Source organism: Hyla sarda, chromosome 13 (assembly GCF_029499605.1).
Source record: "Hyla sarda isolate aHylSar1 chromosome 13, aHylSar1.hap1, whole genome shotgun sequence".
Classification (NCBI taxonomy): Eukaryota; Metazoa; Chordata; class Amphibia; order Anura; family Hylidae; genus Hyla; species Hyla sarda.
The window spans coordinates 14,564,023-14,844,205 of NC_079201.1; the positions used below are offsets into that span (position 1 = coordinate 14,564,023).

Below are 280,183 nucleotides of genomic sequence, written 5' to 3' on the forward strand. Positions count from 1 at the left end.
TTATGACGTGACATTGATGATGTTTTCTAAGGTCAGGAGACGGTTAAATAATGATATAGGCTTTCATGTACAGGGTCCTACAAAGGTCAGCTAGAGAAGTAGGTGCAGGTGGCAGGGGAAAAGGTTTTATTGAACTTGATTTGGGAAGGGTACTTTGACAAAAGCTAGGCGGAGTCCTTTCAGAAAATCCTGGTTATGAATATTGGACCTACAGGACCTATAACGAGTGCAGTAGCACTGGAGCTGGGGATGTACGCGCCAACAGGAGCCCGTTGGTGCCAAAGTTAACGTCACCACTGACGCAGCTTAGTAAAATGCTAAAGTGGCTGTGTAGGCCCCAGTTGGCAGTCTACATAGATTAAAGGGGTACTCCAATGGATTTTTTTTTTTTTTTTAATCAACTGGTTCCAGAAAGTTAAACAGATTTGTAAATTTCTTAAATTTTAAACTCTTAACCCTTCTAGTACTTATCAGCTGCTGTATGCTCCACAGGACATTCTTTTCTTTTTAAATTTCCTTTCTCTCTGACCACATCGCTCTCTGCTGACACCTCAGTCCATGTCAGGAACTGTCCAGAGTAGGAAAAAATCCCCATAGCAAACCTCTCCTGCTCCGTACAGTTCCTAAAATGGACAGAGGTATCAGCAGAGAGCACTGTGGTCAGACAGAAAGGCAATTCAAAAGGAAAATAACTTCCTGTGGAGTATACAGCAACCTATAAGTACTGGAAGGATTAAGATTTTTTTACAGCAGTAATTTACAAATCTGTTTAACTTTCTGGCATCAGTTGATTAAAAAATGTTTTCCAGGGGAGTACCCCTTTAATACAAGAGATAGTTAAACCTTTCAGTCTGTTCAAATGACGAGAATTGAGCGGGGAAAAAATACCGCAAAAATACCACTTAACCCCTGCAAAACAATGGACACCAGACGGAAACCCCATTCATAGTCAAGGTAACTCGTCGGGACCCATCGGTGTCCATCGAGCTCTGTTGTGTGTTTCTGAAATGGACCAGCTCCCAAACAGAACGCGAATGCAGATGTGAACGCCACCTTGTGGATCCATATAAAAATAACTTGTAATAAATAAATCCCCTAGATTTTTTTTAAATGACTGATTAGAGTAAAAAAATTATTTTGTTATAATTGTGATAATTGCGATTATTATTGAATTTTTTAGCATGATTATAAAAAAAGTGTTTATGTCATGTAGGGTGTCTAAAACTACTGTGTGTGCAATAAGGGAGAGGTGCATTTCATTTGGGGAAGGGGGACTTTAAAAAAAAAATTGTACCTTTTGATTTTATTTAATTTTTTTCAAATTCTCTTATTTTTTACATTCTACATTATTTATCTACATTTTTTTTCCGTATTATGGGGTGCAGGTTATGGCTCCTTCACACGGCCATTGGCTCATTTCAATATTTGCTATGGCCACCTCCCCCTTTCATCTGTATACGCAACTGGTGACAGGGGGGCTGATCTTTTTCAGTCCTCTGTCACTGGACTGCGGTAGTCTCCAAACTGAGGCCCTTCAGATGCTGCAAAACTACCACTCCCAGCATGCACGGACAGCAAACGGCTGTCCGTGCATGCTTGGTGTGGTAGTTTTGCAACATCTGTAGGGACGCAGTTTGGAGGCCACTGCTGTGCATGTTCAGGCTGTCAGTATACCAGCCTAATCGTGCTGATAACTCTGTGTAGTTAACACAGGGTTAAAACCATTAATACATTTTTTGTTTAACCATGCCAGGTCAGCCCAGTCTGGACACCACAAATCAAAACAGTCTCAACATGTTTTGTTGCTATGTGGCAGCTTCATCAGGGATTAGTCTTGTTCAATCAATACGCATTTTTCATAGTAGCATCACTTACAAAGATAATACACAATCAGATCATATGAATTATTGTTCTCCATCATGGCCGCCTGAAAAGGGATAGGTATATATATATATATATATATATATATATATATATATATATATAGACACTGAATGTTGACTCGAACTTGCAGGCAAAAAAAAAGATTTCGAATATGAATAGGAATGTAAAAAATTTGAGAAATGGAGCAATGTAACAGCTCATCCATGAACCATATACCAAGTCTGGAGCTTCTGTTGTTAATTCTATGTTAGTATTGTTTTTAGGTCACCTTCAAAAAAAGGTTTTACCTCCCTCCCACCCCAGCAATTTTTAGCCACTTTTTTTCATTTTGCTTTTCTTATATGCTTTTTTTTCTTTTTCAATTGACATATATTGATGCATCTGTAAAATTGTATTGACCTGCAGTATAAAGTTAACCTGTCACTTTGGCATTTTTACATTTTGTATACAAAAAAATAATAATAATAATAATAAAAAATAATATATATAGATATATATATATATATATATATATATATATATATAGCAACAGAAGAATGCAGCAGCACACTGCCAGCACAAGGATATAGGTGCACCCCACCCACCTCTATCAGGTGTGTATATAAGGTGTCTTGGATGTTCCAGATCCTGCCATGCTTACTGAACTGTTCACACAGAGGCATATTCACAGTGTAGGGTCCGTCCCAAGGAGGCCACCTTATCGCGGTGGGACGGTCCAAGCTATTTGACCGCCGGCGGAGACAAATTTGCGAGCTAAGTGCCTCACTATTTCATAGTTTCACATTTGCATCTATTACACCATAGCTGTATAGCTCTCCATGTTTTAACTGCATATTCATGTTTCACCTATATCCTTGTGCTGGCAGTGTGCTGCTGTATTCTTCTGTTGCTGTATATCTAGCCTAGTAGCATGCACCTGTAGGCCAGGTCCATATAATAGTTTGGTATCAACTAAAGTGCTGGCTGACTTATTCTTTGTCTATATATATATATATATTTTTTTTTTTTGCAGTATTTTATATAACAAATTAAAGGGTGCTAAGAAGTATGGTTCATTCCTCATTTAGCAACGTAGAGAAAATAAAAATGTTACTGATCTTAGAAGACGAGGTAGGGAAACAAAACAATTACTATGGTGGAAATCGGTGGGTTAATGTATCTTATAAGTCTTCTAAAAAAAAAAATGTAAATGTTTTTGTGGTGAAGGGATAAGAAATAACATAATCCCACCATCATTTTTTAGGTTTTGACCTTGGCAAATTCCTTGTGCGGTAAAGATGATATATTAACCCCTTCCCTCTATTTGGCGATTTTTCATTTTTGCACTTTTGCTTTTTCCTCCTTACCTTTTAAAAATCATAACCCTTTAAATTTTGCCCCTAAAAATCCATATGAGGGCTTATTTTTTGCGCCACCAATTCTACTTTGTAATGACATCAGTCATTTTACCCAAAAATCTAAGGCGAAACAGAAAAAAAAATCATTGTGCGACAAAGTGGAAGAAAAAACGCCATTTTGTAACTTTTGGGGGCTTCCATTTCTACGCACTACATTTTTCAGTAAAAATTACACCTGATCTTTATTCTGTAGGTCCATACAATGGAAATATTATAACTACATGCTGGAAAATGTATACGTTTAAAATTCTCATCTTCTGACCCCTATAACTTTTTCTTTTCCATGAACGGGGCAGTTTGAGGGCTCATTCTTTGTGCCGTGATCTGAAGATTTTATCAGTACCATTTTTGTTTTGGTCTGACTTTTTGATCGCTTTTTATAAAAAAAAATGTATTCAAAACTTTTGGGATTCGAGCGTAAACATTGGTGGCCAGGATATGCCACCAATGGTCCATTAGAGCCTAAACACTGTAACCCCAGCCAATCATAAGAACAGAAGGACAGTGCCACGTCACTTAATCTTCAGCCAGTTCTACTCTTCTTCTTCAGGGTTACCATGGAATCGTCCGGATTCCATAATGGGCTATCATCCATTGACTTCCAAAGAAAGTTAAAGAGGTACTCCACCGCTAGACATCTTATCCCCTATCCAAAGGATAGGGGATAAGATGTCTGATCGTGGAGGTCCCGCCGCAATATAGCATGCGGCACCCACCTGTTACTGCTCCGGAAGCGCTGGAGGGTCTGGGTCCTGACCCCGGGAACGGAAGATCGTGACGTCACGACTCCGCCCCCGTGTGACATCACGCCCCGCCCCATCAATGCAAGTCTATGGGAGGGGGCGCGATCAGACATCTTATCCCTTATCCTTTGGATAGGGGATAAGATGTCTAGGGGTGGAGTACCCCTTTAAACAGACTTGACTGGAGACAAAGTAGCTGTAATGACTGCTCGTAGAGTTACATATTCTGGTGTTCGGCTAAAGTATCATGCGTAGCCTGGTGACTCCCGGGCCAATCAGAAGCTGTGGACCTGCTTTGGATTCTGCTTTGGTGTCCATGCCCTACTTGGCTGGAGAGTTCACTTCTTTCAGTAAGTGGCCTGTGATAGGGTCATTTCTCCTGACCGTTGGCTCTAAATGAACGCTGGGCACAGCAGGGAGATCGCCCAGATATGAAATCCCCCGGCGGCAGGACCCCCACGATCAGACATCTTATCCCCTATCCTTTGGATAGGGGACAAAATGTCTAGTGGGCGGAGTACCCCTTTAACCCAACAGAATTTTGATGATCTCCCAGACCAAGAGTATTGGGTTGGGACTATTCAGATCCTATTGCTTTGGGAAAGTGCAGTAGACTGTGAATGTTAAGATGGGAAGATAGGGAGTAATCCAAACCAATTTGAAGCTAAATTAAACATTAGGTAGTAAAGCATTTATCTAGGTGTAATTAGGGGCTTACGGTAATTATGAAAATGATTAATGCAAATGAACGAGTTACTAAACTTCAACAAGTAGCGATAGGTAGGAGATTATTGTGTCTGCGATGGCTTTTCCTTTCACATAACTCTTCTTTTCCCAACCGAACCGCATTCTCATTTATTCGCCTCGATTGTATTCCAGTTCTCTCTGACGTCCCACGAAAATTACATGGTTTACAAAGGAAATGTTTTAAAGCTGGTTATATTAGTAGCATGTAACCTATAAATGGAAACTCTAGTATATACCTACGATTTGCCATAGCATATCTTCTGTTCTACCAAGCAGCTATGACCCATGGACTCTACAAGACCTCTTAATGAATTCTTTCGTGTCTGTCACCAAATATAATCAATACATCCTTTAAAAGGTATTTGCCATTTCTGGAGACTTTTCGGGATAAGCCGTCCTGTGTGTGTACATGACGAGAACTATTTCTGGACATTATATCAACTGTATATAATGTTTTTTTACTCTGCTGGCTCCATATCTGTGTCAACTTTCCCTGAGATCAGCTCCAGAGTGGATAAGGACTAACTCTTATAATTGCTCCCATACACTACATATGCAGACCCTCAGAAGTTGCAGCAGCATGGAGGACATTATAGAGCAGTACTTGAGAAGTCTAATGCTCAATCAGGGAGTTTCGTAGCCAAGTTAATGCCAATGAACTATTGGTGATGTTACCCAAATTATTCTTAAATATGATAATTTTTTTGCAGTGTGGCCGGGGGAACCATCCTGGTAAAGAAGCCCCTGCCTTTAGGAAATCCCATAAATATGAAGGGGTGTACTTAGCGTGCAACAATATTAAGGTAGGTGACATGTACAGTTAATGGCATCCACTTAGACTAGAGTTACATATATGCGGCGTCCAGCTCCTTCAAAACTGGGCAAAATTGCCACAACTGATGCGAAAAGTGCATCAATTGGCATCAGTTGTGCATCATCCGGCATCCATTGTTTGTGATCGCTGGATGGGGGAACGCAGAAAGGTGTGTTCCCCTGTCTGTGCCGGTCCGGCGAGTCTAATAATCCGGTGTCCAAACTGAAATGCCCGATGTCTGTGAACTGTCCCATTCAAGTGAATGTGATCAGATCTTGCTTCATTTTCCCTCCGGTGCATTTTACGCAGCGCCGGAGCGAAAAAAACTGACGACACACATATGTAAAGGATGCCTTAAATGTCAGGACCCAATGTTTTCCAGTAGAACATTGCCCAGTGTTTCACATGGCCTCAGCTGATTTTCTTTTTATTCCCATAGTGCATCCTGGTGCCATCTCTTCTCCAAGTAAGTGACACACACCCAGCTCTCCACATGATGTAAAAGTAGACATGATTTCTTAGAACAGGCCGCCTTTGTCCAATACTCCATGGTCCAGTTCTATTGATTACTTGCCCATTGTGAGAGCTTTCAGTGGAGGACGGGGGTCAGCATGGACACTCTTTCTGCACCTGTGTTACTTTAGACGCAGCAAGCTGTGATGCTTTGTGTGTTCTGAACCTTTATATCATATTATTCAGCATTAAAGGGATACACCGCCCCTAGACATCTTATGCCCTATCCATAGGATAGGGCATAAGATGTCTGATCGTGGGGGTCCCGCTGCTGGGCACCCCCACCATATCCCTACTGCACCGAGCGTTCGTTTAGAGCATCGGGTGCAGTGCCGGAGGCTCGAGACATCATGGCCGTGCCCCGCTCGTGATGTCACAGCCGCACACCCTCAATTCAAGTCTATGGGCGGGGCAATGACAGCCATCATGCCCCCTCCCATAGACTTGCATTGAGGGTGTGTGCCCGTGACGTTATGAGTGGGCGTGACTGTGACGTCACGAGCTTTACCCCCACAGCCGGGATCTTGGGAGTCCCCAACGGAGGGACTCCCACGAACAGACACCTTATCCCCTCTCACTTGGATAGGGGATAAGATGTCTAGGGGCGGAGTACCCCTTTAAGTTCTTCAGCAGTTTGTGGTACAGTAGCCACCTACTGTACCTAAACATTGCTGAAGACCATGTACTATACACACCTTCTTATAACACATAGTTAATTAGATTGAAAAGACCGAAATCCACTCTACTGTCTTGCCCCCGAGGAAGGCAAAAATAATGAAAAAATCCCTTCCTGGATCCAATATGGCGCCAGAATAAATTCCTGGATCAACTATTTGGTTTTCCCTTATGGCTGTGGCCACTTTTAGCAGAATAATGTACTTACAGAGCAAAAATTGTTTAGAAATGGTTTGAGGAACCTAACAATTTGTTGACTTGACCTCCAAATTCTTCCGATCTCAATGTGACTAGGCATCTGTGGAATATAGAGGTCAACTTTGAAACTTACAGGACCTGCTTGGTGTAAAAAAAACACAGAATGCGTAGAAAGGTCTTATGAAGTCCAGCGGATTTGTGTTGTTTAGGCTGCACATGGAGGACCTACACAATATTTAAAGGGGTATTCCTGCCAAAGACATCTTATCCCCTATCCAGCTGCTGGGCTGGAGATCGTGGGGGTCCCTAGCGGCGGAACCCCTGCCATCTAACATCTTTCCCCCTATCCTTTGGATAGGAGATAAGATGTGTGCGGCTGAGTACCCCTTTAAGCCCCCTCCATTCATGTCTATGGGAGGGGGCGTGATGGCCGCCACGCCCCCTCCCATAGACATGAATGGAGGGGGCGTAGTATGACATCACGAGGGGGTGTGGCATGACATCACATCTCCAGTCCTGGAAGCAAAGAGCTTTTCCGAGACTGGAGACATAGCCCTGCATAGAATGCGGGTGCTGCACAGAGATCGCGGGGGGACCCCGGAGATCAGACATCTTATCCCCTATCCTTTGGATAGGGGATAAGATGTCTTTGGCCTATGGTCGATTGGTGTATAGAATAGATAGTTTAGAATAGTTTCACACCCCAATACCTAAAACCCTTTCCTCATTACATATTTATACTCAATCTTCTGCGTAACCCAATGAAAACCCAATGCATTGTCATCCAGTAATGTCTGTGTGGCGCAAGATGCGGGACTTTCGTATGTTATGTCTATAAACATTACCCCATAATACAATTTACCGTAGATAATAGCCATGAGAGTAAACAACGCCCTTTCCCTATATCCCTATAGCAATCTCATCTCCTGTATACGTCTGGCTCCGATTTACGCGAATGACTGGAGTCTATACTTTAGGCTTATCACTCAGCACTGCCCTAAACGTAAAAACAATTAAAGCAATTACATCTGGGGAAATCACATATTAATTCCGTAATGACTTTACGAATATAGTTCTAATATTATATAATGATATCTAATGCAGTTCTCGACCGAGAGAATCGTAAAAATGTAGGTGAAATACAAGCAGCACACACCCCAAAATCCTTAATTTATATAGCGCACAGATTCTGCAGCATTGTACGCTCAAATTGGTCCCTGTCCCCATTGAGACTCAATCTAAATTCACCTATCTGTATGTTTTTGGAGCATGGGAGGACATTGGAGAACCCGGAGGAAACTCCCACAAATACGGGGAGAACATACAAACTCATTGCAGATGCTGCCCTTGGTGGGATTTGAACCCAGGACCCCAGCGCTGCAAGGTAACCACTGAGGCACTCTGTGGATCCTTATCCCTTGACTAGTTTGAACTGTCTCTGGAAGACCTGTCCTGACCTGATTTGACTGTCCTGTTTGTGTAATTATTCATTTCCCCTGTGGAGGCGCTGCAGGGAAATTGAGCACTTGACAGGTTTGCCAAGAAATTACAGCCAAGGAAACACTATGGGGGAGATTGATCAAAACATGTCCAGAAGAAAGTTGCTGAGTTGTCCATGGCAACCAATCAGATTTCTTCTTTCATTTTTGAAAAGGCCTCTGAAAAATGAAAGAAGTGATCTGATTGGTTGCTATGGGCAACTCAGCAACTTTTTCTCTGGACAGGTTTTGATAAATCTTCCCCTATGTGATTGCTAAGGGGCCGATGTTATGTGCCTGGATTGTCCACAGTGGAAAAGAACTTTAAAGGGGTACTCCGCCCCTGGACATCTTATACCCTATCCAAAGGATAGGGGATAAGATGTCTGATCGTGGGGGTTCTGCTGCTGGGACCCCCATGAACTCGTGGCATTGCATTGAGGGGGTGTGGCGTGATATCACGACCATGCTGTCCACTCCAAGCATTCAGAACAAAATATTTGGAAGGCTGGGGCAGCGGAGTACCCCTTTAATATTTCTGAGTTCTATCACATTTATACCTTACACCTAGCTCGGCTTTCCTTCACCCGGCCAATCATTAAGATATGTGTATCTAAATCTAAAACAGAGTACAGTCCCTGCTATAGTCCCTACCAACTGTGTCCCTTTGTAGGGATAGGACTGCAGAGGACTGGGTTCGTTGAAGTTCGTTTCTCCCTGCAGTCTGTTTGGGACATCTAGAAGAAGATTTGTCCGGAGAAAAGAAGGTGAGAACTACCATGAGTCCTGTGTCATGCCAACCGGAAAGCCTCCTGAGCAGGGTGGACTGACAACTCATGGGGCCCCCGGCAATGGAGGATCATTGGGCTCCCGGGAAATAGATGATCATGGGGCCTCCATATGTGTCGGCTCCAGGCAGCTTGGCAACATCAACTGATGAGGAGGCTGATGCTGGCCGACGTCCTGCATTAACCCTTTAGATTCCACAATCAAAGTTAATGGCAGCATCAAAAAGAGGAAAAACCTCATCCTGTCTAGCTCAGTGGGTTGATCAGGACCACCGCAACGAAATCGCGGGGTCCCGATCAACTGAGAGAAAGAGCCTCCACTCTGTCCAATCGGCGCTCCAATGGTGCAGGCAGCCTGTGGTAATGGAGCGCCAATAACGCTGATTAATGCTGTGCTACTTACCAGGTCCTGTAGTGACACCCCCCCTCACGCATCATCACTGAGCAGAGCGGAGACCCGAGCCGTCATTTACACCGAGGGGGGCGACCTGGTAAGTATAGCTCCCCGCCCAGGGGATTACTTATGAAGCGGCGGGGGATACTTTATATTTCCTATCCTCACCATCCCAGGGGGGAAAAAATTACCCCCAGGGATGGTGGGGATAAAGATTTAATCATATATAATGCAATGCCAAGCGTTATATATAGTAAATCTATTGCTTGCAAGGACTTGCACAGGTTGACTAGAAAGGAGGCTTGAGCCCCTGCCCTTTTTATGTTCCTCTTAAAAGTGCCCTGGGCAGTCTGGCATCATTATGTGGGCATTTATGTAAATTATTATTTAGACATCCTTTTTTTTTGTCAGGTCACATCCCTGACTGCTTGGTTCACATCCCTTGTCATCCCCATTTTGATTACACTATTTTATTACACACAAATAAATGTGTCAAGGATAATTAAAAAAATGTGAAGTTTATTATACTGTATATGTATGTATTTGTTGTAACCTCCCATCACTCATGAAGAGCGTACAGTAACACTCAGGACAGGGAAGGGGAGGAAACCCGTAGGGAATCCATGGCTGCTGTATGGCCCTTCCTCTGGGCATACTAATGGAGGATTACATGTAATAGTCTCCTATGGGGTGTAAAAAAAATAAAATTGATAAATGGGAATTAACCCCTTCCATAATAAAAGTTTAAATCACCCCCCATTTAAAAAAAAAAATTTAAACAAAAAGGTAAACAAAAAATAAACATAAACATATGTGGTATGGCCACATGCGTAAATGTCTGAACTAGAATATTAACCCCTTAAGGACCGGGGGAGGAGGAGAGGGGAGGTGATGATGTGGAGGGGTGAGGGGGGGTGATGATGTGGAGGGGTGAGGGGGGGTGCAGGTGAGAGGGGGGTTATGATGTGGAGGAGGTGAGGGGAGGTGCAGGTGAGAGGGGGGCGATGATGTGGAGCAGGAGAGGGGGTGTAGGTGAGAGGGGGGTGATGATGTGAAGGAGCATTGGCTACTTCCCTACCTGGCTACCTACCCAATTACCTGCTTGGCTACTTCCCTACCTGGCAACCTACCTAGTTACCTGCCTGGCTATTTCCCTACCTTGAAACCTACTTAATTACCTGCCTGGCTACTTCCCTACCTGGCTTCCAACCTTATTACTGGCTACCTACCCACCTACTTAGCCTCCTGGTTACTTACCTACATAGCTACTTACCTACATAGCAACCTAATTACCTAGCTAGCTAGCTACCCAGCTACCTACCTACATACATAGCTACCCACTTACCTACCTGGCTACCTACTTAGCTACCTTGCTACCTACCTATGAACCTCCTTATCTACATAGCTACCTACCTACCTAATTGGCTGCCTACCAACCTAGCTAGCCACCTATATCCAAGGACAATCTCAGAACACCAAAGTATAAAGTGCAGTTCAGTGGAGTTTATTCCATTCTAAACAGAGTTACAGAGCAGGCTACGATTCATCGCTTCTAGTGCTTGGCAAAGGTGAAGACAGGTCGATAAAACGTTGCTTGCTCTGTAACACTGTTTGGAATGGAATAAACTCCACTGACTTCTGCACTTCTGGGGAGGGCACTGGAAAAAATGCAGAAACTAAAATGTTTGTCTTGCAGATGCTGCAGTGATGGATTTTGGCTGGAAGAAGTCGTCATGGCGGTCTGAGCCAGATGGAGAACAGAAGGAAAGAGGATGACGCTGACCATAAAAGATGTGAATTGTGAGTCAGTTAATGTAAATATGGTGTGTGTGTGTATATATGTGTGTGTATATATATATATATATATATATATATATATATATATATATACACACACATTTTAAAATTGCCCACCCACTTTTGTCACTGGCCCCCTATGTGCCCCCCCTAAATATGAATGCGGGAGATGCCACTGCAGTCAAGTTGTAGTGATTGCCAGTATCTGCTCAGCCCTGCCAGGCGTGGATGCCAGTCTTGGTGATACAATAATAACAATAGGGATGATACATGCACATTACATGCCTACTATTGTTCGGCGTATTTACTCAGCTTTTCCTTGAACAGTGGCTTGTCTTTTCTAGGTTGTCTAAACATTCAGCACAGGTGATGAGGAAGGATTCTAAGAAACCATATTGACCTGACCTGAGAGACTGAGAATCTTTGGAAAAATAATCATGAAAGGGGCACTCCACTGGAAAACATATACAGTGACCCCCCGACCTACGATGGCCCCGAAATACGATCATTTCAACATGCGATGGCCATCGCATAAACGGCTATCCGGCAGCGCAGACTGCTTCAGCTGCCACCGGATAGCCGTTTACGGTGCCCCGTGTGCTTCGATGACGATTACTTACCTGTCCTCGGGGCTCCGGCGCGTCCTCTTCGGGATCCCATGCATCGTCGGCGCTCTCCTTCGCCGTCATCACATCACTGCGCACGCCGTCCTGTCATCCAATAGGAGCAGCGCGCGTAATGACGTAGCGAGCGAGGATGCCGGAGAAGCAGAGACGTCCAGGGACAGGTGAGTATAACTACCTATTCTTTCCAATGCAAGGATTCCCTCAACATACGATGGTTTCAACAAACGATGGTTCATTTGGAACGGATTACCATCACATGTTGAGGGACCACTGTATTTTTAAATCAACTGGTGCCAGAAAGTTAAACAGATTTGTAAATTACTTCTAATAAAAAATCTTAATCCTTAATCTTAATCCTTCCAGTATCAGCTGCTGTATGATCCACAGGAAGTTCTTTTCTTTATGAATTTCCCTTCTGTCCACAGTGCTCTCTGCTGACACCTCTGTCCATTTTAGGAACTGTCCAAAGCAGGAGAGGTTTTCTATGGGGATTTGCTCCTACTCTGGACAGTTGCTGACATGGACAGAGATGTCAGCAGAGAGCACTGTGGTCAGGCAGAAAGGAATTTCAAAAAGAGAAGTACTTCCTATGGATCATACAGCAGTTGATAAGTACTGGAAGGATTAAGATTTTTTAATAGAAGTAATTTACAAATCTGTTTAACTTTCTGGCACCAGTTGATTTAAAAAAATGTTTTACAGTGGAGTACCCATTTTAAGGAAAAACAAATTGCACGGTTTTCCTGTAAACGTCCTAAAAGGGGTACTCTTATACATATATATAAGTCCTAAAAGGGGTACTCTATATATATATATATTTTTTTTTTTTTTATCAACTGGTGCCAGAAAGTTAAACAGATTTTTTAATTACTTCTATGTAAAAATCTTAATCCTTCCAGTACTTCTCAGCTGCTGTATGCTCCACAGGAAGTTCTTTTCTTTTTGAATGTATTTTCTGTTTAACCACAGTGTTCTCTGCTGACACTGTAGAAGTGTACAGGTTATGTACTGTATGAGGAACATGTAAATAAAATTTCTTGTTCATTGTTTTTATTTTTCACCATTTAGTTTACTTGATTTACTTGCAGGGACACGCAGTCAGGTTTTCTTACAGACGTCTCACACCCACATTACTGAAGATTTATTGACTGATGACTATCACAGATCTGGGATGAGATATATGGAACGTTCAGGGATTCAGCAGAAGTGGTTGTGTCACACAGTGTACGAAGTATTCATAGAGAGACAGAGTAGAGTGTTGTGTGATCTGACAGTAAATGTGTCCGTATTGGTCATTGACTGCTTTAGTCTGCTTGAGGCGTACCCATCATATCACAGAAAAAAAATAATGCTTTGCATGTCTTTTTTATGTGTCTAGATTCTGTATTTGGCTCACAAATCCCTCAGTTCTGCTGCTTACTCATTCTAACATCCACTGCTCAGGAAGGGGCGTGTCCAAGGCAAGCACTGAGCCCGCTCTCACTCTCCATACATTCACTCCCTCCTTAGGTTGCTAACACTGTTCAATGCTGTGCTATAGAAGTAAAGCACAGCACTGAATCAGAACAAGGCTGGTGAAGCATCAGGACAGCACAGAGGCAGATAAGGACCCTCGGTCCTTTATGCAGGCGGATCGGGACCAGTGGTCCCGATCAGCCCCCCAACTAACCAGCACCAGTAATTTACCTGCTTCAGGTCACATGATCAACTTTTATGGCAGGATCTAAAGGGTAAATAGCCTTACCGCTGATACCAGCATGGGGCCCCCTGCTACAAAAGGAATCACTTCAGAATTCTGCTCCAAAGCCGGTCCCCCCCCCCCCAGGATGCTTCCATATGTCCTAGGGAGGGAATAGATTAAAGAGGACCTGTAGCCAACCCCCCAAAATATATATTTTAAAATATTTTAATAGCGTAGGGTACCCTGATCGCAGACCTTTTTACAGTTTCTTGATATGCCCTCCCGTTCCTGAGATATGAGGGTTTATAGTACATCGGACGATTCAGGAAATCAGTCAGATGGGCGGGACTTCATTTTTGTAAAGGAAGCAGATCAGGTGATGGGGGGGTTATACAGTCAAGGGGTGTGTATGTTCTACATTGAGGAGCATGTACGCCTAATACACATCCTCTGACTGTATAATCCTGTCCATCACCTGATAGCCACTCCCATTATTAAAACAATGTTCACGCCCATCTGACTAATCCTCTGAATTGTCATACAAACTTTAAACCCCCATATCTGAGGATCGGAAGAGCGTATCAAGAAACGGTAAAAAGGTTTGAGAATAGGGTAACCAAAGCTATTCATTTATTGCACAATCTAAATTTTTGGGGGTTGGCCACAGGCCCTCTTTAACCCTTTCTCTCCCCAGGATGTATGGGTATGTCCTGTGGGGGACCAGCTTTGGAGCGGGATTCTGACGGCATCCCACTCTGTAACGGGCGGCCCCATGCTGGCATCAGCAGTGAGGCTCTTAACCCTTTAGCTCTCGTAGTCAAAGTCGGTCATGGGACAGGTAAATTATTGGTACCATTTGGTCAATGGGGCTGACGCAATCTCATTTTTGGGGGGTTGGCCACAAGTCCTTTTTCAGAGAAAATCTATAAAACCGATATAGTCCAATGAACCAAAATCCACAGACTCATTATGATCATGACCTATAACTCCATTTAATGATGGTTTTATTGACAGGGTAGATTCCTGTATATAAACTTCCTTTATTGTTCCCGTAAGGAAATCTTTCATGCTTACTCAATGAGACACTCCTTCAACCTGTCAAGCATCTGGGCCAAGAAGAAGTATAAACAGGAGTGGGAAGCCACCATTTAGGACAGTGTTTCCCAACCAGGTTGCCTCCAGCTGTTGCCAAACTACAACCCCCGGCATGCCCGGACAGCCTTTGGCTGTCCGGGCATGCCGGGAGTTATAGTTTGGCAACAGCTGGAGGCACCCTGCTTGGGAAACACTGCTATATGGTAGTGCTCAGTGCCGTATGATAACAATTTGTATCAATCCAAACAAGAAAGCAATAATCCACGGCATTCACTGATATGTTAGTATCCTCTTTTTTATTATTGCAGGTATATCAGACTGTAAGTTCCACTTAGCGGTCACACGCCGTTTCACGCCCTAAGTTTTCTTGTCTGGATCACTATGGGCTTGTGATGGTGGGTTAAGGAGTCGTTTTCACTGCAGAACTCAGGTATGCATTACTTGCAAGAGACACAGGCACATACAGTATAATGATGTCATGGGTGTCATGAAAAGGCCCAAAGCTTGGTTGCACAGTAAGCTGGACGTCCTAGGGAGGCTTTGACAAAACTTAGATTTTCTGACTCCCCCTGACCTCTGCTCCGGAGGCTTACAGTATAAACACTGGGTAAAATGTATTATGGCTTGTATGCCAGTCATTTGCATACCTGGTACGCCAGTTTTCTGGCATAAAAAAGATTTATACTTTTTTTTTTTCATAGGCCATCAATGTTTGATCAGGCCATCAATGTTTGATCAGCTTTTCTGCAGAGCATATACACAATGAGCGGTACCGGAAGCCGATGGCTTGGGTGAATGTGTAGCGGCCGTACTAGGTTACTGCAGCTCAGCTCCAATTCACTTTGCAGACTCTGAGTAATATGTACTGCTAACTACCACCTAGCTGCAGCATGACACGAAAGACCGGAATTCCCCGCACCATGCAGACTCTGAGTAATATGTTCTGCTTGCTATCGCCTAACTGCAGCATAAAGTGAAAGGCCGGAATTCCCTGGCACCATGCTGACTCTGAGCAATATGTTTTGCTTGCTACTGCCTAACTGCAGTATGACGTGAAAGGCTGGAATTCCCCAGCACCATGCTGACGCTGAGGAATATGTTTTGCTTGTTACCGCCTAACTGCAGTATGACATGAAAGGCCAGAATTCCCCAGCAGCATGCTGACTCTGAGGAATATGTTTTGCTTGCTACTGCCTAACTGCAGTATGACATGAATGGCCGGAATTCCCCGGCACCATGCTGACTCTGAGGAATATGTTTTGCTTGCTACTGCCTAACTGCAGTATGATGTGAAAGGACGGAATTCCCTGGCACCATGCTGACTCTGGGGAATATGTTTTGCTTGCTACTGCCTAACTGCAGTATGATGTGAAAGGACGGAATTCCCTGGCACCACGCTGACTCTGAGTGATATGTTTTGCTTGCTACTGCCTAACTGCAGTATGACGTGAAAGGCCGGAATTCCCGGCACCATGCTAACTCTGAACAATATTTTTGCTTGCTACTGCCTAACTGCAGTATGATGGGAAAGGCCGGAATTCCCCGGCACCATGCTGACTCTGAGCAATATGTTTTGCTTGCTACTGCCTAACTGCAGTATGATGTGAAAGGCCGGAATTCCCTGGCACCATGCTGACTCTGGGGAATATGTTTTGCTTGCTACTGCCTAACTGAAGTATGACATGAAAGGCCGGAATTCCCCGGCACCATGCTGACTGTGAGGAATATGTTTTGCTTGGTACTGCCTAACTGCAGTATAAAGTGAAAGGCCAGAATTCCCTGACACCATGCTGACTCTGGGGAATATGTTTTGCTTGCTACTGCCTAACTGCAGTATAAAGTGAAAGGCCAGAATTCCCCGACACCATGCTGACTCTGGGGAATATGTTTTGCTTGGTACTGCCTAACTGCAGTATAAAGTGAAAGGCCGGAATTCCCCGACACCATGCTGACTCTGAGCAAAATGTTTTACTTGAATATTAATTAACTTTAGAGGCATTTACATGCACTTTTAGACTATTACTGTAAAAACAGCAGAGCTGCTTCAGTGCTATTCATAGTTCACTTATCTTCTGCTCCAGGAGTTCTGTACTCTTGGCTTAAAGCTGTCACCCTTTGCTGCTCGCTCTCTCACTAACAGACTAGGCAGTCTGCTCCACCCGAAAAATATATTGCCTGTCACACACTTGTCTCTGATCCAGAAGCCTCCTGACCAGGTGGTTTCTCGGTAGGAGTTGTGTGGTGTCTCTGCAGACCACAAAACATCTCTCATCCAGCAGGCCTTCTCCCACGCAAGATGTCTTGTAGTCACCATTAGCACAACAAACTAGAGTTACTTACAAAGTTCAGGAAGGAACTTTCCCAAAATTTCCCGGCATCATGCTGACTCCAAGCAATATATTTCACTTGCTATCGCCTGACTGCAGCATGATTCAAAAGGCCGGAATTCCCCGGCACCATGTTGACTCTGAGCAATATGTTTTACTTGAATATTATTTAACAATAGAGATATTTCGCATACACTTTTATAATATTTCCTTCATCGGTTCTTTACACACCTCCAACTTTATTACATATATTATTCTTTATTTAAATATCATGCAGATTTGTACATTTATAGAACACAGTACCCTTTGTTTCGGTTTTAATGTATAATATATATATATATTAATATACATAAATAATTATGTAATCAACATGTGAGGTTAAATATCTTTTTGCATGTTTTGCTTACAAAAGTTAGTTACTGAGGCATTGTTGTTGTGAATATGGGAGAAAAAAACTGCATATATAGATATATATATATATATATATATATATATATATACTGAACATATATTGAAAACTTGCAACAATTATTTCCTATTGAGAGAACTCTGATCAAAAGTGGATCAGCTGGTCCCATTTGCATTCTGTTTGCTTCATTGTTCGTTATACAAATATCATAAATAAAACTAATTTGTATCACTACACACAGAAATGTCAGGATAATTAAAATTTACTATCTATAGTACCCAAATTTGGCAATGCAAAGAAATTGCAAAAATATGTATTTTTAATTAGTAAAAACAAATTAAAAAAATTCAAATAGTAAAAAAAAAGTAAAAACGATATAACTTTTGAATTGCTGTAATTGTAAAGATATGTTGAATAAAGCAAACATGTCGTACCATGTTCGTACCACAGCCATAAAAATAAACCCCCCACCCCCCCCCATACCCCCAAACAATGGTAGAATCAAGTTGTTGTTTTTATTGCCATTTAAATACTTTCTGGAGGTTTCGTAATACATTTTATGGTAAAATAAAAGAGGCTTTAAAAAAGTACAATTTAGCGCTCACATGGTTCTGTCAATGGAAAAATAAAAGTTATGGTTCGAAGAAGGCCAGGAGGAAGAAATGCCAAATACTGTGGCTGGAAGGGGTCAAAGTGCATGTTCACCAATATTATATGATCCGAAATGTCCAAATATTTGCATCAAAAAATCACTCATTAAATGAAAAAAAATTCAAAACATGACTGATACTAATGTGTTCCACAATAGGAAGGTGTCCTCTTAAAGTGATAGTACTTGTATACCATTGCACAACCTGGAGTACAGGTAAAGTTGTGGGCCAAACTGCTATAGTCTATGGAAACCTATTTAGATAAGAACTTTGGCTTTGCTTATAGCAACCAATTCTATAGAATAGAATCACAAATAAAGAAGAGATGGAGCAACTCACCCAGGTAACCGGAGACTGTGCGGCTTGTGAGAACGCAATCAAGCGATATAGAAGCGGGGAGGCGGAAGGTGGAACGGGGGAAATCAGGCGTCGGGCCACAGCCGTATCACACCTTATGGTGCTTCGTCAGGCCCCTGCCAGGGGCCTGACGAAGCACCATAAGGTGCGATACGGCTGTGGCCCGACGCCTGATTCCCCCGTACCACCTTCCGCCTCCCCGCTTCTATATTGCTTAATCGCGAACTGACAAGCCGCACAGTCTCCAGTTACCTGGATGAGTTGCTACGTCTCTTCTTTACTTGTGATTCTATTGCCATTTGTACTGTTCAACGTGCAGCACCACCCACGGAAAACTCTACATCTGTTAACACTGATTCCACCTTTGAACATACCTATTGCTTGGTTTAAAGGGACAGTGCCGGATTTTTTTCTTTTTTTGTGGTTACATAATCCCATAGAATGTTCAACCGGTACTGGACATGTTGTTACGACCCCAAGTTGCCTAGTTTTTGAACCACAAAGCATAGTGTCCTACCGAATAGGGGGTCGATTCTTTAGAAATGTGGACTTCGTTGAGCATCTTATGGGCTTGACATCCAGTGGATCATTCATGTAGCCTTGTGAATGGGCAAGGTAAAAAGTACTAATTCCACATATAACCTCATTGATTCCTCTTGCGTGGCAAATAAAGATTATTTCCAGTTCTTCCGATTCGCTTACATACGAAAAGTGTTTACAGAGATAGATGTAACAAAGAAAAATACATAAATGGTTAGAATGGAATAGTAAACATGTGCTCCAAGGTAGAGAATTGTGTTGGCTTTCCTGAGAAGTAGATATGGTGTATGTCAGGAGTCATTTCCCGGTCACATCCATGGGACATCAATAATAACACTTCCCTTGACGTAGTTTAACTGGTTGCAGGAAAAGTTCGCCTCCAGCTGCAGCTGTCCCGACTTGGTCGGCACACAGAATATCCTCACAAGGCCAACGCGACGGGGGAATACCTGATCCATGCTAAATATGGGGAAAATGATAAACTAAGATAAACACAGCTCACGCAACATACAATTTTATTACATAATTCACATATAATTTTGAAAATTCTTAACTTATATAACTAATTTTTGTCTACGTGTGCATTAAAATTGCTGGGCAAGTGCAAGGATATGAGCAAGGGCCCAATTGTGAAGACTGGGTGAGAGCATCTCCAATATGATCTAATGGGGTGTTCCCAATATGAAATGGTTAGTACTAGAGATGAGCAAACCAAAATTATAGAACCTGTGGTCAGTCAGAACTTTGCTAAAAGTTTGGTTCAGCTAGAACTCGAACTTCGAAATTACATTAGCCATATGGCAGAATAGAGAAAGAGGAAGGATGATGCGTCCCATAATGCCCTTCAAACAGCTCTCCGAACCAATCAAAGGCAGTGTAAGGGTGATGTCTTAGCCACTAGAAAAGCCAATGCATATAGTTTTAGGAACCGTATTAGAGATAGTAGGTATTAGAAGAAGATCTCTGTGAGGGATAGTGAGCAGTGACCAACACAGATAAAAGTAGGAGTCACATATATAATAATTGCAGTAAAACAGCAGGGAATATTTTTATTAGTATAAATGTGCGATCTATCGATCCTTACTCATAGCTGGGTATGGCTATGAGTAAGGATCGATAGATCGGAAACGGGTCAGCTACTGCTTGGGACGCTTTCTATATGTGTTATTTTTGTATTTTTTTACATGTCCATGTTTGTCTGCCACCTAAAGGTTTTTTTTGGAGGATTCCTAAATAAAGCACAGCTTTTTATGCTTCCACTTGCTGGCCTTTTTCCTATTTTTTTTCCAGATTTGTAAATTACTTCTATTCTAAAATCCTAATCCTTTCAGTACTTATCAGCTGCTGTATGCTCCAGAGGATGTTGAGTTGTTCTTTTCTGTCTGACCACAGTGCTCTCTGCTGACACCTCTGTCTGTCTCAGGAACTGTCCAGAGTAGGAGCAAATCCCCATAGCAAACCTCTCCTGCTCTGGACAGTTCCTGAGACAGACAGGGGTGTCAGCAGAGAGCACTGTGGTCAGACAGAAAAGAACAACCCAACTTCAGCAGTTGATAAGTACTGGTAGGATTAATATTTTTTAATGGAAGTAATTTAGAAATCTGTTTAACTTTCTGGAGCCAGAAAAAAAAATTAGTTTTTCACCATAATACCCCTTTAATAAGCTAATGAATGTGTGTCACCGGTTGTCACATTTGTAAGTGGCTCAAAACTTACAAAAGGTTGAGGACCTCTTCTGGGCTTTATCGGGATTTTGACCTTCAGACCAATATTGACGCACCATTTTAGAAACAACAAACATTCCACTATGAAGATAACACTTACTGGACTCTGACGGGGCCATTAGGGAAGAGACCTGTGCCCTCCGCAGACATCATACAGTTATTCAGGACCTCATTGAGAGGGTTGGGGAAGGATAGGATGACTGTAAGAGCTTGGTTGAGTCGTGGCGTTCCATAAACCTGAAGTGACAAAGAAAATGTTATTATTTTTCCGCTTTTGTGACTGGAGTCCTCCGAGACCAAAGTATTGTTGGCCGATCCATTTCTAGAGGAATGACCATAGGTTGCCATTAGGGATGAGCGAGGAGAGCCAAGTGGACCACAGCTCACAGAACTTCCAAACATGTATACTGAAGGCAGAGAGGTCCTCTTACCCTCCTGGCTCCTGATCTAGCATGGTCCAGTGTTGCTCGACCTCTAGTGATGACACCACTAGAGGCTGAACTACAGCCTTGAACCAGGGGGGTTAGTGAGTCTCCATTGATAAATTTGCTTCCTCGTGGACAAAGTTGTAACACACTAGGGCAATGATTCCCAACCAGGATGCTTCCAGTTGTTGCAAAACTCCAATTCCAGCATGCCAGGATAGCAAAAGGCTGTCCAGCCAAGCTGGAAGTTGTAGTTTTGCAACAGCTGGAGGCATCCTGGTTGGGAAACACTGTACTAGGGTAAAAGGGATGGTCATAGGTTTTGTCTTTACTCTATGAGATTTCTTTACTGGTTAAAGGGGTACACCGCTGCTCAGCGTTTGGAACAAACTGTTCGAAACGCTGGAGCCGGCAGCTTGTGACGTCATAGCCCCGCCCCCTCATAGCGTCATGCCCCACCCCATGGGGAGGGGAGGGGTGTCATGAGGGGCGGGGCTATGACGTCACAAGCTCCCGGCTCCGGTGTTTGGAACAGTTTATTCCAAACGCCGAGCAGCGGAGTACCCCTTTAAGCTACAAGATTTCTTGACATTACCAATTTATGTTTTTATGGGGTTTTTTTTAGAGCCCTGTTTTGGGAACCCTTGACTGTGCATATATAATTTCTTTATTTTTTTTTTTCAAAAAAAGTCACTGATCTCACAGCATACTGCAATACAATAGTATTGCAGTGTACTAGACAAACAATCAAAAGGATTGCTAAAAAAAGAGTTAAAAAAACTAAATAACTTATATTTTAATACAAATATTACTTCTTTCCCCCCTTGCCGAATAAGAACCTTAACATAGCATTCTAGATGAAAAAATAAAATTTCACATAAAAAATAAAATATTTATAAAAAGGAGGAAGAAAAAGTATAAAAGCAGTATAACAAAGAAAAACTTTAAATAAATAATTAGAATATAATAAACAGATTTTAGCAGATTTCGTTTTAGAGCAAAATGAACGGTATATCAACTAAATAAGGGTTGCAGAATTGCATTATTTTTTGTTTTTTGTTTTTCTATTTTGTCATACAACTTTTTTTTTTTTTTTGCCAAATTTTTTTATGGTAGAATGATGGGCACCATTGCTAAGTACAATTGGTTCCGCAAAAAAACAAATCCTCAGGCGGTTCCATAGATGGAACGTATGGCTCTTAGAAGGGGGGAGGAAAAGCAAAGGGGCTACACCGACACTGGGTGTATATTAAATAATTGTTGCTGTATATCAATGGCCTAGTAATCTTATGAAGTGTAAATGAGTGAGGAGGCAATAAAATTTAGGGAGATCACTAGATAAACCTCATTATTAGATCCTATCTGGTGAGTCTAGACACCTTTCTTTCGGTGAAAGCGTAAACAGATCCTCCTCGATTTGCATCAGCGCGAGGGAATATTGCAAATTTTACTGGTGGCTTCAATAGACAATAGATGGACTAGTAGTGTGTAAGCGCGATCTCAGCTCCTTTCCAATGGGAGACCTAAATGGGGACTGTCAGGTCCCAAAAATATTTTTTACTGATGAAAATTTTAAACCTTTGGTAATATGGTTGTTTCAAATTTTTTTAATATTTAATAAAGAAAATGGCTCCTGAACATACCACCACTAGGGGTCCCCATACCTACTGGGACACTAAGAAGTCCTGCAGAAGCATCAGGCTTGTCCATGAGTCATGGACAAGAGATAACTCATGAACAAGGCTACATGATCAGACGCATCAATCACCCCCCCCACCACCACAAGAGAGGGACACGCCCCTCCCACCACACACCAATCACCTCCCACCACCACAAGAGAGGGACACGCCCCCTCCCACCACACACCAATCACCTCCCACCACAAGGAGGGACACGCCCTTTCACACCACACACCAATCACCTCCCACCACCACAAGAGAGGGACAAGCCCCCTCCCACCACACACCAATCACCTTCCACCACCACAAGGAGGGACACGCCCCCTTCCTCAGAGAGGATTTCTAACACTGTGAGCTAATGAAAAGAGGGATTTTTATAATAAATATAGGTGATAGAGGCATAAGACGTACATGGTCAGGATTAGGTACCGAGTATCATATTATTTCTTTATTTTTATTTTTTTTGTGGGATCTGACAGGTACGCTTTAAGACCTAAAAGCGTATTCTGTTTTTTTTTTTATTTGACTACAGGGGCTGTAAAGTTAGTGTAGTTCATATTATAGTGTCTGTACCGGTGTTTCATGGTGGTCTTGCAATTCTTCTGTGATTTTTTTCCCCAATGTTTATTTTTAACAGCACACAAAATTAGTGTCATCTCCGGTTTTCACAGGTTGCAGTGCGGCCTGAGACATTACATCATTAGTCAGGTGTTCAGAGGGAGTCTGTATGTGCTTCAATGGGCAGAGCGACCACTGGGTGGGGGGAGATCATTCTGGAAGAATTGTAGTTTTGCAACAGCTGGAGGCGCCATGATCAGAAAACACTGGTCTTTTGGATGGAAAAGGATCACAGGTGTGTTTCATTGGGAAAGGCAGCTGATGTGTGGGAGGGAGAAAAGTGTCCTCACACTTAGAAACAAGGAATCATGGGACTTGGTAGTTGGAGGGAGGGAACTCCAACAGGAAACAGCCAGGTCACAAAAAGACATATTCCGCAGCACCATAAATAAATTTGCCATCACTCAAATAAGTCCCTGTCCCCATTGGGGATCACGATCTAATTTCCAGTCTGCTCTCCTCTTCAATGGCCATGATCTTATCTGGTCTACTAGCCACTGAAGGATGCTTGCCAGGCCCAATACATCCCTCTACCACAGGGGAGCATGTTACCCCTTCAAATATCCAGCTGATTACCAGGATTGGGAGAGGACTCTACCCTGGTCCATGTCCCAAAGGTGCAGGATTCCTTTTGGGCTAAGATCTACAGGAGGGAACGGCCCTATCCTTGGACGATACTAGAGAGTTCTTGGAGGGGTTCCTTAATTGGTGCTGGGTCCTAGGTATCATCTTCAGATTCAAGCATGCCAGGGGTCTTGTCCGGTGCTCCCCAACTGCAACATGCCACCGCCGCTGCTTACAAAACCGGGCACTATAGTAGTGTGCAACTCCCGTACTAGCCTGACAGCAGAGAGGAACAGGAGGGGTTTGGATTGAAACTGCAGGGAGCAGAAGGAATGAGGAAACGACTGGAGTTGCTGAAGCTGCTTGTTTGGAAAGAAATGGTCCCAGCAGCAGAATCTTAAAGGGGTACTCCGGTGGAAAACTTTTTTTTTTTTTTTTTTTAAATCAACTGGTGCCAGAAAGTTAAACAGATTTGTAAATGACTTTTATAAAACAAATCCTAATCCTTCCAGTACTTATTAGCTGCTGAATACTACAGAGGAAATTATTTTCTTTTTGGAACAGAGTAGAAGAAAATCTCCATAGAAAACATATGCTACTCTGGACAGTTCCTAAAATGGACAGAGATGTCAGCAGAGAGCACTGTGCTCGTGATGTCAGCAGAGAGCTCTATGTTCCAAAAAGAAAAGAATTTCCTCTGTAGTATTCAGCAGCTAATAAGTACTGGAAGGGTTAAGATTTCTTTATAGAAGTAATTTACAAATCTGTTTAACTTTCTGGCACCAGTTGATTAAAAAAAAAAAAAAAAGTTTTCCACCGGAGTACCCCTTTAAAAAAAATCTGTCATCAGTGTCACCCGCACTAACCTGTTGACACTTACTAGTCCCATTCCGTGCTGTGGTTCTCCGGTAATCTTCTGCTGTATCTTCCTTCTGGGGCTGACATGGGTGAAGTTTAGTGACATCACTGCTGCTGTTTGCTAGCAGCAGGACCCAGCAGAGAACAGCAGTGGTGATGTCACTAAGCTCCACCCATGCTCCAAGTCAGCCTCAGAACGAAAGTTACAGTGGAAGATTGTGGGAGAACCAAAGCACAGAACAGGACCAGGTAAGTATGGTTGTCATCAGTGTCAACTACGCTATCTGTTTGTACTGTACACATACAACATATGTATACATATGTTTAAAGGGGTGCTCCGCTGCTCAGCATTTGGAACAAACTGTTCCGAACGTTGGAGCCAGTGCCGGGAGCTTGTGAAGTCATAGCCCCGCCCCCTCATGACATCACACCCTGCCCCCTCAATGCAAATCTATGGGAGGGGGCGTGACATCATGAGGGGGCAGGGCTATGACATCACAAGCTCCCAGCTCTGGCTTCAGCGTTCGGAACAGTTTGTGCACACTGAGCAGCGGAGTACTTTTTTTTTTTTTTTTTAAATCAACTGGTGCCAGAAAGTGAAACAGATTTGTAAATTATACAACGTAGAGAGGTAGGTAGGGAGAGAGCAAACTAAAGGGTTACTGCCCCTGTCATGGAGATACTGCGTGGTATCGGTGGAACGTAATAAGTCTCCTGCGGGGTGCACAGATGAAATGCATGAAGTATCAATAAATGTAATAACAAAGGCACATACGTGCACTCACCCCTCTACAGAGACAGCTCGGTATAGGAGTCCAGTCCATGGAAGGCTGGGTCACAGCATTGGTGCAGGTAAGTGGGCGCTCAGAGGCTACGCCGGCTGTTTCACACGTGTATACATGCTTCTTCCGGCCTCCAATTTGTAAATTACTTCTATATAAAAATCTTAACCCTTCCAGTGCTTTTTAGGGGCTGTATACTACAGAGGAAATGTTTTTCTTTTTGGATTTCTCTTTTGTCATGACCACAGTGCTCTCTGCTGACCCCTGCTGTCCGTTGTAGGAACTGTCCAGAGCAGCATATGTTTACTATGGGGATTTTCTCCTGCTCTGGACAGTTCCTAAAATGGACAGCAGAGGTCAGCAGAGAGCACTATGGTTGTGACAGAAGAGAAATCCAAAAAGAAAAGCACTTCCTCTGTAGTATACAGCCCCTAAAAAGTACTGGAAGGATTAAGATGTTTTAATAGAAGTAATTTACAAATCTCTATGTATGCTCCATTAGTAAATGAATAATAAACCTCCTATATTCAATGGATCGGCCAAGAAAAATCTTAAATGGGGTTGTCTGATGCTGGGTCCCCCTGATCATGACAACAGCGGTCTTAGAGTAAAAGTGGCTGAGCATGCATGGTCACTCTGTATTTTGACTCCGCTCTCTCTATGGAGTCCCCCTGTCCTCAGGATCAGTAGTCCCCCAGTGATCAGCCATTCAGACTTTTAGAACTTTTTAGATCCTGAGCTTGGCCGATTAGACCCTTATATGCCGTGTGTATATAAATATTATAAAAATAAATAAAAATATAAACCTACTCCGTAACATCAATACTCACCTTTATATCTATCTCAGGAAGCTCGAATACAATGTTTTTAGATGATAATTTGAGTTTCTTGGTCTTCAGATCTGTGGCCAGCGCAGTAAGTCTGATGTTATTCCCCGGACGTACAAATCTCTGATACTGGACGGGATGGAGCTGAAAATCTGTCTCCATATCTGAAATACAAAATAGTTATATGGAGATCTTTAAGTGATATGTACATCTTAAAGGGGTACTCCCGGTGCCAGAAAGTTAAACAGATTTGTAAATGACTTCTATTAAAAAATCTTAATCTTTCCAGTACTTATCAGCTGCTGTATGATCCACAGGAAGTTATTTTCTTTTTGAATTTCCTTTCTGTCTGAGCACAGTGCTCTCTGCTGACACCTCTGTCCATCTCAGGAACTGTCCAGAGCAGGAGAGGTTTGCTATGGGGATTTGCTTCTACTCTGGACAGTTCCTGACATGGACAGAGGTGTCAGCAGAGAGCACTGTGGTCAGACAGAAAATAAATTCAAAAAGAAAAGAACTTACTGTGAAGTATACAACAGCTGATAGATACTGGAAGGATTAAGATTGTTTAATAGAAGTAATTTACAAATCTGTTTAACTTTCTGGCACCAGTTGATAAAAAAAAAAAAAATGTTTTCCATTGGAGTACCCCTTTAAGTGTAGCCCCCGGTATGATAAATGACACATAATAGTTGAGGATCCTGTTACAGATTTAACGCTAGGAGCTTCATATAATGTCTGCGCTTCTTACTGTGTTACTTCTATCGGGTACTGAGTGGTTTAGCTGGTAGGAGGCTGACGGTGTGAGAGCGCCCTCTGCTGTCTCAGTCTGTTTCTGCTCATGTTACAGCCCAAAGTTCACACTAGTTGCTTTTTCACAAATGTTGCTATAATTTAGTGAAAAGACCATCTGTAAAATTCTAAATATTTTTGGGGGCACTATTTTATAAAAAAAAAAAAAAATTCAAGAATAACAGGCATCATCAACGACATTTTAGTATTTCTGATCTGGAAAACCATTGTGCAATATCTGCACAGTTTTCTGTTGTTAGGGGAATTTTGTCTCCAGTAACTGCACAGTTTTCTGTTGTTAGGGGAATTTTGTCTCTAATAACTGCACAGTTTTCTTTTGTTCGGGGAATTTTGTCTCTAGTAACTGCACAGTTTTCTGTTGTTAGGGGAATTTTTTCTCCAGTAACTGCACAGTTTTCTGTTGTTAGGGGAATTTTGTCTCTAATAACTGCACAGTTTTCTGTTGTTAGGGGAATTTTGTCTCTAGTAACTGCACAGTTTTCTTTTGTTCGGGGAATTTTGTCTCTAGTAACTGCACAGTTTTCTGTTGTTAGGGGAATTTTGTCTCTAGTAACTGCACAGTTTTCTGTTGTTAGGGGAATTTTGTCTCTAGTAACTGCCACAGCAAGATAGAACACAGGAAGTGGAGGTGGGGCTTAGCTACTGGTCTGTGCTGGAGGAGGTAGAGAGAGTGAGTGTTACGCCTAGCGCTCCGGGTCCCCGCTCCTCCCCGGAGCGCGTACGGCGTCTCTCTCTCCGCAGCGCCCCGGTCGGTCCCGCTGACCGGGAGCGCTGCACTGTCATGGCCGTCGGGGATGCGATTCGCACAGCGGGACGCGCCCGCTCGCGAATCGCATCCCAGGTCACTTACCCGTTCCCGTCCCCTGCTGTCATGTGCTGGCGCGCGCGGCTCCGCTCTCTAGGGCGCGCGCGCGCCAGCTCCCTGAGACTTAAAGGGCCAGTGCACCAATGATTGGTGCCTGGCCCAATTAGCTTAATTGGCTTCCACCTGGTCCCTGGCTATATCTGATCTCCTCCCTTGCACTCCCTTGCCGGATCTTGTTGCCATCGTGCCAGTGAAAGCGTTCCTTGTGTGTTCCTAGCCTGTGTTCCAGACCTCCTGCCGTTGCCCCTGACTACGATCCTTGCTGCCTGCCCCGACCTTCTGCTACGTCCGACCTTGCTTCTGTCTACTCCCTTGTACCGCGCCTATCTTCAGCAGCCAGAGAGGTGAGCCGTTGCTAGTGGATACGACCTGGTCACTACCGCCGCAGCAAGACCATCCCGCTTTGCGGCGGGCTCTGGTGAAAACCAGTAGTGTCTTAGAACCGGTCCACTAGCACGGTCCTCGCCATCCCTCTCTGGCACAGAGGATCCACTACCTGCCAGCCGGCATCGTGACAGTAGATCCGGCCATGGATCCCGCTGAGGTTCCCCTGCCTTATATCTCTGATCTCACCACGGTGGTCGCCCAGCAATCCCGACAGATCGCCCATCTAACCCACCAGCTGTCGGAAGTGTCCACCATTGTGCACCAACTTCAGTCGCAACTTCAGCAGCAACCATCTCCTCCGCCAGCTCCTGCACCCCTTCCGCAGCGAGTGGCCACTCCTAGCCTCCGCCTGTCCTTGCCGGACAAATTTAATGGGGACTCTAAGTTTTGCCGTGGCTTTCTTTCGCAATGTTCCCTGCACTTGGAGATGATGTCGGATCAGTTTCCTACTGAAAGGTCTAAGGTGGCTTTCGGAGTCAGCCTTCTGTCTGGAAAAGCCCTGTCATGGGCCACACCGCTCTGGGACCGCAATGACCCCGTCACTGCCTCTGTACACTCCTTCTTCTCGGAAATTCGAAGTGTCTTTGAGGAACCTGCCCGAGCCTCTTCTGCTGAGACTGCCCTGCTAAACCTGGTCCAGGGTAATTCTTCCGTTGGCGAATACGCCATACGATTCCGTACTCTTGCTTCTGAACTTTCCTGGAATAATGAGGCCCTCTGCGCGACCTTTAAAAAAGGCCTATCCAGCAACATTAAAGATGTTCTGGCCGCACGAGATACTCCTGCTAATCTGCATGAACTCATTCATCTAGCCACTCGCATTGACATGCGTTTTTCTGAGAGGCATCAAGAGCTCCGCCAGGAAAAAGACTTAGATCTCTGGACACCTCTCCCACAGTCTCCATTGCAATCTGCGCCTAGGCCTCCCGCCGAGGAGGCCATGCAAGTGGATCGGTCTCGCCTGACCCTGGAAGAGAGGAATCGCCGTAAGGAAGAGAATCTTTGTCTGTACTGTGCCAGTACCGAACATTTTTTGGTGGATTGCCCTATCCGTCCTCCACGTCTGGGAAACGCACGCTCGCACCCAGCTCTCGTGGGTGTGGCGTCTCTTGATGCTAAGTCGGCTTCTCCACGTCTCACGGTGCCTGTACGGATTTCTTCTTCAGCCAGCTCTTCCCTCTCAGCCGTGGCCTGCCTGGACTCTGGTGCCTCTGGGAATTTTATTCGGGAGTCCTTGGTGAATAAATTCCGCATCCCGGTGACCCGTCTTGTCAAGCCACTCCACATTTCCGCGGTCAACGGAGCCAGGTTGGATTGCACCGTGCGTTTCCGCACGGAGCCCCTTCTAATGTGCATCGGACCTCATCATGAGAAAATTGAGTTTTTGGTCCTCTCCAATTGCACTTCTGAAATTCTCCTTGGACTACCCTGGCTTCAACACCATTCCCCAACCCTGGATTGGTCCACAGGGGAGATCAAGAGCTGGGGTACCTCTTGCTTCAAGGACTGCCTTAAACCGGTTCCCAGTACTCCCTGCCGTGACCCTGTGGTTCCTCCTGTATCCGGTCTCCCTAAGGTCGTTATGGACTCTGCCCGCCTTAAGAAGTGCCTCTCCCCCCCTCCCAGTCCAGTCAGGCAAGCCTCGGTGCCTCCTCGTGGCCCTCGTCCTGGTGTCACACTGCCCCATGCCAGGCCTCGCCCTCTGCCCTCCCTCCCCATTCCCACTCCTGCTGTACTGCCTGCCGTTGTGGAATCCCTCCATCCTTTCCCGGTGTCCTCATCCCAGGGGGGGCAGTTACCGGACAAAGAGAAGGGGAGACCTAAGGGGGGGGGTACTGTTACGCCTAGCGCTCCGGGTCCCCGCTCCTCCCCGGAGCGCGTACGGCGTCTCTCTCTCCGCAGCGCCCCGGTCGGTCCCGCTGACCGGGAGCGCTGCACTGTCATGGCCGTCGGGGATGCGATTCGCACAGCGGGACGCGCCCGCTCGCGAATCGCATCCCAGGTCACTTACCCGTTCCCGTCCCCTGCTGTCATGTGCTGGCGCGCGCGGCTCCGCTCTCTAGGGCGCGCGCGCGCCAGCTCCCTGAGACTTAAAGGGCCAGTGCACCAATGATTGGTGCCTGGCCCAATTAGCTTAATTGGCTTCCACCTGGTCCCTGGCTATATCTGATCTCCTCCCTTGCACTCCCTTGCCGGATCTTGTTGCCATCGTGCCAGTGAAAGCGTTCCTTGTGTGTTCCTAGCCTGTGTTCCAGACCTCCTGCCGTTGCCCCTGACTACGATCCTTGCTGCCTGCCCCGACCTTCTGCTACGTCCGACCTTGCTTCTGTCTACTCCCTTGTACCGCGCCTATCTTCAGCAGCCAGAGAGGTGAGCCGTTGCTAGTGGATACGACCTGGTCACTACCGCCGCAGCAAGACCATCCCGCTTTGCGGCGGGCTCTGGTGAAAACCAGTAGTGTCTTAGAACCGGTCCACTAGCACGGTCCTCGCCATCCCTCTCTGGCACAGAGGATCCACCTCCTGCCAGCCGGCATCGTGACAGTGAGACTGCATAGCTTGCAGTCCAACCTTCAAAAGGATCTGTGCTGTAAAAGGTAAATCAAGGCTTCTCTCTCATCTCAGCAGCATCAGTGGTTCAGTGCTTAGTGCTACAGTCCTTGCTGCTGTATGTACACAGCACTGTATCTAATCTCTCCCATACCCCCGCCCTTGTGTCTGCAGGCTTGTCTTCATATGCTTCGAAGGGGTACTCTGTTGGAAAACAATTTTTATTTTCAGATCAACTGATTTCAGGAAGCTAAACAGATTTGCTAATTATTTCTATAATCTTAACCCTTCCAGTACTTATCAGCTGCTGTATGCAGAGGAAGTTGTGTAGTTCTTTCCAATCTGACCACAGTGCTCTCTGCTGGCACCTCTGTCCATGTCAGGAACTGTCCAGAGCAGGAGAGGTTTGCTATGGAGATTTGCTTCTGTTCCGGACAGTTCCTGACGTGGACAGAGGTGTCAGCAGAGAGCACTGTGGTCAGATTGGAAAGAACTACACAACTTCCTGTGGAGTTTACAGCAGCTGTTAAGTACTAGAAGGATTAAGATTTTTAAATAGAAATCATTTACAAATCTGTATATCTTTCTGACACCAGTTAATAAAAAAAAAACTATGTTTTCCACCAGAGTACCCCTTTAAGACTGAAGGCCCTGTTAGTTCTGAGGATATACTGAGGAATGTGTATATAAGTACACACATTGGAATGCCACTTACCTTTGCCTCCACCGACATTGACCTCATAACTTTCAGTCCAGAATTGCTCCAGAGCCTTCCCATTATACATCATCTCTTGAGCGCTGAAGGTTATTTGAAAGGTTTTCGGTTCGTAGCTTCTATTATGGACACGATAGCTAAGAATGACCGGGTGTCCGATCAGAGGGGATTGCCCCAACTTCAAGGACGTATTAAAGTCCAGAGCCACGACCGGATTTCTATCCAGGAATGGCTTCTTAGATTTCAATTTGGACAAAGCTTTCTCAAACACAGCCCGCTCCTGGGCCGTCCCTACAAAAGAAAATGGAAGTGGTCCCAATGGTCAACACCGTCCACCAAAGAACCGATGGAAATGCTATAGACGAGTGATCATTACCTTCTTCATACTTGTACTGGTCTGTTATGTCTTCTCTGGTGCTCAGGCCAACGCTCTTTGTACTTATGGATTTGCCGATGATAAGGGTGTTCACCAGCCCTTTCTCCACTCCACCGTCTCGCAGGACCCAGTGAATGACGTCACCATTCACCTCCGTGTACACGAACGCAACGTCATAATCTACGTCTATATCTCCTTCTTTGACGGCTTTCACAGGGGCTGGACCACAGCAAAATGTCCCTGGAAGTGGACAGAACAGCATAAACCATGTGGTGTGTGTGTGTATATATATATATATATATATATATATATATACAGTCATGGCTGTAAATGTTGGCACCCATGACAGTTTTCCAGAAAATTAATTATTTCTCACAGGAAAGGATTGCAGTAACACATGTTTTGCTATACACATGTTTATTCCCTTTGTGTGTATTGGAACTAAACCAAAAAAGGAAGGAAAAAAGCAAATTGGACATAATGTCACCAAACTCCAAAAATGGGCTGGGCAAAATTATTGGCACCCTTTCAAAATTGTGGATAAATAAGATAATTTCAAGCATGTGATGCTCCTTTAAACTCACCTGGGGCAAGTGACAGGTGTGGGCAATATAAAAATCACACCTGAAAGCAGATAAAAAGGAGAGAAGTTCACTTAGTCTTTGCATTGTGTGTCTGTGTGTGTGCCACACTAAGTATGGACAACAGGAAGAGGAGAAGAGAACTGTCTGAGGACTTGAGAACCAAAATTGTGGAAAAATATCAACAATCTCAAGGTTACAAGTCCATCTCCAGAGATCTAGATTTGCCTTTGTCCACAGTGCGCAACATTATCAAGAAGTTTGCAACCCATGGCACTGGAGCTAATCTCCCTGACCGTGGACGGAAGAGAAAAATTTATAAAAGGTGTCAACGCAGGATAGTCCGGGTAGTGGATAAGCAGCCCCAAACAAGTTCCAAAGATATTGAAGCTGTCCTGCAGGCTCAGGGAGCATCAGTGTCAGTGCGAACTATCCGTCAATATTGAAATTAAATGAAATGCTATGGAGGAGACCCAGGAGGATCCCACTATGGGAGGAGACCCAGCAGGACTCCACTGCTGACACAGAGACATAAAAAAGCAAGACTACATTTTGCCAAAATGAACTTGAGTAACCAAAATCCTTCTGGGAAAACATCTTGTGGACAGATGAGACCAAGATAGAGCTTTTTGGTAAAGCACATCATTCTACTGTTTACCGAAAACGGAATGAGGCCTACAAAGAAATGAACACAGTACCTACAGTGACATATGGTGGAGGTCAATGATGTTTTGGGTTGTTTTGCTGCCTCTGGCACTGGGGGCCTTGAATGTGTACAAGACATCATGAAATCTGAGGATTACCAATGGATTTTGGGTCACACTGTACAGCCCAGTGTCAGAAAGCTGGGTTTGTGTCAGAGATCTTGGGTCTTCCAGCAGGACAATGACCCCAAACATACGTCAAAAAGCCCCAGAAATGGATGGCAACAAAGTGCTGGAGAGTTCTGAAGTGGCAACAATGAGTCCAGATCTAAATCCCATTGATCACCTGCGGAGAGATCTTATAATTGCTGTTGGGAAAAGGCGCCTTCCAATAAGAGAGACCTGGAGCAGTTTGTAAAGGAAGAGTGGTCCAACATTCCGGCTGAGAGGTGTAAGAAGCTTATTGATGGTTATAGGAAGCCACTGATTTCAGTTATTTTTTTCCAAAGGGTGTGCAACCAAATATTAAGTTAAGGGTGCCAATAATTTTGTCCAGCCCATTTTTGGAGTTTGGTGTGACATTATGTCCAATTTGCTTTTTTTCCTCCCTTTTTTTGTTTAGTTCCAATACACACAAAGGGAATAAACATGTGTATAGCAAAACATGTGTTACTGCAAACCTTTCGTGTGAGAAATACTTCATTTTCTTCTTGTTTGGGGTTCAGACAATATATAGCTCAGACAGTAACATAGTAATAACCTAGATTGTAAGTTTAATAAAATACATAGTCCGTTCAGTTCAGCCCATTTATGACCCTTCAGTGTTGATCCAGAGGAAGGCCAAAGCCACCATGATGGAGAAGCCAACTTTCCTTCCCAACAAAAGATGTCTGATCGTGGGGGTCCCACCGCTGGGGACCTCCTCGATCTCCCTGCTGCACCCAGCGTTCCTTTAGAGCGTTGAGTGCAGCTCTGGAGGCTCGTGACGTTGCGGCCACAGCCCCTCAATGCAAGTCTATGGGAGGGGGCGTGACGGCCGTCACGCCCCCTCCCATAGACTTGCATTGAGGGGGCTTAGCCGTTACATCACGAGCGGGGTGTGGCCGTGACATCACGAGCGGGGTGTGGCCGTGACATCACGAGCCTCCGCCCCGCATCGCCAGTCATCCGGCATGGAGCGAAGTTCACTCCATGCACCGGATGTCTGGGGTTCCGCAGCCGAGATCACAGGGGTCCCCACGATCAGACATCTTATCCCATATCCTTTAGAAAGGGGATAAGATGTCTAGGTGCGGAGTACCCCTTTAACTACTCTTTAGTAGGCTCTAGTGGGTCCTTATAATACATATGGCTCTTAATATTATATAAAAAGTATTATAAATATACAGCACATTCAGAAAGTCTTCAGACCCTTTCACTTTTTCCACATTTTGTTATTTTGAGGCTTCAGGTTTTCCCCATCATTCTGCGCTCAGTACCCAGTGATAACAGAATGTTAAAAATCTTTGCCAATTGATAAAAAAATAAAAAAATAAAAAATTCTCATGGACATAAGTATTCAGACCCTTTGCTATTGCCCTTAAAATTTAGCTCTGGCTCCTCCCATTTCTCATCATGTTTCTTCATAGTTACATAGTTACATAGTCACCTTTATCGGAGTCACCTGTGGTAAATTCAGCTGATTGGATGGAATTTGGGAAGACACAGCCCTGCCTATATAAGGTCTCACAGCTGACAGTGTATATCAGAGCAAAAAACCAAGTCATGAGGGGGAAAGAGCTGCCTGTAGAGCTCAGAGACAGGAATGTGTGGAGCACAAGATCTGGTAAAGGGGACATAAAGTTTTACTGCACCAAATTGCATTGAAAAAGAGAAGTGAACAAAAAACCCAATGGTCACTTTTATTTTTCATTTTAGCACAAGCAGCAATATAACAAAATGAGAAAAAAGTGAAAGGGTCTGAAAACTTCCTGAATGCATTGTATATAAGAGTAGTAATGTACAATAGAAAGGCAGACAAACATTATACCACTGAAGATGTGGCTGACAACAAAGTATTGCATAATCTCAAATAATGAAAATGATAGAAACACAGTATTGTGCTGTAGTAATCTAATGTATAAGAATATAGAGTCATAGGACTAAATATTCAATCTGTAAATGCATAAATATATTGCCTAAGTACAATACTATAGCATCATGAAAATATATATGGAGAAGCCTGAGCATACATAACCCCAATGGAGATCACAAAATCCAGCCTAGACCATCATACGTGTTTCACCCCTACGACTTCATCAGGGGACTATTGAATTATAAACATACCTCCGCTGATCTCCTGAGGGGTGGGATCCAGAACCTGCCAGCCATCATAACCTGGACGGAGATCTTTTCTTGCCATCCAACATTCATCCCAGACATGAAAGTTCCTACATGGTTTTAAGACAGTAGTATGTGAGTCTCTAGGCTCCGGTTCCCATCCCCACAAAAAGACTATATGAAAAGGAAAATCCAACTTTTTTAATCAAAAATGGAATCTTTCCATCCAAAGAGTAGACCTAAAGTCACAACAATTTGGTGTGCAAAGGTAAGAGTTGCCCCAGACCCTGATGACTGCCCCATAAAAAGACACCAGAAAATCGGGGGAGAGAAAAAAAACACACAGGGGTGCTCCCTGATGAAGTATATCCACTTTTATTGAATTACAGCTGACAGATTCCCTTTAAAGGGAAACTGTTTCCAAAGCTTACACTTGCACACAATTTGTATACACAGAGCAGGAACAAGATTTGAAAACAGGGCTTGGCTTCCAGTGGTCAGAAAAATGCTTTTAGTCTGTTTGTGCCAAGTGTCAAAGAGGCGTTCCCAAGCCCCCTGAACTGTAAAGGACTGGAACGCCTCCTCGCTCCTCTGTCCGTTTGATTGACTGGTGGAAGCCAAGTTCTGTTTTCGAATCTCATTCCTGCTCTGTGCATACAAATTGAGCGCAGGTGCAAGATTTAGAGACAGGGCTTGGCTTCAGCACTTTAGGGGATTAGATAAAACCTCTTAGACACTTGGATTCAGAGAATAAAAGCATTGAGGCACAGACAAATATATGAAAGGCACAATATGTCTCCTTGCCCTAACAGTTATCTAACAGTGTCAGCAGTTTGGAACGGGAATGGCTGCTGACAGATTGCCTTTAAAGGGAATTCTTCATTACTTTCATGCTGCCTGAGCCACAAGTCACTGAGATGGTCCCCGGCAGCTTCTTCCCACTCCACCAGACTTGATGTATAGAACTTTCCCAGTTCGGGAATAGGGAGAGATCGATCAAGCAAGGCCGGCAGAGCAAAGAGAAGACTCCAGAGACCATCTTGACTCAGGCAGCATGAAAGGGACAGGTTCCCTTTAAAGTGATGCATTAACGTAAATCACGCTTATCATTACAGGTGAGGGATGTTATTGGTCGCCACATTCTAGAGGTTAGCCTCGCCTTCCATTCTTCTCTTACCAGACACTGTCTCCTTCCGGGGGCTCCAGCTTCTTCCCAGTTTCGTCATAATATTCATCCACAGTCAGACTAAGGTTTGTATCATGTGCCGAATCAAAGTTTGTCACCACACGGGACGGAACTCCCAGGAACCTCATCACTGTAAAGATAGGAATAAGGAGTATGGGGCAGGAGGCTTAAAGGGTTACTCCGCCCCTACATATCTTATCTTCTATCCAAAGGATAGGGGATAAGATGTCTGATTGTGGGGGTCCCGCCGCTGAGAACCCCCGCGATCTCTCCTGCTCATGATGTCACGACTATACCCCCTCAATGTAGGTCTATGGGAGGGGGCTTGACGGCTGTCACGCCCCCTCCCATAGACTTTCATTGAGGGGGCGTGGCCTTACATCATGAGCGGGGCGCAGCTGTGACTTCACGAGCCTCCGGCACTGCACCTGACATTCTAAATGAGATCGCGGGGGTCAGACATCTGTCAAATGTCTAGGGGCGGAGTACCCCTTTAACTGGGCACTGTCAGATCCAAAAACTTTTTATATTTTGCACATCTTGGCAAAACATTAATGTTTCTAATATACTTTATCAGAAAATGTGATCAAATTTTTTTTAGGAATCATGGCTTGTTAAAAAAAACATAAAAATAAAAAGACCACTAGGGGTCCCCATATCATCCAGAGCATAATCCAGTCCGGCTGCAGCATCATCTTTGTCCAAGCTAAAGCACAGGCTGGGACAATGTCCAGTAAGTGAGGGTGGGACTACCACTCCTCTGTGCTCACTCCTGTCCTATCAGACTGCAGCATGAAAACAGGGAGGAGGGGGTTACAGAGCAGTGAGAATCTAATTTAGTATTACAAAATTCTGGACAAGGCATTCATTGCTTTACTGACTATAATGGAGTTTCCCAACCAGGGTGCCTCCAGCTGTTGCAAAACTACAACTCCTAGGGAATCTGGGACAAGTTGTACTACAATGCATGTGAGGGGGAAGTGGAATAATTCAACAAAGTCCAGGAAGTGAGGGCAGGACTAGCACTCCTCTGTGCTCACTCCTGTCCTATCAGACTGCAGTATGAAAACAGAGAGGGGAGGGGGTTACAGAGCAGCCTGAAGTGATTGGATGAAGAGACTCAGGAAGGAAGTGAAGGCACGGTGAGTGAGGGCAGGCTTAGTGCTTGCCTCGGACATGCCCCTTCCTGAGCAGTGGATGTCAGAATGAGTGAGCAGCAGAACAGAGAATTGTATTGGCCTTTTACCTGTACACATCACTCCAGCCAGAACCCAGCATTGTCCATATCGAACCGGCATGCAGCCGCTGTTGTGCCAAAGCCTCAGAATAGAAACACTTCCGTTCCAGGTGCTGGGGTTGACTCCGGTGGTGAAGGATTCGTCCCAGCAAGATTCCACCACCCCCCGGTCATCATTGGAATTGATCTGCCCATCAAAGATTAACAATAGAGAATTGAGAGGTTGTGATAAGTCACAAGGACCAACCATCTGCTGTGTGATTTGGGGCCTGACTTACCATGGCGGAGACGATTCTACTGATGTACACAGGGTCTCCTCTCTTGGAGCAATCTATAGACGGGTTCTTCAGATGGTTCGGGCTCATGTCTAAGATTCTCAGGCAAATTTCACCTACTCCGTCTTCAAACTAAAAAAAAAAAAAATGTATTCCAACAAATATAACAAGAAGTTATAGTGTATCTGTAAATAAAGTTTTAAAAAAAGTTATAAAAAAAGTTATATGTTGCTCAGTACCTCATCCTGATCATGTACATCTAATTTTTATGTGTCTACGACCTATATTTCTCTCAGAATTACCTAAATTTACTTGCCATCATTACTCTGGCCATGCAGAGGCAGGGGGCGTGTCCTTCTCTTCTCCTCACTGTGATGACCCCTCCCCCTCCCTTACTCTGCTCTGACTCACAGAGGGCCGGGAGCAAGCACAGCAGCTCTGGACCTGCCTGCAGCCCTGTCAATTACTCATGGTGTCCATGACATGTTGATGACCACTGGACACTGCAGGACTGGTATGTGTCCCAGGAGGCAGGGGGACCCCTAGTGGCCACATTTTTTTTAACTGGCTTTTTCATTATGAAATACTGAACATTTTCTGATAAAAGCAATTCCAAAACATATTGTTTTTGAATGCTTTATAACATATCAAAAGTTATTATCATCTGACAGTGCCCATTTAAGTCAGCAATTTAAAGGGGTTCTCTTATTGCCGATTGGTTGAACCCATAATGGTTCTGAGAATGGATCCCTTTTAGTCCCATTCACAATGGAAGACCAGACCTTAAAGGGGTACTCCAGTGGAAAACATTTTTTTTTTTTTAAATCAATTGGTGCCAGAAAATTATACAGATTTGCAAATGACTTTTATTTAAAAATCTTAATCCTTCCAGTACTTATCAGCTGCTGTATGCTACAGAGGAAGTTGTGTAGTTCTTTCCATTTTGACCACAGTGCTCTCTGCTGATACCTCTGTCCATGTCAGGAGCTGTCCAAAGCAGGAGAGGTTTGCTATGGGGATTTGTTCCTGCTCTGGACAGTTCCTAAAATAGACAGAGGTGTCAGCAGAGAGCACTGTGGTCAGACTGGAAAAATCTTTCACAACTTCCTCTGGAGCATACAGCAGCTAATAAGTACTGGAAGGATTAAGATTTTTAAACAGAAGTAATTTACAAATCTGTATAACTTTCTGTCACCAGTTGATTTAAAAAAAAATTTTGGACTGGAGTACCCCTTTAAATGAATGGGAAATAAAGTTTATCCCAAAGATCAAGTTTTATGATACTATGAATAGGTCAGGAAAGGTTGTGGTGGGAATACCCCTTTAAATATTTGTCAATTAGCATTGCTAATACTATTGTATAGACCAGTATTTTCCAACCAGTGTGCCTCCAGCTGTTGCAAAACTACAACTCACAGCATGCCCGGACAGCCAGAGGCTGTTCGGGCATGCCGGGAGTTGTAGTTTTGCAACAGCTGGAGGCACACTGGTTGGGAAACACTGGTCTAGACATACGGAAGGACAGGACAAGATTCCCCCAACATCAGATCACAAATCTATCACCATAAGCTTAAATGAAAGTCCAGCAAAATATAAAACAGTATTTATTTATTTATTAGTTTATTTATTTATTTATTTATTAGTTTATTTATTTATTTTATATGTACGTATGTTTTTATTTTTACTTAGAATATTTACTTATCTTATATTAATAAGTAAATTTATGTAATATTTATTTACATGTATTCATTTCTTTTTTTTAATATTTATTTATTTCCGGCAGTTTATTATTTAATGTTCTTCTTATTTTATATGAGATTTTATATTTAATTCATTTTTAATTTTATATTTCTTTATCTATTTATGTTATCTACTGATTTTATATTTTATTTCCTTATTTTATATTGATTTGCATTTATTTATTTACTTATTTTATATTTATTTATTCATTTATATATATTTATTTTTACTTTTTATTTATTTTTTATATTTCTTTACTAACTTATTTCATATTTATTGTATTTGTTTATTCATTTCATATTTATTTAGATTTCTCTATTAACTTATTTAACTTAATTTACTTACTTTTAAAAAATATTTTATATTTATTTTATGTTTATTTATTTTATGTTTATTTATTTTATGTTTATTTATTTTATGTTTATTTATTTTATGATCGGCAGCTTGGTTTCTTATGCCCTGCAATGTATTGATGTTCAGTCTGTAACATTTGGACTGTCTTGTGAGTTGTGACGCCATCAGAGGCTGCACCTAGTGACTATCATGAACCAACAAGTCATCCGTATGAGCAAAACTACAACTCCCAGCATGCGCTGTGCGGGCATGCTGAGAGTTGTAGTTTTGCAACAGCTGGAGGCACACTGGTTGGGAAACACTCCTCTAGACTTATAAGATGCCCTCATAATACATATACACTGCTCAAAAAAATAAAGGGAAGACTTAAACAACACAATGTAACTCCAAGTCACTGACACTTGTGTGAAATCCCACTGTCCACTCAGGAAGAACACTGATTGACAATCAATTTCACATGGAACAGACAACAGGTGGAAATTATAGGCAATTAGCAAGACACCCCCAATAAAGAAGTGGTTCTGCAGGTGGTGACCACAGACCACTTCTCAGTTCCTATGCTTCCTAGCTGATGTTTTGGTCGCTTTTGAATGCTGGCGGTGCTTTCACTCTAGTGGTAGCATGAGATGGAGTCTACAACCCACACAAGTGGCTCAGGTAGTGCAGCTCATCCAGGATGGCACATCAATGCGAGCTGTGGCAAGAAGGTTTGCTGTGTCTGTCAGCGTAGTGTCCAGAGCATGGAGGCGCTACCAGGAGACAGGCCAGAGCATCAGGAGACATGGAGGAGGCTGTAGGAGGGCAACAACCCAGCACCAGGACCGCTACCTCTGCCTTTGTGCAAGGAGGAGCACTGCCAGAGCCCTGCAAAATGACCTCCAGCAGGCCACAAATGTGCATGTGTCCACTCAAACGGTCAGAAACAGACTCCATGAGGGTGGTATGAGGGCCCGATGTCCACAGGTGGGGGTTGTGCTTACAGCTTGCAGGACGTTTGGCATTTGCCAGAGAACACCAAGATTGGCAAAATACACCACTGGTGCCCTGTGCTCTTCACAGATGAAAGCAGGTTCACCCTGAGCACATGTGACAGACATGACAGAGTCTGGAGACGCCGTGGAGAACGTTCTGCTGCCTGCAACATCCTCCAGCATGACCGGTTTGGCGGTGGGTCAGTAATGGTGTGGGGTGGCATTTCTTTGGGGGGCTGCACAACCCTCCATGTGCTTGCCAGAGGTAGCCTGACTGCCATTAGGTACCGAGATGAGATCCTCAGACCCCTTGTGAGATCATATGCTGGTGCGGTTGGCAATGGCTTCCTCCAGACAATGCTAGACCTCATGTAGCTGGAGTGTGTCAGCAGTTCCTGCAAGAGGAAGGCATTGATGAAATGGACTGGCCCGCCCGTTCCCCAGACCTGAATCCGATTGAGCACATCTGGGACATCATGTCTCGCTCCATCCACCACAGACTGTCCAGGAGTTGGCGGATGCTTTAGTCCAGGTCTGGGAGGACATCCCTCAGGAGACCATCCGCCACCTCATCAGGATCATGCCCAGGCGTTGTAGGGAGGTCATACGGGCATGTGGAGGCCACATACACTACTGAGCCTCATTGTGACTTGTTTTAAGGACATTACATAAAGTTGGATCACCCTGTAGTGTGGTTTTCCACTGTGATTTTGAGGGTGACTCCATATTCAGACCTCCATGGGTTCATACATTTGATTTCCATTGATCATTTTTGTGAGATTTTGTTGTCACATTCAACTATGTAAAGAGGAAAGTATTTCATACGATTAGTTCATTCAGATCTAGGATGTGTTATCTTAGGGTTCCCTTTATTTTTTTGAGCAGTGTATATCACAAATACCACGTGTGACTCCACCCATAAAAGGTATTTTAAGAAATTAATCAACACCAAATGTTCATTCTGCAATAATACGGTATTGAAAGGTGGAGATTAATTTTAATGTTTAGGCGTCTCCAGTAAATTAAGCAAATTAAAGTAAATTGAAGAAGAGTTAGAAACTAACCATTATATTGCAAAATAAGCACTCTGATAATAATGTAGAGGTTCTTGTGTATGCCTTGTGCTTACCTGTTTTGGCTGATGTGGCAGGCATGGAGATTTTAGCACTATTAAAGGGATACTCCGGTGGAAAACATTTTTTTTCCAATCAACAGGAACCAGAAAGTTACATAGATTTGTTAATTACTTCTATTAAACAATCTTATTCCTTCCAGTACTTATCAGCTGCTGTATGCTCCAGAGGAAGTTGTGTAGTTCTTTTCTGTCTGATCACAGTGCTCTCTGCTGTTACCTCTGTCCATGTCAGGAACTGTCCAGAGCAGGAGAGGTTTTCTATGGGGATTTGCTCCTACTCTGGACAGTTCCTGACATGGACAGAGGTGTCAGCAGAGAGCACTGTGGTCAGACTGGAAAGAACTACACAACTTCCTCTGGAGCAAAGAGCAGCAGATAAGTACTGAAAGGATTAAGATTTTTTAATAGAAGTAATTTACAAATCTGTTTAACTTTCTGGAGCCAGTTGAAAAAAATAGTTTTCCACTGGAGTACCCCTTTAATTCCTATTGTCTTACTTATATGGATTCCTAATGCTGCTTACATTTCCCATGATGCCTCTGGCTTTGCAGGGAAAGGGGGTGGAGATTCATCACTGCACCTGGCAATCTAATCACCTGGCTAATCTCCAGCAGCTGGACCCCTATAAGCGGGTTGGAGTTAGTTCACATCATGTGCAGTTTTGATGCGTTTTTTTTTTATTTTATTTTATTTTTTATTCAAAGTGGCATTAGGTGAAAATGATTTGACCTATCATCACAATTGAGGTGTTTTATTAAAAATCTGAGGTCTTAAGGCTGTGTTCATGTATTATTCATGTATTATTATTATTATTATTATTTATTTTATTTTTTTGCTGTGATTTGTTTGTCCTGGGATTCGTGCAATCACAGTAAAATTCTGCCATTATCCTGCACTTTAGGGAAAATTCCAGCAAGAACACATAAATAAATAAATGAAGCAAAAAGTTGTGTGATCACAGCCTGGAGGAGGTGTTTACTACTATATATCCTGATCTCATAGAGATAGCAGCAGTATACGGATAGAGCTGGAGGAGAGGTGTATAACTACTATATATACTGATCCCATAGAGATAGCAGCAGTATACAGATAGAGCTGGAGGAGGAGGTGTTTACTACTATATATCCTGATCCCATAGAGATAGCAGCAGTATACAGATAGAGCTGGAGGAGGAGGTGTTTACTACTATATATCCTGATCTCATAGAGATAGCAGCAGTATACGGATAGAGCTGGAGGAAAGGTGTATAACTACTATATATCCTGATCTCATAGAGATAGCAGCAGTATACAGATAGAGCTGGAGGGGGAGGAGTAAAACTATTATATATTCTGATCCCATAGAGATAGCAGCAGTATACAGATAGAGCTGGAGGGGAGGTGACCCCATAGATATAACAGCAGCAGCACTACTTGGCTATATCTAAGCTACTTTCCTCACTGTGTTGCGCATATCTGCTGTGCAAATAGTGTTAGGTTTTGCTGCCATCTTCTGGCCACTTCGTGTATTACCCTCTAACTGCATTGTCCTTCTCCTTAGGCAATATATATATATATATATATATATATATATATATATATATATATACACACACACACATATATATATATATATATATATATATATATATACACTCACTAGCCACTTTATAAGATACACTTGCTCACTTTCTTGTTAACACAAATAGCTAATCAGCAAATTTTATGACAGCAAATCGATGCATTTAGGCATGTAGACATGGTCAAGACAACTTGCAGAAATTCAAAATGAACATCAGAATGGGGAAGAAAGTGGATAACAGGGGTACAAATTTTTTTTTTCAAATCAACTGGTGCCAGAAAGTTAAACAGATTTGTAAATTATTTCTATTTAAAAATCTTAATCCTTCCAGTACTTATCAGCTGCTGTATACTACTGAGGAAGTTCTTTTCTTTCTGGAGTTCTTATCAGTCTGGCCTCAGTGCTCTCTGCTGACACCTCTGTCTGTATCAGGAACTGTCCCGAGCAGGAGAGGTTTGCTATGGGGATTTGTTTTACTCTGGACAGTTCCTGATACGAACAGAGGTGTCAGCAGAGAGCACTGTGGTCAGACAGAAAAGAACTCCAGAACAAAAAAATATTACTTCCTCTGTAGTATCCAGCATCTGATAAGTACTGAAAGGATTAAGATTTTTAAATATAAGTAATTTACAAATCTGTTTTACTTTCTGGCACCAGTTGATTTGAAAAAAAATTGTATTCCACTGGAGTACCCCTTTAAGGTAATTGTGTCATGGTTGTTGGTGCCACACAGGCCATTCTAAGTATTTCACAAACTGCTGATCTACTGGGATTTTCACACACAACCATTTTTAGGGTTTACAGAGAACGGTCCGAAAAAGAGAAAAAATATCCAGTGATTGGCAGCTGTGTGCAGTAAAATGCCTTGTTGATGTCAGAGGAGAATGGGCAGACTGGTTAAGGATGATATAAAGGCAACAGCGACTCCAATATTCACATGTTACAACTACGGTATACAGTATAACACTTCCCAGGATAAAGCAGATGGGCTACAGCAGCAGTAGACCACACAGGTTGCCACTCCTGTCAGCTAAGAACAGGAAACTGAGGCTACAATTCACACAGGAACCAAAACTGGACAATGGAAGATGGAAGATCTTGGATCCAACCGGGTACTAGCAAGGTATACCTAATAAAGTGGCCCAGTGTAAAACGCTTTGGTGCTCACAGGGAATCCAGGACACTTGTCCCGAATTCCTAGATAAAAGAGCACATACAGTTAAAAGCTGTGAGTGTAGGCCGCAGGCAGCATCAGACCTGCAACCTACACTGAGAATGCATTATTATGGGGGCTGCCATCTTGCCTGAGCTGTCTTGAACAACGTTTAGAGATATGCTTTACAGCAGGGACATAGGTGGCAATAGACAGGAGCTGTGTCATTGACATGGGAAACATTACTGGGCATACTCTGTGGCCTGTGCAAAAGTCATTCCACAGGGAGAGGGAGGCTGAGCTGTGAGCTTCATCTATTGTCTTCTCTATCTACTGGTGTCACATTTCCCGCAGCTTCCTTTTTACCATCTTAGTTTTACTCCCTACGATTTCAGGATTATTTGATAATACAAATCAGTGTTTTCCAACCAGGTAGAGGAAGAGATGCCCTTCAGGAGAATGGAAAAGCTAAGTGAGAATGCCTTACCCAGCTTTGCCAAGCTCCTGAATGGCATATCTGCTTATAAAAGATGTAGATCCTATAAGGATTACAGGGTCATTACATGGTCTGACTGTCATACACAGCTTTTACAGGCCCCTGAATGGCACTTCTGGGATACAGGAACACCTCTCTGACGCTCGGCTTTGACATGTCATAGAGGAGTGTTTTCCAACCAGGGTGTCTCCAGCTGTTGGAAAACTACAACTCCCAGCATGCTGGGAGTTGTAGTTTTGCAACAGCTGGAGGCACATTGGCTGAAAACACTCACATAGATAGTATAATGGGGGGGGGGGGGATATCACAAAAAAATTCTTAAAAAATAAGTTAAAAAACAAAAACACTTTTTAAACTACAGGTAATTTGGTCCTAAATATTAATAAATATTTCTGAACCGTTCCTGAAGCCGCCACCGCCGGGAGCTTAGCCAGAACAACTTTATTTACAACACTTGTTACCGCGATCCGTCCTGTACTTCCTGCCAAATGCATTTGTTCGTCTTAATAAGTGGCCTGCGGGGGATGAATGAGCGCCATTATGTTTATGTAATCCCAGGGCTTAGGGAGGGGCGCAACATGACACAGTGACAGCTCCATACTTCAAACAATGGCTCAGGAACCAGTTCTATGGAATGCTGTAATTAAAGACATTAACGACATTGGCCGATCCGTGGGGTTCACCATCCCGCCCCCCTTTGCCGATCCTGGATAAATAGAGCGGTAACTCATCAGCAGGTGATCAGCTCAAAGCTATAGCTAAGGTGGAAAGAAAACCCAGTCCTCAAGGACCACCGACAGTCCAGATCTGTATATGAGTGTTATAGAGCAGAGGTCCCCAACCCAGTCCTCAAGGCCACCAACAGTCCAGATATTTATATGAGTGGTATAGAGAAGAGGTCCCCAACCCAGTCCTCAAGGTCACCAACAGTCCAGATCTTTATATGAGTGGTATAGAGCAGAGGTCCCCAACCCAGTCCTCAAGGCTACAGACAGTCCAGACCTTTATATGAGTGGTAGAGAGCAGAGGTCCTCAACCCAGTCCTCAAGACCACCAACAGTCCAGATCTTTATATGAGTGGTATAGAGCAGAGGTCCCCAACCCAGTCCTCAAGACCACCAACAGTCCAAATCTTTATATGAGTGGTATAGAGCAGAGATCCCCAACCCAGTCCTCAAGGCCACCAACAGTCCAGATCTTTATATGAGTGGTATAGAGGAGAGGTCCCCAACCCAGTCCTCAAGGCCACCAACAGTCCAGATCTTTATATGAGTGGTATAGAGCAGAGGTCCTCAACCTAGTCCTCAAGGCCACCAACAGTCCAGATCTTTATATGAGTGGTATAGAGCAGAGGTCCCCAACCTAGTCCTCAAGGCCACCAACAGTCCAGATCTTTATATGAGTGGTATAGAGCAGAGGTCCCCAACCCAGTCCTCAAGACCACCAACAGTCCAGATCTTTATATGAGTGGTATAGAGCAGAGGTCCCCATCCCAGTCCTCAAGGACCACCAACAGTCCAGATCTTTATATGAGTGGTATAGAGCAGAGGTCCCCATCTCAGTCCTCAAGGACCACCAACAGTCCAGATCTTTATATGAGTGGTATAGAGCAGAGGTCCCCAACCCAGTCCTCAAGACCACCAACAGTCCAGATCTTTATATGAGTGGTATAGAGCAGAGGTCCTCAACCCAGTCCTCAAGCCCACCAACAGTCCAGATCTTTATATGAGTGGTATAGAGCAGAGGTCCCCAACCCAGTCCTCAAGGCCACCAACAGTCCAGATTTTTATATGAGTGGTATAGAGCAGAGGTCCCTAACCCAGTCCTCAAGACGACCAACAGTCCAGATCTTTATATGAGTGGTATAGAGCAGAGGTCCCCAACCCAGTCCTCAAGACCACCAACAGTCCAGATCTTTATATGAGTGGTATAGAGCAGAGGTCCTCAACCCAGTCCTCAAGGACACCAACAGTCCAGATCTTTATATGAGCGGTATAGAGCAGAGGTCCTCAACCCAGTCCTCAAGGCCACCAACAGTCCAGATCTTTATGTGAGCGGTATAGAGCAGAGGTCCCCAACCCAGTCCTCAAGGCTACAGACAGTCCAGATCTTTATATGAGTGGTATAGAGCAGAGGTCCCCAACCCAGTCCTCAAGGCCACCAACAGTCCAGATCTTTATATGAGTGGTATAGAGCAGAGGTCCCCAACCCAGTCCTCAAGGCCACCAACAGTTCAGATTTTTATATGAGTGGTATAGAGCAGAGGTCCCTAACCCAGTCCTCAAGACGACCAACAGTCCAGATCTTTATATGAGTGGTATAGAGCAGAGGTCCCCAACCCAGTCCTCAAGACCACCAACAGTCCAGATCTTTATATGAGTGGTATAGAGCAGAGGTCCTCAACTCAGTCCTCAAGGCCACCAACAGTCCAGATCTTTATATGAGTGGTATAGAGCAGAGGTCCCCAACCCAGTCCTCAAGGTCACCAACAGTCCAGATCTTTATATGAGTGGTATAGAGCAGAGGTCCCCAACCCAGTCCTCAAGGACCACCAGCAGTCCAGATCTTTATATGAGTGGTATAGAGCAGAGGTCCCCAACCCAGTCCTCAAGGACACCAACAGTCCAGATCTTTATATGAGTGGTATAGAGCAGAAGTCCCCAACCCAGTCCTCAAGGCCACCAACAGTCCAGATCTTTATATGAGTGGTATAGAGCAGAGGTCCCCAACCCAGTCCTCAAGGCCACCAACAGTCCAGATTTTTATATGAGTGGTATAGAGCAGAGGTCCCTAACCCAGTCCTCAAGACCACCAACAGTCCAGATCTTTATATGAGTGGTATAGAGCAGAGGTCCCCAACCCAGTCCTCAAGACCACCAACAGTCCAGATATTTATATGAGTGGTATATAGCAGAGATCCCCAACCCAGTCCTCAAGGCCACCAACAGTCCAGATTTTTATATGAGTGGTATAGAGCAGAGGTCCCTAACCCAGTCCTCAAGACCACCAACAGTCCAGATCTTTATATGAGTGATATAGAGCAGAGGTCCTCAACTCAGTCCTCAAGGCCACCAACAGTCCAGATCATTATATGAGTGGTATAGAGCAGAGGTCCCCAACCCAGTCCTCAAGACCACCAACAGTCCAGATATTTATATGAGTGGTATAGAGCAGAGGTCCCCAACCAAGTCCTCAAGATCACCAACAGTCCAGATCTTTATATGAGTGGTATAGAGCAGAAGTCCCCAACTTATCCCCCTGCCATAGGATAGGGGATACATTTTTATATCCCGCTGCACAGTGCACACAGTGAATATCAGCCGAGTACAATCTGGAATGCATTGCCGTCTATAGGACTGGCAATGTACACAGCGGAATTTATGAGTGGAATTTAGCAGAAAAATTCTGTTGCAGCAGAATCCCATTGTTTTCAATAGTATTCTGCTGCCCCGTGCACACTGCATAATTTCCACAGAAAATCTGAATCTGGCCTCCGCAGCAAGAATCCACTCGAAAATGCATTGCCGTCTATGAAGTCTATGATGTCCAGCCGCAGTGTAAACATATCCTAAATGTAATGGTTCAGCCCAGCTGAAGTGCATCTTCGCTCTGGTAAGTGGTGACGGCTCCATGACCAGAGATCCGGACCACTCTCAGCGTGTCCCCGCTTCACTGCAAGCTTTATCACCCCCTCATGGTGTCACGCCCCGCCCCCTCAATGCAAGTCTATGGGAAGGGGCGTGACAACTGTCACGCCCCCTCCCATAGACTTGCATTGAGGGGCGGGGCGTGACACCATGAGGGGGTGGGGCTATGACGTCACGAGCTCCCGACGCCGGCTCCAAGTGTTCGGAACAGTTTTTTTTCCAAACGCTGAGCAGCGGAGTACCCCTTTAATAACAAAGCATGTACAACAGCTGTCGGTGTTACACCATATGACGAGCGCACAGTACCTGGCCAAAGTTCCACGGTGTGGTGGTGATAAAGTCTTTGCTTCCCTGATACAATAAACCGTGTTCATTCATCACGTATTCTTGTCTCATCGCTTCATCTCCCAGGAAGACATCATCATCTGAAAAATAATAGGTAAATAAATAAATTACTAAATAAATAAATAAAAATATTTAAATACATGAATTAATAAATAAAAAAAATATCAAACTTGTAACAAATAAAATAAATACTTTGTATTTGTAAACGGTGATATACATGAAGTCAGTATTTTCGATCATTAAAGGGGTACTCTGCTATTAGACATCTTATCTCCTATCCAAGGGACATCACGAGGGGGCGGGGTCATGATCTGTCTGGGCCATCCAGAACCTGTTCACTGTGTGTGCCGTCAGGTAACTACTGATCTAAACACTCCTTCATAGCTTGGTCAGAAAATTCTAGATGGAGGGCATTTCAATGAAACAACAATACTGGGGAAAAAAAAAAGGTACACTACCCAAAAGTATCCTCTGAGAGTCTTTTTTATAGGGCAGTCTGGGGGAATCTCTTTCACACCCTCTTGTGGCGAGACCCAGCAGCTCACCAGAGATTCCTGAAGAAATGCTATCAGACACAATCAGACACTTAAAGGGGTACTCTGGTGGAAAACTTTATTGATTTTTTTTTAAATCAAATGGTGTCAGAAAGTTAAACAGATTTGTAAATGACTTCTATTAAAAAAAATCTTTACCCTTCCAGTACTTTTTAGCAGCTGTATGCTACAAAGGAAATTCTTTTATTTTTGAATTTCTTTTTTGTCTTGACCACAGTGCTCTCTGCTGACACCTCTGTCCATATAAGGAACTGTCCAGAGCAGGAGAAAATCCCCATAGCAAACCTATGCTGCTCTGGACAGTTCCTGACACGAACAGAGGTGTCAGCAGAGAGCACTGTGAACAAGACAAAAAAAAGAAATTCAAAAAGAAAAGAATTTCCTCTGTAGCATACAGCTGCTAAAAAGTAATGGAAGGGTAAATATTTTTATATAGAAGTAATTTAAAGATCTGTATAACTTTCTGGCACCAGTTGATTTGAAATTTTTTTCCCCCACTGGGGTACCCTTTAAAATGCACTGTGTCAACATTGCCTGGTAATCTATAAAAATATTTCCCAACCAGTGTGCCTCCAGCTGTTGCAACACTACAACTCCCAGCATGCTGGGAGTTGTAGTTTTGCAACAGCTGGAGGCACACTGGTTGGGAAACAGTGCTCTTTAACATTGATCATTTTGTTTTATGCTACTTCTGTCCTGAATTCCTATGTATTTTGGAATTTTGGCACAAAGGGACACGTTATTTAGAAATAATAAAGCAAAATACAGTATCGCAGAGAATCCTAACGTTTCCTCCTCCGGCCTCTCCCCACTCCCTTTGTATAACTTGGGTCACATCCAAGATTCCAGATGATTTTGACATCCACAGATGAACAATTGGTGCCAAGTAGAGATGAGCGAACTTACAGTAAATTCGATTCGTCACAAACTTCTCGGCTCAGCGGTTGCTGACTTTTCCGGCATAAATTAGTTCAGCTTTCCGGTGCTCCGGTGGGCTGGAAAAGGTGGATACAGTCCTAGGAAGGAGTCTCTTAGGACTGTATCCACCTTTTCCAGCCCACGGGAGCACCGGAAAGCTGAAGTAATTTATGCCGGAAAAGTCAGCAACCGCTGAGCCGAGACAAGGAAAAAACAAGGAAATGGACTGTGATCGGTGACTTTACTAAACAATTCAGCACTGTGGTATCTTCTCATTGATTGTATGGAAGGCTATGTATGGTGTGGCAATAACAACTAACAGTTTGTGATGCCAGGGTAGGGTTAACCACCAAGCTCCTGCACTGCGGACAATAATGACCACAGATGCAGGGTTACGGAAAACTTTTTTTTTTTTTTTACTGAGACAGGAATGATAATAAAATCCTTTTCAGTACAGATCAGAGCTGGGGAAGTGCAGAGTAACCCTTTTGCTTTGCTGGGACTTGTAATACTTTTACTTGACTGACTTTTTGTTTCTGTAGACTTTAGATGGTAATCTTGAAACAAGAAAAAACAGTTTGTGTCGGCACTGCTACTCACAGACTGACTGCTATGGCCACCACTGTCACCGCTACCGACTCCTTCATTGCTTACGTGTTCCCGATGCTAATCCGAAGCAAGATATCCAAAGTTCCAAAGGTGATTGCGGAAGACCCAAGTGCCTCTTTACTTCTTTTGTGTGAGACTTTAGATTGTGCCTTTTAGGTTTTAGACTTTTGACATTAGGCCACCCACAGTGCCTTAAGACTGACTGTTGAAATTTCCCCTGGAGCTTTCGCTTACCGCCAAGAATGGACTGTAGACTATGGGACCAAGAGTTGCCTGAGGTTTTCTATCTTCTGCTATCCGAGACTGCAGACTGGACCTGTGCAATGGGGTTCTTGTAGATGCTTGGTTGCTGACTTTTGACTTCTCTTCAGGTCTCCTTCAGGTTACCACAGACTTCTCCTAACTCCTCTCCACACTGTACCTCAGCTCACACTAAACTAACTCCTCCCCCCCCCCCCCTACGCTATATAAAGATTAGGCTTTTTTTATTTTTTTTAAATGAAAGAAGCAATCTGGTTGCATTGTCAACTGGTCAAACTCTTCCTTTACACAGGTTTTGATAAATCTCCCCCATTATCTAACATATGCTTATTTATTGTGCATGTTATACAGACCTGTTCATGCCGATCAAGCGGCAGCTGAATCCCACCATTGGCAAGTCTACAGGCGCACGGAGGCGTTGCGCCCCTAGCGCAACAATTATTGGTAAGTGCCACTAATGATACGGTCTGCAATTGGGGTGCGCTTCTTAGATTTATTTTTTTTGCTGAAAACATTGTTTTCACATTTAAAGGGGTACTCCACTGGAAAACATTTTGGGGCCAGAAAGTTAAACAGACTTGTAAATGACTTCCATAAAAAAATCATAATCCTTGGAGTAGTTATCAGTTGCTGTTATGATCCACAGGAAGTTCTTTTCTTTTTGAATTTCTTTTCTGTCTGACCACAGTGCTCCCTGCTGACACCTCTGTCCATGTCAGGAACTGTCCAGAGCAGGATAGGTTTTCTATGGGGATTTGCTCCTGTTCTGGACAGTTCCTAAAATGGATAGAGGTGTCAGCAGAGAGCACTGTGGTCAGGCAGAAAAGAAATTCAAAAAGAAAAGAACTTCCTGTGGATCATAACAGCTGCAGATAAGTACTGGAAGGATTAAGAATTTTTAATAGAAGTAATTTACAAATCTGTTTAACTTTCTGGCAACAGTATATTAAAAAAAATATATAATACTTTTCCCATCAAGTACCCTTTAAAAAAAAAAAATGTTTAAAAACTGCAGAGGAAGTTGTGTAGTTCTTTCCAGTCTGACCACAGTGCTCTCTGCTGCCACCTCTGGCCGTGTCAGGAACTGTCCAAATCCCCATAGCAAACCTCTCCTGCTCTGGACAGTTCCTGACACGGACAGAGGTGTCAGCAGAGAGCACTGTGGTCAGACTGGAAAGGACTACACAACTTCCTGTGGAGCATGCAGCAGCTGATAAGTACTGGAAGGATTAAGATTTTTATATAGAAGTAATAGATGATTAGAGATGATTAGAATTTTTTTCGGAGTACCCCTTTAACAAATGATTGAGCACATGATATGATAATGACTATTAGAAATTTACCTGGGCACCATGGATTAAACAGTAAGATGAAGTCCCCTAAGTAGTAGGATTTGACTTTCCCCCAGTAGGCGCCTTCTAGGTGTAGACTGTATCGTCCAATAGGAGCTGTCACGGAGGAGCAGATAGTCAGCGACAAAGAATTAACGGATTCGCTCTCCACCTCAGCGCTCCATGCCTTTTCCCGCAGCCTTGTTACCGGAAACTCTATTAGGGTCCCTGTGTGTTTCGATGGATAAGGACCTGGAGGTAAAAGGAAGCAGAATTTGAGATAAAAAATTTTTTAGCAATTACCGTAAATAATTTATAATGTTTTTTTATATGTAGTTTCCTTATGTTATGTAAATTAAACCCCCCCTGCAATCAAATGAATAAATAAATAAATAAATTCACATGTCAAAAGTTTTGATTGGCTGGAGTCTCAGTGCTGAGACCCCCACCGATCATTAGAAGAAACAGGGAGAAGCACGCAGTAATGCTCTTCACTCCCCAGTTCACAGCAATCTACATTGTCGTTCAGTGAAGACCCTCGACCGATCAAACTTTTTGACACTTTTGACAGCGTTTCCCAACCTGCCTGCCTCCAGTTATGGCAAAACTACAACTCCCAGCATGCCCGGACAGCCTTTGGCTCGGCTCTGGAAGCTGGGATCCTACTGTCAATAAAGGTGGGAAAGGGAGGGGGAGCGAGGAGGCACGCCAGCCTGCAGCACTTCAGGGACTCAGGATCGCCTCTCTGACATTCGGCTTTGACAGCTCATAGAGCAGTATTTTCCAACCAGTGTGCTTCCAGCTGTTGTAAAACTACAACTCCCAGCATGCCCAGACAGCCTTCGGCTGTCTGGGCATGCTGGGAGTTGTAGTTTTCCAACCGCTGGACGCACACTGGCAGGGAAACACTGTCATAGAGATGTATGAAAACTTTTGATTGGTCTGGGTCTGAGCTGCATTAAAGGGGTACATTAAATTTTTTTTAAATCATCTGGTGCCAGAAAGTTCTACAGATTTGTAAATTACTTCTATTTAAAAATCTTAACCCTTCCAGTATTTATCAGCTGCTGTATGCTCCACAGGAAGTTGTGTAGTTATTTCCTGTCTGACCACAGTGCTCTCTGTCCAGAGCAGGATAGGTTTGCTATAGGGATTTGCTCCTACTCTGGACAGTTCCTAAAATGGACAGAGGTGCCAGCAGAGAGAAATGTGGTCAGACAGAAAAGAAATTCAAAAAGAACAGAACTTCCTCTGGAGCATACAGCAGCTGATAAGTACTGGAAGGATAAAGATTTTTTATATAGAAGTAATTTACAAATCTATGTAACTTTCTGGCACCAGTTGGTTTTCAAACAATTTTTTTCCACCAGAGTACCCCGGGAGCCGTGGCCACCACCGCACATTCAGGAGGAGAGCCGGGGGGCCGGACAGGAGATCACGGGGGTCCTATCGGTCTGATACTTATCCCCTATACGTAGCATAGGAGATACGTTTTTCTATCCCTTTAAGGATCATAATGTAAATACATTGAAGAGTGATCTCTTGCTTGTAGGGGAAGCCTCTCGTAATACAAGAAGCCCTGCCCCCCCGCCCCCCCCCCCCCCCCCCCCGGGATGTAGCTATACAGGTAGCAACCGCATTGGGGCCCTGGTGACTAAGGGGGCCCCAAAGCACATCTGCCCCATAAGTGACCAGTATTATAATTGGCATATGGGACCCATTTGCAGATTTTGCATCGGGGCCCAAAAGCTACAAGTCCCACCTCTGCTACACCCCCACCATAGTGTTGAGCGCGAATATTCAAAATGCAAATTTGTACCGCGAATATTGGCACTTTGCGATTTCGCCATTATTTAGAACATTGTGATATATATTCGTAATGACGAATATTAGTATTTTAAATGCAAATTTTTATGCAAATGTATACGAATATCGGTACTTCCAGACTGGACACTGATCCCTCCCTTCTTTTAGGTGAAATATAAAATTGCGCATGCGCACTATGCAAATTTTATTACGAATTTTCCCATGGAAAAAAAAAAGAACGAACATAGCGAATATGCGAATTTCACGAACATAGGAGGAATATTCATCCATATATTCACGATATATTGCGAATTCCAATATGGCCCCTGCCGCTCATCACTACCCCATACTAAGACTTTGGGTCTAATTTGCTGCTGTCCCTCCACTTACCTGTTTGGGCAATGAGCCTCATGTTATCTAACTTGTCATCGTTTCCTCTGTGGTAAAAAACCAATGTGATGGTGAAGGGTTGTCCTCGGCGGAGATAAAGCTCATTGCACCGTATGGTGTTGGTCCGGTGCTCTTCACCGTTCTTCAGTTTGTTGCCGTCGACCTTCAAAACTTCCGGGGCTGAAATAAATAAGGGGCATTAGTAGGGGCTCCGGCTGGAGATCAATGAAGAAAGGCCAGTGTGAGACGAAGGACGTCAAGAAGGATAAATCTACAGAATCCAATGGCGAAGAACGGTAATTGTGTTTATTGACTAGAAGAAAGTGGTAAATTATTTTATCACAACTTGAAAATTGGTTTAGACTTCAAATATCATCCTGGTTACATGTGAAATGCACAAGATGGAGGGTTAACATTTCGTGTGTCTCCTCATCGTGATATGCGTCCGTCCACTGACAGATATCACAACATAAACTTTACATGGTCCAATGCTCTAACAGAGGTCCACAACCCAGTCCTTAAGGACAACAACAGTCCAGATCTTTATATGAGTGGTATAGAGCAGAGGTCCCCAACCCAGTCCTCAAGACCACCAACAGTCCAGATCTTTATATGAGTGGTATAGAGCAGAGGTCCCCAACCCAGTCCTCAAGACCACCAACAGTCCAGATCTTTATATGAGTGGTATAGAGCAGAGGTCCACAACCCAGTCCTTAAGGACCATCAACAGTCCAGATCTTTATATGAGTGGTATAGAGCAGAGGTCCCCAACCCAGTCCTCAAGACCACCAACAGTCCAGATCTTTATATGAGTGGTATAGAGCAAAGGTCCTCAACCCAGTCCTCAAGACCACCAACAGTCCAGATCTTTATATGAGTGGTATAGAGCAGAGGTCCCCAACCTAGTCCTCAATGTCACCAAAAGTCCAGATCTTTATATGAGTGATAAAGAGCAGAGGTCCCCAACCCAGTCCTCAAGACCACCAACAGTCCAGATCTTTATATGAGTGGTATAGAGCAGAGGTCCCCAACCTAGTCCTCAAGGTCACCAACAGTCCAGATCTTTATATGAGTGGTATAGAGCAGAGGTCCCCAACTCCGTCCTCAAGACCACCAACAGTCCAGATCTTTATATGAGTGATATAGAGCAGAGGTCCCCAACTCCGTCCTCAAGACCACCAACAGTCCAGATCTGTATATGAGTGGTATACAGCAGAGGTTCCCAATCCAGTCCTCAAGGCCACCAACAGTGCAGATCCAGTTGGTGGTCCTGGAGGACTGGGTTGGGGGGGATTGCTCTATATCAACTATAAAGGAACTTTGAAGAATACCAGCTTTGTACACTTTGGATGAAATGGAAAAATGTGTTCTAAAGAAGTTTACAGGGGTTGGACACAATAATCAGAACACTCCGTTATGTTGCCTCTCTTGATACATCCCCTGACTTTATTAGCCTTGGCAGCAGCTGCCTGACACCGATCACTAAAGTTGAGCTTACTGTCCACCAGTCCCCCTAGTAATTTTCCCTTAAATATGTCATCACATGAGATGTCAGTCCTACAGGCCTATAGTTCCCAGAATCCCATTTTGACCCTATTTTGCACATTGTCACCACATTAGCAATGCCCCAGTCCTGTGGAACCATCCCTGTTATTATAGTACGGTTATATGTTTATAATAAGGGTCTGTCTCGTGTGGGTACATAATTCCTACAGAACTCGAGGGTGGATGCCATCTGGACCTGGTGATTTGTGTATCTTAATGTTTTTAAGGTGTTCTAGTTGGTGTAACCTAGTTGGTTATTTTCTCCAACCCCTGTATTATAAAGGCATCACAAGTAAATCTTTCATCACACATTATATTGTGAACGCAATTGGAGGTGCCATAGAAAATAGAAACATATAGTCTACTTATTGCTCTATAAACACATGTCGAACCTGTCATCCAAGAGGCCTGGAATGTTTTTCCATGCAGGGCTCTTAAGCTAAAACAACTTGACGTGTTTCGCCTGCTCAATGACCTCCATTGTTATCTTTTATGTGTAGTCATTTTGTTTTTTTTTATAGATATATTAATTTTGAAAGCTCTTTTGGTGCTAGAGATGGTTTCCAAAACAGGATGTCTACACCTGAGAAATGTGGCCTAATGCCAATAAATTCTATGGAGATTTCAATTAAACATGCTATAGTTGTGACGTCCATAATAGGGAGCAGTGCAGACGTGAAGCATGCATGGGATAGAAATAAGGCTATCCTTCATATACGAGAGGGTTAGGGACTATTTAACCTTAAGGACCAAGCCCATTTTAACCTTAAGGACCAGGCCAATTTTATTTTAGCGTTTTCGTTTTTTTCCTCCTCGCCTTCAAAAATCCATAACTCTTTTATATTTCCATGTACAGACCCATATAAGGGCTTGTTTTTTGCGAGACCAATTGTACTTTGTAATGAAACCTCTCATTTTACCATAAAATGTACGGCGAACCCAAAAAAAGGGAGGACATTTTTTTTAGGGAGGAAATTTAAATGAAAGCTACAATTTTGAACATTTTGGAGGGTTTTGTTTTCACACTATACACTTTACGGTAAAAATGACATGTGTTCTTTATTCTGTGGGTCAGTACGATTATAATGATACCCATGGCTAGATACTTTTATATTTTTGTACCGCTTAAAAAAAAATCTAAAACTTTTTGTACAAAATCAGTAATCTAAAATCGCCCTATTTTGACCACCTATAACTTTTTCATTTTTCCGTATATAGGGCGGTATGAGGGCTCATTTTTTGCGCCATCATCTGTACTTTTTATCGATACCATATTTGCATATATAAAACTTTTAGATAATTAGTTATAAATTTTTTTTAACAAAATGTGACAAAAAAGCAACTTTTGGCCTTTTTTTTATTTTTTACGTTTACACCATTCCCCATACGGGATCATTAACATTATATTTTGATAGTTCGGTCAACGCACGTGGCGATACCAAATATGTTTATTTAAAAAATTACACTTTTTGGGGATAAAATGAGAAAAACAGACAATTAACATTTTCATTGGGGGAGGGGATTTTTCACTTTTTTTGTACTTTTATTTTTTAATTTTTCATCATTTTTTTTTACACTTTTTATGTCCCCATCGGGGACTATCTATAGCAATCATTTGATTGCTAATACTGTTCAGTGCTATGCATAGGACACAGCACTGATCAGTATTATTGGTCATCTTCTGCTCTGGTCTGCTCGATCTCAGATCAGACGCCGGGAGATGGCTGGAGCCAGGTGATGGGACCTCCATCCACCATGCTGGATGATCGGATCACCACGACAGCGCTGTGGGCGATCCAATCATCCATTCAAAGTACCGCACTGCCACAGATGCCGTGATCTGTATTGATCACGGCATCTGAGGGGTTAATGGCGGACATCTGTGCGATCGCAGATGTCGGCCATTACTGGCGGGTCCCCGGCTGCGGCTAGCAGCCGGAACCTGCCATGTTTGACAGTGCTCGCAGTCATACACAGGATGTAAATGTACGTGCTGGTGCGCGAAGTACCGCCAAACCAGGACGTACATTTATGTCCGTGGTTGTTAAGTGGTTAAAGTATTCAAAGTATTAGGCAGACTAGATGGGCCAAATGGTTTTTATCTTTCGACACATTCTATGTTTCTATGAGTGCCCTAACTACTGTCCCTCCTTACTTGGACAATCCACCCTAAAGGCATCCTCCAACTGGACGACAGTGCCTGCAATAGGCTAAATGCACGGGGCATCAGGAAAGTCAGACAGGCCAGGACAGCAACACTGGGGCAGATATTGTACCAGAACAGCAAACAAGAGGTTAACCAGAAACAAGCCAAAGTCAAAACTGAGAAGGAAGCTCAGTGCACAAAACAGGACCAAATCAACGTCATGGCAAGCAAGGGTCAAAACCAGGAGAGTAGGGTAGTACAAAATCAGCTGACAGGAAGAATCATCAGGGAACAGGCAGAGATCGGGTCACTGGAAGTCAAATCAGAATATTCAGGCACATAAAACTAGTGAAGGATAAAGGGGAAATCATGAGCATTTAAGTGAGCAGCTTCTTCTTAGCAGCTGATTGGTCCGGCGCTCTGAACACCTGATAGGCCGACCTTGTCCAAATGGAGAACGGAGGCAACACTGGAGCTGGGCAAGGTACGTATCTAGCAATTGTCCTTATTTTTGTTGTTGTTGCTTTTATGTGCTTATATCTTTCATTATTATTATGATTATTTTTATACTCCTTTTTCCTTTTCATAAACATACAAAATACAGCGCTACGAAATATTAACAATTTCAAATTCCCTCCACAATTTAACTTTTTGGATTCTAAATCATCAACGTGAAATATTTGTTTTCGCATAAACGGTTTATTTTTCATATTTTTTCATTTTTCATCTGTGCATGTAAAGGATCATTAAAGGGGTACTCCGCTGCTCAGGGTTTGGAACAAACTGTTCCGAACGCTGGCAGCTTGTGACATCATAGCCCCGCCCCTCAATGCAAATCTATGGGAGGGGGCGTGACAGCCGTCACGCCCCCTCCCATAGACTTGCATTGAGGGGGCGGGGTGTGACGTCACGAGGGGAGGGGCTATGACATCACCAGCTGCCAGTGTCGGCTCCAGCGTTCGGAAAAGTTTGTTCCAAACGCTGAGCAGCGGAGTACCCCTTTAAATTCATGTCGCAAAATTAAAAATCTTGAAAGGACGACTAAGGGATAGCATTAGAGGGATTGTGGTCCATTAGGAAGCAACTAGCCTTGATCCATCCCTTGTGGACCCCATCAGTACTACATGGGACAGTGTATCCCAACCAGGGCACCTCAAGCTGTTGTAAAACTACAACTCCCACCATGCCCGGACAGCCAAAGGCTGGTGCTTGACTCCAATCCACACATAGTATATCTATTCAATGGATTTCCAGAAATGTGTATTGATTTTTAATTATATCTGTAACCTGCATATTATTTATGTCATGCCGCTGACTTTACTCCACCTGTTCATATTGCTCAGCCACACTATAATTCCAGTACAATAACCCAGTACCTGTACCTGGCAATTACCCGAAATTACTGCTTGACACATAGAGACTGTGTGTGACTGAGAACACTAAGCGTCTATTAGTATATAACCTCAGCCATTTCACGAGGATTCTTCTAAATTACTTTTTTTACGCGGCCAACAAATTGTAAACGTTATTGTGTTCAGAGATTGGGCATTCATTATTTATTTACCGATACCGTTCTTGAATGCCAGGGATGAGTCTTCTAGCATTTTCTCACACCCGATTTATTCCCAAACTGGGTTCAAGATGTGCAAAACGATAACAGGGATCATATACTTGGGGTTAGAGGACTTCAATGGGATTGGGATTCCACTTTGTTATGCAAGTGGTCACGCAATATACTGGGGGTCCCACTAATCCTGCAAACCACACGGGGCATATTAAAGAAGTTCTGTAGTGAAATATAACTTATCCTCTATGCAAAGGATAGGGGATAAATTATAGATCACGGGGGTCCAACTGCTGGGACCCCCGCCATCCCCTGAACGGCCATCGGCAGTCACCATAACATCAGACACCATAATAAGATGCCCCCTTCAACCTTTGTTGTGTGGCCCCTTTTCTCCTGTGCACCCTACTGAGTGTATCAGCTGCCGTGCCCATTGCACATTAGACGTATCTTGCACACGTTTCCTCAATGACAAGTCAGACTTCATCATCAGCCTCTGTTAGCAGGTTATGGACTATTGAAATGACAAGAGAATAGTAAAATCCGGCACTGGCATCCAGGTATTACTACCAGTTGGACTGGTTGTTCATTGGGCAGGTGGTAACGTTCTTTTGGACCTTTTCCCATATATTCCTCACCCTACCCTCAGACTGAGCGAATATTGTGCAAATGTTATACACTGCTCAAAAATAAAGAGAACACTGAACACAATGTAACTCCAAGTCACTGACCCTTCTGTGAAATCCCACTGTCCTCTCAGGAAGAACACTGATTGACAATCAATTTCACATGGAACAGACAACAGGTGGAAATTATAGGCAATTAGCAAGACACCCCCAATAAAGGAGTGGTTCTGCAGGTGGTGACCACAGACCACTTCTCAGTTCCTATGCTTCCTGGCTGATGTTTTGGTCACTTTTGAATGCTGGCAGTGCTTTCACTCTAGTGGTAGCATGAGATGGAGTCTACAACCCACACAAGTGGCTCAGGTAGTGCAGCTCATCCAGGATGGCACATCAATGCGAGCTGTGGAAAGAAGGTTTGCTGTGTTTGTCAGCGTAGTGTCCAGAGCATGGAGGCGCTACCAGGAGACAGGCCAGTACATCAGGAGGTGTGGAGGAGGCTGTAGGAGGGCAACAACCCAGCAGCAGGACCGCTACCTCCAACTTTGTGCAAGGAGGAGCACTGCCAGAGCCCTGCAAAATGACCTCCAGCAGGCCACAAATGTGCATGTGTCCACTCAAACTGATTAAAACCTTTGACATGTCTCAATTCGTTTTTTCTGACCACTATAAAGCATACCTCTTTTTTAAGGATAACCTGTCCTGTGGGTGTACATGAGGAGCAGCACTATTCCTTCCCATTATATAACCTGTATATGTTATGTTTCAGCAGATTTCTTCTCTGCAGGCTTCATCTACAATTTGCAGTTTTCCCTGAGCTGGTGGGCGGAGCTCACTCCTCCCCCCCCCCCCCCCCCTCCTCCTCTATAGACTTCTATTGCTTGTCTTGCAGACACAGAACAAAGCTGAGTTGGTTTTCAGTAAAGAAGATTTGAGCAGCAGGAGGGGAGAAGCTTGATACCAGGAGAAAGAAGCATTTTTGTCTAATAAGTTTCTCATATTCACTTGTACTATTGGTCAATGCAAAGTTTGCTCACATGACAGGGCCTAACAATTGTGAAAAACACAGCAATTTTGCGTAGGTTATAAAAATAAATCTGTAGGGTTTTTCTAAAAAGCTGTGGACACGCCTATTTTATTGGGTTAAAAACGCAATTTGTGGGTTTGTTCGGATGTCTTATTGTAAAGTGTTGCAATTAGCAATAATTTGGGCACAGGAAAACGCGCGCCAAATAGCTGACACCAAACTTTTGGGATGGAGTTAGTAAATCTGGGCCTATGTGTTCTCATTGGCTCAAGGAATCTGACTACTCAAAGCTTAAAGGGGTACTCCCCTGCTAGAAATGTTATCCCCTCCCATAGACATGAATGGAGGGGCCGTGGCGTGACGTCATGATCAAGGAAGCCCCAGGCTGCAGCGCTGGCCCGGAGATCGTGGCTGGTCCCCATGGCCTGACCCCCCCGCAAGATTTTTTAGTTGACTGACAGAAGGAACTATAACGTTTCTATCCTGTGCACATTGGATCCACTGGAGCCAATGCCGACGTGAACCTAACATCAAGGATGATCAGCCATGTAGACCACTAAACACCTTAAACACCTTATTAGACAACTACATCATCAGTTGGGGACTAAGAACTGAGACTCCGACTATTCTGTGACATGTCAAAAGTTTTTGAAGTGACAGTGACACTTTGAGTCGGAAGTTGATGTCCACGATTTTTTTCTTCATTATTGAAGATACAAATAAGATGAGATAATTATGTTTTTCTGTACCAAAAAGCTGTTGTCCAGGCTGTGTATTCTGCTCTCTGGTCAGTGAGGAGTTACAGACACTGGGCCAATCAGCTGTTGAGGGGGGGTATTTAGTTACCTCCTCTGGCAAAACTCTGGATTTGTAGTTCTGATTTGTTTGTCTTGATTATAGCTTTGTCCTGTCTTTCTGTAGTTCTTTCTTTTTTTTTTTATCCCATGTATTCTAGCCTTGGCTTGTATCCTGACCTTTCCTCTGTTTTCCTTGTGTCTTATATTGTACTTCACAACGGTATAGGACTGGCCCATTGTTTTTCTTGCTTTGCCCCATACCTTGTGTGTTTGTACTTTTGCTTTATCTCTTCTTCTTTTTTAGCACAAACTGTATTCTGAACCTGTATTCTGACCTGACTCCAGTTACCTGTATTATGCCCTCTATACCTGTATCCTGTACCTGTTTGTCAGTGCTCTGTATTCCTGCCCTTATGTTGTGTTGGTTCACTGTTTGTCAGTACCTTTGTTAACCCTTCGTGTCCTTACCTGTTTCCCTGATTTTCCCTGATTTATTTGTTGTTCTGACTTGTGATGCTCCTGCACTTTAGTCCAGCATAGGGGCTGTCGCCCAGTTGAGAGTTCGCTTCCTAGGGCAGACTGTCAAGTAGGCAGGGACAATGGCCTGGCTGAGAGCAGGAACTAGCTATTCCCTACCCGATATCTATATATCTCATATCTATCTAATATCTATCTATCTATCTCATATCTACCTAGGTATCTCATATCTATCTATCTGTCTCATATCTATCTATCTATCTATCTCATATATATCTATCTCATATCTATCTATCTCATATCTACCTATCTCATATCTATCTGTCTCATATCTATCTGTCTCATATATATCTATCTCATATTTATCTATCTATCTCATATCTATCTATCTATCTCCTATCTATCTATCTATCTCATATCTATCTCATATCTATCTGTCTCATATCTATCTGTCTCATATATATCTATCTCATATTTATTTATGTATCTCATATCTATCTATCTATCTCCTATCTATCTATCTATCTCATATCTATCTATCTCATATCTATCTATCTAATATCTTTCTATCTATCTATCTGTCTATCTCATATCTATCTCATATCTATCTATCTCATATCTATCTATCTCATATCTATCTATCTATCTATCTCATATCTATCTATCTCATATCTATCTATCTCATATCTATCTATCTAATATCTATCTATCTCTCTCATATCTATCTATCTATCTCATATCTATCTATCTCATATCTATCTATCTCATATCTGTCTATCTCATATCTATCTCTCTCATATCTATCTATCTATCTCATATCTATCTCATATCTATCTATCTATCTATCTCATATCTATCTATCTCATATCTATCTATCTCATATCTATCTCTCTCATATCTATCTATCTATCTCATATCTATCTCATATCTATCTATCTATCTATCTATCTATCTCATATCTATCTATCTATCTCATATCTATCTCATATCTATCTCATATCTATCTATTTATCTTACACAGAATGTAATTAAACACCAACACTGCCTCACAGACAACTTTTGAGTACAAGATAGAATAGTTAAAAACTATTCTTATATTCTTATATTTAACAAACAACCCCCTCTCCCCTTTAAGGCTGTGTTCACACGTGCCATGTTATTATTGCTCCCACCAGACTTTTACCACTCTTTTCCAAGATCACCGTACAAATAGCGCAGTTTTACTACCATTTTCATTGCGATTATGCACATTGTAGTAAAATTGTGCAATTTTTTTTACTTTGATTTAAGAAACCAGCATTAAAACGAAGTGGGTACCGCGATACATTACCACTAGGTGTGAACACAGCCTTAGATTCTAAACACTTATCTTACATATTTATGATGTTTTAAACCGTATCTAAGCACTGGTCTCAGGCTGGGCTCACAATTTCAGGATTTTAACAGCAATTACTAAATACAAAGCCAGAAAACAGAACATACAGGGACAACGTATCAAGGAAAGACAAAGGATAAAATAATAACAGCTATTATAATAATAATAATAATAAATGAATGAATAAATAAAACAACAACAACAACAACAATAATAATAATAATAATAATAATAATAAATGAATGAATTAAAACAACAATAATAATAATAATAATAATAAAAATGAATGAATAAAACAACAACAATAATAATAATAATAATAATAATAATAAAAATGAATGAATAAAACAACAACAACAACAACAATAATAATAATAATAAATGAATGAATGAATAAATAAAATAATAACAATAATAATAATAATAAATGAATGAATGAATAAATAAAACAACAACAACAATAATAATAATAATAAATGAATGAATGAATAAATAAAACAACAACAACAATAATAATAAATGAATGAATGAATAAATAAATAAATCAACAACAATAATAAATGAATGAATAAATTAAATTAAATTAAATACAAATCTGAATGTGTAAACACACACTTGATAATCCCTGCTGCCAGGTCCATTAATGCTATTTTTTCTATTTTTTTATTATTATTTTGTGTTCACAGGACTGGACAATTTGAAGAAGAAACCGGTTCAGCTCTGCTACATCTGTACAGATAAAACACCTCTATAGAAAGCAATGCTGGACTAGAGCTCTTAATAATGACCACGATTACTTTAGAACTGTAGTCTCCGCACAGTGGACCTCCAGATGTTGCAAAACTACAACTCCCAGCATGCCCGGACAGCCAACGGCTGTCCGGGCATGCTGGGAGTTGTAGTTTTGCAACATCCGCAGGTCGGCTGTTTGGAGACCACTGCTCTAGAATTTTTCCAGATTGAAAAAAGAAATAAAATTAGGAATATTTTCCAGCTGACTGACAGGAGGAACTATAACATTTCTATTGGAAAAAACGAAGGTTATATTAGGATACTTACGGTAAGCCATAGTGTGCAGCTAAGGCTGCCAGGTCTCTTCTTCTTCTTCACTGTCCTGACTGAGATGAATCAACTCTTCAATGTTGCTGAACTTTTAACCCAACCTACCTCCTCCTCCTCCTCCTCCTCCTCCTGGATGTGTCTCTGCCCAGATCCTCCTTTCGCTGGAGTATCCAAATTATACGAAGGTATATATATATATATATATATATATATATATATATATATATATATATATATATATATATTCAACTTGAGAAAAAGCAGACATGGTCGCACAGGCTTCTCAGCAACATTTATTAATCTAACAGGTCGTTATTGTACTTTATCATCATGAAGTCCAAGCCCACCAGCCACGTCATGGCCACCTTTAACGTCCCTAGAATAAAAAGGCGCAGTACTGAGTGGCGACCACCACTGCCGCAACACCAGTACCCACAGGGAGGACGACCCAATGGCAGAGCAGCCCCAATGCCACTCAAACCAATGCCAGGGCCGTTCCTCCCCACAGACACAGCGCCGGGGGCAGCAATGGACGCCGCACAGCACCGCACCAGGGCAGCCTCCCAGTCTCTGGCACATGGTGAGTGAGTTTTTTACATCTCTTCCCCTTGGTGTGGTGCTGTGTGGCGTCCATTGCTGCCCCCGGCGCTGTGTCTGTGGGGAGCCGCGGCCCAGGGACTGATTTGAGTGGCATTGGGGCTGCTCTGCCAGTGGGTCGTTCCCCCTGTGGGCACTGGTGTTGGGGCGGTGGTGGTCGCCACTCAGTGCTGCGCCATTTTATGCTAGTGATGTTAGGGACCGTGACGTGGCGAGTGGGCTTGGACTTCATGATCTTAAAGTGCACTAACGACCTGTTAATTTACTAAATGCTGCTGAGAAGCCTTAGATCAAGGTGAATGTTGTAGATGTGCGACCATGTCTATATATATATATATTTTTTTTTATTTTATTTTATTTTTTATTTACGGTATATATAAGTCATATATGATGCGAGACAATAAATTCACTATATTTCTTTTTGCATATTGGAGTGCCGCACTAGAGTCTTGATATAGATATATATATATATATATATATATATATATATATATATATATGATAAGAAACAGATGTCCAGCGCGGATGTCAAGCAATACGAAATTTCTTTATTCAGCCATAACGCAAAGTGAGGACTTATATGACATATATATATATATATATATATATATATATATATATATATATATATGAATAAATAAATATAATATATAAAATATAATAAAAAAAATATATATATATATATATATATATATAAATATAAATAATGTAAAATACAATAATTATATATGAATTAAATACATTTATTTATATATGTTTACTTATTTATATATTTAGAAAACTTGAGAAACTAAATAAAATAAAATAAATCTATTTATTGCCATGTTCTTACCCCTATAACTTTTTATATTTTAATTTTATACATTTTATTATTTTGATTCTTTAATAACTGATTACCCACGTCAATGGTGCAGATTATAAAATTGTATTTATGGTCCCTATGTTGGACCTTGTTGCATACAGGAGGCAATCTATTTTACTTAGTAATAAACAGGATTCCTATGGATTCCTATGGTGATCGCTTCTTCTGCTTCTAAACTGTGCTGACAGCTAATGGCGTCAGTCATAGCCTAGGTAGCGGATGCCGCGATCGCCAAGGATCAGGTGATGGAATCATGGGACCTAGGTCATGTGACGACGTCTTGTAGTAGAGAGCTTCAAATGCGCAGTTGAGATTTCTCCCACGCCAGCGTACAGCAGCTGATAAGTACTGGAAGGATTAGGATTTTTAAATAGAAGTCATTTACAAATCTGTATAACTTTCTGGCACCAGTTGATTGAAAAAAAAAATGTTTTCTCACGGGAGTACCCCTTTAACCTCTTCAGGACACAGGGCGTATGGATACGCCCGGCATTCCGAGTCCTTAAGGACCAGGGCGTATCCATACGCCCGTGGGAAATCCGGTCCCCACCGCTAGCCGGTTGGGGATCGGAGCCGGATGCCTGCTGAAATCATTCAGCAGGCACCCTAGCACATCGCCCAGGGGGGTCCTGTGAGACCCCATCCCCCCCCGCCCCATGTCGGCGATCGGAGAAAATCGCATGTCAATTCAGACATGCGATTTTCTCCAATTCCGGGCTGATCGGGTCTCTGGTGTCAGCAACAGCCCCGATCAGCCTAAAGGATAGGAGTGAGGTCGCAAAGCTGCGATCTACTCCTATCCCCTGGCATTAGTCAGAACGGAGTTCTGACCAATGGCAGCGCAGGACAGGGGGTTGCCATGGCAACCCACCGTTCTGCCCGCCCCTGGATGTCGAGGGGCTCTGGGAAGAAGATGGAGGCCGTACCTGCAGGAGAAGATGCCTGGGGACCTGGGATCTTCGCTGGAGCCTGCTGGATCCTGATCAGGTAGGGAATCGACAGTGAGGGGGGAATTGAAAGTGAAAGTAAATCGATCTTTACTGTGGCAACCACTAGGGGGGCCAAACTGCAACTCCCAGCATGCCCAGACAGCCAAAGGCTGCGTCCTTAAGGGGTTAAGTCCCTTTCCATGTTAGTTTTACCTGCTGTTTCCCCATTTAGCAGTTCAAAAGAGATGTAGATTAATCTCTGCCTACAACAATCTTTTTGTGGAAGGCAGCATTATGCATATGCTAAGGGTATGATGTTTTTTTATTTACCCCATTAGTTGCATTTTTCTCCCATAGACCTTCATAAAAAATGCAGAAGGGAATGTTTTTGGTTCATGCTTTGTGGAATTTTTTCACGTCTTTGAGAGAAATCCTTTAATCACATGATGATGACCGGAATCACATTCATCGTACTGGAGGAAAAAGCTACAGGTAAAACAAACCAAACCCGAAAAACAAATGTACTAGGATACACTATTTTGGGAAAACAAACATAACAAAAATGCATAAAAAATACCATAAAGCACAAGAAGTAACAAGGTGATCTCTCATCGAAGTTTCAACAGCTTTTTTGGCCAAACACAGACGCGTTTCGAGACGCAAGTCTCATCTCAAAACGTACCTGTCAACACTGCTATTTCTCATCCTCTACATTTCAGAGGTTTGGACCAGGGCTGGGATGTTTGCTGCTAGTACACACATAGTTGCTTTCTCCCTTGCTTCTCTGGGCAATCACAAGACAGAACCTACACCTCTCTAATATGTAATGGCATAGTGCTAATGAAAATGTACTGAATAGGCTGGCACTGTGCTGCGGGATGATTTACAATACACTGTCATAGATGGCATGTGGGGGTTACAGATGCACTGACTTTGCAATACAAGCAGAAAGGAAACAAACAGCAAAGAAGGGGTTACACTAAGCGCTGAACTGTCGCTACTAATGATAATGCTGATGAGAAGTTTTTAGACTAAAGGGAGAGGGTAGATTACATTTAGTAGGCAGCACTGTGTACATACAGTAGTACTGAGACTGTTATTTACACAAGGGACAGCTGTCCAGAAAGTTAAAGGGGTACTCCGGTGGAAAACGATTTTTTTAAATCAACTGGTGCCAGAAAGTTATACAGATTTGTAAGTTACTTCTATTTAAAAAATCTAAATCCTTCCAGTACTTATCAGTACTTATCTATGCTCCACAGGAAGTTCTGTTCTTTTTGAATTTCCTTTCTGTCCGACCACAGTGGTCATTGCTGACACCTTTGTCCATGTCAGGAACTGTCCAGAGCAGGAGCAAATCCCCATAGCAAACCTTTCCTGCTCTGGACAGTTCCTGACATGAACAGAGGTGTCAGCAGAGAGCATTGTGGTCAGACTGGAAAGAACTACACAACTTCCTCTGGAAAGATTAAGATTTTTACATTGAAGAAATTAACAAATCTGTTTAACAGCAGTTTTTACCCATGAGAAAATTGTTTTTTTTTGTCCTCCAGGGTACAGCATGGCAGATAAAATTGCGTCACAAGTAATAATCTCACTCACTGTACTGCCCTAGGCACAGACCTATGGGCACCTAATGGTAAATATAGCCTGGGTGGATCCTCTGGGAAAGGCAAACAAGCTCACAGATTGCAGGTACACAGCCCAGGCTATCATTCTCCTACACAAAGTCCGAGCTAAGCCCCGCCCACACTTCCCGTGTTCTGCTAGGTGACAAACTAAGCCTTAGAACAGACAGTGGACAGCAGGGGGAACTATATCCCTAGTATAAGTATATAAAATAGATAGGTAAACCAGCACTCACCCTCTCTCCAGTAGGCGTCTGTACCAATGACCACGAACGAGCACAGCCAAAACGTAGCTCCACAATAAAGTAAAATTAAGTTTAGCCTATTAAGTCTATTAAATTAGTCAGGTTAAATTAGTCTATATACAATCCACACAACATAAAAACAAAGAGCATCAGGCCTAGCGGGTTTCGGTCATTAGACCTTAATCGTAGACAACTATAATTAAGGTCTGTAGACCAAAACCCGTCAGGCCTCTAAGTGAAACATTTAGTTCCAAACGCTGGGTGCGGGGGTCGTGACGTCACGGCCATGCCCCCTCAATGCAAGTCTATGGGAGGGGGCGTGGTGGCCACCACGCCCCCTCCCATAGACTTGCATTTAGGGGGCATGGCCATGACATCATGAGGGGCGTGGACATGACATCATGACCCCCGCAGCCCACACCCAGCGTTCGGTACTAAATGTTCTGAACGCTGGGGCTTTGGAGTACCCCTTTAAGGCTTGCCATGAAGGTCCTGCACTCTATATACTAAACGCCGAAGGGAGTGATGCCGCCTGCCATATGTGCGCAGGTTAAAACTTCAAATTACGGTCTGGGTCATATGATAATTGGAAATGATGTGTGACTCGGGATTACATGAGGAGATTACCATTAGTACTTCAGGAGCTTCATTTTGGCACGGGGTTTGGCAGGTAATTATATTATGTCATCATTTCATACGGCTTCAAACGGCAGCTTCATGTTCTGTGCTAATAAAAAATTGGCTTCTTCCTCTTTTACAACCGTGGAGCATTTACTATGCTAAATATCACCTGCAGAAAGTATTTCATATAAAGAGCTCAATAAAAGGCAAATAACTTCTCAAAGACGTTAAATTACTTCTCTTCTTCTAGTCCTGGGTTACGGCAGCGTTTCCTAACCAGGGTGCCTCCCAGCATGGCCGTACAGCCGTAGGGATTGCCAGGGATCACAGAAGAAACCAGCTTCAGTGCCACTGATGTCTAGTCCTCAAGGCCACCAACAGTCCAAATCTTTATATGAGTGATATAGAGCAGAGGTCCCCAACCCAGTCCTCAAGGACCACCAACAGTCCAGATCTTTATATGAGTGGTATAGAGCAGAGGTCCCCAACCCAGTCCTCAAGGCCACCAACAGTCCAGATCTTTATATGAGTGGTATAGAGCAGAGGTCCCCAACCCAGTCCTCAAGGCCACCAACAGTCCAAATCTTTATATGAGTGTTATAGAGCAGAGGTCCCCAACCCAGTCCTCAAGACCACCAACAGTCCAGACTCTTTATATGAGTGTTATAGAGCAGAGGTCCTCAACCCAGTCCTCAAGACCACCAACAGTCCAGATCTTTATATGAGTGGTATAGAGCAGAGGTCCCCAACCCAGTCCTCAAGACCACCAACAGTCCAGACTCTTTATATGAGTGTTATAGAGCAGAGGTCCTCAACCCAGTCCTCAAGACCACCAACAGTCCAGATCTTTATATGAGTGGTATAGAGAAGAGGTCCTCAACCCAGTCCTCAAGACCACCAACAGTCCAGACTCTTTATATGAGTGTTATAGAGCAGAGGTCCTCAACCCAGTCCTCAAGACCACCAACAGTCCAGATCTTTATATGAATCGTGTAGAGCAGAGGTCCCCAACCCAGTCCTCAAGCCCACCAACAGTCCAAATCTTTATATGAGTGATATAGAGCAGAGGTCCCCAACCCAGTCCTCAAGACCACCAACAGTCCAGATCTTTATGAGTGGTATAGAGAAGAGGTCCTCAACCCAGTCCTCAAGACCACCAACAGTCCAGACTCTTTATATGAGTGTTATAGAGCAGAGGTCCTCAACCCAGTCCTCAAGACCACCAACAGTCCAGATCTTTATATGAATCGTGTAGAGCAGAGGTCCCCAACCCAGTCCTCAAGGCCACCAACAGTCCAAATCTTTATATGAGTGATATAGAGCAGAGGTCCCCAACCCAGTCCTCAAGACCACCAACAGTCCAGATCTTTATATGAGTGTTATAGAGCAGAGGTCCCCAACCCAGTCCTGAAGCCACCAACAGTCCAGATCTTTATATGAGTGGTATAGAGCAGAGGTCCCCAACCCAGTCCTCAAGGCCACCAACAGTCCAGATCTTTATATGAGAGGTATAGAGCAGAGGTCCCCAACCCAGTCCTCAAGACCACCAACAGTCCAGATCTTTATATGAGTGGTATAGAGCAGAGGTCCCCAACCCAGTCCTCAAGACCCACTAACAGTCCAGATCTTTATATGAGTGGTATAGAGCAGAGGTCCCCAACCCAGTCCTGAAGGCCACCAACAGTCCAGATCTCTATATGAGTGGTATAGAGCAGAGGTTCCCAACCCAGTCCTCAAGGCCACCAACAGTACAGATCTTTATATGAGTGGTATAGAGCAGAGGACCCAAACCCAGTCCTCAAGGCCACCAATAGTCCAGATCTTTATATGAGTGGTATAGAGCAGAGGTCCCCAACCCAGTCCTCAAAGCCACCAACAATCCATGATTTGAATTCTTCTCTGTTCTATTCCACTGGGTGGTTCCTTAGCAGGGATGGGCTATCACAGCAGATATCAGCTTGAGCGCCATTGCTGCCTAAAGTGGAGTTCTCCAACCCAGCCCTCGAGGTCCACCAACAACCAAAATAATACATTATCATGACATGCTTTGAAAACAAGCACCAAGCTGCCATAAACACCACATCCACTGGGTGGCTACGAAGCATATACAGCTCCAGAAATCATAGCCTGCCAAAATCAAGCACCACTTTCCTGGCTTAGATTTTACATGTCTTCTGAAGGCATCCTGTAGGCAGTAGATCATTTTAATCCTGTAGGACATTATGGATGGATCAGACTTATTATTCCAGTACATTAAAGGGGTAGTCCAGTGGTGAAAAACTTATCCCCTATCCTAAGGATAGGGGATAAGTTTGAGATCGCAGGGGGTCCGACCGCTGGGGCCCCCTGCGATCTCTCTGTACGGGGCCCCGGCTCTCCGCCGAGATAGCAGGTGTCGACCCCCGCACGAGGCGGCGGCCGACACGCCCCCTCAATACATCTCAATGGCAGAGCCGGAGATTGCCGAAGGCAGCGCTTCGGCTCTGCCATAGAGTTGTATTGAGGGGGCGTGTCGGCCGCCGCCTCGTGCGGAGGTTGACACGCCCCCTTCCTGCGGGCTGTCGGGGCTCCGTACAGGAGATCGCAGGGGGCCCCAGCGGTCGGACCCCCCGCGATCTGCAACTTATCCCCTATCCTTAGGATAGGGGATAAGTTGCTCACCACTGAGTTACCACTGGACTACTCCTTTAAAGGAAGGCTCGATTTAGAGGCCAAGTCACCACCTTGAACTCCTTCCTCAGGCCATTCCTGAACCATATGGTTTTAGCTTCCTCCTGATAAAGGAGTCCACTGCTATTAGGGTATCCCAGTGTCATTAAAGGGGTACTCCGCTGCTTGGTGTTTAAAACAAACTGTTCCGAACGCTGGAGCCGGCGCCGGGAGCTCGTGACATCATAGACCTGCCCCCTTATGATGTCACGCCCCGCCCCCTCAATGCAAGTCTATGGGAGGGGGCGTGACTGCCGTCACGCACCCTCCCATAGACTTGCATTGAGGGGGCAGTGTGTGATGTAATGAGGGGGTGGGGCTATGACATCACGAGCTCCCGACACCGGCTCCAGCGTTCCGAACAGTTTATTCCAAATGCTGAGCAGCGGAGTACCCTTTTAGAGCGGTTGTCTAGAAATAGAAAAAAAACGCTCCTACACCCTGTTCCAAATTATTATGCAAATTGTATTGAACAAACCTCCTAATGATAACAGGAACCTTTTTTTAACATAAAAAACTTATAGTGCACTGTTCCAAATTATTATGCACAGTAAGTTTCAAAAGACTTTATAGGTTGTAAAGAACTGAATATCGTCATTTGTTGTGTTTGCAGCATTTACTGAAATCAAAAGCTATTTCAATCAAACTTTTAACAACATTTTAACTTTTTAAACATTTTAACAGGTCACATTACATTTCAACATAGGACCCCTTATTTGATAGCAGCTTCACAAGTCTTACATCCATTGAACTTGTGAGCTTTTGGACAGTTTCTGCTTGAATTTGTTTGCAAGATGTCAGAATAGCCTCCCAGAGCTGCTGTTTGAATGTAAACTGCCTCCCACCCTCATAGATCTTTTGCTTGAGGATGCTCCAAAGGTTCTCAATAGGATTGAGGTCAGGGGAGGCCACACCATGACTTTCTCTCCTTTTATCCCCATAGCAGCCATTGATACAGAGGTATTCTTTGCAGCATGAGATGGTGATTTCTCATGCATGAAGATGATTTTATCACTGAAAGCATAGTTCTTTCTTCTGTACCAAGGAAGAAAGTGGTCAGTCAGAAACTCCACATACTTTGCAGAGGTCATCTTTACACCTTTGGGGACCATAAAGGGGCCGACCAGCTCTCTTTCCATGATTCCGGTCCAAAACATGACTTCATCACCGCCTTGCTGACGTCGCAACCTTGTTGGAACAGAGTGGTCGTCCACCAACCATCCACTACTCCATTGTAAGGATTTTTCCCTGGGGATAGATCTGGGATCATCCTTGACACCGCCACAGGACATTTCCACTTCAATCAGCAGGCAAACAACAGTACTTTATGCAAATCCAGCTCCTCGCCAGCTTTATTAGATAGGTTGCAGGATAAATAAAAACATAAGACAGAAACAAACGAAACCCTAGACCGTCTAGTCACTAACTAAACAATCCAACGTACCCTGACTATCAACTGGTGGGCTTTTCTCGGCCAGTTAAACTTATGCCTCCTGCAACCTTCTACTCACTGTTCACACACAGCATTTGCAACATCTTGCTGTGTGTCTTATCCACACTTGGGGCCACTCACAGCTCGGGCTGTGTGTTCCTCACCAGGACCCCTGCCTCCCCCCTACAGCCACCTTGCTGTCTTCTGGGGAGAGCCCTAAGTATTCTGTCTGACTTCCTTTTAAACACACTTCCCCTTTTTGCTACCTCATTAATTAGGCCACTGGTGGAGGTTTCTCCAGGGTTAGCACGGGAAATACACAAATACACCCTTCCCCTGCCATAGTGTCACATCCATGCATCTGGACCATCCAGGGTTGCACGGCACTTCATCAGTGAACAGGACTGTTTGAAAATTAGTCTTCATGTATTTTTCTGTCCAATGCAGCCATTTCTGCTTGTGAGCATTGGTTAGTAGGTGACGAAAAGAAGGTTTGTGCACAGTTGCCTGACTCTGGAGGACTCTACACCTTGATGTCTGTGGGACTCCAGAGGCACCAGCAGCTTCAAATATCTGTCTGCTGGTATGTAATGGTATTTTAGCAGCTGCTCTCTTGATTCGAGGCATGGATCTGGCAGAAATCTTCCTCAATGTGCCTTTATCTGCACGAACCCATCTTTGCTCTGAATCAGCCACAAATTTCTTAATGATCAGGCTTAGGTTTTTGGGAAATATCTAATGTTTTCATACCTCGTCCAAGGCATTGAACTATTTCACTCTTTTCGGCAGCAGAGATCCTATTTCTTCCACATATTGCTTGAAAATTTTGCTCTGCTAAATAATGACGAACACCCACCTTTAGTTTTTCCTTAAATTGGGCTCACCTGGCAATCTAATTATCACAGGTGTCTAAGATTGTTTCAATGATCAAAAGAGACACAATGCCATCAATGAGTTACACTGAAAAATGTCATTTTTAATCTTTGCGACACTTAAATAGAATTTGCATAATTATTTGGAACAGGGTGTAGTCTGTCTCCAGGTTGGGTGTGGTTCTGCAACTCAGTTCCATTAAAGTAAATGGAGCCAAGTTGTAATGCCAAACACAACCTGGGGACAGACAGGTAGCTGTTTTTGAAATAAATAAACTCTGTTTTTTCTGCTCCTGGATAACCGGTGGAAAACATTTTTTTTTTAAATCAACTGATACCAGAAAGTTAAACAGATTTGTAAATGACTTCTATTAAAAATCTTTACCCTTCCAGTACTTTTTAGCAGCTGTATGCTACAAAGGAAATTCTATTCTTTTGGAATTTCTTTTTTGTCTTGTCCACAGTGCTCTCTGCTGACACCTGATACCCATATCAGGAACTGTCCAGTAGCAAATCTATGCTACTCTGGACAGTTCCTGACACGGACAGAGGTGTCAGCAGAGAGCACTGTGGACAAGACAAAAAATTCAAAAATAAAATAATTGACTCTGTAGCATACAGCTGCTAAAAAGTACTGGAAGGATTAAGATTTTTTAACAGAAGTAATTTACAAATCTGTTTAACTTTCTGGTACCAGTTGATTAAAAAAAAAAAATTCCACCGGAGTACCCCTTTAATCTTCATTTCACAGAGAGACTTAGCTCTGGAGTTTGCCTCTAAGTAAATACTTTATGTTTACAAGTCATCGCATAGGGTTCGGCAGCATTCCATTTGCCTCTAGCAAAATTTAGCTTGATGGGTTTTGATGGAAATGACTGGGGTGTGTATCGGAGCCAAATTCCAGTGCCAAGTCTCAATAGTGAATGTGCCCGTAGCTTGTGAAGACACCCTACACCTCTCATGACAACAGGTAGAAAAGATGCAGACTCCATGTCCTGCCAGTAAGGAAGCAATTACCGTATATCTTTAGCATTCTCACAATGAAAATGACAGTGCAATAACCTGAAGGTGTTACACTAATAAGATCAGAGGTCAATAATCTTCATATTAATATTATAATGCTTTATACTATAATCCAGTGTTGGGTTGAGGTACCTTTGGCTTATGAAAAGAATAGGTATGGTTCCCCTAACAGCAGAGGGTCAGAAAGGAAATGGTAAGGATACTTAAACTGGTGCCAGAAAGTTAAACAGATTTGTAAATTACTTCTATTAAAAAATCTTTACCCTTCCAGTACTTATTAGCTGCTGAATGCTACAGAGGAAATTATTTTCTTTTTGGAACACAGAGCTCTCTGCTGACATCATGAGCACAGTGCTCTCTGCTGACATCTCTGTCCATCCTAGGAGCAGCATATGTTTGCTATGGGGATTTTCTCCTACTCTGGACAGTTCTTAAAATGGACAGAGATGTCAGCAGAGAGCACTGTGCTCGTGATGTCAGCAGAGAGCTCTGTGTTCCAAAAAGAAAATAATTTCCTCTGTAGTATACAGCAGCTAATAAGTACTGGAAGGATTAAGATTTTTTAATAGAAGTAATCTACAAATCTGTTTAACTTTCTGGCACCAGTTGATTAAAAAAAAAAAAAAAAGTTTTCCACCGGAGTACCCCTTTAAGGATAGGATATGATAGAGGATCCCCCAAAGGATAGGGGATAAGATGTCTGATGTCTGATCGGGGGGGGGGGGGGGGTGTCACACGATGGGATCGCACCTGTGTAGCTGGCTATTTATACCTGCAGTGTGCTTCTAGTCCTCGCCAGTGAAAGAACTTAGTTTTGAGTAACCAGCGTTGTTTGTTCACTGTTATCTGGATATTGATCTTGGCTCGGCTTTTAACCTCTCCTCTGCTCTTGTGTATTGGTACCTCGCTATCTCAAGTTGCTGACCCCGGCTAGTCTGACTTCGCTTCTCTGTGTGTTTGTCTAGATTTATTTCCATTAGTTTTGTGTGACTCCAGTTCCCTGACTCCGACTGTATTGGATTTTATTGTTTTGACTCTGTCAGTTCCTGCACGTACCTAGGAAGGGACCGTCCTCGTGGTTGTGGACCCGTTGTTTAGGAAGGGTACACAAGTAGGCAGGGACTGAGGGTGTGGGCATGAATAGGGCTGCACTCTATCCCTGCAAAATGTGACATCCCTTATTCACACCCCCACGTGATCTCCAGAATGAGCCCCAGCTCTGAGTGAGGAGTGCTCCATTGATTTTAATGGGAGCTCCGAAGAGACCTGAGTCCAGCAAACAACAATCACCGGTACTTCCATAGAAAAAGAATGGGGCAGGTGTTGTCTATTGGTAGACTACACGCGCTCCTCGCTGAGCGAGACGGGCTCTTGTCCCCGCGGATAGGGGATAATTTCGGCTGCAGCACCCCTTTAATGTTGTGAAAAGATGCGAATGGAGATAAAACCCTCCAGTACTTTGAGGCTTCCCATAAGTATCTATTACTGACCATGTCGCCTGTGAAGCATATGAAATAACTATTAATGCAGATCACCTGATAATAGACGGGTAATTACAATCAATTTGTCATTTAAGTAGTAAAAGGAAAGTTATTAGAAATCCCAGACGAAGAGAAAAAAACACCCAAGTGATTCAGCCTGAGTATCTCTGTCTAGGAGCTTAACAAGCTAATAACGCCATTGTTGACGCGGTCTGATCTGGGTGTAACGTATTGATACATTCCTCCGCCGTTCCTTGTTGTGATCAAACAGCTTGTTAAAAAATGCATTGCCAGGATTCCTAGCGTGTAAAAGATGCTGACTGATGGAGCTGGAAACAGGAGTGCTGTCTTTATTACCATACGCTTCACTACAGCGCCGGACGCACCTTTAACAAGCCCGCGCCAATGTCATAGATGTTAGGGGACCCAGCCTTGTAAAGAAGCTCTGGGGAGCGGGGGCGTGGATCAGATTATGGTTTGACGTATGGGCAGTAAAGACAATATTCAGAAGACTAGATGTAATACATTGTCTGACAATTAAAAAGTGACAATATAGAAAAGGATAAGAGCATAAGAGCCTGTTCACATCACGCTTGGCAAACCTGTTGAAATAATATTCATTTCATTTAAGCTGAGATGACATCACACTTGTAATGTACATGTTGTGTATATGAGCACATTAAGAACAAAAAGTCAATAAATTCAAATCAAATCCTGTTACTGCGCATGCCTAAAAAATGTATACGTTAAAGGGGTTAAAAATTCTTTATTAACAAGGAAAGCACTTTACAGGAAAAACCTATATGTCTTTATATTTCTTTGGGATGGAAAAGCGTAGGATCCTGACTGTTTCCTTTGTTTTTCACATAAGAGTACATGGGAAATGTAAAGACCCTTTAAAGGGGTACTCTGGTGAAAAACATATTTTTTTTTAAATTAACTGGTGCCAGATAGGTAAACAGATTTTTAAATTACTTCTATATAAAAATCGTAATCCTTCCAGTACTTATTAGCAGCTGTATACTACAGAGGAAGTTGTGTAGTTCTTTCCAGTCTGATCACAGTGCTCTCTGCTGACACCTCTGTCCATCTCAGGAACTGTCCAGAGTAGAAGCAAATCCCCATAGCAAACCTCTCCTGCTCTGGACAGTTCCTGACATGGACAGAGGTGTCAGCAGAGAGCACTGTGGTCAGACTGAAAAGAACTACACAATTTCTTCTGGAGCATACAGCAGCTGATAAGTACTGGAAGGATTAAGATTTTTAAATAGAAGTAATTTACAAATCTGTTTACCTTTCTGGCACCAGTTGATTAAAAAAAGATATATGTTTTTCACTGGAGTACCCCTTTAACCCCTTAACGACGCAGGACGTATATTTACGTCCTGCGCCGGCTCCCGCGATATGAAGCGGGATCGCGCCGCGATCCCGCATCATATCGCGTCGGTCCCGGCGCTAATCAACGGCCGGGACCCGCGGCTAATACCACACATCGCCGATCGCGGCGATGTGCGGTATTAACCCTTTAGAAGCGGCGGTCAAAGCTGACCGCCGCTTCTAAAGTGAAAGTGAAAGTGACCCGGCTGCTCAGTCGGGCTGTTCGGGACCGCCGCGGTGAAATCGCGGCGTCCCGAACAGCTGATCGGACACCGGGAGGGCTCTTACCTGCCTCCCCGGTGTCCGATCGACGAATGACTGCTCCGTGCCTGAGATCCAGGCAGGAGCAGTCAAGCGTCGATAATGCTGATCACAGGCGTGTTAATGCACACCAGTGATCAGCATAGGAGATCAGTGTGTGCAGTGTTATAGGTCCCTATGGGACCTATAACACTGCAAAAAAAATGTAAAAAAAAAGTGTTAATAAAGGTCATTTAACCCCTTCCCTAATAAAAGTTTGAATCACCCCCCTTTTCCCATAAAAAAAATAAAACAGTGTAAAAAAATAAATAAATAAACATATATGGTATCGCCGCGTGCGTAAATGTCCGAACTATAAAAATATATCATTAATTAAGCCGTACGGTCAATGGCGTACGCGCAAAAAAATTCCAAAGTCCAAAAAAGCGTATTTTGGTCACTTTTTATACCATTAAAAAATGAATAAAAAGTGATCAAAAAGTCCGATCAAAACAAAAATCATACCGATAAAAACTTCAGATCACGGCGCAAAAAAGGAGTCCTCATACCACCCCATAAGTGGAAAAATAAAAAGTTATAGGGGTCAGAAGATGACATTTTTAAACGTATACATTTTCCTGCATGTAGTTATGATTTTTTCCAGAAGTGCGACAAAATCCAACCTATATAAGTAGGGGATCATTTTAACCGTATGGACCTACAGAATAATGATAAGGTGTAATTTTTACCGAAATATGCACTGCGTAGAAACGAAAGCCCCCAAAAGTTAGAAAATGGCGTTTTTTTTTTTCGATTTTGTCGCACAATGATTTTTTTTTCCGTTTCGCCGTGCATTTTTGGGTAAAATGACTAATGTCACTGCAAAGTAGAATTGGCGACGCAAAAAATAAGCCATAATATGGATTTTTAGGTGGAAAATTGAAAGGGTTATGATTTTTAAAAGGTAAGGAGGAAAAAACGAAAGTGCAAAAACGGAAAAACCCTGAGTCCTTAAGGGGTTAAAGGCTTTATGTTAAAGGGTCCTTACATTTCCCACTTACTCTTGTGTAAAAAAAAAATTTAAAAAAATTTAAACATTCAGGCTCCTACGCTTTTCCATCACACTGCTGTTACTAGTGGGGACAGCTGTAAATATTGGGGGAGTGCTGCTGTTACTAGTGGGGACAGCTGTAAATATTGGGGGAGTGCTGCAGTTACTAGAGGAGGCAGCTGTAAATATTTGGCGAGTGCTGCTGTTATTAGTGGGGGCAGCTGTAAATATTTTGAGAGTGCTTCTGTGACTAGTGGGGGCAGCTGTAAATATTGGGGGAGTGCTGCAGTTACTAGAGGAGGCAGCTGTAAATATTTGGGGTGTGCTGCTGTTATTACTGGGGGCAGCTGTAAATATTAGGAGAGTGCTTCTGTGACTAGTGGGGGCAGCTGTAAATATTGGGTGGAGTGCTGCTGTTATTAGTGGGGGCAGCCGTAAATATTAGGGGAGTGCTGCTGTTACTAGTGGGGGCAGCTGTAAATATTGAGGGAGTGCTGCTGTTACTAGTGGAGGCAGCTGTTAATATTAGGGGAGAGTTGCTGTCACTATTGGAGCAGCTGTAAATATTGGGGGAGTGCTGCTGTTACCAGTGGGTACAGCTGTAAATATTGGGGGAGTGCTGCAGTTACTAGAGGAGGCAGCTTTAAATATTGGGGGAGTGCTGCTGTTATTAGTGGGGGCAGCTGTAAATATTAGGAGAGTGCTTCTGTGACTAGTGGGGGCAGCTGTAATATTGGGGGAGTGCTGCTGTTATTAGTGGGGGCAGCTGTAAATATTAGGAGAGTGCTTATGTGACTAGTGGGGGCAGCTGTAAATATTGGGGGAGTGCTGCAGTTACTAGAGGAGGCAGCTGTAAATATTTGGGGAGTGCTGCTGTTATTACTGGGGGCAGCTGTAAATATAAGGAGAGTGCTTCTGTGACTAGTGGGGGCAGCTGTAAATATTGGGTGGAGTGCTGCTGTTATTAGTGGGGGCAGCCGTAAATATTAGGGGAGTGCTGCTGTTACTAGTGGGGGCAGCTGTAAATATTGAGGGAGTGCTGCTCTTACTAGTGGAGGCAGCTGCTAATATTAGGGGAGAGTTGCTGTCACTATTGGAGCAGCTGTAAATATTGGGGGAGTGCTGCTGTTACCAGTGGGTACAGCTGTAAATATTGGGGGAGTGCTGCAGTTACTAGAGGAGGCAGCTTTAAATATTGGGGGAGTGCTGCTGTTATTAGTGGGGGCAGCTGTAAATATTAGGAGAGTGCTTCTGTGACTAGTGGGGGCAGCTGTAATATTGGGGGAGTGCTGCTGTTATTAGTGGGGGCAGCTGTAAATATTAGGAGAGTGCTTATGTGACTAGTGGGGGCAGCTGTAAATATTGGGGGAGTGCTGCAGTTACTAGAGGAGGCAGCTGTAAATATTTGGGGAGTGCTGCTGTTATTACTGGGGGCAGCTGTAAATATAAGGAGAGTGCTTCTGTGACTAGTGGGGGCAGCTGTAAATATTGGGTGGAGTGCTGCTGTTATTAGTGGGGGCAGCCGTAAATATTAGGGGAGTGCTGCTGTTACTAGTGGGGGCAGCTGTAAATATTGAGGGAGTGCTGCTGTTACTAGTGGAGGCAGCTGTTAATATTAGGGGAGAGTTGCTGTCACTATTGGAGCAGATGTAAATATTGGGGGAGTGCTGCTGTTACCAGTGGGTACAGCTGTAAATATTGGGGGACTGCTGCAGTTACTAGAGGAGGCAGCTTTAAATATTGGGGGAGTGCTGCTGTTACTAGTGGAGGCAGCTGTTAATATTAGGGGAGAGTTGCTGTCACTATTGGAGCAGCTGTAAATATTGGGGGAGTGCTGCTGTTATCAGTGGGTACAGCTGTAAATATTGGGGGAGTGCTGCAGTTACTAGAGGAGGCAGCTTTAAATATTGGGGGAGTGCTGCTGTTATTAGTGGGGGCAGCTGTACATATTAGGAGAGTGCTTCTGTGACTAGTGGGGGCAGCTGTAATATTGGGGGAGTACTGCTGTTATTAGTGGGGGCAGCTGTAAATATTAGGAGAGTGCTTATGTGACTAGTGGGGGCAGCTGTAAATATTGGGGGAGTGCTGCAGTTACTAGAGGAGGCAGCTGTAAATATTTGGGGAGTGCTGCTGTTATTACTGGGGGCAGCTGTAAATATAAGGAGAGTGCTTCTGTGACTAGTGGGGGCAGCTGTAAATATTGGGTGGAGTGCTGCTGTTATTAGTGGGGGCAGCCGTAAATATTAGGGGAGTGCTGCTGTTACTAGTGGGGGCAGCTGTAAATATTGAGGGAGTGCTGCTCTTACTAGTGGAGGCAGCTGCTAATATTAGGGGAGAGTTGCTGTCACTATTGGAGCAGCTGTAAATATTGGGGGAGTGCTGCTGTTACCAGTGGGTACAGCTGTAAATATTGGGGGAGTGCTGCAGTTACTAGAGGAGGCAGCTTTAAATATTGGGGGAGTGCTGCTGTTATTAGTGGGGGCAGCTGTAAATATTAGGAGAGTGCTTCTGTGACTAGTGGGGGCAGCTGTAATATTGGGGGAGTGCTGCTGTTATTAGTGGGGGCAGCTGTAAATATTAGGAGAGTGCTTATGTGACTAGTGGGGGCAGCTGTAAATATTGGGGGAGTGCTGCAGTTACTAGAGGAGGCAGCTGTAAATATTTGGGGAGTGCTGCTGTTATTACTGGGGGCAGCTGTAAATATAAGGAGAGTGCTTCTGTGACTAGTGGGGGCAGCTGTAAATATTGGGTGGAGTGCTGCTGTTATTAGTGGGGGCAGCCGTAAATATTAGGGGACTGCTGCAGTTACTAGAGGAGGCAGCTTTAAATATTGGGGGAGTGCTGCTGTTATTAGTGGGGGCAGCTGTAAATATTAGGGGAGTGCTGCTGTTACTAGTGGGGGCAGCTGTAAATATTGGGGGAGTCCTTCTGTTACTACTGGGATAAGTATGAGGCCTGCTGTACTGCTGTAACTACCAAGGGGAACGCTAAATGCTGAATACATGAAACATGAACAACTTCCCTCCCAAGGAAATGGACCTCTGGATGGCACTCAACCAGGAAAATACCACAGTGCAGAGTGCAAAAAAACTACCATTGATTTATAGATAAAACCCATTATAAAACACCCGCGTTTCCAGACTCTTCATCATGCATGTGCAAAAGACACCTCAAACAGACTTTACTAATAGACAATGGGGTCAGCCTTGGCAATAGGAACAAAACAAAACAAAAAATGAAGTCAGTTTTGGGGTGTCTATTGCACATTCCTGATGAAGAGTCTGATACAGACTAGAAACATGTCGACGGTGCTTATATAATGAATAAAAAAAATGTAATCTATTTATAAGTAGTATTTTTGTTTTTTGCTACTCCTTATTTTTACACATGGAAGGATTGCTGCCAAAAGTTTCGGCTGTAGACAATTTGTTGCCGGTGTTAGGTATCTTGTAAATGAACGCACCCGCCAAGACAGGACAAGAAAGGCAGATCAAGTACAGACATCTGACTTTTCTAAGAAACCAATTTACATGCAAAGCAATTTCTTAACCCTTTCGTTTCCCAGATCAGGTCGAGTCTACATTGTTTACATACTTCTCTTACCTAAAATACGGGGAACCGATAAATCAGAAGTTGCCAGCCTCTAATCATCAGCAATGCTGGCATTCCTGGCATACTGTGCCGTCTATCAGCTGTAGGTGCACGTAGCCGTCACTTCATGGTAGTATTGTTCATATTTAAAGCATGTGATTGAGGAATCGCAGAAATTACTGTAATGTGCAAAGATTGTACACGAGTAAAGTTATTGTGTCATTGTGTTAGAAAGTATGGGAAGCATTCCGACTGGAGATGGCAAGGCCAGGCTACCAATCTACTAAACATAGATTCCTTCTGGGAATAATGGGTACCTCCATTAATTTGATATAGATAATGAAAAATTGATTTAAAACTTATGGCGCGTTTCCGGGCCATTCTGATCCCTTCCTCGGGTACTGCCCCATTAAAGGGGTACTCCGCTGGAAAATGTATTTTTTTTTTTTTTAATCAAACATTACTTCCATTAAAAACTCTTATTCCTTCCAGTACTTATTAGCAGCTGTATACTACAGAGGAAATGCTTTTATTTTCTGATTTCTTTTCTGTCACGACCACAGTGCTCTCAGCTTCTAAAGGCTTCACCCTGGGCCCCAATACTATATATGTAAGGAAAAATGTATTTACAATGTAGGACGTTTCAGAGCCCCTTCTTATCCCTTCCTCAGTACCTGTCCCTGTTACATGCTGCCTATGGTTCAAGCAGCATAAAACAGATGACAAGTTCCTATGAGGTTTCAGTCTGTTTCGCCTGGTTACTCCATAAAAGAAAATCGTATTGAGTAAAAGGTGTTATTTATTATTTAAATGACACTCATAGTGGGAAAAAAAGTAGACGTAGAAAGAATCGTCTTGTTGTCTTGGGTAAGTGTGGAATACATCATGAGGCAAGTACAGGTGCACTGCCCATCAGCTCTTTCCATGGTGTGTAGTACATGTCCATTGACAGCACCAGGCAGCCCTGAAATGAAATTAGAGTGACAAGTGCATTTTTATCCAAGTAGCTGCGATATATAAAGAATTATTATTATGCATGGTACAAAGCTGCTTGTCAATACCCCCCCCCCCCCCCCCCCTCCCCTCAAGCTGCTCAATTTTTCCTTAGAAGCAATACATCTAGGTGTTAAAGGGGTTATCCAGGAAAACACTTTTTTTATATATATATCAACTGGCTCCAGAAAGTCAAACAGATTTGAAAATGACTTCTATTAAAAATCTTAATCCTTTCAGTACTTATGAGCTGCTGAAGTTGAATTGTTCTGTCTAAGTGCTCTCTGATGACACGTGTCTCGGGAACTGTCCAGAGTAGAAGCAAATCCCCATAGCAAACCTCTTCTACTCTGTGCAGTTCCCGAGACAAGCAGAGATGTCAGCAGAGAGCACTGTGGCCAGACAGAAAAGAACAACTCAACTTCAGCAGCTGATAATTATCAGAAGGATTAAGATTTTTTAACAGAAGTAATTTACAAATCTTGATTCCTATAGGAGTGCCGGAAAGGCCTGAGTACAGCTCTCGGGCATCATCGGCACTCCTATAGAAATGAATGGAGCGCATGCTGTCTACCGATAGACGACACACGCTCCTCACTGAGAGCACAGGTGTCTCGTCCCATTGCTCGCGGTGGGGGGGGGGGGGTTGTACTCCTTTAGTAGCTCCATGATGGGGCATGTGTGACAATTTTCTTTACTCATGGATTCATACAGAGTATGCAAGAAAAAAAAGTAATCTTCAATACGTCCTAGGCGATAACTTGTCTTGTTAATAATAGAATGCTAAAAGAAAATGTTTTTTTGCCAAGTTAAAGGGGTACTCCAACATCAGGTAAAACATAGAAAAAATGCTGCAGTAGCATAAAGCATTGCCTACCTGTGGGCGCCTGTTCTGAAATCACCAAATATCTCTATGTTTTTGGGCTCTTAGAGATGTACTTCCTTCTTAAAGGGGCACTCTGATGCTCCAGCATTCTGAACATTTTGCTCAAAACGCTCGGAGCCAGGGGCCGTGATCGTAATGTCACGGCCACGCCCCTCGTGACATCACGCCCCGTCCCCTCCATTCATGTCTATGGGAGGGGGCGTGTTGGCCGACATGCCCCCTCCGATAGACATAAATGGAGGGTGTGTGGTGTGACGTCAGGAGGGGGGCGTAGCCGTGATGTCACGACCACTGCCGCAGGAACCCAGCGTTTGTTTAGAATGCTGGGTGCTGCGGGAGATCAGAGGGAATCTTAGGGAATAAGATGTCTAGCAGAGGAGTACCCCTTAAAGCAGTTGCACAGCCCTACATTTGCCAGAATGCATTGCTTTCTCTAAGCTCTTCATTTCAGTCCTCCCACACTGCCTATTCCCCTGTGGCAGAACATCTAATTTCACAGCAGACTATCACACATCAGTCAAGTCGCAGCACCTGCTATTCATTCCCTGTCTGCTCCTCTGCCTGTGGCATTGTCTAGCCCAAAGTAGCATCCTGTAACCACATCTCGGAAATGAAAGCATTGTTCCACGGCAAGTTCTATAGAATTCTTTATTTACAAAGCTAAATTTTACAGCAATTATACCGCATCAGAATGACAAATGGTATAAACCAACGCATTTCAAGCAGCTACGTGCTCTTATGTATGGTCTGTAGACTATAAGTATGTAGTTGCATGTAGCTGCTTAAAATAAGTCAGTTAATCTATGCCATTTGTTATTCTGATGCTGTATATTTGCTGTACAGTTATATTGTTTTTGTGAATAAAGAAACCTACATTCTATAGAACTTGCCGAAGAAAAATGATTTCATTTTTATGGATTAAGCGCTTGAGCCAATGCCCTTGAGCGTTCCCGGACACCTATGCTTCAGATATTACACAACCATTTTTTTGGACTTTATAACCACACCTTATTCTCCATAAATTTCTCAATAAAGATATTGCACATGTATATGACAGGGAGATGGTGATGTAGGGTGTAGGGGATGGTCAGAGGTGATGACAGAGCAAGAGCTAAGAGACAAGATCGAGTCATGTGTCCTGAGAAAGCAGAGGAGAAAGGGTTATCTTAGGAACGAGGGAGGAGCCTGGGAGCTGGAGAGACAACACCACACTGAAAATTAGAGGACTACACAACTTCCTGTCAGGAGAGATAAAGGACACAAGGAGCTGTTGAGACACCACCACACTGACAGTGAGAAGACTAAATAACTTCCTGTCAGGAGAAAGGAAGGAGGACCAAGGGAGCTGCTAAGCCAACACCCCACCGACAATCAGAGGACTACACAACTTCCTATCAGGTGGGAGGGAGATGACAGTGAGCTTCGGGGACAACACCACATTGACAATAAGAGGACTACCCAACTTGCAGTCAGAAGAGAGGGAGGAGCCAGGGAGCTGCTGAGATAACACCACACTGACAGTGAGAAGACTAAACAACTTCCTGTCAGAGAAAGGAAGGAGGACTAAGGGAGCTGCTAAGCCAACACCCCACTGAGAATGAGAGAACTACACAACATCCTGTCAGGAGAGACAACACCCCACTGAAAATGAGAGGACTACACAACTTCCTGTCAGGAGAGATAGAGGACACAAGGAGCTGTTGAGACACCACCACACTGACAGTGAGAAGACTAAACAACTTCCTGTCAGAAGAAAGGAAGGAGGACCAAGGGAGCTGTTAAGACAACACCACACTGACAATCAGAGGACTACACAACTTCCTATCAGGTGGGAGGGAGAGGGCAGTGAGCTACGGGGACAACACCACATTCACAATGAGAGGACTACCCAACTTACAGTCAGAAGAGAGGGAGGAGACGGGGAGCTGCTGAGATAACACCACACTGACATTGAGAGGATTACTCAACTTTCTGTCAGGAGGGATGGGGAGGCAGGGAGCTGGAGACACACTGACAATCAGAGGACCACACAACTTCCAGTCAGGAGAGAGGGAGGAGCCTGTGAGCTGCTAAGACAACACCACACTGACAAATGATAGGACTACACAACTTCCTGTCAGGAGAAATGGAGGAGCCAGGGAACTGCTGAGACAACACACACTGACAATGAGAAGACTACACAACTTCCTGAAGTGGGGGAATCATGCATAAGCATGCTGAAGCCAGCATCATTTGTGATAACACTATATTAGTATGTTATATATGTTGTATATATGTTATATATACAATTTTCTGAAACCAGAATACACCCAACCCCAACATGGTATCTTGTGGATAGGCCAAAAGACATCTAAGCCCTTTAAATAATTGTTTTAATCTTTTTTTGCATATGGAATGTGATCCTACCGGAGTGATGGATACCGCTGATTCCTGATAAGTGACATCATCAATCGAAGGTATTGGGATACCGCTACTCAATCCACCTGCAAGAGAGAACCAGGACGTAGGGTCATCATATATATGTGTCTATAAGTGCATGAGAGAGTATATGGAAGAGTGTTTCCCGACCAGTGTGCCTCCAGCTGTTGCAGAACTACAACTCCCAGCATGCCCGTTGGCTGTCCGGGCATGCTGGGAGTTGTAGTTTTGCAACAGCTGGAGGCACACTGGTTGGGAAACGCTGATATAGAATCTGAGACATGACTTACTATTGATTGCACGCACTATATAATCCCGTAGCATGTGACCTAGTGAATGCTCCAGCTCCACAACCTGCCAGGTAGAGTAAGTAACATATCATTACATATCTGTACAGTGTTCACATGACGACGTCCAATCTGTACTCCTGAGAAAAAAAAACTATTTAACTTCTTAGTGACCCAGCATTAAAGGGGTATTCCAGGATTTTTAAGTTTTTTTTTATTTGACTGTGCTACAGGGGCTGTAAAATTAATGCAGTTCATGATATAGTTTCTGTACCTGTGTTTCATGATGGTCTCACAATTCTTATCTGATCTTTGCCCCAATGTTTAATTTTTAGCAGCGTAAAAAATGAGTGTCTTCTCAGGTTTTCCCAGGTTGCAGTGCGGCCTGAGACATTACATCACTACTCAGGTGTTCAGAGGGAGCCTGTCTGTGCTTCAATTGGTGGGGCAGAGATCATGCGGGAGGCACCCTGGTTAGAAAACACTGGTCTATTGCATGGAAGGGAGCACAGGTGTGTTTCAATGGGTGGGGTGACTGATGTGTGGATGGGAGCAAAGTGACCTCACACTTACAAACAAGGAATCATGGGATTTGTAGTTTAAGGGAACGAACTCAAACAGGAAATGGCCAGTTCACAAAAAGATATTATGGTAATCTCACAACATTTAGCCCCAAGACAAGAACGGACGCTATCCTAAGCATGTCCATTATTGTCTGGCAGGTACTTAAGTACTAAAATCCCCTTATGTTGGACAACCCCTTTAGTTTCCCATCTAAAAACCAATAGGAGGGTACCATATTTAGGTAGTGACCAAAAATCTGCAATTCTAATGTTTAGGGTTTATTTTTTTTTAAGTGCTTGCGCCATTCGCTATTCGTTTTCAATAACATTTTATTCTAAAAGCTCAGACATTTAGTAGATACCAAATATGTTTATTTTCTTTATTGTTTACATTTTCTTATTTATAAAATGGGATTATTTGGATTTTTAGAAAGGATGGGGCTTTTATATATTTATATATTTTGATTTATTTATATATGTTTTTATAAATATTTTTATAATGATAAATAATAGCTATAAGGGACTTTTATATGCAATGCTTTGATTTTGATCATTGCTATGGCTATTGCACAGCAATGATCTGTGAGATCTGCGCTCTACTTGTACAGCCTGCTCAGGCAGACTAAAAGAAAATCTAACTGCAGCGGGTACAGAGGTATTCAGGAGGCCTCTGGCTTCCATTGCATTAGCAACCAATAACCACTATTGCAGGGGTGGCGATCAAAGACTTGACAGGTTCAGGACACGTCAGGTCACCCTTTAGATGCCGTTATCAGTACTGATCACAGCACCTAGAGGGTTAAACTTCCGGGATCAGATAAAAGTCAGAATTCAGCTTGTGAGGTCGCTTTATGGGAGTGACCCCCCCCCCCATGTGACGTTCAAACACATATGGGCAGTCACGTAAGGGGTTAATGTTGCATACAAATGGCGTCATTTATTTGCTGCACTGTTGTTGTAGTACACAGCTATTCTGTCCATAGAGTTGTAAGGACGGCACAGTGGTAATTAAACTGTATATTACACACTGTACCCTTTTAGAACAGTGTTTCCCAAGCAGGGTGCCTCCAGCTGTTGCAAAACTACAACTCCCATTGCAAAATCACGCAACCTCCATAGTCATATAATAGCCAGTTATCACAAGCCGTGAAACAAAATGACAACATTCCAACCAAACAATCTGATAAAAACCTTAATACATTCTAAGTGGGAAGCCTAATTTGGCTGAATTTGTGGGAGTGGCGAGGGCTTTAAATACCTCTCTCTCACTCCTAGGGGCGTATGGTGCATTTGGCGGTGTTTGGTTTGAACGCCGCTGTGAGCTCATACAACCCCAGGAGTAGGAAGTGTGGTTTGCGGGAGTCTGTCGGTATTCAGGTCCAGTGTCGTGGAGGAGCAGGAAAGCCCGGGATCCCGGTCCATACGCAACCGCCCATCCCTCCTTATTTTCCCCTCACCGTGAGCCGCCCGGTTCCCGGTGTAAGCCGAGGAGCATCATACCTTCATCGCTCCCTCTCGTTCCCGGTGTCAGCCGGGGAGCCTCGCCCACTCTTCGCTCCCTGTCACGGCGTTCTCGGGCAGCGGCGGCGGTGGCGTCCGCAGCCGTCCCGTAGGCCGCCGCGGCAAGCGGTTCCCCCCTCGAGGCAGCACTGCGGGTAACGTGACAGGCCGGTCACGTGGTCGCGACACGGCTCCCATCGTCGCCTCGCTTTCACTACCGCGGCGTGTTCCGGCGTCTCAGTGCCGGGGCAACGCTGCGGGGTCACGTGTTTATCGTGAGGGGCTCGGGGTAGCACAGTCTGCTGGTGAAGTCTCGTCTGGGCGGGCTGTCACTCAGTCTGCAAGCGGGACACAGACCTTCACCTCCTCAGCGTGGGTGCTGTCTGTGCCCTGCTGCGGGCGTGATATGGGGTCTTGGGCTCCTTCTCAGCGAGCGAATTGGGCAGCAGTGGACACTAAATTGTTCTGCGACCACTTCGCCGGCCTAAAAAGCCAGTCCTGCAGCCTTTGCAATGCTAATCCGCACACGTCGGCCTGGTGCTCTCAGTTAAACGAGCAGAGTGAGGCTAGCTCTAGCAAAGCCCCTGCCGTTGCCTGGGCTTCAATGCAGAAATCCTCTTCTGTGGTAGACAGATTGGGCCGCCCAGTGAGATACCTGGGTAAGACACAGATTTGCAACAATTTCAACTTAGCATCTTGCACGTACAGTAACTGTCGTCTGCTCCACGTGTCTTTCAATTGTTATAGGGCTCATCCCAGCATGATTTGTACGCTGAGGGGCAATTAGACATGACTAGTCGGGGTGCAGGTTCAGGCCCTCGCTCAGGTTCTGGCTGGTCATCCTGATCCCACATGGGTCGATTGGCTGGTGACGGGCTTCTGTAGCTTGTTTCACACGGGCATGGTAGCAGTACCTCAGTTCACTGTTGAGTGCAGGAACCTCATGTCAGCACTCAGGGAGCCAGAGAACGTCTCTTCCCTGCTACAGGTAGAGGTGGAGAAGGGCTTTGTCATAGGCCCTTTTTCCTGCTCTCCCTATGAGGTCTGGAGAGTCAGCCCACTGGGCTTAGCCAAGGGCAAGTTCAGTAATAAAAGTAGATTGATTTACGACCTCTCTGCACCTTATTCCACGTCAGTCCCCAGTATCAACTCGCTAACCCCATCAGATGAATTCTCCATGAGGTATGCCTCCATAGACCAGGCCATCCAAGTAATCGTACAGTTGGGGAGGGGCATCTGGCTCTCTAAGGCAGACATCACAGATGCCTTCAAGTTGTTGCCGACCCGGGAAGACCTCTGGAAGTGGTACGGGGTAAAATGGCTGGAGCAATACTACTTTGCAGCGAGATTGACGTTTGGGGCCAAAAGTAGCCCGTGGTTATTTAACCAGCTTGCCATAGCACTACACTGGGTCTTACAGAATGTGGCAAATTGCGAGTTCACAATTCACTATTTAGATGACTTTCTCCTGTTGGAACATCCGGCTTCCAGCCCAACCAACCTCGAGTCATTACGGAGTCTATTCCTCGAGTTAGGGGTCCCGGTGTCCCCTCACAAAACACAGGGTCCCACGAAGCGACTCACGTTCCTGGGCATCACTCTGGATTCAGCCAGTATGCAGGCCAGTTTGCCTCAAGAGAAACTGGCGAGGATACAACAGACAATACACAAGTTTTCAAAGTGCCGCTCAGTTACTAGAGTTGAACTGCAGAGTTTGTTAGGCATGTTGGCTTTCGCGATGCGGATTGTCCCTCAGGGTCGGTCATTTATCTCCAGGCTGTTAGCGCTGCTACCAACGGTGTCAGGGCAGCGGGACTCAGTTCGCATGGATGAGGAGGCTATGGCAGACCTAGCAATGTGGGACTTGTTTCTGTCAGGATGGAAGAGAATCTCGTTTTTCGTTCCATCAGTGTCAGATCAGTCTCCGTTGGTAGTAACCGACTCCTCGGCTGTGGGCTTTGCAGCATTGCATGGTTGCCATTGGTTGGCCAGCGATGGCCTTCGCAGGTGTTGGGTATCCCCGGGTTCAACAGGACTTCAGCCCTGTACGAAATTTACCCAGTGGTAGCTGCTGCTCTCGTCTGGGGTGACACCTGGGCACATAACACTGTCAGGTTCCTGTGTGACAACGCCTCTACAGTTGACATCCTAAACAAGGGGCGTTCTAGCTCAGTGCACATCATGAGGTTTGTGAGACGCTTTACGTGGCTCTCACTTCTTCACAAATTTCACTTTGCCAAAGAACTTGGCAGCAGATGCACTTTACAGAGCTAAATTTAACGTGTTCTTTCAGGTGTGTCCAGACGCAGATGCAGCGGGCGTCCCGGCCCCCTCCTTCAGGGATCTAGTCATGGACTAAATGCCTATTCAGAAGTGGCTAACTCATTGATCAGGCGATCACTGGCCCCTAGCACCATTCAAGCCTACGACTCAGCCATCACCTTGTTCACTTCTTTCATGTACAACGTAGGTTTGCCCGTCATCTCCGTTCACAATGCTCTGGCCTTTGTTGGTTTTTGCCATTCTTCACTACACTTATCATTTAACACTATCAAACTTTACCTCTCCGGGTTGCAACACTACCATTCTCTTTCTCACCCTGAAGCACTTTCTCTGCACTCTTCGCATGCAGTTAAGGCAGCACTCAAAGGCGTACAGATGCTGGCGGCACCCAGGCCTCCTTCACGCCTGCCAGTCACGGGTGAACTATTTTGCGGCATGTCTTCTCTCCTGGACACGTATCCCTTCGGTTATCAGGTCAGCACGGTGATTAAAGCAGCTATCTATCTGGCATTCTATGGGTTTCTTAGGCCAGGGGAATTCACCCGTTCTCACAACAGGTCACCGGGTCTGTCTCTGGGTCAGCTGTCACCTTGTAGTTATGGTTTCACACTCACGTTGTTATCCACTAAAACCAACAGGCACGGTCGTCAAATACTTTCCAACGGCCCACCAGTGGTGTCCGGTGACAGTCTTTGCACAACTCATTTCCATGTTGGTAAGCAATCTGCAGACAGTCCGCTTCTGCCTCTCGGGTCATCCGCACTCACGACTGCGCAATTCCTTAGCCATGTCCGTACATTAGTAAAAGCTCTAGGCCATGATCTGCTACACATCACGGGCCACTCATTCCGGATTGGGGCTGCGTCGGCAGCATCCAAACATGAAGTTCCTGCCCACATCATCAAAAAGTTGGGCCGATGGAATTCAAGTTGTTTTGATAGGTACATTCCTGATCCCTCTTGTGAAATGGCTAGGGTGTTCAAGGTGTTGGCGTTAAATAAAATAAAATAGAGTTGCACCTTACATTCTATGTATTGTCTTTTTTTGCCCTCTATAGGCATTCCCTCCGTACGCGGTTTTGGGCACACATCAACCGTATTTTGTTTGTTATCATCTCTATTTATTTTAGATGCTTATTGACAACTCCAGGTATCCAGAAATGTAAGTATGAATAATTTGTGATGTTGACGTTTTGTTAGGTCACAGGTCAAATCGACTTTTCGAGCAATGACCACAAAAGTAATAAAGTATTTATGTTGTATAAACTCACTCAGCTCTGCTGCTCTGGTTCACTGCAATGGTTGATGTTAAAGGGCTATTCCATGAATTCTTTTTATTTGACTATGCTACAGGGGCTGTAAAGTTAGTGTAGTTCATAACTTAGTGTCTGTACCTGTGTGTGACGGTTTTCTCACAATTCTTCTGTGATTTTCACCCCAATATTTATTTTTAACTGTTGTCTCAGATTTTTCCCAGGTTGCAATGTGGCCGAGACCTGACATCACTAGTCAGCTGATGACAGGGAGCCTGTCTGCTTCAATGGGTGGAGCGATCGCTGGGTGGGAGAGAGATCAATCTGCAACTAATGCAACAGCTGTAGGCACCCTGATTGAAAACCACAGGTCTTTTGAATGGATGCAGCTCATTTATGTTTCAATGGGTGGGGTGGCTGATGATAGAGCCGAGGGGGCTGTCACTATACACAGGACCCTTCTGCTCGCATTCACTTCCTCTACACATTGGCCCTTATTTACTAAGAGTGGAGTGTAGGTTTCTTTGTGGGTTTTCATTCCCTACAATTTATTTTCCACGGTATTTACTAAGGTTTCCCTACATTTTCCACTTTCCCTACATTTTGCTTTTTTTTACACATGTTCTGATCTGTGGGGTTTTCCTCAGCTCAAATCCACCACATTTTCTGTGGAAACCTTAGTAAATATGTTAAGTTTTTGTGAAAATGACGGGAACACGCCCCTTTCCAGTGACCACACCCTTTTTCCGATGGTCACGCCGCTTTTTTGGATTTTCTTAGTCAAATGGAGAGTTGTTTGTTTTTTTTGTTTTTTATTTGGGCACAAATTCGAGCACAGACAGAATTTCTGGCACAATGCACCAGAATCTGGACGCACAACACATGTCGGGTTTGCAATAGTAAATGAGGGCCTGTGTGTTTGTTATTGATCAGCTTGTGCTTATTAGAATAATTATTATATTTATATTATTTATTGCTTACACACTTGCTTGTTTATTATTATATTATTTGTATTATTATAATAATAATTATTATAATTATCATATATATATAATGTATTACTTACATGCTAGCTATTTTTTATTATTATAATTCACACACTAGCTTGTTTATTATATTTGTATTTATTATAAGAACTATTATAATTATAATATATATATATATTGTATTACTTACATGCTAGCTTGTTTATTATTATTATTTATGCACTAGTTTGTCTATTATTATATTTGTATTCATTATAATAATAATGATTCTATTTATATTATTTATTACTTATTCACTAGTTTATTTTTATTTTTTTGTATTATTTTTTATTTACACACCAGCTGGTGTTTATTTTTATTATTTTATTGTTTGCACACCAGCTTTTGCTTATTACCCACCAGCCTGGCTGCTCTTTTAGGATATGTTCACACTGGGGAATCATTTCAGTCAAGAAATTTAGCAAATCTGCCATCTGCTGCTTGGCGTGGAATTTAGCGCAGAATCGGCGTGGAATTTAAAGAGAAAATCAGGAGGAGAATCATGAAAATGCTGTGGAGGGAGTTCAGCCATTTTGGGGTTTGATCCATGCAAAAATTCCACATCAATTCTGCTACAAACTCATAGAAAAGTCCCATTGACTTCAATGGTTTTTACCCGTGGATTCCGCCAGAAACATGAACATATTGAATCTTCTGGCGGAACGAGATTCAGCGTCTGAATTTCATAAGCAGAAATTAGCGTAAACAAAGTGACGGAAAGACAATTAAAGTCAATGGAACTTTCATTCAAGGTGAAATGGTTACCTTGCAGTGTGAACGTACCCTAAGGCCGTGTTCACACGCCAGAATTTCTGCAGGGATTTATAGCCAATACACTTCAATGGGATTGTGCTGTCCTATTCACACAGTAGAATTTCCTCTGCAGGAATTCCATTGAATTGAATGAGCAATTCATTTCTGCGGAATTTACTGCAGAATTTTCATGCAGAATTCCATGCAGAAATTCTGCGGTGTGAACATAGCTTCACTATGCGGCGGACAGATATCCCTGTGCACGGTGTAGCACGGTTCAGCAGAGCTGTGCAGCTATATCCGCCCCTCCCGACTCTAAGGGTGCGTTCACACTGAGGGATAGGAGAGGAATCCTCATGTAAAAATTCCGCCGCAGAATTTACATTTTTTTTTGTGTAAAATTTGCGCAAATTTTGTGTGAAAATCTCATGTAATTCTGTGCATGGAATGTAGGAGGAAACTGGGGGTTTTTTTATTAATTTTTTTGCTGGACTACAACCACCAATTGGTATTTCCCTTTTTATTTGTTTATTTTTTTGTGCAGAATTTCTGCGTAAAATTCCAAGCAAATTTCGTGCAAATTCCGTACTGAAACTATTTCAGCATTGACTTCAATAGACTTCTGCTCGCGTATTCCGCAAGAAGAATAAACGTGTTCATTCTTCTAGCGGACCGGAATTCTGCGAGCGGAATGTACGCAGTGTGAACAGTGCAGAGTAAAATACATTGAAGTCACTGGCAAAGCAGATGTTAATTATTTCTAAGCGGAGAATTCAAGAGGAATTACTCGAGTAACATCCTCTTGAATTACTCAGAGTGAACGCTCCCTAACACAGAGCAGGGAAGGGTTAACAGATTCAGCACAGAATCCCTTGTGCTGTTTGGGATCAGTGCTGATCGTCTGTTCTCTTACTGATCTTCATTCTATCAGGCTATCTGTGTGTCTATCCTGAGCTCCTCTATCTGTTCTGCTATAACTTCTCCTAAGGACACGCGATGCCATAAGTCAGCTGGTTATATAATGACAGACAACTGATTGGCAGCAGTAGGAGCCAATCGGATTTGAAAAGTATCAAATTGGATACTCCAAGGAACGCCCTATGACTGGTGTCTTGGTTAACCTCTTGTGTACCAGAGTATCAGGCTAGTTTTCACTTAGGCTGGGTTCCCACTACGTTTTCTCCCATACGGGAGCGCATACGGCAGGGGGGAGCTGAAACCTCGCGCTCCCGTATGTAATTCATTTCAATGAGCCGGCCGGAGTGAAACGTTCAGTCCAGTCGGCTCATTTTTGCGCTGTATGCGCTTTTTCCCCGGACTTAAAACTGTGGTCGACCACGGTTTTAGGTCCGGTTGTAAAAGCGCATATGGCGCAAAAATGGGACGACCGTACCGAACGTTTCACTGCGGTCGGCTCATTGAAATGAATTACATATGGGAGCGCATAGAAAGCATACGGGAGCGCATAGAAAGCATACGGGAGCGCGAGGATTCAGCTCCCCCCTGCCGTATGCGCTTCCATATGGGAGAAAACGTGATGTGAACCCAACCGGTATATATATAGATAGATAGAGATAAACAGATATTTATCTAATGTTTTATCTACAGCAGTGTTTCCCATCCAGGGTTCATCCAGCTGTTGTAAAACTGCAACTCCTAGCATGCCCAGACAGCCAACGGCTGTCCGGGCATGCTGGGAGTTGTAGTTTTGCAACAGCTGGAGGCACCCTGGTTGGGAAACACATATCTACAGAGTGAGGCTAGGTCCCCAATAGACATATCCATCGGCCTTATATCCGCTGTTGTAGTTATATCCGCTGAGTTGTAATTTTGCAACAGCTGGAGGAACCCTGCTTAGGAAACACTGTAGATATAACATTAGATCTCTGTTTATCTATCTCATATCTATCTATCTCATATCTATCTATCTATCTCATATCTATCTATCTCATATCTATCTATCTCATATCTATCTATCTCATATCTATCTATCTCATATCTATCTATCTCATATCTATATCTATCTCATATATATCGCATATCTATCTATCTCATATCTATCTATCTATCTATCTATCTCATATCTATATCTATCTATCTCATATCTATATCTATCTCATATCTATCTATCTCCTATCTATCTATCTATCTATCTATCTCATATCTATCTATCTCATATCTATATCTATCTCATATCTATCTATCTATCTCATATATATCGCATATCTATCTATCTCATATCTATCTATCTCATATCCATCTATCTCATATCTATCTATCTATCTCATATCTATCTATCTCATATCTATCTATCTCATATCTATCTATCTCATATCTATCTATCTATCTCATATCTATCTATCTCATATCTATCTCATATCTATCTATCTATCTATCTATCTATCTCATATCTATCTATCTCACATCTATCTATCTATCTCATATCTATCTATCTATCTCATATCTATCTATCTATCTCATATCTATCCATCTATCTCATATCCATCTATCTATCTATCTCATATCTATCTCATATCTATCTCATATCTATCTATCTATCTATCTATCTCATATCTATCTCATATCTATCTATCTATTTATCTATCTCATATCTATCTCATATTTATCTGTCTATCTATCTCATATCTATCTATCTCATATCTATCCCATATCTATCTATCTCATATCTATCTATCTATCTATCCCATATCTATCTATCTCATATCTATCTATCTATCTCATATCTATCCCATATCTATCTATCTATCTATCTATCTCACATCTATCTATCTATCTATCTCATACCTATCTCATATCTATCTCACATCTATCTATCTATCTCATATCTATCTATCTCTCTATCTCATATCTATCTCATATCAATCTATCTATCTATCTATCTCATATCTATCTCATATCAATCTATCTATCTCATATCTATCTATCTCATATCTATCTATCTATCTCATATCTATCTATCTCATATCTATCTCATATCTATCTATCTATCTATCTATCTCATATCTATCTATCTCACATCTATCTATCTATCTCATATCTATCTATCTATCTCATATCTATCTATCTATTTATCTCATATCTATCTATCTATCTATCTCATATCTATCTATCTCACATCTATCTATCTATCTCATATCTATCTATCTATCTTGACTGAGTAAAAACTAGCCTGATACTCTGGGAAACATAGGGTTAACCAAGACACCTGTAATAGGGCGGTCCTTGGAGTATCCAATTTGATACTTTTCAAATCCGATTGGCTCCTACTGCTGCCAATCAGTTGTCTGTCATCATATAACCAGCTGACATATGGCGTCGCGTGTCCTTAGGAGAAGTTATAGCAGAACAGATAGAGGAGCTCAGGATAGACACACAGATAGCCTGATAGAATGAAGATCAGTAAGAGAACAGACGATCAGCACTGATCCCAAACAGCACAAGGGATTCTGTGCTGAATCTGTTAACCCTTCCCTGCTCTGTGTTAGAGGCAGATATAACTGCACAGCTCTGCAGTGATATCTGACCGCCGCATAGTGAGGCTATGTTCACGCATGGGAAATCTCTGGCTGGCATACCAGAGACTGCGGGTGCCGGCAATAATATGCTGGCGCTAAAACCGCACAGGGATACGCGGTCTCGTAGATGGCTTTGCATTCCGTGCGGAGTCTACAGAAGGAATGGACAGGTTCATTCTTCGTGTGGATACCAAAAACATTGGTAACAGAAATTTCGCCATGTGCACAGCGCAGCAGAAGCCCGTTGAATTCAATGGGACTCTGCTGCTCCAGAGTCTCCGTGCAGAATTCCAGTGCAAAATTCCGGAGTGTGAACATGGCCTCAGAGAGAAGCGAAACTGGTGTGTGATAAGTATGGGCTAGTGTGTAAATAATGACAAAGATAAATATAGTGTGTAGTGACAACCCCTCAGCGGGGAAAACCTCCCATATCCTCAACCATTGCAGTGAACCAGAGTAGTAGAGCTGAGTGTGATTGTACAACATGACTACATGGCTAAGCGTGTGTTCACACGGCCGTCTGTCCCCGTTTTTTTTTAATTCCCGTTTCGGTTCCGTTCTTGCAGGCTGTAAATGGATTAAAAACAGTTTAAAAAAAATCCCATTCATGTCAATGGGATTTTTTTGCAATATGTTTGTACCTGTCTGCACTCATTTCATTTCCGTCTCCAGTCAAAAAAACGGAAGAAAAAAAAGGATACAGTAAATTTAACATTGAAGTCTATGGAAAACGGATGAGCCTTTAATGTCATCCATTTGCATCCGTTTTTCAATACGTTTTTTTAACTGTTTTTACTTCTGACCACGCCCAGAACAAAAAAATTATATATATTTTTTGGTCTAATAACTGAACAATAACGGATCCAAACAGATACAAATGGATAACATCCGATAGTGTCCGTTTTTTTAACCTCTTCAGGACGCCGGGCGTATGCATATGCCCTGCATCCCGAGTCCTTAAGGACGTGGGGCGGATGCATACGCCCGTGGGAATTCCGGTCCCCGCCGCTAGCCGGCTTGGGACCGGACCGGGATGCCTACTGAAACCATTCAGCAGGCACCCCGGCACATCGCCCAGGGGGATCCTGAGACCCCCCTCCCCATGCCGGCGATCGCAGAAAATCGCATGTCAATTCAGACATGCGATTTTCTGCTATTTCGGGCTGATCGGGTCTCTGGTGACCCGATCACCCGGAAAATAGGGATGATCGGAGCTGTCAGTGACAGCCCCGATCATTCTGAGGGCTAGGAGTGAGGTCGCAGTGCTGTGATCTCCTCCTATCCCCTGCCATTGGACAGAACTGATTCTGACCAATGGCAGAGCAGGACAGTGGGTTGCCATGGCAACCCCCTTTTTGCCCACCCCTGGATGTCGAGGGGAACGTGGGGAGAAGATGCCTAGGAACCGCTGATCTTCGCTGGAGACTGCAAAGATCCTGGCTCAGGAAGGGAAACGGGGGGGGGGGGGGGATGTTAATGAAAGTAAAGTGATCCTTACTGTGGCAACCACTAGGAAGGCCAAACTGCAACTCCCAGCATGCCTAGACTGTCCAGGCATGCTGGGAGTTGTAGTTCTGTAACATCTGTCCCTTCAGATTTAGCAATTTTCATGACATTTTTGAAAATTGCTGCTTTACTTTGAAGCCCTCTAATTTTTTCAAAAAGCAAAAGTATGTCCATTTTATGATGCCAACATAAAGTGGACATATTGTATTTGTGAAGAAAAATAAAATTTATTGTGAATATCCATTTCCCTTACAAGTAGAGAGCTTCAAAGTTAGAAAAATGCTAAATTTTCAAAATTTTCATGAAATTTTGGGATTTTTCACCAAAATAGGATGCAAGTAACGCTGAAAACTTACCACCAAAATAAAAGTAGAATATGTCACGAAAAAACAATCTCAGAATCAGAATATTCAGTAAATGCGTTTTCGAGTTATTCATTCGTAAAGCGACGGTGGTCAGAATTGCGAAAAAGGTCTCAGTCCTTAAGGTGAAAAAGGGCTGCGTCCTTAAGGTGAAAAAGGGCTGCGTCCTTAAGGGGTTTAAGTCTGTTTTTATTTTTGATGGGAGAAGAACCTGTAAGGCTGCGTTCACACGGCCCTCTAGACCCGTCCCGGGTCTAGAGGGCCGTGTGAACGCAGCCTTACAGGTCACAATGTATAGTGTACAGTCTAATCACCACTAGAGATGAGCGAACTTACAGTAAATTCGATTCGTCACGAACTTCTCGGCTCGGCAGTTGATGACTTTTCCTGCGTAAATTAGTTCAGCCTTTAGGTGCTCCGGTGGGCTGGAAAAGGTGGATACAGTCCTAGGAAAGAGTCTACTACGATTGTATCCACCTTTTCCAGTCTACCGGAGCACCGGAAAGCTAAACTAATTTATGCAGGAAAAGTCATCAATTGCCGAGCCGAGAAGTTCGTGACGAATCGAATTTACTGTAAGTTCGCTCATCTCTAATTACCACTAAAGTAACAGAGCGCACTGTGCCGTCCTTACAACTCTATGGACAAATAGTTATAATATGAATAGCTGTAAAATACAACAACAGTTCAACTAATAAAAGACGCCGACCAAACACTACAGCAGGACTAAGCTGTCCGGGCCCATTGGCTCCTCCCGATGTATGGAGGCGTGCGCGCGCAATGTCAGGATGTTGGACGGACTTGACCTTAGTGATCAAAGGTGGCGCTGCGCTCCTCCAGCAGGCCAAAAAATGCAAATTATTATAGGACGGGTGGGGTAGGGGCAGCATGGCGGGGTTTTGCTTGATGGGCAGGTGCTTTGGATGGGCAGGTACTTCGAATGTTGGCCAACTTTATTGCAGTAGGCAGAGCAGCGCCCCCATCAAGAAAGCACTCAAGGCAGCTGCCTATTTTTCGTATAGGCAGAGACGGTCTGTGAGAGTCACGGCAGGTGGTGTATCCCGTGGGCCTGTGTGGATGATGACGTGAGCCGTGCCAGGGAACGGAGTCTAAGGTAGAGATGAGCGAACTTACAGTAAATTCGATTCATCACAAACTTCTCGGCTCGGCAGTTGATGTCTTTTCCTGCATAAATTAGTTCAGCTTTCAGGTGCTCCCGTGGGCTGGAAAAGGTGGATACAGTCCTAGGAGACTCTTTCCTAGGACTGTATCCACCTTTTCAGCCCACCGGAAAGCTGAACTAATTTACGCTCATCTCTAGTCTAAGGTGCCGCTGGTTTTCACCAGAGCTTGCCGCAAAGCAGGATGGTCTTGCTGCGGCAGGCAGCACCTAGGTCGCTTACCCCTGGCATGACTCGTCCACATTGGGATGAGCGTGGCACAGAAGGAAACAGGCTAGATGTGGTCAGGATAACTGATGGACAGGACAGGTGGCACTGAAGCAGGGAAAGGACATGGAACAAGGGTCAGGTACACGGATAACAGGAACAATGGACCACAGAAGCTTTCTCTCAGGCACAAGGACAACAAAGAACCGGCCGCAAGTCATGGGAGGAACTGATACTTTTAAGACAAGGTGCAGGTGAATACACTAAATAAAGGGGTTATCCGGGAAAAAATAAATAAAAAATGTATATCAACTGGCTCCAAAAAGTTAAACAGATTTGTAAATTACTTCTATTAAAAAATCTTAATCCTCTCAATAATTATCAGCTGCTGAAGTTGAGTTGTTGTTTTCTGTCTGGCAACAGTGCTCTCTGCTGACATCTCTGATTGTCTCGGGAACTGCACAGAGTAGAAGAGGTTTTCTATGGGGATTTGCTTCTAAACTGGGCGGTTCCCGAGACAGGTGTCATCAGAGAGCACTTAGACAGAAAAGAACAACTCAACTTCAGCAGCTCATAAGTACTGAAAGGATTAAGATTTTTTAATAGAAGTAAGTTACAAATCTGTTTAACTTTCTGGAGCCAGTTGATATATATATATATATATATATATATATTAAAAAAAAAAAAGTTTTTTTCCTGGATAACCCCTTTAAGGGCGTACTGGCCCTTTAATTGTAAGAGCTCCTGCGCGCGAGTGCCTAGGAGGCGGGAGCATGCACACGGGGCTGAGAGCACAGAAGACTAGGGAGGTGAGTGACAGGTTGGAAGCGTGTCTTGCCAGAGCGCTGACATTACACAGCCTGTAGGGATACACCATAAATGTCCCATATAGGAACACACCTTTACGTATCATAAGGCCAGCACTTACCACATAGTCTTTTATACTTACATCAACATGGCCAACAAAACTTTTGAAGTCTTTGAAGCGGAAACTACATCAAAAATAAAAAGACGTAAAACTGCAGTAGAATTATTATTCTAGTACTCTATATCACCAGTGTTCTTTAAAGCGTTACTGTCACTTTAAAAAAAAAAAAAAAACTTTTGACGTATCACACAAACATGTCAAAAGTTTTGACTGGTTGGGATTGGTAGACAGAGATGGGGGAGCGCGCCACTGAGCGCTTCACTCCCCAGCTCGATCCTCTCCCTCTCGTTGCATAAGACGGACCCCATAGACTTATATATCTGCTGCAGTCACATTTTCTGGTCCCTGGAGCTTATTATTTAGGGGAAACCTCCCCCCAAATGCGTCACGCACATGTTCTTGTGTGATGTCTGTTCTGTAATATTTTTAAATGAATCCTAAATAAAAAAGTGGAATTTTTACAGGACTTCTGTTTGGATGCTTAATGGGGTACTCCGCCCCTAGACATTTTATCCCCTAATCAAAGGATAGGGGATAAGATGTCGGTCCCCGCGATCTCGGCTGTGGCCCCCCCAGACATGACCACCCAGACATCCGGTGCATGGAGCGAACTTTGATCTGTGCTGGATGACTGGCGATGTGGGGCGGAGACTTGTGACGTCACGGTCATGTCCCGCTCCTGACGTCACGGCCACGCCCCCTCAATGCAAGTCTATGGGAGGGGGCGTGACTGCCGTCACGCTCCCTCCCATAGACTTGCATTGAGAGGGCGTGGTTATGATGTCACGAGCCTCCAGCGCTGCACCCGACTCTCTAAACAAACGCCAAGTACAGTAGGGGGATCCTTTGGATAGGGGATAAGATGTTTGGGGGTGGAGTACCCCTTTAAAGGGGAACTCAGGTAGAGGAGTACTTCTCTCCTATCCACAGAATCCTGTGGATAGGTGATGTGTCTGATCTCCTGCCCAGTCCCCCCGTCTTACTGTCGACCACGGTACAAAGCGTTGGACGCCACTACTCTCCATGTACCTCCGGCCCCCCATTAGACATACAAGGGTGGGCGTGTCGGCCACCTCTTCGTTCTGTGGTCGCTCAGTGCACGAAGAGAGTTGGGGTGCCGGGCAGATGATCACGGGGGTCCCAGCAGGATTCTGCGCATAGGGAGGGGATAAGTAGTTATCTACAGGAGTTCCCCTTTAATTTTTCCTGGTCCCTGCTTGTTTTTTTCCACTTCCAATAAGGTTCCATAATTAGATGAAGAAAGAAAAGGACCGGAGTGAGGCCCAGAAGATCTGACTGCAGCAGCAGTGGGCGAGTAAGGTAGGTATGGCGGCCTCTTATTAATTTTTTTTCAAAAAATGAATGATCAGTGAGGGTCTCAGTGCTAAGATCTCAACTGATCATCAGAACAAGTGGGAAGAAACACTTTATGTCCTGCTTCACTAGTCGGTCCCATGAACCTATAATAGGCTCATCCTGTGCAGCAGGACGTAGATCACTGTGAGCCCTCGTTCTTCTAATAGGTGGGGGGTCTAAGACGACTACCTAATTAAACTTTTGACATGTCTCTGTGAGCACTGCAGCTCCACCTCTCCCATAGAGATGCATGGAGGGGGCGTGTTGGCCACGTCGTCATGCTGCAGCTGACACGCCTCCTGCATGGGAGAGCCGCGACAGGAGATCGTGGGGGTCCCAGTGTTCGGAGTGTCCAGGGCTGCAGATCTCCTTTAAAGGGGCCGGAAAGTTAAACAGATTTGTAAATGACTTCTGTTAAAAAATCTTAATCCTTCCAGTACTTATCAGCTGCTGTATACTACAGAAGAAGTTATTTTCTTTTTGGAACACAGTGCTCTCTGCTGACATCACAAGCACAGAGCTCTCTGCTGACATCTCTGTCCATTTTAGGAACTGTCAGTAGAGCAGCATATGTTTGCTACGGGAATTTTCTTCTACTCTGGACAGTTCCTAAAATGGACAGAGATGTCAGCAGAGAGCACTGTGCTCGTGATGTCAGCAGAGAGCTCTGTGTTCCAAAAAGAAAAGAATTTCCTCTGTAGTATTCAGCAGCTAAAAAGTACTGGAAGGATTAAGATTTTTTAATAGAAGTAATTTACAAATCTGTTTAACTTTCTGCCACCAGTTGATAACAAAAAAAAAAGCTTTCCACCGGAGTACCCCTTTAAAGGGGTACTCCACTGGATTTTCTTTTAAATCAACTGGTTTGCAAATTAGTTCTATTAAAAAATCCCAATCCTTCCAGTACTTATCAACCGCTGTATAATACACAGGAAGTTCTTTTCTTTTTGAACTTCCTTTCTGTCTGACCACAGTACTCTCTGCTGACACCTCTGTCCATGTCAGGAACTGTCCAGAGCAGGAGAGGTTTGCTATGGGGATTTGCTCCTACTCTGGACAGTTCCTGACATGGACAGAGGTGTCAGCAGAGAGCACTGTGGTCAGGCAGAAAGGAAATTAAAAAAGAAAAGAACTTCCTGTGTATTATACAGCAGCTGATTAGAACTGGAAGGATTGGGATTTTTTAATAGAAGTAATTTGCAAATCTGTTTAACTTTCTGGCACCAGTTGATTTAAAAGAAAATGTTTTCCAGTGGAGTACCCCTTTAAATTTCGTCACAATGGTATGTATATTATATAGTCTACACCTGTGGTCTCCAAACTGTGGACCTATATCTGGAGAGCCCCAGTTTGGAGACCAAAATTTGGGTAATTTCTCTAATGTTAAATCTTCTAGCCTGATAATTTTCCATCATCTGTCAATAACAAATAAAGACAAATTTACCTTTGAATTGAAAATGAGACCTTCAGGTTGAGGTTGGACAGATGCACCGTGTCGGCAATGAAAGTTGCGTGCTGTAAGAGAGACGTCACAATTAAAGGGGTTATCCAGGAATAGAAAAACAGAGCTGATTTCTTTTAAAAACGCTCCCCGTCTGTCTCCAGGTTGGGTGTGGTTCTGCAGCTCAGTTCCATTGAAGTGAATGGAACCAAGTTGTTATACCGCACCCAACCTGGGGACAGACGTGGAGCTGGTTTTGAAAGAAATTAGCTCTGCTTTTCTATTCCTGGATAACCCCTTTAACGGCTGTCCAGGCATGCTGGGAGTTGTGGTTTGGCAACATCTGGAGGACCGCAGTTTGGAGACCACTGGACTCTCAGTAGATGCCCTAAGACTGTCGTAACCAAGGGCCACAAGACAAATTAAAGAAGGCACATGGGGATAAGTAAAGGTATACACCACACCTAACAGACAGAATGTAATGTTAGGTCTTTATCATTACAGGCAATTAGCTTTTTCCACAACCACCCGAAACGTCACCGAAAAGTCAGTCCGGATTGGTGATATAAGCCAACAGTGACATCTTCAGGCTATACAAGGTAATGGCAAACAAAGAAAGTGAGCATAAGGGTACGGGCACACTACGGAATTGCCACCGAATTTCCGAGTGGAATTCAGCGGGCGCAATTCCGCGGTGTGAACTTTAACATTAGTGTGAACGGGTTTCCGCGAGACCCGTTCACACTGCGGAATTTCAGTGGCGGACATTTCCGCCGCTGAAAGTGTTCCACGCAAAGAAAGAACATGTTCATTCTTTGTGCGGAATCCGCGAGCGGACCATAGCCGTCAATAGGTATAAGGCTGTCGGGATAGGTATAAGTAAAACAAAAGAAGAACAGGCGCTCCTTTGTGGAGAATCAAAGGGATCACAGGTGCGTGAGAAGGGTAAAAATGAAGGCTCACCCTGCCAGGTTGTGCAAATTCCCACACAACAAGGATCTGCGTTTGTAGTATAGTGAACTGGGTCTGCAGCCTTCCTGGAATCGACAGAGATGCAGAGGCGAAAGCTTCAGGGGTGCAGGAATACAGGCGCTGACCAAGAAGGGGACCAGTGAAGCCAGGTAGGTATCAAACAGCTTTAATCCAATGGACAGCATTGGATTAAAGCTGTTTGATACCTACCTGGCTTCACTGGTCCCTTTCTTGGTCAGCGCCTGTATTCCTGCACCCCTGAAGCTTTCGCCTTGGGATAGGTATAAGGCTGTCCTTAATATAAGATAGGGATAGACATGAGGCTATCCTTCATATAAGATAGGGATAGGCATAAAGCTATCCTTCATATAAGATAGGGATAGGCATAAAGCTATCCTTCATATAAGATAGGGATAGACATAAGGCTATTCTACATATAAGATAGGGATAGACATAAGGCTATCCTTCATATAAGATAGGGATAGACATAAGGCTATTCTTCATATAAGATAGGGATAGACATAAGGCTATCCTTCATATAAGATAAAGATAGGCATAAGGCTATCCTTCATATAAGATAGGGATAGGTATAAGGCTATTCTTCATATAAGATAGGGATAGGCATAAGGCTATTCTTCATATAAGATAGGGATAGGGATAAGACTATCCTTCATATAAGATAAAGATAGGCATAAGGCTATCCTTCATATAAGATAGGGATAGGTATAAGACTATCCTTCATATAAGATAGGGATAGCTATAAGGCTATTCTTCATATAAGATAGGGATAGGCATAAGGCTATTCTTCATATAAGATAGGGATAGGGATAAGACTATTCTTCATATAAGATAAAGATAGGCATAAGGCTATCCTTCATATAAGATAGGGATAGGTATAAGACTATCCTTCATATAAGATAGGGATAGCTATAAGGCTATTCTTCATATAAGATAGGGATAGGCATAAGGCTATCCTTCATATAAGATAGGGATAGATATAAGGCTATCCTTCATATAAGATAGGGATAGGTATAAGGCTATCCTTCATATAAGATAGGGATAGACATAAGGTTATCCTTCATATAAGATAGGGATAGGTATAAGGCTATCCTTCATATAAGATAGGGATAGATATAAGACTATCCTTCATATAAGATAGGGATAGGAATAAGGCTATCCTTCATATAAGATAGGGATAGGAATAAGGCTATCCTTCATATAAGATAGGGATATGTATAAGGCTATCCTTCATATAAGATAGGGATAGGTATAAGGCTATCCTTCATATAAGATAGGGATAGACATAAGGCTATTCTTCATATAAGATAGGGATAGGGATAAGACTATCCTTCATATAAGATAAAGATAGGCATAAGGCTATCCTTCATATAAGATAGGGATAGGTATAAGACTATCCTTCATATAAGATAGGGATAGCTATAAGGCTATTCTTCATATAAGATAGGGATAGGCATAAGGCTATTCTTCATATAAGATAGGGATAGGGATAAGACTATCCTTCATATAAGATAAAGATAGGCATAAGGCTATCCTTCATATAAGATAGGGATAGGTATAAGACTATCCTTCATATAAGATAGGGATATCTATAAGGCTATTCTTCATATAAGATAGGGATAGGCATAAGGCTATCCTTCATATAAGATAGGGATAGATATAAGGCTATCCTTCATATAAGATAGGGATAGGTATAAGGCTATCCTTCATATAAGATAGGGATAGACATAAGGTTATCCTTCATATAAGATAGGGATAGGTATAAGGCTATCCTTCATATAAGATAGGGATAGATATAAGACTATCCTTCATATAAGATAGGGATAGGAATAAGGCTATCCTTCATATAAGATAGGGATAGGAATAAGGCTATCCTTCACATAAGATAGGGATATGTATAAGGCTATCCTTCATATAAGATAGGGATAGGTATAAGGCTATCCTTCATATAAGATAGGGATAGATATAAGACTATCCTTCATATAAGATAGGGATAGGTATAAGGCTATCCTTCATATAAGATAGAGATAGGTATAAGACTATCCTTCATATAGGATAGGAATAGATATAAGGCTATCCTTCATATAAGATAGGGATAGGTATAAGGCTGTCCTTCATATAAGATATAGATAGGCATAAGGCTATCCTTCATATAAGATAGGGATAGGTATAAGGCTATCCTTCATATAAGATAGGGATAGGCATAAGGCTATTCTTCATATAAGATAGAGATAGGCATAAGGCTATCCTTCATATAAGATAGGGATAGGCATAAGGCTATCCTTCATATAAGATAGGGATAGACATAAGGCTATTCTTCATATAAGATAGGGATAGGCATAAGGCTATCCTTCATATAAGATAGGGATAAGCATAAGGCTATCCTTCATATAAGATAGACATAGACATAAGGCTATTCTTCATATAAGATAGAGATAGGCATAAGGCTATCCTTCATATAAGATAGGGATAGGCATAAGGCTATCCTTCATATAAGATAGGGATAGACATAAGGCTATTCTTCATATAAGATAGGGATAGGCATAAGGCTATCCTTCATATAAGATAGGGATAGGCATAAGGCTATTCTTCATATAAGATAGGGATAGGCATAAGACTATTCTTCATATAAGATAGAGATAGGCATAAGGCTATTCTTCAAATAAGATAGGGATAGGCATAAGGCTATCCTTCATATAAGATAGGGATAGGAATAAGGCTATCCTTCATATAAGATAGGGATAGGTATAAGGCTATTCTTCATATAAGATAGGGACAGGCATAAGGCTATTCTTCATATAAGATAGGGATAGACATAAGATTATTCTTCATATAAGATATGGATAGGCATAAGACTATCCTTCATATAAGATAGGTATAAGGCTATTCTACATATAAGATAGGGATAGGTATAAGGCTATTCTTCATATAAGATAGGGATAGGCATAATGCTATCCTTCATATAAGATGGGAATAGGCATAAGACTATCCTTCATATAAGATAGGGATAGGCATAAGGCTATCCTTCATATAAGATAGGAATAGGCATAAGACTATCCTTCATATAAGATAGGGATAGGCATAAGGCTATTCTTCATATAAGATAGGGATAGGCATAAGGCTATCCTTCATATAAGATAGGGATAGACATAAGACTATCCTTCATATAAGATAGGGATAGACATAAGACTATTCTTCATATAAGATAGGGATAGGCATAGGATTATACTTCATATAAGATAGGGATAGGTATAAGGCTATTCTACATATAAGATAGGGATAGGTATAAGACTATCCTTCATATAAGATAGGGATAGGCATAAGAGTATCCTTCATATAAGATAGGGATAGGCATAAGGCTATTCTTCATATAAGATAGGGATAGGCATAAGGCTATTCTACATATAATATAGGGATAGGCATAGGATTATTCTACATATAAGATAGGGATAGGCATAAGGCTATCCTTCATATAAGATAGGGATAGGCATAAGATTAATCTTCATATAAGATAGGGATAGGCATAAGATTATTCTACATATAAGATAGGGATAGGCATAAGGCTATCCTTCATATAAGATAGGGATAGGTATAAGGCTATTCTTCATATAAGATAGGGATAGGCATAAGGCTATCCTTCATATAAGATAGAGATAGACATAAGGCTATTCTTCATATAAGATAGAGATAGACATAAGGCTATTCTTCATATAAGATAGGGATAGGCATAAGGCTATCCTTCATATAAGATAGGGATAGGCATAAGGCTATCCTTCATATAAGATAGGGATAGACATAAGGCTATCCTTCATATAAGATAGGGATAGGCATAAGATTATTCTACATATAAGATAGGCATAAGGCTATTCTACATATAAGATAGGGATAGGCATAAGGCTATCCTTCATATAAGATAGGGATAGGCATAAGGCTATTCTTCATATAAGATAGGGATAGGCATAAGACTATTCTTCATATAAGATAGGGATAGGCATAAGGCTATTCTAGATATAAGATAGGGATAGGCATAAGGCTATCCTTCATATAAGATAGGGATAGGCATAAGGCTATCCTTCATATAAGATAGGGATAGACATAAGGCTATCCTTCATATAAGATAGTGATAGGCATAAGGCTATCCTTCATATAAGATAGGGATAGGCATAAGGCTATCCTTCATATAAGATAGGGGTAGACATAAGACTATACTTCATATAAGATAGAGATAGGCATAAGACTATCCTTCATATAAGATAGGGATAGGCATAAGGCTATTCTTCATATAAGATAGAGATAGACATAAGGCTATTCTTCATATAAGATATGGATAGGCATAAGGCTATCCTTCATATAAGATAGGGATAGGCATAAGGCTATCCTTCATATAAGATAGGGATAGACATAAGATTATTCTTCATATAAGATAGGGATAGGCATAAGATTATTCTACATATAAGATAGGCATAAGGCTATTCTACATATAAGATAGGGATAGGCATAAGGCTATCCTTCATATAAGATAGGTATAGGCATAAGGCTATTCTTCATATAAGATAGGGATAGGCATAAGACTATCCTTCATATAAGATAGGGATAGGCATAAGGCTATTCTTCATATAAGATAGGGATAGACATAAGGCTATCCATCATATAAGATAGGGATAGGCATAAGGCTATTCTACATATAAGATAGGTATAGGCATAAGGTTATCCTTCATATAAGATAGGGATAGGTATAAGGCTACCCTACATATAAGATAGGGATAGGGATAAGACTATCCTTCATATAAGATAGGGATAGGCATAAGGCTATCCTTCATATAAGATAGGGATAGGTATAAGGCTATCCTTCATATAAGATAGGGATAGGCATAAGGCTATCCTTCATATAAGATAGGGATAGGTATAAGACTATTCTTCATATAAGATAGGGATAGGTATAAGGCTATCCTTCATATAAGATAGGGATAGGTATAAGGCTATCCTTCATATAAGATAGGGATAGGTATAAGGCTATCCTTCATATAAGATAGGGATAGGCATAAGACTATCCTTCATATAAGATAGGGATAGGCATAAGGCTATCCTTCATATAAGATAGGGATAGGCATAAGGCTATTCTACATATAAGATAGGGATAGGCATAAGATTATTCTACATATAAGATAGGGATAGGCATAAGGCTATCCTTCATATAAGATAGGGATAGGCATAAGGCTATCCTTCATATAAGATAGGGATAGGCATAGGATTATTCTACATATAAGATAGGGATAGGCATAAGGCTATCCTTCATATAAGATAGGGATAGGCATAGGATTATTCTACATATAAGATAGGGATAGGCATAGGATTATTCTACATATAAGATAGGGATAGGTATAAGGCTATCCTTCATATAAGATAGGGATAGGCATAGGATTATTCTACATATAAGATAGGGATAGGTATGCATTACTAAAATTACACAGTAAGCCATAAACACCAACTGGTTTCTGGCGCCTAGGCATCCTTATTCATCGCAGCCCTGAAACGCCTTGGTGTTCCAGATGCTTTGTGGAAGCAAAATAAGTAGTAGATATATATTTTTTTACTTTAAAATTTGTACTAGTTCTGCCATCACTTACAACAGTGGTTGAAAACATTTGCTCCATCATTAGGTACGGTAGGACAACATGCGCATCTAGGATCCCTTCCATCTGCATTGTGAGCTGTGATGTCAGGACTATCTCTGGCGGCTTGAAGGCCGTTACGGTGAGGACCACAGCCTCAGACTGAGGGTAATACTTCTTTATCTAGAACACACCAATCACAAATATTCTGTCCAATCAATCGAATATTTAGAAATAGTCTCGGTATGAAGACGAAATGTTATCTGATACTAAAATAAACAATCTCATATAAAATGATAAAAGACATCATATAGACACAAATAGCTGCATTATAAGCTGATAGACTGACCTGATGTTGATATGTCTACCTACTGTATTTTTATATATTTAAATTATACATATATATATATATATATATATATATACACACACACACACACATATATGTATGTATGTATATATATTGTTTAAAATGTTTTCTAATCAACTGGCTCCAGAAAGTTAAACAGATTTGTAAATTGCTTCTATATAAAAAATCTTAATCCTTCCAGTACTTATCAGCTGCTGTATTCTCCACCAGAGGTTGTGTAGTTCTTTCCAGTCTGACCACAGTGCTCTCTGCTGACACCTCTGTCCATGTCAGGAACAAATCCCAATAGCAAACCTCTCCTGCTCTGGACAATTCCTGACATGGACAGAGGTGTCAGCAGAGAGCAGTGTTGTCAGACTGGAAAGGACTACACAACTTCCTCTGGAGCATACAGCAGCTGATAAGTACTGGAAGGAGGAAGATTTTTATATAGAAGTAATTTACAAATCTGTTTAACTTTCTGGCACCAGTTGATTAAAAAAAAATTGTTTTCCACCGGAGTACCCCTTTTAGGAGGGAGTTACCTATCATGTTTAAGGCTCCAGCATCAATCTCTTGCTGCTAAAACGAACCCTGGTTTGCACACCAATGATTATTTATACAAGGTTTTTGTTTTTCGGTTTGCTTTTAACCAATCAAACGTTACCAGATGAAACATTATCCTATTGTTACAGCACCATCTGGTGACCACAATGAGAAAAGCAAGCTATTCTAATGTGTAGCAGTACATTTTAAGATTTAATTTAAAATAATAAATAATAATTTAAAAAAAATGGGGGAACTGCTACCTACTATGAGGTGAACTGCTACCTACTATGGGGGGGAACTGCTGCCTACTATGGGGGGAACTGCTGCCTACTATGGGGGGAACTGCTGCCTACTATGGGGGGAACTGCTGCCTACTATGGGGTGAACTGCTACCTACTATGGGGAGGAACTGCTACCTACTATGGGGGGAACTGCTACCTACTATGGGGAAACTGCTGCCTACTATGTGGGGAACTGCTACCTACTATGTGGGGAACTGCTACCTACTATGTGGGGAACTACTGTCTACTGCGGGGGGAACTACTACCTACTATGGGGGGAACTACTACCTACTATGGGGGGGGACTGCTGCCTACTACGGGGGGAACTGCTACCTACTATGGGGGAACTGCTACCTACTATGGGGGAACTTCTACCTACTATGGGGGGAACCTTCTACCTAATATGGAGGGGAACTGCTACCTACAATGGGGGGGGGAACTACTACCTACTATGGGGGGAACTGCTACCTACTATTGGAGGAACTGCTGCCTACTATGAAGGGAACTGCTACCTACTATGGGGGGAACTGCTACCTACAATGGAGGGAACTGCTGCCTACTATGGGGGGGAACTACTACCTACTATGGAGGGAACTGCTACCACTATGTGGAGAACTGCTGCCTAAATACCTTGTTTAAATAATAAATAAAAATTCAATAAATATGCATATGTATTCATTCCCGTTGCTAGGAAACCCACATAACTTGAGATGTCACAAAATGTATGCAGATCACATGATCCGTCGCATGAAGACAATATAAATACACTGGTCGTGAAAGGATCTCCGAGTCTGCAACATCACTAATCAAAAATAATTCAATATCCCTGCAGTGCCATCTAATGGTGAAATGAAGCATGATGCTGCTCTCATTGAAATCGAAAGACTGTTTATTCAATACAGTGGTCTCCAAACTGCGGTCCTCCAGATGTTGCAAAACTACAACTCTCAGAACGCCCGGACAGCCAACGGCTGTCCGGGCACGCTGGGAGTGGTAGTTTTGCAACATCTGGAGGTCCACAGTTTGGAGACTACTGGTTTAATACATTGACAGGTCAGATCCTCCAAAGTGATAGTGTTATCCAGGAGTGATAGTGTTATCCAGGAGTATGAAAAACAGAGCTAATTTCTTTCAAAATCCTCTCCCTGTCTGTCTCCAGGTTGGGAGTGGTTCTGCAGCTCAGTTCCATTGAAGGGAATGGAGCCAAGTTGTAATACCACACACAACCTGGGGGCAGACTAGGAGCTGTTTTTGTTTTTACAGAAATTAGCTCTGTTTCTCTATTCCTGGATAACCCCTTTAACTTCCCTTAAAATACCAGACACCTGACAGACCCTGTTTGAGTCAATAGAATCCATCGGGCAGTGTCAGTCGTGCTCCCACCCGATTAGGATTAGTTTGGCGCAAAAGAAAGTGTCAAACGCACCCCACAACAGCCAATCAGAGATTCCTATCTTCTGTGGGGAACTTTAAAGGGGTACTCCATTGGAAAACATTTTTTTTTTTTTTTTATCAACTGGTGCCAGAAAGTTAAACATATTTGTAAATTACTTCTATTTAAAAATCTTAATCCTTTCAGTACTTATAAGCTGCTGTTATGATCCACAGGAAGTTCTTTTCTTTTTGAATTTCCTTTCTATCTGACCACAGTTCTCTCTTCTGACACCTCTGTCCATTTTAGGAACTGTTCAGAGCAGGATAGGTTTGCTATGGGGATTTTCTTCTACTCTGTACAGTTCCTAAAATGAACAGAGGTGTCAGCAGAGAGCACTGTGGTCAGACAGAAAGGAAATGCAAAAAGAAAAGAACTTCCTGTGGAGCATACAGCAGCTGATAAGTACTGGAAGGATTAATATATTTAAATATAAATAATTTACAAATCTGTTTAACTTTCTTGCACCAGTTGATTAAAAAAAATATGTTTTCCAGCGGAGTACCCCTTTAAGATTTAGGGTTGCCCTCGGCAACTGCCATGCACTACCACCACCATGGTGCACTGGGCGGACTTGGGCGTTACAGTCCATCCAAGTTATAATCAAATTTACTTCCTGGTTGTAATTGAACAAAAAAGGAAAAGCATCAGTGGGGTATGAATACTTTCTCAAGGCAACAAAACTAGGAAAGGACTGACCTCAGGTATGACGGGGCTGTAGTCTCCTGTTCTCAGCCAGAATACCTGGGGATACTGAAAAGGTTAAATATGTTAGAGGATTAGTAGACTCACAAGGGAACATTTCTCGCGTACATTTAGCTCCATATTTTGCGCAGTTGCCGTTGTTGAAGCTTTTTTGTGCGTTCTTTTTGATGGAGCACTTTTCACACCAGTGTATTGTTTGAGGCACCTTATGCAGTGGACATGAAGTTATCACGTGTGCAAATAGTTTTTTGCGCACAACTTTTGCAGCATAGCCCCGCACCCAGGAGACCATGTGACCTATGACATATTGACTCTGGCCCCATGGAAAGCTGGGAAAGGTCAGTGACCACGGTAAAATAAAAACACCTGCACTAGAGCACTTCCGGGTGCGGGTCCTGTCCGTGAAAGCGAGACAAAGCGACACCCGGAGGTAATAGAAGCAAATTACGTAGTCATATAACTGGGCAAAATGGGCTCAAAGGCTGAAGAAAAAAAAATCCTGGAATAGCCCTTGAGGGTGGGGTCACACGGAGCGCATTTGCAGCGTATTTCATGCTGCGGATGCGCCGACGGCAGTCACAAGAGTGAGCTCCCTGCTGTGGCCGCGTAGCTCTGTGTGTCCGCTCATAGCAGGCCGCAGCAGGGAGCTCTCTCTTGTGACTGCTGTCGGCACAGGATACGTGTGAATACACCCTAAGAGCAAGGCCACACAGAGTGCATCAGCAGCGTATTTTATGTTGCGGTTGAACTCCGTGTTGCACTGCTCTTAGGGTGTATTCACACGTATCCTGCCCGTATTTGAAGCTGCAGATTTCAACGTAAACTATGGGGAGGGGGCCCCCTCGATCTCAGGTGTGGCACCCCAGACATTCGAACTTCACTCTGAGCCTCATTGGGACTTGTATTAAGGACATTACATAAAGTTGGATCAGCCTGTAGTGGGGTTTTCCACTGTGATTTTGAGTGTGACTCCATATCCAGACCTCCAGGGGTTCATACATTTGATTTCCATTGATAATTTTTGTGTGATTTTGTTGTCAGCACATTCAACTATGTAAAGAGGAAAGTATTTCATACGATTAGTTCATTCATTCAGATCTAGGATGTGTTATCGCAGGGTTCCCCTTATGTTTTTGAGCAGTGTAGCTCTATAGGACCATGCAGAGAAGCAGGACAGGGAATGGTTCCTGGAAACACAGTACGGTATATGTTTTTTTGTTTATTTTTTGTCTATGTATGATAAATGCTACTAACTGGCTATACGGCGGAGCCACCATAACTGTACAGCCAGATAAATACATACGGAGCAAAGTTATATGTTATGCTGCATAAATGACAACCAGATGTAATGTATCTTTACCTGCTCCTGAGTCAATGTCAGTTTTAGAATATCTGACATGAAATACGTTTTCCCTAGGGCGTTGAAAAAATATTCAGAAAACCCCATGAAGATCATTGAGCGCTGGGTGTCGGGTAGGATGATGGGGGGAACATAAGCTTCTTGCGGCTCCTGAGCTCCAGAACGGTGTATAGTGCCCTGTGTGGGAGAACATTAAAGTGTTAAAAAATAATGCTTCTATGTTACTCACTCGGTCATGCAGATGCTTTACATGTCTTTTTTATGTGTCTAGCTTCTGTATTTGGCTCACAAATCCCTCTGTTCTGCTGCTCACTCATTCTGACATCCACTGCTCAGGAAGGGGCGTGTCCAAGGCAAGCACTGAGCCCGCCCTCACTCACAATGCATTCACTTCTTCCCTGAGTCTGCTGTGCTGAATCTCTTCATCCAATCACTGCAGGCTGCTCTGTAACCTTCTCCTCTCTGTTTTCATGCTGCAGTCTGATAGGACAGGAGTGAGCATAGAGAAGTGCTAGTCCCGTCCTCAATTCCTACACTTTGTCCCTGCCCGTGCTTCAGCTGGGACAAAGATGATGCTGCAGCCGGACAGGATTATGTTCTGAATGGTATAAGGACCCCTAGTGGTCTTTTATAAGCCATGATTTTTACAATCTAATAGTATATTAGAAAGGCTAAAGGGGTACTCCAGAGGAAAACTTTTTATTTATTCATTTATTTATTTTAAATGAACTGATGACAGAAAGTTAAACAGATTTGTAAATGACTTCTATTGAAAAATCTTTACCCTTCCAGTACTTTTTAGCGGCTGTATGCTACAGAGGAAATTCTTTTCTTTTTGAATTTCTTTTTTGTCTTGTCCACAGTGCTCTCTGCTGACACCTGATGCCCGTATCAGGAACTGTCCGGAGCAGGAGAAAATCTACTACAGAGGAAGTTGAGTTGTTCTTTTCTGTCTGACCACAGTGCTCTCTGCTGACACCTCTGTCCAGGTCAGGAACTGTCCAAAGTAAGAGCAAAACCCCATAGGAAACCTCTCCTGCTCTGGACAGTTCCTGACACGGACAGAGGTGTCAGCAGAGAGCACTGTGGACAAGACAAAAAAGAAAAGAAAAAAATAATTTTCTCTGTAGCATACAGCTGCTAATAAGTACTGGAAGGGTAAAGATTTTTTAATAGAAGTCAGTTACAAATCTGTTTAACTTTCTGGCACCAGTTGATTTAAAAAAAAAAAAAATAATAATAATGTTTTCCACCGGAGTACCCCTTTAATGTTTTGCGAAGATGTACAACCTATAAAAGTTTTTGATTCTGACAGTGCCAAATTAAGAAAAAAACATGATGGTGTATAGTGCAGCGTTTCCCAACCAGGGTGCTTTCAGCTGTTGCAAAACTACAACTCCCAGCATGCCCGGACAGCCAAAGGCTGTCCGGGCATGCTGGGAGTTGTAGTTTTGCAACAGCTGGAAGCACACTGGTTGGGGGGAAAAAAAATCGGACATCTATTATTGTGCTTAGAGCTGCAGTGCCACCTAATGGTGAACTGAAGCATTACACTATTCTTACTGAAATGAATAGACTGTGCATTTAATACATTGGTTTTGCCAGACTACTCCGCTGCCCCAGCGTTCGGACCATTTTGTTCTAAACGCTTGGAGCGGGCGTCACGGCAACGCCCACGTGACATCACATCACACCCCACAATGCAAGTCTATGGGAGGGGTGTGATGGTCGTCACGCCCCCTGCCATAGACTTTCATTGAGGGGGTGTGGCAGACATCACACTGATCCCCCGCGATCAGATATCTTATTCCCTATCCGATGTCTAGGGGCGGAGTACCCCTTTAAATACCAGTCGCCCGACGGACCCCATTCAAGTCAATGGGAACCATCAGGACCCGGCGGTGTCAATTGTGTCCAACCCATTTGGGGTCCGTTCGGCGCAATTTAAGCCCTACCCTTTGCGCCACTTTTTCAACCAATCTGCCGACTCGTTTACCTTTAGATCCAGATCTATGTTGGTTTTCTGCACCCGGGGAGGATTTATCAGAGAGTAGTCAATTTTGGTATGGGCATCAAGATCTGCAGACACTGCGAGACAAAGAAATATATATATATATATATATATATATATATATATATATATATATATATATATATAATGTATATCATATCTTTAGTACTGGCTTTGTAAACCATTGAATCATTGTTTTTTTTTTTTTTTTGAGCTGTCCAGACATGCTGGGAGTTGTGGTTTTGCAACAGCTGGAGGCACACCGATTGCGAAACACTGCTGTAGGTAGGGTTGCCACCTTTCATGCGAAAAAAATATCGGCCATGCTAATTTGCATAATTAATTATATATGCGTTACATCACAGGATACACATAAGCGGGGAAAATTTCGACCCTATTCTGACTTTTTTATTTCTCCTCATTAGGGCTCATGTTTTGTGCCCCGATCTGTAATTTTTAACAGGACCATTTTTTTTTTATATGACTTTTTTGTCACTTTTTTTTTAATTAAATTCGGGAGTTGCAGTTAGTTTCTAACTACAACTCCCAGCATGCCCTGATACAGCCTGTGGCTCAGCAGCTGCCCCAAACGAAAACTACAACTCCCAGCATGTTGGACTATATAGTAATATATAGTATAGGTCAATGTTTCCCAACCAGGGTGCCTCCAGCTGTTGTAAAACTACAACTCCCAGCATGTTGGACTATATAGTAATATATAGTATAGGTCAATGTTTCCCAACCAGGGGTGCCTCCAGCTGTTGTAAAACTACAACTCCCAGCATGTTGGACTATATAGTAATATATAGTATAGGTCAGTGTTTCCCAACCAGGGGTGCCTCCAGCTGTTGTAAAACTACAACTCCCAGCATGTTGGACTATATAGTAATATATAGTAGAGGTCAGTGTTTTTCAACCAGGGGTGCCTCCAGCTGTTGCAAAACTACAACTCCCAGCATGTTGGACTATATAGTAATATATAGTAGAGGTCAGTGTTTTTCAACCAGGGGTGCCTCCAGCTGTTGAAAAACTACAACTCCCAGCATGTTGGACTATATAGTAGTTTATAGCATAGGTCAGTGTTTCCCAACCAGAGGAGCCTCCAGCTGTTGCAAAACTACAACTCCCAGCATGTTGTAATATATAGTATAGGTCAGTGTTTCCCAACCAGGGGTGCCTCCAGCTGTTCAAAAACTACAACTCCCAGCATGTTGGACTATATAGTAGTTTATAGTATAGGTCAGTGTTTCCCAACCAGGGGTGCCTCCAGCTGTTGCAAAACTACAACTCCCAGCATGTTGTAATATATAGTATAGGTCAGTGTTTCCCAACCAGAGGAGCCTCCAGCTGTTGCAAAACTACAACTCCCAGCATGTTGTAATATACAGTATAGGTCAGTGTTTCCCAACCAGGGGTGCCTCCAGCTGTTGCAAAACTACAACTCCCAGCATGATGGACTATATAGTAATATATAGTATAGGTCAATGTTTCCCAACCAGGGGTGCCTCCAGCTGTTGCAAAACTACAACTCCCAGCATGTTGGACTATATAGTAATATATAGTATAGGTCAATGTTTCCCAACCAGGGTGCCTCCAGCTGTTGCAAAACTACAACTCCCAGCATGTTGGACTATATAGTAATATATAGTATAGGTCAATGTTTCCCAACCAGGGTGCCTCCAGCTGTTGCAAAACTACAACTCCCAGCATGTTGGACTATATAGTAATATATAGTAGAGGTCAATGTTTCCCAACCAGGGTGCCTCCAGCTGTTGCAAAACTACAACTCCCAGCATGCCCGGACAGCCAACGGCTGTCCGGGCATGCTGGGAGTTGTAGTTTTGCAAAAGCTGGAGGTGCTCTGGTTGGTAAACACTGGTATAGTAATAGGTGCAACATTCCGGTAGTTGGAGGATTGGTTGGATAAATACCGGCCATTGCATTGCCGATATTTTTAATATTAAAAAATACCGGCAGGATGGGCAAAATACCGTCTGTGCCGGTAAATGACCCCACATTTCCCCAATGTAGCACGTTCAGCTCTGCTACACCGACATCTAAAAATAAACACAACTGACCTGTACTGTGGGTGGGAAGTCATTTCTCCGTGCAGTCGTTCTTTATGGTGAGTCATGAAATCCGTGAACAATAGAATAGGTCCCGAACTAAGGGATTTCAATCACGCCAAATACATGTTCCTGCTTGCTGCAGAAATTAGACGTACATTGTGACATGTCACCCAACCCTCTACAACAGCTGGGACCCACCTCAAAACCGAACCCAGGTCCTATGACAAATACTTTTCGATTGCTGCGTCGGCTTTCACCTGCATGTGCATCCTAAGGACTTGCCTGCAGATGATCGCAATGATCTCTAGCACGGGGGATCCAGGAATCACCAGCATATGTGCCAGGCGGTGATGACCTAGGTGGGTGCCTATCCCTTGTCCTTGCCTTAAAGGGGTACTCCGGTGGGAAAACTTTATTTTAATTTTTTTTTAAATTTTTTTAATATAACTGATCCCAGAAAGTTAGACAGATTTGTAAATCACATCTATTAAAACAATCTTAATCCTTCCAGTACTTATTGGCTGTATATTACAGAGGAAATTCTTTTCTTTTTGGATTTCTTTTCTGTCACGACCAAAGTGCTCTCTGCTGACACCTCTGACCATATCAGGAACTGTCCAGAGAAGGAGAAAATCCCCATAGCAAACATATGCTGCTCTGGACAGTTTCTAAAATGGACAGAGGTGTCAGCAGAGAGCACTGTGGTCATGACAGAAAAGAAATCCAAAAAGAAAAGAATTTCCTCTGTAGTATACATCCACTAATAAGTACTGGAAGGATTAAGAATTTTGAATAGAAGTAATTTATAAATCTGTATAACTTTCTGGCACCAGTTGATTTAAAAAAAAAAAAAAAAGTTTTCCACCGGACTCCACTGGAAAACATCTATTTTTTTTTTTTTAATCAATTGGTGCCAGAAAGTTATACAGATTTGTAAATGACTTCTATTTAAAAATCTTAACCCTTCCAGTACTTATCAGCTGCTGTATGTTCCATAGGAAGTTCTTTTCTTTCTGAATTTCTTTTCCAGTCTGACCACAGTGCTCTCTGCTGACACCTCTGTCCATTTTAGGAACTGTCCAAGTACAACAAATCCCCCCTAGCAAACCTCTCCTGATCTGGACAGTTCCTGATACGGACAGAGGTGTCAGCAGAGAGCACTGTGGTCAGACTGACAAGAACTCCAGAAAGAAATACAACTCCCTGCGGAGCATACAGCAGCTGATAAGTACTGGAAGGATTAAGATTTTTTTTAATAGAAGTAATTTACAAATCTGTTTAACTTTCTGGCACCAGTTGATTTAAAAAAAAAAAAAAGGTTTTCCAGTGGAGTACCCCTTTAATTCATAGTCCTGTTATACACAATAGTAAAACTGATCTTTGTTTAAGGGCACGTTCCCACCTGGCGTATACGCAGTGAATTTCACGCTGCGCAAAGTCTGCAGCAGCAGCAGGAAATACACTGCTTATCCCTCGCTCACCATACACACAAGGTTTTTCCGGCGGCAGCCTAGTTTTGGAGGCAGATCTGCGTGTCACAGTCACGCCGGCACACGGCCCAGCCTCCAAAACTCACTACACGCATAGGGCTGGCGCCGGAAAACCTTGTGTGTATGGTGAGCGAGGGATAAGCAGTGTATTTCCCGCTGCTGCTGCAGATTTTGCGCAGCGTGAAATGCACTGTGTATATGCTGCATAAACGCTAAGTGGGAACGTACCCTAAATAAACAATTTTGCGGTTGTCATTTTCCGTCAGACTCTTTTTTGGGCCATTCACAGCCCATAACCTGGCTGTTCTTTGGTCGTATTTTTGGCATGTATTTTAGGCCATAAATGGGTGAAAATATGGTCTAAATGACCTCTATTATATTATGACCCAAATTTATCTGCCCGAAAGTAAAAAAAAAATGTCTGGTTTTGCCCATAGCAATCACTATTCAGCAAAATGCAACCGATCACTGTTCAGCCCATAGTAACCGATCACTGCTCAGCCCATAATAACCGATCACTGTTCAGCCCATAGTAACCGATCACTGCTCAGCCCATAGTAACCGATCACTGCTCAGCCCATAGTAACCGATCACTGTTCAGCCCATAGTAACCGATCACTGCTCAGCCCATAATAACCGATCACTGTTCAGCCCATAGTAACCGATCACTGTTCAGCCCATAGTAACCGATCACTGTTCAGCCCATAGTAACCGATCACTGCTCAGCCCATAGTAACCGATCACTGTTCAGCCCATAGTAACCGATCACTGCTCAGCCCATAGTAACCGATCACTGCTCAGCCCATAGTAATCGATCACTGTTCAGCCCATAGCAAGCAATCATAGCTCAGCCCATAGTAACCGATCACTGTTCAGCCCATAGTAACCGATCACTGCTCAGCCCATAGTAACCGATCACTGTTCAGCCCATAGTAAGCGATCACTGTTCAGCCCATAGTAACCAATCACTGTTCAGCCCATAGTAACCAATCACTGTTCAGCCCATAGTAAGCGATCACTGTTCAGCCCATAGTAACCGATCACTGCTCAGCCCATAGTAACCAATCACTACTCAGCCCATAGTAACCGATCACTGTTCAGCCCATAGTAAGCGATCACTGTTCAGCCCATAGTAACCAATCACTGTTCAGCCCATAGTAACCAATCACTGTTCAGCCGATAGTAAGCGATCACTGTTCAGCCCATAGTAACCGATCACTGTTCAGCCCATAGTAACCGATCACTGCTCAGCCCATAGTAACCGATCACTGTTCAGCCCATAGTAAGCGATCACTGTTCAGCCCATAGTAAGCGATCACTGTTCAGCCCATAGTAACCGATGACTGTTCAGCCCATAGTAACCAATCACTGTTCAGCCCATAGTAACTGATCACTGTTCAGCCCATTGTAACCGATCACTGTTCAGCCCATAGTAACTGATCACTGTTCAGCCCATAGTAACCGATCACTGTTCAGCCCATAGTAACCGATCACTGTTCAGCCCATAGTAACCGATCACTGTTCAGCCCATAGTAACCGATCACTGCTCAGCCCATAGTAACCGATCACTGCTCAGCCCATAGTAACCGATCACTGCTCAGCCCATAGTAACCGATCACTGATCAGCCCATAGTAACCGATCACTGTTCTGCCCATAGTAACCGATGACTGCTCAGCCCATAGTAACCGATCACTGCTCAGCCCATAGTAACCGATCACTGCTCAACCCATAGTAACCGATCACTGTTCAGCCCATAGCAACCAATCACTGCTCAGCCCATAGTAACCAATCACTCCTCAGCCCATAGTAACCAATCACTGCTCAGCCCATAGTAACGATCCCTGCTTAGCCCATAGCAACCAATCACTGCTCAGCCCATAGTAACCGATCACTGCTCAGCCCATAGCAACCAATCACTGCTCAGCCCATAGTAACCAATCACTCCTCAGCCCATAGTTACCGATCACTGCTCAGCCCATAGCAACCAATCACTGCTCAGCCCATAGTAACCAATCACTCCTCAGCCTATAGTAACCAATCACTGCTCAGCCCATAGTAACGATCCCTGCTTAGCCCATAGCAACCAATCACTGCTCATCCCATAGTAACCGATCACTGCTCAGCCCATAGTAACCGATCACTGCTCAGCCCATAGTAACCGATCACTACTCAGCCCATAGCAACCGATCACTGCTCAGCCCATAGCAACCGATCACTGCTCAGCCCATAGCAACCAATCATTACTCAGCCCATAGCAATCAATCACTGCTCAGCCCATAGCAACCGATCACTGCTCAGCCCATAGTAACCAATCACTCCTCAGCCCATAGCAACCGATCACTGCTCAGCCCATAGCAACCAATCACTACTCAGCCCATAGCAACCAATCATTACTCAGCCCATAGCAACTAATCACAGCTCAGCTTTCATTTTACCAAAGCTCGTTAAGATATAAAAAGCTGAGCTGTGATTGGCTGCTATGGGCAAAACCAGACAGAATTAGTCTCAGACACATTAATAAATATGTGATAAATTTGTGTGTTTATGTTCTTACTTGGTTTCTACCACAATGTATATGCCATAGAACAGTATTTCCCAACCAGTGTGCCCTCTAGCTGTCGTAAAACTACAACCCCCAGCATGCCCGGACAGCCTTTGGCTGTCCGAGCATGCTGGGAGTTTTAGTTTTGCAACAGTTGGGGGCACCCTGGTTGGGAAACACTGCCACAGAAAATCATTGGTTTATATAAATTCATAAAAAACAACATATTGTATTATTATATGAAAAAAAATATGTTTGTTTGTTTGTTTGTTTTAATTTAGGAACAAACTGATAGCGAAAAGATATCACTAATAACACTTATAAGAGAAAATAAATTCTTTTCAACCCACCAAGAAATGTGGCCAGCTTCTTCTGAAGAATTGTCATCACTTCACCCACTTGTGGACAGAGCTGAGAGGTATAGCGACAATGTGAATAGTTAGGCTTATAGTGTACAACATCTTACGATAACTATTCACCACAATATACAGTAGTACCCTCAGAAGGCCAATCAGATTTCATTACTCTGGGGACCTTTGCGGGACACAAGACTGGTACCAGGATAAGTGCTGAATAAGGTTTATTATAAGGCTTACAGATGTTTTTACAGCTATTTTTATTTGCTTTTGGGATGCTGTGGCCTTACTAGCAGAGTACCCACTGTTATCCGGTCTTCCCACCTAAACCTTGTGGGAGAGGAAAAGCAACAATGATGCTCTTGTCCATGTATCCCAACTACATATTCCCTCCTCCCATCCTGGCCTCATATCCCATTCTCATATCCTGTCCTCATATCCATCCTCATATCCTGACCTGATATCCCATTCTCATATCCTGTCCTCATATCCCAACCTCATATACTGTCCTCATACTCCGTCCTCATATTCCATCCTCATATCTCAACCTTATATCTCGTCCTCATATCCCGTCCTCATATCCCAACCTCATATCTCGTCCTCATATCCCATCCTCATATCTCGTCCTCATATCCTGTCCTCATTTCCCAACCTCATATCCTGACCTCATATCCCATTCTCATATCCTGTCCTCATATCCATCCTCCTATCCTGACCTCATATCTCAACCTTATATCTCGTCCTCATATCCCAACCTCATATTCCATCCTTATATCCTGTCCTCATATCTCGTTCTCATATCCCAACCTCATATTCCACCCTCATATCCTGTCCTCATTTCCCAACCTCATATCCTGAACTCATATCCCGTCCTCATATCCTGTCCTCATATCCCGTCCTCATATCCTGATCTCATATCCCGTCCTCATATCCTGACCTCATATCCAGTCCTCATATCCTGTCCTCATATCCCGTCCTCATGTCCTGATCTCATATCCCGTCCTCATATCCTGACCTCATATCCAGTCCTCATTTCCTGTCCTCATATCCTGATCTCATATCCCGTCCTCATATCCTGACCTCATATCCAGTCCTCATATGCTGTCCTCATATCCCATCCTCATATCCTGTCCTCCTATCCCAACCTCATATCCTGACCTCCTATCCTCTCCTCATATCCCGTTCTCATATCCCATCCTCATATCCCGACCTTATATCTCGTGCTCATACATATCCCAATCTCATATCCCGTCTTCATATCTTGTCCTCATATCCCAACCTCATATCCTGACCTCATATCCCATCCTCATATCCTGTCCTCCTATTCCATCCTTATATCCCATCCTCCTATCCGTTGTCATATCCCGTCCTCATACCCCAACGTCATATCCTGACCTCATATCCCGTCCTCACATCCCATCCTAATATCCCAACCTCATATCCTGTCCTCATATCCCGATCTCATATCCCATCCTCATATCCCGACCTTATATCTCGTGCTCATATCCCAATCTCATATTCCATCCTCATATCTTGTTCTCATATCCCAACCTCATATCCCATCCTCATATCCCAACCTCACATCCTGACCTCATATCCTGTCCTCATATCCCATCCTTATATCCCATTCTCATATCCTGACCTCATATACTGTCCTCATATCCCATCCTTATATCCCTTCCTCATATCCTGTCCTCATATCCCAACCCCATAAATTGTCCTCATATCCCAATATTACATTCCAACCTCATATCATGTTCTCATATCCCGTCCTCATACCCCGTCCTCATATCCCGTCCTCATATCCTGTCCTCATATCCCATCCTCACATCCCATCCTCATATCCCGTCCTCATATCCTGCCCTCATATCCTGTCCTCATATCCCGTCCTCATGTCCCAATATCATATCCTATATCGGGATATGACGACGAGATATGCAGCTGCAAATACACGTGAATACACATGCAAAAACAAGACATTTTTACTACTGAGTTTAATACAAATCAAAACGGACGTCAAGTAACAGGTTTACTGCCTTTATTTTTTACCATCGACTTCTATCTGACCTCAATAGTTAAATGGCTTATTTGTGCACTCATGTAAATTAGAGGACACTTTTTTTACGACTGTAAAATAAAGAGAGTAGACTTCCTTTGGCGTGATTTTCGGTCTGTATTTTCGCACATGTTTTGGGCTGTAAACCAAACTAAATATGTCCTAACAATCGATGGTTGGCCGGACGTGAAGGTAGAGGTCCACATGGCTATAGACCAGTGTTTCCCCAAATAGTGTGCCTCCAGCTGTTACAAACCTACATCTCCCAGCATGTTGGACTATAGAGCAGTATATAGTATAGGTCAGTGTTTTTCAACCAGGAGTGCCTCCTGCTGTTGCAAAACTACAACACTCAGCATGTTGGACTATATAGTAGTTTATAGTATAGGTCAGTGTTTTTCAACCAGGGGTGCCTCCAGCTGTTGCAAAACTACAACTCCCAGCATGTTGGACTATATAGTAGTTTATAGTATAGGTCAGTGTTTCCCAACCAGGGGTGCCTCCAGCTGTTGCAAAACTGCAACTCCCAGCATGGTTGACTATATAGTAATATATAGTATAGGTCAGTGTTTCCCAACCAAGGGTGCCTCCAGCTGTTGCAAAACTACAACTCCCAGCATGCCCGGACAGCCGTTGGCTGTCCGGGCATGCTGGGAGTTGTAGATTTGCAACATCTGGAGGTCCACAGTTTGGAGGCTACAGATGTTTCTAGTTCATATACTGAACCTAAAGATGACCCCATAGTTACACATTAAATTGCACGTCCCCATAGCTACACCTTGTTCTATTTCTGAGAACCCTCCATAAGCCTTTCCCTGAAATTCATTGTCCTCGTATTACCTTTTCATTCAGGTTATCTCTGATGGGTTTCTCCAGAAATCCCGTGAAGAGATTGTAGAACCAGCTGTAAGACGTAAGAGTGGGTTAAGTAACATTAAGAATTAAATGAGATATTATTAGAGAACGGAGGAGTAATAGGAAGACATTTGAGAAGCGGACAGCTCATCCTTGTCGGACCGGTTTCCCAATTTTTCATCCGGTGACAGATTGTGCTTTTAGAAACACGTCGGGCTACGGTATGTGGTCTGACTCGGTAAATCTACTTGTGGGTAACACTAGACGGGCATTTTGTTGAAACAGGTGAGATTAAGATAAATAATGGCCTAATCTGTTTATCTACCTGGCTCCTCCGGACAGGTGTACTTTGGCGTGTTTCACCTCCGAATGGCACGAAGAAAGAGAAACGGATGGACGGGTGGACGAGTCTTTCAAGGTTTTAAAATGAGAGTTTAATGTGACACCGGAGATCCGGAGAGTAAAATTGCCATTGTCGGTTCTTTAAAACAGAATACGAGATTAAGGACCACCACAAAATTAAGGCACGTTGCACATATTCCTACGCAGAAGCTGCCACAAAACTGTATAATGCCATATTAGGCGCAATTTATAAGTCACTAGTTGGCATTGCCCACACTTCCTACCTAAACTTATGGAAGAGGAAAAGCAACGCTCTATAAGAGACTGGAAAAGCTGGGTGACACGCATACGGCTTGTCACCATGCTTTCCCAGTCTCCTGAAGCCCCAGCAGTAATAAGCTGCTCGTCCTCCCTGCACTATTCACGTGCCCTCTTCCTGTCCCTTCTCTAATGTCTTCTTTTCCCCTCACTCTTCTCTTGCAATAAATCTTCTCTCTCCTTCTCCCTGCACTAACTATTCTCTGCACCTGCTGGACAGTTAAATCATACTTTACTATGAAGGTTCTGCGGCAGGATGTTTACAACACCCGGGCAATCTTTGTAGCCCGAGATTAACAGAGATAAACCAGAAGTCCCATAGACTCTTGATCACTTGATTGCGTTACTCTCAGACTGTAGAGATTGCCCGGGAGTTTTCAACATCCTGGTGCCAGACCAATGTCTTGATAAAGTATGATTTAACTGTGCAAGCTTCACTGTTTTACTCTGGGGCTGCGTAGATTGTAGGTATCTGGACATTTCTAAAGGGGAACTCCGGTGAAATTTTTTTTTATATAAATCATCTGGTGCCAGAATGTTAAACAGATTGGCAAATTAATTCAATTAAAAAATCTTAATCCTTCCAGTACTTATCAGCTGCTGAATGCTCCACAGGAAGTTATTTTCTGTCTGACCACAGTGCTCTCTCCAGAACAGGAGCAAACCCCCATAGGAAACCACTCCTGCTCTTGACAGTTCCTGGGACAGACAGAGGTGTCAGCAGAGAGCACTGTGGTCAGACAGAAAAGAAATTCAAAAGAAAAGAACTTCCTGTGGAGCATACAGCAGCTGATAAGTACTGGAAGGATTAAGATTTTTAAATAGAAGTAATTTAAAAAGCTGTTTAATGTTCTGGCACCAGTTGATTAAAAAAAATGTTTTTCACCGGAGTACCCCTTTAAATACTACTATATTTTTTGTTGACATTTTAAGTAACATGTGTACCAAGTTTAAAGGGATTATCCAGGAAAAAAATATTTTTTTTATATATCAACTGGCTCCAGAAAGTTAAACAGATTTGTAAATTACTTCTTTAAAAAAAATCTTAATCTTTTCAGTCCTTATGAGCTGCTGAAGTTGAGTTGTTCTTTTCTGTCTAAGTCCTCTCTGATGACACCTGTCTCAGGAACCGCCCAGTTTAGAAGTAAATCCCCATAGCAAACCTCTTCTACTCTGTGCAGTTCCCGAGACAAGCAGAGATGTCAGCAGAGAGCACTGTTGCCAGACAGAAAAGAACAACTCAACTTCAGCAGCTGATAATTATTGAAAGGATTAAGATTTTTTTTAATAGAAGTAATTTACAAATCTGTTTAACTTTCTGGATCCAGTTGATATAAAAAAAAAAAAGTTTTCTTTCCAGGAATACCCCTTGAATCAAAATATTTCCAGCCGTTCGGAAGTGATGCTGGAACATACATATACAAATATACACACACGTGTTCAGATATATATATATATATATATATATATATATATATATATATTTTTTTTTTTTTTTTTTTTTTCATATATATATTTTTTTATTATTATTTTTTATATATTTATATATATATATTTTTTTTTTCATGTGTATATATATATATATATTTTTTTTTCATATATATATATATTTTTGCTCTATGTCATGGTATATGTTGGTATCACTTGTTGAGGCGGGTCACTGCTGTGGCCAACGATTGGCTGAATGGGGATTTCCTGTGTGGACAACAAGAGGAGCAGAATCTGGGAGCTGCGGAGGATCGGCACATGCCGCACCGGGGGGACATCTTACCATTATAGTTATGACAATCATATAACATGGTAGTGCCTGATTTTCCTAGGTAACCTGATTCTGATTTATTTACATTAGTCCTAAAACTACAATTCCTTGGCACCTAGGTCCACATACTTACATTAACCAATGTTTTACCCTCCACTGGCCAAAGACCGTGGCCAACGAACCTTCAACGTTTAACAGAACGTCTGTTGGTGGTGTTGGGACAACCACGGCATGAGAAGGGTCAAACTCCTCCACAGTTATTCTAGAAGATAAAAGAATAAAACACTGATGTAAAACAATGCAAATTGTGGGTTGTAATTGATTATATTTGATATTTTATATATCATTTACCCTGTAATGGCATAGTCAACCTTGCCAAATACTCGCGTAGACCCAATGACATCTGGAAGACGATTGTGTTGAAGCATGTGGCGAAAAACGTCCTTTCCTTCTGACACAACTGGGTGCATAAAACTTCTGAATTAAACTATGGCGGCGATTCATTTCTACAAACATGATGACTGCTTGGTAAGTCAGGTCACTTACTGTAGTCCATCCATTTCTGAGTGACTCGCATAACAACACCAGGACTACTGTGTCCACAGGACAAGAGGCAGCTCCACCAGATCAGCCACACCGGCTTCATTCTCACTGACAATAAAGAGGTGACATATGTCAATGGGTGAAGGAGTTCTTCTTGAAATATTCCTTAAAGGGGTACTCCAAAGGATAGGGGATAAGATGTCTGGACGCGGGGGTCCCCCGCAATCTTCCTGCTGCACCCGGCATTTGTTTAGAGCATTGGGTTCAGCGCTGGAGGCTTGTGACGTCACGGCCACGACCCCTCAATGCAAGTCTATGGGAGGGGGCGTGACGCCCCCTCCCATAGACTTGCATTGAGGGGGCGGGGCGCGACATTAAAAGAGGTGGGGCCGTGACGTTACGATCCTTCAGCCCCTGCATCATGAGTCATCAGGCACGGAGCGAAGTTCGCTGCGAGCACTGGTTGTCACGGAGCATCACGCCCCCTCCCATAGACTTGCATTGAGGGGGCATGGCCGTGACATCATGAGCGGGGCATGACCGTGACTCCACCCCGCATCGCCAGTCATCCGCAACAGAGCGAAGTTCTCTCCGAACACTGGATGTCTGGGGTGCCACAGCCAAGATCACGGGGGTCCCCAGCAGTTCATTTGGATATGGGATAAGATGTCTAGGGGAGGAGCACCCCTTTAAGATTTTGGATAAACCCGCATAGTTTTGTTAGTTCCTTCAGAGTAGTATTAGCCCCTGAGTGTCTCCTCCATGGTACACAACTATTTCTTATTCTTTCCATTTCAGGGGGCGGAACCAGAGCTGTGCACATACATGGACTTCCTTTCTCTTACATCTCTGGCAAATTAAATCACATACTTTTCTCTCTCTCCCTGCAAGCGCTGGAAAAAGCAGATTACAATACAGTACAATCGGCAGATATCATGTTAGAGAGCAGGAGAAGCTGAGCAGATAATATATACAATATAGTACAATCTGCAGGTATCATGTTATAGAGCAGGAGGAGCTGAGGAGATGATATATACAATACAGTACAATCTGCAGGTATCATGTTATAGAGCAAGGGGGAGCTGAGCAGATGATATATACAATACAGTACAATCTGCAGGTATCATGTTATAGAGCAGGAGGAGCTGAGAAGATTATGTATACAATACAGTACAATCTGCAGGTATCATGTTATAGAGCAGGAGGAGCTGAGCAGATTATATATACAATACAGTACAATCTGCAGGTAACATGTTATAGAGCAGGAGGAGCTGAGCAGATTATATATATAATACAGTACAATCTGCATGTAACATGTTATAGAGCAGGAGGAGCTGAGCAGATAATATATACAATACAGTACAATCTGCAGGTATCATGTTATAGAGCAGGAGGGGCTGAGCAGATAATATATACAATACAGTACAATCTGCAGGTATCATGTTATAGAGCAGGAGGAGCTGAGCAGATGATATATATATAATACAGTACAATCTGCAGGTATCATGTTATAGAGCAGGAGGAGCTGAGCAGATGATATATACAATACAGTACAATCTGCAGGTATCATGTTATAGAGCAGGAGGAGCTGAGCAGATGTTATATACAATACAGTACAATCTGCAGGTATCAGGTTATAGAGCAGGAAGAGCTGAATAAATTATTTTTGTGTAGATATTTTGCACTTTTTTCACCTGTGTGATGCTGGCCGTACATGAAGTAAGTCTCAGGAGGACCCAGCATGTCCATTCATTACACAGCCCACTTTTTTCAATGGGCACCATGTATGACCCCTAGCGGCCATGGCCTTAGAACTGTCTTTCTGGGCGTAAGGAGTCATTTTTTTGTTAACAAAGTAATTTACAAATAGATTAGGGATCACATAGAGGTAAGTTGTTTGAAATAACAGTCACTTCCTCTTGGGCCCTGAATCAATATAGAAACTTATGGATACATTTTTGTTATTACATTTATATAAGACATAAATTACATTTATAAGTCTATAGAACTCGGTTTAAAATGTTTCTCTGAAAAGATAAAAAACAAGGGTGAAATCATGACCATATGCTTCTTATACATGAATCCCATCACCTTAAAGGGGTACTCCGCCCCAGTGTTGGTAAGAAGTGAATTGTTGAGGTTAAAGGGGTACTTCAGAGGTTAAAATGAAATGTTTTCAAATCAACTGGTGTCAAAAAGTTAAACAGATTTGTAAATGACTTCTATATAAAAATCTTAGTCCTTCCAGTATTTATCAGCTGCTGTATGCTCCTGTGGAAGTTGTGTAGTTCTTTCCAGCTTGACCGCAGTGCTCTCTGCTGACACCTCTGTCCGTGAAAGGAACTGTCCAAATGCCCATAGCAAACCTTTCCTGCTCTGGAAGGTTCCTGACAGAGACAGAGGTGGCAGCAGAGAAGGGAACTCTGACCACCAGCTCTGGGAGATGATAGAAATTATACATGAAACTTGCAGAGCAGAAATCTACTGAGAAGTTTATAGAGCCATAATGTAATAGAATTACACTTTTTAGTCGGACTGAATACTTTTTTGTGTTATAACTTAGTGAAGCGTTACTGTCATATAGACATTTTTAATCGGTCAGGGCAGTGTTTGTCAGGGTGCCTCCAACTGTTGCAAAACTACAACTCCCAGCATGGCATGGAGGTATCCCCGATGAGAAACACTGGGTAAGGGTCTCAGTACAGCACAGTCCAACTTGTCGCAGGAGATGGGCTTCATAGACTTACAATGAAGCCCGTCTCCTGCAAATTGAGGCAGCAAACCGCTCAGCCAATCCCCAACCCTGATCAAAAATGTTGGCATCTCTGTGTGACATGTCAAAAGTTTCCTTAAAGGGGTACTCCGTTTTATTTATTTCTATTTAAAAATCTTAATCCTTCCAGTATTTATCAGGAAGTTGTGTAGTTCTTTCCTGTCTGACCACAGTGCTCTCTGCTGACCCCTCTGTCCATGTCAGGAACTGTCCAGAGCAGGAGAGGTTTGCTATGGGGATTTGCTCCTCCTCTGGACAGTTCCTGACATGGACAGAGGTGGCCGGAGAGAGCACTGTGGTCAGACAGAAAAGAAATTCCTCTGGAGACTACAGCAGCTGATAAGTACTGGAAGGATTAAGATTTTTAAATAGTAGTAATTTAAAAATCTGTTTAACTTTCTAGCACCAGTTGATTTAAAAATAAAAAAAAAAAAAATATTTTCCACCGGAGTACTCCTTTAAGTGACAGTAATCCTTTTGGAGGACCCAGCAGATCCAGCTACATTTGACACTATACAGTCCATTGTAACAATAGTAACTGTCCACCACCTATGAGTCAATCCTAGCACATACTCTACAGTCCCACAACTCACCTCTGCTCAGTCCTCGTGGTTCAGGACAATAACTGGGAACATGACTCAACCCCTTTCTTTTATACTGCAACTCCATTCGGATCTTACGGAAATAAGGTTCTTCTCATTCGGAGATTAAATATACAGGAGATTATGAAAGGTGTTTTCATCGCCAGAGAAGATACAATGACGTATGAGAATAAGATGTGTACAAAGGAAAAACCCTGCCACGCTTCACCTAAACTTGATGTCAATGGATTATTCCCTGTTAGGTTTAAGGTGTCTTAAAGGGGTTTTCCACTATTTTAGTACTTACCTGGCAGACAGTAATGGACATGCTTAGGAAGGATCTGTACTTGTCTTGGGGCTAAATGGCTGTGTTGTGAGTCCACCATAACGCCGCTGCTTTCTTTTGGTGAAATAGCTATTTTTTGTTGGAGTTCCCTCCCTCCAACTACAAATCCCAGGATCCCTTGTTTGTAAGTGTGAGGTCACTTTTCTCCCTCCCACACATCAGTCCCTCTGCAGCTTTAATAAAGAATGTCAAGCAAGAAATTAGTTTTGAAGGGATGTTTACCTAATAGTAGAAAAAATTGTATAAAAAAATAAAATAAATCCCATAGGATTGATGCAGTGCGAGAAAAGTCCTGGAGGGGGACCTTAAAGGGGTACACTGGAAAACATTTTTTTTTAAATAAACTGGTGCCAGAATGTTATACAGATTTGTAAATTACTAAAAAATCTTAATCCTTCCAGTACTCCAATCAGCTGCTGTAAACTCCAGAGGAAGTTGTGTAATCTTTCCAGTCTGACCACAGTGCTCTCTGCTGACACCTCTGTCCATGTCAGGAACTGTCCAGAGTACAAGCAAATCCCCATAGCAAACCTCTCCTGCTCTGGACAGTTCCTGACATGGACAGAGGTCTCAGCAGAGAGCACTGTGGTCAGACAGGAAGAAATTCAAAAAGAAAAGAACTTCCTGTGGAGCATACAGCATATTAAGTAGTGGAAGGATTAAGATTTTTAAATAGAAGTAATTTACAAATAAATATGTTTAACTTTCTGGCACCAGTTGATTTAAAAACAAAACAAAAAACATTTTCCAGTGGAGTACCCTTTAAGCCGCCAAGCACTAAAATCAGAAACTTTCTTTGGCCCCATAGAAAAGGAATAAAGCGGTGGCAGCACATGTTCAGGGCACGTGATTCATTCTGAGGACAATTGTGTACCTGTTTTTGGGATCGGTGTGGGTCTCAGCAGTTGGACCTAACCAATCAGCTTGTTATCCTGAATCCTATGAATAGCAGATAACAAGCTGAGAAGCGAATACCTCTTTAAATGACTATGAATAAGTGTGCATGAACTCGAAACATGTCAGATATGATGGGAAGTTGGACTTTTTTGGGAATGACTTCTGAAACTATTAACCACTGATCACAAGAACAGAGGGGCCACTGAAGTGGGAAAAAAAAACTGTGACCCGTAGCCGAATGTGACCTGAGCTCCTGAGCTCAGCGCTCTCAGCCCTTCTCAGGGCTGATCGCTATTTGGGGTTAGGATTAGGGGATAGGATTAGGGTTAGGGGATAGGATTAGGGTTAGGGGATAGGATTAGGGGTTAGGATTAGAGGTTAGGATTAGGGGTTAGGATTAGAGGTTAGGATTAGGGTTAGGATTAGAGGTTAGGATTAGGGGTTAGGATTAGGGGTTAGGATATAGGATTAGGGTCAGGGGATAGGATTAGGGGTTAGGATTAGAGGTTAGGATTAGGGGTTAGGATTAGAGGTTAGGATTAGGGGTAGGATTAGGGTTAGGATTAGGGGTTAGGGTTAGAGGTTAGGATTAGGGTTAGGATTACTGTTAGGATTAGGGTTAGGGCCGGGTAGGATTAGGGTTAGAGGATTAAGGTAAGGATTAGGGGTAGGATTAGTGTTAGGATTAGGGGTTAGGATTAGGGGTAGGATTAGTGTTAGGATAAGGGGTTAGCATTAGGGGCAGGCTTAGGGTTAGGATTAGGGGTTAGGATTAAGGGTTAGGATTAGGATTATGGTTAGGATTAGGGTTAGTATTAGGGGTTAGGGTAACAGGTTAGGATCAGGGGTAAGGGTTAGGATTAGGGGTTAGGGTTAGGATTGGAGGTTAGGGTTAAAATTAGGGGTTAGGATTAGGGAAAGGGGATATGATTAGGGGTTATGATTAAGAATAGGGGTTAAGATTAGGGTTTAGGGAGTGAGAGGGAGCCGGAAAAGTGTGTCCCTGTGCGGAGGGTCACATTCCGCTACAGGGGCACAGTTTTCTTCATTACACTGGCCAAATGCAACAAAAAATGTGAGACCTAGCCATCCAGATATCAGGAGAAATAGTTTTTAACGTTATCTTTTAAAGGGCTTGTCAAGGATATAAGAAAAAAAATCTTTATATATATATCATTTTATTTTTTATTTTTCAAAAACAGCACCCCTCCTGCCTGGCAATTACAATTCAGACTCAAAAAAGTTGCAAGATCAGGATACAGCGTATGTGTTTCCCAAAAAGGGTGCCTCCAGCTGTTGCAAAACTACAACTCCCAGCATGCCCGGACAGCCAAAGGCTGTCCGGGCATGCTGGGAGTTGTAGTTTTGCAACAGCTGGAGGCACCCTGGTTGGGTATAACTGGCCTATGGGCAAGGGTGGCCCTGTTTTTTGGAATTTTTCTAATCCCATTGAACCCATTTAACTCTTCGCTTCGCACCTGATTTCCAATGTTTACATGGTAGAAAGTGGATGAAGAGTCAGCAGAGATGATATACGCCGCTGTGGAATTCTGTATACATTCCCGGTGACACATAGGACGAGCCGGATACTTGGAGAGGGCGTTGTCTGGTGTCAGAACATAATAAAGGGATGGATCCATTAACCTGGTTGGATGATGATGCCCTCAAGTACCTTCTACATCCACGTGCGAGTGTTTGTAGACGGCATGACTTGCCTTCAGCGATGTCAGATATATTCCTCATTATTCCTAGTGACTATGTAATTACTGGCCTATAAACAATAAGGGGTGCGGGATAGCCTCATGTGATCCATGTGACCCGGGATGTTGTGCACATTGTTACAGGGTCCAAGGAAAACATCTGCATACAGTTTGCATGCCTTCCAATTGTAGGAGGGGGTGTTAACATGGATTAGGACCACCCACTGGACTCCTTAAAGGGGTACTCCGCCCCTAGACATCTTATCCCCTATTCAAAGGATAGGGGATAAGATGTCTGATCGCTGGGTTCCCGCCGTTGGAGACCCCCGCGATCTCCCTGCTGCACCCGGCGTTTGCTTAGAGTGTCAGATGTGGCACCGGAGGCTCGTGACATCAGGGCCACGCCCCCTCAATGCAAGTCTATGGGAGGGGGCGTGACTGCCGTCACGCCCCCTCCCATAGACTTGCATTGAGGGGGCGTGGCCCTGATGTCACTAGCAGGGTGTGGTCCCGGATCTGAATCTGACCAAGGAAAACATCTGCATACAGTTTGGATGCTTTCCAATTGTAGGGGGGGGGGGGGTGTTAACATGGATTAGGACCACCCACTGGACTCCTTAAAGGGGTACTCCACCCCTAGACATCTTATCCCCTATTCAAAGGATAGGGAATAAGATGTCTGATCATGAGGCTCCAGCCGCTGGGGACCCCCGCGATCTCCCTGCTGCACCCGGCGTTCGTTTAGAGTGTCAGGTGCAGCGCCAGAGGCTCGTGATGCCACGGCCCCTCAATGCAAGTCTATGGGAGGGGGCGTGACGGCCGTCACGCCCCCTCCCATAGACTTGCATTGAGGGGGCGTGGCCCTGATGTCACTAGCAGGGTGTGGTCCTGGATCTGAATCTGACCAAGGAAAACATCTGCATACAGTTTGGATGCTTTCCAATTGTAGAGGGGGTGTTAACATGGATTAGGACCACCCACTGGATTCCTTAAAGGGGTACTCCACCCCTAGACATCTTATCCCCTATTCAAAGGATAGGGGATAAGATGTCTGATCGTGAGGGTCCCGCCGTTGGGGACCACAGTGATCTCTCTGCTGCACTCAGCGTTCATTTACCGTGTCAGCTGCAGCACCAGAGGCTCATGACGTCATGGTCACGCCCAGCTCGTGATGTCACAGCCACGCCCCCTCAATGCAAGTCTATGGGGGACTCCCATAGATTTTCATTAAGGGGGCGTGGCCATGACGAGCGGGGTGTGGCCGTGGCGTCACAAGCCTCCGGCGCTGCACCTGACACTCTAAACGAACGCCGGGTGCAGAAGGAGATTGCGGGGGTCCCCAACGGCGGGACCCTCACGATCAGACATCTTATCCCCAATCCTCTGAATAGGGGATAAGATGTCTAGGGGCAGAGTTCACCTTTAAGGAGTCCAGTGGGTGGTCCTAATCCATGTTAACACCCCCTACAATTGGAAAGCATGCAAACTGTATGCAGATGTTTTCCTTGGTCAGATTCACATGCGGGACCCTGTAACAATGAGGGGGCATGGCCACGAGCGGGGTTTGGCCGTAACGTCACGAGTAGTGTTGAGCACGAATATTCGTAATGCGAATTTTTATCGCGAATATGGGCACTTGGCGATTTCGCAAATATTTAGAATATAGCGCAATATATTTGTAATGGCGAATATTCGTTTTACATTTTCTTTTTCACATGCAAATTTTTATGCGAATTTTCACATGGGGAAAAAAAGTGAACGAACATAGCGAATATGCGAATCTCGCGAACATTGGACGAATAATCGACGATATATTCGTGAAATATCACGAATTCGAATATGGCCCCTGCCGCTCATCACTAGTCACGAGCCTCCGCCCCGCATCGCCAGTAATCCGGCACGGAGCGAAGTGTGCTCCGTGCACCGGATGTCTGGGGAGCTGCAGCGGAGATCGCGGGGGTCCGCAGCAATCAGACATCTTATCCCCTATCCTTTAGATAGGAGATGAGATGTTTAGGGGCAGAGTACCCCTTTAATCCAGACTGAGAAGTGATCGAACTGAATAAATTAGAAGTTATAATTAATCCATTCCCACAAAATGATATATAAATCTGCTCAGACTGGACTGCACGTGACCGGATCTCTTTTAATAGGTCAGCATAGAAGCTGAATACGGAAAACAGGATATTTTAACGCATTAAAGGGGTACTACGGTGGAAAACAATTTGTTTTTTAAATCAACTGGTGCCAGAAAGTTAAACAGATTTGTAAATGACTTCTATATAAAAATCTTAATCCTTCCAGTACTTATCAGCTGCTGTATGCTACAGAGGAAGTTGTGTAGTTCTTTCCAATCTGATCACAGTGCTTTCTGCTTGAAATTTATTATAATCATTCTGTTGGCTGAACAATTTATTAATATTTATAAGCCATTGCTAATGCTGCAGAAAGATATTTGTTACTCTTAACCTATATATCAGCTTGCTACTTGCTTGTAACTAAGATGAAGACCTTGGGATGAGGCCAAAAGAAGCAAGATAAAGAAGAGGTTGGAAGTTGGAGACGAAACATTTGAAGAAGGTTAGATTGTGCAGAAGGACAGATACATCCAGAATTTTCCGGTAGAATAGTGACCTATGGCTAAGAAAGAAATTAATGCTTAATATGCTAATATATACAGATGCAATACTCAAATAACCAATCAAAATATAACATGATGGTTTTGACGTGATAACCAACCTCCCCTTTTTGTCAAATGTAAAGAACAATGTACTTCCGTATAATAAACAGAACTCCTTGGGACAGCTCCTTAGCCAGTATGCTGAGCAGATATATACCAACATTTTGTCTGGTGTTTATTTCTTGTGTTGACACTCAGCAGTATACAGCAGCAGTCACTCACATTTTTAAGGCCTAACCAGCAGCCATACTTAACATCAGGAACTGTCCAGAGCAGGAGAGGTTTGCCATGGGAATTTGCTTCTACTCTGGACAGTTCCTGACATGGACAGAGGTGTCAGCAGAGAGCACTGTGGTCAGACTGTAAAGAACTACACAACTTCCTCTGGAGCATACAGCAGCTGATAAATACTGGAAGGATTAATATTTTTAATAGAAGTAATTTACAAATCTGTTTAACTTTCTAGCACCAGTAGATTAAAAAAAATATATGTTTTCCACTGGAGTACCCCTTTAAGGGATAAATAAAGACAATTCCATGTACTTTTTTCTACACTTTTATTTTCTATCTCAAGAATCTTTTTTATCTTTTCTGGAATAATTCCAGAAGTCATTTAGACACTTACATAAGATGATCATTTTGGATGTGAAATGTCATTCTATTATCTGATCTAGTGTCTCCAAGACATAGTGAACCCTGGTTGTCTGGTGACCTTTGGATATAGTAGTAAGTGAGTCAGGAGCAGATTATTTTATATACAAGACATATTACTGTATCACATATAAATGGTGTGGCCAGTGCTGGAGCAAAACAAACTGGTTATACTGGAAATCACATGCTGCCTGTATTTATATGGAGGTAAGGAAATGCGTCTCCATACAAAGGTTTGGAAAGAGAAGTCATTGAAATCTGAAGCTCAGTCTCTGTCTACTATTAGATAATAACAGGGCTTCTCGTGTATGCCTTGTGCTTACCTGTTTTAGCTATTGTGGCAGGCATAGAGTTTGGCTCCATAAAGGATTCAATCCCATCACCTGATAATGCTGCCTATCTTTCCCATGGATCCTCTGGCTTTGCAGAGAGAGAGAGGGAGAGAGAGAGAGAGAGAGAGAGAGAGAGAGAGAGAGAGAGAGAGAGAGAAAGAGAGAGAGAGAGAGAGAGAGAGAGAGAGGGTGTGGTGTTTGATCACTGCACCTGGTCATCAAATTAGGCTGCTGGTGCTAGAGTTCACCAAGGTCAACAGATTAGACTCATAAGTGAGTTGAAATCAGTTCACACTTTGTGCGGTTTTCATGCATTTTCTTAATCAAACTACGTTTTTAGAGAAATATTTCCACAGGGCCAAAGTGATTTGACCTATAATCACAATTGAGGTGTTTTATGAAGATATAAAGCATTTAGGTTGTGTTCACACAACAATAGTTTGGCTGTTCCTGTAGTGATTACCAAAAGCAATGTCAAAATGACAAACATTGATTTGGACTATTGCAGTAAAATATCACAATTTTTTTCAGCCATTATGGGAAAATGCATTTTAAAAACAGGAAAAAGAAAGCAAAAAACACAATGTTATGAACACAACCTCAGGGGGAGGTGTATAAATTATATTTATACTGATCTCATAGCGATAGCAGCAGTATACAGATAGAACTGGAGGGGAGGTGTATAACTACTATATATCCTTATCCCATAGAGATAACAGCAGTAGTATACAGATAGAGCTGGAGGGAGGGGTATAACTACTAGATATACTAATCCCATAGAGATAGAAGCAGTATACAGATAGAGCTGGAGGGAGGGGTATAACTACTAGATATACTAATCCCATAGAGATAGAAGCAGAGGTATACAAATCGAGATGGAAAGGAGGTGTATAACTGCTATATATCTTGATCCCATAGAGATAGCAGCAGTATACAGATAGAGTTGGAGGGAGGGGTATAACTACCATATATCCTGATCCCATAGAGATAGCCGCTGCAGTATACAGATAAAGCTGGAGGGGAGGTGTATAACTACTATATATCCTGATCCAATAGAGATAGCAGCAGCAGTATACAGATAAAGCTGGAGGGGAGGTGTATACTTATTAAATATCCCACTCACACAGAGATAGCAGCAGCAGAAACAGATAGAGCTGAAGGGGAGTTGTATAACTACTATATATCCCAATCACACAGAGATAGCAGCAGCCGTATACAAATAGAGCTGTAGGGGAGGTGTATAACTACTATATATCTCCTGATCCAATAGAGATAGCAGCAGTATACTGTATACCTCTAAGGGACTTCTATAAGCAATCGTCTGGTTGCTTATTCATTCAGTGCATTGCTATTTCAATATATTGAATTGATTTATCTGCAGTCTGCTAGTACTGTCTGCCTATGGCGGGCTGTTAGAGCAGACCTTTCATGGCAGCTTTGAAGGCCTCAGGCAGCCATGACAACAGATCGGGTCCCTGCGCCCTTGTAGTGGGGAGGGGATCCGACCCCCTGAAAACCCAGACAGAAAATCTGCAGCCCATACACCCTGTGTGAACATACCCTGCCAGAAGTATAATCCCCTATAAGCCAGTCTAGAGGAGAACCTATTCTCTGCAATGGTATTATATGGTGCCCCATACTGTATACCTCTGATGTGTATGAGTAGAAATAAAGCGCCAGATCACGAAAACCATTATTAGGACTAGAATTTAGGACACATTCACTAATATACATTCATAGGGATATGTAATGAGAAAAAGGCTCAAAAATAGAATAGCCACTGGATCAACTTACAATAAACATTGGTAGGTGGTGTTTGGTCATGAGGATGTCAAATACCCGTCATGAAGAAGTTTATATACAACATATATTAAAGGGGTACTCCTCCCCTAGACATCTTATCCCCTATCCATAGGATAGGGGGTAAGATGTCTGATCATGGGAGTCCCACCACTGGGGACCCCCGTGATCTCGGCTGCAGCACCCCAGACATCCGGTGCACGGAGTGAACTTCGCTCCGTGCCGGATGACTGGTGATGCGGGCGGAGGCTCGTGACGTCACGGCCACGCCCCGCTCGTGATGTCACGTCCACGCCCCCTCAATGCAAGTCTATGGGAGGGGGCGTCACGCCCCCTCCCATAGACTTGCATTGAGGGAGCGTGGCCGTGACGTCACAAGCGGGACGTGACCATGACGTGCCTCCGGCGCTGCACCCAAAGCTCTAAACGTATGCCGGGTGCAGCAGGGAGATCGCGTGGATCCCCCACGATCAGACATCTTATCCCCTATCCTTTGGATAGGGGATAAGATGTCTAGGGGAGGAGTACCCCTTTAAGTGATGAGATCACCTACAAAACTATGTCTATATGTGAGCGACACATGCCACTCATCATGACTAAGTGATGGTGCCCAACTCTCCAAATAAGTGCTTCCGAATTCATTACCCGTAGATGTCATATTGTAATTATGAGTAGAGAAGTGTGCCCTGTATGTAGATCATCAGGCGAGAGGTACTCGCCTGATATGTATCACCTGCATTGTTAGAAATAGGAAAATAATGTCACATGTAGCTAACTCCTCCCTATTTACACACCCGAAATAAAAGAAGAAGAACCAGATCGGTCATTCCATTATTCCTTAAGCAGCTTACTGTCCGCGATCTTCCCCTATGAGAAGCAGATGACACCGGAGTAAGGAACATCTAAGATTGCTTGTTGATCACTTATAGGTAAGTACCCAGAAGAAGACCTTCTACAGCATACCAAGGGGAACTTGATGGTGGCCAAGGCTCGGTGGGATACAGGGGTTGGATGATGAGGATGTAGGGCTCATGTAGGGTTCAGCCCTCCCACACTGTTTGGACTGAAACAGGGGAGAAGTCGTAGCATTTATGTATAATAACAAAAGAACGATAGCATGCACTCACCAATGGGAATGTGTCTATAGGTCCGAAGGTCCGGGGGCACGGGACAGCATACCGGGATGTGCCGAAGCGCTCAGGGGCTATGCCAGTCGTTTCATGCGACTATGCACGCTTCTTCCGGCTGGGAGCCTCTGAGCGCATCGGCACATCCCGGTATGCTGTCCCGGTAGGCCAAGAGAAGCGCACATAGTCGCGTGAAACGACCGGCGTAGCCTCTGAGCGTTTCAGAACATCCTGGTATGCTGTCCCGGCAGGCCAAAAGAAGCACGCATAGTAGCGTGAAACAACCGGCATAGCCTCTGAGCGTTTCGGCACATCCTGGTATGCTATCCCGGAAGGCCAAAAGAAGAGTGCATAGTAGCGTGAAACGACCGGCGTAGTCTCTGAGTGCTTCGGCACATCCCAGTATGCTGTCCCATGAGGCCAGAAGAAGCGCGCATAGTCGCGTGAAACGACCGGCGTAGCCTCTGAGCTCTCCGCCGCATCCCAATATGCAGTCCCGGGAGGCCGGAAGTAGCGTGCATAGTCGCGTGAAACGAGCGGCGTAGCCTCTGAGCGCTAACCTTCAGACCTATAGACACATTCCCAGCGGTGAGTGCATGCTATCGTTCTTTTGTTATTGTATTTGTTGATCCTATATCTGGATTGCGCGCACCCCGCAGGTGTCAGCTGCAGTTCTGCTGGATCCCAGATTGTGACGACCGATGTATCTCCCAGTGGTGATTGTGGAGTATTAGATTTTTTATAGGTGTGCTCTTCCCTAGTATTCTTCTGCCATGATTTTTAGCTATTGCATTTATGTATCATGATGGTGTTCATCCCCTGGACACTCCCTGTGCTGATGTCTTCTGGCGCTCGTGTAGGTTCGGGTTCAACTAAGTAGCCAGAGACTGGGATCCATTGAAAACAGTAATATAGAGATAGAGGCACAGTCTTTATTATGTCCCACACAGACTTTTCGGAGGCCGGAGCAGGCTTTCCAAAAAAATAAATTTTTGTCTCTCTCTTATATTTCAGTAGTCAGACTTTTCAAATGTAGACAGACAATTGCTTGGCTTGCTTAAAAAAAGGGATAAAAAAACACAGGGGGCGCTCCCTGATGAGGGGTATCTGCTGGTGTGTACCCTTCACCACACCCGGGTGAGATACCCACCTTGTGTGACGCTGTGCTGAAATTTGCAGCAATCGGCGCGAGTAGGGTGGTTGTTGGCTGCTGCACTCTTACCGGTATCGGACCCCAGAGCGGGTGACCGATAGTAATGATGAAGGACAAATAAGGTAGAAAAAAACAATTGGTGTAGGCGCTGCACAACTGTAGTCATGAAGAGAGGACTCGAGCAGCACAGGACAATAAACTTTTATTGGTAAAATGGGGACAACGCGTTTCGGCATGCACTCATGCCTTCCTGTAATGCTGGATGTGGAGGTCCTGTGTGTGTCTGTGCTGCCGCCGGTCTGACAGACCGGCGGCAGCACAGACACACACAGGACCTCCACAGCAAACCCTGGGCCTCCACAGAAAACCCTGGGTACTGTAAGTGGACCTGAAGAAGGCATGAGTGCATGCCGAAACGTGTTGTCCCCATTTTACCAATAAAAGTTTCATTGTCCTGTGCTGCTGGAGTCCTCGCAGCGCAGCGCCTCCACCAACCGGTGTTTTCTACCTTATTTGTCCTTAATTGCTTGGCTTGAAATTCCTCCCCAGTCATGTAGTGCAAGTCACAGCTGCGGGGTGCATTAACTTTGGGCACTGCGATTCCCAGCTGCGGGGTGCAGATCCTTCAAATATGCAGCACTTTAGCTGCTGGGGTGCAAAGCCAGGCCTCAGACCTTAGACCTAGTCCAGGGCTGTTACCTACTATTCACAGGCTTTTCCAGTCTGGTGGACATCATCATTCTTACAGTATTTATCAGTATAGAGGAAATAAAAAGCCGGTTTAGGCCTGTTTATTATGTATTTTGTCTCCTTGTAAGCACCAGTCATTGTTTTTGTTATATTTTAGCTGTGGGATACTGAAGAAGAATGATGTGGGTTCCCAATATCACGTTCCTTCTATTGACCCTGTCCATAAGTTGCTATGGAGACAATCCTGGGGCCAAGATTCAAGTCACGGAACGTGGCCTTCAAAAAGGTAAGTAGTGAACTTCATGTTATCGAATAACAACCATGGACACTGGTTCCTTTATGGATAATTTGATCAGTGTTTGATCAGTGACCGCAACAGGGAAAGGAAGTTAAAGGGGTACTCCACTGGAAAACTTTTTTTTTTTTTTAATCAACTGATGCCAGAAAGTTAAACAGATTTGTAAATTAATTCTATTTAAAAATCTTAATCCTTCCAGTACATATCAGCTGCTGTATGCTCCACAGGAAGTTCTTATCTTTTTGAATCCCCCTTCTGTCTGACCACACTGCTCTCTGCTGACACCTCCGTCCATGTCAGGAACTGTCCAGAGCAGGATAGGTTTGCTATGGGGATTTTCTCCTGCTCTGGACAGTTCCTAAAATGGACAGAGGTGTCAGCAGAGAGCACTGTGGTCAGACTGAAAGGAAATTAAAAAAAGAAAAAGAACGTAATGTGGAGCACATAGCAGCTGATAAGTACTGGAAGGATTAAGATTTTTATATAGAAGTAATTCACAAATCTGTTTAACTTTCTGGCACCAGTTAATTAAAAAAAAAAAAAAAAAATGTTTTCCAGCAGAGTACCCCTTTAACTTCACACCAGCTCAGAATGTGGACAGGGAGGAGAGAAACCTTGGAGGACAGCTCACACAGACTGTAGATTGGTGAAGTGAAATTGAAATAGTAAAAAATAATTTCGCAAATTTAGTGGTTTTCTTTTCTACGCCATTTACCTTATGGTTGAGCTAACATGTTATTTTGGCATACGAGGCTGTATGAGGGCAAATTTTTTGCGCCATAATCTGTTTTTTCTATCGGTACCATTTTGGTATTGATCTGACTTTTTAATCGCTTTTAACTTTTTCTGGGATATTATAAAAATTGCAATTATTGCAATTACGTAAGCAGCGATACCAAATATGTTTTTTTTAATTATGTGTACATGTATTTATATAGGAAAAGGGGGTGATTTGAACTTTTAATATGGAAGGGGTTAATGTGTGTCTTTTAACCTTTTATTACATTTTTTTTTTACACTTTATTAGTCCCTTAGGGGACTTTTAGGAGGAATCATTAGATTCCTTATACAGATCAATAGATAGAGTTCTATCGAACTCCACTGATTTGTGTGCTCTGCAATCCATTGATAGAGCCTAGTCCAGCCAGGATCTATCAATGACAGAGCCACGGACAGCAGGAAAGCAGAGGTAAGCCCTCCAGCTACCTCTATAGTGGATCGCCCTTCCCTACCCCACTAGCCCATTAGGGAGCATTCACATGTCCCTTTAGACACCACTTTCAGCTTTGACAGCAGCAATCTAAAGGGTTAATTAGGGGCGCCTCACAGCTAATGAAAAGAGCTGGGGGCTGCAGAATACGGAGTGGGCACGGGTCAGGAGCCTGCTCCATACACTCCTCTGAGCGCCGCCGTGCTTGTCAGGTCCGGCCCTGCTTGCCCGAAGCAGGGCTAAGGGCCAGAAAAATTCACCTGCCCGGCACCTGGAACTGTATGTCCCGGGCATCGAGCTATAGGAATTCCACATCCCTGTACAAGTATGAGTGGTTACAAAACAGAGCTCACAGGCTGTAGATAGAGATGAAAACAGATACAAGGCAGTCTGCAGGGTAGAATCATATATGCTTTATACTAGTATGTTTGGCTAAAAAACAGAGCTCACAGGCTGTAGATAGAGATGAAAACAGATACAAGGCAGTCTGCAGGGTAGAATCATATAGGCTTTATACAAGTATGTGTGGCTACAAAACAGAGCTCACAGGCTGTAGATAGAGATGAAAACAGATACAAGGCAGTCTGCAGGGTAGAATCATATAGGCTTTATACAAGTATGTGTGGCTACAAAACAGAGCTCACAGGCTGTAGATAGAGATTAAAACAGATACAAGGCAGTCTGCAGGGTAGAATCATATAGGCTTTATACAAGTATGTGTGGCTACAAAACAGAGCTCACAGGCTGTAGATAGAGATTAAAACAGATACAAGGCAGTCTGCAGGGTAGAATCATATAGGCTTTATACAAGTATGTGTGGCTACAAAACAGAGCTCACAGGCTGTAGATAGAGATTAAAACAGATACAAGGCAGTCTGCAGGGTAGAATCATATAGGCTTTATACAAGTATGTGTGGCTACAAAACAGAGCTCACAGGCTGTAGATAGAGATTAAAACAGATACAAGGCAGTCTGCAGGGTAGAATCATATAGGCTTTATACAAGTATGTGTGGCTACAAAACAGAGCTCACAGGCTGTAGATAGAGATGAAAACAGATACAAGGCAGTCTGCATGGTAGAATTATTTATGCTTTGTACAAGTAGAGAGAAAACAGAGCTCACACCGCACGCTGTAGAGGCCGTAGAAGACAATCTTAGTTAATATTTTAATAAAGATCAATGGATAAAATGTTTATGCATCATAAAAAGCAAGAATAAAAATATGAGTTCAATGGGAGCTGCCCTGCAATGCCACCACTAAAAGCAATATAGCTGAAGTTGTGGCTTCCAGCTCCCATTTATCTCCCCCGCTGCTTTGTCGATCAGCTGATGTCCCTACAAATGGCGCAGAATCTAGTTTCCCCTTATCTGTATATTTTCGGAGTTTGGGAGGTAACTGGAGTACTCAGAATAAACCCTCACAGACACGGGGAGAAGACGTAAACTCCATCTACGTATTGCCCTTTGCCAAATATAAACCCAGTACACCGATGCTGCCGGGCAACCAAGGCAATAGTGCTAACCACTGAGCTACTGTGCCACCCATAGTACATTATATCTGACCCACATATGTCAATGTGTCCAACAAATACTGCAAGTGTTCAGCCTTTATTTTGTATTCGTGCACAGATTCTACATACAATTAAAGCCTTTTCTATTAAAACAACTACCATCCCACTGTTTTTGTTTGGCAGGAGTGGAATATCTATTGAATAAAATGATGGCAAATAACACTGTCTACCCGCTGCCAGATGTGTCTGGAAGTGAAAATATAGCATCTGAAGACATGGGATATGAGTTCACGCAGTGAGTAAAGTTGTGCAGTTATAAACACTATATGGATATACAATGTAGACAAGAAAAGCAAGGATTGCACTCACCATCCGTACAACGTGTAACCGGGACAGACTGTTTCACGTTTAGTAACGCTTCTTCCAGCTGGCTGGAAGAAGCGTTACTAAACGTGAAACAGTCTGTCCCGGTTACGTCCCCCGCCTCCGCTCTTACACCAGCTTGCAATGCCTGACAACGATCAATAAAACGTTGTACAGATGGTGAGTGCAATCCTTGATTTTCTTGTCTACATTGTTCGTGCATTCTACTGAATTTGTGCACCACCCTATCTGACATCATACTCCGTAAAATCCGTACGACATCCACATCAAGTCACCTGTCTAAATTGAAGCATTAGTCTTGTAGTGGCAGACTACTTGTTTCTCACTATCCACACTATATGGATAGATGTATTAGGACTCGTAGACATTACCTATAGGAGCATTTAGGACAGTAAATCCATAAGCTTTATTATGGAGTTGGTCCCCTCTATGCGGCATAATACTCTTCCACTCTTCTGGGAAGACTTTCAGTAAAGGGGTATTCCAGACAAAGACTGCTTATCCCCTTTCCAAAGGATCGGGGATAAGATGTCTGATCACGGGGGGCCCGCCGCGCGATCTGCGTGTAGCACCTGCATTCTATGCGGGGCTGCGTCTCCAGTCTCGAAAAAGCTCTTTCTTTCCAGGACTGGATACATGACGTAATGCCACGCCCCTCGGGACGTCACACCACGCCCCCTCCATTCATGTCTATGGGAGGGGGCGTGACATTGTGCTTGGTGACGTAAGACTTGTATGGTTTACAACGAGGTGGCGCCCAAAACTTTTGTCCATTATAATGTTTGCATTATAAAGGTATCTACTATGGAAGGTTTACGAGGAATATGACTTTCATTGTACCATTTCTCCCAATTTGAGGTCAGCAGTGTGGTCTTACGAATGGTTACACATTTCCTGATTCTGAGAACAGGGAGGGATCCATTTTGAAAAACAACAATTTGGTCTTAAAGGGGTAGTCCAGTGGTGAAAACTTATCCCCTATCCTGTTCAGCGTTTGGAACAAACTGTTCCAAACGCTGGAGCTCGTGACGCCATTGCCCCGTCCCCTCAAGATGTCACGCCCCGCCCCCTCAATGCAAGTCTATGGGAGGGGGCGTGACGGCCGTCACGCCCCCTCCCATAGACTTGCATTGAGGGGGTGGGGCGTGACATCATGAGGGGGCGGGGCTATGACGTCACGAACTCCCGGCTCCATCGTTCGGAACAGTTTGTTCCAAACGTTGAGCAGCAGATTACGCCTTTATGCTGCTAATACACGTACAGTACAATATCTGACCGCTGTTCTACTCAAATCCATCATACATACTGTATTGATGCTCAGATCAGCCAAACATGTTTTCGACAGGGGTTGGGGAATTATCTGTTGCCAGGATCCTCTTCTTTTTTTTTTTCCATAGGAAGAAGGGATCAGACATGTTGAAATCCAATTTGCCCGATCCTTCTTTTTCCCTGCCATTAAGGAAGGGTTAGGCCAACTCTTTTACATGAGATCACATATATTCATTTTTTTAACCTTTTTGTTTCTTTGTGTACATTTGTTTAGAATACGCATTATAAAGTTTTACCGTGGTACTGTTGCTTCCCAATGGGTGCCAGGAACTGGAATGCAAGTGTCAATGCAAAATGGCAATGCCACCATCACCTGTAACTGGAAACTGGACAGCTGGCTCATGTAAGCATTCTAATGGCTGAAGAATTACCTTAAAGGGTACCTCTCATCAAAAAAACTTTTGATATATTATAGATTAATGTATGCAGAATAACTTTACAATTGTATGTTATTAAAAAATATTCTCCTTTCTATTTAATTTTCCACTTTGAAGAAATGACCACTAGGGGTCTCCCTACCATTCCTGGCAGCAAGCATTTCAGACTCATGCTGGAGTCCTAAACACTACGAGCTGCCAGTCTGCTTTGTTCACAAAGGAGAACACTGAGAGCTGCCAGCCTGCTTTGTTCACAGCCTGTTTGGCTGTGAACAAAGCAGGCTGGCAGCTCTGAGTGTTTAGGACTCCAGCATGAGTCAGAAATGCTTGCTGACAGGACTGAGCGGGAAAAATACAATAGAAAGAAGCATATTTTTCATTAACATGCTATTGGAAAGTTATTCAACATTCATTCATCTAAAATATATCAAAAGTTTATTTGATGAGAGGTACCCTTTAATTATCATAATACAAAGTAAACTAAGACATTTTTCTTTTCATTTCAGCAAAGACAGTGGATCAAGTGTTCTGACCTTAACTGGGTTAGCTATCTCCATGGTCCTGGAGATCGATCGAATAGATCCTGGTGTACCATCTATGGCCGTGGTGGACTGCCAAGCCAGCGTTCAGAATGTGGATGTCCAAATGTTGGGTGGCGTTAGGTAAAAATAATAATAATAATGATAATAATAATTGTATAGACATTACTCTTTTTATTTTATTTTTTTACCTTACTTACAAACTATTTTGTATAGAGGGAAATGCGAAATGCAATTCTAAAGTTCTAAATAATATATTTTTTTATGTAGCTTAAAGGGGTACTCCCGTGGAAAACTTTTTAAATCAACTGGTGCCAGAAAGTTAACCAGATTTGTAAATTACTTCTATAAATTTTTTTTTAATCCTTTCAGTACTTATTAGCTGCTGAATACTACAGAGGAAATTCTTTTCTTTTTGGAACACAGAGCTCTCTGCTGACATCACGAGTACAGTGCTCTCTGCTGACATCTGCTGTCCATTTTAAGAACTGTCCAGAGTAGGAGAAAATCCCCATTGCAAACATATGCTGCTCTGGACAGTTCCTAAAATGGACAGAGATGTCAGCAGAGAGCACTGTGGTCATGACAGAAGAGAAATCTAAAAAGAAAATAATTTTCTCTGTACTATATAGCCCCTAATAAGTACTGGAAGGATTAAGATTTTTTTAGAAGTAATTTACAAATCTGTTTAATTTTCTGGCACCATTTGATTTAAGAAAAAAAAAAGTTTTCCACGGGAGTATCCCTTTAATCAGTATTGACAACGGACATTAGGGTGATTGTGAAATAGGATGTATAAAGTAAAGTTTTACCTAAAAAATTTCAAATGCCCTAAACCTACATATTGTAAATTTCAAATAGTGCAGACAATGCTTCATCACATGAATGCAGACCACCAAAACTAATACAGACCCCAGACCAGAGGCTCTATATAAAAACAGACCTCAGGGTTCCTGCATAAATACAGATGCCAGACAAGAAAACTTGAAAAAAATATAGGCCCCCCCACACCTCCTGAAAAATACAGACTCCAGACCATAAGTCCTAAACAATTACAAATCTGACACCCCTTGCATTAATACAGATCCCAGAGCAGAAACCATAAAATAATACTGATCTAACACCTCCAGCATAAATACAGACTCCAGAGCAGAAACCATTAACATCTTATCCCCTATCCTTTGGGTAGGGGATTGATAAGATGTTTTCAGCGGAGTACCCCTTTAACAAATGCCGATCTCACACCTCCTGCATAAATATAGACCCCAGACCAGAACCCCTAAACAAATACAGATCTCACACCTCCTGTATAAATACAGACCCCAAACCAGAACCCCTAAACAAATACAGATATCACACCTCCTGCATAAATATAGACCCCAGACCAGAACCCCTAAACAAATACAGATCTCACACCTCCTGTATAAATACAGACCCCAAACCAGAACCCCTAAACAAATACAGATATCACACCTCCTGCATAAATATAGACCCCAGAGCAGAACCCCTAAACAAATACAGATCTCACACCTCCTGTATAAATACAGACCCCAGACCAGAACCCCTAAACAAATACAGATCTCACACCTCCTGTATAAATACAGACCCCAGACCAGAATCCCTAAACAAATACAGATCTCACACCTCCTGTATAAATACAGACCCCAGACCAGAACCCCTAAACAAATACAGATATCACACCTCCTGTATAAATACAGACCCCAGACCAGAATCCCTAAACAAATACAGATCTCACACCTCCTGTATAAATACAGACCCCAAACCAGAACCCCTAAACAAATACAGATATCACACCTCCTGCATAAATATAGACCCCAGAGCAGAACCCCTAAACAAATACAGATCTCACACCTCCTGTATAAATACAGACCCCAAACCAGAACCCCTAAACAAATACAGATATCACACCTCCTGCATAAATATAGACCCCAGAGCAGAACCCCTAAACAAATACAGATCTCACACCTCCTGTATAAATACAGACCCCAGACCAGAACCCCTAAACAAATACAGATCTCACACCTCCTGTATAAATACAGACCCCAGACCAGAACCCCTAAACAAATACAGATCTCACACCTCCTGTATAAATACAGACCCCAGACCAGAACCCCTAAACAAATACAGATCTCACACCTCCTGTATAAATACAGACCCCAGACCAGAACCCCTAAACAAATACAGATCTCACACCTCCTGTATAAATACAGACCAGAACCCCTAAACAAATACAGATCTCACACCTCCTGTATAAATACAGACCCCAGACCAGAACCCTTAAACAAATACAGATCTCACATCTTCTGCATAAATACAGACTCCAGACCAGAAACCATTAACCAGAAACATCTTATCCCCTATCGTTTGGATAGGAGATAAGATGTTTTCAGCGGAGTACCCCTTTAAAAAATATTGATCTCACACCTCCTGCATAAATATAGACCCCAGACCAGAACCCCTAAACAAATACGGATCTCACACCTCCTGTATAAATACAGACTGCAGACCAGAAATCATTAACAAGTACAGATCTCACGCCTCCTGAATAAATATAGACTCCAGACCAGAAATCATTAACAAGTACAGATCTCACGCCTCCTGAATAAATACAGACTCCAGACCAGAAATCATTAACAAGTACAGATCTCACGCCTCCTGAATAAATATAGACTCCAGACCAGAAATCATTAACAAGTACAGATCTCACGCCTCCTGAATAAATACAGACTCCAGACCAGAAATCATTAACAAGTACAGATCTCACGCCTCCTGAATAAATATAGACTCCAGACCAGAAATCATTAACAAGTACAGATCTCACGCCTCCTGCATAAATATAGACTCCAGACCAGAAGCCTTTAGGAAATTCAGCTGTTTGCATGATAATGCAAGGAAAAAGTTTTTAGTAAAGAGTTCTACAGTATATCTTCAATATCTCCTTCTCTTTCTTATGCTCAGATACAATAGATTAGGATAAAAGAAAGCTGCTTCCAATGATAGAACATTCTAGATTATGCCACAATGTCATTCTAAAATTTGTGTATTTTTTGTAATTCTTTTTAGCTATATCATGGACAGCATAAAACAACCCGTTCAAGACGTGGTGAAAAAAACAGTTTCGCAGCAGGTAAGAACAAAAGTGTATCTAGAATTCAGGACAAGCTGTAAGGTTAAAGGGGTACTCCGGTGGACAACTTTTTTTTTTTTTTTTTTTATGAACTGGTGCCAGAAAGTTAAACAGACGTTAAAAGCCTTCTATGAAAAAATCTTTACCCTTCCAGTACTTTTCAGCAGCTGTATGCTACAGAGGAAATTCTTTTCTTTCTGAATTTCTTTTTTGTCTTGTCCACATTGCTCTCTGCTGACACCTCTGTCCCTGTCAGGAACTGTCCAGAGCAGAATAGGTTTGCTATGGTGATTTTCTCCTGCTCTAAACAGTTTCTGATACGGGCATCAGGTGTCAGCAGAGAGCACTGTGGACAAGACAAAAAAGAAATTCCAAAAGAATAGAATTCCCTCTGTAGCATACAGCTGCTAATACGTTCTGAAAGGATTAAGATTTTTAAATAGAAGTAATTTACAAATCTGTTTAACTTTCTGGCACCAGTTGATTTAAAAAAATATATTTTCCACCGGAGTACCCCTTTAAGCAAATCAAGGAAGTAGACGCTGTTGCTAACATCCGCAAATTATTACATTTTCGAGCACCGAGCTCCAATCTGTGGCATGTGGGAGGAGCTTCATTCATTAACCTCTGCCCGGACGGATCATCAGATTAATATATTGACGCGTTGTGATCCAATCTGTTCGGCAAGTGAAGTTGGACGTCATGTAGCAAGTTGAGCAAACTATCGTAATGTGCTTGCTCTACATTCAGCTATGGGTCAGATGTTTAGCTGCAGGTGTTCCAATGACCCCTTGTCACCGCTCTTTAAGGGGCCCTCCGCTCCTAGACATCTTATCCCCTATACAAAGGATAGGGGATAAGATGTCTGATTGCGGGGTCCCGCCGCTGGGAACCCCCGCGATCTCTCCTGCAACACCCTCTGTACGTGGTGCTCACACGTGATACTAAATAATTCAAGAAGTTGTGAATATTTAATTTCCATATTTTTATGATTTCTATATAAATAACATGTCTATTGATCCTGTGATTTCCAGAGTTCCACAAGCCTTTTCTTCTTGGTGTTGCAATTTCAATGCAGAGGAGAGTAGATGCATCATTATCTTATTATTAAAGGCTTACAAGGGGTCAGGTGGTGATCTGTCTTGTACAGAGGAATACAGTCAATGGGTGATGTACCAATGGTAAATAGAAGTCAATTGGTGAAGTACCAATGGGCGATGTACCAATGGTCAGTAGAGGTCAATGGGTGATGAACCAATAGTCAATAGAAGCCAATGGATGATGTACCAATGATCAATGGGCAATGCACCAATAGTGAATAGAAGACAAAGAAGGATGTACCAATGAAAATAGAAGTCAATGAGGGATGCACCAATGGTCAAATAAAGTCAATAGGCAAGGTACCAATGGTCAATATAAGTCAATGGGTGATGTACCAATGGTCAACAGAAGTCAATGGGCAATGCACCAATAGTGAATAGAAGTCAAGGAAGGATGTACCAATGATCAATAGAAGTCAATGGGGGATGCACCAATGGTCAATTAAAGTCAATAGGCAAGGTACCAATGGTCAATATAAGTCAATGGGCGATGTACCAATGGTCAATAAAAATCAATGGGTGATGTACCAATGGTCAATAATAGTTAATGGACGATGTACCAATGCTCAATAGAAGTCAATGGCCAATGAACCAATAGTCAATAGAAGCCAATGGATGATGTACCAATGGTCAACAGAAGTCAATGGTCAGTGTATCAATAGTCAATAGGAGTCAAGGGAGGATGAACAAATGATCAATAGAAGTCAATTAGGGATGCGCCAATAGTCAATTAAAGTCAATAGGCAAGGTACCAATGGTCAATAGAAGTCAATGGGCGATGTACCAATGCTCAATAATAGTTAGTTAATGGGCAATGTACCAATGGTCAATAGAAGTCAATGGCCGATGAACCAATAGTCAATAGAAGTCAATGGGCAATGTTCCAATAGTCAATAGAAGCCAATGGATGATGTAACAATGGTCAACAGAAGTCAATGAGCAATATACCAATAGTCAATAGAAGTCAAAGGAGGATGTACCGATGGTCAATAGAAGTGAATGGGTGATGTATCAATGGACAATAAAAGTCAATTGTCAAGGTACCAATGGTCAATCAAAGTCAAAGGACGCTGTACCACTGGCCAATAATAGTCGATGGCTGATGTTCTTTATGCTACTGAATGCCTATGCAATGGCGAACATAAGAGGTAAATACAGAGAGAATACACTCAGCTCATATCTATGATAGAAGCAAGGAATGTGCACAGAGCCCAACCTATATACCGTAGACATGCATAACTATGTGCATTACAATAAATAAAGATATAATCACTGTTATCTCTTTCAGTTGTGTTCATCTATAAGAAATCAAGTTGATAAATGGGATCAGTCAGTCAGCCATTTAAAGTGTGAGTACAAGAAATGCTCTACAAAATGGGTTACCAGATGGGCAATGGCCATATATATCGATTCCTAGTGCTAAATACAGTGAAACCTCTCTAAAAGACCTGTTTGAGAAGATTTTCAGTCCCCCACTTATTATGCATGCTCTGAAAAGACCGCCCCCTTGACGGCCAATGCCATTTTACTATATTATGGTTGGGGGTCAAGTCCTTGGGAAAAAAGTGCAGGAACTCACCCAAGATTTCCACTCAAGGGCTGGTCCTGTAGGACCAGCCCTTGAGTGGAAATCTTGGGTGAGTTCCTGCACTTGGGAACGATGTTCCTGCTGTGGAAAAAGTGCCGGAACTTAGTTCCTACAGGACTTGAGCCCTGATTCTACCGCAACCTGTATGCACCAATGATATGTTGAGGTAGACCCACATCCTGACATTTTCTGTCTCCAACAAACTCTATCGAGAACTGATCCGGTTATTTTATTGCTCTGCCTTTTTTCAGTGAATTCGTCACTAAATCGTTTCATAGAGGCCGACTTCTCTCTTGTCAATAAGCCAGAAATTTTAGGCCGTTACGCTAACATAGGACTGAAGGTAAGAGTTTCCCATTGGTCAAGCCATTTTCTTATTCATAGTCATAAGGAAAAAGTGATTTGACCTATGATCACAACTGAAGTGTTTTATGAAGATTTAAAGGGGCATTCCAGGCCAAAACTTTTTTATATATATCAACTGGCTCCGGAAAGTTAAACAGATTTGTACATTACTTCTATTAAAAAATCTTAATCCTTCCAATAGTTATTAGCTTCTGAAGTTTTCTGTCTAACTGCTCAATGATGATGTCACGTCCCGGGAGCTGTGCATGATGGGAAAATATCCCCATAGGAGCTGCACAGCTCCCGGGACGTGAGTCATCAGAAAGCAGTTAGACAGAAAACAGCAACTCAACTTCAGAAGCTAATAACTATTGGAAGGATTAATATTTTTTAATAGAAGTAATTTACAAATCTGTTTAACTTTCCGGAGCCAGTTGATATATAAAAAAAAGTTTTGGCCTGGAATACCCCTTTAAAGTCCTCAGACCGTGTTAACATTTTGCATTCTTACTGCATTCTTGACATGTTTTCACCACATTTTGGCCATACTTTTGCTGCGATTTTTCTTGTTTTATTGAGAATTGCACAATTGCTGTAAATAGCACAATATTTACTGCAAGACAATCATGAAAAAAAAAAGAAAGAGCAAAAATGCTGAAGAAAGCCTCAGAGGGTGTATAACTCCTATAAATCCTGAACCCACTGAGATAGCAGCAGCAGTATACAGATAGAGCTGGAGGGGTATAACTACTATATATCCTGATTCAATAGAGATAGCAGTAGCAGTATACAGGTAGAGCGGGGGGGGAGGTGTATAACTACTATAAATCCTGATACCATAGATATAGCAGCAGTATACAGATAGAGCTGGGAGAGGAGGGGTATAACTACTATATATCCTGATTCAATAGAGATAGCAGTATACAGATAAAGCTGGGGGGAGGTGTATAACTACTATATCTCCTGATCCCATAGATATAGCAGCAGCAGCATACAGATAGAGCTGGGAGAGGAGGGGTATAACAACTATATATCCTGATTCAATAGAGATAGCAGCAGCAGTATACAGATAAAGCTGGGGGGAAGTGTATAACTACTATATATACTGATCCCATAGATATAGCAGCAGCAGTAAACAGATAGAGCTGGGGAAGGTGTATTACTACTATATATTGTGATCCAATAGGGATAACAACAATAGTATACAGATAGAGCTAGAGGGGATGGGTCTGTGAGCTAGTAGGAGGGATCTTGCAGGTGATGCGAATTCTGTAGTTCACAGGAAGTCAGCTGACCCAGGACTGATCACTTCCTCTGACACATTAAACACTGTGATTTTCTGTAAAGTTGGTGATCACGAGGCAGTTTCAATAATGAAACATATACAGTCATGGCCGTAAATGTTGGCACCCCTGAAATTTTTCTAGAAAATGAAGTATTTCTCACAGAAAAGGATTGCAGTAACAGATGTTTTGCTATATACATGTTTATTCCCTTTGTGTGTATTGGAACTAAACCAAAAAAGGGAGGGAAAAAAAGCAAATTGGACATAATGTCACCAAACTCCAAAAATGGTCTAAACAAAATTATTGGCACCCTTTACTTAATATTTGGTTGCACACCGTTTGGAAAAAATAACTGAAATCAGCCGCTTCCTATAACTATCAATAAGCTTCTTACACCTCTCAGCCGGAATGTTGGACCACTCTTCCTTTCTGCTCCAGGTCTCTCTTATTGGAAGGCGCCTTTTCCCAACAGTAATTATAAGATCTCTTCACAGGTGATCAATGGGATTTAGATCTGGACTCATTGCTGCCACTTCAGAACTCTCCAGCGCTTTGTTGCCATCCATTTCTGGTGCTTTTTGACGTATGTTTGGGGTCATTGTCCTGCTGGAAGACCCAAGATCTCAGACACAAACCCAGCTTTCTGACACTGGGCTGTACAGTGCGACCCAAAATCTGTTGGTAATCCTCAGATTTCATGATGTCTTGTACACATTCAAGGCCCCCAGTGCCAGAGGCAGCAAAACAACCCCAAAACATCATTGAACATCCACCATATTTCACTGTAGGTACTGTGTTCATTTCTTTGTAGGCCTCATTCCGTTTTCGGTAAACAGTAGAATGATGGGCTTTACCAAAAAGCTCTATCTTGGTCTCATCTGTCCGCAAGACCTTTTCCCAGAAGGTTTTTGGCTTACTCAAGTTCATTTTGGCAAAATGTAGTCTTGCTTTTTTATGTCTCTGTGTCAGCAATGGGGTCCTCCTGGGTCTCCTCCATAGTGGGGTCCTCCTGGGTCTTCTCCATAGCGTTTCATTTCATTTAAATGTAGACGAATAGCTCACGCTGACACTGATGCTCCCTGAGCCTGCAGGACAGCTTGAATATCTTTGGAACTTGTTTGGAGCTGCTTATCCGCCATCCTACTATCCTGCGTTGACACCTTTCATCAATTTTTCTCTTCTATTTACGCCCAGGGAGATTAGCTACAGTTTCATGGGTTGCAAACTTCTTGATAATGTTGCGCACTGTGGACAAAGGCAAATCTAGATCTCTGGAGGTGGACTTTGTTGGAGATTGTTGATATTTTTCCACAATTTTGGTTCTCAAGTCCTCAGTTCTCTTCTCCTCTTTCTGTTGCCCATGCTTTTTGGAATTTGAAAGGGTGCCAATAATTTTGTCCAGCCCATTTTTGGAGTTTGTTGTTACATTATGTCCAATTTGCTATTTTCCCTCCCTTTTTTGGTTTAGTTCCAATACACACAAAGGGAATAAACATGTGTATAGCAAAACATGTGTTACTGCAATCCTTTTCTGTGAGAAATACTTCATTTTCTAGAAAAATTTCAGGGGTGCCAACATTTAGGGCCATGACTGTAGATGCAGCTGTGCTAGAATAAAGTACATGGTGTGTAGGACTAGCGGATGGTGAGTGTGCATGATATTGGCAAAAAATGAATGTTCATGTGTATGGAGAGGTCGGAAAACCCCTTACATACACATGAAATAACTCAAATGTATAACTACTGCCAAAAAGAATAATGTAGTATGAATTTTCCTAAAATGAGATTATCTCCCCCACACAGGGCCTTTTCCGCTTACATAATGAATCCCATAGTGAGACAACTTTCTCTCCAGAACCCATGACACTCCCAGACCAAGATGGTGCTATGATTTATATCGGAGCCTCCCAGTCTTCATTCGATTCCCTTGCTGCTGCATACTACTCTGCTGGGTTTTTGACTTTTCAAGTGTCCCAAATGGCGGTAAGTATGAAGAGTAGTACACAGGGTGGTAGTACATGCATAGTATAGTGTCTTCTTACCTGTTACTGATGCAGTAATTTTCTTGTGCAGGGATCCAAAGAGTTTACAACCTCAGAGCTGTCTGCCTACATGCCAGAGGTGAGTGTATTATATTAGGGTATGGATCTTCAGGAAGGCAAAGCTGTGATCGACTATATCTTGTGTAAAGGCTATGGACACCTATGAACTTATTATTTTATTTTTGTATTGTTGATTTGTTTCCTGAAAGCAAAATAAAGCAACTTTCTAAATAGTCTTTATTACAAATTTCCTAACATTTAGCTGCTACTCAGAGAAAAAATATGTTATAATTAGAAAGAAGAATTCTTAAAATGCTAAATAAATTTAAAAAAATAATAATTAGAAAGAAGAGCAGGTACAAGGAGAATCATACAGGCTGTGTACAGGTAAAGGAAGAAAACAGAGCTCATACAGCACACTGTAAAGGCTGCACAAGCAAAAGGAAGAACTTTCTTAATAAAGGACCTTAATAAAGACCAAGGTTTTTGGGCAAGAAAGTTGCAAGCAACCTTATGACTATTGAAAAAGTCCAACTTTATTACAACATTAACCTGCTATCTAGCCCCAGTCATAGATGGGAACAAAATAACATGTCAAAGTAAAGTTGGTAAAATAAAACGTCGTCTATGTATCTTATAGCTACAACTATGCATTGGTGCCTTGAAGGTAAATATAGTTGACAGTTATTAGGACTTCATACGGCCTCAGCCAAACACTATGACTACTGTGAATAGTCACTAATAATTGTAAAAAGAATAGAGCAGCACCCATGTGCACATTGACCATTAAAGTCATGTAGATTTAGGAGTCAAAATTACTATATGTAGAGTCATATAACTGTGATTTTTCAATCTGTTAACCACTGACCTCAAGTAAGATGGAACAAATGAAGATTGATTTCAGATGCCACCGATATGAACTGTTGTGCTGCTGTTTTCTAGATTTCTCAACATTTCCCAGACCCCGTGCCAGTAAAAATCCAAATGCATGCTACGAGGGCTCCGTTAGCGTTCATTCTGGTTAACAATATGACCGTCCAGTTTGGTGGGTTGTTGGAGACAATTGCCCATCCTGCGAAAGCCGAAGCCGAGAACATCTTTGGTGTTAACATAGTAAGTCCTTGCATTTCGACTACCTCTTGTAGCATATGAAGTAAAGATGTCAGTCTGTGACACGTGTGTGTTTCCTGTATAGGTGGTCAGTGTTCAAGCCAACTTTATACTATCAGAAGCCAATGGGGCGCGAGGTTTGAATCTCACAGGTTCTATTGAATTAGTCAGGTAAGTTCAGGGTTTAATAATAAATGCTTTTATATGTTCCTCACCAGATCATGCAGATTCTTTACATGTCTTTTTTTATATGTCTAGCTTCTGTATTTGACTCACAAATTCCTCTGTTTTGCTGTTTTCTCATTCTGACATCCACTACTTGGGAAGGGGCGTGTCCAAGGCAAGCACTGAGTCCGCCCTCACTCATCATGTATTCACTAGTGTTGAGGGTGAATAGTTAAAATGCTAATTTTGACCGCGAATATCGGCACTTTGCGATTTTGCGAATATTTAGAATATAGTGATATATATTCGTAATGACGTATATTCGTTTTTTTTATGCAAATTTTTATGCGAATATCGAAACTTCCAGACTGGACACTGATCCCTTTTAGGTGAAAGATATAATTGCGCATGGGCCCTATGCGAATTTCATTATGAATTTTCGCTAAAAAAAAACGAACATTGCGATTATGCGAATTTCGCGAACATAGGACAAATATTCATCCATATATTTGCCAAATATAGTGAATTCGAATAAGGCCCCTGCTGCTCCTCACTAGTAATCACTTCCTCCCTGAGTCTGCTGTGCTGTATCTCTTCATCCAATCACTGCAGGCTGCTCTGTAACCCCCTCCTCTCTGTTTTCATGCTGCAGTCTGATAGGACAGGAGTGAGCACAGATCAGTTCTAGTCCCGCCCTCACTTCCTGGACTTTGTCCCTGCCCGTGCTTCAGCTGAGACAAAGATGATGCTGCAGATAATGTTAGGGATGATATGGGGACCCCTAGTGTTTTTTTTTTTTTTTTTTTTATAAGCCATAATTCTATAAAAAAAAGGAGAGAACATTTTTTTTATGAAGTATATTAGAAAGTTGAATGTTTTGCAAAGATGTACCTGAAACCAGCTTAAAGCACTATCACAAACAAACATATTTTTATATAGTAATGCATTATGTGGTTGTTATATTGTTTTATGACTTTATATAGTGCAATGATCTTCAAATGCAGTGTTTCCCAACCAGGGTGCCTCCGGCTGTTGCAAAACTACAACTAGCAGCATGCCCGGACAGCCGTTGGCTGTCCGGGCATCCTGCGAGTTGCAGCTTTGCAACAGCTGGAGGTCCACATTTTGGAGACCACTGTACTAGAGGGATTTTATATAGATATATTGCTCTTCCCTCTCAGTTATCAGGAATAGAATATTGATGATGACTCCATAACAAGTTTTTTGGTCTGAATGGGGATCACAGCACTGAGGATAAACGCTATAATATATTTATATATATATCTATATATATATATATATATATATATATATATATATATACACGGTGTATATATATATATATATATATATATATATATATATATATATATATAAATAATAGATGATAATACAGAATACTGCTTTCACATGTGACTATTGGGACATTATATACTAAAGTTATAATTTGTCTTCCCACAGGTTACAGATAGAAGGGAGTCAACAAACCATAAAAGTACAAAAGGTAGGCCAAATACCCATCAATCCTTTATTAAAGGGGTACTCCGTTGGAATTTTTTTTTTTTTATTCAACTGGTGCCAGAAAGTTAAAAAGATTTGTAAATTACTTCTATTAAAAAATCATTATCCTTCCAGTACTTATTAGCGGCTGTATATAACAGAGAAAGTTCTTTTGTTTTTAGATAGATTTTTTTTTTTTTCTGTCCACTGTCTCTGCTGACACCTCTGTCTGTATCAGGAACTGTCCAGAGCAGGAGAGGTTTGCTATGGGGATTTGCTCCTGTTCTGGACAGTTCCTGATACGGACAAGGGTGTCAGCAGAGACCACCGTGGACAGAAAAAAAATAAAGAAATCCAAAAAGAAAAGAACTTTCTCCATAGTATATAGCAGCTGATAAGTACTGGAAGGATAAAGATTTTTAATAGAAGTAATTTACAAATCTGTTTAACTTTCTGGCATCAGTTGGTTAAAAAAAAATATGTTTTCCACTGGAGTACCCCTTTAAAGGGGTATTCCAGGCAAAAACTTTTTTTATATATCAACTGGCTCTGGAAAGTTAAACAGATTTGTAAATTACTTCTATTAAAAAATCTTAATCCTTCCAATAGTTATTAGCTTCTGAAGTTTTCTGTCTAACTGCTCAATGATGATGTCACATCCCGGGAGCTGTGCATGATGGGAGAATATCCCCATAGGAACTGCACAGCTCCCGGGACGTGAGTCATCAGAGAGCAGTTAGACAGAAAACAACAACTCAACTTCAGAAGCTAATAACTATTGGAAGGATTAAGATTTTTTAATAGAAGTAATTTACAAATCTGTTTAACTTTCCAGAGCCAGTTGATACATATAAAAAAGTTTTTTGCCTGGAATACCCCTTTAAGTCAACCTTAGGGTTTACCTTAAAGGGGTTATCCTGGAAAAAAAACTTTTTTTTATATATATCAACTGGCTCCAGAAAGTTAAACAGATTTGTAAATTACTTCTATAAAAAAAAAATCTTAATCCTTTCAGTACTTATGAACTGCTGAAGTTGAGTTGTTCTTTTCTGTCTAAGTGATCTCTGTTGACACCTGTCTCGGGAACTGTCCAAAGTAGAAGCAAATCCCCATAGCAAACCTCTTCTACTCTGTGCAGTTCCCGAGACAAGCAGAGATGTCAGCAGAGAGCACTGTTGCCAGACGGAAAAGAACAACTCAACTTCAGCAGCTGATAATTATTGGAAGGATTAAGATTTTTTAATAAAAGTCATTTACAAATCTGTTTAACTTTTTGGAGCCAGTTGATATATATTTAAAAAAAAAAAGTTTTTGCTGGAATACCCCTTTAAAGGGCTCCTGTCATATCACAGAAAAAATATTGCTTCTTTATGTTACTCACTAGGTCATTCAGATGCTTTACATGTCTTTTTTTATGTGTCTAGCTTCCGTATACAAATCCCTCTGTCCTGCTTCTCACTCATTCTGACATCCACTGCTCAGGAAGGGTCTGAGGCAACCACTGAGCCCGCCCTCACTCACCATGTATTCACTTCCTCCCTGAGTCTGCTGTGCTGTGCTGGGTCTCTTCATCCACTCACTGCAGCCTGCTCTGTAACCCCTTCCTCTCTGTTTAGATAGGACAGGAGTGAGCACAGAGGAATGCTAGTCCCGCCCCCTCCCTTCCTGGACTTTGTGGAATTATTCCACTTCCCCATCACATTGTATTGTAGTACAACTTGGCTCAGATTCCATGACTATAAGCCAGTGTTTCCCAACCAAGGTGCCTCCAGCTGTTGCAAAACTACAACCACTATAGTCAGTGCAGCAATGAATGCCTTGTCCAGAATTTTGTAACAATAAATGACATTCTCACTGTCCCAGGGGGTCGTAACAGAAAATGGAGTCCAGCGGCTCTTTCGCGAGGTGGTTGTACCGGTTGTTAATGGTAAGAAATACAACAGCGACGCTAATAAGACTATATTTCGCCATTTTCTACTAAATCTATTCATAAAATATAAATATAATATAATTTTACCTTGCAGAAAATTTGGCCAGTGGGGTTCTCATCCCCAGCACCTTCCTGAAAAATGCTTCTGTCCGTATGGAGCAGGTGAGACGATTCCTCCTGTATACTGCTATATACCTCACTTGTCTATTAGGTAGTAGGGTGGTTCGTTGCCCATCCGTAAGAGATACTTTCTGTGCCTTGAATTGTGCTGAAAATTGTTCTCGCTCGCTTGATGATGTATTTAAAGGGGTACTCCGCTGTTCAGCATTTGGAACACACTGTTACGAATGTTAGAGCTCGTGACACCATAGCCCAGCCCCCTCGTGATGTCACGCCCCGCCCCTCAATGCAAGTCTATGGGAGGGGGCGTGACGGGTGTCACGCCCCCTCCCATAGACTTGCATTGAGGAGGCGGGGCGTGACATTTTGAGGGGGCGGGGCTATGGTGTCACGAGCTCCAACATTCGTAACAGTGTGTTCCAAATGCTGAACAGCAGAGTACCCCTTTAAGACCAAATTGTTGTTTTTCAAAATGGATGCCTGACGTTGGAACCGGTGCCGGGAGCTCGTGACATCATAGTCCCACCCCCTCATGACATCACGCCCCGCCACCCCCTCAATGCAAGTCTATGGGAGGGGGCGTGACGGCTATCACGCCCCCTCCCATAGACTTGCATTGAGGAGGCGGGCTGTGACTTCATGAGGGGGCGGGGCTATGACGTCACAACCTCCGGGCGCCAGCGTTCGGAAGAGTTTGTTTGAGACACTGAGCAGCGGAGTACCCCTTTGAGTGACTCAGTGCCCACCATATGGATGGCTCCATATCAGGTTCCTTCCAAGCGATACCCAACCAATTATATCTGGAGTTTGTGCAACCTAATCCGAGTCGTCTTCAGCAGGAAAGATGGGAACAAATTGACTATGGAATTTCCGCCTGCAATTCCGCTTTGAAATTGCAGGCGGAAATTCCGCTTGCTAAAATGTATAGTGTAGTGAATGGGTTTCCGTTCACAAATTCACACTTCGGAATTTGTGAAGCGGAAATTGTCAACGGAAAATCTGCTTGGAAATTTCCGCCTGAAGAATGGTGTTGCTCATTCTTCAGGCGGAAATACTCGTGGAACACATTGCAGTCTATTGGAGACTGCAGTGTCCGCGCGGTCCTAGCGCCGACTGATACTGTCAGCACTGGCCGCACTCGGAATCTCCGGGCGGAAATTTTCTGCCCGGAGATTCCATAGTCTGAATCTAGCCTTATTGTCTAACGTGGCCAAGTCCTGTCTAAGAGAGTAGATAGAATAAGGCAATGACCACAAACTCTCATGGACACCTGGCACAAGTTTCTAACCGTCCTTTACCACGGGTGTCTGCAGACATTTATGCAGAAGAAGGTGGGGGGGGGGGGGGGGGGTAATTTTAATGGACTCCACTACTTTAAAACTTAGGGATAGGTGTCTGATTGTGCGGGATCCGATTGCTGAGCACTGTACGCAGGTATCCCCAGCACTTCCACAGACAGGGCATAGATAGATGTGAGATAGATAAATAGATAGATAGATATGAGATAGATATGAGATAGATAGATAGATAGATAGATAGATAAGATAGATAGATAGATAAGAGATCGATAGATAGATATGAGATAGATAGATATGAGATAGATAGATAGATAGATATGAGATAGATAGATATGAGATAGATAGATAGATATGAGATAGATAGATAATATAGATAGATATGAGATAGATATGAGATAGATATGAGATAGATAGATAGATATGAGATAGATAGATAGATAGATATGAGATCGATAGATAGATATGAGATATATAGATATGAGATAGATAGATAGATATGAGATAGATAGATAGATAGATATGAGATAGATATATAGATATGAGATAGATAGATAGATATGAGATAGATAGATATGAGATAGATAGATAGATAGATATGAGATAGATATATAGATATGAGATAGATAGATATGCGATAGATAGATATGAGATAGATAGATATGAGATAGATAGATATGAGATAGATAGATAGATATGAGATAGATATATAGATATGAGATAGATATGAGATAGATAGATATGAGATAGATAGATATGAGATAGATATGAGATAGATAGATATGAGATAGATAGATATGAGATAGATAGATATGAGATAGATAGATAGGAGATAGATAGATATGAGATAGATAAATATGAGATAGATAGATAATATAGATAGATATGAGATAGATAGATAGATAGATATGAGATAGATAGATAGATATGAGATAGATAGATATGAGATAGATAGATAGATATGAGATAGATAGATATGAGATAGATAGATAGATAGATAGATAGATGTGAGATAGATAGATATGAGATAGATAGATAGATAGATATATATGAGATAGATAGATAGATGTGAGATAGATAGATAGATAGATAGATAGATATGAGATAGATAGATAGATATGAGATAGATAGATATGAGATATATAGATAGATAGATGTGAGATAGATAGATAGATAATCAATATTGTATCTCCCAAAGGGAGCTTACTTTGGTTCCTCCAGAAAGAATCTCCATCACGTATGTGCAGGACAGGTGATGGGTGTCTGATCCTGACCACTGGGATTCCTATTGATTACAAGAACCTCATGTCTGATCCTGTGATCGGTGGAGGTCCCAGCAGTTGAATCATTACTGATCCTGTGGATGGTTCAGGATGGAGGTGCTGACTGTCCCTGGTATAATAAGAAGCTTTGTTGCTATTGGATATAACTCAGACTATAATTTCTTCATTTCAGGGATTTGCCATATTGGCGGCTGAGTTAAAGTAGAACCCTACAACCCTGCGGCTCCAGACAATGGACTATTGGATGTATTCTTACCAGACAGGACTGTATTACATTCTGTAGGCACTCAGAGGAGTGATGGGACATGGAACCAATGAGACATCATCATGAAAGGAAGTGATCAGTCCCTGCACAGACAAGCAGAATATATTGTGGACAATTGTAAATATATATATAAAGAGCGTTTTTTACATATAACCCAAAATCATTGATATTATACGGATCGGATTATTATGACTGGATAAATTCTCAGATGCCGACAGATCAAAACTTCTGAAGTGTCTACGACATTTAGTGCTGCATATAGTGTTTGTGTAGTTTGTGTGGTTGAATGATTCTGTACATGTCTTTACTGAGATTGTGTATGTATATACAGAAATAAATGTGTCACTTATGTGTATACTTCCTGGACTGACACGCAACAGCTATCTTGGTTTGAATGCACACTAAGCTTGTGTACGCAGGATTTTCTTAAAGGGGTACTCCGGTGGAAATGTTTTTTTTTTTAAATCAGCTGGTGCCAGAAAGTTTAACAGATTTGTACATTACTTCTATTAAAAAATCTTAATCCTTCCAGTACTTATCAGCTGCTGTATGCTCCACAGGAAGTTCTTTTATTTTTGAATTTATTTTCTGTCTGATCACAGTGCTCTCTGCTGACACCTCTGTCCATTTTAGGAACTGTCCGGAGCAGGATAGGTTTGCTATGGGGATTTGCTCCTACTACGGAGAGTTCCTGTTATGGACAGAGGTGTCAGCAGAGAGCACTGTGGCCAGACAGAAAGGAAAGTACAAAAAGAAAAGAACTTCCTCTGTAGTATACAGCAGCTGATAAGTACTGGAAGCATTGAGATTTTTTAATAGAAGTAATTTACAAATCTGTTTAAAGGGGTAGTCCAGTGCTGAAAAACGTAAAAGTTTCAGATCGCAGGGGGGGGGGGTCCAACTGCTGGGGCCCCCCGCAATCTCCTGTACGGGGCCCCCCGGGTGTCGACTACCGCACAAAGCTGCAGCTGACACGCCCCCTCAATACATTGCTATGGCAGAGCCAGAGATTGCCTAAGGCAGCACTCCGACTCTGCCATAGAATTGTATTGAGGGGGCGTGTCAGCTGCAGCTTCGTGCGGTGGTCGACACCCGCTATCTGGCCAGCGACCTGGGGCCCCGTACAGGAGATCGCGGGGGGCCCCAGCGGTCGGACCCCCTGCGATCTGAAACGTATCCGTAACGGAAACGTAACGGATAGGAGATAAGTTTTTCAGCACTGGATATCTCCTTTAACCCCTTCATGATAACAGCGGACATCTCCCGGACATGACGTGAACCCGACCCGTGGGCCCCCGTCATGTCCGCCCACCCGACCCATGACGTACATGTATGTCATGGGTCGGGAAGGGGGTTAAAGAAGGGTGTTAAAAATGATTCTGCCACGCCATAACCATATATTATCGTCATACTGTTACTTATTAAAAACAAAACTATAAATAGACCGTACACAGTGTGGGGAGATTTATCAAAACCTGTCCAGAGGAAAAGTTGCTGAATTGCCCAAAGCAACCAATCAGATCGCTTCTTTCATTTTTTGAAAAGGCGTCTTCAAAAATGAAAGAAGCGATCTGATTGGTTGCTATGGGCAATTTAAAGGGTTTATCCACCATAAGGTGATTTTAGTACGTACCTGGTAGACAGTAATGGACATGCTTAGGAAGGATCTGCGCTTGTCTTGGGGCTAAATGGCTATGTTGTGAGATTACCATAACACTGTGGCTAGCTTTTTGTGAACTGGTATTTCCTGTTTGAGTTTTCTTCTTTTGCCTACAAATCCCATAATTCCATTTTCCTCCCTCCCACACATCAGCCACCCCACCCATTGAAACATGAATGAGGTGCATCCATTCTAAAGACCTGTGGTTTTCAATCAGGGTGCCTACAGCTGTTGCATTAGTTGCAGATTGATCTCTCTCCCACCAAGCGATGCCTCCACCCAGTGAAGCAGACAGGCTCCCTGTCATCAGCTGACTAGTGATGTTAGGTCTCGGCCCCATTGCAACCTGGGAAAAATCCGAGACAACAGTCATTTTGTATGCTGGTAAAAATAAATATTGGGGTGAAAATCACAGAAGAATTGTGAGAAAACCATCACACACAGGTACAGACACTATATTATGAACTGCTCTAACTTTACAGCCCCGTTAGCATAGTCAAATAAAAAAAAATCCTGGAATACCCCTTTAACTTTTCCTCTGGACAGGTTTAGATAAATCTCCCCCAGTGTCCATACAGCAGTAGATATCTGCTCTACAAAGTCTATGAAGACCATATAATTGACTATAGTTACAATGAGTAACTCACAGGAGACGTCTTCTCTGAGCACAGTTGGTCACTGTCCCTTTAGAATGTCTGTCCAGCCCAGACGGTCAAAGATTTCTTCCAGCCACAACCGTTCTCCGCAGTACCTGTCCCACAAAAGTGAAGTTACAATGAGTGATGTCATTACAAAGTACAATTGGTTAGAGCAAAAAACAAGCCTACTATGGGTCTGTAGGTGGAAAACTGAAAGGTTATGGTACAAAAATGGAAAATCCTGAAAGTCCTTAAAGGGGTATTCCAGGATTTTTTTGTTTTATTTGACTATGTTACAGGGGCTGTAAAGTTAGTGTAGTTCATAAAATGGTGTCTGTACCGGTGTTTCATGGTGGTTTTGCAATCCTTCTGTGATCTTTTCCTGTTTCTTTTTATCAGCATACAAAATTAGTGTTTTCTCAGCATTTCTCAGGTTTCAGCGTGGGCCCGAGACATTACATCACTAGTCAGATGTTGATAGGAGAAGTCAGATGTCAATGGGTGGAGCGACCGCTGGATGGAGGGAGATTATTCTCCACAGGGCTGCCGAGGAATTGTAGTTTCAAGCACAGCACAGCATGGAAGGGAGCTCAGCTGTGCTGCAATGGGTGGGGTGACTGATGTTTGGGTGGGAGACAATTCAGCTTACATTTACAGACAAGCAATTCTGGGGGTTGTAGTTGGAGGGAGGGAACTCCAACAGGAAATAGCCAGTTGACAAAAAGATAGCCTCAGTGTTATGGTGGACCCACAAGCAGGGATCCTTCCTAAGCATGTCCATTACTGTCTGGAACAGTGTTTCCCAGTTAGGGTGCCTCCAGCTGTTGCAAAACTACAACTCCCAGCATGCTCGGACAGCCTTCGGCTGTCCGAGCATGCTGCGAGTTGTAGTTTTGCAACAGCTGGAGGCACCCTGGTTGGGAAACACTGGTCTGGAAGGTAAGTACTACGTGGCTCTGGCTAACATCTGGCCATTGTGTTTATTTGCCCTAAAATGCCAATTTGGCGTTTTTTATTTATTTATTTATTTATTCTTTTTGAAAAAAGACAAGTATAAAGTAACACAGCTTCATGCAGCAAAAACAATGAGGGACACATACAATGAGTGAATGACAACTAATGACTCTATGGTCAATGCTTTGGGCGATACAGTAAAGTTGCAATTTACAAAATGCTACACTGCCACCCTGTGCCTGGAGGCCGTAATAACACGCTTGCGCTGAGTCCTCTGCTCTTACTTTTTATTATTGACTCCTCCCATTTTTGTGCCGGGGCCGGCCACGTGACTCCAGGGTCACGCTTCCTCTCCCGGTGTTGCGGCGGGCAGCCTTGTCCTCTGCTGTTCTCGTCATTTACCGTAGTTTTACCGGCGGACAGGTATGGAGTCTGCGCAGTGCTGTCAGCTCTCGGCTCGTGCGTGGCGGTCACGTGTCCCCGCATGACCTTCTGCTGTCAATGGAGACGGCTCTGCTACATGTCATGGGGTTAAAGGGGAACCCCAAGAGGAATCAGTTCACTAAGGAATTTGTGGGGGGGGGGGGGTAAAGAGGAACCCCATCAGTAACCACTTCACTAGGAAAGGGGGATTAAAGGGGAACCCCATCAGTAACCACTTCACTAGGAAAGGGGGATTAAAGGGGAACCCCATCAGTAACCACTTCACTATGAAAGGGGGATTAAAGGGGAACCCCATCAGTTACCACTTCACTAGGAAAGGGGGATTAAAGGGGAACCCCATCAGTAACCACTTCACTAGGAAAGGGGGATTAAAGGGGAACCCCATCAGTAACCACTTCACTAGGAGAGGGGGATTAAAGGGGAACCCCATCAGTTACCACTTCACTAGCAAAGGGGGATTAAAGGGGAACCCCATCAGTAACCACTTCACTAGAGGAAGAGGAATAAAGGGGAACTCCATCAGTAACCACATGTCTAGGAAAGGGGAGGATAAAGGGGAACCCCATCAGTAACTGCTTCTCTAGGAAATTAGAATAAAGGGGAACCCCAAGAGGAATCAGTTCACAAAGAGAAAGGGGAATAAAGGGAAACCCCATCAGTAACCACTTCACTAGGAAAGGGGAAAAAAAGGGAACCCCATCAGTATCAACTTCACTAGGGGAGGAGGAATAAAGGGGAACCCCATCAGTAACCACTTCACTAGGGGAGGAGGAATAAAGGGGAACCCCATCAGTAACCATTTCACTAGGGGAGGAGGAATAAAGGGGAACCCCATCAGTAACCATTTCACTAGGAAAGGGGGATTAAAGGGGAACCCCATCAGTTACCACTTCACTAGGAAAGGGGGATTAAAGGGGAACCCCATCAGTATCAACTTCACTAGAGGAGGAGAAATAAAGGGGAACCCCATCAGTAACAACTTCACTAGGAAAGGGGGATTAAAGGAGAACCCCATCAGTAACAACTTCACTACAGGAGGAGGAATAAAGGGGAACCCCATTTGTAACCACTTCACTAGGAAAGGGGGAATAAAGGGGAGCCCCATCAGTATCAACTTCACTTGGGGGAGAAGAATAAAGGAGAACCCCATCAGTTACTGCTTCTCTAGCAAAGGAGAATAAAGGGGAAACATCAGTAACCAGAGATATAAATACTAATCAGTTCTCTATGAAAAGGGGAATAAAGGGAAACCAATTCTCCAGGAAAGGGGAAATAAAGGGGAACCCCATCCGTAAACAGTTCACTAGGGAATGGGAAAATAAAGGGGAACCCCATCAGTAACCACTTCACTATGAAAGGAGATATAAATACTAACCAGTTCTTTATGAAAAGGGGGATAAAGGTAAACAAATTCTCAAGGAAAGGGGGAATAAAGGGGAATCCCAAATCCACAGTCTAGGCCATTGGTCCTCAAACTGTGTCCCTCAAGGTTTTGCATAAGTACAACTTCCAGCATTTGGCTGTCTGGGCATGCTGGGAGTTGTAGTTTTGCGACAGGTGGAGGCACCCTGGTTGGGAAATGCTGTTCTTATTTGTAGTAGTAGCCCCGTAATACATGAACCTGTGTTCCATTCACTTAAAGGGGTACTCCGGTGGAAAACTTTTTTTCAAATCAACTGGTGCCAGATAGTTTTACAGATTTGTAAATTACTTCTATATAAAAATCTTAATCCTTCCAGTAATTATCAGCTGCTCTATTTTCCAGAGGAAGTTGTGTAGTTCTTTCCAGTCTGACCACAGTGCTCTCTGCTGACCCCTCTGTCCATGTCAGGAACTGTCCAGAGCAGGAGAGGTTTGCTATGGGGATTTGCTTCTGCTGAATATACATAAACTGCAGTACCAGTCACAGCCAGTACACAGTGAATAGCGCTGTGTTTGGTAATTACCTGGTAACACCACTTTAAAGGGGTAACTTTTTTTTGTTTGTTAATCAACTGGTGCCAGAAAGTTAAACAAATTTGTAAATTACTTCTATTAAGAAATCTTAATCCTTCCAGTACTTATTAGCTGCTGAATACTACAGAGGAAATTATTTTCTTTTTGGAACACAGAGCTCTCTGCTGACATCACGAGCACAGTGCTCTCTGCTGACATCTCTGTCCATTTTAAGAACTGTCCATAGTAGGAGAAAATCCCCTTAGCAAACATATGGTCAGTTCCTAAAATGGACAGAGGTGTCAGCAGAGAGCACTGTGCTCGTGATGTCAGCAGAGAGCCTGTACAAGAGATTGTGGGGGGCCCCCGCAGTTGGACCCCCCGCTATCCGAAACTTCTAAGTTTTTCAGCACTGGACTACCCCTTTAAAGGGGTACTCCAGTGGAAAATATATATATTTTTTAAATCAACTGGCTCCATAAAGTTAAACAGATTTGTAAATTACTTCTATTCATTTTTTTTTTATCCTTTCAGTACTTATGATCTTCTGAAGTTAAGGTTGTTCTTTTCTGTCTAAGTGCTCTCTGATGACGTGTCTTGGGAACCGCCCAGTTTAGAAGCAAATCCCCATAGCAAACCTCTTCTAAACTGGGCGGTTCCCGAGACAAGCAGAGATGTCAGCAGAGAGCACTTATCTTCAGAAGCTCATAAGTACTGAAAGGATTAAGATTTTTTAATAGAAGTAATTTACAAATCTGTTTAACTTTCTGGAGCCAGTTGAGATATATATATATATATATATATATATATATATATATATATATATATAAAAAGTTTTTTCCTGGATAACCCCTTACATTTTCTGGCACCAGTTGATTTAAAAAAAAAAAAAAAAAAAAAAAAGTTATCCACCGGAGTACCCCTTTAAAGGGGTAATCCAGGCCTAAGACATCTTATCCCCGATCCAAAGGATAGGGGACAAGATGTCTGATCGCGGGGGTCCCGCCAGCGGCGGGACCCCCGCGATCAGACATCTTATCCCCTATCCTTTGGATAGGAGATAAGATGTCTTAGGGCCGGAGTACCCCTTTAAGCACACAACCTTGTTCCCATTTTTTTGTCTTCCAGGTGTCACATCTCTGCCCCCATGGAGCCGGTGAAGTTATCTCGTCTGCTGTGTCGGGCCAAGGCGTTGCTTTCTTGTCGGGGCTTAAGTTCAAGCGTCCGTCCTAATCAAAGGGCCACAGCCAGGACGGAGGAGTTCAGAGCCCGGGTGGCTGCGGGGCCACACCTTAAAGAGTTTGTCAGCCCCGCCTCAGAAGGTCCTGTCCCTTCATCTGTAGAGGAGGAGGAGGACGCACCTCACTATATCACAGACAGTCCGACCCCGACCTATAACAAAGGTTACGCTCCTTCCTGACTGTTCTCCACAAACTTGTGTGCACTTGTATACTTAGAGATCCGTGGGGGTCCTACTTCCAGCGTCCCCACCGATTTCTTAAAGAGTACCTCTCATGATCTTGTTAAATTTTATAATCCTCCCCATCATGATAAACCACCCCCTCCCTTTATTTTTATTATTTTTTAGTTTTCTACCTTGATATTGCTCTGTATTTTCTGCTCAGTCTCAGTCAGATTCACAGACTGGGAAGGGGCGTTCCCCAGCTGGCGTGACATCATCTGAAGCCATACAGGGGAGAACTTCCGCCCTCACTCTGCTACACACAGTCCAGAGCTGTTCAGTGTGAGATGAGCTATGATTGGCTAAGGCTGCACACACACACACCCTCAGCACTCCAGACTGTATTTCCTGATTTTGGACTTCAGGGGTCCAAAGTCTGTGCAAGAGATGGGGGAAATGTGCTCTGGACAAGTTGGGAGACACCTAGTGGCAGCTTTTTTAAACACAAATAAAACATAGAAAACTTAATTATTATTATTATTTTTTTAAACAAAGTACATTAGAAAGATTTTTTATTTACCATAGTGAGTGCAATAGCAAACATTAGTTTTAATGAGAGTGCCCATTTAAAGGGGAACGCTGGAGCCGGCGCCGGGACCTTGTGACATCATAGCCCTGCCCCCACATGACGTCATGCCCTGTCCCTTCATGTCACGCCCCGCACCCTCAATGCAAGTCTATGGGAGGGGGCGTGACTGCTGTCACGCCCCCTCCCATAGACTTGCATTGAGGGTGCGGGGCATGACATCATGAGCTCACGAATCCAGCATTCGGAACAGTTTGTTCCAAACGCTGATCAGCAGAGTACCCCTTTAAGTTCTGCAGCTTCTCCAATATCTACCAAGCAAGGTGCCACATGTGTTATGGTGGCTATGCCTGGTACTGCAGCTTCTCCAATATCTACCAAGCAAGGTGCCACATGTGTTATGGTGGCTATGCCTGGTACTGCAGCTTCTCCAATATCTACCAAGTAAAGTGCCACATGTGTTATGGTGGCTATGCCTGGTACTGCAGCTTCTCCAATATCTACCAAGTACAGTGCCACATGTGTTATGGTGGCTATGCCTGGTACTGCAGCTTGTCCAATATCTACCAAGTACAGTGCCACATGTGTTATGGTGGCTATGCCTGGTACTGCAGCTTCTCCAATATCTACCAAGTACAGTGCCACATGTGTTATGGTGGCTATGCCTGGTACTGCAGCTTCTCCAATATCTACCAAGCACAGTGCCACATGTGTTATGGTGGCTATGCCTGGTACTGCAGCTTCTCCAATATCTACCAAGTACAGTGCCACATGTGTTATGGTGGCTATGCCTGGTACTGCAGCTTGTCCAATATCTACCAAGTACAGTGCCACATGTGTTATGGTGGCTATGCCTGGTACTGCAGCTTGTCCAATATCTACCAAGTACAGTGCCACATGTGTTATGGTGGCTATGCCTGATACAGCAGCTTCTCCAATATCTACCAAGTACAGTGCCACATGTGTTGTGGTGGCTATGCCTGGTACTGCAGCTTCTCCAATATCTACCAAGTACAGTGCCACATGTGTTATGGTGGCTATGCCTGATACAGCAGCTTCTCCAATATCTACCAAGCACAGTGCCACATGTGTTCTGGTGGCTATGCCTGATACAGCAGCTTCTCCAATATCTACCAAGCACAGTGCCACATGTGTTATGGTGGCTATGCCTGGTACTGCAGCTTGTCCAATATCTACCAAGCACAGTGCCACACATGTTGTGGTGGCTGTGCCTGGTACTGCAGCTTGCTTCTGCTCAGTTCACCTGCAGTACCAGGCACAGCCACTATGAGATACGTGGAGCTGTGGTCTCCAAACTGCGACCCTCCGGAAGTTGACTAAACGTTCTCTGATATGGGATATACTGTAAACCAGATACACAACAGATTTATTGTATTATATCGTGTGATCCCGGATGAATAATTCTTATATTTCTGTCCTTTAGTTTACTTTGAGACCTATGGATGTCAGATGAATGTCAGCGATACAGAAATAGCCTGGTCCATATTACAGAAGAGCGGATATGTCCGCAGTCAGTCGGCTGCTGAGGTGACCTATGTGACTACTGTATACTCTGATAATCCCTCATTTACCACCAGATTTCATGTCACGTTTATGTCTTATTACAAGACACTCATCTTAAAGGGGTACTCCGGTGGAATTTTTTTTATTTTTAAATCAACTGGTGCCAGAAAGTTAAACAGATTTGTAAATTACTTCTATTAAAAAATCTCAATGCTTCCAGTACTTATTAGCTGCTGAATACTACAGAGGAAATTCTTTTCTTTTTGGAACACAGAGCTCTCTGCTGACATCATGACCACAGTGCTCTCTGCTGACATCTCTGTCCATTTTAGGAAGTGTCCAGAGTAGGAGAAAATCCCCATAGAAAACATATGCTGCTCTGGACAGTTCCTAAAATGGACAGAGATGTCAGCAGAGAGCACTGTGGTCGTGATGTCAGCAGAGAGCTCTGTGTTCCAAAAAGAAAATAATTCCCTCTCTAGTATTCAGCCGCTAATAAGTACTGGAAGGATTAATAATATTAAATAGAAGTAATTTATAAAAAAAGGTTTAACTTTCTGGCACCAGTTGCTTTAAAAAAAAAATAAAAAGTTACCCCTTTAATGTGGGTTCACACCATGTTTTTGCAATACAGTTCCCATATCAGGTTTTTGAATGAAAACGGATTCCTAGAAACCGGACTAAACTGTATCAAAACGTGTGTACAAATTTCATTACAAAATGATGTCCGGTTGCATCAGTTTTTAAGAAAAAACATATACGTTTTTAACTTTTCCCATTGTTTCCCGTTGAGGGATTACTGTACATATAGTGGTCCCTCAAGTTGCAATATTAATTGTATTAATTAATCATTGGGATTCCTCTTTACTACTATAATATGTAGAACTGTGACATTTTAATTTTTTTATTTTACTATTTTAATTTCAGATTTATTTTAGTAGTTTCCCCACTTTTATGTGTTTTTGTTAATTGTATTTTCTCTTTCTTTTAGGCAGATGTCATCCTCCTGGTGACTTGTTCTATCAGGTATTATTGAGGGGTATTAGTCTGTGTTCACTGACGTGCCAGGACACCATATATTACTTTACTGAAGTGTTTTTCAACCAGGGTGCCTCCAGCTGTTGCAAAACTACAACTCCCAGCATTCCAAAGCATGAATGGGCCCTAATAGTTTCTGTGCTATCCCATATAATATATGGCAATTAGTGCCGGATTATCCAGCTTTCTGGATGATCAGATGCAGTATTTTGCGGCATTTAGTCATGTGTCAGTATTGTCCTGTATGATTATTTGTTGTCAAGTTAAAGGGGTACTCCGGCCCTAGACATCATATCCCCTATCTAAAGGATAGGGGATAAGATGTCTGATCGCTGGGGACCCCCGCAATCTAGCATGCAGCACCCACCTGTGAGCACTGCAGGAAGCGCTGGAAGCTCCAAGTCATATGCCTCCCGCCCACGGGGAAGGAGTATCGGGATGTCACAACTCCGCCCCTGTGTGACATCACGCTCCGCCTCCCTCAATGCAAGTCTATGGGAGGGGGCGGGACGTCACAACTTCGCCCCTGTGTGACATCACGCTCCGCCTCCCTCAATGCAAGTCTATGGGAGGGGGCGGGACATCACGACTCCGGCCCTGTGTGAAGTCACGCCCCGTCCCCACAATGCAAGTCTATGGGAGGGTTCATGAGGTCACAACTCCGCCCCAGTGTGACGTCACACCCCGCCCCCTCAATGCAAGTCTATGAGAGGGGGTGGGATGTCACAACTCCGCCCTGTGTGATGTCACGCCCCGCCCCCTCAATGCAAGTCTATGGGAGGGGGCGTAATGTCACAACTCCGCCCCATGTGACGTCACACCCCGCCCCCTCAATGCAAGTCTATGGGAGGGTTCATGACGTCACGACTCCGCCCCGTGTGATGTCACGCCCCGCCCCCTCAATGCAAGTCTATGGGAGGGTTCATGAGGTCACAACTCCGCCCCATGTGACGTCACACCCCGCCCCCTCAATGCAAGTCTATGGGAGGGTTCATGACGTCACGACTCCGCCCCGTGTGATGTCACGCCCCGCCCCCTCAATGCAAGTCTATGGGAGGGTTCATGAGGTCACAACTCCGCCCCATGTGACGTCACACCCCGCCCCCTCAATGCAAGTCTATGGGAGGGTTCATGACGTCACGACTCCGCCCCGTGTGATGTCACGCCCCGCCCCCTCAATGCAAGTCTATGGGAGGGGGTGGGACGTCACAACTCCGCCTCGTGTGACTTCATGCCCCGCCCCCTCAAGCAAGTCTATGGGAGGGGGCATGATGGCCGTCACGCCCCCTCCCATAGACTTGCATTGAGGGGGTGGGCGTGATGTCACATGGGGGCGGAGTCGTGACATCACGATCTTCCGTTCCCGTGGTCGGGACCCAGACCCTCCAGCGCTTCCGGAGCAGAAACAGGTGGGTGCAGTCCCCAGCGGCAGGCCCCCCGCAATCAGACATCTTATCCCCTATCCTTTGAATAGGAGATAAGATGTCTTAGGGCCAGTGTACCCCTTTAAATACAGAATTCATCCTACACTATTGGGGGGTGGGGGGCAGTGAGATACTAAGCTACACATGTGAACTAGTAATAGTATTTACTTGCAGAGAGAAGGCAGAACAGACCATTTGGAACCGTCTGAAGCAACTTGGCTACGTGAAGCGGAAGCGGCACAAATCCCAAGGTCCCCTGAGGATCGGTATATTGGGTATGTCATACAGGACTGCGGCTGGACACATGGGCATTAGAGTAAAGGATACTGTATCTTCCAGACTACAAGACGCACTTTTTAGCAAGTTTCTGCGTCCTACAATCTGGGGGGGTCTGGTATTGTTTGACAGATTTCTTAAAGGGGTACTCCGGTGTAAAACATTATTTTTTTTTTTTTAAATCAACTGGTGCCAGAAAGTTATACAGATTTGTAAATGACTCCTATTAAAAAATCTTAATCCTTCCAGTACTTTTTAGCAGCTGTATGCTACAGAGGAAATTCTTTTCTTTTTGAATTTCTTTTTTGTGTTGTCCACAGTGCTCTCTGCTGACACCTGATGCCCGTGTCAGGAACTGTCCAGAGCAGGAGAAAATCCTCATAGCAAAACCTATGCTGCTCTGGATAGTACCTGATACGGACAGAGGTGTCAGCAGAGAGCACTGTGGTCAGGCAGAAAGGAAATTCAAAAAGAAAAGAACTTCCTCTGTAGTATACAGCAGCTGATAAGTACTGGAAGGATTAAGAATTTTTTTTTAATAGAAGTAATTTACAAATCTTTTTAACTTTCTGGCACCAGTTGATTTAAAAAATGTTTTTTCAAGTGGGGTATCCCTTTAACCCCTTAAGGACTCAGCCCATTTTGGCCTTAAGGACTCAGACAATTTAATTTTTACGTTTTCATTTTTTCCTCCTCGCCTTCTAAAAATCATAACTCTTTTATATTTTCATCCACAGACTAGTATGAGGGCTTGTTTTTTGCGCGACCAGTTGTCCTTTGTAATGACATCACTCATTATATCATAAAATGTATGGCGCAACCAAAAAACACTATTTTCGTGGGGAAATTAAAACGAAAAACGCAATTTTGCTAATTTTGGAAGGTTTCGTTTTCACGCCGTACAATTTATGGTAAAAATGACGTGTGTTCTTTATTCTGAGGGTCAATACGATTAAAATGATACCCATTATTATATACTTTTATATTATTGTTGCGCTTAAAAAAAATCACAAACTTTTTAACCAAATTAGTACGTTTATAATCCCTTTATTTTGATGACCTATAACTTTTTTATTTTTCCGTATAAGCGGCGGTATGGGGGCTCATTTTTTGCGCCATGATCTGTACTTTTTTTTGATACCACATTTGCATATAAAAAACTTTTAATACATTTTTTATAATTTTTTTTTTAAATAAAATGTATTAAAAAAGTAGGAATTTTGGACTTTTAAAATTTTTTTTCGTTCACGCCGTTCACCGTACGGGATCATTAACATTTTATTTTAATAGTTCGGACATTTACGCACGCAGCGATACCAAATATGTCTATAAAAAATGTTTTTTACGCTTTTTGGGGGTAAAATAGGAAAAAATGGACGTTTTACTTTTTTATTGGGGGAGGGGATTTTTCACTTTTTTTTTACTTTTACTTTTACATTTTTTTACATTTTTTTTTACACTTGAATAGTCCCCATAGGGGACTATTCATAGCAATACCATGATTGCTAATACTGATCTGTTCTATGTATAGGACATAGAACAGATCAGTATTATCGGTCATCTCCTGCTCTGGTCTGCTCGATCACAGACCAGAGCAGGAGACACCGGGAGCCGCATGGAGGAAGGTGAGGGGACCTCCGTGCGGCGTTATGAATGATCGGATCCCCGCAGCAGCGCTGCGGGCGATCCGATCGTTCATTTTAATCGCGAACTCCCGCAGATGCCGGGATCTGTATTGATCCCGGCACCTGAGGGGTTAATGGCGGACGCCCGCGAGATCGCGGGCGTCGGCCATTGCCGGCGGGTCCCTGGCTGCGATCAGCAGCCGGGATCAGCCGCGCATGACACGGGCATCGCTCCGATGCCCGCGGTTATGCTTAGGACGTAAATGTACGTCCTGGTGCGTTAAGTACCACCTCACCAGGACGTACATTTACGTCCTGCGTCCTTAAGGGGTTAAGTGGTTGTCTGTCTAAACCTAGGGGTACTATCTGTATTTCTAAATACGGTAAATGCTTATAGAATTCTGTATGAATGTATTAGATTTCATATGTAGCAAATAAGATCCAATATCCATTCCAGTATTTGTTGGTTTTCTGAAGGGTGTATGGCGGAGAGGTTAAAAGAGGAGATCCTACAGAGGGAGAAGATGGTGGACATATTGGCCGGCCCGGATGCCTATCGTGACCTGCCGAGACTTCTTTCTGTAGCCGAGACTGGTCAACAAGCTGCCAACGTGCTTCTCTCCTTAGACGAGACCTACGCGGATGTCATGCCGGTGCAGATGTCTTCCAGCAGTGTCTCATCCTTTGTGTAAGTCAGCGTTTCCCAACCTGTGTGCCTCCAGCTGTTGCAAAACTACAACTTCCAGCGTGCCCAGACAGCCGAAGGCTGTCTGGGCACGCTGGGAGTTGTAGTTTTGCAACAGCTGGAGGCACACTGGTGTAAGTGAATGATAAACCGCAGTGAAACTTCTTTATAGCCAAATGGGGTCAGGGATAGCAAGAATCCTCTGGAGAAGCCAGACAGGCTCAGGGATTGCAGGTAAACAGCCCAGTCTCTCCTTGGAGTCCATTGAGAACTGTTTGCGTATGTCATGTAATGTAAACAGCAACAGCATAACAAGGAAGGAGTTACACTAAGCACTGAACTTTGGCAGCCTTGATTTAGCTTTTAGGGACAGCAAGGATCCTCTGGAGACGTCAGACAGACTCAGATATTGCATGTACGCAGCCCAGTCTCTCTTTTATAGTCAAGTAGGGTCCATGGTGCGCTGTTTTCATCTGTTGTTGGATGCAAGCAGCGGCAAGGAAGGAGTTACACTAAGCGCTGATGATAGGAAAGCCTCATTTAGTTTTCAGGGAGAGCAAGGGTCCTCAGGAGAAGAAGGCAGGCTCACAGAATGTCTCCCTCCTTTATAGTCAGATGGGGTCTATGGGATGCTGTTTGCATATGTTGTGTGATGCTAACAGCTGCATCATAGCAAAGACTTATGGCTGAGATGAGAAGGAATCCTCTTTTTAGCTTTTAGGGACAACAAGGATCCTCCGAAGAAGGCAGACAGGCTCAGATACTGCTGATACGCAGCCCAGTTCCTCTCTTTTTTTTAGTCATGGGACGTTGTGTTCATATGTCGTGTGATGCAAACAGCAGCAGCATAGCAAGGAAGGAGTTACACTAAGCACTGAACTGAATTGCTCAGATGAAAAGGGAAGCGTGATTTTGATTTCAGGGACAGAAAGGATCCTTTGGAAAAGGCAGACAGGCTCACCAATTGCAGGCACACAGCCCAGTCCCTTTCTCCTTTATAGTCAAATGGGGAACATGAACAACTGTTTGCATCTGTATGTTGGATCTGATACTACGGTCACGGTTTCCATTAACCGTAGATGGGATATTGGACCTAGTGAAGTGGACGATATTACATTATTAATGCTGTCTCTCTGGCTTTATCATGTTTCTGTGTCTAGCTCCATCATGCGCGGTTGTAATAACATGTGCACCTACTGCATCGTTCCGTTCACACGCGGGAGGGAGAGGAGCCGGCCGGTACACTCCATTTTAGAGGAAGTCCGAATGCTGTCCAGCCAGGTAGGAACACTTGAGTAAAATGGAGCCACCAGTCCAGGTGTCCTCCAAACCACAAGCTAAATACCTGATATATTTATATATATATAAAAAGGAATGTTTAGGTTTCATCAAGAGGCTTTCTTTCTGCCTAAAATAGGTTAAAAAGTGAGTGCGGACATCATTTAAAGGGGTACTCTGGTGGAAAACCTCTGGACAGTTCCTAAAATGAACAGAGGTGTCAGCAGAGAGCACTGTGCTCGTGATGTCAGCAGAGAGCTCTGTGTTACCAAAAAGAAAATAATTTCCTCTGTAGTATTCAGCAGCTAATAAGTATTGGAAGGATTAAGATTTTTTTTAATAGAAGTAATTTACAAATCTGTTAAACTTTCTGGCACCAGTTGATTTAGAAAAAAAAAAAAAAGTTTTCCACCGGAGTACCCCTTTAATGTGCTTGAAAATATAGGGATCACATTGTATAAGAAAAATGAATAATACCCCTACTACCCTGAGGGTCTAAGGCTCCAGTGAGGTATTGGGGCTCTGCGCATTTCGCTGTCTCCAGCAGCTTCCTCAGGTTATAAAATTCTACTTTGATCCTCCAGCTGTTGCAAAACTACAACTCCCAGCATGCTTGGATAGACAAAGGGGAGGTGCCAAGTGAACACTTCTCCTCATGCCTTGCTTTAAAGCTATGGGATATCTTAATAGAAACTGTCTGATCATGGTCGCAATCTTGCGGACAGGGACCCAATACTCCCGCTAGAATGGTGGGTTGCGCATGCGTGCCACCGCTCCTTCCCTTCACTATGGGAACTGCTGGAGATGGGGTTTCCCTTCTCCAGATCTGTGGATAGGGCAGTGTTTCAACCAGCTGTTGCAAAACTACAACTCCAAGCAAAACTACAACTCCAAGCATGCCCGGACAGTTTCAGTGCTATGGGAGCAGAAAGAATAAAAACAACAGTAAAGCAAAACATTAGTTACACTAAGTACTAAACTGCTGCTGTGAGATGAGAGGGAAGCCTTGATTTAGCTTTCAGGGACAGCAGGGATCCTCTGGAGAAGGCAGACAGGATAACATATTGCATATACACAGCCCAGTCCTTCTCTCTCTCCTTTAAAGTCAAAATGGGTCCTTGGGGCGCTGTTTGCATTTGTCATGTGATGCAAGCAGCAGCAGAACAACAAGGTATGAGTTACACTAAGTATTGAACTTCTGCTTTGACTGATAAGAGAGGGAAGCCTTGAGTTAGCTTTCAGGGACGGAAAGGATCATCGTGAGAAGGACCATGAATTGCAGGTACACAGCCCAGTACATCTTTTTCTCCTTTATAATTAAATGGGGTTCTGTTTGCATTTCTTGTGTGAGGCAAACAGCAGCAGCACAGCAAGGAAGGGGTTACACCAAGCACTTAACTGCTGCGTAGCTAAGATGAGAGGGAAGACTTGATTTAGCTTTCAGGGACAGAAAGGATCTTCGGAAGAATGCAGGCAGGCTCACAGATTGCAGGTACACAGCCCAGTCTCCTACACATAGCACTAGCCAAGCCCCACCTTCATTTTTCATTGTCTTACTAGGAAGTGACTGAGCCTAACAACAGGCAGTAAACAGTAGATCACATAGGAGGGAGACACCTAAAGGTCAATATTTTAGAGCTGTTTTTCCGTAATAAGGAGTCATTTTTGGTAAATAAAGTGATTTTCAAATATGTTAGGAATCGTTTAGGCTATTACCCGTTTACCGCTGCCAAACCTTGGTCACATGACACAGGTGCATTATCTTGAGGCCATCACTCATAGACTTACTTTTTAATTCATTTTCTGTTCGTGCAGGGGGTTAAGGAGGTGACCTTACTTGGTCAGAATGTCAATAGTTACCTTGACACGTCTTCGGTTGACTTTCCTTCCACCAATACCTTACACCTCAGCCGCGGCTTCAGCACAATCTACAAACCAAGACAAGGGGGGCTCCGATTCGTGGACCTCCTGGATCAGGTTTCCAGAATAGACCCGGAAATGAGAATCCGCTTTACATCTCCACATCCGAAGGATTTTCCTGATGAGGTTGGTTATGGGTGAGAAGTGATACTTCTGATACTCTTGCGACCACTGCTACGATTCTCCGGAACCGCTTGAATAATTATGTGTATTTACCACAATTTGTACAATTTCAATAAATACACAAAAAAAGTGTTATTTTGGGAAGTTCACAGCAAAAAAAAAATGTTAAAACACAGCCTCAGGGAGGTGTATAACTACTATGTATCCTGATCCAATACAGATAGCAGCAGCAGTATACAGATAGAGCTGGAGGTGGGGTGTATAACTATTGTACTGTATATCCTGATCCCATAGAGATAGCAGCAGTATACAGATAGAGCTGGAGGGGAGGTGTATAACTACTATGTATCCTGATCCTATAGAGATACCAGCAGTATACAGATAGAGCTGGAGGGGGGGGGGGGGTGTATAACTATTGTACTGTATATCCTGATCCCATAGAGATAGCAGCAGTATACAGATAGAGCTGGAGGGGAGGTGTATAACTACTATGTATCCTGATCCTATAGAGATAGCAGCAGTATACAGATAGAGCTGGAGAAGAGGTGTATGACTACTATATATCATGATCCTATAGAGATAGAGCTGGAGAAGAGGTGTATAACTACTATGTATCCTGATCCTATAGAGATAGCAGCAGTATACAGATAGAGCTGGAGAAGAGGTGTATGACTACTATATATCATGATCCTATAGAGATAGAGCTGGAGAAGAGGTGTATAACTACTATGTATCCTGATCCTATAGAGATAGCAGCAGTATACAGATAGAGCTGGGGGGGTGTATAACTACTATGTATCCTGATCCCATAGAGATAGCAGCAGTATACAGATAAAGCTGTAGAAGAGGTGTGTAACTACTATACATTCTGATCCTATAAGATAACAGCAGTATACAGATAGAGCTGGTAGAGGAGGTGTATAACTACTATATATCCTGATCCCATAGAGATAGCAGCAGTATACAGATGGAGCTGGAGGTGGGTGCATAACTACTATGTATCCTGATCTCATAGAGATAGCAGCAGTATACAGATGGAGCTGGAGGGGAGGTGCATAACTACTATACATCCTGATCTCATATAGATAGCAGCAGCAGTATATAGATCTTATTGGGGAGGGGTCTGGAAGCTGCCAGGAGAGGTGATGATGTCATCCTGTAGTGCACAAGAACTCAGGTCGCCAAGAACTGACCACTTTAAAAGGGGTACTCCACTGCCCCAGTGTCCGGAACATTTAGGTCCGAACGCTGGTGCGGGCTGCAGGGTCATGATGTCTCACCCCGCCCCCTCACCCCACACCCAGCGTATAGAACTAAATGTTCAGGATGATGGAGCAGTGGAGTTCCCCTTTAAGGGTGTAGTCATTCTTCATGTGTCTTCTTTTTAAAGGTTCTCCAGTTAATACGAGGACGGCAGAACATCTGCAAACAAATCCACATTCCGGCTCAGAGTGGAAGTAATGGAGTTCTAGAATCCATGAGGCGAGGGTAAGTCGTTACACACCCTGCATCTGTTATAATGCAGATTGATAGCAGACAGACCTAGAAAAGGGAACATCGGCTATATCCCCTTGTACTGTCAACGGCTCGATGGACATGTTGGGAGTTTTGCAACAGCTGGAGGCGCCCTGGTTGGGAAACACTGTTCTAGTCTGATCATTGTGTTTCTTCCACAGTTACACAAGAGAAGCTTACTTGGATCTTGTGCAAAATATCAGAGAACACATCCCAGGTTTGTTATCCTTTATTCTCCAGTGATATAGCAGGAGCAGTATACAGATAGAGCTGGAGGAGGGGTGTATAGCTACTATATATCCTGATCCCATAGAGATAGCAGCAGTATACAGATAGAGCTGGAGGAGGGGTGTATAGCTACTATATATCCTGATCCCATAGAGATAGCAGCAGTATACAGATAGAGCTGGAGGGGATGTGTATAACTACAATATATCCTGATCTCATAGAGATAGCAGCAGTATAAAGATAGAGCTGGAGGGGATGTGTATAACTACTATATATCCTGATCTCATAGAGATACCAGCAGTATACAGATAGAGCTGGAGGGGAGGTGTATAACTAAGATATATATATCCTGATCACATAGAGATAGCAGCAGTATACAGACAGAGCTGGAGGGGGATGTGTATAACTACTATTTATCCTGATCTCAGAGATAGCAGTAATATACAGATAGAGCTTGAGGGGAGGTATATAACTACTATATATCCTGATCACATAAAGGTAACAGCAGCAGTATACAGATAGAGCTGGAGGGGATGTTTATAACTACTATATATCCTGATCACATAGAGATAGCAGCAGTTTACAGATAGAACTGGAGGCGAGGTGTATAACTACTATATATCCTGAACACATAGAGATAGCAGCAGTATACAGATAGAGCTGGAGGGGAGGTGTATAACGACTATATATCCTGAACACTTAGAGATAGCAGCAGCAGTATACAGATAGAGCTGGAGGGGATGTGTATAACTACTATATATCCTGATCTCATAGAGATAGCAGCAGTATACAGATAGAGCTGGAGGGGATGTGTATAACTACTATATATCCTGAACACAGAGATAGCAGCAGCAGTATTTAGCAAGAGCTGGGGGAGAGGTGTATAACTAATTTATATCCTGATCTCATAGAGATAGCAGCAGTATACAGATAGAGCTGGAGGGGATGTGTATAACTACTATATATCCTGATCACATACAGATAGCAGCAGCAGTATACAGATAGAGCTGGAGGGGAGTTGTATAACTAATATATATCCTGATCTCATAGAGATAGCAGCAGTATACAGATAGAGCTGGAGGGGAGGTGTATAACTAATATATACGGTATCCTGACCTCAGAGAGGTATCTTGTGCTTTTATTAGGTGTTAGTCTCAGCAGTGATTTTATAACCGGCTTCTGCCAAGAAACAGAGGAGGACCACCAGCAGACTTTGGCGCTCTTACGTGACGTATCGTACAACGCCGCTTTCCTGTTTGCCTACAGCATGAGGAAGGTGACTTGACGCCTTGAAAGCTCTTACTACCCGTGTTTTTCTTTAAAAAAAAAAAAAAAAAAAAAATTCAAAATCAAATTTTACATTTAAAATGAAAAAATAAATGTTTTTACTTTTTTTTTTTTTTTTTGTGCCTACCAGAAAACAAAAGCCTTTCATCGTCTGAATGATGACGTCCCACCTGAAGTGAAGAAAAGACGACTGGAGGAACTTATCGCTGTCTTCAGGGAAGAGGCAGAGAAAGTCAATCAGAGAGCGGTGGGAAGCACACAACTTGTCCTTGTGGAAGGGGTGAGTATATAGGACAAGTCACTTGGATTGTACAAGTTATGAGTATAGATCCTAGCTCTCCAAACTCAGCTTTTGCAAAACTACAACTCCCAGCATGCCCGGACAGCCAGCGGCTGTCCGGGCATGCTGGGAATTGTAGTTTTGCAAAACCGCATTTACTCACCCGACAGGTTTTGCTGTTAACACAGAGTCATCAGGGGTATGGAACACTCACAATGCTTAGTATCTTTCTATCTTACTATAAAAATGGTCTGGATCTGTTGCTTCCAATATATATAAATTGTAATTTGTATGCAAGCACCTAGCAGGTTAAAAATCAACAATACGTGGTGTGCACATCTGACATGTTTTGTGGTTAGTAAAGTGTCATCAGGGGTTAAGAACCATTAAAAATGCATGGCGCTATAAACATCTATTGGAAAACAAACAGTGAGGATCTGTTGCACCCTAATGACATACATTGTTTTGTATACAAGCACCTAGCAGGTTAAAAATCAACAATACCAGGTGAGCTCATCTGACATGTTTTGCGGTTAGTACAGTGTCATCAGGGGTTAAGAACCATTTAAAATGCATGGCACTATAAACATCTATTGGAAAAACAAACCGTGAGGATCTGTTGCACCCTACAGACATACATTGTTTTGTATGCAAGCACCTAGCAGGTTAAAAATCAACAATAAGTGGTGTGTTCATCTGACATGTTTTGCGGTTAGTACAGTGTCATCAGGGGTTAAGAACCATTAAAAATGCATGGCACTATAAACATCTATTGGAAAACAAACAGTGAGGATCTGTTGCACCCTACAGACATACATTGTTTTGTATGCAAGCACCTAGCAGGTTAAAGGAGTACTCCGGGATCTGAAAACCTATCCCTTATCCTAAGGATAGGGGATAAATGTCAGATCACGGGGGCTCGACCGCTGGGCCGCCCGCAGTGTGCATAAAGGGGGGCGTATTGGCCACCGCACTTAGCAGTGGCCAACATGCCCCCTCAATGCAGCACTATGGCAGAGTCGGAGATTGCCGAATGCAGTCCTTCGGCTCTCCCATAGAGTTGTATTGGTGGGGCGTGTGGGATGCCGTTTCGACTGCTGGGGCCCCGTAAGGGAGATCGTGGGGGGTCCCAGCAGTGAAAGCCCCTGCGATCTGACACTTATCCCCTATCCTTAGGATTGGGAATAGATTTTCAGATCCTGGAGTACTCCTTTAATAATCAATAATACCAGGTGTGCTCACCCGACGTGTTTTGCGGTTAACGCAGTGTCATTAGGCGTTTGGAACACTCAAAATGCTTAACACTATGATTATCTATCTATCTTGCTATTGGAAAAAGGTCTGGATCTGTTACTCCCTACATACATAGGGGGAGATTTATCAAAACCTCTGCAGAGGAATTGTTGCCAAGTTGCCCATAGCAACTAATCAAATAGTTTAATTTTTAACAAGTCCTCTGCAAAATGAAAGAAGTGATCTGATTGGTTGCTATGGGCAACTGGGCAACTTTTACTCTGCACAGCTTTTGATAAATCTCCCCCATTGTTATTTGTATGCAAGCACCTAGCAGGTACAAAAATCAACAATACCAGGTGTGCTCTTCCAACATGTTTTGCGGTTAACACTGTGTCCTCAGGGGTATGGAGCACTCATCATTTTTAGCATGCTCAATATCTATCTATCTTACTTTTGGAAAACAGTCTGGGTTTGTTGCTCTCTACATACATACAATTCTGTAAGAGACTTAGAGGGGTACTCCGGCACTGAGACATCTTATTCCCTATCCAAAGGATAGGGGATAAGACGTCTCAACTCATCGTGACGTCACGACTCCGCCCCCGTGTGATGTCACCCCCACTATGCAAGTCTATGGGAGGGGGCGTGACGGCCCCATAGACTTGCATAGCGGGGGCGGGGGGGTGACGTCACACGGGGCGGAGTCATGACGTCATGATACACCGGCCCCATGGTCGCCACCCGGCTGTTTGATGGCAGGTGGGTGGACAATACAAGATTGCAGGGGTCCCCAGCGGCGGGACCCCCGCGGTGAGACATCTCATCCCCTATCCTTTGGATAGGGGATAAGATGTCTCAGGGCCGGAGTACCCCTTTAACCCTTTTATTTTTCCATCCGCAGTGCCATATGAGGGCATAGCCATGCAATGCGAGTTAATTTATGTTTTCTTTAGTTTAATTCTGTCAATGATTACTCTTTAAATATTGTGGGACTATATAGATATAGTAACATTATGGACACTTTTCATTCTTCTTTTTTCCTGCAGACTAGTAAGCGCTCATCCTCAGAACTATGTGGAAGGAATGATGGAAACACCAAAGTGGTTTTCCCCGATCTCCCAGTTGCAAATGATTTATTATTAGGGAATGATATCCGAGCGAGACCGGGGGACTATGTGTTAGTGAAGGTAAATGATCTGTAATGGATTCTTTCTAAGAGAATGTTCACACTTGTTAGAGGCCTCAGAATGGGATGGGATGTCATACGTGTACACGAGTCCTGCAGGGAGCTGAACGTAGGCGACTACTGTGTATGTTTGTATGTTTGGTGTACTCCTGAGTGTACACTGTAATTGTGGGGTCTACAGTATAGGAGATAAGTGTCTGTCTGATTGTGGGGGTCTACAGTATAGGAGGTAAGTGTCTGATCGTGGGGGGGTCTACAGTATAAGAGATAGGTGTCTGATCGGGGGGGTCTACAGGATAGGAAATAAGTGTCTGTCTGATCGTGGGGGTCTACAGGATAGGAGATAAGTGTCTGATCCTGGGGGTCTACAGTATAAGAGATAGGTGTCTGATCGTGGGGGTCTACAGGATAGGAGATAAGTGTCTGATCGTGGGGGGGGTCTACAGTATAGGAGATAAGTGTCTGATCGTGGGGGGGTCTACAGGATAGGAGATAGGTGTCTGATCGTGGGGGGGTCTACAGGATAGGAGATAGGTGTCTGATCGTGGGGGGGGGGGTCTACAGTATAGGAGATAGGTGTCTGATCGTGGGGGGGGGTCTACAGGATAGGAGATAAGTGTCTGATCGTGGGGGGGGGGTCTACAGTATAGGAGATAAGTGTCTGATCTCTGTGGGTCTCCCCACGATGTCCAGCACTCGGCTGTCTCTGGCGCTCCCATAGATAATGCATGGAGGGGGGGGGGGGGGGGTGCTGACCCCGCTATGTGCACAGAGAGATTCAGGCGCCATTCTGGAGATTGTGGGGGGGTCCCAATGGTCGGACCCTCTGTGATCACACACTCTCCGACCTCTATGAATGCTGAATTGCCGCCCACCACCAAGCTCCGCAACAGGGCCTGCCTCCCACCTCTCTTTCTGAGACGTACTTGTCTTGGCGGGGGGGGGGGGGGGGCGGAGCGTGCAGAGGTAAGAGACAGGCCCTCTTCTGGAGATTAAGGGGGGTCTCGGTGACAAGCCCCCCTGTGTTCTGACACTTACCCCCTTTCCAGTGTACAATGGATGCTTTTCATTCCCGGGAGAACCCCAATGGCTGTCCAGGCATTCTGGGAGTTGTAGGTCTGCATCAGCTGGTGGGGTGCAGCTTGGACATCCTTCCTCTAAGCCTCACTACATCCAAAAATACATCTCTGCAGAAATAGATTATTTTTATATTGTTATTTCCTTATGAGGCAAAAATTCTAGTAGATTTAACTCTTATTTTCCTGTTACAGATTATTTCTTCTAACTCACAAAGCTTAAGGGGAACACTTCTGGGTCCTGCCCGCCTGCAGTCATCACCGGCCTATTCCTGACTGTAGGGATCCGACACCATAGGATTTTGCATCTCTTTGTCCTCTTCTTATAAGCTGTTCTGAATTGTTCTTCAGCGTATATTAAAACCATGCCATACTTTATAAGAGCAAGAGTCCTTCCTTTTTTCTCCACGTAATTTATTTCACCGCATAACACTGTTGCCCATAGCAACCAATGAGTTCACTTCCTTTTTATAAAAAAAAAAAAAAACGATCAACTCTTCATTTGTACAGGTTTTGATAAACTTTTCCCTATATGTTTGGCTAAACCCAGAAAATACACGTAACTTGGCCTAAAATGTGTATTCCACATTAACTACCACTAGTTTTAGGGCAGGGTCACACATGCCGTATTTTGCTGCCCATTTTCTGCAGCTGATTTTTCTACCAATTGACTTCAAAGGGTAGGAAAAGATGCAGCAGCAAAATACGGCACACGTGACCCTACCCTTATTGTGTATTTATGTTAAATCTCAGGTCAGCCCACTGATTTGCTCAGCTTGCTTTGTATTGTAATGTGATTGCTTTAAAGAAGTACTCCACTGGCCAACGTTCGGAAGTAAACGCTGCGGGGGTCAGCCACGCTCCTTGGGACGTCATGTCACGCCCCCTCAATGCAAGTCATTGGGAGGCGGCGTCTCCAGTCTCTGAAACCTCTTTGTTTCCGGGACTGGAGACGTGACGGGATGCCATGCCCCCTCCATTCATGTCTATGGGAGGGGGCGTGACGGCCGTCACGCCCCCTCCCATAGACATGAATGGAGGGGGCATGGCATCCAGTCACGTCTCCAGTCCCAGAAACAAAGAGGTTTCGGAGACTGAAGCAGCAGCCCTACATAGAATGCAGGTGCTGCATGGAGATCGTGGGGGGGGGGGGGTCCCAGTGGCAGGGGATAAGATGTATTTGGCCGGAAAACCCCTTTAAAGAATTGATATACACAAAATGCAAACCCTGAAACCTTTGGGCCCTTATATAGAACAGAAAGTTATCTTTAACCTCTCACTAGAGATGTTGCAAATTGTTCCCGGCGAACTTAGCATGTTCGCGTTCGCATCGCCGGGCGAACATATGTGAAGTTCGATTCGCCCCCTATACCTTAACATTGCAGTAAACTTTGACCCTGTGAGTCAGAGTCAGCAGATACATTACAGCCAATCAGCAGCAGTCCCTCCCTTCCAGACCATCCTACCTCCTGCACGGACGCCATTTTACCCTCATTCAGCATGCTGCAGGTTTAGAAAGTGGAGGGACAGAGAAGCTGCTCCTGCTGTATAGGGAAAGCGATAGCTAGGTTGCTGCTAGGTGGTGTATTCAGGGTCCACTTTACTCCTAAAGCACTAGTGTAACATCTGCTTTAAGGACAGCACCCAAAAAAGCCCTTTTTAGGGCTCAAATATCAGTCCGTGTGTCTTGCAACTGCTGGAGGCACCCTGGTTGGGGATCTCTGCTTAAAAGGGGAACTCCGCTGGCAACCTCTTTTGCTCATTGTCACACTAGTGCAAATCACATTTGGTGTTACAGTTGTTCATATAAAAAAATACCTTTTTTGGCTGTGAAATAAAACCAGTGCTGCTTGAAGTGGGGCTCTAACTATGTGCTTCCTAATATGGGGGAATCTGTGTGCTGCCTAAAGGGAGGCTCTAACTATGTGCTGCCTAATATGGGGGAATCTATGTGCTGCCTAAAGGGGGGCTCTAACTATGTGCTGCCAAACATGGGGAAATCTATGTGCTGCCTAAAGGGGGGATCTAAATATGTACTGCCTAAAGGGGGCTCTATGTGCTGCCTAAAGGGAGGCTCTAACTATGTGCTGCCTAATATGGGGGAATCTATGTGCTGCCTAAAGGGGGGCTCTAACTATGTGCTGCCAAACATGGGGGAATCTATGTGCTGCCTAAAGGGGGGATCTAACTATGTGCTGCCTAAAGGGGGCTCTATGTGCTGCCTAAATGGGGGCTCTAACTATGTGCTGCCTAATATGGGGGAATCTATGTGCTGCCTAAAGGGGGGCTCTACCTATGTGCTGCCTAAAGGGGGGCTCTACCTATGTGCTGCCTAAAGGGGGATCTAACTATGTGATGCCTAAAGGGGGGATCTAACTATGTGATGCCTAAAAGGGGGCTCTAACTATGTGTTGCCTAAAGGGGGGCTCTAACTATGTGTTGCCTAAAGGGGGGCTCTTACTATGTGATGCCTAAAGGGGAGATCTAACTATGTGATGCCTAAAGGGGGGCTCTATGTGCTGCCTAAAGGGGGCTAAAGCATGTTATTCCAAACCATTTAGGAATAATAGGTGATTTATGCCCTTTATGGATTAAAACCAGACTCTGCATCAACTATGTAATTTTCCATGGGAGTTTTGCCATGGACCCCCTCCGGCACGCCACAGTCCAGTTGTTAGTCCCCTCTAAACAACTTTTAAATCACTATTGTGGCCAGAAAGAGTCCCTGTGGATTTTAAAATTCGCCTGCCCATTGAAGTCAATGGCGGTTCGCGAACATTTGCGGAAGTTCCCGTTCGCCGTTCGCAAACCGAAAATTTTATGTTCGCAACATCACTAGTCCTCACACATCCCCTCATCCCCTTGGTTGCCTTATAGGATAGAGATTATATTTTGTATGAGCCATTTCATCCCCCCTTTATTACCCTCTGTGTGTAAATCCATGGCCCCCTCTTTATGAAGTGGCACAGGGGGATAAAGGGGGAATCAAATGGCACAGGGGGTGGTAAAGAGGGGGCGATGAATTTGCACAGAGGGTAATTAATAAAGGAGGAATGAAATAGCACGGGGGGGGGGATCAAGGGGAAATGATGTGGCACACGGGGGGTAATAAAGGAGTGGAGGGGGGATTTGGCACAGGGGGAATAAAGTGACACTGGGGGGGGGGATCAAGGAAGGAGGGGGTGAATGATGATGCTGGTTTAAACATCGGTCTTCTGCTTCTGTGCTGGGGCTGCTGAAGGGGGCTTCAGTTGGGGACTGGGCCCCTTACAGGGGTATTGGCTGTACCCCCTGATGCCGGCTCGGCACATAAGCCTGGTTGTCCTCTATTGTGAGTGTTTTGTCCCCCTATTGGGAGTGTTTTGTCCCCTATTGGGAGTGTGTTGTCCCCTATTGGGAGTGTGTTGTCCCCTATTGGGAGTGTGTTGTCCCCTATTGGGAGTGTTTTGTCCCCTATTGGGAGTGTTTTGTCCCCTATTGGAAGTGTGTTGTCCCCCTATTGGGAGTGTGTTGTCCCCTATTGGGAGTGTGTTGTCCCCTATTGGGAGTGTGTTGTCCCCTATTGGGAGTGTTTTGTCCCCTATTGGGAGTGTGTTGTCCCCTATTGGAAGTGTGTTGTCCCCTATTGGGAGTGTGTTGTCCCCTATTGGGAGTGTGTTGTCCCCTATTGGGAGTGTGTTGTCCCCTATTGGGAGTGTGTTGTCCCCTATTGGGAGTGTGTTGCCCCCTATTGGGAGTGTGTTGCCCCCTATTGGGAGTGTTTTGTCCCCTATTGGGAGTGTTTTGCCCCCTATTGGGAGTGTTTTGCCCCCTATTGGGAGTGTTTTTCCCCCTATTGGGAGTGTTTTGCCCCCTATTGGGAGTGTGTTGTCCCCTATTGGGAGTGTTTTGTCCCCTATGGGGAGTGTTTTGTCCCCTATGGGGAGTGTTTTGTCCCCCTATTGGGAGTGCTTTGTCCCCTATTGGGAGTGTTTTGTCCCCTATTGTCCACTATTAGGAGTGTTTTGTCCCTTATACAGTTTTTGTAGAAGAGAGCATCCATGTGGAAGGAGAAGTATAAGTCAATCCTAGATATATATATATATATATATATATATATATATATATATATATATATATTAGTTCCTTTTGAATAAACTATCACGCCCCCTCCCGTAGGCTTGCATTGAGGTGCGGAGCATGACGTCACACGGGGGCAGGGGTGTGACATCACACGCTGCCGGCCCTGCGGTCGACCTTAATCAGACCCGGAGCGAACACGCTCAGGGGACTGATTACAAACGGGGTGCCGCATGCATGATCGCGGGCGTCCCCAGCAGCCCATAAGATGTGTAAGCACCGGAGTACCCCTTTAAAAACTGTATTGCCCTTTTTTTTCTCCAAAAAACTGCCAAGTGGAAACACAGCCTGACACTTGACTTTAGCTTAGGCCCCTCCCATCTCTGAGATGTTTCTCCACCTTTATTGGAGTCACCTGTAGGAAATGTGATAAAGGGAAAGAGCTGCCTATAGAGCTCAGAGACAGAATTGTGTAGAGCCACCAATCTGGAGATGGAGTCAAAACATTTCTTCTGCACTGAAAGTTCGCAAGAGCTCAGTGGTCTCCATAATCCTTACATGGAAGAAGTTGGGAACAGCCAGGACTCTTTCTAGAGCTGCTGCCCCACCAAACTGAGTAATTGGGGGAGAAGGACCTTGGTAAGGCTTTCAGTGCAGGTTTTCAGAGCAGCATAGGTGCTGAAGACAGCTTATCACTGGGTTTTAAAACTAGGTTACTCTGCAAGTGAGGCTGTAAGGAACCTGCCCCACTTATAAAAGTCAAATCTGGAGGTTTGCAGACTGAAAAAGTGGACATTATAAATTTCGTCTACCTTGTTTGGTGGCTGGTAGTAAGCCATCCGTATAGAGAGAGAAATATTTAGTGTACAGTTAGAGCTGGACAAGCTGGATTTATTTAGTGTTTATGCCTGAGTGTGAAGGATGTATTTGTTACAGAAAAATGACAGGAGAAACTCTGTTTAAATGTTACTCCCTTGTCCCTGTCTATTTGCTATTGGGCTCGTTCTACAGAGCTAATCTCCCACGATATCCCATGGTATGTATAGGAGACATCTGTTAGAGGTAAATTTGGGGACATGTATAGTAGTTTGATAGGAAGAAAGGAGACACCAGAGACTGTCACTTGCTTTGCAGCAGTTTATTGCTATAGATTCTCTACAGGCAGTTTATACGGATAAGGAGTGTTTTCAAGCATTATGGTGATTAGTTACTTAGAAATGTTTTTTTGCGAAGAGGAAAGACGAAGAGCATCTGGAAAGCTTTGAGCTAAGATTCTTGTATAGTTGTCCTGGCGGTTTATTTCAGAGATGCACATCGGCAGTATTCCTATAAAAAAAAAAAAATAAATAAAGTTAAGCCATTTATGCGTGGTTACTGTAAAGCCAGCACTTTTTACACACTAGTAAAGCATGTGCATTGTGCATGAGCTGTCGCCTTTATTGATCCCAATGATCATGTGACCGATTATGTGACTGCTGGAATGCTGGTGGGAAGAAAAGGCTGCTTTACCTGCTAAAAAAAAAAATCCACAAAAAAATACCCCGATAGCAGTTTTTGCAGCTTTTTTTTTTCTTTAATAGTGTTAATTAGTATTAGTGTTAATTAGTATAGGTGCTTTCCCCCAAATGTTTAGTGTAACAAGTCATGTGATCCTTTTATTATGTGACCCAATGAACAACAACATTCAAAGCAATTTTTTTCTAAAGAAGGATATTTGAGGAAAAAACTTAATGCTTTAGGCTTGGTGCACATTTTTACTTCCCTATTGGCATTAATTTGGGAAAATCAGTAACAAATCTGCAGAAAATCTGCAGAATTTCTCAGGCTCTCTCCTTTTCCTGCACATAGCATATGCTAAGCCCCGCCGCCACTTTCTGTGTTGTCTTGAGCTTCTTTGTTACTAGAGACAGAATTCCCCTAACAACAAGCATTGGATACCCTCAGAAGGCCAAGACTTTAGGGCTGTTTTTTGGGGGGATAAGGAGTCATTGGCCCTGATTTAGTGTACATTTCATTGTGTTTTTTCCATGGTATTATTAATGTGGTGGTTTTCTCTATTTTTTCTTTTTTTTTTACAACTGCTCTGAGCTGTCGAGTTTTCCAGAGCACAAATTCACCACATTTTATGTGGGAACATTAGTATATTTTGTTGGGACAGGCCCCTTTTTCGAGAACATTCCCTTTTCCCCCCTGGTGGCCACATTCCCTTTCAGTTTTTCTTAATAAAACAGAGAGTTGGTGAGTTTATTTTTATTTTTTTTTGGTGGCAAAATGTGCGACACAATTTAGGCATGAAACCCCTGAAAAAAAGAAGTCAGAAAGGCTTTGAAGTGTTTGAATCCACAGTCAATGACCTACTTACCGATTTAGATACACATTCTCCTTTTAACCCAACTTCCCCAATAACTGGTGGTAAAGGCAACAACTTTTTAAAGTGACCTTAAGTAGAATAAAGAACAATGTATTAGGCACAGCAAAGTTTATAGTGGTTTAGTATTAGTAAAAAAAAGTTCTTTCATAAGATAGAAAAGAAAAAGAAATCATCTGTTTACATCCCTCCCAACCCCCCATGCACATATAGTCCTGAAAAGTATAAAATCCACAGTAAACTTGGTTCCAATATATTTTGTATATGATTTTGTAAAGTCCGGAGAAACCCTTTATACTTTTCTTTGCCAAGACAATCATACTCACAGTTGAAACCATCAAGAGCGGTATGAAAGTTCAGATTAATATTGGCTTTCAGCCAGGATGCAATCTAGAAACGAAAAATAGTAGTGATTAAAAAAGTCTGGAAAAAGTTGCTTTAGTTTCCTTATGGGAGTTTTAATGCTTAGTGGTAGCGAGACATAGTTTTAGGCTACGTTCACATCTGTTCAGTGCCCCTGGTGCAGAATCTGATTAAATAACCTGAAAAAAAAAAAAAGAACCCGCGGTGTGCACTCATTTCTTTGCGCTGTCAATAAGGTCCGTCAGGTGATGCAGTAGAGCGGCCAAAACTGTATTAGGGTGCATTCCCACGTGCCGTCTTTTGCTGCGTATTTGGTGCTGCGTATTTTCCTACCCATTGACTTCAACAGGGAAAATAAAATATGCTGCAGAAAATACGCAGCAAATACGCCGTATGGGAACGTACCCTTAAGCTTCAAAATGTAATCTGTAACATTGGCCTGGATGTGAACCAAGCCTTACTTACTAGGTAAAATGGGCTAAGTAGTCAAATGGGTGGTCCTGCTTAGTGGTTGACAATTTTCTATGTACATCTGTACAAAGGCAACTGTCAATCTCTGAGTAGCAACGCCCACTTGACTACTTAGCCCAGAAGGAGCAGAAATTTACATGAATAAAGGACAAGTTATCCTGGAATTTTTCCTATCAAACTGTATAGCAATCTGCTCAGCTCCTCCTGCTCTATAACATGTTACCTGCAGATTGTACTGTATTGTAGATAACATCTGCTCAGCTCCTCCTGCTCTATAACATGTTAACTGCAGATTGTACTGTATTGTATATATCCTCTGCTCAGCTCCTCCTGCTCTATAACATGATACCTGCAGATTATACTGTATTGTATATAACATCTGCTCAGCTCCTGCTGCTCTATAACATGTTACCTGCAGATTATACTGTATTGTATATAACATCTGCTCAGCTCCTCCTGCTCTATAACATGTTACCTGCAGATTGTACTGTATTGTATATATCATCTGCTCAGCTCCTCCTGCTCTATAACATGTTACCTGCAGATTGTACTGTATTGTATATAACATCCTCAGCTCCTCCTGCTCTATAACATGATACCTGCAGATTGTACTGTATTGTATATCTCATCTGTTCAGCTCCTCCTGCTCTATAACATGTTACCTGCAGATTGTACTGTATTGTATACATCATCTGCTCAGCTCCTCCTGCTCTATAACATGTTACCTGCAGATTGTACTGTATTGTATATAACATCTGCTCAGCTCCTCCTGCTCTATAACATGTTACCTGCAGATTGTACTGTATTGTATATATCATCTGCTCAGCTCCTCCTGCTCTATAACATGTTACCTGCAGATTATACTGTATTGTATATATCCTCTGCTCAGCTCCTCCTGCTCTATAACATGATACCTGCAGATTATACTGTATTGTATATAACATCTGCTCAGCTCCTCCTGCTCTATAACATGTTACCTGCAGATTGTACTGTATTGTATATATCCTCTGCTCAGCTCCTCCTGCTCTATAACATGATACCTGCAGATTATACTGTATTGTATATAACATCTGCTCAGCTCCTGCTGCTCTATAACATGTTACCTGCAGATTATACTGTATTGTATATAACATCTGCTCAGCTCCTCCTGCTCTATAACATGTTACCTGCAGATTGTACTGTATTGTATATATCATCTGCTCAGCTCCTCCTGCTCGATAACATGTTACCTGCAGATTGTACTGTATTGTATATAACATCTGCTCAGCTCCTCCTGCTCTATAACATGATACCTGCAGATTGTACTGTATTGTATATATCATCTGTTCAGCTCCTCCTGCTCTATAACATGTTACCTGCAGATTGTACTGTATTGTATACATCATCTGCTCAGCTCCTCCTGCTCTATAACATGATACCTGCAGATTTTACTGTATTGTATATATCATCTGCTCAGCTCCTCCTGCTCTATAACATGATACCTGCAGATTGTACTGTATTGTATATATATCATCTGCTCAGCTCCTCCTGCTCTATAACATGATACCTGCAGATTGTACTGTATTATATATATCATCTGCTCAGCTCCTCCTGCTCTATAACATGATACCTGCAGATTGTACTGTATTGTATATATCATCTGCTCAGCTCCTCCTGCTCTATAACATGATACCTGCAGATTGTACTGTATTGTATACATCATCTGCTCAGCTCCTCCTGCTCTATAACATGATACCTGCAGATTGTACTGTATTGTATATAACATCTGCTCAGCTCCTCCTGCTCTATAACATGTTACCTGCAGATTGTACTGTATTGTATATATATCATCTGCTCAGCTCCTTCTGCTCTATAACATGTTACCTGCAGATTGTACTGTATTGTATATATATCATCTGCTCAGCTCCTCCTGCTCTATAACATGTTACCTGCAGATTGTACTGTATTGTATTTATCATCTGCTCAGCTCCTCCTGCTCTATAACATGATACCTGCAGATTGTACTGTATTGTATATATCATCTGCTCAGCTCCTCCTGCTCTATAACATGTTACCTGCAGATTGTACTGTATTGTATATATCATCTGCTCAGCTCCTCCTGCTTTATAACATGTTACCTGCAGATTGTACTGTATTGTATATACATCATCTGCTCAGCTCCTCCTGCTCTATAACATGATACCTGCAGATTGTACTGTATTGTATATATCATCTGCTCAGCTCCTCCTGCTCTATAACATGATACCTGCAGATTGTACTGTATTATATATATCATCTGCTCAGCTCCTCCTGCTCTATAACATGATACCTGCAGATTGTACTGTATTGTATATATCATCTGCTCAGCTCCTCCTGCTCTATAACATGATACCTGCAGATTGTACTGTATTGTATACATCATCTGCTCTATAACATGATACCTGCAGATTGTACTGTATTGTATATAACATCTGCTCAGCTCCTCCTGCTCTATAACATGTTACCTGCAGATTGTACTGTATTGTATATATATCATCTGCTCAGCTCCTCCTGCTCTATAACATGTTACCTGCAGATTGTACTGTATTGTATATATATATCATCTGCTCAGCTCCTCCTGCTCTATAACATGTTACCTGCAGATTGTACTGTATTGTATATATCATCTGCTCAGCTCCTCCTGCTCTATAACATGATACCTGCAGATTGTACTGTATTGTATATATCATCTGCTCAGCTCCTCCTGCTCTATAACATGATACCTGCAGATTGTACTGTATTGTATATATCGTCTGCTCAGCTCCTCCTGCTCTATAACATGATACCTGCAAATTGTACTGTATTGTACATATCATCTGCTCAGCTCCTCCTGCTCTATAACATGATACCTGCAGATTGTACTGTATTGTATATATCATCTGCTCAGCTCCTCCTGCTTTATAACATGATACCTACAGATTGTACTGTATTGTATATATCATCTGCTCAGCTCCTCCTGCTCTATAACATGATACCTGCAGATTGTACTGTATTGTATATATCATATCATGTGCTCAGCTCCTCCTGCTTTATAACATGATACCTGGTCTCGATGAATAACAACAAGTCTTTCTAAAGCCATTTGCAAGACAACAAATGTGGCTACAAGTGAAAATTACATATAAATGGCAACATGACCCATGTAGATAAACAATAGTTTTATGGTTAATCTTCTCTATTATATACATTGGCTGAATATTATGATTACATTTGCATTTATGTATGGGGGCCTCCTAACTATCCACCAACAGTAGATGCCTGGGGGACAGAGAAAGATCAGGCAGTTGGATTTCAACATGCCTGATCCTTTTGTCCATGGATAGTTCTTCTGAGACTATGTCTAAGAGCACCTAGTTGCTTGAAATGCGTCACTCTGATGGGATTTGCTACCATGATGCCATGTACTTGCTGAACTATTTTATGAATGCACAATAAAGAAAATTCTTATTTTTTGGAACCTGCAGAGGAATGATCTTGTTTGTTCTTGTACATATTCTTAGATATAGATAACTTTTAGGGCATAACATTTTTCCCCAGCCATTTCTTGTAAGAAACATCGAGGGCAGCACTTGATGGAAAGGGTACAGGATCCGTGTGGTGCTGACACAGACAACCACGGTAAATGGATAAGAACAGTTTTATTCTGACATTATGCAACGGGTTTCACTGCACATGGGCAGCTTCATCAGGCATCAGATACCTGATGAGCTGCCCATGCGCAGTGAAACGCGTTGCATGATGTCAGAATAAAACTGTTCTTATCCATTTACCATGGTTGTCTGGGTCTGTGCTGCACGGATCCTGTACCCTTTCCTTGAAGTGCCGCCCTCGATGTTTGCTATGCTGTGAGCAGGAAGGCTGCAGACCTTGCTTGTTGTACCTTTACATGATTCTCATTGTTGTGTATTCTGTTACACAACCACCCTGGTAAGCAGAAAGATCGCTGATCTGCCTTACATCTTGGTGAATTTACACTATGAAGGGCTTCTCCTCTTTACTCTGAATTTTTTGTAAGAGACTCGATAGTAAAAACAATGACATTATTACTTTACCAATAAACCATGGGGTGGGGAATTGCTTGTGTACTTACTTTATCATTGCAGCCGCAATTTGAATCCACAGAGATGACTGTGAAAGCAAGGTCAATTTTCAAGCTGGAATGAAAGAAATTATGGTATAATAGTGTGTATACTGTGCATATATTTCTACGCAGCTTCATTGGGGTTTATGTTTGGTTTGGCCCAAAGCATAGGGGATAAAATGTCTAATTGCGCGCGGGGGGGTCGGCTGCAGGACCCCAACGCAATCTCAGAGCCGGCACCCCGGTTTATGATCAGAACGCTGGCTTTGGGCTTCTGTGTTCATGACGTCACAACCCTCTCCATTTATGTCTATGGGAGGGGGCGTGACAACTATGTACTAGGCTAGCCGTCATGCCCCCTCCGATAGACATGAATAGAGGAAGCATTGCGTGATGTCACGAACACGGAAGCCCGATGCCGGCGGGGTTATGGCTCTGAGATGCCATGGGGAAGTCCTGCAGCAGACCCCCGTGATCAGAGGGCAGAGTACCCCCCTTGTCTAGGGGCAGAGTAGTCCTTGAAATGGATTGTACTGGGTTTGAAAAATAAGAACACTCTGCGTATGTGTCATTTTTGGTACTGCAGATTCCCTATTCACGTGAATGAAGCTGCGAGACACAGGCTGGAGACAAAGAGCGCGGCTGTTTTTTTTATTTTTTTTAGTTAAAATAAATAAAAGCCATGTTTTTTTCTGATGTAATATAACCCACTATTTCATGGTAAAGAAAGGTCATAGATTATTCCCCTTTTTATATTCATGTATATTTTTATATATAAAAAAATGCCTGTAAAATTGCAAAAAACTTGCGTCTGTTTAAAAAAATAATAATAATGTGCTCCATGGAAAAGTGATCGTCTGTCTGTGGACACAGTGTATGAAATATACAGTTGTATTTTTTGTTTCTCCCGTATAAAAAAAACATGACATGCTACTTATTGGCAGACACTTTTTTTTAACCCCTTAACGACGCAGCGATTTTTCTTTATTTTGCATTTCCATTTTTTCCTCCTTGCTCTTTTCAAAATCCAGAGCTTTTTAGATTTTCCCATATGAGGCTTGTTGGGACCTTTTAGCGTTTTTTTGTTTCTGCTTGCCCCTTTCTGATCGAGACCCCGCCGTTTCTTTGCGGTGGTCCAGATCAGCCGTACTAAAGGACCAGCACCAGTATTTTACTTGCTTTAGATCCCACAATCAAAGTCGGTCATGGGACCTTACGTGTTTACAACCTTGTAGTGGCAACTACAGGATATTAGCTGCGGCCACTGACTATTGATACCACCCGGGGACCACCCAATATGAAGCCAGATCACGTCAGAAACCCACTCCAAAGCCAGTCCTCCTGAAGAGGAAATCGGTTAAAATCGTTAAAAAAGGTGTCATTTTATTTTATTTTTTTTAAACTAAATCAATTTAAATAATTAATTGCCCTTTCCAAAAGGGTGTTTAAAGGGCGGGGTGGAGGGCAGAAGGAACTTAAAGGGGTTATCCAGGAAAAAAAAATGTTTTTTTATATATCAACTGGCTCCAGAAAGTTAAACAGATTTGTAAATTACTTCTATTAAAAAATCTTAATCCTTTCAGTACTTATGAGCTTCTGAAGTTAAGGTTGTTCTTTTCTGTCTAAGTGCTCTCTGATGACACCTGTCTCGGGAACTGCACAGAGTAGAAGAGGTTTGCTATGGGGATTTGCTTCTAAACTGGGCGGTTCCCAAGACAGGTGTCATCAGAGAGCATTTAGGCAGAAAAGAACAACTCAACTTCAGAAGCTCATAAGTACTGAAAGAATTAAGATTTTTTTATAGAAGTAATTTACAAATCTGTTTAACTTTCTAGAGCCAGTTGATATATACCGTATATAAATTTTCCTGGAATACCCCTTTAAGCTTTGGCTTTATAATGATGTGGTTGTGGCTAGTTGGCTGGGGGGGGGGTCATATGTATGCATAGTTAATAAAAAAAAAAAATGCCTAAAATTTTCGGCAGCGGATAAAAAGTAACAAGCTAAAAACACTGATGGAAATTAAGAATGCGCCAGCTCAATAAGAAATGAGAAAATTAAGAAAAGAAAAGGTATTAGATTATTTTACGCCGCAAAAAACGCTAGGAAAAAATGCTGTGTGAACAAAGCTCAGCATTTCAATCATGTTTCGTAAAAAATCTTTGCATTGCATTTTTCACTTAATATTTTTAGTGTCACTTGACAACTTAAAATAATAAAATCTTACTTTGAAGTGAAGATTAAACTAAAGTATCCATTCTCAAATTTAGGCTGGGCTGGTAGAATTGCATTCTGTGGGGAAAGACATTGTAGCGTTAATTTCACTTCACAATATAAACATCAAGCAGCTTTATCCCTCGAAACCAATATTAATGCTTTGTTGTAATGATGGAAATATCTCACCCATGGCGCTCTATATACGAGCTCTAAACCTTCACATATGTGAAGTGATGTCACTTAAAGCATTTGATGTGTCCTAGAGAAATGTCTAGAGATCTGATTGGTCGGAGTCTTGGTGTTCAGACCCCCACCGATCGCTCGAATCGGCCCGGAGCAGTTTCGCTCCCCGGCTCACTGGTGTAGACAGGCTCCATAGACTACTTTAGAATCCACCCTCTGCGTCAAGACATGGAGAACAGCAAGCCGGGGAGAGAAGTGCTCAGCCGAGACCACCCAGACCCTGCCCAATCATTTTCACTTGTCTAAGACATGTTAAAAGTTTTGTTAAATTTTGGAAAAATTTGCCTGCATTTCATTTGAACTGAAATAAAATTAGCATCTTTGGTAGCCAATATTGTAATATGTACTTTTATACACATGCAGCTGTCTAGAGTTTTACTGGGTGACAATATGAACTTAAAGGGGTACTCCGCTGCTAGACATCTTATCCCCTATCTAAAGGACAGGGGATAAGATGTCTGATCGTAGGGATCCCGTTGCTGGGCCCCCCCAGGAATCTCCCGCAGCACCTGGCGTTCTAAACAAATGGCAGGTATCTGCAGCAGTGGTCATGCCGTCACAGCCACGCCCCCTTTTGCCGTCACACCACGCCCCCTCCATTCATGTCTTTGGGAGGGGGAATGCCGGCTGACACGCTTCCTCCCAAGACATGAATGTAGGGGGTGTGGCATGATGTCATGAGGGGGCGAGGCCATGACATCACGAACAGAGCCTCCAGCTCTGAGCAAGAACGCTGGAGCACCGGAGTAACCCTTTAAAGTGGACCTGTGGCGTATATCCCCCCCAAAAAAGTTTGCACTCATTGAATAGCTCAGGATGCCCCATTCGCACATCTTTTTTTTATAGTTTTTTGATACGCCCCCTTGTTCCTGAGATATGAGGGTTAATTATTTGTCTCACAATTCAGGGAATAGTCAGATGGGCGGGAACTTAATTTAAGAAAAATAGGAGTGGGTGGGGTTATACAGTCAAGTGTGTGTATTAGACTCGTCCCTCAATGTACAGCATTCACACCCCCTGACTTTATAATCCGGCCCATCACCTGACAGTCACGCCCATTATTAAAATTAAGCCCCGCCCATCTGACTGATTCCCTGAATAGTCAGGTAAACTATAAACCCTCATATCTCGGGAACAAGAAGCTTTATAAAGGTGTATGATCAGAGCACTCTATTCATTGTTACTAAAAATTGGGGGTTTATTATAGACTATTAAATCTATAATATCTATGGTAGATGTGCGTAGTCAGTGACTAAATAATTATTTTTAGTGTAAATGGACAACTTTATGTGGATGTACAAGCTTTTCTGCTATTTCACAAGACTACTAAGACGGGACTATTAGACAAGTAAATTGGATGCTATACCCTGGAGGCATCTACCATTCAATGAGTGGGGGCAAATGTCACCATGGCTACCAGAAGGGCTATCCTGATGTCAAACCTTAGTTTATGGTATTTTATACTTACAGCTTCTAAGGTGGCTACAAGTGATGACCCGTCATAGAGCGAAAAGGTCAACTGAATGTCCAGATTGGCTCCGTTATCTGTAAATGTGCAGCTCTTCACAGCTTTTACTGTTATAACAACATTTAAAGCTTCATACTGTAAAAAAAAATAAAAAATAAAAAAAATATTTGTCACTCTCCTATGAAGTTTACTTTATGTTTCAGAAACAAAACATTTGCAATTCTTAAAGGGGTATTCCGCCCCTAAACATCTTATCCCCTATCCAAAGGATTAGGGATTATATGTCTAGGTGCAGTGGTGTACTCCTTTAAAGAACCGCAGAAGTCGTCAGAAGGTAATTGGCTGGTGTACACTAGCCGGGGAACACGAGTTTGTCAGCTGATCACAGGCATTTAATTGATCATTGTTGGCTACATATCGGCCTGGTAAAACAAAGGATGTGTGGGCGACCATTGATCCTGTGATCATTCATGTGGCCTGGTCATTCGGTGCTGGTCATTGTGCAGCCAACTGCTCCTATAAAAGGGCATTTAGGGTGGCTTTAAAGAGGTACTTCGGTAGAATTTTTTTTTTTTTTTATATGAACTGGCTCCAGAAAGTAACACAGATTTGTAAATAACTTTTATTTAAAAAAAAAATGTATCCTTCCAGTACTTATTAGCTGCTGTATACTACAGAGGAAGTTGTGTAGTTCTTTCCAGTCTGACCACAGTGCTCTCTGCTGACACCTCTGTCCATATCAGGGACTGTCCAGAGTAGGAGCAAATCCCCATAGCAAATCTCTCCTGCTCTGGACAGTTCCTGACATGGACAGAGAGCACTGTGGTCAGACTGGAAAGGACTACATGACTTCCTGTAGAGCATACGGCAGCTGATAAGTACTTGGAAGAATTTATATATTTTTTTTTTTAGAAGTAATTTACAAATCTGTTTAACTTTCTGGCACCAGTTGATTTGAAAAAAATAGTTTTCCACCGGAGTACCCCTTTAACACTCGCTCCCATCTATATTGTAAATCTGGAAGAAAAAAAGAAAAGACCAGAGGACGGCACCTTGTGTATCTGGCATCTGAGGAAGGGGTGCTAACCATGAAATGCGTCATTGATGTATCGAATGAAAATCTATTTGATACTATCCTTCTACATTTCCAGCCAATCCCATGGGGATTCCGAGCACCAGGACAAGGTCATTTTCTCTGCCTGTACCTACCTATATTGTATCACTGTCAGTTTCCACCAGGGGCAAGCAAATTACTGTAGTTTCTTTCCGTTCAAACAAAGGGGGACAATGCTGCCATACCTTGCACTGCCACTATACAAAAGTAGGTATTTGCAAAGTTCCAGCCCCTCTTAAACCAATGTAAACAATGAAGGAATCAGAGCACTTGCAAGAGCCATTTCAAACAGCAGGGGGCGCCAGTAATCGGAATATGGTCTTGCCTAGGGATAAGCTGCCAAGTTTTAAAAAGTCCGCTAACCCCCTTTTAATTTTGAAATAGTTTCTAATGTTCATTGCTCATTCTAGGATTTGTCTAGAAGCAGGGCTGGTGCAAGGATTTTTGCCACCCTAGGTGAAAGGTAATATTGGCTCCACCCATTGGCTCCGCCCTTTGATATGCCAGTCTTTACTGCTGGGAAGACACATTGTAACAAAACTCCCTCCTCATGTAATTAATTCATCTCCTTACTACTGGGGTGACACACTGTAACAAACCTCCTCCTCATGTAATCTCCTTACTACTGGGGTGACACACTGTAACAAACCTCCTCCTCATGTAATCACCTTACTACTGGGGTGACACACTGTAACAAACCTCCTCCTCATATAATTTCCTTACTACTGGGGTGACACACTGTAACAAACCTCCTCCTCTTGTAATCTCCTTACTACTGGGGAGACACACTGTAACAAACCCCCTCCTCATGTAATCTCCTTACTACTGGGGTGACACACTGTAACAAACCTCCTCTTCATGTAATCACCTTACTACTGGGGTGACACACTGTAACAAACCTCCTCCTCATGTAATTTCCTTACTACTGGGGTGACACACTGTAACAAACCTCCTCCTCATGTAATCTCCTTACTACTGGGGTGACACACTATAACAAACCTCCTCCTCATGTAATCTCCTTACTACTGGGGTGACACACTATAACAAACCTCCTCCTCATGTAATCTCCTTACTACTGGGATGACACACTGCAACAGACCTCCTCCTCATGTAATCTCCTTACTACTGGGATGACACACTGCAACAAACCTCCTCCTCATGTAATCTCCTTACTACTGGGATGACACACTGCAACAGACCTCCTCCTCATGTAATTTCCTTACTACTGGGGTGACACACTGTAACAAACCTCCTCCTCATGTAATCTCCTTACTACTGGGGTGACACACTGTAACAAACCTCCTCCTCATTTAATCTCCTTACTACTGGGGTGACACACTGTAACAAACCTCCTCCTCATGTAATCTCCTTACTACTGGGGTGACACACTGTAACAAACATACATTATAGAGATGATGGCGTTAGCTGAGCGGGTGCTTAGGATGCTGGCTACTAACTTTTTTGCAGTGTGCAGAGCGGTGCCCCCCATCAAGAGGGCGCTCTAGGTGGCTGCCTATTTTGCCTATAGGCAGAACCGGCCCTGTCTAGAAGCAGAGTAGACATTGTCACCTGTGCCTCTTGTGCCTCAGAGTCATTTATCTTTACCTACTTGGCCCTACTACAGTTTGGGTGCATTCACACGTACAGGATTCTATGCAGATTTGATGCGCAGGATTTGATGCGCAGGATATGATGCGCAGGATATGATGCACAGTATATGATGCGCAGGATATGATGCGCAGGATATGATGCGCAGGATTTGATGCGCAGGATTTGATGCGCAGGATATGATGCGCAGGATATGATGCGCAGGATATGATGCGCAGGATATGATGCGCAGGATTTGATACGCAGGATATGATGCGCAGGATTTGATGCGCAGGATTTGATGCACAGGATATGATGCGCAGGATATGATGCGCAGGATTTGATGCGCAGGATTTGATGCGCAGGATTTTCAATGCAGATTTCAATGTAAACTAAAAATGACTGATCACAGTTTCCAACCTGCAGTTACAAATCCTGCGCATCAAATCTGCGCAGGATCCTGTATGTGTGAACGTACCCTAAATGTTACAGATACACGTTACAAGACCCCTGATAATAGAATAAGATAAGAAAAAAATGATATAAAAGTACATACCTTGGCACCCCAAGATTCAGCAGACCAGGATCCTTGGAAAAACTTGATCTGTAAATAGCAAAAAAAAAAAAAAAAAAAAAATTATTTATTTCAGGTGGGTAAACAGCAGTTTTACCTCATCACATTTCGCACCCCTAAAAAACAAAAAAGGCATAAGAAATGTTACAGGGGTTGTCCAAGATGGTTGCTTTCTTCCAAAAACGGCATAAGCCCTGTGCAAAGGTTGCGTGCGATATTGCAAGTCAGCTCCATAAACATCCAAGGAGCTGAGGTGCAAAACCAGACGCTTCCTTTAGGCCCCATCCACACAATGCTATTTTTGTGGAATGTCCCCATGTTGTCTTAGCGCTACGACCGCTCGAAAATGCACTCTCCATAGACGGCAATGCACTTCCGAGTGGATTTTAGATGCCGTGATCAATAGTGATCTTGGCATCTGGTGAGTAATTGGACAGGTGCTGAAACTGTTGGCATTGCCAGTCGGCAGCCATAGCAGTCTGAGGCCTTCTAAGGGTCTCTTAGGCTGCTGTGTAAGCTCTGCTAATACAGTGACCCCCCGACCTATGATGGCCCCAACATACGATCAATTCAACATACGATGGCCTCTCAGAGGCAGCATCAACATACGATGCTTTTGTATGTCGGGGCCATCGCATAAACGGCTATCCGGCAGCGCAGACTGCTTCAGCTGCCACCGGATAGCCGTGTACGGTGCCCCATGTGGTCCGGTGACGATCACTTACCTGTCCTTGGGGCTCCGGTGCGTCCACTTCGGGATCCCCTGCATCGTCGTCGCTCTCCATCGTCGTCATCACGTCGCTGCGCACGCCGTCCCGTCATCCAATAGGAGCGGCGTGCGTAGCGACGTGATGGCGGCGACGGAGAGCGAGGATGCCGGGGAAGCAGAGGCCTTGCTGGAGCGTCGGGGACACCTCGGGGACGCGGCGACAGCGATGGACGGCGACGAGTGGTGATGGTCCAGAGCGGCGGGGACAGGGGAGTACAACTTCTTCTAACAGTGGTCTACAACCTGCGGACCTCCAGATGTTGCAAAACTACAACACCCAGCATGCCCGGACAGCCAACGGCTATTTAAATTAATGGTGCCAGAAAGTTAAACAGATTTGTAAATTACTTCTATTAAAACATTTTTTTTTATCCTTCCAGTACTTTTCAGTAGCTGTATGCTACAGAGGAAATTCTTTCTTTTTGAATTTCTTTTTTGTCTTGACCACAGTGCTCTCTGCTGACACCTGATGCCCGTATCAGGAACTGTCGAGAGCAGGAGAAAATCCTCATAGCAAACCTTCTGTCTGACCACAGTGCTCTCTGCTGACACATCTGTCCATTTGAGGAACTGTCCAGAGCAGGATAGGTTTGCTATGGGGATTTGCTCCTACTCTGGACAGTTCCTAAAATGGACAGAGGTGTCAGCAGAGAGCGCTGTGGTCGGACAGAAAGGATAATTCAATAAGAAAAGAACTTCCTGTGGAGCAAATAGAAGCAGATAAGTACTGGAAGGATAAAGATTTTTTAATAGAAGTTATTTACAAATCTGTTTAACTTTCTGGCACCAGTACATTTAAAAAAAAAAAAAAAAGTTTTCCACCCGAGTACCCCTTTAATTGATGTCTTTAAACATAACTTATAAAGTACTTTGTATATGTTATCAACCAGCACATTTAAATATTCGTGCGCCATATTATTTCACAAACTAAACTTTTAATATATTGTTCCTTATGTAATTATAAGACACTTTGCTATTTACTTGCTGTTAAAATTCTCATCCTTTATATGTTTTTAATGTGATTGAAAAAACGGCCACTAGGTGGCTCTGTCCGGTTCCCGAGCAACTCCCAGCCTAGCTGTAGACCAGATTCAGGAAGTGCGTGCCGGACATGGGGAGGCACAGCTCTCGCAGGCTACAATGATGACACGCCTGCTGGGGAACGCCCACTTTCTCCTGCTGGGAGCTCACACAATGTGAGCAAGGACAAAAGATATGATACACAGCTTTTTAAAACTCAGAAAATCTTTTTTAATGGCAGGAGGGGTGTTAGGAGTAGTTAGGGAATATAATCTGAGTTAGTTTAGAAAATATGGTTTGATGACAGGTTCTCTTCAATTGTTCTGAAAAACATGAAACTTTCACAGTTTGACCAAATATATACAGTGGTCCCTCAAGTTACAATATTAATTGGTTCCAGGGCGACCATTGTATGTTGAAACCATTGTATGTTGAGACCAGAACTCTATGGAAACCTGGTAATTGGTTCTGAAGCCACCAAAATGTCATCCAAAAATAGGAAAAAGTGAGGATTAAAGAAAAATAAGTAGATAACTAATATAGATAAATCAAAACCTTATATATAAAAGTAAGAAAGATCTGCTGGGAGCTGTAATCACTGTCTATGTCAGTGTTTCCCAAGCAGGGAGCCTTCAGATGTTGCAAAACTACAACTCCCAGCATGCCCGGACAGCCGACGGCTGTCCGGGCATGATGTGAGTTGTATTTTTGCAACAACTGAGGCCACCCTGCTTGGGAAATACTGGTCTATGTAGAGGACAGGAGCTTCTTCAGGGTCCTGTACAGTACACAAAGTGTCCTAAAAAGTAATGGAGTCACCCTCACCTGGTGTCCAAAGGATCAGCTAACCCTGGTACAGGTAAAGAGTACAGAACATGTAATACCTCCCTGTACTGTAGGGGGCGCTACCAGACACCAGTCAGTGCATGCACTTCAGTAATACAGGTAAAGAGTACAGAACATGTAATACCTCCCTGTACTGTAGGGGGCGCTACCAGACACCAGTAAGTGCATACACTTCAGTAATACAGGTAAAGAGTAGTACAGAACATGTAATACCTCCCTGTACTGTAGGGGGCGCTACCAGACACCAGTCAGTGCATGCACTTCAGTAATACAGATAAAGAGTACAGAACATGTAATACCTCCCTGTACTGTAGGGGGCACTACCAGACACCAGTCAGTGCATACACTTCAGTAATACAGGTAAAGAGTACAGAACATGTAATACCTCCCTGTACTGTAGGGGGCGTTACCAGACACCAGTCAGTGCATGCACTTCAGTAATACAGGTAAAGAGTAGTACAGAACATGTAATACCTCCCTGTACTGTAGGGGGCGCTACCAGACACCAGTCAGTGCATGCACTTCAGTAATACAGGTAAAGAGTACAGAACATGTAATACCTCCCTGTACTGTAGGGGGCACTACCAGACACCAGTCCGTGCATACACATCAGTAATACAGGTAAAGAGTAGTACAGAACATGTAATACCTCCCTGTACTGTAGGGGGCGCTACCAGACACCAGTCAGTGCATGCACTTCAGTAATACAGGGGTTTTTCAAGTGAATGCCCATTCTGATTGGTCAGATCTTCCAGTCATTGACATGTTTTACAGATCTGGACGGTCCGTACATTGTATGTTGAGTCTGGTTTCAACTTACAATGGTCCAGAATAGACCATTGTATGTTGAAACTATTGTATGTTGAGGCCATTGTAAGTTGAGGGATCACTGTGTATATATATATATATATATATACATATATACATATATACACCAAAAGATGCTCTCTGTTAGAGCTATTACCTTAGATGATATTTGGGTTACCACTTGTTTGGCCAGTGCGAGAATGACGTTGCTGCCAATATTCCAACTTTGCGATTCTGTTTTAGTCAGTTCATATTTTCCAATTTCTCCCCAGGCTACTTGTTGGTTTCCTATTTCAGTCTGAAACAGAAAAGACGAAACAGTTTTCTTTCAAGCACCAAGATTCGATAATTCGATACATTCATCAATACATATCAGCATGTGATATCAGGACTGCGAAAATGTGCGGAATGGCCGCACGTTCCAATGTTCCGGCGGGCGCTATGGCGGGCGCTATGGCTGCCTCAAAGGGGTACTCTGCCCCACTGTGGATGCACTGATGCACGGAAGCCTAATGTTACGCCCCCTCCATTCATGTCTATGGGAGGGGGTGTGATGGTTAGTACACAGCTGTCACGCCTTCTCACATAGACATGAAGGGGGGGGGGCAGCTGTGGTTGCTAGTTATACAGATGACTGGGGTGTCCCCCGCAGATTGCAGGGGTCCTCTGCAGCCAAACCCCCACAATTGAACATCTTATTCACTATCCTTTGAGTAGGGGATAAGATGTTTAAGAGCGGAGTACCCCTTTAAAGTGGTACTCCGGTGGAAATTTTTTTTATTTTTTTATCAACTAATGCCAGAAAGTTAAACAGATTTGTAAGTTACTTCTATTTGAAAAATCTTATTCCTTCCAGTACTTATTAGCTGCTGAATACTACAGAGAAAATTCTTTTCTTTTTGGAACACAGAGCTCTCTGCTGACATCACAAGCACAGTGCTCTCTGCTGACACGTCTGTCCATTTTAAGAACTGTTCAGAGTAGGAGAAAATCCCCATAGAAAACATATGCTGATCTGGACAATTCCTAAAATGGACAGAGATGTCAGCAGAGAGCACTGTGCGCGTGATGTCAGCAGAGAGCTCTGTGTTCCAGAAAGAAAATAATTTCCTCTGTAGTATTCAGCAGCTAATAAGTACTGGAAGGAATACGATTTTTTAATAGAAGTAATTTACAAATCTGTTTAACTTTCTGGCACCAGTTGATTTAAAAAAAAAACTTTTTCCACCGGAGTACCTCTTTAAGGAAACATGTTATTCTGCCTTCTCAAAATGTGATCCCAATGAGGCTGCAAATACTAATGCAATGGGAAAATGAAAAAGTCATCTAGGCCAGTGGTCTCAAACTGTGGCCCTCCAAATGTTGCAAAACTTAAACTCCCAGCATGCTTGGGCAGCCATTTGCAACAGTTTGAGACCACTGATCTAGGGAGCTGTTTCTCCTCGTTCTTCATCGGGTCCATGATGGACCTAATAAAGAATGAGGCTAATCTATGTTTAGTTATTTTGACATCGCTTTCGCCTGCCAACTCTGTCCTTGTCAAGAATTGCCCAAATCCCCACAGCAAACCTCTCCTGCTCCTGGACAGTTCATGATATGGACAGAGGTGGCAGCAGAGAGCACTGTGGTCAGACAGAAAGGACTACACAACTTCCTCTGGAGCATACAGCAGCTGATAAGTACTGGAAGGATCAAGAATTGTATATAGAAGTCATTTACAAATCATTATAACTTTCTGGCACCAGTTGATTTGAAAGTATTATTTTTCCTCTGGAGTACCCCTTTAACAGCCCATATTATCGCCTCTTGGGCCTTTAGGTTTGGGTCAAATCAAATTAACTTTAGTAGCTTCCAATGTTCACTGTATCAAACGTAGAAAGATACACTATGAGGGTAGGTTCACACGCGCAGATTTTTTAGCGGGTTTTCCCGCTGCGTATTTGAAAGTGGACGGGCTCTTCTCCGTGTTTGCAGCAGATTTTCCGCGGTGGAATGTACACTGCGGAAAATCGGCCGCCAGCCCCATTGAAGTCAGTAGGGACTGTGGCGGATTTTCCACAGCGTAAATTCCGCCGCGGAAAATCTGCTGCGAACAGCCAAGAAGAGCCCGCCCACTTTCAAATACGCAGCGGAAAACCCGCTACAAAATCTGCGCGTGTGAGCGTACCGTGAATTATTTAAAAAAAAAAAAAAAGTAGTTTGCAATCGAAAAGAAATTTAGGAATGAGTGTGAAAACATATAAACAATGATACAAGTCCTGAAATGAAATGGAAGTTAAGATGAACTTACAATGATTTCTCCAACAGCATTGCCACCCTGTTGTTTTACTGCAGTAAATTGATTGCGGCATTCCGTCGTACCGATTTGATAAGCTTCTGTAAAAATTGAAAAAAAGTTGGGGAATTTTGTAATTGGGATTATAATTTCAAACAAAAAATAGGTATTTATACTAGGGATCGACCGATTATCGGTATGGCCGATATTATCGGCCGATAATCACGATTTTGGGCATTATCGGTATCGGCAATTACCTTGCCGATAAGCTGATAATGCCCCACCTCCCGCACCGCCCCAACCCGCCGCACCGCACCCCCGACCCACCGCACCGCGTCGCAGCCCCCACCGTGATGCTGGGCGGTATACCGGTATGGATTTTTGCCCATACCGCTATACCGGTCGGGCCCCTCCCCCACCCTCCGAGTCAATAAAAAAATTAAACTTACCCGTAATGGGGGTGATCCGGGCCATCCATCGTTCATGTAGTGTCCGGGGGCGTTCCGGATGGAGGGTGAACCGGTCCGGGCTGTCCTTCTTCTCCGGCGGTCATCTTCTCCACTCCGGGCAGGCTCCGGCCTAGTACACTGCATAGACGCCGCTACGCCGTGACGTCAGGTGCGTCGCTGCGCACGGGCGTCACTGCGCAGCGGCGTCTATGCAGCGTACTAGGCCGGAGCCTGCCCGGAGTGGAGAAGATGACCGCCGGAGAAGAAGGACAGCCCGGACCGGTTCACCCTCCATCCGGAACGCCCCCGGACACTACATGAACGATGGATGGATGGCCCGGACCACCCCGACAGGTAGGGGAGAGAAGCGGGTGGCGGCGGCGGCCTATGGCCCCGCAAAAGCCACTGCAGATCATTGATTTAAAGCACCCGCTGTAAATCAATGATCTGCAGCGGTGTCGCAGGGGGTTAAATAGCCGATAACTTATACCGGAATATCGGTATAAGTTATCGGCTATCGGCCCTAACATGCACCGATTATCAGTATCGGTACCGATATCGGTCGATCCCTAATTTATACCAAGCAGCGTGTTTTGCATCAATCTGGAATAAAAGAATCACTGACTGCTATTGTCTGGAGGAGTCAGAAACCTTCCCTTATGTGTTCTAGGGGAAGAGGGGGTAGTTTTTTTTAGTTAATTTTTTGGCTAAAAAAAACCAAACTGTTCTTATAGACATGAATGGAGGGAGCGTGACGTCATGAGGGGGCGGGGCATGATGTCACGACAACACATGCCCAGACCCAGTGTTTTGAACATAATGTTTAGAACGTCAGGTGACTGTACGGAGAATGCAGGGAGTCCCAGCGGCCGGAACCTATCCTTTGAATAGGGGATAAGATGTCTAGGGGCGGAGTACCACTTTAAAGACATCTTTCTGTATAGTATTGGTATAGTATTTTATACAACTGAGTCTGCCAGCTCTATATTTGCTGACAGGGAGATAAAACAAATGATGCCTATCTCTTAGCATATAGTTGATGGCAAAGTTATAAAATCATGTTGTTTTTCTAAGCTCATGCAAGCCTCCTCTCACCCCCACAGCCCACTCCCTGCATGATTGATGTACAAGACTCAGTGCTGAAAGCCAAACCCTGTACATCAAACATACAATACAAGGAGGGGTAGGGGAGGGAGGAGGCATGGATGCTGCAGCTCAGCCCAGCTCCAATGTCTCTTGAGCTTGGAAGAAAAGCATAACTTTGCAAACAGACTTCAGCTAAGAGACAAGAATTTTTTGTTTTATCATTCTATCTGCTGTCTTATACCCTATGAGCATGATATAGAGCTGACAGATTCCCTTTACGGCAAGTAACATAATAGCAAAGGTATGTAAAATGGAGCGCACAAAAAAGTTACATGTTAAGAGGCACTACTTACTTGTTGCTTGTGAGTTTACATAGTTCAGTCTTTCAACACAGAGCTGAAGAATAAATTTCAGCTAAAGGGTTAAGAAAAAATCTGTTAGTCCAAAAGTAAAGTACCAGACATTAGTAGCATGTCACATAAGAAAATGAGAAGAATTTAAAAAGTACTTATGTACAATTTTAACTGTGATAAAGGTTAGTTGTTGCTAAGGAGAGAAAAAATTCCCTTAGGGGTTGTAAAGTAAAAAAAAAAAAAAAATAATAAAAAAGGTCAATTAACCTTAAAAAAATCTGCCCATGTCCACCTTTTAAAGGGGTACTCCGGTGGAAAACATTTTTTTTTTAGGTCTTTTTAAGTCAACTGGCTCCAGAAAGTCTAATAGATTTGTAAATGACTTCTATTAATTTTTTTTAATCCTTTCAGTACTTATTAGCAGCTGTATACTACAGAGGAAATTATTTTCTTTTTGGATTTCTTTTTTGTCTGACCACAGTGCTCTCTGCTGACCTCTGCTGTCCATTTTAGGAACTGTCCAGAGCAGCATCTGTTTGCTATGGGGATTTTCTCCTGTTTTGGACAGTTCCTGACACGGACAGAGGTGTCAGCAGAGAGCACTGTGGTCAGACAGAAAAGAAATTCAAAAAGAAAATAATTTGTATATAGCTGCTAAAAAGTACTGGAAGGATTAAGTAATTTACAAATCTGTTTAACTTTCTGGCACCAGTTCATAAAAAAAAATGTTTTCCACCGGAGAACCCCTTTAACCCCTTCCTTCAGGATGCACTCTGGGCCTTAATGACTAGTTTTACATGTACAGGTAAAATAGCTATAACTTTTTTTATTTATTTTTTATTATTAAGGTAAAGTTTGTGTCCTTTTTTTTCCCAAAACAAAAATTTTTTCAACATTTGATTTACCAAAAAGCAAATATATTTTCAAACAATTTGGGCAGATCCAAACTTTAAAAAGACTTATCTGTCAAAAAGGTCGGATTTGATTGACAGCGGGCCTGCTACATGAACTTCCGCGGCTCATAATTTAAGATCACAATAGGTCTCACTCCTGAGCAAAGCTTTTGACAAGTATGGGCAACATGTTCAATGTTTTTTTTTTTTATGATAGATTTTTAACAGTAAAACTATTTTCTTGAAGGAGTTGAAGAGGAAACAATCAAAATTCTAGTCTTTCCACCATTATGTGTCAGTTATTTTGATATATGAGGTACGATAATTAAAGGGGTTATCCAGGAACAAACTTTTTTTTTTATATATCAACTGGCTCCAGAAATTTTAACAAATTTGTAAATTACTTCTTTTAAAAAATCTTAATCCTTTCAGTACTTATGAGCTTCTGAAGTTAAGGTTGTTCTTTTCTGTCTAAGTCCTCTCTGATGACACCTGTCTCAGGAAATGCCCAGTTTAGGAGCAAATCCCCATAGCAAACCTCTTCTAAACTGGGCGGTTCCCGAGACAGGTGTCATCAGAGAGCACTTAGACAGAAAAGAACAACCTTAATTTCAGAAGCTCATAAGTACTGAAAGGATTAAGATTTTTTAATAGAAGTAATTTACAAATCTGTTTAACTTTCTGGAGCCAGTTGATATATATAAAAAAGTTTTTTCCTGGAATACCCCTTTAAAGATGTTATCCAGGAATATAAAAAACTGAGCTAATTTCTTTCAAAAACCGTCTCCAGGCTGTGTGTGGTATTACAACTTTTCTCCACTCTCTTCAATGGAATTGAGATGCCGAACCACACCCAACCTGGAGACAGATGATGAACTGTTTTTGAAAGAATTTAGCTCTGTTTTTCTATTCCTGGACAACTCCTTTAAAGTCAATGCTTTAGGGGCAGGGCTTTGTGTGAGATTGTCAGGGGCTTATTTATTATTGTTATACTCAGAAAATATCTTCTGGGGACTTATATTTTTTAAAATCATTTGTTTGTTTATTTATGTATTTATTTTTACTTTTACTTTTTAATTTCTACCATAACCAGCGCTTTCATAGCAGCCACAGTTACAGTTTCACTGTCGAACAGCATGATCATGTGACCAGCCACCAGGGGATCACATGATCCCTGGGACCAATGGAATCAAGGGCACTTCCGCTACCATCATTCCATAAAATGCAGGTATATAAGCGCTGTGCACATCAGGAAAGCAGAAATGGTAAAAGACTTCTTCTGCCTTGTCTTGAGGGAATATGGCTGTTCATGACAACCATGCATCTGAACTATGGTCACATGATATGTGGCTCCTAGATACGTCACATCAAAAAACAGAAAAAACTGTAATTAAATTAATAAAAAAAATCATGTAAAAGCCTTAAAGGGGTACGGCGGTGAAAAACTTTTTTTTTTTTTTTTTTTTTTTTTAAATCAACTGGTGCCAGAAAGTTAAACAGATTTGTAAATGACTTCTATTAAAAAATCTTAATCCTTCCAGTACTTATTAGCTGCTGAATACTACAGTGGAAATTCTTTTCCGTTTGAAACACAGAGCTCTCTGATGACATCACGAGCACAGTGCTCTCTGCTGACATCTCTGTCCATTTTAGGAACTGCCAGCGTAAAAGGAAATCCCCATAGCAAACATATGCTGCTCTGGACAGTTCCTATAATGGACAGAGATGTCAGCACAGAGCACTGTGCTTGTGATGTCAGCAGACAGCTCTGTGTTTCAAACGGAAAAGAATTTCCACTGTAGTATTCAGCAGCTAATAAGTACAGGAAGGATTAAGATTTTTTTAATAGAAGTCATTTACAAATCTGTTTAACTTTCTGGCACCAGTTGATTTAAAAAAAAAAAAAAAAAAAAAACGTTTTTCACCGGAGTACCCCTTTAATAGTACTGATAAAAAAAAAAAATACAACCTGTCCGGCAAAACATAAAAAAATTTGATAGGTTTCCATAAAATTCTGTATGTACCTTTTGCTGAACCCTATCTGTTCTACATTGGCTTGAGTGCATCTCATGGACATTTTATATAATTTTATATGCTCGACCTACGATGGCCCCGACATACGATCATTTCAGCATACGATGGTCTCTCAGAGGCAGCATCAACATACGATGCTTTTGTATGTCGGGGCCATCGCATAAACGGCTATCTGACAGCGCAGACTGCTTCAGCTGCCACCGGATAGCCGTTTACGGTGCCCCGTGTGGTCCGCTGACGATCACTTACCTGTCCTCGGGGCTCCGACGCGTCCTCTTCGGGATCCCCTGCATCGTCAGCGCTCTCCATCGTCATCATCACGTCACTGCGCACGCCGTCCCGTCATCCAATAGGAGCAGCGTGCGTAGCGACGTGATGGCGGCGACGGAGAGCGAGGATGGCGGGGAAGCAGAGGCCTTGCCGGAGCGTCGGGGACACCTCGGGGACACCTCGGGGATGCGGCGACTGCGATGGACGGCGACATCCAGGGCAGCGGTGACGAGCGGTGACGGTCCGGATCGGCAGGGACACGTGAGCACAACTTCCTATACCAGTGGTCTTCAACCTGCGGACCTCCAGATGTTGCAAAACTACAACACCCAGCATGCCCGGACAGCCGTTGGCTGTCCGGGCATGCTGGATGTTGTAGTTTTGCAACATCTGGAGGTCCGCAGGTTGTAGACCACTGTCCTATACTTTACATTGCACGGATCCCTCAACATACGATGGTTTCAACAAACGATGGTCCATTTGGAACGGATTACCATGGTATGTTGAGGAACCACTGTAATTATTAGTAAACACATGATACAGTGTGGTATAGCTGCAATATAAAAATAAAAAAAATGAAAAAAAATTCCTGTAGTAAATGACATTTGAAAAAAAAGAAAATCTCTTGTTGGTGTCAGAGGAGAATGGGCAGACTTGTATATATATGTAAATGTCATGTTTTTCCTATATATTAATAAAAGAGATACTTACAATACTCCGTAGTAATTTCACAATTAAGTCCACAATACTCTTTATCACTGAGGTACTAAGGCTTACTATCTTGTCCCTGAAAAAAAAAAAAAAAATCGAGAGATTATCATTAGCTTTAAAATAAATTTAAAAAAAACACAGTTTGCCTTATTGCTATTCTTGCCATTCTCCATTAGATCTGGGGATCTGCCTTTGCATATTCTGAAAGGAAACCTAATTTTGCCCCTTTCTGTTTAATTTTATTTGATTTCCATGGAATACATTTTTCACCCCCACTAGCGCTTCAATGAGTATAATAGGTAAAAACTGGATTATTCCTGGCACTACACAAGTTTTTGCTATTACAAAAATGATCACCATGAATAATTAAGGGTTATTCAGGAAAAAAACTTTTTATATATATATCAACTGGCTCCAGAAAGTTAAACAGATTTGTAATTTACTTCTATTAAAAAATCTTAATCCTTTCAGTACTTATGAGCTTCTGAAGTTAAAGTTGTTCTTTTCTGTCTAAGTGCTCTCTGATGACACCTGTCTCGGGAACCGCCCAGTTTAGAAGCAAATCCCCATAGCAAACCTCTTCTAAACTGGGAGTTTCCCGAGACACGTGTCATCAGAGAGCACTTAGATAGAAAAGAACAACCTTAACTTCAGAAGCTCATAAGTACTGAAAGGATTAAGATTTTTTAATAGAAGTAATTTACAAATCTGTTTAACTTTCTGGAGCCAGTTGATATATATAAAAAATGTTTTTTCCTGGAATACCCCTTTAAGCTTGTATGGACTTTTTCTGCCGGCAAGTATGTATGGACGTGTGTCTGGTTGTTTGTCTATGTTGGATCCCTCTCGGGGCCTCGGAGTGGCCTCCTGTGTATCTTGTGGATCCCTTTGGTATACCTTATCTCCTTATTGTTGGTTGTTGGGGTACTCTGGGACCTTTGGGAGGTGCTGTTCTTTCTGTTTATGTTATTTTGCCATGGGGCGATGTTTGTCATCTTTCTATGCAAAACTTAAATAAATACTTGAAAAAAAATACTCTTAATGGTGGGGAGGAGGTATTTTTGGGGGATTTCACTGGTATTGAGCCCCTGAGACCCCCCTCCATGGTGCACAGCTATTTCTCATTCTTTACATTTCAGGGCACGTTTGGCAGTATTACTCCCACAGGGACTTCCTTTCCCTTACTTTTCTGGCCAATCATAGCACAGCACCTACTCATTACTACCATGCCATAGTGCTGGGGAAAGTGCACTTGACTGAACAGGCTTGTACTGGGAAGATTTACAGTAGACTACTATACATGACATGTGGATAGAGAAGGAGCTACTGAATGAAAGAACAGAATAGAATAGGAAAACACGGTACTCACTTACTCTGGAGAATCTTCTAAGACTTTATTAGAATTCATGGCAAGGCAGATAAAAACAGACATACAGGGGCTTTACTTGGCCCAGTAAAACCCCTGCCTGTCTGTTTTAATCTGCCTTGCTAGGAAGTCTAATAAAGTTTAAGAAGATTCTCCCGAGAGAAATGAGTACTGTGTTTTCCTATTCTATTCTCTGTATAGACTTGAGCTTTTCATATATACAATTCTGGCAAAAATAAAAACTTAAAAAAAAATACATAAATGAAAGAATCAGCAATGCATCACAGCAAGGATGGGGTGACACTAAGCACTGAACTGCTGCCGCTGAGTTGAGAAGAAAGCCTTGATTTGCTACCTTTAAGGGACAGAAAAGATCCTCTGCAGAATGGAGACAGGCTCACAGATTGCAGGTACACAGTCTGGCACTGAACTGCTGCCGCTGAGTTGAGGAGATAGCCTTGATTTACTACCTTTAAGGGATGGAAAAGATCCTCTGCAGAATGGAGACAGGCTCACAGATTGCAGGTACACAGTCTGGCACTGAACTGCTGCCGCTGAGTTGAGGAGATAGCCTTGATTTACTACCTTTAAGGGATGGAAAAGATCCTCTGGAGAATGGAGACAGGCTCACAGATTGCAGGTACACAGTCTGGGCTTTCTCTCTCTTCTGCACATAGCAGTAGCAAAGCCCCAATCCCAATGTGTTTGGTCTTGGTCTGTCTGTTACTAGAGACAGTCTGAGGCAGCGGACAACAGCAAAGGGGACAAAAAGTGACCAATACAACATCAAGCTACCACTAGAGCCCTTTCTCATTATACTTACCCATTTACACTTGCAGTAATGCTTAGTGTATCTTCTAACAATTCCCAATTAGAATGGCCATTCATGACATTCAGATTCAAATTACACCATATGCTAAGTTTTACAGTAAATTTCTGAAGCCTTGAAAACAGAAAATAAAAGTCAGTGCTTATTAACCCATTGTATAACACTGATGAATATTATGGCAGCAATCAATGAAGAAAATACATTCAATTTAATATTAGCAAAGATTACATTTGGTCATTGGATGCATATTTTGCAACTTATTACTGTTTAGTTTAGCAGATTTTTTTGTTAAGTCACAGTAAATTCCAATAGTTATCATCACTATTATTATAATTATTATCATCAAAATTATTATTATATTGTTGTAATGTTTTGCCACTATAAAAGGAAAGGTTCCAGGAGGCATCTGCCTACCGGCTTAAAGGGGGATTCCAGGAAAAAACTTTTTTTTATATATATATCAACTGGCTCCAGAAAGTTAAGCAGATTTGTAAATTACTTCTATTAAAAAATCTTAATCCTTTCAGTACTTATGAGCTTCTGAAGTTAAGGTTGTTCTTTTCTGTCTAAATCCTCTCTGATGACACATGTCTCGGGAAACGCCCAGTTTAGAAGAGGTTTTCTATGGGGATTTGCTTCTAAACTGGACGTTTCCCGAGACAGGTGTGATCAGAGAGCACTTAGACAGAAAAGAACAACCTTAACTTCAGAAGCTCATAAGTACTGAAAGGATTAAGATTTTTTTTTATAGAAGTAATTTACAAATCTTTTTAACTTTCTGGAGCCAGTTGATATATAAAAAAAAGTTTTTTTCCTGGATAACCCCTTTAATTGATAGATCTATCCCTATAGCCAAATATTGAGGGATCTATCAATGAATGAGAATAGAGATGAGCAAACTTACAGTAAATTCGATTCGTCACGAACTTCTCGGCTCGGCAGTTGATGACTTTTCCTGCATAAATTAGTTCAGCTTTCCGGTGCTCCGGTGGGCTGGAAAAGGTGGATACAGTCCTAGGAAAGAGTCTCCTAGGACTGTATCCACCTTTTTCAGCCCACGGGAGCACCGGAAAGCTGAACTAATTTATGCCGGATAAGTCATCAACTGCCGAGCCGAGAAGTTCGTGACGATTCGAATTTACTGTAAGTTCGCTCATCTCTAAATGAGAAGCTGCCAGGGACTGCTCCGATGACTCCTGGTATAGACAACATGAAAGTGTTGACAGCTTCCCTTTAACTATGCTAAGCCAAATCTAGTTTAAAGGAGATATGCAGCGGAAATTTTTTTTTCCCCCTATCCGCAGGATCAGCGTTTGATCGTGGGAGGGTCTGACCATTGGGGTCTCCCGTACGAGGCCTCAGGTCTGCTCCTCTGATATGCATGCCGTACTCAGCACGGAAGCTGCTCAAAACACGCCCCCTCCATTTATATCTATGGGAGAGGCAGAGACACAGCGTTGTTGTGTCTTTGCCTCTCCCATAGAGATGACTTGAGGAGGCGTGTTTCAAACAACCTCCATACTGGGTACAACACGTCATTAAAGGGGTATTCCAGGCCAAAACTTTTTTTTATATATCAACTGCCTCCGGAAAGTTAACCAGATTTGTAAATTACTTCTATTAAAAAATCTTAATCCTTCCAATAGTTATTAGCTTCTGAAGTTGAGTTGTTGTTTTCTGTCTAACTGCTCTCTGATGACTCACGTCCCGGGAGCTGTGCAGTTCCTATGGGGATATTCTCCCATCATGCACAGCTCCCGGGACGTGACATCATCATTGAGCAGTTAGACAGAAAACTTCAGAAGCTAATAACTATTGGAAGGATTAAGATTTTTTAATAGAAGTAATTTACAAATCTGTTTAACTTTCCGGAGCCAGTTGATATATATATAAAAAAAAAGGTTTTGCCTGGAATACCCCTTTAAGGGGATACTCCGCTGCTCAGCGTTTGGAACAAACTGTTCCGAACGCTGGAGCCGGGACCTCGTGACATCATAGCCCCGCCGCCTCATGACATCACTCCCCACCCCCTCAATGCAAGTCTATGGGAGGGGGCGTGGCGGCCGTCACGCCCCCTCCCATAGACATGCATTGAGCGGGTGTGACATCATGAGGGGACGGGGCTATGACGTCACGAGCTCCCGCCTCCAGCGTTCGGAACAGGTTTTTTTTTCCAAACACTAAGCAGTGGAGTATCCCCTTAAAGGAGCTGAGCCCGGGCCCCATATGGGAGATCTCTAGGGGGTCCCAGTCGATATCTTCACAAATCTCCTGTGATAGTAAAAAATACATGGAAGCAGTTCAGAGAAAAAAATAAAAATAAAATATATTATATATATATATATATATATATATATATATATATATATATATATATATATATAAATTTAGAGGTTGAATTGCTCACACCACTAAAGAAATTATATACCGAGGTGGCCTGTGTTGCACGTACCCGTCGTGCCAAAAATGGATTATATGGATAAAAATGGAAAACAGTCCTCTAGGTTTTCCATATATATATATATATATATATATATATATATATATATATATATGTACAGTGGTCCCTCAACGTACGATGGTAATCCGTTCCAAACGAACCATCGTTTGTTGAAACCATCGCATGTTGAGGGATCCGTGCAATGTAAAGTATAGAACAGTGGTCTACAACCTGCGGACCTCCAGATGTTGAGCAAACGACAACACCCAGCATGCCCGGACAGCCGTTGGCTGTCCGGGCATGCTGAGTGTTGTAGTTTTGCAACATCTGGAGGTCCGCAGGTTGTAGACCACTGTTAGTGGAAGTTGTACTCACCTGTCCCCGCCGCTCCGGACAGTCATCGCTCGTCACCGCTGCCCGGGATGTCGCCGTCCATCGCTGTCCCCGAGGTGTCCCCTACGCTCCGGCAAAGGCCTCTGCTTCCCCGGCATCCTCGCTCTCCGTCGACCGCCATCACGTCGCTACGCACGCCGCTCCTATTAGATGACGGGACGGCACGCGCAGCAACGTGATGACGACGATGGAGAGCGCCGGCGATGCAGGGGATCCCGAAGAGGACGCGCCGGAGCCCCGAGGACAGGTAAGTGATCTGCGCTGCCGGATAGCCGTTTATGCGATGGCCCCGACATACAAAAGCATCGTATGTTGATGCTGCCTTCACCATGCGATGGCCTCTGAGAGTGATCATATGCTGAAATGATCGTATGTCGTAGCCATCGTAGGTCGGAGGGTCACTGTATATATATATATGCTGCTACAACAGGATGCCTATACAATTAGATCCTGTTGCAACTGATAAAAAAAAGTGTTTGAAGACACGTGGTCAATCGAAAAGAAAACAAGTTCTTTATATTACCTTGTAGCTTCAGGTGGCCGGATTCTGATGTTTTTACTTTCTTGCTACCTTGATTCCTGAGATACAGTAGTTTTACTATTCGATTGACTATACTTTTCATTGACTGCTCAGGTGGGTAGAATCTTTATTGCAAAACAGGGTGTGTATGCTAGGCTCAGGGGGGTGGGTCTGATTTGGGGACTGAAGGGGTAGCTCGTATTCACTTTCCTGGCCTAGCATTCACATCCCATTTGGCAATAAATTTCCCACCCATCTGACACTTCAGGAAAAAGTATGGAGAGTTAACCAATTAGTAAAACCCCAATATCTATGGAACTAGAGGCATAAAAAAAAAAGGTCAAAACTCAGTTTGAACCGGGGCACCTGAGATTACAACGTCATTTAAAAAAGGAGTCAATTTTTGGGCTAACCACAGGCCCTATTTATCTGATACTTACTCCAGACAACTCGCCATAACTGTTAATTCAGCTCCTATTTGAAATCCATTAGTAGTATTACGGACTTCAGCTGTATCAATCTTTACATCCAAAAATGCAAGGCTGTAAAAACAAACAAAAAAATGATTTGCATTATTCCGATTGTGACAATGCTATGTATGTGTGTTTTACTTATCATTATTCCAAAATTAAACCACCTTTTATGCTGCTTTCTTTCTTTCTTTTTTTTTTTACTTTATTAAATTACATTTACAGCATACAAAATGAGTGTTGTCTCTGGCTTTTCCCAGGTTGAAGTGCAGCCGAGACATTACATCACTAGTCGGGTGTTGAAAGGGAGTATGGCAGAGCTTCAATGGGTGGAGCGACCGCTGGGTGGAAAGGAGATCATTCTCCACAGGGCTGCAGGGAATTGTAGTTTCAAGCACAGCATGCATAGAAGAGAGCTCAGCTGAACTGCAATGGCTGGGGTGACTGATGTGTGGGAGGGAGAAAAGTAACCTCACACTCACAAACAAGGGATCCTGGGACTTGTAGTTATAGGGAATGAACTCCAACAGGAAATAGCCATTTCAGAAAAAGAAAGCAGCAGCGTTATGGGGGAATCACAACTATTTTGCCCCAAGACAAGCACGGATCCTTCGTAGTCATGCCCATTACTATCTGGCAGGTAACAAAGTACTTTATGGTGAATAACCCCTTAAAATAATGAATCGCTTGTAGAACGGCTTATGTCGTTTATGAGATAATTATTATTTTTGGGGGGCTTTTACATGGGCAAGACAATCCAGCAGCTTTTAGAGTGCATTTTAACTCCATATGTACTGGCAAGGAAGCACTGAGAATGATTGCACATGTGTAAGGAATTCCACAAAGGAAATAGTGCCATTCTTAGATTACTATACCTGAAGTAGGAGGAGATAGGAATAACCTACTCTTGCAAAGAGAGGCATGTTAGATTATGAAAGTTAATGCACTGTGCCCTTTGGGCCTTAATGATCAAAACGATTTGAGCTAAATTTTTATAATGTTTTAGTTTGTTTAATGTTATTGTTTGTCTCTTTGTATTCGTTGCTATGATTACATGGAGTATCCTCCATATACAAGATAGCAACGTAATAATGTGTACCAAAGCCAGATGGTCAACAGTCTTGATGAATTTGCCGACTTTTGACTAAAGTGTAACAGCTGGGTAACATGTTTTGTGACCACCCCACCTACCATACAAATATCTGTTGTGAAATTTTTACCCCACTCTTGACATAATAATGTCCATTAAAACATATTCATAATGTCTTGGGATTTTTCCTTACTCAAAGGGTAAATAATTATCTTTACTTTCTATTCACACTGTAACTCATTACTTACTTTGATATAGTAGTCAATAGATTCAGTATAGATGACAAGTCAAGTTTTTGTAAGGAGTCAGGTTTGTATGTAGTAATTTTAGTAGAATGTTCAGTAAATGTTTTTTTAACCACTGAAAATGATACAAAAAAATACAGAAAATTAGTTTATTAATTTAAATCGTCAATTACTTTCTATAATGATTAACATAAAATAAAAAAGGACTAGGTAAAAAAAAAGAATAACTAAATAAATATAAAAGCTATACTCAACCTCACTGATCTCCACCAATGCTGCCATTCTGACACTGTCCCATTCTACTGATCTCTACTTCCCTGTATGGACACACAAGAAATGGCAGGGACTACCCACTCAGCCAATCATTGATTGGAATGGGTCACTACTAGTTACCAGAAGGACCTGCATCAGAGCAGGGCCGTTTTAATAATAGAATCAAATGGTTAATTTTAACAGGGCCCACTCTTTGCTGGTCACGTGGCAGGGCTGACTTGTGGCGGCATAGCACTGGGGATCCTGCTGTGCTCCCATGCCCATAAAATGGTTTTCCATCCAGAAACCAAGTTGGTTTAGTTTCAACATAAATGCCCAACTTGAGTAGAAGGCATATAAAATCACCATGTAGAACAGTAAAATAACCACGATGATATCAAATCGAACTACCAAAATATCAGTAAGAATAAGTGTATATTCGCAAAATATTGCATAAAGTAATTTTTTTTCTCTGCTCAGATCTTGCAAATAAATGAACACCAGATGGAAACCCTTAAAGGGGTACTCCGGTGGAACACAAATTTTACAAAAATCAACTGATGCCAAAAAGTTAGACAGATTTGTAAAAATGACTTCTGTTTAAAAATCTTAGTCCTTCCAGTACTTATCAGCTGCTGTATGCTCCACAGGAAGTTGAAGATTTCTTTTCTGTCTGACCCCAGTGCTCTCTGCTGACATCTTTGTCCGTGTCAGGAACTGTGTCCAGCGTAGGAGAAAATCCCCATAGCAAACCTTTGCTACTCTTGAGAGTTCCTGACACGGACAGAGGTGTCAGCAGAGAGCACTGTGGTCAGGCGGTAAAGAACTACACAACTTTCTCTGGCGTATACAGCAACTGATAAGTACTGGAAGGATTACGATTTTTAAATAGAAGTCATTTACAAATCTGTTTAACTTTTTGCCACCAGTTGACTGAATTTATTTTCCACCGGAGTACCCCTTATAGGTCGATCAGTGGAATCAGTTGGGATCCATTAGTGTCCATGATGCAACAGACCTGTTCAGACACGCTGATGTGTTCTTAGCCTTAGCCCTGGTTCAAAGAGCTAAATTTCTGAGCGGAAACAGGCACAAAAATTCACCTTGGAATTTCTGTTGCAGCTGAGTCCCATCTGCCATGAAAGTTCCCATTTAGGCCTCCACTTAAAGGATTGATATGCCTATTCTTTCAACGGAAACCCACTGGGAAATTCATTGCAGTCTATGTAGACTGCGCATTTCCAAGCGATGTTTTGCCGGCACCCACTGACTGTGGAATTTCCACCAGGAAAATTTCCCGGTCGAACATTATGCCAAGTGAACATAGCCTAAGACTCTTACAGAAGGTATCCGTTAACTCTGAGTGCTCCATATTCTCCCCGGTTCCTTCTTAGACATCGCGATCATCCCACGTGGGCAAGACTCCAAGATTGGCAACAAACCAAACCACTATGGGCATTGGTTTCACCATGTAAAGATCACAAGACAGTTATACTTTCGACACAAGACTGGGGCAGAAGAGTGCTAGGAGACTTCCAATGACTAAAAATTTTTTTGGAGCGCTATGGTATGTAATTTCAGAAATTATTCTTGGTCCAAGCTTACTGATGTAGATGTGATAATCTACGGTATCTCAGAAGATCACTTTTGAATGTGTTTCCCATTTATTGGTAAAATGTGAAGAACCTAGGTCTTCGAATTTGGACCTTCAGACGTTGCAAAACTACAACTGGCAGCTTGCCCGGACAGCCGTTGGCTGTCCGGGCAAGCTGCCAGTTGTAGTTCAAAACATCTGGAAAGCCACAGTTTGGAGATAACTAGTGTTAAAGCCCTTGGGCTAGGTTTTTAATGGGGCACATTTCTTTTATTGAGAACTTTATGCTAATAAAATTGAGGATAGGCACTGTCAGTACGCAGTTTATCTGTCCCGCACACCGACAACCTTCTACGATCAACTCTATAACAATAGAATATCAAACCGGCACATTAAAAACACATAATGACTTATGCTTACCATTATTGTTGGAACACGGGCAAGAACATTGTGAGTTGACCGAACTTGTGGCAACCGCCAACAAAACGAACGCCCACAAAAACATCATTTTGTTTGATTAAGGGTCAGCGGCACTAGAAAACATAAATAGTATAGTAGATAATGTAGAGTAGTACAAAAAACATAGATAATGTAGAGTAGTACAAAAAACATAGATAATGTAGAGTAGTACAAAAAACATAGATAATGTAGAGTAGTACAAAAAACATAGATAATGTAGAGTAGTACAAAAAACATAGATAATGTAGAGTAGTACAAAAAACATAGATAATGTAGAGTAGTACAAAAAACATAGATAATGTAGAGTAGTACAAAAAACATAGATAATGTAGAGTAGTACAAAAAACATAGATAATGTAGAGTAGTATAAAAAACATAGATAATGTAGAGTAGTACAAAAAACATAGATAATGTAGAGTAGTACAAAAAACATAGATAATGTAGAGTAGTACAAAAAACATAGATAATGTAGAGTAGTACATAAAACATAGATAATGTAGAGTAGTACAAAAAACATAGATAATGTAGAGTAGTATAAAAAACATAGATAATGTAGAGTAGTACAAAAAACATAGATAATGTAGAGTAGTACAAAAAACATAGATAATGTAGAGTAGTACAAAAAACATAGATAATGTAGAGTAGTACAAAAAACATAGATAATGTAGAGTAGTATAAAAAACATAGATAATGTAGAGTAGTACAAAAAACATAGATAATGTAGAGTAGTATAAAAAACATAGATAATGTAGAGTAGTACAAAAAACATAGATAATGTAGAGTAGTACAAAAAACATAGATAATGTAGAGTAGTATAAAAAACATAGATAATGTAGAGTAGTACAAAAAACATAGATAATGTAGAGTAGTACAAAAAACATAGATAATGTAGAGTAGTATAAAAAACATAGATAATGTAGAGTAGTACAAAAAACATAGATAATGTAGAGTAGTACAAAAAACATAGATAATGTAGAGTAGTATAAAAAACATAGATAATGTAGAGTAGTACAAAAAACATACGGTAGATAATGTAGAGTAGTACAAATCCAGCTAGACCAAGAGAAGCCATCGTAGTACACACATATCAGTGGAACAGAGGACTAGAAAAATTGTAATCTGTAGTAATATATACAGTAGATTACAATATTTCTAGTCCTCTGTGCCATTGATAACCTATGATGGCTTCTCATGGTCTAAAGGGAATCGTATCAGGCTGCAAAAATAAAATGCTAAACCATATAGTTGTTACATGTCCTAAGGAAATGCCAATTCTTTAGGGAGAGAATCTTGACTTGTTTAAAGGGGTACTCCGGTGGAAAACTTTTTTTTTTTTTTTAAATCAACTGGTGCCAGAAAGTTAAACAGATTTGCAAATTACTTCTATTAAAAAATCTTAATCCTTCCAGTACTTATTAGCTGCTGAATACTACAGAGGAAATTATTTTCTTTTTGGAACACAGAGCTCTCTGCTGACATCACGACCACAGTGCTCTCTGCTGACATCTCTGTCCATTTTATGAACTGTCCAGAGCAGCATATGTTTGCTATGGGGATTTTCAGCAGAGAGCACTGTGCTCGTGATGTCAGCAGAGAGCACTGTGTTCCAAAAAGAAAATAAATTTCCTCTGTAGTATTCAGCAGCTAATAAGTACTGGAAGATTTTAAGATTAAGATTTTTTAATAGAAGTAATTTACAAATCTGTTTAACTTTCTGGCACCAGTTAATAAAAATAAAAAAATGTTTTCCAGTGGAGTACCCATTTAAAAAATTGTTTAAGTAAAAAAAAAAACTTATTTTTTAATATGTCATAAATTTAAACCTTATATTCATTTAAATCTGGGATTATCATTTGTCACAGAATTTCTAAATGGTTCTGAAACTATACAATGCCACCTTAGTCTTTCTAGCACAGCATTCCCAGTGTCTTCCTTACTTTAAAAGCATGAAATAAAATGATAAAAGTTATTAAATAATATATATAGTAAAATAAAATTAGACATAATTTACCGTATTCTAACAAACTATAATGCAACAATAATAATTCAATTACTTAACCGCTATACAATTGTACAACAAACATCAACTAAGTATAACATCAATATACGTTATAAAAACCTATATTTGATAAAATGTTATTACCTGAATTGGTTAAGATGCAGCTGATATTTTGATGCCCAGGGTTCCCTCTTTTTATACCCTTCAGCACCCACCCAGTTAAGGAAGTGCCCTAGATTTCTTTATGAGTACCTCCTTTTTTGCACACTATCCAAGTTAAATAGCTGTAGGCAAATACTGTAACGTTCCCAATTTTTTTGCAACATTTTGCTGCTACATTAGAAGCCAGGTTTGTCCATATTGGATTGAAATGGGCCATGGTGTCCATTTTTGAAAGGGCAAAGTAATAAGACCGAATGACCATTTATATGTATATTTCATGCAGAGAATATGATACATTAATACATACACAAGGACTTTAAAAAAAATACCACATGTAAAAGAACGAGTGGGGGCACTCATGGGATCGGTACTCTATAATGCCTATTAATTGGCTGAAATGCTAGGGTTCGATATACCTCCGTATGTGGCAGTCCAGGTATCCTTATACTTCGACCACCTACGGGGTGCACATTAGAAAAGCTGCAGTATCAAGAATGATTTAAAAAAGAAAGGCAGTATGCACTCACCGCTAGGCTATGGTCGTCAATCCATGGAGTACGGGGACACGGGTAAAGTCGGCATCTTCTAGAAGCGCTCGGAGGCTACACCGGTAGTATCGCGGGATTTACCCACTTCATCCGGCCTCCTAGGCCGGATGAAGTGGGTTAATCCTGCGATACTACCGGTCTAGGCCGGATGAAGTGGGTTAATCCTGCGATACTACCGATCTAGGCCGGATGAAGTGGGTTAATCCCACAATACTACCGATGTAGGCCGGATGAAGTGGGTTAATCCCGCGATACTACCGGTGTAGGCCGGATGAAGTGGGTTAATCCCGCGATACTACCGGTGTAGGCCGGATGAAGTGGGTTAATCCCGCGATACTACCGGTGTAGGCCAGATGAAGTGGATTAATCTCGCGATACTACCGGTGTAGGCCGGATGAAGTGGGTTAATCCCGCGATACTACCGGTGTAGGCCGGATGAAGTGGGTTAATCCCGCGATACTACCGGTGTAGGCAGGATGAAGTGGGTTAATCCCGCGATACTACCGGTGTAGGCCAGATGAAGTGGGTTAATCCCGCGATACTACCGGTGTAGGCCGGATGAAGTGGGTTAATCCCGCGATACTACCGGTGTAGGCAGGATGAAGTGGGTTAATCCCGCGATACTACCGGTGTAGGCCAGATGAAGTGGGTTAATCCCGCGATACTACCGGTGTAGGCCGGATGAAGTGGGTTAATCCCGCGATACTACCGGTGTAGGCCGGATGAAGTGGGTTAATCCCGCGATACTACCGGTGTAGCCTCCGAGCGCTCCTAGAAGACGCCGACTTTACCCGTGTCCCCGGACTCCATGGATTGACGACCATAGCCTAGCGGTGAGTGCATATTGCCTTTCTTTTTTAAATCATTCTTGAAAAAATACCAGTCATGGGTTGGCATGGCTGGATAATCCAAAAGCATATTGACACCACAAAGGATTGCCACTCATTTAGTAGATCTTCCTCTAGTAGATCTGGCCCAAGGGGGGTTTTAACGGTTCCCTTGAGCCCCTTTTAATTGTATGGGTGATTACTGATGTGAGGGTCACAGTATAATCATGTCTAGGCATCTCTAGTGGCTCTAGTGGCTTCAGGAATGAAGCTGCCTGTAGCCATAAAGATAGAAGACCACTGGAAACTGTGAGGGATCTGGGAGCTGAGGTAAGTATGCCTTTTTTTTTTTGTTCTTGTTTTGGTGATGGGGAAATCTGCCTACTGGAGCTTATCTTTAGGGTGAAACTACCTACTGAGTGTCATCTACAGGTGAAACCTACCTGCTTGGGGGCCTATTTACATGGGGAAACTATCTACTGTGGTGTCTATCTACAGGGGGAACCTACTTAATAGGGGGCCATCTGCAAGGGGAACCTACCTACTTGGAGGCCTATCTACAGAGGGAAGTACACACTTGAGGCTGTCTATGGGGGGGGGGGGGGGGGCGTTACCTATCTACAGGAATAAACTACCTACTGAAGAGTCAAATAAAGGGGGAAACTACTTGGGGCTTATCTGCAGGGAAACCTACATAAGGGGGCTGTCTACTGGGGTAAACTACTTACTGGGAGGGTATCAGCATGGGGGACCTACCTACAGAGAAACCTGCCTATTAAGGACTATCGGACTATCTACAGGGGGAATCTACCTACTGGGGGGGGGGTCTATATACTGGGGCACCTATATACTGGCAAAACAACCTGTTGGTGGAACCTTTATACTGCAGAAACGACATACTGGTGGCACCTACCTAATATAGGAATCACATATTAGGGGGACCTATCTACTTAGTGCAGTGACCTACCTATCTTTTGGAGAGACCTATTTACCCCTTCTCCCCAACTCACTTACTTACCCACTTACATGCGTGGGACACCAAGTGGCCTTATTACTGTTTGGGGCACTATGGATGTGGGAAAGGTAATGAGGGTGCTGGAAAAGTGTGGGTATCTACCACTGCATAGGCACTTTATGTGGGTATACTGGGTTTTTTATACTATTTATTTATTTATTTATTTATTTAATAACAGTATGGTGACAATATATGGCAATTGTGTAGTGGAATTGTTTTATTTTTTAACCCCTGCCCTTGAAAAAAATACTGTTTACACCCCGTCTGGCTCATCCATGTTGAATATTGGGAGGCAGGGCTGTAATAAAGGATCGGCAAGGGTAGGCGATTGCCTAGGACACCACCTAGGTACAGGCAGGAGTGGGGTGCAATTTTTTGTTTAAATGGTCTTTGTAACATTTTTGAAAAAACAATACAAGAAGATTCAACAAAGGTCAAGTATAAATAACAAAAAGAATATGCATTACACAGTGGTAAAGTTTTCGCTTAAGCATTACTTGGTGGGGAGCCAGAAGACATCACAGGGGGAGCCCCAAGGGCGAGAGGTAGGAGAGTATGCATTTTTCTTCATAGTGGCCCTAGAAACATATTAAAGAGTGTATATTTTCAGAATACTCCTTAAAGGGGTATTCCAGACATAGACATCTTATCCCCTATCTAAACAATAGGGGATAAAATATCTGACCGTGGGAGGGCGCCACTGGGATCTCTGTACAGCACCCACATTCTATGACGTTACGTGCTACCACTCCCCCTCCGTTTATGTCTATGGGAGGGAATAGGGGATGAGATGTCTATAGCCGGAATACCCCTTTAAACCCCTTCTGCTTATAGCCATACCTGGTACAAGGCAGTTATATTCATAAGCAGTATAGAACATTGTGAAAACAGCAAAAATATACAGATGTAATATACAAGTAAATGATTACAGCTCTGATCAGTTACTGGGTCTTGCCACAAGAGGATGCTAAATCGCTTTCACTGCTGCCCTATAAAATTGCTCTTAGAGACTAATCTGCTTTTAGGTAGCAAAACCCTTTTAACTTAAAATTCTCCTGGTCCTTAAAGGGTTACTCTGCCCCTAAACATCTTATCCCCTATCCAAAGGATAGGGGATAAGATGTCTGATGGTGGGGAGCCAGCCACTGGGACCTCCCGGGATCTCTGGCGTGGCACCCCAGTTATCCGGTGCACAGAGCAAACTTCATTCCGTGTCAGATGAGGGGGGACCACAGCCATCATGCCCCCTCCATTCATGTCTATGGGAGGAAGAGTGACGGCTATGTACTAGGAAGTTGGAAGCTATAAGCTTCTGTGTTCAGGATACCGCTGTGCTGGCCGGGAGATAGGGGATAAGTTGTGTAGGGGCGGAGTACCCTATTAAAAAGTATCTGTCATATCTCACACACAAAATAAAATAAATATATGTAAGCACCTAATCCTGATCACATATATTTAATTTTATGTGTCTAGCACCTATATTTCTCTCACAAATACCTTCTTTCTCACTTGAATAGTCATTTGTCCTCACTCTGCATGACTCATCTACCTCCCGAGTCTGCTGTGTTGTGCTGTGTCTCTTCATCCAATCAATGCAGGCTGATCTTTAACCCCCTCCTCCCTGTTTTAATGCTGTAGTCTGATAGGACAGGAGTGAGCACAGAGGAGTGCCGTCCTGCCCTCACTTCATGGACACTGTCCCTGCCTGTGCTTTAGCTGGGACAAAGATGATGCTGCAGCCGGATAGGATTATCCGGTCATTTTTATTTTATTTTTTTCATAAGCCTTGATTTTTGTAGAAAGGAAATAACATTTTCTTATGAAGTATATTAAAAAGGTTAAAGGTAAATCTCCCGTGGAGAATTTATTTTGTATTTTTACAAATTAGAGACTACTCAGGAATCCTATTTTTTTTGAGGTTGAGGACTCTTGACTTGAATGTATTACAGCTCCATGTTCTATGAAGTTGTAAAAGGGCACATAACCCTTTAACGACGCAGGACGTATATTTACGTCCTGCGCCGGCTCCCGCGATATGAAGCGGGATCGCGCCGCGATCCCGCATCATATCGCGTCGGTCCCGGCGCTCAACAACGGCCGGGACCCGCGGCTAATACCACACATCGCGGCGATGTGTGGTATTAACCCTTTAGAAGCGGCGGTCAAAGCTGACCGCCGCTTCTAAAGCGAAAGTGAAAGTGACCCGGCTGCTCAGTCGGGCTGTTCGGGACCGCCGCGGTGAAATCGCGGCGTCCCGAACAGCTGGCAGGACACCGGGAGGGCCCTTACCTGCCTCCTCGGTGTCCGATCGGTGAATGACTGCTCCGTGCCTGAGATCAGCAGGAGCAGTCAAGAGCCGATAATACTGATCACAGGCGTGTTAATACACGCCTGTGATCAGGATGAGAGATCAATGTGTGCAGTGTTATAGGTCCCTATGGGATAACAATGATCAGTGTGTGCAGTGTTATAGGTCCCTATGGGACCTATAACACTGCAAAATAAATGTAAAAAAAAAGTGTTAATAAAGGTCATTTAACCCCTTCCCTAATAAAAGTTTGAATCACCCCCCTTTTCCCATAAAAAAAATAACAGTGTAAAAAAAAAAAAAAAAAAACATATGTGGTATCGCCGCGTGCGTAAATGTCCGAACTATAAAAATTAAACCGCACAGTCAATGGCGTACGCGCAAAAAAATTCCAAAGCCAAAAAAAGCACATTTTTGGTCACTTTTTATACCATTAAAAAAATGAATAAAAAGTGATCAAAAAGTCCGATTAAAACAAAAATCATACCGATAAAAACTTCAGATCACGGCGCAAAAAATGAGTCCTCATACCGCCCTGTACGTGGAAAAATAAAAAAGTTATAGGGGTCAGAAGATGACATTTTTAAACGTATAAATTTTCCTGTATGTAGTTATGATTTTTTCCAGAAGTGCGACAATATCCAACCTATATAAGTAGGGGATCATTTTAACCGTATGGACCTACAGAATAAAGATAAGGTGTCATTTTTACCGAAATATGCACTGCGTAGAAACGGAAGCCCCCAAAATTTACAAAATGGCATTTTTTCTTCAATTTTGTCGCACAATGATTTTTTTTCCGTTTCGCCGTGCATTTTTGGGTAAAATGACTAATGTCACTGCAAAGTAGAATTGGCTACGCAAAAAATAAGCCATAATATGGATTTTTAGGTGGAAAATTGAAAGGGTTATGATTTTTAAAAGGTAAGGAGGAAAAAACGAAAGTGCAAAAACCCTGAGTCCTTAAGGGGTTAAAAGGGTGCTGTCAGATTCAAAAAAACTTTTATATGTTGTATATCTTGGCAAAACGGGTACTCCCGTGGAAAACTTTTCTTTTTTTTTTTTTTAAATCAACTGGCTCCAGAAAGTTAAACAGATTTGTAAATTACTTCTGTTAAAAAAATCTTAATCCTCCTAGTACTTATTAGCTGCTGAATACTACAGAGGAAATTATTTTCTTTTTGGAACACAGAGCTCTCTGTTGACATCATGAGCACAGTGCTCTCTGCTGAAATCTCAGTCCATTTTAGAAGGAAATCCCCATAGAAAACATATGCTGCTCTGGACAGTTCCTAAAATGGACAGAGATGTCAGCAGAGAGCCCTGTGGTCATGATGTCAGCAGAGAGCACTGTGGTCATGATGTCAGCAGAGAGCTCTGTGTTCCAAAAAGAAAACCATTTCCTCCGTAGTATACAGACCCTAAAAAGTACTGGAAGGATTAAGATTTTTTAATAGAAGTCATTTACAAATCTGTTTAACTTTCTGGCACCAGTTGATTTAAAAAAAAAGTTTTCCACGGGAGTACCCCTTTAAGGTTTTGCCAAGATGTACAACATATAAAAGTTTTTGAATCTGACAGCGCCCATTTAAGGGGTTATGTGCCCTTTTACAACTTCATACAACATGGAGCTGTAATACATCCAAGTAAAGAGTCCTCAACCTCACAAAAAATAGGATTCCTGAGTAGTCTCTAATTTGTAAAAATGTTCTCTTATGGTGAATGTGTGGCAGAAACTCTTGTGACCATTCCATTCATGTGAATAGAGGTGCAGAAACACATGATCATGCTGCTGAAACAAGTTCATTTACATATACTGAATAGATTTTTTTTAATTGTAGAAATTTCGGACAAAAGTAGATTTTCTTTAAAGGGATACTCTGCCCCTTGACATTTTATCCCCTATCCAAAGAATAAGATGTCTGATCACTGGGACCCCCCACGATCTCTGGCACGACGCCCCAGTCATCGAGTGTACGGAGCGAACTCTGCTTCATGCCGGATGACGGGCAACCATCTCTGTCACACCCCCTCTATTCAAGTCGTTGGGTCTTTGGGAGGAGGCGTGATGGCTATATACTAGTGGCAGGACACCCCGCGATCAGACATCTTATCCCCTATCCTTTGGATAGGGAATAGGATGTCTAGGGGGGGAGTATAGATGGGGGGAGTATGAATGTATAGAGTTTCATAATTGTATTAAAGGGGTATTCCAGGCAAAACCTTTTTATATATATATATATATATATATATCTCAACTGGCTCCGGAAAGTTAAACAGATTTGTAAATGACTTCTATTAAAAAATCTTGAGGTGGTACTTAACGCACCAGGACGTACATTTACGTCCTGTGCATAACCGCGGGCATCGGAGCGATGCCCGTGTCATGCGTGGCTGATCCCGGCTGCTGATCGCAGCCAGGGACCCGCCGGCAATGGCCGACGCCCGCGATCTCGCGGGCGTCCGCCATTAATCCCTCAGGTGCCGGGATCAATACAGATCCCGGCATCTGCGGCAGTGCGCGATTCAAATGAAAGATCGGATCGCCCGCAGCGCTGCTGCGGGGATCCGATCATTCATAACACCGCACGGAGGTCCCCTCTCCTTCCTCCGTGCGGCTCCCGGCGTCTCCTGCTCTGGTCTGTGATCGAGCAGACCAGAGCAGAAGATGACCGAAAACACTGATCTGTTCTATGTCCTATACATAGAACAGATCAGTATTAGCAATCATGGTATTGCTATGAATAGTCCCCTATGGGGACTATTCAAGTGTAAAAAAAAATGTAAAAAAAATGTAAAAGTAAAAGTAAAAAAAAAGTGAAAAATCCCCTCCCCCAATAAAAAAGTAAAACGTCAGTTTTTTCCTATTTTACCCCCAAAAAGCGTAAAAAACATTTTTTATAGACATATTTGGTATCGCCGCGTGCGTAAATGTCCGAACTATTAAAATAAAATGTTAATGATCCCATACGGTGAACGGCGTGAACGAAAAAAAAAAAAAAGTCCAAAATTCCTACTTTTCTAATACATTTTATAAAAAAAAAATTATAAAAAATGTATTAAAAGTTTTTTATATGCAAATGTGGTATAAAAAAAAAGTACAGATCATGGCGCAAAAAATGAGCCCCCATGCCGCCGCTTATACGGAAAAATAAAAAAGTTAGAGGTCATCAAAATAAAGGGATTATAAACGTACTAATTTGGTTACAAAGTTTGTGATTTTTTTTAAGCGCAACAATAATATAAAAGTATGTAATAATGGGTATCATTTTAATCGTATTGACCCTCAGAATAAAGAACACACGTCATTTTTACCATAAATTGTACGGCGTCAAAACGAAACCTTCCAAAATTAGCAAATTTGCGTTTTTGCGTTTTAATTTCCCCACAAAAATAGTGATTTTTGGTTGCGCCATACATTTTATGATATAATGAGTGATGTCATTACAAAGGACAACTGGTCGCGCAAAAAACAAGCCCTCATACTAGTCTGTGGATGAAAATATAAAAGAGTTATGATTTTTAGAAGGCGAGGAGGAAAAAATGAAAACGTAAAAATTAAATTGTCTGAGTCCTTAAGGCCAAAATGGGCTGAGTCCTTAAGGGGTTAATATATAAAGACCCATTTAGATTTTCATTGAATGCCTTCAGGTTCAGGTTCTGAGACGTTGCATGACAGAGCTATACCGTGCAAAGCTCCGTGCAGATATTTGCTATGAACACGGAATATTTACCTTTGAGCCATAATTATTTCAGGAGCGCCCACTGTCTATACAGATAAATTGTTATATCCATTGAAGAAGGAACTGATTTATTTGACTTGGATTGCATTGTCACCAGGATGTTAAAAACCCATAAACATGCCATATTTCCTGCAGTCTTTGCAAATGATTTCATAACCTTAATATATCGTGCAAGGAGGAATAGATTCCATGTGCAAAATAGTGCGGATTCAGAAACATCAAAATTAATCAGAAATAATTTACCAAATATTCAGGCACTGGACGATCTTCAATTGTTTAAGGTTGGGGTTCACCTGATCCATGCAGATGGCTAGGGCCTGCACCCAGCACAACAATGCTTATGTGGTTGCCCAGCACAACTGTACCAGCTGCTACATTAGACATAGTGTTTTGGGTGGCTGGACAGTCAATTGTAATTTTATAGTGCTAAGGCCTATACAGTGATCCCTCAACTTACAATGGTCTCAACATACAATGGTTTCAACATACAATGGTCTTTTCTGGACCATCGTAAGTTGAAACCAGACTCAACATACAATGTACAGACAGTTCAGATCTGTGATACCTGTCAATGGCCGGAAGAATCAGCCAATCAGAATGGGCAATCACTGGTAAAACCCCTGTACAGGGAGGTATTACATGTTCTGTACTCTTTACCTGTACCAGGGTTAGCTGCTCCTTTGGACACCAGGTGAGGGCGACTCCATTACTTTTTAGGACACTTTGTGTACTGTACAGGACCCTGAAGAAGCTCCTGTCCTCTACATAGACCAGTGTTTCCCAAGCAGGGTGGCCTCAGCTCTTGCAAAACTACAACTCCCAGCATGCCCGGACAGCCGTTGGCTGTCCAGGCATGCTGGGAGTTGTAGTTTTGCAACAGCTGGAGGCTCCCTGCTTGGGAAACACTGACATAGACAGTGATTACAGCTCCCAGCAGGGTGTGTGCGGGTGTGTCTCCTGAGACTTCCAGCAGAGCAGAAGCAAGCAGAGATTTCCAACAAGCCTTCCCCAGGTTTGTGGCAGATTCCTGGGGAAGAAGCTCCTGCAATGGAGCCTCGTGGCTCCACTCCCCGTTCCAGGCTGGCGGGAAGTGGAGTGAAAACTTCGACAGCCATTGTTCCGGCCGGGAGAAGATCGGGCAGAGTCTGCAGCAATGCAGGCTCTGCTACCCAGGCTATGGATGCCAGCCAGAGATCAACTGGTGGAAGAAAGGCAAGGAAAAGCAGTGTGGAGATGTGGTCGGAGAGTGGGCCCGGCGAGTCCAGTTCCACGTACTGCTCCCGCATGGCCGCAAGGTTTGCGGAGTACGAGCAGCGCGGCAAGGAGCTGAGGATGGCCAGAGAGGATCTGCGTGCGACCCAGAGTCTGATGAGTACCGGATCCAGAAAGAGCAAGCCAGAACTGAAGAAGAGGATAACATCGCTGAAAGGCGAGATTGTGAAGCTGGAGGCGAGGAGAGCGGAGATACTGGAGGGGAGCGGTCTCTTCAAGGAGAAGCTGATCAACAGCAATCGGTTTGCCGCCACGAAATCCCCAGGTAAGGTGGAGGTGGATGATGGGGAGAGTAGTGGCGGCGAAGATAGTGAGGATGGTGGTGAAGAGGAGAAGATGGAGGAAAGTGTGGGAGTTGTAGCTACTCCAGGTGACACCCAGACCCAGGACAGCTACATTGAGGCTGGACAGGTGGCACTTCCGCCAAGCGAGAGTGAGGAGGATGACGTGGAGGGTGAGGCTGGGGGTCTGCTGAGGGCAATTGTGATGCAGGAGTCCCCAGCCCACCTCCAGAATTTCACCTTTGGGGACGAGGAGTGTGAAGATGTGGTGGTCAAGCAGAGGTCCAAAAAAAGGAAGACCAAGGAGACAGTACAATATGTATTTGTCCCTTTCCAGCAGTCTGGGCCAGCTGCAAAGCTGGTTCAGGCTGCGGGCTCCCCCAAACTGCCAGACCCCGTTCCTGTGGTGGAGCGGGGCCAGCACGGGGAGTACAGTAAGGCGTCAGGAAAGGTTAAGGGCGCAATAGTTGTGAAGCCCACCCATCCTGTCGGTAGGGAAGGGCAGGATGGGCTCATGCCGGGCAGCTCTGGCACTGCAGGACCGCCCCAGGGTGGCAGGGGGCGTGTCCAAGTGCCAGAGGCAAGTTATGCTGCCGTGTGCTCGGGGGGCGGTTCCCCGAGTACTGTGGGCACTACTGGCGCCGCGGGGCACTCCCCTGTGAGGGGGGGGAGTGTCCGGGCGCCAGAGAGCGTTGTGTCTGTGTGCTCGGGGGGCGGTCCCCCGAGTACAGTGTGTTCTGCGGGCACTGCAGGGCACTCCCCTGTGAGGGGGGGGAGTGTCCCGGTGTCGGGATCAGTGTCCGGCAATGGCGCCGTGGGAGGAGCTGGGGTGCGCTCGGTGGGGCAGCCCCAGACTCAGGAGGCACCATTGATCATTCAGAAGGAGGAGCCATCATCATCATCAGCAGCAGCAGCAGCCAAGCCGGAAATTAAGCCAGCGGTACTACAAATCCCAGCCAGCCCAGAATCAGTTAGGCAGGGTATGAGTGAGAATGCTGAGTGTAGTAGTGTTGTGGATGAGAGGAGTGTCAGTGGAGTGAATGTTGGTGGGAGTAGTGGTATGAATGGGAAAAAGGATGATGTGAGTGGTGGTGTGAGTGGTGGTGTGAATGGTGGTTCTGGGTCTGGGTCTGGGTCTGGCCCGGCTGCCCCCCCGGCAGTGACTGCTCCTAGGAGCTATGCTAATGTCGCTGCCGGGGGTCCAGGGGGGTCCCCGTCTCCGTCCGTCCCCGGGGGTTACTTGCAACAGCGCCTCCTGGAGGCTCTGCGTAGGGGAGACAGGTCGATCCAGGTAGAGGGAAGGGGTGAGGTCGACCTGTCTTTCTGGATAGAGAGGCACGGTTTGGGGGCTTTCCGAGAGCAGAATGGGGAGGTGGTCTGGTCCCTCCCGACAACCGGGCAGGACAATAACCGCAGGAATGTGGTCCGTCTGATTTGGAGGGGTGAGGATGCGTGCCCACCTCGCGCTAAAGTGGTTGAGCTCCTCCTCCAGATGGAATTCAGGGCGAGTGACATCTTTGCCCTGATCCACCCCTACGGTACGTCCGAGTTTGACGTCAGTTTCGTTCGGCCAGAGGGTCTCGAACTCTTCTGGTCAAACTACGAGGTGGCGAAGAACGAGCCCGGCTGGCGGGATTTTGCCGTAAAGGCAATTTCCCGTCAGAACTCGGTCAAGAAGGTGACCGTTTTGACCCGTAACGAGTCACTTTCTTGTTACGACATCATGACCTGGCTCGGTCGGTATGGGGATGTGACGGACATGCCCAAGAAAAACATTGATGAGCACGGGATCTGGTCCGGGGCCTGGACGTTTTCCGTCAAACTCAGGCGTTCAGGGAGTACGGTTGCCCACATTCCGTCAGCCGCCTTCCTTGGACGTGACAGGATCCAGGTCTTCTACCAGGGGCAGCCTAAGGTCTGTCACAGGTGCGGTAGCCCCACCCATTTTAGCGCAGCTTGTACTGTACAGGTCTGTGCTTTGTGTGGTGGGGTGGGTCATCTGGCCGCATCCTGTAGGCAGATCCGCTGCCATCTGTGTGGTGTCCTCGGGCACCCTTTCAGCCGTTGTCCTAGCGCCTTCGCCCGTGCGGCGGCCGCTCCGGCTGGGGAGAGCTGTGAAGTTGCCTCGGCTGGAGAGGGTACGAGCAGGGATGGGGGCGCACCAGGGCTAGTGAGGAAGAAGGGCCCCGCCAAACTAAGGCGGGAGGAAAATCGGAGGAGGAGTAGGGAGCAGGAGAGTGCCCAAGTGACGGGGGTAGCTCCTGCCCCTGCTCCTGAAGCTGGCCCTGAAATGACTGAAGCCCTGGAGGAGGACGTGCTGGATGAGGAGGTCAGGAGACTGGGCGAAGAGGAAGGCAATATGGCCGACTCTTCCGATTCCTCCCACTATGAAAGTGTGGATGAGGAGAGTGTAGAGAAGGCCAAAAAGAAAGACAAGGGCAAAAGGAAAGGGAGAAAGAAGAGGTCCAAGCCCTCTCTCCCTCGTACTGCGGGCCGGGTCCAAAGCGGAAGCCTGACTGCCCCCCCTCTGGTTGACCTGTCAAACCGGTACCTCGTCCTTGATAACATCTCCTCCCCCTCCTTGGAGGGGGAGGGTGAGGGCGAGGTGCCTAGGGAGAGAGAGCCTCTGGGGGGAACTGGGCCCTGTCCTGTTGAGGCACCTTCCTCAGAGGGCAGGGCTAGACCGGGGTCGGACGGAGACGGGGACCATATGGACCAGAGTGAGTCCAAAAAAAGGGGTAAAAGCGGTCCTGCCCTTTCTTCTTCTTCTGGGGATGAGGGCACGAAGAAGAAGGGGAAGAAGAAATAAAGGTGAGGCCATCTAACTTAATCACCCATGATGGCGGCACTCACCCCATTGACGCTGGCATCCATTAACTGTGCCAGCATAAAGTCTGATACGGCTAGATTCGCAGCCTTTGATTTTCTCAGCCGTGTTGAAGCCGACATTTTGTATCTGCAAGAGACCAGGTTGTCAGATCTAGCCTCCCTGGTAAAAGCCAGAAGAGAGTGGAGGCGCGGTCCCTCCCACTGGTCTCTTGCGGCTGAGCCGTATAGTGGGGTGGCGGTCCTTTTTACCGCTCCGGTTGAATGCCGACGGGTTATTGAGTTAGAAATGGGGAGGTGCCTGATCTTAGATGTCCTCATGAAGGGGCAAGAGCTCCGGCTAATTAACATCTACGCCCCACAAACCAAGTGGGGCCGCAAAGATCTCTTTATGAGGATTAAGCCCTTCCTTTTTACTAGCCGGCAAGTGATTTTTGGAGGGGACTTCAATAATGTCACGAGGTCCCAAGATAGGAGAGGTTCCAATGGTCCGCTGGCTTACGATAGCGTGGCCCTCAATAATATAGTTAGGGAAGCTCGCCTAGAGGACGCCCACATCCGGAGCCCCTCAGGCCACGTGGGTTTCACCTATCATCGAGGTAGCTGCAGGTCTAGGATAGACAGGTTTTATTTAAAGGAGGAAGCCGTCTCTTCCGCAGTGTCCGTGGTTGAGGTGGAATTCTCCGATCACTGTATGATTTTGTTTTCCTTGAATGTTTCAGAGACCCCCCGGATGGGTAAAGGTTATTGGAAGCTGAATTCGTCCCTCCTGGAGGAAGCGGAAATAAGACAGTCCTTTGAGGACTTTCTTCAGAGTCAGGTACCTTTACTGGACTTTTGTAGTAGTAAGTCAGAGTGGTGGGAGATATTCAAGAAGCGGGTTGCGGGGTTCTTCCGCCAGCTCTCGAGCCTCAGGTCCCTGAATAGGTACCGCCTGTATCGGGGTCTGAGGAGGAAACTCGAGCTCCTTGTCTCGACTGGAGGTAGCCGGGAGGATATCTCCAGAGTGAAATCCTTGCTGATGGGGTGTCAGTACGATAGGCACGCATCTTTGGTTTTTGAGAGGGATTACGGGAGGTACCGCTCGCCCGACCCTTACAAGAACTGTAAGATGTCAGTGAGTAGTAAAGTGGTCTCAGGACTGATTGATAGTACGGGATCTCTGAATCGGTCCAGATCAGGGATCCTGGAGGTCGTCAGATCCTTCTACTCGCACCTCTTGGGAAGGAAGGATCTAAATCGAGACGGGATGTCGGCTTTCCTGGCTGAAACTATTCCTGAGCCAGGGGTAGACCCCTCTCTTGATGTTTTGGCAGAAGAAATCAGGGAAGAGGAAGTGAGACTGGCGATCGAGGGGCTCGCCCCCAAGAAGTCGCCAGGCCCGGATGGCTTAACATCCGAGTGGTACAGGACCTTTAAGGAGTCTTTAGCTCCCCTCTTGACTGAGGTATTCAATGAGTGTCTCTCCTCGGGCACTCTACCAAAGTCAATGAGGAGGTCAGCCCTGATTCTTCTGTCAAAGGGTAAAGATCCTAGCCGGATTGAGAATTGGAGGCCCATAGCTCTTCTCAATACGGACAGGAAGCTTCTGGCCAAGATACTGTTTAATCGGTTGGTGAAGTTTGCACCCCGGCTCCTTTCGGGGGCCCAGCACTGCTCTGTTCCGGGCCGAAGCACCTTAAGTGCGGTCCTCAGTGTCAGGGAGGCAGTGGAGCGGAGTAGTGCGGGTCTCTGGAAGGGGTACATGCTGTCCTTGGATCAGGCCAAAGCATTTGATCGGGTGAACCACGAGTACCTCTGGTCCGTCCTCCTGAGATATGGCTTACCGAGTACTTTTGTGAATTGGCTTGTCACCTTATATGCAGGGGCAGAGAGTTTCCCGCTGGTGAACGGTTGGTCTGGCCGCTCTTTTGAGGTGGGGTCCGGAGTCCGTCAGGGTTGTCCTTTGAGCCCGCTGTTATACGTGTTCGCAATCGATCCCTTCGTCCGGAGGGTAGATTGTGGGCCGTTGGCGGGAGTCGGGATGACTCTGGCGGAGCCGGATGTCGCCCAGAGAGTGGTGGCGTACGCTGATGATGTCACTATTTTCGTCTCCTCACGGGAGGAGGTCGATGTGGTGATGTCAGAGGTGGACCGCTACTCGGAGGCATCCGGGTCCAAGATCAACCGGGATAAGTGTGAAAGTCTCTGGCTGGGAGGGGGAGATCCCACGTTTGATCTCCCGGACACCCTTCCAGGGCTCCAAGATTCAGCAAAAATTCTGGGCATCACATTCGGCCAGGATGATTATCCCACCAAAAACTGGGACGGTAAGCTCCAGGATGCCACTCAGAGGGTGAACCAGTGGAAGGGTTGGTCTATGACCCTCAGGGAAAGGGTACACCTGACCAAATCGTACCTGCTCCCCTTGTTTATCTATCTAGGCAGTGTATGTATCTTACCAGAGGCTTACTACACTAGGGTCTACAGCCTGTTTTTCCAACTGTTATGGGGGAACAGGTTGAACCTAGTCAAGAGGGAGGTTACGTACCGCACGAGGAGACTAGGGGGTTTATCTATGGTAAACCCTGTGGTGTTCTTAACGAACACCTTCTTGAAAGCTAACATCTCGAACCTCTGGTCAGAGAGGGCTCCTCCGTGGGTACTCTCCTGCAGGGAGTGGTTTCGGCCTTTCTTCCAGGAATGGGAGACAGGAGGGCAAGTGAAGGACCTCCGTACGCCCCATGGATATCTTCCGGCTTACGCTACCCCGACTCTGAAGGCGATACGTCGGTGGGGTCTGGGAGTGTGGGAGATCAGGACCCAGTCAAGGCAGTTCCTTGACAAACGGGTTCTGTTGACCCACTTCCAGAAGCCTCTGGCGCTCAGGGACTGCCCAGGTCGGGATCTGAGGGTGGGGTTGTATCTTTTAAACATGAAAAGGATCCCCCAGAAGTTTTGGGACTTGGCCTGGCGCTGCTTTCAGGGGAAGCTATGTGTAAAGGACAACCTGAAGTACAGGAACTCTGATGACCGGGGATGTCCCCGAGAAGAGTGCGGGGACACGCTGGAAAGCATGGACCACTTTCTGCTTCATTGTCCCTTTAACATAGGGGTCTATAACAGGGTGGGCGCTTCCATCGGCTGGAGTCAACTTGCCGGCCTTGCCTATCCGGAGTGGGCTTATGGGGCATTCAGGAACCTGGGTGGCCGAGATCGGGGCACTTTATTTTTAGTCAGTTTAGTGGTGAGGTACTACACGTGGAACGCACGGTGCTTAGTGTCGACCCAACAGAAAATCCTCTCCGAGGTGGAGGTCTGTAGGAACATCACCGGTGACCTCGGGAAGATCAGGTCTTTGGAGTATGGCAGTCTTGGTACCAGTAGGGCATCTCTCCTGTGGAGAGGTTTCTCATTTCATGTGCCCTAGGTACTAAACCTTTTGGGTAGAGTACCTTTTATTTTTGGTTAGGGGCAGTGTTATAGGGGTAGAGATAGGGTGAGGGCAGGGTCAGATTTATTGTAGGGATAGAATTAGGGAGAATTGTAGGGGGAGTTAGGGAAAGAGTATAAAATGATTTATGTATCAGGTCTGCCATCCTTCTCCCTGGTGGTGGGCTGATGCATGTACACATTAGCTTTTTGTTTTGTGTTTAGTAGACATGGTATGAAGGGCTTACAGGCAACCAAACTTGGGCCTAAAGGGGGTGGTGGTTCAGAATGTATAAGTTTGTATATAAGTTGGTTGGGAGGAGTGTTAGGTGGGGAGGGTGTATTTGTGGGTGGTGGTTTTGTGGTGTTTTGGGGTCCTGACATGGGTCAGTTAAGGACTGGACTTTGTGAACTGTATGGACGGTAGTGGACTCTGACCCATGTACAGGAGGGGTGGTGTGGGTGAGGGGACAGTTTTAGTGTAGGTGTTTTCCGTTGTTTTCTGTAGTATATTTTTGTGTATTTTCAGTAGGTTTTGTATTGTGTTTTGTATATATTGTGTTTTGTATTTATATTGTTTTATATTATATAGTGTATAGTGCAGTCGGGCCAGTAGTTAAGTAGTGTCATATGTGTTTATGTGTATGTATATGTGTGCGTTTATGTGTATATACATGTGTATGTATATATATATATATGTATGTATGTGTATGCTTGCGTATATGCATGTATACATGTTTGTGTATAAAATTTTATATTTTATTTTTTCCTCCTTGGGGGGGCTGCTCCCCTCCGGTGTCTCTGTTCTCCTCGCCTCCGGCTTCGCGGTCTCGCTTTTCGGCGGTGTTGTCCTTTTCTTCGGTTGTGGCTTGCTCTTTTTGGGTCCGGCTCTCGCCGGTTTCTGGGCCGCGCGCAGATCCTCTCTGGCCGTCCTCGGCTCCTTGCCGTGCTGGGCGTGCTTCGCGGGCCTTGCGGCCGTGCGGGGGCGGTGCGTGGGGCTGGGCTCTTTGGGCCCTCTCTCCGGCCGCGTCTCCGCGCTGCTTTTCCCTGCCCTTCTTTCACCGGTGGATCTCTGGCTGTGAGGCAGAGTGTTATTTATTAGCAAGTTGTGCTGAAATATTTTTTTTTTTTTTTTTTTTTTTTTTTTTTTTTTTTTTTTTCCCCCCTGGGTAAGGGTCATTTTTGAGTTACAGCCAAGTTGTGCTACCTTTATGTTCCTTTTCTTTTGTTTTATAGCCAAGTCGTGCTTATTTTATGTTTTATATATTTTTATAAGCCAAGTTGGGCTATTTTTATGTTCTTTTTGGAATGCGTGTTTGAGTGTGATATTTAGTTTTTTGGTATGTGAAAAAAGTAAAAGTGTATTTTAGTAAATTTGGGCTGGCCGGTTAGGCAGAATTTGTTTTTGCAATTTTATTTATGTTATGTTTGTTATAGCTGGTTAAGCTTGTTTTTGTTTAATGTTTTGTATCTGATTTGTTTTGCATTTTTATAATAAAAGAGTTACAGCTCCCAGCAGATCTTTATTACTTTTATTTGTAAGGATTTGCCTTATCTATATTAGTTATCTACTTATTTTTCTTTAATCCTCACTTTTCCTATTTTTGGATGACATTTTGGTGCCTTTAGAACCAATTTCCAGGTTTCCATAGAGTTCAGGTCTCAACATACAATGGTTTCAACATACAATGGTCGTTCCAGAACCAATTAATATTGTAACTTGAGGGACACTTAAAGGGGTACTCCGGTGAAAACCTTTTTTCTTTTAAATCAACTAGTGGCAGAAAGTTAAACATATTTGTAAATTACTTCTATTAAAAAATCTTAATCCTTCCAGTACTTATTAGCTGCTGAATGCTACAGAGGAAATTCCTTTCTTTTTAGAACACTGATGACATCACGAGCACAGTGCTCTCTGCTGACATCTCTGTCCATTTTAGCAACCATGCATAGCAGATGTATGCTAAGGGCAGCATGGTGGCTCAGTGGTTAGCACTGCTGCCTTGCAGTGCTGGGGACTTGGGTTCAAATCCCACTAAGGACAACAATAAATAAAGTGTTATTATTATTATAATAACATTAGCAGAGAGAACTATGCTCATGATGTCATCAGAGAGCATTCCAAAAAGAAAAGAATTTCCTCTGTAGTATTCAGCAGCTAATAAGTACAGGAAGGATTAAGATTTTTTAATAGAAGTAATTTACAAATATGCTTAACTTTCTGCCACCAGTTGATTTAAAAGAAAAAAGGTTTTCACCGGAGTACCCCTTTAAAGCAGTGTTTTCCAACCAGGGTACTTCCAACTATTGCAAAACTACAACTCCCAGCATGCCTGGACAGCCGAAGGCTGTCCGGGCATGCTGGGAGTTGTAGTTTTGCAACAACTGGAGTAACGCTGGTTGAGAAACACTGACCAAAGGCTGCCCAGGCATGCTGGGAGTTGTAGTTTTGCAACAGCTGGAGGCACGCTGGTTGGGAAACACTTGTTTTGTTTTAGTTTTTTTAATCAATTGGTGCAAGAAAGTTAAACAGATTTGTAAATTAGGTATGGAAGTAGTGGAAATAAGTGGCACTCACCCCAAAGATGACTTTGAAAACAGGAACAGGATTTAATGCCAAATGACAGCGTACAGGTAACAGGGAACAGATAGTCTTCAAGCGGGGAGGATAGAGACCGTAGCCACGGTCAGAAGCGGGGGCACACCACGAAGCAGCAACTAGTTTCACGTCATCACGACGCTTCTTCCGGTTGCAGGTGTACCGGTTGGTCATGTTATGAGGTGATATCCAGTCATGTTATGAGGTGATATCCAGTCATGTTATGAGGTGATATCCAGACATGTTATGAGGTGATATCCAGTCATGTTATGAGGTGATATCCAGTCATGTTATGAGGTGATATCCAGTCATGTTATGAGAGGATATCCAGTCATGTTATTGTGGTGTCCCAGTACCGCATTTCACACGGTACTTATTTATCTGTGGGTCCCCATAGCCAGAGTCCCTAGTCCCAAGTCTTATCAGTTCAGTCAGGTCAGTTCGCCCCTAGTCGCCTCCATAGTAGCGTATAGATTACTAATTTATCTATAAAATAATGTATAGTGTTATTTCAGTATGTAAATGGTTAATTGCTTGTTTCTATGGCATTGCAGGGCCTTCGGGTCATGTGATGCGTTCCAAGCCTCGCTCTGGATGCGTTCCAAGCCTCGTTTTGGTATCTGTAGCCTCGTTCTGGTTCTACAGTGTATATAGAGCCTGTGACGTAAGCAATCCCATCTCACCATGTAAAGTGAGTGGCAGACGTTTGGACCAATCAAAATCACCACGCCCCCTGCCCATATAAGGGAGCGGCAGCCATCTTATCTCTCTCTTGCTCCTGGCTTTCATCAGAGAAGGACCTGTATTGCAGTAATCGCAGTGAGTTAGGCCTGAGCCTTGCGGCAACGGCCGAACAATATAAATTATAGAGTGTGTCATCCCCTAAACAGAGATTCAGAAATTCAGAGACTATAGGTCTTATGCAAGGTCCGCAACTTCTACCAGTCGCTAAGCAACCAAAGAACTGTATTAAGAGACTGTTATTACGTATTGGATATTGCAAGCACTGCAGTAAAGTTATACAAGTTCAAGTTAAATCTGCTTGTAGACCTTCAGTCATTTCATTGCACCTATCGCTTCTGGGAAGGGCGGCGATAGGCCGGAACATAGATTCAGCATACCAGCCCTCACCCTGGCGCCACGAGTGACTGGGTTAATATTAACCCCTCATATACCAACATCCTACCATCCCTACCATACACCCCCCAAGGGCTACCGCAAAGCCTTTTTGGCATTGCACGAACACTTTGCCAACTTGACCACGTGGAACGCTGCTCTCCAACATGTCTGTACTCTCCGGCTCTCTCTGCAGACTGGAGAGGTTGCTCTGTGTGGCGTCTTTTATAGTAGGCTTCTCCAAAATGGCGCTGGGCAGGAAGGACGCTATCGGTGCAGCCCCGACTTCCGGTCCCTCCAGAAACTACTCCTGCATCTGAGTTCCCTTTTAGCTGGGATACAGCAACTTGGCGTCCACGCTCAGGGGCGGGGCGTGGCGCAGCGCGGGCTTTCTTCGCGCGCTTTTCCGGCAGCAGTTCGGCTCCGCCTGTGCCAACCGGACCAGAGGATCGCAGCATGAGCTCATTACGCAGTTTACACATTTCAACTCTAGACCAATCTTCGCCTCCCCCCTTACTTTTCTCTTGGGCCCCCTTGTATGGTGCACCACAAGCACCGTTCCTGTACACAGCAACACATGAATAAAGTTCACTTTTTAGGGGGGAGAACACTTTCACTAGTGGTAATGGTAGGCACACACCCGAATCCTAGTCGTGCAACGCCAAAAAGGCTTTATGGTAGCCCTTGGGGGGTGTATGGTATAGGTATATAAGGGGTTAATGTTAACCCTAGAAGAGTTTGTGACGCCAGGCTGAGGGCTGGTATGCTGAATCAGTGTTCCGGCCTATCGCCGCCCTTCCCAGTAACGATAGGTGCATAAAATAACTGAAGGACCACAAGGAGATATGAACTTGAATAACGTTTACTGAAGTGCTTGCAATATTCATGGCACAGTCAGTCTCATACAAACAGTCCTTTGGTTACTTAGTGACTGGCAGTAGTTGCGGACCTTGGGCTAGACAATAAGTCTCTGAATTTAGGAAGAGATTTGCAGATCTGTCCGGATTTAGGGGAGTTATTAGGTCCGATGATGCTGCAGAGTGTTTGGGAAGTGATACACTCTATAATTATAATTGTTCAGCCGTTGCCGCAAGGCTCAGGCCTAACTCACTGCGATTACTGCTGTACAGGTCTTGCTTGCTTGACAGCCCACGAGGTAAGGGAGAGAAACATGGCCGCCGCTCCCTTATATGGGCAGGGGGCGTGGTGAATCTGATTGGTCCGAATGTCTGCCACCCACCATTACATGGTGTGATTGGATTGCTTACGTCACAGGGCCTCCAAAGGTCCTTAAGCTAAATATTATAGAGTTCACCTTGTCACATGACCCGCAGGTCCTGCAACGCTAATGGAAACAAGTAATTAACCATTTATTTACATCTATTATTCTATTTACATTAATCTATGCATAAATTACTAATTATACATTAGGATAGAGGCGACTAGGGGTAGACGGACTAATAGGGATCCCTAAGTCCTAGGGACTCTGGCTATGGGGACCCATAAATAAACAAGTACCGTATAGAATGCAGTACTGGGACACCACAGTGATATCCAGTCATGTTATGAGGTGATATCCAGTCATGTTATGGGGTGATATCCAGTCATGTTATGGGGTGATATCCAGTCATGTTATGGGGTGATATCCAGTCATGTTATGGGGTGATATCCAGTCATGATATGGGGTGATATCCAGTCATGATATGGGGTGATATCCAGTCATGTGATATGGGGTGATGTCCAGTCATGTTTTATGAGGTGATGTCCAGTCATGTTTTATGAGGTGATGTCCAGTCATGTTTTATGAGGTGATGTCCAGTCATGTTTTATGAGGTGATATCCAGTTGTGGTGTCCCAGTACCGCATTCTATACGATACCTATTTATGTATGGGTCCCCATAGCCAGAGTCCCTAGGACGTAGGGATCCCTGTCATCCAGTCTACCCCTAGTCGCCTCTCTTCCAGTTTGTAGATCAGTAATTTATTCAAAGGTTAATGTAAAAAAGATAATATGTGTAAATAAATGGTTAATTACTTGTTTCCATAGCGTTGCAGGACCTGCGGGTCATGTGACTAGGGGAACTCTATGGTATTAAGCTTAAGGACCTTTGGAGGCCCTGTGACGTAAGCAAACCCATTACACCATGTAATGGTGAATGGCAGATGTCTGGACCAATCAGATTCGCCACGCCCCTGCCCATATAAGGGAGCGGCGGCCATGTTTCTCTTTCTTGTTCCTGGGCTTTCATGAGAGAAGGACCTGTATAGCAACTAACGCAGTGAGTTAGGCCCGAGCCTTGCGGCAACGGCTGAACAACCCTAATTATAAAGTGTATCAATTCCCAGACACTCTGCAGCATCACGGACCTAATAATTCCCCTAAATCCGGACGGATCTGCAAATCTCTTCCTAAATTCAGAGACTGTATAATTAGCTCAAGGTCCGCAACAACTGTCAGTCACTAAACAACCTAAGGACTCTTTGTATGAGACTGTTACTTTGCCGTGGATATTGCAAGCACTTCAGTAAAAGTTGTTCAAGTTCTACCTCTTTGTGTACCTTCAGTCATTTTATGCACCTATCGTTACTGGGGAGGGCGGCGATAGGCCGGAACATTGATTCAGCATACCAGCCCTCAGCCTGGCGTCACGAACTATAGGGTTAACATTAACCCCTCATATATCGATACCATACCACCACTACCATACACCCCCCAAGGGCTACCACACAGTCATGTTATGGGGTGATATCCCGTCATGTTATGGGGTGATATCCCGTCATGTTATGGGGTGATATCCCGTCATGTTATGGGGTGATATCCCGTCATGTTATGGGGTGATATCCCGTCATGTTATGGGGTGATATCCAGTCCTGTTATTGGGTGATATCCAGTCCTGTTATTGGGTGATATCCAGTCCTGTTATTGGGTGATATCCAGTCCTGTTATTGGGTGATATCCAGTCCTGTTATGAGGTGATATCCAGTCCTGTTATGAGGTGATATCCAGTCCTGTTATGAGGTGATATATAGTCATGTTATGAGGTGATATATAGTCATGTTATGAGGTGATATCCAGACATGTTATGAGGTGATATCCCGTCATGTTATGGTGCTGATATCCAGTCATGTTATGAGGTGATATCCAGTCATGTTATGAGGTGATATCCAGTCCTGTTATGAGGTGATATCCAGTCCTGTTATGAGGTGATATCCAGTCCTGTTATGAGGTGATATCCAGTCCTGTTATGAGGTGATATCCAGTCCTGTTATGAGGTGATATCCAGTCCTGTTATGAGGTGATATCCAGTCCTGTTATGAGGTGATATCCAGTCATGTTATGAGGTGATATCCAGTCATGTTATGAGGTGATATCCAGTCATGTTATGAGGTGATATCCAGTCATGTTATGAGGTGATATCCAGTCATGTTATGAGGTGATATCCAGTCCTGTTATGAGGTGATATCCAGTCCTGTTATGAGGTGATATCCAGTCCTGTTATGAGGTGATATATAGTCCTGTTATGAGGTGATATCCAGTCATGTTATGAGGTGATATCCAGTCCTGTTATGAGGTGATATCCAGTCCTGTTATGAGGTGATATCCAGTCCTGTTATGAGGTGATATCCAGTCCTGTTATGAGGTGATATATAGTCATGTTATGAGGTGATATATAGTCATGTTATGAGGTGATATCCAGACATGTTATGAGGTGATATCCCGTCATGTTATGAGGTGATATCCCGTCATGTTATGAGGTGATATCCAGTCATGTTATGAGGTGATATCCAGTCATGTTATGAGGTGATATCCAGTCATGTTATGAGGTGATATCCAGTCATGTTATGAGGTGATGTCCAGTCATGTTATGAGGTGATATCCAGTCATGTTATGAGGTGATATCCCGTCATGTTATGAGGTGATATCCAGTCATGTTATGAGGTGATATCCAGTCCTGTTATGAGGTGATATCCAGTCATGTTATGAGGTGATATCCAGTCATGTTATGAGGTGATATATAGTCATGTTATGGTGCTGATATATAGTCCTGTTATGTGGTGATATCCAGTCATGTTATGAGGTGATATCCAGTCATGTTATGAGGTGATATCCCGTCATGTTATGAGGTGATATCCCGTCATGTTATGAGGTGATATCCCGTCATGTTATGAGGTGATATCCCGTCATGTTATGAGGTGATATCCCGTCATGTTATGAGGTGATATCCCGTCATGTTATGAGGTGATATCCCGTCATGTTATGAGGTGATATCCCGTCATGTTATGAGGTGATATCCCGTCATGTTATGAGGTGATATCCCGTCATGTTATGAGGTGATATATAGTCATGTTATGAGGTGATATCCAGTCATGTTATGGTGCTGATATCCAGTCATGTTATGGGGTGATATCCAGTCATCTTATGAGGTGATATCCAGTTATGATATGGAGATGCTAATCAGTCATAGTCAGGGGGTATTATCCAGTCACAGTATGGGGGTGTTATCCAGTCACGGTATGGGGGTGTTATCCAGTCACGGTATGGTGGTGTTATCCAGTGAAAGAATAAGGTCACAGTATGGGGGTGTTACCCAGTCACAATATGGGGGTATCATCCAGTCACAGTATGGGGGTGTTATCCAGTCACAGTATGGGGGTGTTATCCAGTCACAGTATGGTGGTGTTATCCAGTCACAGTATAGTGGTGTTATCCAGTCACAATATGGGGGTATCATCCAGTCACAGTATGGGGGTGTCATCCAGTCACGGTATGGGGGTATTATCCAGTCACGGTGTGGAGGTGTTATCCAGTCACGGTATGGGGGTATTATCCAGTCACGGTGTGGGGGTGTTATCCAGTCACAGTATGGAGGTGTTATCCAGTCACAGTATGGGGGTACAGTTACAGTATATGGGGGTGTTATCCAGTCATGATATAGGGCAGGTGTAGGTTACCATTTATTAGTACTGCACCAAAGTAAAATTTAAGTCACTTGATGTGCTGAAAATATGGACATGGTTTATTGTGGGGTGTGGCTTGTGGGGTGTTGTTTATTGTGGGGTGTGGCTTGTGGGGTGTGGTTTATTGTGGGGTGTGGCTTGTCACATGGCGTTTTTCTTACCATGGGCCCAGATTTATCAAATTGTGTGAGAGAAAAACTGGAGACATGTTGCCCATGACAACCAATCACAGCTGTCCTGTATTACTGAGCTGTGGTAAAGTGAAAGCAGAGCTGTGATTGGTCTTCAGTTTGTCTCTCACACATTTTGAAGAATCTGGACCGATCTTTACAGTGAGGACCTTATAGACCAGTGTTTCCCAACCAGGGCGCCTCCAGCTGTGGCCAAACTACAACTCCCAGCATACCCGGACAGCCTGGTTGGATACACTGTTATAGACATTAGGGTAATACAGAGGGAGGGGACGGCACTTTCGTTTTTTCCTTTTCCCCTTCTAAAAATCATGACACTTTGAGTTTTCCACCTACAGACCCATATGAGGGCTTGCTTTTGCGCCAACAATTTTACTTTGTAATGACGTCAGTCATTTCACCACAAAATCTACGGTGAAACCCCCAAAAAATTATTTGTGGGGCAAAATTGAAGAAAACAAAAATGCCATTTTGCAAATTTTGGGGACTTCTGATTCTACGCAGCGCACTTTTCGGTTAAAATGCCACCTTATCTTTATTCTGTGGGACCATACGATTATAATGATACCAAACTCAAATAGGTTTATATTGTTTTTCTGCTTTAAAAAAATTATAATTGGTATGTTTAAAAATGTCCTCTTCCTTCCTCTATAATTTCTTTATATTTCCGCATAGGGGGCTATATGAGGGTCATTTTCTTTTTGCGCTGTGATCTGTAGTTTTTGTTTTGATGGGACTTTTTTATCGCTTTTTATAAAAAAAAAATTGGGTATACAAAGTGACCAAAAATAGGCAATTCTGTACTTTAGTATTTTTTTAATGTATACGCCAATGGCCGTGCGGATAAAGTAATGTAATATTTTTATAGTTCAGAGTTATAGTTTACGCACGTGGCGATACCACATATGTTTGTGTTTATTTTTGTTTGCATATTTTTTATTTATTTTTTTAATGGGAAAAGGGGGGTGATTCAAACTTTTATTATGGAAGCGGTTAATTCACATTTATTACCGTAACCTTAAAAAAAAAAAAAAAAAAAAAAAAACTTTTGCTACACTATTATTTAGTCCCTATAGGGGACTATAACATACAATCATTAGGTTGCATACACTGAACAAAGCTATAGCATAGCATTGATCAGTGTTATCGGTGCTGGATTGCTCCAGCTTGCCATGGCTGACTAGAGAATCGCAGCATCGATTGGACGGTGAGGAGGCAGGTGAGGGCCCTGCCGCTGTCTTCTCAGCCAATCAGGGGCACCGCAATTTCACCCGGTGATCCCGATCAGCCTGACTGAGCAGCTGGGATAGTTTTATTCTCAAATTTTTAGGGTTAATGCCGAGCATCACTGCGATCGGTGAAGTCCGGCATTACCCATGGGTCCTGGCTGCTACCAGGACCATCCTGCTATGACGCTTGCTCATACAAGAAGAGCGGGACAACGGTGTACATGTACACCCTTGGTGCTCAAAGGGGTACTCTGCTGCTCAGCCTTTGGAACAAACTGTTCCAAATGCTGGAGCCGGCGCTGGGAGCTCGTGACGTCACGCCCCGCCCTGTGACATCACGCCCCGCCCCCTCAATGCAAGTCTATGGGAGGGGGCATGACAGCCGTCACGCCCCCTCCCATAGACTTGCATTTAGGAGGCAGGGCGTGACATCACGAGGGGGCGGGCGTGAACACGGAAGTCTACACCCAGCGTTCGGAACATTGAGTTCTGGATGCTGGGGAGTGGCGTAACCCTTTATATCAACTGGTGCCAGAAAGTTAAACAGATTTGTAAATTACTTCTATTAAAAAAATCTTAATCCTTCCAGTACTTATCAGCTGCTGTATACTACAGAGGAAGTTCTTTTCTTTTTCAATTTCCTTTCTGTCTGACCACAGTGCTCTCTACTGACACCTCTGTCCATGTCAGGAACTGTCCAGAGCAGGGTAGGTTTAATATGGGGATTTGCGTCTACTCTGGACAGCTCCTGACATGGACAGAGGTGTCAGCAGAGAGCACTGTGGTCGGAACTATACAACTTCCTGTGGAGCATATAGCAGCTGATAAGTACTGGGAGGATTAAGATTTTTTAATAGAAGTCATTTACAAATCTGTTTAACTTTCTGTCACCAGTTGATTAAAAAAAATGTTTTCCAGCAGAGTACGCCTTTAACCATTGGTGTAACTTAGATATAAGGCCTAGAGCTTCGATTTTTGTCTGCGTAGCTTTGACATGATACCATATGTTACACCTCTAGCTGCAAGAGTCAGGTAGCAAGAGGAAGAATGTTACTTCCTAGTTCTGCGTTTGTATAGAACATAGGGTTGGAGGGAAAACTGCAAATAACATCAGGAGGAAAGGAGTTTTTGACTGACAACTTTTCTGCTTCCCGTACCCTCAGGGGGGTAAACCAGGAACTTTTCTTCATGTACAGTCATTACCCCCCGTACATGCCAGAGAGTACAATTTGTCTTTTTTTCCTACCAAGGGTTCGGTCTACTGTAGATATGTATGTATATACATATATATATATATATATATATATATATATATATATATATATATAAAAATAAAAAAATTTGGGAAAAGATATGGGTCTAAAGATATTGTATGATTTTTTATTTTATAATTCAGGTTTTATCTGTAAAGGTAAAAAGTTGAAAAATTGTCCCGAAACTCTACAGAGACAACTCCTTTAATAAAATAAGACTGGGGCTCCAAATACTCAATGTAAACCCAAAATGTCCTCCATGTTTGTGCCACATCCTCTCTCCTCTCGAGGCTGAAGACGGTGGGTTTCCTCATAAGAAGACTTATCTAACAGAAAGTTCCGTTGTTTTCCTCTGCAATGTTTGGCGTATATATATATATATATATATATATATATATATATATATATATTAGGGTGTTTACTTTTGTAAGGCAAAAAACAAAATGTAAAATTTTTTCAGACTTTGCTTATGCCCTGAGTGATGTAAAAGATATAAATGCCAAATTTCAAGAAGTTTGGATCATATTTAGATCAAAACATGAAGATGGATAACGGAGCACTCACCCAGTCAGACGTCCCAAGCTGGCAGGCTGTTACTGACGTATAGTCATATCTTGGCAGGGAGGCGGTGGATGGTCCGGGGGGAGCTCAGACCCCCGGACCATCTACCGCCTCCCTGCCAAGATATAACTATATGTCGGTAACAGCCTGCTAGCTTGGGACGTCTGACCAGGTGAGTGCTCCGTTATCTATCTTCATGTTTTGATATTCACTGTTTAGTTGCGCGTGAGCACCTCCTGAGATCCCGGTTTATTTATCAGCACATCCAATTAATTCCCACACGACAAGCAAGGACAGTCAGATATATCAGTGCCGTTTCGCAACCTCTTTTTTCTGTTTTGCTGTGGGATGATATTTAGAGGTCGCACACTTTGATCAGTTTTGTAAAAGTAGGCAAAATATATGATTTTTCATTGTTAATTACTTTTATTGGGAAAACTAGAAATCACAAACTTAAAATATTAAAACTAGACACTAAGATTAATAAAAAATCCAAATAAAAGCAGCACATCACAGCAATGATAGATATAGGTAGATTCGGGGTGCTCGCATAGTTGGAGCCTGGGTCTACCGGTTCATAAATCCAAATACGAAAAATAGGATGCAGCACACCCCAAATTGCAATCAGGAGTGTTGGTTTATTCCATAAGGTGCAGAGGACAAAGTTTCGCCATCCTCACGCTTGAGAAAGCCAGCGTGAGGCTGGCGAAACGTTGTCCTCTGCACGTTATGGAATAAACCAACACTCCTGATTGCAATTTCTGGTGTGCTGCATTCTATTTTTCGCACTAAGATTAATAGGTAGTATGATAGACAAAACGTGTTATATCGATCAACTTTGAACGATGCAATCCCTCGTTCTGTGACGACGACTTTTATGTGATGCTCGACTACCCTCAACAAGAATTGTTTTTGTTGATCGTCCCTGAACGATTCGTTAAACTTTTTTTTTATCAGAGCAATTCCTCTTTCTGCAGTATCATTGACCACCTTAAGAGCGTTCACATAGCTTCTTAGAGAATCACCGCAGTATTCGGTCACGTCGTGGATCCCAAACAATTCAAAGAACGGCTTTGTTTTATTAGTAATGAAATGGCTCAGGTCTTTTCCTTCAAAAACTAGGTTTTACCTCTAATTAGTTCCTTTCCTTTTTCTTTGCATGTTTGGTTTCTACATTTTTAGCCATATTTTCCTTATCAGACTTATTTCCTTATCAAAGTAATACGTCCATCCAAAAAAGCCAATCCTACATTTGTTTCTGACAGGTAACAAAGGTGTCACTTAGCAACTGTAAGAGCACTTTTTTTGACGTCTGCATCTGGCTAAGTGCTCAGAAGCTGTAACATATCCAAATCATTCTTTGGAGCCCATCGACTTACAATTGCCTCATGCCAAAAGCGTATATATATATATATATATATATATATATATATATATATATATATATATATATATATATAAGGCTGACAAAATGTGCGACCCGTTTCATTCCTTTCAATTCTCGTTGAGGAATATTCAACTGTTTAGTGAAGAGGACAATTTTAAGTGCATACATTGCCTTTGCCATCCACCTTGCTTGATGCAGAGCCCCTGGGATCCTGAAACAGAATATTAGAAATTTCACTAGTTTGAGATAAAAGTAATCAATGTGTTCAACCCCTAAATATTATCCAATCTTCTCACAATTTGGCATATGTATCTTTTACATCAATGAAACACCTATATATATATATATATATATATATATATATATACCATTTCTTTTTTAGAATCTTAGTTGGGTTGTCGGGCCACAGTGGTATCGGCAGATTTCACCACAATGGGTGGCAATAAAAAGGGTTCATCACCTGATTGGAAGAGGTGACACTGGACATTAGACTTGAAAAAAACATGAAGTGTGGATCGCGCAAGTTGGCATCGAGGGCCTAGAGTACCTTAAAAAGTTACTCCAGTGGAAAACTATTTTTTTTTTAAACAACTTGTGCAAGAAAGTTATACAGATTTGTAAATTACTTCTATATAAAAATCTTAATCCTTACAGTACTTATCAGCTGCGGTATGCTCCACAGGAAGTTGTGTAGATCTTTCCAGTCCGACCACAGTGCTCCTTGCTGACACCTCTGTCCATGTCAGGAACTGTGCAGAGCAGGAGCAAATCCCCATAGCAAACCTCTCCTGCTCTGAACAGTTCCGGACATGGAAAGAGGTGTCAGCAGAGAAAAGGGTGGTCAGACTGGAAAGAACTAAACAAATGTTCTAGAGCATACAGCAGCTGATAAGTACTGGAAGGATTAATATTTTTTTAATAGAAGTGTTAGTTTTCCACCGGAGTACCCCTTTGAGGACTTCCCTAAAAAAAGACAGTGGAGTGTCACACAGAAGGACGCCATCACTGCACTCAAAAAGTTGTACTGTTCGTGTCTTTCATTTTGCGCTCACCAGCCGTCAATTAAGCGGTTTACATCCATCTATGGTTAGCCAAATTTCTTACAAAAAGGAGAAAACTCTCAAACTCTCTTTGGGAATGAGTACACCTAAAGGGATTGTCTAGGAGCACAAAAGGTCTGACCTTTTCTGCTCCCCGGCGCTCACTTCCACCCTCTCCGTATCTCAGAAATATACCTTCTGGTACAAGTGGGTGGCATTTATTCTGCATTCACAACAACCTGTATGATAAAATGAACACAATATTTATGCTTCCTAAAATATAAAGAAGTATTCCTCCTCCGACAGTTACCTGCGCTTAGAACCAACCATAGAGATCAATAATTTATCTGCACAATATTGGCAGAGCCAGCTTATTTGAGTAGCCTCTGTGATGTGTATGACCACCACAGACGTACCATAGAGGCAGACCATGTGGCTGCTATTGGGGCCCTTAGAGAGAGGTGGTCCAGCGCCAGCTGGTCCCATTTCTTTTTCTATTGGTATAAAAAACTGTGCAGAACTCCTATCAGGAAAATGCATTGTCAGCAAATAATGGAGGCACATATTGACCAATGGATCATGGAAATCAAAGTGAAATGAACACCTTTCTGTCCTGGGGAGCAAAATCAGACCCCATAATAGGGGGTACCTTTTGACTTTTGCTATAGGGACGAGCGGCCGAAGATCTAAGGGTAGTTGACAACTAATTAGTTAAGTATTGATTGCTTGTTTGGCCCAAAGCTATCCTGGTCACCTCATGTGCATACACATTAGGGTCAACCAAGTTTGCATGTGTTTTCCATTGGGGGGGGGGGGGGGGTGTAGAGGAGTGGGATCAGCTGTTTCCAGACATATTCTCTCCCCAAAAACGATGCAATTAGGCAGTTACAATCTGACTGCCGAATATCGGGGTGACTTTGGAGACTTCAATACACAATACATGATTGGCCGCTTCCATCAAAATATGTATGGCCAACGTAAAGGGTCACTCTGCCTCTGGACATCTTATCCCCTATCCGAAGGACAGGGGACAAGACGCCTGATCGCAAAGGGTCCAGCCGCGGGGACCCCCTGTGATCGCCAGGGGCACATTTTTGTTCAGAACACTGGGTTTGGGTGTCCATGGTTGTGGCGTCACCCAACGCCCCCTTCATTTATGTTTGTGGGAGGGGATGTGGTGGCTGTGGTCGCTCATCATGCCCCCTCCCATAGACATAAAAAGAGAGGCGTTGGGTGACAGCATATATATATATATATATATATATATATATATATATAAATGTCGCAACCACGGATGCCCGAACCCAGGTGGAGCTTCCTTAACTTCTACCTTTGGGCATGTAAATAAGAGTTTTGCACAATCGAGTGGCAAGCCTTTGGATGAGCTGTGATGTTCTTCTATGATATTTACTTTGTAGAGAGAATGTTTGACTTTATAATTGCTTCATCTTTTCTATGGGTGCCCAGTGTCTATGCCGACCATCTGTGTAAATTCTGGAAAAAGGAACTGGCTTATTTGACTTGGATCTAAAAGTCACCAGGAGACAGTGCGCTATTCATTCTTATATTTACAGCTGGCTGTCACACAATGTCAACTGCACAGATCGGGAAGACTAAGATGTCCCCAAAAAGAATGCATTTTAGGCCAGTGGTCTCAAAACTGTGGCCCTCAAGATTTTGCAAAACTTCAACACCCAGCATGCCCGGACAGCCAGTGGCTGTCCGGGCATGCTGGGAGTTGAAGTTTTGCAACAACCAGCGGGCCACAGTTTGAGACCACTGGTCTTGGGAAAGGCTACTTCATAGGCAATGCTATGAGTCAAAACCAACTGCTAAAGGCTGATGACAACATCTAGGGTAGGGAAAGGGTTACTATCACCCCTAATGGTCTAGGGAAGAGAAATGGTTATAGGTGTATTAGCATCTCTTATAGTGAAAAGGTGGACTACTGTTCCAGAAATGCCTCCTTTTCTGGTGGTTTAGAGTTTAGAAGGAGATGCTTACTTTTCTGGTGGTCTAGAGTTTAGAAGGAGATGCCTATTTTCCTGGTGGTCTAGAGTTTAGAAGGAGATGCCTATTTTCCTGGTGGTCTAGAGTTTAGAAGGAGATGCCTACTTTTCTTGTGGTCCAGAGTTTAGAAGGAGATGCCTATTTTCCTGGTGGTCCAGAGTTTAGAAGGAGATGTCTACTTTTCTGGTGGTCTAGAGCTTAGAAGGTGATGCCTACTTTTCTGGTGGTCTAAAGTGGTGCAGGACCATGGTTGTTCCTATCAGAGGGCATCTGGAAGCACAGGTCAGAATTTTTTTTCCCACTGACCAGAATCTCAGGGTGACTGTAACCCTTTCCTCTCTGCTATCATACTGCAGTCTGATAGGACAGGAGTGAGCCCAGAGAAGTGCTAGTCCCGCCCTCACTTTCTGGACTTAATCCCAGCCTGTGCTTCATCTAGGACAGAGATAATGCTCCAGCCACACAGGATTATGTTCTGGATAGTATGGGGACCCCCTAGTGGTTCTAGTTTTGCAACCGCAGGAGGGACACAGTTTGGAGACTACAGGACTGGTCTAAGTCATTGAAAACCAGACAAATGGTCTACTTGAAAAATGCTGATGATATCTGTCTAAGGATTAGTTCTATGTTGGCTGCGGAAGCCATCACTGCTCCTTTTGCATAGTACTATTGTTTTTATACGATCATTATTTGGTATTATAGCAATTACACCTGTTAAGTATCTGGTTAGTTAATCCTTTTTTCAAACAGGAGGAAACAACCTCCAGTACTTGAGCAAGCCATAGTGACTTTGGCTTGCTCAACATACAGTGATCCCTCAACTTACAATGGCCTCAGTGTACAATATTTTCGGTCTTTTCTGGACCATAATAACTTGAAACCAGACTCACCATACAATACTACAGACAGTCCAGATCTGTGAAACATGTCAATGGCCAGAAGATCTGACCAATCACAATGGGCATTTGACTGGTAAAACCCCTGGTGTCTGGTAGCGCCCCCTACAGTACAGGGAGGTATTACATGTTCTGTACTACTCTTTACCTGTATTACTGAAGTGTATGCACTGACTGGTGTCTGGTAGTGCCCCCTACAGTACAGGGAGGTATTACATGTTCTGTACTACTCATTACCTGTATTACTGAAGTGTATGCACTGACTGGTGTCTGGTAGCGCCCCCTACAGTACAGGGAGGTATTACATGTTCTGTACTACTCTTTACCTGTATTACTGAAGTGCATGCACTGACTGGTGTCTGGTAGCACCCCCTACAGTACAGGGAGGTATTACATGTTCTGTATTACTCTTTACCTGTACCAGGGTTATCTGCTCCTTTGGAAACCAGGTGAGGGTGGCTCCATTACTTTTTTTTTTAGGACATTGGGGGAGTTTTATCAAAACCTGTGCAGAAGAAGAATGGTGCAGTTGCCCATGGCAACCAATCAGATTGCCTCTTTCATTTTGCAGAGGCCTTGTCAAAAATGAAAGAAGCGATCTGATTGGTTGCTATGGGCAACTGGGCAACTTTTCCTCTGGACAGGTTTTGATAAATCTCCCCCATTGTGTGTTCTGTACAGGACCCTGAAGAAGCTCCTGTCCTCTACATAGACAGTGATTACAGCTCCCAGCAGATCTTTATTACTTTTATATGTAAGGACTTGCTTTATCTATATTAGTTATCTACTTATTTTGCTTTAATGTACACTTTTTTTTTATTGTTGGATGACAATAGACATAGACATTTTGACAATTACCAGGTTTCCATAGAGTTATGGTCTCAACATACAATGGTCGTCCTGGAACCAATTAACATTGTAACTTGAGGGACCACTGTATAAATAGCTTGTAAAATTCTTACAGGACCCTATAGACCTACTAGTGTTTGTAAGGTATTGTTGTGGCTTCCAAAAGCTAGAACACAGTCAATGACGGCACTCACCCTTTTTGCTGTAAATCAGAAGGTTCAGCTTCCTTTGGACTCTGTTAGGAGAGTAGATGTGCTACTATGGTCTATGAGTACATAATGTAATAAGACTTTCCTATAACATTTAATAAGACTTTCCTATAACACGTAATGTAATAACTGTCCCATAACATGTAATGGAATGACACTTTCCTATAACATGTAATGTAATAACACCATCCCGTGTTAAAAGCGATGGTATAGACAAAAGACAGGTACCGCGATGGGTACTCCTATATCTTGTACTTACGCCAATATCTTTCTCGCGGTCTTTGAGAGTAGATGTCTTTAATTCCGTTCATCCTTTCGTTCATCCTTTATAAGGTATGTGGATGACATAGCTACTGTATAGGAGGCGTCTCAGGAAACCTTTCTAGAATTTGTCACCTATCTTAATTCACCTAATGAGATGTACATGAAGTTCACTAGTGTGTACAGGCAGGCACAAAGAACTTGAATTTTTAAATGTTAAAATCTCGGCTACATCAGAAGAGATAGTGACTGAAGGATATAGAAAGAAAATTGCCAAAAACTCCCTCCGTCATTATAATAGTTTTGTCACGGCGAGTGCTCCGGTCCCGCATCCCGGCCGTGAGCGCCCACCACCTCCCGCTGGGACCGCGATTTGCATCCCCCTCCTAGGGCACACGTGGCACCTTCTCTAGATTTAAAGGGCCAGCGTAGTGCTGGGCGGTATGGCCTAAAATGAATATCATGGTATATTTTTTTATTATCGCGGTATCACGGTATTACCGCCTGTCCCCCCACCTCATGAGCGGGGTCCCTGTGCCCACTAGCGGTGTCAAATGTGCCCCCCCCCCGCGAGCGCTACCATCACCCCTAGCGGGATCCATGGGCCCACTAGCGGTGTCACAAGAATGCCGAGCGCGGCTCTGTTCCCCGTCCCTGTCAGCTCTCAGGGTACGGGAACAGATTTAAAAGCCTCACGCGCAGCTAACATAGTACTGCGCAGGCGCAGTACTACGCAAATAGCGTAGGGCTAACGCTAGACTCCTAGCGCTGCCTACGTTAGCCCTACACTATTTGCGTAGTGCTGCGCCTGCGCAGTACTACGTTAGCCGCGCAAGGCTTTTAAATCTGTTCCCGTACCCTGAGAGCTGACACGAACAGAGCCGTGCTCAGCATTCTTGTGACACCGCTAGTGGGCACAGGGACCCTGCTAGCGGTGATGGTAGCGCTCGCGGGAGGCATTCTTGTGACACCGCTAGTGGGCATATGGATCCCGCTAGCGGTGGGGATTGATCGTGCTCGCGGGGACACTGGCTGACAGGCGCAGCGGGGGGACACAGTAAATGGATTAGCTTCTGTGGCCCGATTCCGCTCTCGGAATGGCCACAGAAGCACACTGGGACAAGTGAGGGCGCCGCGCTGGGCTCTACAATTCATCCGGAGGGTGGGGGAGGGGCCCGACCGGTATAGCGGTATGGGCAAAAATCCATACCGTGGGAGAAAAAAAACCCGGTATCCGGTTCATACCGGTATACCGCCCAGCACTAGGCCAGCGCACCACTAATTGGTGTCTGGTCCATCCCATAAGTTATTTATGCCAGCTCCTCACCCACTTTCCTGATGGATCTTCAGTGCCCCTAGCCTGAGATTAAGCGTTCCTTTTGCCTGTTTGTCTATTCCTGTGTATCCAGACCTTCCTGCTACGTTATTTGACTACGCACCTTTGCCGCCTGCCTTGACCTCCTGCTAAGTTTGACTATGCTTCTGCCTCATCCTCTGGTACCTTGTCTTGCCCAGCTACCTGTGTGGTCAAGCTTTGTCGGGGGGTAGCGACCTGGGTGTCACCTACCGCAGCAAGCCCATCCTGCCTTGCGGCGGGCTCTGGTGAAGACCAGTGGCACTTTAGACTCCGCTCCCCGATACAGTCACACAGGTTGGTAGGATCCACATCCAGCATCGTAACAAGTTTCCATCCTATACATACTAAAAAAGGAGTACCATTAAGCCAATACGGTTAAAGAGAATCAATAGTGACCCTGTCCGATACGAGGATCAAGCTGAAGAGCTCAGACAAAGATTAATAGAGAGGAGCTATCCTGCAACAGTCATCCAGACAACATATGAGAAAGATGAGACTATGGACAGAACTGAGATGCTACATAGAAGGTCCAAAAAAATCATAAACAACATGAACGTTGATTTGTTTTCTCCTTCAAAATTTCTTAAATGTATTCCATGGGGAACAGTGTAGTGAGAAAGCACAGATATATATTAGAGAGTGACTCAGAATAAAAGGAATCACAGATAGAAAACCTCTCATCACATAAAGGAAGAACAAAACTATTAGTGATCACTATTTTTTTTTATTATTATTTGACTGTACTACAGGGGCTGCAAAGTTAGTGTAGTTCATATTATAGTGTCTGTACCTGTGTTTCATGGTGGTCTCACAATTCTTTTGTGATTTTTGCCTCCATGTTTATTTTTAGCAGCATACAAAATGACTGTTCTCTCAGGTTTTCGCAGGTTACTAGTCAGGTGTTTAGAGGCAGCCTGTCTGTGCTTCCATGGATGGGGCGACCGCTGGGTGGGAGGGAGATCATTCTGCAAGCATTGTTGTTTTGCAACAGCTGAAGGCATCCTGGTCAAAAAACAGTGGTCTATTGCATTGAAGGGATCACAGATGTGTTTCAATGGGTGGGGTGGCTGATGTGTGGGAGGGAGAAAAATGACCTCACACTTACAAACAAGGAATCATGGATTTGTAGTTTGAGAGAATGAACTCCAATAGGAAATACCCAGTTCACAAATAGATAGCCACAGTGTTATGGTAATCTCACAACATAGCCCTATAGCTCTAAGACAAACGCGGATCCTTCCTACGCATGTCCATTACTGTCTGCCAGGTACGTACTAAAATCCCCTTATGGTAGAAAACCCCTTTAAGCAACAAAAAAGTAACATTGCTGGCACCGAAGGGCAACCAAAAATGCTGTTATTGCAACTACCTACAATAGTTGTGACAAGAGCTGTACTTTAGCCGTACTCTAATCGCTCAGCTGATAACTTTTAGGACCACCTACATGGTCTACTACGTTACCTGTCCTTGTGGTAGATTTCAGCTGGTCTCAATGATCAGGTAGACCTTACCTCATTTTTATAATCATTTTGTATATATTTGTTTGCGCTACATGTATTTATTTATTGTTACTATTTTTTTGTTTCATGTCCAGCAAGGGATTTTGGGTGTTTGTGGGTTTCTATGGTTACTCAGCTGGCAAGCATAAGAAGACGCAGCAGGATGACGTGTTATAAAGCCATAAAAAGCAGGTAGTATCGTGTCAAATGGCGCTCCGCATCTACCTCCTATGCTTCCTCATTGATTCAGTTCTCGGCGCACATAGACTTCTGCTGCTGTGAGTACATACCCTCGTCTTCTTTGTATGTAACCTGAAGTGTTAGTTTCCTTATGCTTTAAAGAATATATCTGCCATACCTTATAGCTGCATTAATACGTGGCCTTGTTCCAATGACTCCTGGTAACATGTTCTTGAGGGCCGCAAATACAGTTGTTCTTCGATTCAAAGCCTTTGCTGATAGAACACCACCTCCATTGTTACTCTTACTTTCTGGAGTTCATCCAGATTTCTGCTTAATCCAGGTCTGGATTTGCTGTAGGGTCTATGTGGTATTATCATAAGCTTTATAATTAGAAAATGATGCCTAGAACTTCCTCTATTTGCTTTGACTTTAATTGTTTTAGTACCTACCTGCACGCGATGCAAAGGGAAGAGCTCGTCAGCATTCTCATCTTGCACTCATACTCGAGATGCATATGAACTAAGCTGTTGTTTTGGTTGGATTTTATGGCGTTTCTATTGGGGTTTAGAGCAGATTATTGAAATGTCTACATACGTAGTGTCTTCATTTTTGGCGTTTATATGGCATTTTTTTGGCTTCTGTGTTACAAAATATATCGAAAAAAAACAACAACCCTAAAAACACTCGTTAAGAAGGAAAAACCTACAGAATTTAGCCATGTATACATTATTGCAATGTAGAATGATGGAGTGGAGTCTTCTGTTGACCTTTGATAGAGAGAACATTGACCATGTACAATGGATTTTATAGTAACATAAATTAAATAATCTCAGTTACTTGTTGCTGCTGGAGAGAAGTGCATGGTTCTACCAACAGAAGTCTAATGTTTACAGGTACAGTGATCCCTCAACTTACAATGGCCTCGGGTTACAATATTTTCGGTCTTTTCTGGACCATAGTAACTTGAAACCAGACTCATCATACAATGCTACAGACAGTCCAGATCTGTGAAATGTGTCAATGGCTGGAAGATCTGACCAATCAGAATGGGCATTTCACTGGTAAAACCCTCTATTATTGAAGTGCATGCACTGACTGGTGTCTGGTAGTGCCCCCTACAGTACAGGGAGGTACTACAAGTTCTGTACTACTCTTTACCTTTGAAGGGTTAGCTGCTCCTTTGGACACCAGGTGAGGGCGGCTCCATTACTTTTTTGGTACACTGTGTGTACTGTACAGGACCCTGAAGAAGCTCTTGTCCTCTACATAGACAGTGATTACAGCTCCCAGCAGATCTTTATTACTTTTATATGTAAGGATTTGCTTTATCTGTATTAGTTATCTACTTATTTTTCTTTAATCCTCACTTTTTCCTATTTTTAGTGACATTTTAGTGACTTCAGAACCAATTACCAGGTCAATATAGAGTTATGCAAGCATACAGTGGTTTCAGCTTACAATGGTCGTCCTGGTTCCGATTAATATTGTAACTTGAGGGACCATTGCATACAAATGGTTACTAGGATCGATTGTTGTACAATTGAGCATAAGAAGCTGCTACAATTAGTAATGAAATGTATTTTGGATAGAATAGGGCTGGACCTTCTCGGTACAAATGATAGACATGGATTTTGAATCATTTCAATGATCACTGAGGAGACAATTCATTCAAAGGTCTATGAAGACATTTTTTTCTGAACGTAAGATCAGTGGTCCACGACCTCATGAAGGTTCATTGGGTGATGCAATAAGACAATGACTCAAAACATACAAGTAAATCATCTTTTGTTTTTCGAAATGACAATGCTGAGATCTGCCCGCAAGACATCCCTATTATATTGATGATCTGAAACAGATGTGATGGGATGGATGGTTCTAAATTTCTCCTCAACATTTTGCAAATCGTATTTGTAGCTACTGGAAACGTTTGGTGGAGTTTATTGCCACTGAATTGGGCATTGAATTATGGGCTCACATGTACTTTGGCTGTTTACTCTATGTAACAGTTGTAACAACCTACATGTTCTGTAGTTTTATTATTGCCCGTCGCTCGAAACAAGGGCCCTTCCAAAACAGCTCCATACGATTAGGCCACCATCACCAAATTTGACAGCACGAGCTCTGGTAGGAAGTGTTTTCTTGGCATCCATTGGTGGTTGCCAATGCTAGCTATTTCAGGAATCTCCTGGTGCACAGTTTTTGTGCTGGACTCTGTAGTGAATGGAGCAACAAAGCAGAGGAGGCTTTTATTTGCTACATGCTTCAGCAATTTTTTGGCCCACGACAGGGATGTAGCTATAGAGGTAGCAGAGGTAGAAGTCACACCAGGACCCAGGTGCCTAAGGGGGCCCCAGAGCACATCTGCCCCATAAGAAACCAGTATCATAATTGGTATATGGGGCCCTGTTTCAGATTTTGCATCAGGGCCCAGAAGCTATAAGCTAAGCCTCTGACCCTCGCTGTGTGAGTTTTGTGGTGCAATGCTTTGTTGCTTACTCACGTCTACAGAGGTGGATCTTTTAGATGAGAAATGCCATAAATTGGTTTGTGGCTAATGTGTCATCCAATTCAATTGCACCTAAACTTTAAGCAAACTTCTGACATGATTGGATTGGTGAGGGTCTGGGTGAAGAATGCTTCTACCCCTTTTAGTGATTAGTGGGGGTCTCTGTACCGGGATCACCACCAATTCAAGCGTATGACATGTCACTAGTTTGTTATGAGTTTTAGTACACTTAAAAGGTTATTGAGGTCATCAGTATGTCCCACACTACTACCAGTTTGTCATTGGAGATTGCGTGGCTTAACTAAATACTGTAGTTGGGAGGGATATCTAAACACTTTCAACCAAATAGTATACTGTACTGTTTGCCAAATGATGTACCTACTAAGTCAATACTCTGAAACATTGATAAACAGCTGTTTTGCCAAGAAAAGCCTCATTATAGTGGGCACTAATATGTGGTGGTCCTTCTCTGTTGCTCAAATGACCTAATATAGACAGGATCTGTTGTGATGAAACAACCTTTTTAATAAAGCTGTGGATGACCCCTACTATAAACTACTGATGTTCTTCCAACTATACATTGTTCTTTTGCTACACTTATGTAATTGGTCAGTCCCTTTCCAGTGCTCAAAGAGCATCTTCAAGTTCTTGTAGGCTTATCCTGGAGCAAGGGTTGGACCTTACCAGTTTTCCCTATTCGGCACACTGGTTGTTAGAAACTCTGTTCGTTTGAACTGGAAATAAGAAGTGCTTTGATTCAATCCTGTGAGGTCCTGGAGGTGCCACCTAATTTAGGGGTGTCTACTAGCTGCTCATTCTAAGATCTGTCTCCTCAAACTTCTACCTCCTCTTATGGCTATGGCTGCCATGTTTGCAGGTTCCTATCACTGCCCTTAAAGGAATACTCTGGAACAGAAAAACTTAAACCCTATCTTAAGGAAATGGGATAAGTGTTAGATTAGGGGGTTCCAACCACTAGGACCCCCACGATCTTCTGCATGCCCCCCCCCCCGCTCTCCTTCTAAATGGAGACCAGTGGCCAACACACCACCTCCATGCAGCTCTACGGGAGAGCCGGAGATTCCCAAATGCAGTGCTCCGGCTGTCCCATAGAAATACACTGAAGGGGTGTGTCGGCCATTGCTTTGTGTGGTGGTCGACGCGCCTTATTCAGGAGGAGTTCCATGGTGCCAGGCGTGAGATCCAGAACCCCCACAATCAGACACTTATTCCCTGAGGATAGGGGATACGTTTTTTATCCCGAAGATCTCCTTGCTTTAAGTGTCTGATCTCGATTGATACCAAATGCATGTCATACAGCCCCCTCAATTTCCTCCTCCTTGAACATAAAATTAGGAAACCTAATTCTTAAGTGTCTTCAGCTTCATTGACAGTGTTAAAATGGTGCAAACTTTCAGAATCTGGTGACAAACTTTGAATCATCATCAACTCTGCCTCATTGCCTTCACAGGCCCCAACACCATGAATGTTCTATCTGGCCCCTGAGACCCCCAGGGTATCTGCGGCCCCTAATGTTTCATCTGATGAAATAATTTTCCATAGACGTTGTTAGCAGAGCTGCTGGAGGAAACAGGGTGCAATATGTTAATCCCTTATTCTCCGATGGCCTGGAGATATTTAGCTACTGTTGACATCACAAAGATTTATATGATTTCCTTTTCATCTTGGTATGTTCTGCTAGAGATGTTTACCAGTAAGGCTTATGTTTGCTGTTCTCATCATTAATATCTGTCACAGCATGTGACTGCGAGGCAGAGGTACATTGGGCATACGTTGCAGGTTGCGAAATGCAGTGAAATCATAAGTGGGCCATCTATATGTCTTCATTACTTCTTGGGTCTTAGGGAATGGCTGTCCGGACATGCTGGGGATGGTAGCTTTGCAACAATTGGATGCACACTGGTTGGAAACCACTGGGTTAGGGATATAAAATCAGAATTTAAAGGGGTACTCAGCCCCTAGACATACATCTTATCCCCTATCCAAAGATGTCTGATTGCGGGGGTCCAGCCACTGGGGACACCCGCGTTCTCCATGCTTTACCTGGTGTTCCTTTAGAGCGTTGAGTGCAGCACCGGAGGCTTGTGACGTCATGATGCAAGTCTATGGGAGGGGGTGTGACAGCACAAAAGGGGCGTGACTGTGACTTCACCGGCCTCCTTTAAACCCCTCAAAGATTTTGGAAACTTTCCCTTAAACTTTTCCAATGTGTTCCACCTTGGGAGCTTATACCAGTGTTGACACTGTAATACCTGTCTATTCCCAACTGCAGCTTCCTTACCATTGTTATGCATTTTGAAATATGTGTCTTTTGTTTAATGCTCTCTCCTTTCAGTATATTTATGTTTTCCTCAAGTCCTATAGTGTTAGTGGTGGTTTATGATATAGCTGGATTGTGACCTGGATAAATGTAGACGTTTAGATAGGGATACAGACATGTGAACACAGTCTCAAGACTTCAAATTCTCAAAAAGCACCACAATTTTGATTACGGGTCAAATCACTTCCCCCCCTCATGGCAATATATTTAAAAAAAAAATGCTCTTTGAGTAAAAAAATTTATCACAATGTTAACTGACCCAACCCAAATATAAATCTCAGCAGTTTCGGCTTCTGCTTGCTGGAGTTTAGACAGGGGATTTTGTTGGTCTCAATAGGTGATTTGCAGTGATTACACTCCACACCCTCTCTCTGCAAAGCCAGAGGAGAAAATCATGTCTGCTCTAAAACAGAAAACAGTATGGCTGAAAACCCATGCCTGCCACGTCAGCTAAAACAGAAAAGTACAAGACATTCACAAGAACCTCTACATTATTCTCTCATAATAGCCTATACTGTTCTTTGTAAGCAAAACAATTTTCAAGATAACGCTCATGT

General features: G+C 43.2%; 5 protein-coding genes across 14 annotated transcripts; 2 read left to right on the forward strand and 3 right to left on the reverse strand.

The window, feature by feature from the left end:
* Positions 1–18,923: 18,923 nt before the first annotated feature.
* Positions 18,924–66,466, reverse strand: TGM5 (transglutaminase 5). The gene is made up of 13 exons (XM_056550429.1): positions 66,421–66,466; positions 55,808–55,987; positions 53,624–53,863; positions 49,900–50,018; positions 38,541–38,669; positions 38,272–38,449; positions 37,017–37,155; positions 35,846–35,949; positions 32,296–32,535; positions 31,920–32,210; positions 26,594–26,754; positions 20,938–21,074; positions 18,924–19,572 (listed from the first exon to the last, which is right to left on the reverse strand). The coding sequence occupies exons 1-13, from the start codon at positions 66,428–66,430 to the stop codon at positions 19,422–19,424; spliced, it is 2,079 nt and encodes a 692-aa protein (XP_056406404.1). The 5' UTR covers positions 66,431–66,466; the 3' UTR covers positions 18,924–19,421.
* Positions 66,467–85,859: 19,393 nt separating this feature from the next.
* On the reverse strand, positions 85,860–174,407 carry LOC130297691 (BPI fold-containing family C protein-like). Of its 8 annotated transcripts, none has more exons than XM_056550433.1 (21): positions 174,271–174,407; positions 173,042–173,145; positions 170,726–170,817; positions 163,935–164,138; positions 163,067–163,268; positions 153,552–153,629; positions 133,182–133,286; positions 132,987–133,095; positions 132,769–132,897; positions 130,542–130,697; positions 130,202–130,265; positions 127,300–127,360; positions 120,833–120,924; positions 118,837–119,013; positions 117,471–117,524; positions 114,176–114,343; positions 107,562–107,632; positions 104,783–104,825; positions 89,669–89,732; positions 89,367–89,443; positions 85,861–86,045 (listed from the first exon to the last, which is right to left on the reverse strand). In XM_056550433.1, exons 7-21 carry the CDS (start codon positions 133,279–133,281, stop codon positions 85,965–85,967), a joined length of 1,446 nt encoding a protein of 481 aa, XP_056406408.1. In that variant the 5' UTR covers positions 133,282–133,286; positions 153,552–153,629; positions 163,067–163,268; positions 163,935–164,138; positions 170,726–170,817; positions 173,042–173,145; positions 174,271–174,407; the 3' UTR covers positions 85,861–85,964. The 8 variants fall into 8 exon arrangements, with proteins under 8 accessions (XP_056406407.1, XP_056406408.1, XP_056406410.1 ...); XM_056550435.1 differs by having other exon boundaries at positions 174,201–174,322; XM_056550434.1 differs by lacking the exon at positions 153,552–153,629.
* LOC130297692 (BPI fold-containing family C protein-like) lies at positions 108,059–170,770 on the forward strand. Its single transcript, XM_056550440.1, has 20 exons — positions 108,059–108,157; positions 114,209–114,328; positions 118,618–118,679; positions 127,231–127,367; positions 145,745–145,867; positions 148,066–148,194; positions 151,112–151,223; positions 152,856–152,984; positions 153,525–153,680; positions 156,642–156,705; positions 159,094–159,154; positions 159,645–159,736; positions 162,828–163,007; positions 163,098–163,145; positions 164,009–164,179; positions 164,262–164,347; positions 165,803–165,845; positions 167,705–167,768; positions 167,866–167,933; positions 170,642–170,770. The coding sequence occupies exons 6-20, from the start codon at positions 148,086–148,088 to the stop codon at positions 170,672–170,674; spliced, it is 1,416 nt and encodes a 471-aa protein (XP_056406415.1). The 5' UTR covers positions 108,059–108,157; positions 114,209–114,328; positions 118,618–118,679; positions 127,231–127,367; positions 145,745–145,867; positions 148,066–148,085; the 3' UTR covers positions 170,675–170,770.
* On the forward strand, positions 174,274–195,435 carry CDK5RAP1 (CDK5 regulatory subunit associated protein 1). Its single transcript, XM_056550430.1, has 14 exons — positions 174,274–174,409; positions 177,494–177,768; positions 179,798–179,901; positions 180,869–180,903; positions 182,514–182,614; positions 184,718–184,928; positions 186,086–186,206; positions 188,019–188,249; positions 189,637–189,734; positions 189,923–189,978; positions 191,135–191,265; positions 191,407–191,556; positions 193,839–193,979; positions 195,250–195,435. Exons 2-14 carry the CDS (start codon positions 177,513–177,515, stop codon positions 195,328–195,330), a joined length of 1,716 nt encoding a protein of 571 aa, XP_056406405.1. The 5' UTR covers positions 174,274–174,409; positions 177,494–177,512; the 3' UTR covers positions 195,331–195,435.
* A 4,805-nt stretch (positions 195,436–200,240) lies between these two features.
* Positions 200,241–256,016, reverse strand: LOC130297699 (uncharacterized). 3 transcript variants are annotated; one of them, XM_056550463.1, is made up of 17 exons: positions 255,759–256,016; positions 239,837–239,917; positions 234,750–234,862; positions 232,487–232,598; positions 231,119–231,220; positions 227,320–227,439; positions 225,131–225,206; positions 221,223–221,283; positions 219,350–219,435; positions 217,217–217,357; positions 213,600–213,647; positions 210,343–210,477; positions 208,642–208,706; positions 206,424–206,487; positions 201,808–201,871; positions 201,476–201,552; positions 200,241–200,439 (listed from the first exon to the last, which is right to left on the reverse strand). In XM_056550463.1, the coding sequence occupies exons 3-17, from the start codon at positions 234,835–234,837 to the stop codon at positions 200,410–200,412; spliced, it is 1,269 nt and encodes a 422-aa protein (XP_056406438.1). In that variant the 5' UTR covers positions 234,838–234,862; positions 239,837–239,917; positions 255,759–256,016; the 3' UTR covers positions 200,241–200,409. The 3 variants fall into 3 exon arrangements, with proteins under 3 accessions (XP_056406438.1, XP_056406439.1, XP_056406437.1); XM_056550464.1 differs by having other exon boundaries at positions 239,807–239,917; XM_056550462.1 differs by lacking the exon at positions 239,837–239,917.
* Positions 256,017–280,183: the final 24,167 nt, after the last annotated feature.

Excerpts from the sequence above, each read along its gene's own strand:
- TGM5 (XM_056550429.1), bottom strand. Across the intron at positions 53,864-55,807 it reads GAGGCTCATTGCCCAAACAG|GTCCTTATCCATCGAAACAC; the intron begins GTAAGTGGAGGG and ends TTTTACCTCCAG. Across the intron at positions 38,670-49,899 it reads CACCGTGGAACTTTGGCCAG|TTTGAAGACGGAGTAGGTGA; the intron begins GTACTGTGCGCT and ends TTTTTTTTTTAG.
- LOC130297691 (XM_056550432.1), bottom strand. Across the intron at positions 132,898-132,986 it reads GTTGACTATGCCATTACAGG|AATAACTGTGGAGGAGTTTG; the intron begins GTAAATGATATA and ends TTTATCTTCTAG. Across the intron at positions 130,266-130,541 it reads CACCTGTCCGGAGGAGCCAG|CTGGTTCTACAATCTCTTCA; the intron begins GTAGATAAACAG and ends TACGTCTTACAG.
- LOC130297692 (XM_056550440.1), top strand. The coding sequence starts at position 148,086 with ATGATGTGGGTTCCCAATATCACGTTCCTTCTATTGACCCTGTCCATA. Across the intron at positions 148,195-151,111 it reads GGAACGTGGCCTTCAAAAAG|GAGTGGAATATCTATTGAAT; the intron begins GTAAGTAGTGAA and ends TTTGTTTGGCAG. Across the intron at positions 167,769-167,865 it reads GGTTGTACCGGTTGTTAATG|AAAATTTGGCCAGTGGGGTT; the intron begins GTAAGAAATACA and ends TTTACCTTGCAG.
- CDK5RAP1 (XM_056550430.1), top strand. The coding sequence starts at position 177,513 with ATGGAGCCGGTGAAGTTATCTCGTCTGCTGTGTCGGGCCAAGGCGTTG. Across the intron at positions 186,207-188,018 it reads TCCGAATGCTGTCCAGCCAG|GGGGTTAAGGAGGTGACCTT; the intron begins GTAGGAACACTT and ends CTGTTCGTGCAG. Across the intron at positions 189,735-189,922 it reads CTAGAATCCATGAGGCGAGG|TTACACAAGAGAAGCTTACT; the intron begins GTAAGTCGTTAC and ends TTTCTTCCACAG.
- LOC130297699 (XM_056550462.1), bottom strand. The coding sequence starts at position 234,837 with ATGATGTTTTTGTGGGCGTTCGTTTTGTTGGCGGTTGCCACAAGTTCG. Across the intron at positions 227,440-231,118 it reads GTTATGGCGAGTTGTCTGGA|GCTTCAGAAATTTACTGTAA; the intron begins GTAAGTATCAGA and ends TCTGTTTTCAAG. Across the intron at positions 201,553-201,807 it reads CGCTCTTGATGGTTTCAACT|GTCACTTTAAAAAGTTGTTG; the intron begins GTGAGTATGATT and ends ATTCTACTTAAG.